Genomic DNA, 277,798 nt, shown 5'->3' with positions numbered 1-277,798 from the left:
CTTTGCTCATCATCTTTCCGTCTCACTGTCTTCATGGCCAGAGCATGAAGTCTCAAGAAGGGCTTCTAGGAAGGCGGAGTCCCCAGCGTCTCGTTAGCGTTGAAGCTGATTGCTGTTTCCTGTGACTTGTTTTCATTGATCAGCGTTTACGGACGTCCAGGGTTAGTGCAGGTGCTGAACTTAGTTATGTGTTAGGACCCAGAGGCTTGTAGACAGAGTGAGAAAGATCAGAGAACAGGGGAGGGTGTTGGGCTAAGTGCTTAAAATTTCACATCGTCCAGTGTAACTCCATTACGATGATACATTCCCACGTGTCACTGCTCGCCTCTGTGGTACAACCATTTTTTCTCAAGCCAAACAAACGCTCCAGCCAGGGAACTACCAGCACAGCGTCCCAGCTCAGAAGGTGGGATTCAGGAGTTCATAAACGCTTCTGATGATAATACAGGGCGGGGGACAAACCATGACTTAACCGTGAGAGGTTTGGGTTACCTGTGGATTTCCTCTTTCAGCCTCATTAGTACCATTTAGCGAAAGTTAACTCTCAAACACTACGGTGATGGCGGACCTGGAGCCCAGTCTCAGCTGATGCATCGCCAAGGCCAAGGTGGGCTGGCGTCAGGCTGGGGAACCAGGTGGGCTCCCCTCCGCCCTGCCGTCCGCCTGGGCCTCTGGGAGCCAGGGCGCCTCTCCTCTCCTCTCGGGCTTGCTGGGTGTGGACCTACGGGACCCTGTGGCCGCGTCTCAGACCGAGCTGAGGACCAGAATCACCTGTGGGGCCGTAAAAGTACAGGCCACAGACACACCTGCTCAGAAGGCCTGAGGTGCAAGCCTGGGAGTCTGTGTCTGTAACAGTCTTTCCTGGGAGATTCTGATCAACCCACAATCCAACCCACCAGAGCCCTAGGAAGCCTCCCAGGCAGCAATTTCGGAGCCCGAGGATGGCGAGACACCCTCTGGTCGCAAGACCCAACATCCCCTGGAGAGGAGGGAGGAAGGCCCCTCGGGGCGTGGACGGCTAACCACTCCTCCGAGCTCCCAGCCCCCTCCTCCGACACCAGGAATTTCTCATCCGCCTCACTTTTCTTCTGATTTCAAGCGTGTCCGGGGCCGTATTGTGAAGAGCACATCACTTGACCCCAGGGCCCCTGCCAGCGGCTCTCCTCCCAGTTAACCGTGCAGCTCCATCCCCTCCCACCTTGACCCTGGCCGTCTGGCTTTCATACTTATCAGTTCAGTTTGCTGGAGCTGCGTCTCCAGCCACCCCGACCTCTAACCCCGCTCCGGGTCGCTGTTTCCTGCCGTCAACACTTGACCGCCCCACTGACCCTCAAAACGAGATGGACGTGGGGTCAGAGTCTCGTCTCCCACCCACACCTCCGGCCGCTTCCCTTTCCCTTTGACCCAGTCTTGGCTTTGTGAGGTTAGCGAGGACACGGCGGCCCCAAGAGAGGAGGTGACCTGCGCGGGGTCCACCCCGTCCTGAGGGCACCGGGATCTTCAGCGGGGCACCTGACCTGGCTGTGTGCCCCTCTGCGGCCCCCAGCCCCACCGTGAGGGCAGACCTCCTGGCACGGGCCCCGTGTCCCTGTGCCCTCCTACATCCGTCCGTACAGAACACACGAAAGGACTTCAGTCAAAGCCGAGAAGGGGAAACGGGAGGGACATGGGGACACTGGCATCTCAAAAGGGATGTAGCATTTCGTGTCCGTGGCGACTCCTCCCTTTGGGCCACACTCTGGAGCAGTTTATTCCTGGGGCCCCGCCCTTGAGGGCTTCCCGTCCGCGCACGCTGGGGCCTCGGCAGGCAATGCTGACGGAGGCTAGGGTCTCCGGATTTTGCCAGTCTTTAGTGACACCTTCCGCTGCCTCATTCTACATATTTGTGAAGCAGTAATTCATTCAAGGAACAATGTAGGACCCTGTATATCTTCTCGTAGGAGAAAAATGGGGATGAAGATCCAGGAGTTCAAGGGCTGAGAGCCGCAGCAGACTGTCCAAATGGGAACGAACTCAGCCCTGTCTACTCCGGAGTAGTAATACCGTTACTAGTTTTTATGGAGTGTGTACCACATACAAGACGTGGCTCTCGGTTTCCTCATCTGCATTGCCTGACTTAGGCCTCGGGTTCCCCCAGGCAGGCTGCCGTCTTACTCCCTTGCAGATGAGGAAACCGGGGCTGAGAGACAGCAGTGGCGTCTTGCCCAAGATCACACAGGCAGTGAGTCCGGACTTCCCGGGGGGGCTGACGTGGAGCCCCCTGCTCAGCACCCTCGTTAGACGTCGCCCTGGAGGGCACTTGGCCTCTCTTTGGGGAGGATCGGTCACAGGAGGCCCCTCCACGTGCGGCGAGCAGAGCTGTCCTCATTGGATTGATCTCAAGCAAGATAAACCGTAACTCCGCACGTATCAGCGGTTGGAACTGTCAGTACTGTAGCTTCCTTCTGCCTTTATACAGGTTCCTCGGGCTGCCGGCCTCCTGGGGTGAACTTTTCCCAGGAAGTCAACTGCAGGTCGAGCTCATGACGGCAGAACTTTCTTCTCACCTGCTGCCTTCAGTGCTTAGAATCCCCCGACCCACACGTCCCAGAAGGGCTCAGCTACCGTTGAGTCCCTGGGGGAATCTATGGATGGTATCCGGACATTCGGGTCCGAATCTACCATTGTTTTCGGCCCTCGTTCTCAGAAAGGCATCCAGATAAGAGGCACAAATGAAGCCTAACGGCCCAGGCAACGCGCCCGCGAAGTAGCTGTTGGGAGGCGGTTACCGGGTTTGCCTCTCTGTCCTCTGGCTTCAAAGGCTCATCAGGCTGGCGCCCCCAAGAAATCTTCTGTGCGTCCCTGTGAAGCCTTAGAAAGGCCAGAGAAGCAGGCTGGGGCGGGGGCGGACCTTCCCACCTCAGGGCGCTTTCCTCCTGCTCCATCTGGAGCAGCCGCGCCCCCCGAAGCGCTTCCTCCCGGGGCTGGGATGGAAAGGGAACGGTCGCCCTCAGCGTGCACGGCCCAAGGGGCAGAGGCCAGCCCTAGACCTAGTACCCCGACAGGCTGGCTCCTCCTGTCTCTTTCTGATGGGGTTTCGTTTGCTGTTCTGGCTTGGACGGGGCCTCCCAGTGTGGCCGGTGGCCTGTGAGGGCATGACCAGGACGGGGGAATAGGGTCTCCAATAAAGAGCAGGAGTCTTTACTAATTTCCATATGTCCAGATACTTGCTTTCTCTTTCTTTGTTTAAACCACAAATGCCAAGTCAGGGTATGTTTTATCTGGGGGAGAAGGCAAGAGGCCCCGCCCAGCAATCACAGACAAAACATGGGCGAGATCTGCCCACAGTCCCATCGGCTCTCATCTCCGGGCTGACTCAGGCAGTGGGGCGCTCACCACTTCCCTTGGGAATCCAGCCCAGGACTCGGGGTTCCTCGTGTGAATGCTTTCCCAGCTACTCAGCCACATGCTCCTTTCCTGGGGGTGGCGGGGGCGGGGGGTAGCTGCAGCTTCCCTCGCTGGACCACAACTGTTGACTCATCTTGGACCGAGACGGAGGTGGGAGGTGCAGGACCACTCCAGGGACAGCTGGGGTTGCTGTCATCTGTCACCTGCCCTCCCCCTGGGTGGTCAGCTAGCGGGGGGGGGGGGGGGGGGGAGCAAAGTGGCTCGTTCTTGTGCTCCTTCCTTTAGACTTTAAACTTCCTGCGGCTGGGACCTGCTCTCGGCCATCTCTGTGTGTTTAGGGCTCAAGAAATGTGAGTGTGAAGCGAATCCCCAAATTCTCCCAGTCTGCATTCCGGAATGATCAGGGCCTCCTGCATGAGGTCTTCCCTTGACCTCCCGCAAAGACCCTAACCCCGGAGCCGATGCTTTCTCCTCAGGAGGAGAGGAGCTGGGCCTATTTGTAATCTGACAAGGTGGATTCAAAGCTCTCATCCTGCATGAGGCCAGCTACCCTCTGTGTCTCATCTGTCCCCAGAGATAAAGCCTTGAACTAGTTCCCCTCCGTGAAGGGGGCGGGGGGGGGGGCATGGCAATCGTAGGCCATTCATTTCAGGTTGCTGGACCCGGTCTCATAAACCCCATTCACTGTGAGATGAGAAGAGTCATCAGGCACCTCCGGCCAAGACGGCACAATTCCAAGGAAGACTTTCCCTCTAGTCTGGTATTTGCTAAAACTGCTCTTACTTTCCTTATTGTAAAACCCAGAGGACAATAGCTCCTTATTGCCAGCCCAGTACGGTGGGTTCCTGGTCCCTCGTTCCCTGACCACCGCCCGCCCCCCGCGGTCCCTTCCCCCACTGAAAGGGGAAGGTTGTCACCCTGTTCAGTTACTAATTAAAAAAGGCCAAGCCTTCGATTACTGCTATTGTTGTTTTTTCTTCTCACTGTACTGCATTCAAAGGCAATTTCTTTAGCAGAGCGACCTCCTACTCACTCAGGGAAGAGAAGGGGGGGGGGTATTCAGAACTTTGAAAAAAAAAAAAAAAGCAGTTGGAGGGCCGGCCTCAAACCATGCTGGCCCCATTTGTTGGTGCCCTGTTACTGGGGTCTGGAATCGGGTCCAGGGCTGGAGCTGGAGCTCTGCCTACTCCCTCTGGGGCAGCTCACCCAGGGTGCACTGCCCAGACCTGGGGACATCGGTCCCAGCCGAGCCTCTAGTGACTTTTCAGGCACCGGTCAGTGACTATGGACTAATTCAGGCCGGACGCTGCCCCAGAAGCGATGGGAGCGCGCGTTTCCCATGTGGAAGCACTCTTCTTGGTGTATCCGCGCCGCGCCAGCTTTCCTTGTCCCAGGGATGGCTCTGCTGGGTGCTGTCGAAAGGGGTCCAGGACCAGAGGGAATGGCTCGGGTTTGTGAGGCAGAAATAACAGATCACTCCACTCCGTGGGGAGATTCAAGGAGGATAAAGCGCGTGTGAGTGTTTGATGTGAGTAGAAAAGCTACTACGTGAGCCCCAGAGCCTCCAGCCCCGCAGTCCCTGAGTTGGACGCCCCGGGGGCTGCTGGCGCGTGAGACCCCAGGTGCTCCCGGAGGACCGGGTCGAGTTCCGGCGAAGGGGCCGGTGGGTGTGCGGAGGGTCCGGGGGGGCTCCCCACGCGCGCCCGGGGGTCGGGGCCCGCGCAGGAGCGGGCGCGCGGGGAGCTGAGGCAGGTGCGAGGCCCGGTGCCGCCCACGAGGAGCCCCGGGGGCGTGTTGGCTCGGCGCGGCGGGGCGGGGGCGGGGAGGAGGCGCGGGGCGGAGCGCGGGGCCCGGGACCCGCCGGCCGGCGCCGGCCCTGCACTCAGAGCCGCGGCCGCCACCGCCGCAGCCAACTCGGGCCCAAGTTCCCGGCCGCGGCGGAGAGGAGCGCGCAGCCGGCGGCCCGAGCCCCGCGCAGGGCCCGGCCTCCTCCGCTCGGCCGCCGCCCGCGCCCCGCCTCCGCCCATCGGCTCGGACCCGGCGCCGCGCGGAAGCCCTCGGGGCAAGGAGCGCGGGCTCCGCGGGGGCGACCGGGCGACTCCCGGGGCCGGGCGGACACTCGGCGGGACCGGAGCGCAGCGCGGAGAGTCGGCGCCCCCGGCCGCCGCGGCCCCGCGGGCGCTAGAAGGGCCGGGCCGGGCAGAGAGCGAGCCGGAGCCCGCGGGCCTGACAAGCCGCGGACGCGCAGGTAAGCCTGGCGGCGGCCGGGAAAGGAGAGCCCACGCCCCGCCGCCCAACTTCCCCGCGCCCGCGGGCCGGTCGGGGCACCCGGATCGGGAGCGGGGAGGTGCGGTCCGGGAGGGGCCTCCCCTCCACCCCCCGCGCCCGGGGGCCGCGAGCTCGGCCCGGGACGGGTCTGAGGGGCCGGGGCCCGGCGGCGCGGGGGGCGCGCAGGGGAAGGGGTCCCCGCCGCCGAACAAAGCTGGGGCCGCAGGCTCTCGCCGCGCCCGGGCCGCGCCGCCTCCAGCCGGCAGGTAGCGAGGGTCCCCGCCCTCCCGGCGGGCGGGTGTCGCCGCTTTCGGTCCCCGGGCGGCGACCGCGGAGCCGCGGGGAGCCGCCCCCGGGCGCGCAGGCTCGGCCCCGGCCCGTCCGCGCGCCGCGAGCCCCCGAGCTTCCCGCGCGCTTTTCCCGGCTCGCTCGGGCCCAGCTGGGGTCCGCGGTGGGGTCTGCGCCCCGCGCCCGCCAGACTGTGGCGAGAGCTGCATCTGGATTCTTTTAACCCCCGCGAGCAGTGCTAGTTTGGTGCCTGGATTCCTGCCTAAGCCCGAGCAGGTCTCCGGCTGGTCTTCCTAGTTTTCTGTTTTCTTTCATTGCGCCTCCGCTCGCCCTGCCTCTTCCATCCCAGCCGGGAGAGGTGCGGGGTGGCCGTTCTCCACCTCCTCGTGGAGCCGCAGGCGATATTTGGCCACGCACTCTAGTTAGAGCCCCCGTTCCTAGATGTTCTCATCCTGCAAGTCTTCGTGAGAGACCATTCCACTTGCCTGGAGCGGGACTGCTTCTGTTTTGCAGAGAGGGGAGCTGAGTGGTGACCCAGCTGTTCTGGGGAACTTGCTCTCCACTTTCCCCCGGGCCTTCTTCACTGCTTTTGCCACCTGGCTGCTTGGCAACAGCGTTCAGTTGCTACCACCCTGGGCAGAGTTTCAGCCTGGTACCTGGAGGAGAAAGGCCAGGATCGTGTTACCAGTCTAGCGGCCAAGGAAGGGCCCACTTGCCAGAGCTGTGATGCCATCAGCGTGGGTGTGGGCAGAGTCGCGCTCCTGGCCAAACACCAGCACCCAGGCAGGCACAGGGCTGGAAGCTTAGGGTGACCCCCCCCGAGGCTGGCCCTGAGGCAACACGGGGGCCAGGGCGCGGCGGGCACACTCTGGGAGAGCTGAGGACCCTTTCCTGGACCCCGGCCCTCCTGCTGCTGACTCAGATGTGCAGTTTACTTATGAAACGCAAGGCTCCGATCTCAGGCGTGGGTGAGCGAGGCCCGGCCCCGAGCTTGTGCCCACACGCCCGCCAGGAGCACACGCGCGCCCCCCGGCAGACCCGCCGACCTGTGGAACGTGGAAGGCTGAGTGGTGGTTTCCTCTGTTTCAAAATAGCATCTGTTCTCTCTTCACACAGAAGATCTGTGGTTATAAATAGCAGGAGGAAGGAGGTGCGTCTCCTGGGAAGGAAGGGCAGTGCTCAGAGCCCTCTGCACGCTCGCGGGAGGAGTGATGGGGCTGGGCTCTTTGTGGGGACGTCCAGTCCGGGGCCCGAGGCCAGAGGCAGACTGGGGCCAGGTCCCCGCCCCAAAAGGCGCAGGTGGAGCAGACGCAGGGAAGGAGGTTCGTGGAGCAAAGCACCTACCGAGGTGACATGTGGATAAGGACCTAAGGGCAGCCCCCCTTCGTTCCTCGGGCGTGGGACCTGCTGGGGTCTGCCTGCCGGGAAGCAGGAGCAGCCCTGCTCTCCCAGGCCCCGACCTCCCGTGTATTCCAGTGTGAATGTGTGACAGGCGTTTGCTCGGTGTGCCCGAAAGCAGCCCTTTTCGTGTCCTTTGGTCGTGCTCATGTCTCCAAGGGTGCCTTGTTGGCTTGAAACAACTGTTTTCTGAAAAAAAAATTTCTATGCCCGAAGCGTAAGCCAGATTGCTGGGAGCCACGTGCTGTGAAAAGAGAAAATCTGGGATTATTCTTCACCTGCGCGTTTCACGCTGGGCTTGCCCTAGCGGCAGCTGGAAGATTTTTTGTTGGCTCTCCTTCAAGAAGGACAGGAGCCCAGGCGAGGCTGTTCTAATTTTCACCCCTGGGATGGCTCTGCGGGTCCTGGACGGCCATGCCGGCATGTCTAGCAGGGGCCAAGGGCTTTACCTGAAGCGCTGGTGCTAGCCGCCTCCGGAGTAAGCGCCACTGAGCCCACGGAGCTTTCCTGTTCGCTGCTCTGGTCTGTGCTCCCGAGCTCCTTTCCAACCTGCCTGTCATTCATCCCCTCATCATCTTCCGAACAGGTCCTCAGACGCCACCTGTGCTCCATCCGCACACCTGAACATGGTCCTCAGGGTTTTCAGTGGTTGGTTGGTTGGTGCTGTTTCTGTAGCCCCTTCAAGTCTCACAATAGCAGATGGAGAAACCCCGAGTGAGGGGAGGATGTGGGGCTCCCCATCCTCACCCCAGGGGCGTCCTGGCTGGTTTCCATTAAGTGTCTTCAAACTGCCTCCAGCAGTGCAGAGAGATCCAGCAGAGGGCTTGGGAACGGATGCTGTGATGAAGGTGAAAGGCCCTATCGTTTTCCGTCTGAACCACCTTTCATGGTAAAAGTCACCTTCTCCCAGCTTAGCTGGGATGAAGTGAGAGAGTGGCGTGGACATATATACGCTACCAAATGTAACATAGATAGCTAGTGGGAAGCAGCCGCATAGCACAGGGACATCAGCTCGGTGCTTTGTGACCACCTAGCGGGGTGGGATAGGGAGGGTGGGAGGGAGACGCAAGAGGGAGGGGATATGGGGATATATGTATATGTATAGCTGATTCACTTTGTCATACAGCAGAAACCAACACACCATTGTGAAGCAATTATACTGCAATAAAGATGTTAAAAAAAAGGTCACCTTCTCCCCATCTCTGAGGGGCGACTGTCCACTCCCCCAGGCAGCGAGTTGGCAGATCTGGGAGAGCGGACCTGCAGTTTGGTCCAGTCTGGCCGGCCTTGGCAGTGATGGCCCACTCGTCGCAGCCCCCCAGTCGGCTCTGTTTACCTGGGTAAATTTAAGCCTCCACCCCTCATCCCAGTTTGACCCACTGGCTCTCAGTCTCGCCCTGTGGCCGCTGGGCAGCGTTTCCAGACTTTCTTGCCCTGTGGTTGCAGCTGGGTCTTTCCCAACCGTGCAGCCTGAGTTCTCCTCCAGACTCTCTAAAGCTGGCCTCTCTCCTCCCATCTTCTGCCCACGGGGCTTTCTTCCCAGCTCTTTTTGGAAGCTGGTTAGTACTGGGGAAGCTCTCCCTCCAAATGTCAGGCACAGAAGAGTTTCAGGGAGCTCAAGCCTGGCCACCTAGACCCTCGTGCTGACTGTAATTGTCGCCAGCCCAGCCCAGGGCCCCAGGGCCCCAGGGCCCCCTTGGGAGCAAGTGCAGACCCTAAAGACACAGGGATGTTTTCTCAGACACAGGGGTGTTTCTTTTTGCACCCCGACCCTCCAAAACCCAGGAGGACTCAGCCCGCCTGTATGTCCTGTTGTTGTGTGAGGTTTCGAGGGGAGGGGTACTGGGGGGAGGGGTGCCTTGTAGCATCTCCTCTGGGGGCTCAGTTGTCTCTCCCGTCATGTGGCGCTTGGGATTAGATTGCCCTGGAGGCCCTTCCAGTTCTAACAGGCTGTTGTTTCAAACAGCTCTAGCTGGTTCCGTTTTGGAAATCCCTCTGCTGTGGACCAGGCCCGGGGGTGGGGAGGCAGCCAGTCAAAGGCGTCTGTTCCCGATGGAGGGGCGGTGACGGAGGGGCGTCGGGGCTGCCTTCGCAGTTACTGTTTCACCCCCTGCAGGCCTGCAGGCAGGGCTTGTGGGCCAGCTGGAGGCGCAGGTTGTGCTCCTGGCTTTGGGCTCCGGCCTGGAGGAGCCCCTGTGGTTAGCCGGCCTCCCAAGAATGGCTCGAGGCCCTGTGTCCAGCTGCTGGTGACTTAGGGGCCAGGGCCTGAGTTCCTGGGGGGCACCCAGGGTCCCTGAGCCCCAGAAATGCTAACCCCTCCAGGGTCACTCCTGTCTCACTGATTGATAAAGGGTCGGGGTGGGTTTCCCGAGGTCTTGGCTTCACTGTGAGAAGTTCTTGGTTTACAGACTTTAGCCCCCGAAGGTCACATCCAAGTTATCTGGAATGTCCAGTCAGTAGATCTGCTCTGAGCCCTGCTGGGAGAGCAAAAGAAACGAGAACAAAGCTTCTCTGACACGGGCTCGGGGTGACCCTGTTCGCTGCCGGGTCTCACTCTGTCCTCCTTTCGGAGGGGACTTTGGGGGAGAAGCCTCAGAGCAGCCCTGGGCTCTGTTCCTGCTGGGCGCCCCCTTCCGCTTCCCAGCAGATACCCAGAGATGATGGCGTTCCTGTCTGAGGGCGGTTGAAGGAAGTTGATTCCCTTTGTGGAATCGTCTCTAAGGTTATATACCTCACCCATGCTCGTTGGGAAGTTTCTCCTGGGAAACTCTGAGTAATGAATTACTAGATACTTCACACAGATCTTGTCTGGCTACAAGACCTGCAATCACTGTAACTGAACCTTTAAAGAGATTTTGTATTTAAGCGTAAGGCTAGAAATGCCCTCTCCGCTGGGGAGCAGGGGCTGGCGGATGGCGCGAGGGTCCTGGGCGGCACTGTGGCTTATGCCCCGAGTCCGCAGGCTGCGGGAAGCTGAGACGCTAGAGGCTGGGCCTCAGGGTGGCACTGCGGCTGTGGCCCGGCCCTCAGAAGCCAGCCACGTAACCCGGCTTCTCTGTACCTCGGTTGCCTCACTTGTAAGTGGAAACAGTAACTGTCTGTTCCTCTCGCGTGGTTGCAGAGAGGCAGTTGGTGGTGAGGTCTGGGTGTGCAGGGCACTAGGCTGTGCAGGGCTGGGCGTCGTTGGCTGCGAGCTGTGAGGGAGGAACCTGGAACCCGCCCTGCTGTTAACAGAGCTGCCCGTGTCAAGCGTGTGCCCGCCAGTCCTGGAAGGGAATGACTCTCGTGGGTGTCAAACGCATCCCATCCGGCGTGACGTCCATGGGATGGAGGGTCTCGGTTTGTGGAGCGACCACCGACGGGAGGGGCTGGGTGTTCAGCGTTGGCTGTTGTGAAGAGAAGGAAAAGTGGACGCTGTCAGGATGCCGACGGGGCCTGTAGCCTGGGGGTCGAGCAGGGCCCCGCCGCACACGAGTCTGTCCTTTTAACTAAGCAGGTGCCGGGAGAGCCCCCGCATTTGGAAACCACTCAAGATCCTGACCTGTTGTCTTTTCTTGTTCTTAAAATGTAACCTCTGCAAAATCAAACCTGAAGTATGCTTTAAATACACAGGGGGAGATCCCCCGAGGGCATCTTCCTTTTCCCCAGGCCAGGTCCGTCCACCCTTGAGACGAGCCGCAGAGCACCTGTGAAGGGCCTCGCCCTCAGGTACGCCCAGGAGCCGGCGGGGCCGAACGGCGGGATGGAGGGGAGGGCGGTGGTAGCAGCCAGCTGTGGAGCAGGGTCCAGTGCACACTGGAGGGGCTTTTCCCACCTAGAGGCGTTCAAATCCACTGACCCCGCCCCACCAAAGGCCTCTGCTGGCTGGACGTTGTCCCAGACTTTCCTTGTGACCACGGGGGACCTCGAGCTGACAAGTGGGGACCCACTGGCTTTGCAGGCGACAGGCCCTTCTCCAAGGGGGGGTTGGGTCAAGTCCTTTAACTTGTCAAAGCCCAGAGGCTGCCGTCCCCAGCCCTGCCCCTAACCTAGTCTCCAGCTGCGCCGACAGTTCCACCTCTCAGAGTGTCAGGTTCGGGGCCATCACCCATGGGCTTCTCTGCAGATTTTGTGTATCTTTCGGGATACAGTAAGTCCCCTACATACGCACCTTCAAGTTGCAAACTGTCAAAGGTGCGGACGTGCGTTTCCATGTCCAGTCACGTAAGTCAGTGCACGTGTCTGGCGTACGTTGTCACGTGTGTGCATCCCCTACAAGTGGCTGTGCTTTTGTGTACTTTACTGTACGGTACTGTGTAGAGTACAGTAGGACAGTGTCTTTATTTCCAGCCCAGAACCCGCGCCATCAGCGTCAGGCGTGAGTGACACTGCAGCTTCCTCCGTCTCCTGTTGCTGGCGACCCTTCAGCTCTACCATCTCCCACCTCCTCTCCCTCCTCCAGGCAGTAACTCTTCCTGCCTGTTCACTCAGTGCCAGCCCCCGTGTGCCAGCTGTCGTGCTGGTGCTACTGTACTTTTCAAGGTACTGTACTGTAAGATTAAACATCTTTTCTTTATTTTCTGTTTGTTATGTATTATCTGTGTGAGAAGTATTATAAACCTATTACAGTACAGTACTATCTATAGAGCCGATTGTGTTGGGCACCTAGGCTAACTCTGTTGGACTTACGAACAAATTGGACTTATGAACGTGTTCTTGGAACGAAACTCGTTCGTATGTAGGGGACTTACTGGATTAACAGGGAGTTTGCACGCTTCCCAGAAAATACCCTCCTTAGCTCCGCTGCAGTTAAACATAACCCAGACCCCACACCGTGGTCTACCAAGCTCCCTGTGGCCGGTCCCGCCCTCCTGTCCACGTGGCACACGTAATGCTGTGGGCGGTCCTCTCTGTGCTGGATGGACCCCTACCCTCAGGCCCCAGCGGCAGAATTGCCCCCCCCCCCACTCTCTATTGCTGGCTCTTTGCTCTAGAGCACTCATCACCGTCTCAGACTCTCTTTTTTGTTAGTTCTTGTTAAACGTCTGCCACCCTGTGTCTTTCCTGTTCTCCACGCATCCTTGGGGCTGAAACAGTGTTGACGGTGCCTGAGCTTAACGGTGCTCCCAAAATAGCTGTGATTGTTGATCTTAGGGCAATGAGCTTTGTGATTGTATAGGATGTTCTTTGCTAGAAAAGGCCTATTTTGCCTAAAAAGATGCCATCCTTAATGATTTTTCTGTGGATTGAATTATTCATATAACAAATATTGGTCCAGGCAAGTCCCAGGCGCTGGGGAAATAAGATACAGTCCCTGAACCTCAGAAGCTTTTGTTCTAGGAACTCCTTCTGTGTACAAGCGGCAAGTATGCAGAATCCGAAAACCTCCTGAGTCTTTTATTCTCCCGTACCTGTGCTTAAGACCCATCTGTGACAGTGCACACACGTTGCGGGTGGTTTGGGGATGCAGCAGACAGTTGGAAACACAGAAGAACGGGAAGCCACAGGAGCAGCCCAGGCCAGAAGATCCGAGAGAGGAAGCGCTGACCTGACCTCTGCTCAGGCTGGATGGTCGGCTGCTCCCAGGCGGACCTGGAACATTCCTCCCTGTGCCGTTGCTAGCGGGACATTTTCCACCCACGTGTGACCAGACGGAGACGTGGCGAAGGACCTGGGTTAGGAGCTCCGTCAGGGCATTGCACGCACACAGCCGTCTACCTCGCTAGGCTGTCATTCCAGACGACTGGCACCGTCGAGAAGTTCCTAGCATGCATGTCTTTGGTCCCAGTGCCCAGCCAGTGTCCAGTAAGTCCCACTGAATATAATCTGAGAAGACCTGATAAGAAGGGTCTCTGTCTGCCTCGGGCGGCTGCACCATCACCCCGTCCTTGACGCTCGGTCTTGGCTTGGCCCCCAGATCCCTCACTCTCCCAGGCTCCCTCCTGCCTCACTGGCTGAGGTTCTGGGTGTTCCTCCTCTCCCCGGACCTCTTCTCTTCTCTGCACACTGCGACGGCTGTAAGTACTGTCCGCCCTCTTGCTAATCTCCCACCGTCATCTCCTGCTGGCCCCTCTCCCTTGACCTTCAGACTGGTATCTCGATTGTTCAAGCAGCACCTTCTCTAGAAGGTCTGAGGGGCGTCCCAGCCTGACCTTCTGACCTTTCCCCTTAGACCTGCTCCATCGCACCCTCCAAGTCGCTCGCGCCCTAAGCCCTGGATCCTCCTTGGTTTCTCTCCTCCTCTCACGGCCCACATCCAGTCCAGCAGTGGATCGTTTTTGTTTTTGTTTTTTTCGATACCCGGGCCTCTCACTGTTGTGGCCCCTCCCGTTGCGGAGCACAGGCTCCGGACGCGCAGGCCCAGCGGCCATGGCTCACGGGCCCAGCCGCTCCGCGGCATGTGGCTTCTTCCCGGACCGGGGCACGAACCCGTGTCCCCTGCATCGGCAGGCGGACTCTCAACCACTGCACCACCTGGGAAGCCCAGTAGCAGTGGATCTTGACATGTCTAATTTCCCAGAAGATCCCCAGACCCCCGGCCTCTCCTCACCCCCTCCACGCCCCCCTCCTGGCTCTGTCCACCACCAGCAGCCTCCCAGCTGGCCTCCCTGCTGCAGCGGCGGCCGTCCTGCTCAGACAGGTCAGGTCGTGTCACTGTATTGCTCCTAGTGCTCTGCTGGCCTCCCGGCTCGTGCAGGAAAAAGGCGTCCCTTTTCAGTCTGTACCACAGTGACGTGTGCGAGCACGTAAGCATTTTCAGACACGTGTGTGTTTCTTCTGTGCTTGTCCCCCTTCTGGAAGGTGGTTCCTTGAGGGCAAGGGCTGCCCCTGTCCTCACCCTCGGTGCCTGTCGGGCCCGGCCGTAGCACGTGCCCAGGGATGTCGAGGAAGGGCGTGGGGAGAGGTGTGTACTGGTCCTGGTGAGTAGCTGCGTCTCTGCAGAGAAGGCGCCGTGCTTCCTCTGCCTTTGGGCTCATGAGCTGCCTGGCGAGGAGCATGGGGCCGCTTTCCTCTCCTTGTGCCCCCAAACCGTGTTTCTAAACCTTGACACTGTTCATTTTGGGCCCAATGAGTCTTTGTAGCAGGGGCTGTTCTATCCATCGTGCGGTGTTTAACAGCACCCTGACCCCACCCACTAGACGCCAGTAGTACCTGCCCTCCGGTGTGATGACAACCAAAAATGTCTGCAGACGTTGCCCGTTATCCCCTGGGGGCAAAGTTGCCCCTGGTTGAGAACCGCTGCTCTAAAGGGTGTCTGTTCCTTTCCTGAGAACCTTTCCTTATTTCCGTTTCCCTTAAATCCCTTGGAATTATCCATTTTGCATCCTGTTTGGGGGCTCTTGCCTGGGCTGAGCCCTCATGTGAGGGATGTGAATTAGGGCCCCCGCTCTCCCACCAGCTGTTGGTCCCTGGTCCAGGCGCCAGGGACATCAGTCACCTGCTCCCGGACGGTCACCCTGCCGCCCTGGGTCCGTCCCCTGCTCGGCATCCTTGAGTCACTCCTTGTGACCCCACTGAACTGATAGAATATCTTGACTGTGGTGTTCAGTAGCCTTCAGTCCTCACCCTGCCAACATTCCCAGGCTTCTCTCCTCTGCTTCTCTGTGTCCCGTTCCCCGATGTCCACTTGAGCCAGGCGCCCTCCCCCGCCTTCCTGTGGGAACCTGCCTGTCCTTCAAGGTGCACCTCAGATGCCAGCCCCCTGCCCGCCTCTGTCAGAAATGCCCTCTCTGGCTGGGAGCTTGCAGGCTGCTGCAGTTCAGAGGTCATCTGTGTGGCCCTTTTCACACATTGTCTTACATCATGATCATTTGTGTTCACGTCTCATCCTCCCTACCAGGCACGTGGCTGGTTACGCTGTGTTCTCAGCAGATCTTCGGGGAGGCCCTCTGTGCAGCTGGGGCAGTGCAGGGGACCACGTCAGGGGGTGACTGGCCTTTCTGCTGACCGGCGGGTCCCCTGGGAGTGGGGCGTTCTGCAGCAGAAGGGTTGTTGTTTGCTGTGCAGTTGTTTAGACAGTGGAAGCCTTCCGGGCTCCAGGTTAGCACGGCTGTGATTTTCAGGCTTGTGAAGGCCTTTGCCCTCCCTGCTTTCTGTCCCCCGTGGAGTGGAAAGCGCGTGGCCTTTGGGGGCAAGTGGATGGACGTGGGTTTGAGTCCCCACTCAGCCATTCACACCTGATAGACCCCACCCTGGCTGCCGAGCTTTTCTGAGCTCCCTGTTCTTCATCTTTTAAACAGGGATAGTAACGGCCAACTCCTAAGGTTATTCTGAGAATCCACTCTGATGATTTGTGTGAATTAGGGCAATTCCTGCACGGAGTCAGTGTCAGCCCCCTTCTTTAACTCTCTGCTAAACAGATTGAAGGTGTCAAGGGGCCGTCACCCAGATGCTCCAGTGCCTGCTCAGGGTTTGGGCCAGAAGGGCTGAGTGTTTGTAACTTGGCTGGTTTGGACAGTGAGGAGACAAAGGGAATCTGAAAGTTCGCCTCTATGACAGCTGCTCTCACGAGGCGCTCTTGTGGGCGCACGGCTCCAGGCTCTTGGAATTTTCCTTGAAGGACCCAACCTGAGTGGGTCCCTGGAGTAGTCCCAGCAATCAGCATCGTTACCACTCAGTAGTATTGAGAAACTAATGAGCTAGTGACGCCTAAGAAGGTTATCACCCCAGGTGGAGAAAGCTGGTCATGGATTACCGTATTTCATCAATACTGACACACATTGTCAAAGTGTATTTTATTGCCGTATAGTTGATTTACAAAGTCGTGTTCATTTCTGCTGTTCAGCAGAGTGACTCAGTTATACATATGTGTATGTATATATTCTTTTCCATATTCTTTTCCATGATGGTTTATCACAGGATATTGAATATAGCTCCCTGTGCTCCACAGTAGGACCTTGTTGTTTATCCATTCTATATATAATAGTTTGCATCTGCTAATCCCAAACTCGAAACCCATCCCTTCCCCACCCCCTCCCCCTTGGCAACCACAAGTCTGTTCTCTATGCTGAGACACATTTTAACATATCTGAGATCAGGATGCATCTTAAGGGATTCATTTGAAATTTAACATAGAGCTAGCTTAATAATCTTTTAAAATCTATTTTACTGAAGTATAGTTGATTTACAATGTTGTGTTAATTACTGCTGTACAGTAAAGTGATTCAGATATATAGATAGATAGATATAAATATATATAGAGAGAGATATAGAGATATATGTGTATATATACACACACACACACACACACACACACACACACACACACACACACACATTCTTGGGACTTCCCTGGTGGCGCAGTGGTTGAGAATCCACCTGCCAATGCAGGAGAAAATGGGTTCGAGCCCTGGTCTGGGAAGATCCCACATGCCGCGGAGCAACTAAGCCCGTGCACCACAACTACTGAGCCTGCGCTCTAGAGCCCGTGAGGCACAACTACTGAGCCCACATGCCACAACTACTGAAGCCCGTGCACCTAGAGCCCGTGCTCTGCAACAAGAGAAGCCACCGCAATGAGAAGCCCACGCACCGCAACGAAGAGTAGCCCCCGCTCGCCGCAACTAGAGAAAGCCCGCGCACAGCAACGAAGACCCAACGCAGCCAAAAATAAATAAAATAAAATAATTTTTTAAAAAATATTCTTTTCCATTAGGGTTTACCCTAGTATATTGAATAGTCCTCTGCACTATCCAGTAGGACCTTGTTGTAGGATCCGTCTTAAAATCAATGTGTTTAATTGGGAGGACTTCTCTCCCTTAGCGGGATGGAGTAATGGCGCATTTTGAGACGAATGGCATCTTAGATTTGACGACATAAGTCAGTGTCGTTGGTCACTGTTTAGTAAGGTGACCTGCTGTCATTTCCTGGTGGCTGCCTTGGTGTTCCCTTGGAAATATGCTTCTCTTGTTTGCCAGATAGAGTATTCAGAGTGTCACCTCCATGCTGACCATCTATTGACTAGAGTTAGAACTGAGGTGGGAAATTTTAGGCAAAGACCGGATGTCCCACAGACCTTGGACACGGATGCTTGAGGACGGTTGGCCCCCTGTGGTCACCTGTGAATCAGAAGTCCAGGGTCACTGCCCCTGTGTTCCCAGGGACCTTGGACAAGCCTCCCTGGCCTCATTTGTAATTGTTTGTTGGGGTTCACAATGTACCCCCCCAATGCCTACCTCACCAAGTTGTAGAATTAAGTGAGACGATGTGTGTGAAAGTGGCTTATAACCCCTGTGAGGTACTGTTCATCCCTGCAGGATGTACAGAGTGGATAGGTGACCCAGAGACTCTTTAAATCCACTGACGAGACACAGCCCCTGGTGACTCAGCAGTGATTCCTACGTGGCACCTGTCCTCTCATCTCTGTATTTCTAGGAGAGAGTCTTTGAAAACTTTGTGGAAGCTTGTCTGGTGAGGCAAAATCCTATCCCGAAGGATCAAAAGGAAGTTACATCCTATAACCAGAGTGCTGGGCTTTTTGTTTTTTCCATTTTATATTTTCCTGTTTCACTGCCTTGGCATTGGAAAGTATGTCAGAAAAAATATCATCAACATGAACACAAATGTGTTTATCATGAAAGAGGAAGTCTAATCTCTATGTGCAGTGCTTAAAAAATCAACTTCTGCAGCCCAGTAGGAGCCCGGTCCCGGCCCCAAAGCTCACCAGCAGTGAGAATTCCCTGGCGGTCCAGTGGTTAGGACTCGGTGCTCTCGCTGCTGAGGGTTCGGGTTCGATTCCCTGGTCGGAAAACTAAGATCCTGCAAGCCACACAGCCAAAAAATAACAAAACCAAAAACGAAACAAAACAAGACAACAAAATCACCAGCAGTGTGACCGCACCCAGAGGTGCTCTTGAACCAGCCACCCAAACCTTCTTGCCCTGTTTCCTCATCTGTTAGAGGCCGTTGAGAGGATGAAAGGAAACACATGGGAAGCACTTAGCAGGGCCTTGCCCGTGGAAAGCCGTGCCCAGCAGGTGTGCACTCTATGCTTCTAAACAACCCCGCAAGCCACTCTTGCGCAATAGCCAGTGACTGGCTCTGCCTACATCCTCGGACGCTGGGTTATGTCTGAAGACAAGGGGTCACCTTGGTGTTATTTTCACATTTAGACGTGGCATTAATAAGCTACACAAACCTGTCAATTCCACAGTAATCTGACCCCAGCGACTTTGCATTTTCAGATACAGTTTGTTATACTGTAACTAAATCAGGAGAATCCTGGTCTCGACTTTGCCAGACAGCTTTGAACTGTTTTCTTTCAAGTGAGATTGTCGAGGTGCACTGCCACTCGTCCTTAAGGAAGAGCCTGAAGTGGCGTGTAGCTTTTATGGGTGCAGCCTGGGAGGCCTGCTTCTGAAGAAACGTCCTGAGCTTCCTTCCACACGCTGTTTGCATCTGGAGGCTGGGGGAGATCTTGGCGGCCTCAAAACTCATAAGCTTCATGCATTCTGCCCTCTGTTTCTTCACGTGCTGCCCTGTGTTGCCGCAGCTGAATGGGGGAGGGGGTGTGTGTGCAACTTTTTCTTTTCCTTTTTTCTTTTTATTTATTTATGTATTGGCCAAACCACGCAGCATGCAGGATCTCAGTCGCCCGACCAGGGATCAAACCCATGCCCTCTGCAGTGGAAGCGTGGAATCTTAACCACTGGACCACCAGCGATTTCCCTTACTTTTTCTTTTTGATCAACTTTATTGAAGTATAATTTGCATGCAATATAATTCATCCATTGTTAAGTGTACAGTTCGATAAATTTGGACAAACCCATGCAACTGCCTCCCGAATCAAGATATTTCCACTGCCCTGGAAAGTCCCCTGGTCCCCTCACAGTCTCTCCACGCCACCACCCGCTGCCACTCAGGCAACCACCGATCTGATTGATGTCATTCTAGATTAGTCTTGCCTGTTCTAGAATTGCACATAAGCAGAATTATACCAGAATTCTCAGGGGTTTTGCTTCAGCTCTTTGCTGTCCGCCTTGGTTTGCTCAGCATCGTATCTGTGAGATTTTTCCGTGTTGCTGAGATATTAGTAGTTCATTCCTTTTCATTGCTGGGTATATACCATGGAATTCACTTTGGATGGGCATTCAGGTTATTCTAGATTTTGGTTAATATGACAGTCTCTGTCTTTTAATTGTCCTGTTTAGTCTATTTACATTTAGTACCATCTTTCAACTTTTTGTTTTGAAATTATTTGAGCTTTTTTTTACAGAAATTTTGCAAAAAATAGTTTCATTTCCCCTAATGTTAACATTTTTCTATAACCATAGCACAGGAAGCAACAGGAAATTAACATTGCTACAGTATTATTAAGTACGTCACAGATCTTCTTCCAATTTCACCAGCTTTTCCCTAATGTCTTTTTCTGGCCCCCAGTCCAATACAGTCCTGAGTCTCACATTAAATTTAGTTGTCATGTTGCATCAGTCTCCTCCAGTCAGTGACACTGCCTGGTGTTTCTCTTGTCTCCCTTGACCTTGACACTTGGATGTGTGCACGTGCAGACTGTCCCTCCCTCAGTTTGGGTTGCCTGGTGTTTCCTCACGAGCAGGTCGTGGTTGTGCATTTTGGGCGGGAATACTACAGAAGGGACGCTCTGTCCCCTCAGTGCATCTTCTCTGGGGTACATGATGTCGGCATTCCTACCACTGAGGGTGTTAACTTTGGATCGTTTAATGCAATTTTTGTTATGGTTTGGTTAAAATCTGCCACGTTGATATTTGTTTTCCATTCATCCCCTCCCTGCTTTTTTTTGCAAGGGCGTGTGTGTTGCTCTAGAGCTAACTGTAGCATCCTTAAATAATCAGGTCTATTTAGAGTACCTCTTCACAGAGCATACTTTGCAGATATGATAAGCCTACAACAGCATAATTCTAGTTGCCTGCTCCTAACCCTTCGTGTATTGTCATATCTTTTACTTTTACATATGTTATAAACCCCTTCTTATAGAGTTCGAACTTTTGCTTTGCAAAGTCAGTTGTCCTTTAAGTAAATTATCTGAAGAAAGAAAAGAGTCTTTTATACTTACATGCTTATTTACCATTTCAGGTACTCTTCATTCTTCCAGGTTTCTAGCCTTATGGATATCCTTTAGCATTTCTTATACTGCAGGTCTGCTGATGATGAATTCCCTCACTTTCATTTACTTGAAAATGTCTCCACTTCATCTTTGTTTTTGAAGGACATTTTTGCTGGACATATTTTTTTCCAGCACTTTAAAGGTGCTGTTTCATGATGTTCTGTCCTCTGTAGTTTTAATGAGGAATCAGCTATCTTTTTCAAAGTCTTCGTTCCCTGTACATACTGTCCCTCTGCCACCCCGCAGTCCCCACACTTTCGATATTTTATCTTTATATTTCAGCAGTTTGACTGTGATGTGCCCAGGCATGGTTCTTTTTATGTTTATCCTTCTTGGGGTCTAGTGAGCTTCTTAGATCTATGAGTTAGTGGTTTTCATCAAATTTGGGGAATTTTTGGTCATTATTTCTTCAAATGTTGTTTCTGCCCCATTTTCATCCTCCTATCTTGGTACTTTCATTACCTGTATGTTAGGCTGATGGATATTGTCACTCAGGTTCCTGGAATTTAGTTCATTTTTCTTTAATCCTTTTTTTCTCTCTGTTCTTCAGATTAGATCATTTCTATTGCTGTGTCTTAGTGTTCACTGACTCTTTCTCCAGTTTGCTGTTAAGATTATCCAGTGAATTTTTCATTTTAGTTATTGTACTTTTCCATGCTTACATTTTCACTTGGTTCTTTATATAGTCTCCATTTCTTTCCTGAGTTTCCCTATCTGTTTCCACATTAAGATCAAGTTTTTATTAAATTCTTTGAACATTTTTTTAATGATTTACATATGATTGTAATCGCTGCCTCGAAGTCTTTGTCAACTAAGTTCAACATCTAGACGGTGTCAAATTTTATTTCTCTTAACTATTTTTTCTCACCTTTTTCCTATTTATTTATTTATGTCCAGTGATTTTTTTAATTGAATGTTGGGCATTGTGTTACTATGCTTTAAAGACTCTGGATTTTGTTGTCAGTCTCTGAAATGTGCTGTCTCTTGCTTTGGCAGACAGTTAAGTTACTGGCTGATCACTTGGTGCCAGTGGAGGTGTGGTGTGGCACCTGGTTAGTACAGATCTGTCGGCAGCACAGACTTTAACTTGGCAGGGCTCAAACCCTAACTCCGTCCTTCCTGTAGATCTTGTTAGGGCTTGGTTTGAGATTTTACTAGACTGTGTTTAGAAGAGGTCTTACTCAAGGGCAAGGTTCTTACTCCTAAGGCATATCTCAGCTGGACTCCAGGGGTGTTAACTACTGCTTACTTTTTAAAGATATATAGATATAATTCATATACCATACAATTCACTCATTTTAAGTGTATAATTCAGTGGTCTTTAGTATGTTCACCGTATTGAGCGACCATCATCACAATCAATTTTAGAACATTTTCACCCCTAGAAGAAATCCCACAGCCATTAGCAATCACTTCATTTCCCCCCAGCTCCCCCACCAGCCCTAGGCAAACAGTGGTCCACTTTCTATCACTATAGATTTGCCTGTTCTGGACTTTTCATAAAAATGGGATCGTGCAGCATGTGGTGTTTTGTACTGGCTTCTTTCACATAACATAATGTTTCCAAGGTTAGTCCATGCTGTGGTCCTTCATCTCTTTTGTGGCCTATAGACAGCCCACCTTTTATTTATCCTTTCATCCGTTGATGGATATTAAGGTTGTTTCTACTTTTTGGCTATTATGAATAACATCGCTGTCAACATTTGTGCATGAGTTTTTGTGTGGAAATATGTTTTTGTTTCTTTAGGGCAGATACCAAGGAGTGAAGTTTAGAATTTGGGTCATTTGGTAACTCTGTGTTTAACCCTTTGAGGAGGTGGCAGACTGTTTTTCAAATTGGCTGTACCATTGTAAAATGCCACCAGCAGTGTATGAGGGTTCTGATTTCTCCACATCTTGTCAATACTTGTTATTATCTGTCTTTTTATTATAGCCATCCTAATAAGTAAGGCCATGGGCTGAATTATTTCCCCCAAAATTGCCATGTTGCAGTCCTACCTCCCAGCGTGGTGATATTAGGAGGTGAGGCCTTTCAGAGTCAGCTGGGGTTAGATGAGGTCATGAGGGTGGGGCCCTCATGATGGGGATTAGTGCCCTGATAAGAGCAAGAGACACCAGAGCTTGCTCCTCCTCCCTCTGCCATGTGAGGACACAGTGGGAAGGCGGCCATCTGCAAACTAGGAAGAGAGCCTTCACCAGAACTCAGCTGTGTTTGCACGTTGATCTTGGACTTCCAGCCTCCAGAACTGTGAGAAAATATGTTTCTGTTGTTTAAGCCCCCAGTCTATGGTATTTGGTTATGACGGACTAAGACGGGTATGAAGCATTTCACTGTGGTTTTGATCTGCATTTTCCTGATGTCTAGTGATGTTGAGCATCTTTTCATGCTTATTGGCTACTTGTGTATCTTTTTTTGGAGAAATGTCTATTCAGATCCTTTGCCCATTTAAAAAATTTGATTTTTTGTCTTTTAATTATTGAGTTGCGTTATTATTATACGGTAGCTTATCAGATATATGATTTGCAAATCCTTTCTCCTCTTCTGTGGGTTCCTTACTTTTGGGTGCATTGTGTCACTGAGGAAGAAATATGTTCAGTAGTTAGTACGGGTCTCTGAGACATCCTGCATCAGTTATTGGTAGAGAAAGTAACCTGAGCATCTTTAGACGATCCAGTCCAGCCATGACAGATTGACAAAATAGAAACCTTCAAATTATTTGCAGTACTTAATGTTGTTTTCTTAGATAATAAGTAGGAAATCCTGTAATTGTCACTACCTGGTATCCTGAGGGTTGCAGGATCTCAGAAGCCTGGGGACTTTCCTTTGGGGCAGATGGCTGGTGCACCAAAGCCCCATTGACAGTTGGCTTGTGAAAGGGGAACGCTGGCCAAGTGAGACACCTGCCGTTGGAGCTCGGGGGTCTTCAGGGATGTTCAAACTCCACAGTCACCTGAGCTTCACGCCCTTTGTGTCCTGCACAATTTAAGAAGTTTAGAGGTGAATGAAAGCCCTCTGAAAATAAAAGTAGACTTTTTGGAAAGGCGACATGTATCATTATGTGTTGTGACCACTCTTCTCTCCCTTCTCCCAAAATACTACCCGGTGTATGCCTTTTAAATAAATGTGAATTGAAATTCATGGAGTTGTGTGTTCATGATGCCTCTTAAGATAATTGGAGCTGATTAGAGATAACATGAAATTCTAGTCGGATATTAAATATCCTGAGAAGTGTTTGTCATATTTCAGTGGCATGACCGTCACTGGGGGTCAGGCAGCTCTCCACGCCAGGCAGTTCTTTCCGTCCACGGGCAGCCCTGTCGTTCGTGGGAATCACTTTCCGAGAGCAGGTGGGGATAGGTTGTTGCTTCGTATTCTAGGACAGTCGATCCACTCTGCCGCATGCCCCTCTTTATGGGGGTGAGAAGGCTTTGAGGATTAGAGGCGAGGGGGACAGTCCTGACTCGGAGGCTCTGGGTCGGGGACCAGGCTGGTCCGACCTCGGGCCAGCACCTGCCTTTGTGACCGCCGTGTGCCCTGCCGCTCGCCGACGGGGTGACATGTGAGGACACTCGTGTCCACAGAGGCCCAGGTCACAGCAGGCACTGCCAGGCTGCTCTCGTTTTGCCACCTTGTTGCCCCGACCGCCCCATCGGGAGGGGCAGGGGGAGACCCAGGGCCTGGAAGAAGGGGTGCGGGGACTGCTCACTCTGGGGCTCAATGGTGGCTCCCAGATTGTTTCTGTTCAGTCCTGTTTACTGAGCTTTCTGTCCACACGTGGCTCCCAGTGGATGAGTCCTGAGGCCTCAGGAGCCCTGGGGCCCCTGCTTCTCCACGTGCTGTCATTTCAGAGCCAAAGGGGCCTGTGGGTACATCTTGTGTCACATCCGCCAATCCGCCCAGGCTTCCTCCTGGGTGCGTGCCCCGGGGACAGTTTCTGCCAGCGCCATGGTAACCATACATCCCGCGCTCGGGCTCAGGATGTGGGGCGGGCACGTGAGCAGAAGTGCCTCATGAAACGAACTCACAGACCCACGAGGGTCTGCACTCGGTAGCTCTCAGCCACCTCTGTCCGGGCTCTGCAACCAGCCTGCTTTCTTCCCTTCATTTCCTTTCTTCCCTTCATCTTTTTCTCATCATCCTCTTCAACGTGGCAAGTGCAGAGTTAGCTACTCAAAATGCCGAAGATGCTGTAACCGGAGGAGCGCTTTGGAAGAGATTATTTAATTCAAGAACTATTTATTTTATTTTGTGGCAAGATGCTGTGCTAGGTTCTGCTGAAGCAGACACAGCTAAGACAGTCCTTGCCTCAAAGGAGAAACAAAAAAACCGAAAGGCACATATTACAAGGCAGAAGCATTCATTAGCTCTGATGCCTTGGGAAAGGCATTGACCTTCTCTGACCTTCAACTTCCTCATCTCTGAAGGGGGTTGAGAGCTCACCTTGAGGGGTTATTGTGAGGTCGTTTAAGAATGAGATGAGAATAGTTTTCTCGCAAATTATGTGTTTCATCTCCTCAAATGGCTCTAAGTTGTTGGAACATAAACGCTTATCGCGTTGTCTGGACTTAACTACTCACTCAGTGGAACCATCAGCTATTTCTTGAGGCCTGGGGGCTCCGTGAAAAAATTACTGAGATGCTAAGCGTGACGTGAACCAAGGGTTCTTGGACTGCTTTGGTTTTATGCTGGGCTTCTTTGTGGCAAAGAGAGAAAAACAGTGCCAATTGCCTGTGACACAGGCCCTTTCAGAGGGTCCCGTGAAACAGTGAACTTACAACAGCCCGTCTGCTTCGCAGTGGTTGTAAGAACTTTGTGTTTCAATGCTGAGTCCTGGCGTCATCTTTCTGAAGACATTTTAAATTGCAGTTAAACTCAGTGTGTGTGGTACCAACAGTGGACATTGCTCAGCTGAAGTGACAACAGTATGAACAACTGTGACCAGTTCCTCTCATTCAGCGGCAATGACAGTTCTGTCACTGAAATGTGTTCGGCTGACAGCATTGAAATTTGCATTTGATTTCAGAGTTGTTAAACTGTGATAGAATGTTCTGGAGTGTCGACTTTGATGCCTGGTGGCTTCCTAGGACTGTGTGCTTTGTGAAGGCCCAGGCATGGCTCTCCATCTTCGGAGGGGGTGCAGGGGGAGGAGGGGTGCAGGGAGGAGGGGGTGCAGAGCAGCCTTGCTGGCTGGGAGACTGCTTGCCCATATGGCCCCCAGCTGCCGGGTGGCTCTCTGGCCGGTCCCTCACACAGATGTTCACTCAGCGCCCAGGCCAGGCTCTGGCCGGCTCTCAAACATCCGAATAATGGAAACCATCTCAGAGGAGGTTGTGTTTTCAGCCAGCAGCTCTGGCTGTGGTTGGCGGTGGCTTTAACTGTCCGCATGGTTACTGGAGCGGCAGGAGGCGTGGACGGCCAAAGGAGAATTGAATTCTGACTCTGACGCCCCTTCCTCCAGACTGTGCGATGCTGCGAAAGTTGCCCCGCCTTCCTTCTGGATCACACTTGCCATTTGTAACTGGGGCGGGTGGGAAATTCCGTACAAGGGGTTGAGCTTCAGAAAACGGGATGGAGGGCAAGCTCAGCTCAAAGTGCCGTGGCAGAGCGTTAGTTGCGGTTCCCTCTAGGGGATGGGGGTCTTTTTGTTTGTTTTAAGTGAAGTATAGTTGATTTACAAAGTTGTGTTAGTTTCTAGGTGACAGCTTTAAGTGCTGTTTCTTCCCCTTTCTTATTCTTATTTTCTAACATTTCTGGAAGCGAACACGTAATCAAGTAAAAGCCAAAAGTTACTTTTAACCATGCAAATGCTAATTAATTGTGATAAAAACTGTAAAATAGGTAGCGTGTCCTGGAATAGCAGCTTAGACCTGGCCTCTTTACTTGAGTGAGGTCAGTTACACCTTCTCTGTGTACTAAAAGGAAGCTTCGCTTGCCAGTTCTTAGACCCATGTTAATAGTTACTGTCGGTGGTGACACGCAACTTAAATGAAAGGACAGCTTCCCTGGTCGGGGTGGGAATTGGTCTCTTTCTGCACGGGCCCTGGAGCGGTTTCCCTTCCGTGGCAGCAGGGCGGAGGGAGCCTCCGTTCTCCCTGGTGGTGGAACTCTGTGTCAGCATCACCGGCTGCCTAATTGTGCAGGGTACGAACTTGTCGCTCATGACTCGCAGGCACAAAGGCCTCCATGTGGCTTTTGATCCGTGGGGCACTGCTAGCTCTCAAATTGGGCGAGAGAAAATGGAATACTTTCCTTTCAGCGTGGAATCTGGAAGCACAACAACTTAGCAGTTCACTGAGCTGAAAGGCTGTGTGTTCAGATAGCGGCTCCTGGAGAAAGAGCTTCAATTTGTTCGGTTACCTGCTAGGCTCACAAACATTATTGTGGGTTTTCTTAATTGTGGTAAAATGTACATACCGTAAAACTTACCGTCGTAGCTGTTTCTGAGTGTTCAGGTCTGTGACTTTGAGTACAGTCCCACTGCTGGGCAGCCGCCACCACCGCCCATCTCCAGAATGTTTTCATCTTCCCAAACTGAGACTCAGTCCCCGTTAGCTCAGTCCCGTCCCTTCCACCAGCCCACGCTAACCACCTTCCTACTTTCTGTCCCTCTGAATTCGCCAGTTTCAGGCACCTCACATGAGTGGATCATGGTGTCTGTCCTTCTGTGCCTGGTTTGCTTCGTTCAGCACAAGGTCCTCAAGGTTCATCCATGAGTCTGTCTATCGTTTACCTAGTCAGTCATCGATGGAACGTTCTTGTTTTAAAGGTTCTCTAGTTAAGGTCTTTAACATTTTTTAAAAACTACCTGACAGGGCTTCCCTGGTGGTGCAGTGGTTGAGAGTCCGCCTGCCGATGCAGGGGACGCGGGTTCGTGCCCCGGCCCGGGAAGATCCCACGTGCCGCGGAGCGGCTGGGCCCGTGAGCCATGGCCGCTGAGCCTGCGCGTCTGGAGCCTGTGCTCCGCAACGGGGGAGGCCGCAACGGTGAGAGGCCCGCGTACCGCAAAAAACAAACAGGCAAAAAAACTACCTGACAATGTGCCTGTGAGAAGTGCCTGGATGGTTCGATTCATCTCTGGGCCTCTGGGGCAGGTGCCAACTGATCAGTAACGGGTTGAATGAATGAATAAACCGGCTGGTGCTTTGATTTGAATGTTTCCCCGGGAGTCAGAACCCAGCTCTTCACCTGAACTTGATATTCTGGGTAAAACTGAGCTACAAATCTGTACTTCCTGAACATCCTTATCTGTGACATGAGGGAGGTAATCTTTGCAGTGGTTAAGAATCTGCCTGACAATTCAGGGGACACGGGTTCGAGCCCTGGTCCGGGAAGATCCCACATGCCACGGAGCAGCTAAGCCCGTGCACCACAACTACTGAGCCTGCGCTCTAGAGCCCGCAAGGCACAACTACTGAGCCTGTGTGCCACAACTACTGAAGCCCACACGCCTAGAGCCTGTGCTCCGCAACAAGAGAAGCCGCCGCAATGAGAAGCCCGCACACCACGACGAAGAGTAGCCCCCGCTCACCACAACTAGAGAAAAAGCCCACACACAGCAGTGAAGACCCAACACAGCCAAAAAAAAAAAAGCTGCTTCATTTAAAACCATTCAAGACTTGCCATGGATTTATGTTTAAAAAAAGGAAGGAAGGGAGGGAGGGAAGAAGGAAGGAAGAAGGGAAGGAAGGAAGGAAAGAAGGAAGGAAAACAGACCCTTAGTTTCCTGGACAGGAAATGACGCGTGTCAAACCTGTGTCCCCATCCAGGGTCCTGCCGCTGCCTCCTTCTTGAACTTGGGCCACCGGCTTGTCCATCTCGTTTCCCTCTCCACTTCCTCTGTTCTTTTCTGAGACCCTAAATTACACTCTTTTCTTCTCCTATATATCTTCCTGAGTGCATCTGGTCTATTCTCTCTAGATGGGCGATTCCTGAAACTTCATCTCTGCCCCGACTTCTCCCCCAAGTCCCCTCCTGCGTCAGCTTTTCCTGGAGAACTTTGCGCATCTGGGACTGAGTGACATTTCCTCTGTGTCCCATCACGCTCCCCGAGCACCCCTCTTTATGCCCCCTTTCCCCCGACATCTCCTTAATTATTCAGCAAATACTTATGGACGCTGGTTATACTCAGCGAGGGGTCCCAGGCACCCCTGGGTGCACAGTTAGCAGAAGGGAGCATCAGGGCTGTACTGTACAGCCTCTGACAGTTCTTTGGCCCCTGTTACCTTTGCTCTTCCATCGCGTATCACTTTCCAGGGCCTGCAGCAACAAAGCACCGACCACAAGCTGGGGGGCTTAAAATGACAGAAACCTATGGTCTCACAGTCCGGAGGCTGGAAGTCTGAGATCAAGGTGTCTGCAGGCTTGGCTCCTCCCGAGGCCGTGAGGGGGGATCTGCTCCAGCCCTCTGGCCCAGCTTCTGGTGGTTTGCAGCAACCTTTGGGGCCTTGGCTTATAGACTCACGCTCCCATCCCCCCACCTTCACCTGGCGCTCTCCCTGTATCTTCACATCGTCTTTCCCCCCAACCCCCGTGCTTGTCTGTCTGTCTCCAAATTTCCCCTTTTTATAAGGACTTCAGTCATATTGGGTTAGGGCCCACCCTAATGACCTCATTTGAACTTGATTACCTCTGTAGAGACCCTATTTCCAAGTGAGGTCACACAATGAATGAGTGAATGAATGAGTGAGTGAGTGAGTGAGTGTGTGAAGTTGGCCTCAGCCTACCTCTCCAGCCTCCGTCCGATTATTCCCATTCAAGGGCTTTGTCCTCCGGCCAGGCGTTTGTCTTCTGTTTCCCTTCTAGTCCTCAAGTTCGGGTTCCAGCCACCTCCCCAAGGCCCTGCTCAGCTCCACTTCCATGACGCTGCCACCTCGCCTTCTCCTAACCCTCATGACAGTTTCCTAGGCCTTTTCTGTGGCACCCTTAGCTTCAGCTTGCGTTACAGCAATTTATCGCAGAACCTTGCTGTTAAGAAGGGTCTTACAGATGGACCGAGACCAAGATATCTGCATTTGATTCCTTGGGACAGATCCCTGAGCCCCTCCCCTTAGGGATTCTGATCCGGCAGGTCTGGGCAGGGGCCCTGGAACCCGGAGTGTTAAAAGCTCCTCCGGGAGATTCTGACGCACAGCGAGGCTTGAGAGCCCCAAATCCTTTCCAGCCTCTTGTCCTACTCATACAGCAGCTGAGCCACAGTGACTTCCCCAAGGGCCGTGATGGGCGGCAGAGCCATCAGTGATGGGGTTCTGTTACGTTTTCAATCAGATTTCAGCAGCTGAGGAACAGAGTCTGCACCTCCCTTGTCTCCGTTACCTACTGGGTACCCCCGGCACACCTCAGTCAAGACAGTTCACAGAAAGTTCTATTTGGTGCCTAGACCAGTGGCCATCCTGAAAGCTCCAAGGCGACAGGTACCCGTCCATCTCTCCTGACTCTTCTTTCCAGTGTCCAGCACATAATGAGATGCTTAGTAGATACTGGTTGAATGGACGAAGCATCTGGTGGGTACCAGGCGCTGTGGTAGATGCTGTACGTGCATCACCTGATTTCATTTCCAACCATGACCCTATGAAGCAGATCTTAATATTCCCATTTTACAGATGAGGAAACTGAGGACCAGAAGGTAGCTCACTTGCTTAGGGTCATGTAGCGAACAGTTGATGTAACTGAGTTTTCTTTTTCTTTTTTGTTTTTCTTGGCCGTGTTGGGTCTTTATTGCTGCGCGTGGGCTTTCTCTAGTTGCAGCGAGCTGGGACTACTCTTTGCTGCGGTGTGCGGGCTTCTTCATTGACGTGGCTTCTCTTGTTGTGGAGCACGGGCTCTAGGCGCATGGGCTTCAGTAGTTGTGGCTCACGGGCTCTAGAGCACAGGCTCGGTTGTCGTGGCGTGTGGGCTTAGTTGCTCCACGGCATGTGGGATCTTCCCGGACCAGGGCTCGAACCCGTGTCCCCTGAATTGTCAGGCGGATTCTTAACCACTGCGCCACCAGGGAAGCCGCCGACGCAACTGAGTTTTCAACCCCAGTGCTCTGTCCTCTGTGCTGCAGACTTCACGTGCTCCCAGAGCTCAGCCCCTCTCAGAAAGCTGTAGGCCCCTGCATATGTGTAGTTCAGAGGTATTTAAAAGCCCCTGATGTTTAGAATCTCAGCTTGGTTCTCAGCCCTAGCTTAGCCTGGCTGCCCCGTGAGCGCAGACGTGTTATAGAACATACGGTCCGCTTACCACTTGCAGGCTTGTGCGTGCATGGCTCAATGCTAGCAAAAGCTTTTACAAGTATTTCATCCTCTCTCCCTTGTTTTTTCAGTGCTGTTAAAATTCTCCTCCCTTTGCATGGCAAGAAGTGTCAGACAGGGCAAGAGCTCAGAGAGCGTCCCGGCATGAACTGCTCTAATACCAGGTTCCAAGTACAAGCTAATGGTTGAGAAACCTGAGTAGGGGGTGCGCTGGCCCCATACACCTCACCCCCCGCCCGGATCCCCTGCGTGGCGGGTGGGATCCCTCTGCCCCCGGGGCCTCGAGTGTCCGGGACTCGGTGTCTAGAGATGACAGGGTTCTGATTCTGGCCGTCAGGAATGAGAGGCAGATCTAAGGAGCCCCATCTCAGAGTTTCAGCTTTGTCATCTGAACTGTTTCTGTTATTTTTCTTCTTTCCAATACGATGTTTGACTTGGATCTCGGCCTTGAATTTATACTCCATGTAGACAAGTTCCTCGTTCCTGCGGCCTCCCTCTCGTTGCCATTGCTTCCGTGACCAATCCTTCCTGACACTGCAGCATCACCCCACCCGATGACCCCAAGGGTACAGCGCTGAGTCCAAGGAACCCCCGCTCCCAGGCGCTTTCACAGAGTTGCCGGCCCCCCATCCCATACCCGCCTCAGCCTGCCTCTGCCCTGCCCCTAGTTTTCAGATATGCAAATACATTTCTTTCCAATTCTCACTCATCTTCCCTTCTTTTAAACTGCCTTGGACATTATTGCTTTAACAAGCCCTCCGGTCTTGTAAATAACCCAGCTTCTTACTGACGAAGCTGGGATTACAGAGCCCATCCCAGAGGGTGCGGCAGGGGCCATGGGGGACCATGGGGGGCTTGGGGAAAGCTGGTGGTGGTTCTCTCTGAGCCAGGGCAGCAAATTGCATATCATATCTGACTACCTGGGGAGCTAAGTGGAGGGGGGTAAATTCCTCAGGGGTCCTGGCCCGGGTGTCCTAGTGTCAGATTCTGTAACATACAGCCACTTTGATGGTGGAGGGCTTGGAAGCCCACTGCTGTCTGAATGATCAAATCTTCCAACACGAGGCCAACAGATATACTATAGGCAGATCTCTTTACAGTAAAATTCAAAACACTATTCAAATTCTTCTGCAGTTTAGTACTAAACTCTGGCTGATTAAATTTGACTGGAGTCTGTAGACCACGAGCTGGGTTTGAGAATTTTTTTTTTTACTGTGGTGATATGTGTTTAATGGAATCTGACCTATATTACCTCTGCCAAGAGGAATTCAAAATTACCGATTGGAGTTAATGTGGTACAAAGAACTAAAAACTTACTCTGAGGAAATGAACAGGAGGGAGTCTCTAATGAAAGCATTGAGTCAGTCATTTTTGTGGCTTAATATTGCCACATGTAATTCCGTAGGTTCAGAAGAGATTGTCAAAGACAGGGTGTTATAGTGGAAAGAGCAGAGGATTAAGCATCAGGAAATTTGGGCTGGTCCCTAGCTCTGTGACCTGGAAATTGACCTGATCTCCCTGTGTACCCATTTCCTCATCTGTAAAATGGATTGAGTGGGCTAGACAAGATGTTTTTGAGATAGTTCTTAGGGGCCAGTCTGGAGGTCCATTCCCCTCCCCAGATATCAACTACACGCATGTTTTTACCTTTTTTTTTTTTTTTTTTTTTTTTGCGGTACGCGGGCCTCTCACTCTTGTGGCCTCTCCCGTTGCGGAGCACAGGCTCCGGACGCGCAGGCTCAGCGGCCATGGCTCACGGGCCCAGCTGCTCCACGGCACGTGGGATCTTCCCGGGCCGGGGCACGAACCTGTGTCCCCTGCATCGGCAGGCGGACTCTCAACCACTGCGCCACCAGGGAAGCCCTACACGCATGTTTTTATTTCTTTTGCTTCAACATATGATATCAGTAGAAAAGCAGACTTCTACTTCTTAAAAAATAATAATAAGTTTAAAGCCACGGGACTAGATAATCACTGCCTCTAAATCTTAGTGATTCAATACGAGGTCTACCCTCAAATTGTCCACACCCCTGGATGCTACCTTCATGTTTTTAGGAAGGCTCCCTACACCCCATGTCTAAGCCTGCCAGGTTCACATGTAGGGAAGCTCATGTCCTGCGACCCTTACACCAGAGTCCAAACCAGAAGGCCCACTGGGCAGCAGGAAGGGGATTCTTAGCAGTGTACCGGATGTAGTCAGCAGTTTCTAGAACAATCAAAAGAGACAGAGTTCTCCAACCCCATGGCTGTCAGAGCTGGGCTAACAGCTGGTAGAGAGCTTTGGAAGAGAACGTTAGTGAACATTGAGCCTCTCTGGGCTTCCTCAGCTGTGTCCTGTGGAATCCGGTCCCTGTGGCTGTGAAATGTGGGCCAGGAGAATTTGATGGGTCAAATTGACCAGGTAATTTGAGAAGAGGCAGTGAGAACTGTGATGGTGGGATACAGTTTGCTAGTTATCAGTTTTCCCTCCTTTTGTCCCCAGCGATTCTCCCTGGTCCCTGCAGGAGGGGCCACCACCAGGGGGTCTGTCCACGCCGGAAGGGAGGGCAGCCTGCTTAGTTCACCTCTCCTCGCCTCTCTTCCATTGCTTACCCCAGTCCTCTTTAAATCTGTGTTCTTTCACAAAGCAGCCCCTCACTCTTGGAAGTGAGCCCCTTGGTTTATAAAGCCAGGACATTATTCCTCAGGACCAGAGAGAGAGAAAGACAAAACAAGAAGCAACAACAAACACAACAGAAGACGTAAGTGGAAGACGCATATATTCTACACCGTTTCCATTAACGGGAAAACTCTACAGGGAGAGAAATTGCACCTGTGTGAAATGTGTGGTGGATTTCTTCCACATAGGGACACTAGAAACGTTACTAATGAATGAGAATGATTTGCCAAGTGATTGAAACTGTTTCAGGGAAGGACCAGGGGAATGAAATATGGAGACATTTCTATATCCTGGAGGGAATTGCTAGGCAGGTCATCCAGGTGTGTTTTCCTTGGGGAGTTGTGAATTCCTTGCGTGTCCAACTGTCACTGTGTAAACATAGTTTGCTTTCTCAGAAACATATCATTGTTACATATATCATCATCTTATGTATAGACGTGCATATATACGTAGACACACGTATACATATATCCACACATATACATACACATCTATAATGAAAGTGTGCTTCCTTGAGGTCACTTTGGGCAACACAAAGTGTAGTCCTGAGACATTAAGAATAACCCAGAATTGGGACTTCCCTTGCAGTCCAGCGGTTAAGACTCTGCCCTTCCAGTGCAGGGGGCACGGGTTCCATCCCTGGTCGGGGAACTGAGATCCTGCAAGCCGTGTGGTGCGGCCAAAAAAAAAAAGAAGAACCCAGAATAATTATCCTTAATAATGTAATAATAATCGTCTTAAAAACATTTTCATGAGGGTGGGGTGTAAAGAATGCATTGAAATTTACAGAACTAAAAGGAAAAGATGGGTGCCTCTTCACCTCTATGCAAGTAAACATAATCAGTGTTGTGTTGATGGAGACTGTATAGAAGTCAAAGGAATGGGGTCGCCTAAGTCCATCCTGTCTCTTCGTCTTGCCTTATTTTTTTCCCTCCTTTTCTTTTTTCTTTCCTTTCTAAGGTGGGGAAAGGTGGTGGTTGTTTGGGTAGATTATTTGTGAGATCAGGGAGAGTGAGACAAGGAAGGGAAGGTGGCCGGTCACGGCAATGACTGACTGCCCTTGACAAATGCTGCACGGCATGAGGACTACTGACCATGATGGCAGACTTAACTTGTCCTTGTCTTTTAGTAGCCTCTGACCCCAGACTCAGCAGACCCGGGTAAGAGGAGCAGGGCTGCGTGTCGGCACTGGGCCACCGTTACCGGGGCCACTTGGGAGATCTCCAAGGGGGTAAAAACCAAGAGCGGCCGAGGAGAGTTAATACCATTTGGTCCCCACGCTCATATCATCAAAGGTGTATTGAGTATTCAGTGTATGCCCGGACCCAAATGGGCAAAATGGTGAAGAAACTTAGGTTCTCTTCTGCTTTGCTCACTTAGTCCACAGCTCAGCTTCACTGGCCTGCACCTGCCTCACTTTTTCACCCGTAAAACCAGACAAAATACCAGATGTAATCCTTGCCATCAGATCCTGGAGGGCTACCAAGCCAGTTCCCTGGGGCTGCCGGATGGAGGCCGCTGGGGAACTCAACCTGGGTAGGACACACGCCCCGGGGGCTGGAGTGGGGGCTTTCCCAGCGAGCACTCGTCCCCACCAGGATGGGCAAGGAGGGCCCTGCCCAGAAATGCAGGATCTGGAATTAGAAGGGGGGCTTCTGTGCCCTGAGCGCGCGGGAGAGGGCTCCCACCGCAGGCTCTGCGCCCGCAGGACGTGCTCGCAGAGCCGAGGTTATTCCACTCTTGGTGGTCGCCTGTCGTCTCTCCAGGAGATGACTTTTTCAATTAGCAAAGCTTAAGCCACAGAGCTCGTCAATGGCATAAACCGAAATCATGCTTTAAAAAGATTCTTGAAATATTCTAATCACGTATGTTGTTTCCCTGACTTTGAAATCGTTACCTTGGGACAGGAACACAGCAGTTATCAGAGTGACTATTTAAAAACCTGGGTTTTTAGTAGGTTTCTCACTAGCAAGGTTAGTGCAAGATTGTCTCTGTCCCATTTGTCTTCCTCAAGTAAGAGTCACCTGAGCCTGTGCGCAGAGTGTGTATCTCTCCTCCGCTTGTTCCCCGGGTGTCTGTTGAACACCTGCTGTATCCCGAGTGCTTTCCTGAGTGCGGCGGTTACCAAAACGAAGGCAGTTCTGAGCTTCGGTCATTCGAGACCTCGCCACCGAAGCCCAGTATATCTATAAAGTCATAAGTTCCATAACTGCAAATTCTTCCACCCAGGGGACTTCAGAGATTCATCAGCAAGGGTGGGCAGGAGTGACCAAAGCTGAGGGCACAAGAGAAGACACCCAGGCTTTTGGCCTGGGGGAGTCGGGAAAGGCAGGCAGGTCAGCAGGATAGAGCATTTTAGGGGAGAGTGTGACAATTCATGCAAAGGTTAGTGTTTTGTTTTGTTTTGTTTTGTTTGCGGTACGCGGGCCTCTCACTGTTGTGGCCTCTCCCGTTGCGGAGCACAGGCTCCGGACGCGCAGGCTCAGCGGCCATGGCTCACGGGCCCAGCCGCTCCGCGGCATGTGGGATCTTCCCGGACCGGGGCACGAGCCCGCGTCCCCTGCATCGGCAGGCGGACTCTCAACCACTGCGCCACCAGGGAAGCCCTGGTAATTACTAATTTTTTCTCCTCCCACAAAGGCTGTAAGCATTGTGGGACTGGAACCAAGCTTGGTTCATTGTTGTACCCTCAGCCCTTGGTACAGAGCCGGCACCGGTAGACACTGGATACAGACTCTCGTACTATTAGTTGAATGCCATCCAGCTGCCCATGACCGGGAGCGCCTTCCAGGGTGAGGGAGAACTGCACAGAAGACACACGATGCAGTGTCCAGTGCTGATACTGGAGCCTCAGACAACGTGGGGACACAGAAACGGGGGGCTTCACAAAGTTCACGTGAGCCCGGCCTTGGAGGGTGAGAAGCGCTCTCCAATCAGACGGAGGAGAAGAACATTCTAGGCCTGGGGCATAGCATGCACTGGAGTTCAGGAGGATGAGGGCTGGCGGGAGGTTAGCCTCGAGGTGTGACTGGGGCCCCGACGGCTTTCAGGACCTTAGTGAGGAGCTGGGACTTCATTCTTTACCGACAGGAAGCTGGTGGAGGTGTTTAAGCAGGATAGCAGTGTGACTGGTATCCCTTTTTAGAAGACATCTCTGGGGATAGAGAGGTTGTGAACCCTCCCCCCTGAAAAATGCATCGTTGGCAAGCACCCAGGTGACTCCCGTGTAAAGGTCATCCAGAGACCACACCTGGAGAAGCGGCGTGTGAACCAGAGGCGGGGTGCGTGCAGGCTGGCGGCGGAGCGGGAACAGCACACGCACCCAGGAGCTGGTGAGGGCCACGCGGCCGGCTTGGCCGGGGCGATCTCCAGACCCTTCCTCTGAGGGTTCCAAATGTGGGGCCTCGGCGGTAATAAACCCCACGAAGTTTTGCAGACCTGCCTTGTGTCTGCTTTAACGGTCGGGTGTGGGCGGCAAGCAGGAGCCTGCCTTCCCCAGGGACCTGGCTGGTCACAGCCCCAGGTGCTCCGCTGAGCACTTCCGTACAATTCAAGCATCGTCAAGGTCATCGAGAGGTTGGTAGGAGTTTGTTGGAAAAGTCAGGGGCCTTCTTTTACAAGTGGTCTTTGATGAACTCGATAGTGTATTTCAAAAGTACTTTTAGGTCAGTCATGATAGACAAATGGCTCCTGAGCTAGATGAGAAAGGTCTGAACACACCATCTAAGTACAACACTTAGTATCAAAGCATACTCTGCTTGTCTTTCATTTGCCCTTCAAAATCTATACAAACAAATGTGAACAGACTCTGGACTCTAAGAATAATATTTCCTGTGGACATAGATGGACAGATAAGCAAAACCCTGAGGGAGAAAAGAAACTTCTATGAAAATAGAAGTGAAGATCCTCCCCAGCTTCTTCCTCCTTTGCTCACTGGGTCCGTTGCTTCCACTTGAGATAGAAGTAGTTCAGTTCTCAGGAGATGCCAATTAAAAGCTGAACAAAAGGAAAGTCAGGCTAGACAGACTATCTACCTAGTAGGTACCTACCTACCTACCTACCTGTCTCTGGCCCTGAGTATTCCAGCCATGAGCACAGGTCTTTGTGCAGGACTGGGGTTAAAGGCACTTTAAATACACACTGACAGTGGCCCTGGGACCATGTCCTCCTCCTTGTTGGTCTCCCAGCTCCCGCTCGCCCCAGAAGCCCACATGTGAAGCTCACGCAGGATGCTCTGGGGTCCGGTGGACCCTCTCCACCCCCAGCACCGGGGTCCTTGCCCCCGGAGCTGCTGTTGGCTTCTGTCCAGCTGTGTCTGCATCGGAGCTGACGGTCCTGGGAGCCCACGGAGGTGCCTGGCAGCCTCCCGGGAGCCACAGTGAGCGGAGCGTGTGCTGGGTTTTCACACTCGCGGAGGGAGGGTGAGGGCAGGTGCCGCCCTGAGGGTGGCGTCTTGGGTCCTGGGGCTCACGCTGGGCTCAAGCCCCCAACCTTCTCCCTCTGTGGGATCTTGGGGCAACGGGGTCCCGGCTGCAGGGGAGCCTCCAACCCGGGGCCTGTGCCCTGGGCTCGTGTCTACCCAGAGGTGCCTGCAGAGGTGTGCCCCCCACACAGCCCAGCGGGGTTTCTGTCTACATTTCACAGGCTTCGAAGGGCAGGAGGAACCCTTAAATCACTCCTTTCCTTCTCACAAACCCTTTCTCTAATAGAACAGAGTGACCGGAGAGGATGCAGGGACAACTCAAAGCATCCTGGATGTCAGGGGCCTGGGCCGGCCTGGCCTCCCTCTAATAGAACAGAGTGACCGGAGAGGATGCAGGGACAACTCAAAGCATCCTGGACGCCAGGGGCCTGGGCCGGCCGGGCCTCCCTCTAATAGAACAGAGTGACCGGAGAGGATGCAGGGACAACTCAAAGCATCCTGGACGTCAGGGGCCTGGGCCGGCCTGGCCTCCCTTTAATAGAACAGAGTGACCGGAGAGGATGCAGGGACAACTCAAAGCATCCTGGACGCCAGGGGCCTGGGCCGGCCTGGCCTCCCTCTAATAGAACAGAGTGACCGGAGAGGATGCAGGGACAACTCAAAGCATCCTGGACGCCAGGGGCCTGGGCCGGCCGGGCCTCCCTCTAATAGAGTGACCGGAGAGGATGCAGGGACAACTCAAAGCATCCTGGACGCCAGGGGCCTGGGCCGGCCTGGCCTCCCTCTAATAGAACAGAGTGACCGGAGAGGATGCAGGGACAACTCAAAGCATCCTGGACGTCAGGGGCCTGGGCCGGCCGGGCCTCCCTCTAATAGAACAGAGTGACCGGAGAGGATGCAGGGACAACTCAAAGCATCCTGGACGCCAGGGGCCTGGGCCGGCCGGGCCTCCCTCTAATAGAACAGAGTGACCGGAGAGGATGCAGGGACATCTCAAAGCATCCTGGACGTCAGGGACCTGGGCCGGCCTGGCCTCCCTCTAATAGAACAGAGTGACCGGAGAGGATGCAGGGACAACTCAAAGCATCCTGGACGTCAGGGGCCTGGGCCGGCCGGGCCTCCCTCTAATAGAACAGAGTGACCGGAGAGGATGCAGGGACAACTCAAAGCATCCTGGGCGTCAGGGGCCTGGGCCGGCCGGGCCTCCCTCGAGGCTGTTTAGCTTGTGCGTCACTGACAAAGTCCAGGCCGACCTGGCTGACCCGAGCCAGGGGCCTGGGCTGGAGGGAACTTGGCCTTGGATGGCGTGAACCTCAGCTCCGCTTCCTGGGCCGCAGCCCGGCCTCCTGCACCGAGCACTCTGGGGAGCAGGACCCCCCACTGTGTTTCCCCCTGAAACACACAGGAGACACTCCTCTGGGCACCGAAAAGGGGGTCTGCAGGGAAGCCCGAGAAGGGCCTCTGCCACGATCACTGCCAAATAAAACATTTACCAAGCGAAAGATAGCCTTGAGCCCACACTAATTTGTATTTTTAAAACATCATTCATAGGGGCTTCCCTGGTGGCGCAGTGGTTGAGAGTCCGCCTGCCGATGCAGGGGACACGGGTTCGTGCCCCAGTCCGGGAAGATCCCACATGCCGCAGAGTGGCTGGGCCCGTGAGCCATGGCCGCTGGGCCTGCGCGTCCGGAGCCTGTGCTCCGCAACAGGAGAGGCCACAACAGTGAGACGCCTGCGTACCGCAAAAAAAAAAAACTCATTCATAAACTCGCATTTATACTATTAGTTAGGAATTAATCCAAATAAACCGGCAGGCTCTTGTGATGTGAACCCACCGTCGTATGGGTTGGTCAGAAGGAATACTTGTCTGCGTTTTTATAGGCTCTTAAAGCGGTTTTAGCTCCATAACTGATAAAGCCGGGCTCAAGCGCTATCAGCCCTGCCGCGTGACTGTCAGCACCACGTAGATAAACTCATCATCGTCCCAGGGAGGACCTGGAAGAGGTTCTGAAGCTGGTGACCCAGGGGGAAGTAGCCTCAGTTGCCCGATTACCGTGGACCCTCTGGGTCCTAACCTGTGCTGACAGATGGTTAATTTCAAGATCTTATACAGATCAAAAATAAGATCGTCAGCCCCAAATTGGGGGCATCTGTCACCTCACCAGTCTTGTCAACTCTGAAAGCTGGAGTTGGGTCCTAAAGGACACGGTCCACTGTCACGGGGCCCTTCGGGAGGGAAGCGGCGTCACGTGAGGACCGAAAGGCAGCTTTTGGCCACATCCAGATTTTTCTCTTCTGGGTGATTTTTTTAAATACAGAATTTTGGGTCTTTTTTAAAAAAATATTTATTCATTTGGCTGCACTGGGCCTTAGTTGCGGTGTGCGGGATCTTCGTTGGGGCGTGCGTGATCCAGTTCCCCGACCAGGGATCGAACCTGGGCCCCCTGCCTTGGGAGTGTGGACTCTTAACCGCCGGACCACCAGGGAAGTCCACAGAGTTTTGAAATAAAGATTTATGTATCACTTTTAAGAACAGCCTTAACTAGGCAGGCATATTGTAGTAATAATAATGTTTAAAAGCCGCGGTGTCGAGACTGCCGGTCAGCTGCAGGAATGGCAGCCGTCACTCTCTGGCCACCACAGTCTGGATGTTTCTGGGAAGCTCCGTGGCTGTCAGGAGGTGCTGGGGACAGGCTTGTAGGGCAGGGCAGGGAAGCCCAGGGCCTCAGAGTCAGGAATGCGGTGGTCCCCGCAGGGCCTGCGGATGCTGGATGGAGATCGTTAGGCATGGAGATGGTGGTTTAGAGAATCGGGTGAGTCGGAATATGAGTGCGCCCGTAACGATGGAAAATGAGTGAACAGCAGAATTTCAGAAATATGAAGCAACTGCACAGAGACAGTTGGGGCAGGAGTGAGATGTCGCCTGGTTTGTCAAGAGCAGGAGAGGAAGAGCTGAAGAAAATACTGTGGAGAAATGAGGCTCCGCTTCTCCTGTAATTCCCCACCCAGTGTGATCCGGAGAAGCAGTGTTTCCCATCTTCTTCGGGACAGAGACGGTCCACTGTCTCTCCTGTGATGCCCTTGAATGTATCACTTCACCTTTAGGAGAAGAAGTTCATCTTCTCCTAAAGCAGGATGAAGACTGTTCATTCCTGGACTGATACCCTTTCAACCTCAAGATATAATTTCCTTTTCTCTTTAGACCTTGAACAAAGCTTTCTCGTTAATTTGAAAGCCCATATTTTGTACTTCTTAATTCTAAGTATGTTCATCTTGTATTTTGAATGGAAAATTAAGAGAGCTGGTCTTAAATTGATTTTTAGAAACCTTTGTGATCTAGTGAGAGTCTGAAAGAGGTTTACATTCCAAAGTACTAAAAGTTTCATCTGCCCTGAGAAATCTGGGATGTGTTGCTGTCCGTATTTTATCAGATTATTGTTTCCAAATTGCTATTTTACTCTCCCCCAAACTGGTTTTGGTAAAAAGAGAGGCTTTGAAAACAACTGATATTCTGTTCAACAGAGTATGTTAAAAGGATGGAGAAGTATAAGAATAACGACGAATACAAAATAATGGTGGTAAGCCCAGGACAGAGGTAAGCCAGCATTCTGAGTGGTGGGTGACTCAGGAAGTATATTGGGAGAGGAGGCTTTGGGACCCCTCCCCTGTAAGGCAGGCTTATCTCACGCGTTGCCCTTATTTCAGGAGCCAGGCCCCCTCAGGCTCTACTTTGGAGATGGTCCACTGTCTCCTGCGATGCCCTTCAATGTATCACTTCTCCTTTCCAGAGAAGCTCATCTTCTACAGCAGGGTGAAGGTTACTCATTCCTGGAGAAAGCCGTCACGCTTTGAAAACCAGCAGAAGTGATTCAGCAAACGTGTTTGTCACGATTTGGGGAGAGGACCCCACAGGGTCCACCCTGACTTGCTTTCTTTAGGGGAACTATGTGGTCCCCTCCTCCTGTAACACCCACCAAAGGAACTATGAAGGCCAACATGAAATACTAGTATGCTACCTGCATCGTGTTTCGTGTAAGATATTAAACGTAAGAATTGTGTTTCTCTCCATCTACTTCTTGATCGTTTAGGGTCCTTCTGAGACAGAACTGCAAAATCAATGAGGCAAAACATGTCAGTAAGTCATAAATACTGACGAAAACAGGCCAGAGGTATTGTTTTGCCTTTGGTAGTTGCTTTTATTTTAGGGACTTTGAAGAAAGGACCTGAAAATTCTCACTCAGCCTGGTATTTATTTTGAAATATACGCTGACCTCTGACTTTCAGAGCCAAGCAGCCTAATCCTGGATCATCCCAGAATGAGTTTAGGAATTTGTGATCATGTCCTTTTTACTGGGGATCTGTACACATCACTAACCAGCTGGTTTAGAAGGATGAGCCGCATCTCTAGGCTGAAATAGAAGGATGAGAACAGAGGGCCAAGCTGAGATGTTCACCTTTTATCAGTTGATCTTTAAAGAGCGTTCTTGTACGAATGACATCAGAAAAGGTCCTTCCCAATGTATGGGGAAGACAAACTCCCTTCTGCAGTGTGCGTTTTTAAGCGATTCCAGATAGGCGGATGAAAATGGTTGGTGTCTTGTATTTTCATCCATGCTTTGCCTTAGGAGTTTCCTGGATATTTGCTCAGTGTGAGGGGAAGGGCCAATGTACATAAATAAGGAGGAGGGGATCTGGCGACATTGGGAACACGACCTCTTGCCCTCCGAAGCCTGGGAAGCCCCAGTGAATGCTCCCACTCCCAGCAGCGTATGGACCCTCCCCTCTGCATACAGAGCGGGGTCAGAGGTTAATGAATGAGGGCTCTCCCCACACACGGGGGCCCGCTCCACAGTGGTTTTATAAATAGGGGCTTAAACGGGGTCAGAATAGGGCCTGCGTGTTGCTTCCAGACTCTCTCAGTCTTCCTGAAGCGATTCAAAGATGCCACCCTTCCACGGGGCAGGGAGAGGTGAGGCCTGGTGTGCGGAGATCTGGGTGGCTTCCCCCAGCCCCAAGCATGTCGAGCAGGACCAAATGGAAAACAAAGCGGGGGAGGGCCTCGTTGCCTCTATTCTTCTCCGTAATCCCTTAAAAAATAATTGCAGACCCAACCTCTGGCCTCCAGCACATTTTCCACTTGATTAGAGGCCTTTGTGAGGTGGGAAAGGGACCCGCAGGCCCGTACATTGTGCCAGGCCTGAAATGTCCAGCTGGGATTTTTTTCCATCAAAAGAGGATTTTAGTAAAACCGTTATCAGGGGCTTAGGGGAGCGGAGCTGCTGAGCTGCGCGGCGGGCGGATTAGCCCCAGCCGGCCTGTCTGGGCTCTGGGAGGCGGGAAGGTGTCGGCGGCCCCGCGAGTTCAGGACAGGTGCAGAGGCAGGAGCGGCCGAGGGCGCGGAGACCCCCAGGCGTGGGGTGCTCGTGGGGCTTTCCCTCCGGGCATCAGGCAGAAGGCACCAGGTCAGGGGCTTGGGGCCTGCACGGAGGGGCCTGTCTGCTCCAGGTCGTGCCCATCGCGTGCCTGGCTCCCACCGCAGGCCAGCCCGCACCCCCGTCGTGGTCTCCATTGACTCAGGGACCGGGTGGCCCGGCCGGACCACTTCAGAGGGCCAGTGATGGCCACGTGGGCCCTGTATTGTGGGGAGGACGGAGCGGACAGAGGAAGGTGAGGGGTGTGTGCACGTGCGGTGCTGGCCGCCTGGCTTTGCTCACTGTGTCGGGGCCTCTGGGGCTGGGGCTGGGGACATGACCTAAAACAGAAGCTGTCTCCGTGGGGTGACTCGAGTGCTGGCCAGGACAGAGCGCAGAGGCCCGACTCCTGGGGATCGAGAGACAGAGTCCAGGCCAGGGAGCCTCACGACACAGGAGGTGTTACATGACAGCCCTGGGACGCTGTCGTTCTGGGTGATTTTCTCTGCAGGATGGGGAGAGTGGGTAGCACAGAACCTTTGTCCTGACGGTGACGGCCAGGAGGCTGGGCAGTAACAGCCACACTCTGGGAGTGGGACCCGTCACCTTACCGGGGGCCCAACACCCTACTGCCAGCTCCTCAGGCCAGCCCGGGGACCTAGTAGTCGGAATTTTTGTCTCGTGTCCGAGTCACACAACCAGAGGAAGGACTGTCTTCCTGAAAACACGAGCAGCCCAGGAACGCCGCTCCCGGAGATGTTGGCCCCAAGCACCCCTCCCAGCTCCTCCTGGGGTCCAGGCTGGGCATGCTGGCCGTTGGCCTCCCCTGCACTCACCTCACCTGGTCTCTGTTTATTGCCCTGGTCCCCTCCGTGTCTTCTTTTCTCTCCCCGGCCACCTGTTTTCTTTATCTGGGTTGTTTCCCTGAATCTGTATTCGTTCTGTGTGTCACTGACACACAGCCTGAGAGTCCACGGAGCTGCCGGGAGGTTTCCTGGTTTCCTACGACCTTCTTGGTTGCTGGCAGGAGCAGTGATCAGCTTCATGCCTGGGCCCTGAGTTCCAGAAGCTTCTCCTTTCCCTTCTCCCATTTTCTAACCAAAAATGGCCTTTGCGTCACCGTGCTGGTGGCGAGCCTCATTGGGATGGCACGGCGTGGCAGGTGCAGCCGCGGGACACGGCCACCTCCACCTTCCACACTTTGATTCCACATCTGCACCTGCCCTTCAGATCCTTGCTTTCGTGCCCCGAGGCCAGACGGTCGGGGCCAGGACGGCGGGAGACCCCAGCCTGTCCCTCGTTGTGGCGTTTTACGGAATCTGGCCAAGTTGGCTCCGAAGTTCTTTCTCCTTCATTTCTGCTTCCTGTTCCTAATGTCTGTTTTCCAGGGGAGGAATTTAGGTATGTGAGCAACCTCACTGCTGTATCAGGGCTCTTAATCATCCTCACTTTCGTGGGCTCCTTCAGAAGATCCTCATGTTGATAATAAAAACTAGAAATTGATACTCCTAACATTTTTTAATATTTATGTGTGTGTGTGTGTGTGTGTGTGAGATAAAGGCAGCACTTTTGCTCCTCCTGTTAAAATGGATGTTTCCATGTGTGAGTGTAAACTTTTCCCCAAGTTGTTCTCCCAAACTCCCCGAATATGGCAATCTAACAGGATCTGTATGAGATGGTCTTAAAGAAAAGTTAGGAGTTGATGTTTGATTCCCGCCAGCTACATCAGGGAACCGTCCCGAAGGCGCATCTGATACCTGCTTCCAAACCGAGTGCCCAGCACCGGCGTCCCTGACTCCACCAATACTTAAAAATTCCATTTCATCTTCTTGGCGACATGAGGTTGTCTCGCCAGCTCTCACTCACACCGGGAAGGTCTTTGTGGGGAGGCGACCGGGGGCACCTGCCGGAGGGCATCCGGCTCACAGGCAATGCTGCCACCTGCTGACGGGTCTCGGGGCTAGCAGGCGCCGTGGATAAAGACAGTCCGTCTTTCCACGTGGAAAACATACGTGGAGTTTTGCATGAACCGTACTTTACTTTTCTGCCCCACAGTGGATCCTAAAATCGTCTTAGTGCACTTGGGGTAAAGGAAAGCACGAGGTCAGACGCCCGCCTCTGACACTGGTGTGGCCACGACGCAGGGCTGCATCCCCGCGGGGAGGGTGAATGGGTGGGCGAAGGTGGAAGAGGGTTTGCGGGGGATGGGAAGGTCGAGGAACAACGCAGCAAGAGGCAAGATTGACTTTCCACCCCTGCCTTTCACGAGGTGCCGTGCGACCTGTCTCCTAACTTACAGAGACGCAGTTTAGCTTCCGACGCAAGCAGGGGTGAGGCTGTCACTGCGAAACCCTGTGCCCTGCTTTACTGGAGTGAATTTCCGCGGGTCCTCCTGTGATTCCGTTGAGCATTAGACCCTTGCGTGTGGGGGAAAAGATAGGCCAGCTGCCTTGCTGTGGGTCACTGTCCTGTCGCCCTTTGACTCCGAGCACAATGGCCAGGCGTCTGGACGTCAGGGAGGCTGGGAAGGCCAGTCGTCTATCCAGTCCAGGCTCAGAAAACCCGAAGAGCTTCTCTGCCTGCTATGTCAGGAAGCTGCGCTGGGAGCTCGACAACGTTCAGGCCACAGAACCTGGCCGTACCGTAGATCCCTGAAAGACACTAAAGTTTGTGCATTGGAAATGAACTAGAAGAGCTCGAAGCTGTCACTTTAATGCTGTATTTTCATATAGTTTGCTCAAGGCACACCTACTGGCCTTTCTTCTTTTTGGTAGTTCATAGCAGTGGGCTTTGAAGCTAGGAAGCTAAGGTTTAAAACACTGAGGTAAAAATGGAAGGCCCTGGTTAGTGTATCTCCCATCTAAGAAGGCTAAGAATTTGAGGGGTTTAACGGTTGCAGTTCCCCCTTATTTCACGCATCTGACCAGTTCTGGCCTCGGGGATTTTGCCGAAGATTCTAAGGAATGTGAGGACTAGTTTGGGGGGTTCCTCTCTATCTAGAGGCCACGTCTCAAAAAGCAGAATGGAAGCCGGTAGCTATTCCTACACAAACGTACACAAGCGTGTGCATAAAAATGCCAGTTTGGGGTAAACCTTTCCTAAGGAAAAACACTATTACAAACAAACATTTGTAGTAAACATTTGCATCATCTTTTTAGATGAGGAAAACAGTGCTTTCCAAACCATGTGGAGTAATTCCACACCATTTATAGGAAGTGAATCTGCACTGGGCTCTTTCCCCGCTGTATCTGTGCCGCTCCTGTCGCTCTGGCCCTGATCCAGCAGGGGGTCACTGCTGGTACCATGAGCAGGCCTGAGCCTCTGGAGGGCGGGTTACTTCCCCCGGAGAGCGGGGAACAGAAGCGGTGCTGATGTGAACACACTGGACTAGACCCTTTTACTCTTTCGGGACAGGAGGGATTTGTAGGTAAAACATCTGTAAAGTCAGGACGTTTTATCCTTGAGTGATGAGAAAACACCTCGTGCTCTCACAGCTCAGTTCTCCTTTGTGACAGGCGGCCCCGGGCGTGTGGAGCTGTGACTTCTCAGCATGGAGGCCTTTGTGTCGTCTGTTTGTCACCGTCCATGACGGAGCAGTGCTGGAGAGCTGGCCCACGTGCTTGAGGACGACAGGGGACCGACTGGACCCTCACTCGTACTCGGGCCACCCGGTACCCTAAGCCCGTTTACCAACTCCTCGCACTAGCTTTCCGGCTCCTTGAAAAAGGAGTTTGCATGAGTAACGTGCACGTCTGAGTTTGCATAAGTAATGCGTATTAAATAATAACTTTCAGCATTCGGGGCGTTTACTCCAGATGAAAATAATGTGCTCTAGCTCAGCTCTCTTCAGAAGCAGGGGGTCGGGTGTTGCTTAACAACAGCTCAGGGAAGGACCCCCCGCTCCCTCCTGCTGGGGACCAGCCTCCCCGGTGATGGGTAAAGTCTGGGGTGGTCACTGGGCACAGTCTTTCCCCCTCGTCAAGCCTCTTTCCCCGTTTATAAAATTAAATGTCCAGCATCCACCAGCTTTGGGGAAACACAAATCCGGAGACAGGGAAGCCAAACACGGTCGAGACTCCGTGCGTCCGCGGGCCGCACCCACATCCCGCCTGTGTGACCGGGATGCTGTCCACTCTCACAGATGAAAGCGAACGCACAGGACATGGGGCATTTGTCCTTTACATAAAGTGGAAGAGTGATGAGATAATAAAAAACTTAAGTCTTCTTTTAAGAAAATATGTGCACTTTCTTGGGTTAACAAACAGGAGATGGAGGAATTCCACTTGGATTGTTTTGTTTGGGGGGGATGTCAACGTACCCCGTCTCGTGCCATCACTTCTGCTCTCGTGCCGACTTCCTCTTGCCCTGAACGGGAGGAGCGGCTTTGTCCATGGTACCCAGCGCTCCAGGTGGTACCGGCAGCTCCACCAGGCCACATCAGAGCCACCCCTGCGAAAGAGGAAAAGGCTGAAACTGATCAGCTGTGGACATCTACAGGTACAGATGTCTGGAAATGCCCCTCTTCTATCCGAGACCTGAGTGTTCGCTCTTTGCCCAGCTGTGCACTCACCTTGGAGACGTTCCAAATTCTTAATAGTTGGCACGGGTCCAAATATGAGGTCTCCTCTGTCTGACAACATTCACTTTTCAAAAAACTTAACTTGCTCCGTACCATTTGAGCAAAGCACCTTGACAAGACGAGACAGGTGTGGCCTGGGCACTGGCTCGGGATCCGATGCAGCTTTGCCCAGGACCCACATGATTTCACCAAAAGCCTCGCCCCTGACTCCTCAGGGGTCACGGTGGCACACAATTTAGGTCTTGCCCTCTATTAAAGGGGCAGAATTAACTTTTAAGAGGGGGTGATGCAGAGGGGGAAGGGCAGCAGAGGGGGCAACCACGGGTTGACTCACTGGCCCCCTGGCCGCAGCAGAGCTCTGGGAGCAGAGGAACGGTTGTCAGAAGCTGCATGAGGTCTTGGTTTTGTTTTACAAATCTGATCTCTTAATAAGGGGGTCTTATCCTTTGGAAACACAGTGGTCCCTGGGGGCCACTCCCCTCTCCCCTTTGAAAACTTGAGTTCAGATTCTCTAAGTCGGAAGGGAAGGGTTTTACTTATATTGCAAGATCAGCATCTAATAACCACTGTGGGAAAGCACCTGGATTTGGGGGATAAGCCACGCTTCAATTTACGTATCGTGTGTCTCCGTTTAAGAGAAGGCTCTTACCGTTAAAGAAGCTGTCGTAAAAGGAACATTGGCTTTTTCAGATCTTTGCTGCTGATTTCAATCATGAAAGAATAATGATCGGTTTGAATTTTCTTAACTGTTTAAGGATGTACCGTAAGTTAGGCAAGCATCCTTGTCACTGCTGCCAAAGGTGGGATACATCAGGTGGGCCCTCCCCGCCTTAGGACGGAGGAGTTGGGCAGGCAGGCGTCTACGGCAGGGAGAATTATTCAGCAACACCCAGCGCTCTCAGCTAGAGGCCCGTCGCGGTCTTGAGGAGGCTGCAGACACTGTCTGAACCCCGCCGACCCCGCCCTTCACTTACACACCATCTTTTCAGCAGACGCTTCATGGCTTTTGCCCCATGAGTCTCGGACAAGTATGCGGAACCCTTTCCTGACTGCCACCAACACAGTTCCTACTGAGGTTTATTGCTTCTAGATGATAAAGTTTACACTAAGTTCCTATTTTGTTTTTTCAGTTCTGGAGTTTTGGCAAATACCTGAGCCAGGTTTTTTCTGTTACTCTAAAAATTGCCCTGAAGTCCTCTTAACCTGTGCGCCACCCACATATTACACATCCGCTCATGTGCTTAGCGCTCCTATTCTTGAAAAGCATTTCCTTCCATTCCCGTCGGTATGGTGAGGCCAAATCCACTTCTGCTCCCTTTCAGGTGGTGCCCTTGGCCCGAGCCTGTCCATCCTGGGTTCAGACAGCCACCACTCGCTTCCGGGAGGTCGCCTTCCTGGAAACCAAGGTGCGATCAGTAGCTGATCCTCCTCGTGGAGTGGAAGGGGGCTGGACTTAGTGGCTGGCTTTAGGCGAGCAGTACTTTCTGTCAAAAAAGGTTGAGGGGTAAGCAGTCACCTCTGACTGATGCAAGGAGGTTTACTCACCTTTCCCGAGACACTGAGATACGTTCTAAACTCTGCCCAGTTCAGGATGAGGACACCAGGCCCGTGATCTTAACTTCCAAACAGTAATTTACCAGCCTTGAGTCAAGCTTATATTTAAAAACCAAGACAAAGCAGAGAAACAGAAAACCTTCCAGTTATAGCTGGTAGGATTACTTTCTGTATTAAATGAAGGAGGTGAGCACAGAGCCTAAGACGTAGGAGGTGCCCAGATTCTTACTGACTGAATCTGCACAGCCACACGATCTCTTGCAAGAAGAAAAATAGGAACTCACAGCTTGTGGAAGCTTCGTGTGCTGTAGAGGCAAATGCTAAATCAGAAAGCTGACCCTGATTCAGAGTCTCTTCTTACTAGGGTTCACACTTTTTTTTTTTTTCCAGGCAGTAAGCACTGTAACCTAAGAGGGAAGAAAGAGATCCACACCTTCCCCAAAGAAAAGGAAGATGGATCTAGTGTCAGGCTCCATTAGACCCACTTGTGGTGGCTCTCCAAGAAGGAACAATGCAGCTTTTGTGACAGGCCCGTACAGCAAGCCTGGAAACTTTACAAAACAGTCCTACCCAAGAGAAACCTGGTTCTAGCTCTCTTCCTGGAAAGAGGTGTTGATCCAGGAAAGTTTTGTGCTATTCTTATCGGCTCTTCCTGGGATCAGTATAAAAAAAAAAAAAAAAAAAAAACCCTCAAAAACAAGTAAGACAGACCTCTGCGAAACAAGAATATGAAAAACCCCACTGCTGGCGCATTTATACACTTCCGTTTCCACAGCCCAACCACAGGGTGTCAGATGATTTAGTTATTGTCTACCAAAGGGAGCTCTTTGCTGGAATTGTTGGTATTCAGCCCCAATTCAGTCTAAGAACCCTCACCGGGGTTCGAGTGGCCGCCTTCTTAAAATGCAAATGTGCAAGAACTCCAGGCCGGCCTCCCCGCCCCCAGGAAAGTGTCCAACCCGGCGGCGCTGGCGGGGCTGGCGGGGAATGCTAAGGAGGGGCCCGAGCCCCCGCCCTGCCGCACTGCTCGCGCTGAGCCGCAGTCCGCATGACTGAGCGCCCTTAACTTTCCCAACAATGGCCCTGGCGCCCTCCCCGCCCCCTCGCAGCCTCCCCACACCCGCTCAGGGTCAAGAAACCCATCTTTCTTCCCACTTCCACATCTCAGGACGCATTTCTTGAACATCACCCTAGATCTCACGTCCATGTGGAGAAAAACTGGCCACCCTGGTGAAACTGTGACTCTTACAAATCTGGTTTAAGAAGAAGTTTCATTTTGTTAAGTTTCTTTAAATTTCCATGTTGTTGACAGTTCAGAACCAGAAGTTATATAAACCTCCATTCCAATCCCATTTCTAGCAACAAAACATGTAGATGTCAGTGGTGAACCTCATACAGGATAAATTTTTCACCGTGAGCTCACACCGCACAGGCTGCGCGGAACTCTGCATCTTATGCTTTTACTTCAGAGACACAAAACAGCACCTCCTACCGTGGCCTGGACCCAAACACACACCGCCTTAAAAATAATGCACAGATACAAGGCTTTTGTTTTTGGTTTTTTTTTTTTTTCAAAAACATACTTCATATTTCCTCTTTTATTATATAAATATCAGTTTAACCTTTTACTGTAAGAATATAAACGTTTTAAGAGGATCTTTGTTATTATTTATACAAATTCACAAACAGTACAATTAATTGATAAAGGTCTCTGGGTTTCTTTTACTCCATGGTCTCGCATGTTGCTGTGGAGGATTCTAAAAAACAATAAACCAAAAAAATCCAACGAAAATGTACATCCTACACAAAAGTGATTTTTTTTTTTAAAGCCCCAAGTCCCAACCCCCATCAAAATAAAGGCATCTACTCCTCCATTTAGAAACAGAATTTTTAAAAACCCACAAACTCCCGTTTTATTAACAGAACAGAGATAAGACATGAATTTCAGTCTCCTCCCCTTCACATTTCAGCCCCGGGGGCTCTGGAAGCTCCTCCGCTCCCAACAGGAACCCTCACTGTGTGACCTTTTCGTGGGGAAACTTGCAAGAGAGGGAGGGCAGGGCAGAATCTGCATATATAATCATCATTTTCAAGACACAATCTGCATCTCAAACACACACACAAAATAACAAAAAACGAAACAGTCCAACTCTCACGTCTCCCACACATTTGTGCTATAAATTAAGTCAAGATTTAGGATCACGGCTGGGCCCTCAAATCCCTATGGACAAGGAGAAAAAGGAAAGCAGAGTCGGAATGTGAAGTGGGATACACGGGGTGGATGGGGTTTGGGAAGAAGCCAAAACAAAAAAGATGTACAAACCCGATGGGCATCTGTCCAGTCCAGGCACAAAAATGTTTCAGTCTCAAAATATCTCTCTTGTAGAATTCCAGGGCTTCAGAGAAAAAAGTAAACTAAAACGAGGTAGCCAGACACACACACACACACACATATATATATATATATGTATATATATATATACACACACACATATATATATAATTTATATATATATATAATATATAGACTATACTCAGCAGAAAAAAAAAGAGACCATGATGTCAACTTTCTTCAAAAAAATAAAAAAAGACAATACAAATGAAATGAGCGTGGGTAGCAGAGTACTGTCAAAGGACTGATGACGAGAGACTGGGATTAGTTACGAAGTGGAAGAAGGGTGAAAAGGCCGTTGTAGTTGGGTTTGCTTTTATACGTTTCGAAATAAAAACCAGATCACAGTATTCAAATGAAAGCTTGCGTGAAGGCAGACATTTTCCCCAGCTCCCCAGGGCTGAAAGGACTGGCCACTCCCCACCCCCGTTTCCAAATGCGGCGCGGCGGGGGTGCGGTAGCTCAGTCCGTCCTCCAAACCCCTGCTGGGAGGAGTGGCTGGTGGGTGGCGAGTCCTTCTCCGCATCTCGGGGAAAAGGAGGGGGTGTGGGTGGCGGAGGGACCCCGGACGCAACGGGGGGGGGGAGGGGAGGACGAGACTGGGGCTCCGCGTCATCGCCCCCACCGCGTCCCCGGCAATGCTCTGGGTCTACGTGTGCGTGTTGAGTGAGCGCGGGGGCCGCGGCGGTGGCAGGAGGACGAACAGGGCGGGGCCGGGGGAGTTGGTGCTGCCGCCCTCACCTGACCTTCTCACTGTCCGTCATCTGCCAGAGGCCCAGGTTGAGTACCTTGAGGCAGGGCAGCTGCGTGATGCGCTCCAGGCCGCGCTTGGTGATGCGGGTGCAGCCGTACAGGTCGATGCCGGTGAGCTGGCTCAGGTGCTCAGCGATCAGCTCCAGGCCCTTGTCCGTGATGCGTACACACTGCCCGATGTTGAGTGTGCGCAGCCCGTGCATCTGCCGCACCATGCGGTTGATGCCATCGTCGCTTATGTGGCAGGAGCAGAGGGACAGGGACTTGAGGCCGTCCAGCCCCTGCGCTATGTAAGCCAGGCTCTGGTCCCCCACCTTGTCACAGAAGGACACATCCAGCCCCGAGAGACGCAGGCTGCCCATGGCCAGATGCATGATGCCCGTGTCACTGATGTTGTCGCAGGAGCGCAGGTTAAGGCTGCGCAGGCTGCCCATGTGCGACAGGTGCAGGAGGCCTGCGTCCGAGATGCCTCCGCAGAAGCTGAGGTTGAGGAGCCTCAGGCCCGTCAGCCCCCGGGAGATGTGCTTCAGAGACAGATCCGTGAGCTTCTGGCAGTCCTGCAGCGTGAGCTGCTCCAGGCCCAGGCAGCCCTCGGCCGCGCTGCGCGTCATGCCGGCCAGGTGCCCGATGCCCACGTCCGAGAGGTGGCGGCAGCTGCGGAGATTAAGGCTCTTGAGGCGCTGCAGGCCCCAGGCGATGAGCAGGAGGCCGGTGTTGGTGATGTTGCTGCAGCCGCCCAGCTCCAGCACCTCCAGGCCCTTGAGGTACTGGGCTATGCGGCCCAGGCTGCTGTCGGTGATCTGCTTGCACAGGCTCAGGTTGAGGGCGCGCAGTGAGCCGATCTCCTGAACGAACGCGTGGCCCAGTCCGTTGTCGGTGAGGTTGTAGCAGCCGCTGAGGTTGAGGCTCTCGATGTTGGCCATGCCCTGGATCACGTAGCTGAGGCTGCGGCGCAGGCTCAGGATCTGCACCCGGCGGATGCCCCGGGCCTGCAGGCTGGGGAACAGCGACGGGTTGGCCCGGCGCAGGTGCAGCTTGGCCTCCACCCCCCGCCACACCGACTTGTGGTAGGCGGCGTCCCGCCAGGCCGTGCACACCTGCGCCGCGCGCCCCTTGTCGCGCACGTCCAGGTAGCCGAAGATCATGGCCAGCAGCTCGGGGAACAGGCACGAGATGTGCGTCTCCATCTTCCTCCCCGCGGCGTCGGGGAGGAGGCGCGGGCCCCGCTCCCGCCCGAGCGACGAGGCGGCTGGCCGGCCGCGCCGCGGGCCCAACGGACGCGCCTCCCGCCTTCCGGCTCGGCGCCGCTCCTCCTCCCGTCCGCGCGTCCTTCCTGCCGCCCTGCCCGCCCTGCCCGCCCGGCGCGCTCGGCGCTCACATCCCGGGCGGGCGCCCCCGCAGCCCGGCCCTTGCTGGGCTCAGCTCTGCCGCGCCCGGCCCGCGCCGCCCCGCCGCCGCCGCCGCCGCGCCCCCGGCCGCATCCTCCGGCGCCGCGCGGGCCGGGCTGCGCGCTCGGGCTGGGCGCCGGGAGGCTGCGGCCGCCTTTGTCCTCGCCCGCTTTTCAAAGCTGCCAGCGGGCCGCCCGCACTCGGCCGCCCCGGCGGGGGGACTTCGGGCCGGCGCGCGCTCGGCCCCCGCGTCCGCGCGCGGGGCAGCGCCGGCCGGCACGGAGCGCGCGCGCGGAGCCGACCCGGGGCGAGCGGCGGCCGCGCCGGGGGCGTCCGGGCCGGACCCGCTGCTCTCCGCGCCTCCGCGCTCCCGCCCCCCGCGCTCCCCCGCGCGCGCGCGATGGTACGAGCCTGCGCGCCGGAACTGCCGGCGTTGTCCTGGAAACCGAGCGCCGGCCCGCCGCGGGTTAACCCTGTGCGCGCCGTCGGGGCGCCGGCCGGGCCAGCCGCCACCGCTTCCGCCGCCTCCACCGACCGCGGGGAGCTGCCGGCCACGCCCGGCCCGCGTCTAGGCTCCGCGCCGCCGGGTCCGAGGCCTCCCCGCGCGCTCCTGGCCCAGCCTCCCGCCCGCTCCGTTTATCCTCCCGCAAGACCCTCCTCCCCGGACCGCTGCTCGGTGACCGCCCCGCTCTCCTCCCCGCCTCCGTCCCCGGGGCCCCGCCGCGCGTCTGTGCTGCCACCTCCTCGGTCCACCCCAGTGGGCGGCTTCCCACGGCTCCTTTCTCTCCAGTCTTGTGCCCTGAACTGGGGAGAAACTCAGGACTACCCACGCGTCCCTTAGCCGAGCACGGCCTCCCCCCAGTGCGCACTCTGGATCTAGCCATTACCACTTCCTTCTAGCATGTTCCGGGTGTTTCCAGACACCGCCGCCAGTGCGCTCCCTCGGCTCCTTATGCATCACAACTTCCTCCGCTTCCGCACTCGGCCGGCAGCCCTGGGCTGCGCCGCGTCGCCTCCGCCTGCCTCTCGCCCGGAGGGAGCAGCTTCACCTCAACCCTATCGCCACCGCTTTCTTTCTTGTCAGCCTCTTAGACGATGAAGGGCCCAGTTGTGCCGACAATGTGTTCGTATGTGCCGATACAATTTTATCTTTTGACAAAACAGAGTGACGATTGGGCTTGGTTTAAGATGCTCCAGCAAATGTCTGTTCGTTTACAAGCTGTTCTCTGGAACCATGGAATGCTCCAGTCTAGAGCGTGGCTCCTGGGTCTTAAATGCCCACTCAGAGGATAGGGTTTCAGAAGAGATTCATTTTAATTACCTTCAAACCAAGGATTTTGGAGCCAGAAAATGACCCTCTGTGTTTTGAAGGAATTTGTGGATCCGCACAACAAGATGTAAGACAGCCTGGTTCAGCTATCAAAACGGGGGAATGGTTTCATTGATTCTTTGAGAACCTGAACGAGGTTTGACTGGGTTCCATGTTCAGTATATGAGGTTCCCTTTTGGCCACTTCTCTTTTGCCCAGGAGACCAGTAGCGGGCCAAATGCATACAGATAGGTAATAGGCGTAGTACCTCTTTAGACTGCCGCCCACCTCCCCTGTTCCTAAATCAGGAAATGCAGAAGCAAAATCCTTCAGCCACGGTGCACGTGGTGTAAGGCCCAGAGATTTCTGTAACCCTCCTGGAATCACGTAGGGTTGTGTTGGTCGTCTAGAAGATTCCAAATGTGCTGTGCAGTGAGAGTCTCAGTTCTGCGCTGCACCTGGGTTGGCACTCTTCTCCTGGGCTGCATCTAGGCGTACACTGGTCTCAGTCACTGCCGCGTAAACTTTTACCTAACGCGCTACGTGAAGTGACTTTTCCTGTTGTTCTGTGGATGTAGATGTGTTTGTGTTGATATCAAGGTCTTAATCCACAAAACCTTAATCCTCCTGGTCGCAAAACAAAGTGCTAGACCACCAATGGGGGGGCGTGGGGGGGCTGACCTGAAGAGGAGGGGCTTGGTTAGCCGTGCCCCTCCTCCAGACCCGCTGCCGCTCTCAAGTCTGAAAAAGTAGTTCAGATGTGCCCGGAAGCACTTTCTCGAGAAGTTGACCACCTGCTCCTAGCTCTCGCGAAGTTTTTTCTTGAGTTTAACTCTAGAGTGGTATTAATTCAGGGCCTTTTATGTAAGGCATTCAAATATACGACAAAGATTTTCAGCAATATGATTGTGTTCACGTTCAATAAACAGGAGAATAAACATCAAGAAGTATCTTAGAAAATGCACATTAGTGGGGAAACAGAGTGGCATCAGGTGAGCCCTCTGCTGAGTCTGGGGCATGGAGGAAGTGTTTCCCTTTTCTGCGGCTCAGTTTCCTTGTGTTTCACTAGGGCAGATTGACTGGCTAATCTCCAGGGATCTTCTCAACCGTTACCCTCTGGGAAACCATGAGCCTCTCTGAGCCCTGTCTCAGCCCGACATTTCGCATTGTTCCTAATGCAACCCCGAGAATAGGGATAGTTTCACGTGCGCTGGCTTCTTGGGGGTTTCAGTTTAGGCTGTGATTTAGGACACAAAAATAGGTGGAGGGAATTATGGGCCAGAGACTGGTGGTCTGGAGAAGATGTGTATCAACGTAGAGGGGCCCGTGGACAGCCACTTGTATTTGGAGCCCAGGTCGAGACTTTGTATACGATTCAGCAGCTTGCAACCGAGGTGAAGTTTTTTTCTGAATGAGTTCTGAACTTCTGTTTAGAGCAGAGGTGATAGCCCTGTGTACAGAGTCTCTAGAACTTTACCAAGAATTTTGAAGACACTGTTTTTTTAGATAGGGTGTGTTTTTCATCTGGGTGGGGCCTGGGAAAATTGTGAGGCCCAACCCAAAGATGAGGCTTACTTAAGGATGTATGCTTCCTGGGACTTCCCTGGTGGCGCAGTGGTTGGGACTCCACGCTCCCCATGCAGGGGGCCTGGGTTCAATCCCTGGTCAGGGAACTAGATCCCACATGCATGTCGCAACTAAGAGTTGTCATGCCACAGCTAGGGAGCCCGCATGTCTCAACGAAGGAGCCTGCGAGCCACAACTGAGACCTGACACAACCAAATAAATAAATATTAAAAAAAAAAAAAAGGATGTATGCTTCCTCACACAGAGAGGCAGGAAAGATCAGAAGAGATCCGTGGCTTTTAAACTCCTCATTCAAGAATATATGTGTCCAGGGCTTCCCTGGTGGTGCAATGGTTAAGAATCCGCCTGCCAATGCAGGGGACACGGGTTCGAGCCCTGGTCCAGGAAGATCCCACCTGCCGCAGAGCAACTAAGCCCGTGTGCCACAACTACTGAGCCTGCGCTCTAGAGCCCACGACCCACAATTACTGAAGCCCACACGCCTAGAGCCTGTGCTCCGCAACAAGAGAAGCCACCGCAATGAGAAGCCCGCGCACTGCAACAAAGAGTAGTCCCTGCTCACCGCAACTAGAGAAAGCCTGTGTGCAGCAACGAAGACCCAACTCAGCCAAAAATAGAAATAAATTAAATAAAATTTATTTTTTTTGAAAACAGAATGTAGATGTCCAGAAACAGTGACCCAGAGTCTAGCTGGTGGGCGTTGGATCAAAGGAGTTAAAACAGGTTGTGTGTGTTTTATGTTAACTCTAATGTGTCCATGGCACAGTGGATGCCTCGCAGTAGGCGCTCTGTAAACGTGGTTGAACTGAAGCGAATGAGAACGATAACAATTATATAATCTCTTTACAAAAGACTTCATACATGTCAAAACTTTTCTGGACCACCAATAACAATGGATATCTGAGGTTTATAAGATCGTGCCTTTCCAACTACTTCCCCACTTCAAGGCAACATTCTCTCTATTCCTAAGTAATTCTAAGCAGGAGAGTATCCTGGGGCACCTTTTGATTAGAGAAAAGGTAAGACATAGTGAGGACTTGATTCACTGAGTGCAAAGAGAAGATTTAACTAGAAACAACAACAGAACAACCTCACTGAATAATGCGCAAAGGACTTGAACAGACAGTTCTCTAAAGAAGACATACAGATGGTCAGCAAGCAGGTGAAAAGATGCTCAACATTAAGCATTAGGGAGATGCTCATCAAAACCACAATAAGATATGATCTCATACCCGTTAGGATGGCTACAATGAATAAAACAGAAAATAACAAGTGTTGGCGAGGAGGTAGAGCTATTGGAGCCCTGGCGTGCTGTTGGTGGGAATGTGAAATGGTACGGCTGCTGTGGGCAACAGTACGGAGGCTCCTCAGAAACTTAAAAATAGAACTACCTCATGATCCAGCAATTCCACTTCTGGGCATATACCAAAAATAAATAAAAGCGGAGTCTAGACGCACCATTTGTACACCCAAGTTCATAGCATTGTCTGCAACAGCCAAAAGGTAGGAGCAACCCAAGTGTCCCTCACAGATCACGGATAAACACAAGGCGGTCTCTCCCTATGACGGAATATTATTCAGCCTTTAAAAAGGAAGGAAGTCCCGTCACACCACAGCATGGAGGGAGCTTGAAGACGTCATGCTGAGTGAAGTAAGCCACTCACAAAGAGACAAATACTGTATTATTTCGCTTATATGAGGCATGTAGAATAGTCAGAATCACAGAAACAGAAAGTAGAAGGGTGGCTGCCAGAGGCTGAGGGAGGGGAGCTGTTTGGGGGCACAGAGTTTCAGTTCTGCAAGATGAACAAGTTCTGGAAATTTGTTGCACAATGTGGATGTACTTAACACTATTGAATTGTATACTTTAAAATGGTTAAGGTGGTAAGTTTTACGTTACATATATTTTACCACAATTAAAAATGAAAAGATTTAAACAGAACCAACACTGTGAGATGAAGATGTAAATAAATAGGAAAAATAGGTGAAAATTGTCCTCACGTCAGCAAGTTGCCGGAACACCCCAAAATATTTGTTTACTCTCTCCCAAATTATTAGTTCATTGTATCCTGTAAACAAGGGCTTTATCCACCCCAATAAAAATAAGGGCTTGAGGTCTGGGTAGCTGGAGCCCTCTCCTGAGGATGACTGTGCCCTTTCATGTACAAACTGGAAAAACTCATGCGAAAGAGATGGGGTGCTATTAATAATCGCCCCCGGATGAATGGACACCCCCTCCTTTTACACTGGAAATGCGGCTGCATTTGAAATATGTTGTTTGCAACTTTTGAGTGTTAACTGTAACATATATTTTATTTAAAAAAAATTTTATTTATTTAATTTTTTTTTTTGGCTGCGTGGGTCTTCATTGCTGCGCGCATGCTCTCTCTAGTTGCAGCGAGCAGGGGCTACTCTTCGTTGCGGTGCACGGGTTTCTCATTGCAGTGGCTTCTCTTGTTGCAGAGCACAGGTTCTAGGCGCACAGGCTTCACTAGTCGTGGCTTGCGGGCTCTAGAGCGCGGGCTCAGTAGTTGTGGTGCACGGGCTTAGTTGCTCCGCGGCATGTGGGATCTTCCCGGACCAGGGCTTGAACATGTGTCCCCTGCATTGTCAGGCAGATTCTTAACCACTGCGCCACCAGGGAAGCCTAACGTATATCTTCATATTTTCAGGTGCCCGACCAAAGGATTAGAAATACTTTGATTGAATAACCCCAAGTATCAGTTATTATTAACAAACACCTTAGGTACTTGTTACCAAGCAGGTAGCTATGACAACCCTAAAATAAAACGAGCCATATTGAAAATGTAGCCATTTCCAAGTACTGAACGCTTGGGAAGGTGGGTTTTCAATCATGTGATCGTTCAGGAAATGTTCCTACAGCTGGTGCGCACGGCTCTGTGCCCTGGAGTAGACAAAGATGCAGAGGGTATGTCTGCTTCTTAGGACTCAGGACCCAGCAACGCGCCACAAAATGGTTTCCGTATTATCAGTGGGGTAAGTGCCAATGGAGTGATGGTTATAAATAAAATGTTCTCAGTTTAGAGGACCACTACAGAGGAGCCTCGAATTTGAATAGTGTTGATGAGAGGAAAGTCATTACATAGGGTGGAAATTTATTTAGAGAACAGGCTGGCTTTACCTTACTAGTTTAGGAAAAAATAAGAATGCCATAATAGCAAACATACATTGTCATACATTGTTCTGATTCTTCAGTATTGAAGAATATTGAAAATTTCCTTTTCAGGGAATTCCCTGGCGGCCCGGTGGTTAGGACTCTGCACTCTCACTGCTGAGGGCCCGGGTTCAACCCCTGGTCGGGGAACCAAGATCCCACAAGCCGTGCGACGTGGGCCCCCAAAAAGAGTCACCTTTTCAAAGAATTCTTAGCTTTTTCTCTTTATTCTCTTTCAAGAATAAGAAACTTTATTTTAACTGTTGTCTATCTGGAACTGGAATTTGGCATCTGAAGTCAGAAATTCTTAGTTCATGGTTTGGACTTGGCTACTGTTTCTAGAACAGAGATTGCCTTGGGAAAAAATTATTTTAAATCAGCTGTCTTTCTCCTCGTTTTGCCCGACAATAGAGCTTGGTGCCTCACACCCTGGGGGCAGTGAAGAGGGGACCACTGAGACATTGACTGACCCCTGGGACGGCCCAGGTCCGAGGGGGGCTCCCCTAGGTGCCCGTGACTCGAGGCCCCTTGACACAGGGCTGTTCCCCAGGCGGTGTCCTGAGGAGTTAAGTGCCCCCCAGGCTTGCAGCCCAAGTTGTGCGGTGGAGTCCCGGCTCTTCCATTATGCCTGCGTGCCCTCTGGCAGGGTGGCTTCAGCGCTTTGAGCTACAATTTCCTCATCTATAAAGTGAAAAGTCACTCCTGGTCACGGAACTGTGGTGACAACTCATTGAGAAAAACCACGCAGGGGAAAGGGAGGGCCCTCGGGGGAACCTGGCCTTTAGGAGGGAGCTAATAAACACTGTTCTGGTTTTTTCTTTTATAAATGAACCATCAAAAAAAGCCCCACGTGGATGTGCCCCCGAATTGTACATATACATCCTTACTGAAAGTTAAGCATTTAAAAATGTCATTTCCTGTTTTTAAGAAATGTGCAGGTTAAAGGAGCGGAAACAGCACACACACAAGAGCGTGATGAGATGGTCCCTCACGTCGGGGGAGCCCCCTGTCTCTGTGCCCCTCATTCCCTCCTCCCTGAGTCGGAAAGGGTCGTGCTCCATTCAGAAAAGCGAGAGACAGTCCCAGACTCGGAGTCAGCCAGACACACATCCATCCTTTTTCCTCTGACCTAGGTTTGCATCACCAGCTCTCATGCTTTCTTGGGCTTCTCCGACTTGCATGTGTATCAGAGTAACTTCGAAGGTCTCTGAGTCAGATGTCTGGGGGGGGGGGGGGTGGTGCCGAGAATTTGCACATCCAGTGGGTTTCCCAGGTACTGCTGGAACCTCCCACCTCCTGGTTTTCCTTCTCCTGATTTAAAACTTTTGTGAAATTATACTTCTTGAAGTCTCTCCTTTTTTAGTAAAACACAAATAATATTTAAAATAATTATGTCCCCCCCACACCATCTTTTGCCTTTGAGTCTCTGGTGTGAAGTCCGAAGTTTTCCCCGTGAGGCAGTGATAGAACGTGGGTTTTTAGTCAGACAGATTTGGGGTCAAAACCTTGACTTCATCACTTATCAGCTCTGTGACTTTGGACGAGCTGTTTCATCACTTGGAGACTCGGTTTTCTTGTCTGTAAAACAGGACTAGTGATGCTCTTATCTTGGGAGCTTTGCGAGGGTTGAACGGGATAACGCACGGAACCTCCTAGTACGGCTCCTGGCCATCGGCAAAATAGCTGTTGTTTTTTTTTTTTTTCTTTTTTTGGCCGCACCACGCAGCACGCAGAATCTTAGCTCCGCAGCCAGGGATCAAACCCAGCCCCCTTGCAGTCGAAGCGGGGAGTCTTAGACACTGGACCACCAGGGAAGTCCCCAGAATACCTGCTATTTATTGCACATTTATTATGTGTTAGACATTCTTTGAAGGTCTTTACGAGTATGACTCAGCTCTTCCTCCCATAGATCCACCCATACGACTGTGAAGTAGGTTCCATTACTACCTCTGTTTCCTGGTGGGGAAACCACGGCACAGAGGTAAGTGCTCAAGACGATCCGGCCCACAGAACCGGGATTTCAACGCCATGGTCTAGACCTAGAGCCACTCTGTATATCACTGCTCCTCTGCCCTGAGGATGCATGTTAAGTTTGTCAGCGCACCTGGCTAGGGTGCAGTTGCTGTGCGACACCAAACAAGGAGTGTCTATGAAAGCAGCAGTTGCTAGTGACTGAGATGCCGACCCGCCATGAACGGTCATGGGCCATGACGAGGGGTGGCTTCCGTGTGCAACGCCTAAGGCCCTGGTTGGTAGACGGCCAAAGTGGGTCTGTGTGTGTGTGTATGAGACACAGAGACTGCGAGGGCGGAGCCTGCGGGCACCACTGTGAGTGTGCTCACTGGGGTGACGTGCTCACGCCTGGCTCCGTCTCCGGGCCTCCAGCGGGACGCCTGGCCGGCGCCGGCCTCACTCAGGCCCCAGGAAGCCGCTTGTGTGTAATTATGTCACCCTCTAGTGGTTACTTCCGTATTAGCCCTTTATCCGAGGAACAGCCCCTCCCTCTAGGTACAGGTGACCTCTGGGTGAGCAGACCCTCAGGGAACTTGGGGGGGCTGCAGGGGGGCAGTGCTGGGAAAAGAGGAGTGTGGCCAAGGGCAAGGAGAGAAGGGCAGGATCAGAAGAGGGCAAAGTGCTCTGGGAATAAGGATTAGTTTACTCCTGCAGAGAAGGCGGAGGTGGGAAAGGCAGAACATCTGGAGAGAGGAGGGGCGCCTACGCATCGGTTTTTTTAACCTTTTATTTTTAATTGAGGTGTAGTTGATTTACAGTATAGTTTCAGGCGTACAGCAGAGTGATTCAGCTATATGTACATACACACATATCTATGTATATACGTACACATGTATGTACACAGTATGTATCTATTCTTTTTCAGATTCTTTTCCATTATAGGTTATTACAAGACATTGAATATAGTTCCCTGTGCTATAGAGCAGGCCTCTGTTGTTTATCTGTTTTATACATAGTAGTGTGTATCTGTTCATCCCAAGCTCCTAATTTATCCTCCCCCCACCCCCTCTGGTAACCCTATGTTTGTTTTCTGTGTCTGTGAGTCTATTTCCACAGCAACATGGGTGGACCTAGAGGTTATCATATTAAGTGAAGTAAGTCAGAAAGACAAATATTGTATGATATCACTTATATGTGGAATCTAAAAGAGTGAAATAAATGAACTTATTTACATAAACAGAGCGCGTATCCATCTTTACCGAGCGCTGTTTCTCGTTTGTGAGCGTGGGTGCTGCACCCCGGGCTCTCTCGGGAGCTTCAGTGCAGAGGGCTGGTGGGGTTGGAGAAGAGCTATTTTTAACCAGTTTCAGTTCTCTTTTCCAAGGGAAGTAGGCACAGGCCGTGGGACTCACAAGGGCTGAGTAAATTCCAAACTCTCACCACCTGGGTGGACAGCTGGCTTGACTTCTTCTCCCCGGCCTGAGGCTATGTTCTCTCTGCCGGGAAAGGTCACTTGTGTCAGGATAGGTCTGTCATATCTTGATAAATATTTCAAAGGCAGGGAGGGGATTAAGATCCCTCCTACTCAGAACTGCTTTGTAACTCCGTATGGGGCCTGGGACTCTGCTGTCTGCAGCCTTACGGGGCCGGAGTTGGAAGGTTATTCCCTTCTGGAAGGGTGCTGGCACTGAGCCAGGCTTTGCTGGAAAAAAGCCCTATTTGGATGAACCAGAGCATTTACGTTTCTTACATCATGTCAGACCCCGAGGAGGACTAAGGGTCGGCCCTGATGCCGAGTTCACAGCCAGGTCCCCTTTTCTGTCAAGAGGATAGGGTTAAAGGTTTAAAAAAAGACAGCCAGAAACTCAAGGGGTACAAAAGCAAAATCTCACCTTGCTGGTGTTAACCCTTCACACCCCAGAGAAGATAGTTGGAGATAAAAATCGCATCTTTACATCATGGGATCCACAGCTTTCGTGATTGCCAGTCGTTCCCAAAGAGGCCACTAACTCCGAGCGTGGCTTCCCCCCTGTGTCAGGGCATGAAAACAGCACGGAAACCCTGTCCACACTGTCCCTAAAGCTGGAAAAATTTGTCTCAGCTCTGAACTCAGTGAGGTTCTTCGTTTGTTGTTTGCTGTTTATTTTTAAACAGTACTGTTTAAAGCTGAAAAGTTCAGGTAACTCTTTCAAGTTGTCCATGCCTGCTGTGGACCATCAAGAATTCCTTGACTGGGCTTCCCTGGTGGCTCAGTGGTTGGGAGTCTGCCTGTCGATGCAGGGAACACGGGTTCGTGCCCCGGTCCGGGAAGATCCCACATGCCGCGGAGCGGCTGGGCCCGTGAGCCATGGCCGCTGAGCCTGCGCATCCGGAGCCTGTGCTCCGCAACGGGAGAGGCCACAACAGTGAGAGGCCCGCGTACCGCAAAAAAAAAAAAAAAAAAAAGAATTCCTTGATTTAGTTGGTTGCGGGGACTAAGCCGTCAGCATTTGGGCAGAAGAGGGAAACCTAGAGATTGGACGATGCTTCCCTTTGAAGCCTCAAGGGCGCCGTGAGGACGTGTGAGGACAGCACCGGGTTTTACAAGTGGAGAAAACAAGGCGGCAAATGAGAAGTGACCTTCTCAAAGTCATGGGGTCTTTCCTGGGCCCGCACAGCTTCTGGGAACCCCGCACGCAGGCTTGCCTTTGTATGATGTTTCACTAAAACTCTGTGCGTCTGGAAGGATAATCAGACGTGGGCAGAAGTCCACAGACATGGGCTCACAGTGTGGCACTAAGTGACGGGGATGCTAATTGATAAAGCGCAGCAGGCGAGGAAGAGCAGCCACTCCAGACAGAGCGACGGTGGGAGCGGCTGTTAAAAGTGCTGGGTGGAGGGCGGGTAAATGAAGAAATAAGAAATAAATTGTAAAATATCTTAAAAGAAAAAGTGCTGTGGGGAAACGGGAATCCCCACCTTTGGGATCCCCTTTTTGCCTGGTTCTCCATTCTCCCAATTTTATGTATAGATGTTAAAAGTTTGACATACTTTGAAAACTCATATGTAAGCTAAGAAGCTGTCCTAGCAGGCAGAGCGGAAGTGAGTGAGCTGCGCTGTGACCGCAGCAGCGCCTGTGCGGCGCTTCACGTTAGAAACGGCCCATCTGCTTCCTTAGGCTACTACCGGCCCATCATAATGTTCCATATAAACGTAGCATTTACTGCAAACACCGCCGGAAAGCCGTGGCTACTACGTGAATTCACATGCTAATATTTTTCTGTGTTCTATAGTATAAGATAGGAAGTGCTTCAGATTTGAGCATTTGTTAATCCTGAATCACCATAAGGAATCTCATGGTTGAAGAGGGGAGGGAACAAATTAGAGGTATGGGATTAACAAACGACTATATATTGATTAGCCAAAGAATTTGTCTGGGTTTTTCTGGAACATCTTAGGGAAAAACCCGAACGAACTTTTTGGCCAAACCAACATAAACTAGAGAAGCAACAAGGATATATTGTACAGCACAGGGAATTACACCCATTATCTTGTAATAACGTATAGTATAATCTGCAAAAATACTCAGTCATTAAACTGTACACCTGAAACTGACGCAATATTGTAAATCAACTATACTTCAATTTGAAAAAAGAAAAAAACAACAAAGAATCCCATGGTTTAAATTAGATCATCTTAAATTATCCTTGGCTCTGGGAGAGAGCAGGTGGTTCTATTCTGATGCATGGATCGTGTTCCACACTGAGGGTGGGAGGTGTTTGTTTTGTTTTGCTTCCCCCCCCCCCCCCCCCCGCCACCGCCCGCCCCGGCCGCGATGTATGACTTGGTCTTGTGGGAACTTAGTTCTGCGACCAGGGATCAAACCTTGGCCCCCAGCAGTGAGAGTGCTGAGTCCTAACCACTGGACCGCCAGGGAATTCTCTGTTTTGTTTTTCCTTAAAAAAAAATTTTTTTTTATTCTGTTCATTTAAATTCTAAGACAAAGCTGGAAAAGGGAGAGTTGAAGACCTGAAAATAATATCTTCTGTCATTTGCTATTCTCCCAGGAAAAGCAATGGCTCGCAAAAAAATTAAAAAATAAAAGTTGCAGGGATTAAGTCTGCGGTGTTCTACGTGAGAAAGCACCCAGATTCCATCTGAAAGTTGAGCTGCTTCACACCCCTTTCTAAACAGGAAGGATGCAAATATATGGCAGCATTAGGTGGGAGTCTGAATGTTTTCTTAAACATTTCTTAGATGTTAGGGATCCTGAAAGCTTAAACAAGCAGAATCTTCCATCCTGGGTGAGTGCCTGTCAGGAGACTGTTTCCTAGCTCCTGCCTGAGTGGACCTACCCCACTCTCTCCCCTCCCAAAAAAAGAGTAAACTATCTCTAAACATCAAAATCAAATCAACAACAGCAATAAAACAACTTGAAAAAGGCGTATCAGAGATCCACCAGATTCTATTCTGCATTTTTCTGCAGCATATACCAGTTTGGTTCGCTTCGTGGTTAGAGCATCTGGGTCTGGGTGGTGGTTTCATGGGTGGAGGCAAATGTCAGTATTCATCAAGCTGTGTATTTAAGATTTGTGGATTTTACTCTATGTATAGTTTGTTTCAGGTTTTTTTTTTAAAGCTGTTTGTTTGTTTAAGTCAGAGGGGGCTTAACAGGTCGAGGGAGGTTTACTTCTCTGCGTACAAACGGTCACAAGTTCTGCTTATCCAACGGGCCAATCAAACAGGTAGAGATTCTGCGGCGGCTGGAATTGAAAAGGGCCGGGCGCTTTGCCTCAACCCTACCCCGCAGCCCTGCGGCCACCCTTGCCCAGTAACTGCCACACCCTCCCTGGACCTTTCTGGCCTGGCTGCACTTGCTGAGCCAGGGCAGGGAGTTTGCTTTCTGCTCAGCCACACCCCGAAGCCCCTGGTACAGTGTATGCAGTTGGCACTCGATAAATATTCTTTCAGTCTGATCACTTCTCTTTGGTTAATCTGTGTTGCGGGTGGGGAGTAGAGTGAGAGAGAGAGGGAAAGGGAAGCTATTTTTTAAAGCCTAGATCAGAGACTCTGTGTCATGGGGAGCACCCCGGGACTGGCCAGGAAGTGGGACAGAGAACGCACAGACCTTCCTAGGTCTGCCTCCTTCTTTCAGGATGTTTCCGTAATGTTGGAAAAATACAGTCATTTCATCGTTGCCGTAGCGTGCTCCACGCTGTTCCCTATGGAGCCCAGTCGGGTGACATTATACTTGGTGGTTCTGCTGTGCAGTTTTCCATTGTCATTTTGGTTGTCGATACTGGCTTTTCAGGTTGGGTGTGTGGTTTCTCTTGACACAAACACGAGTACCTTTTATCACTGAGATTTTCCTAGGGGTCCGGCCATTTTAAGCTGGAAATTGTCATCGGGATTCATGTTCACGTTCCTGTGGGTGAAAAACACAGGCCTTTCTGCGGGGCAGGGGATGCAGCCGCTCTGTGCCACAAGGAGGACAAGGGCACCACGGGAAAGCCGTGACACACGTCAGAGCGCCAGACCCAGCTGGCCTGCCAGTCCCTGACACCCCACATGGTGGCATCTGCAAGGGTGAGGCCCTTTGCAGAGGAGCAAGAAGGCTCCTGCCTATGTCCTGGACTTGAACTTGGGGGCACTGGCTACTGGGCGTGAGACCCATCTAATGAGGGTCCTCATTAGAATTTCCCTCTCTGGCAGCTTTTAAAATCTGCTTTTTTACTGAGGTATAACCGACATATAAAATAGGGACCTTGTCACAAATTTGCATCACCCTTGCTGAGGCCGTGCTAGTATCGAAGGTGCGCACAGAAGATATAGATCTTCTCTGTGTCTTTCCAATTTTAGTAGATCTGCTGCGGCGGCGGCGGTGAGCACTTCAATCCGCTTCTGTAAACGAAATTTCTAGCTGCTTTCGAAACCCACAGTCTTGTTTTATTTTGCGGGTGGAACCCAGCGGGTGATGTTGGGACAGGGCTGTGGCCACAGAGCATGGTTAGCTCGGGGAAAACAGCAGAGCCAGAAAATGCCCCCTGATTCAACACTTCCGCCCTCTGAGTGACTTCAGCCCGTATCCAGTTACAGAGTCACAGGGTTTCTTTGGCAAAAACACCTTTTGGGGCTAGAGTCCGCCAGGCAAAGCCAGTGTCACCTGGCTAGTGGAGTCTGGGGGCCTGTCTGCCTCACACACGATTAGAGGCATTGGTTGTTCAGGGCTCCTCTGTAGAATGTTTATTCATGGAGAAGGAAAAAGAAGCTCCAGCAGCCCAGCTGGCTTTCCAGATCCTGGGTGGAATTTGTAACTCTGTTTTTCTCTTTCGTCGGATGTGGCTGTCACAGAAAGAGAATAAATATGGACCCCTACTCGCCGCTGATGCTGTGCTTCCATTGCATTTAACACATAATGAAAGTCAGGTGTGTGCTCAGAGATGCAGAGCTGAACCAAGGCGAGGAGTCCTACACTTCTGTCCCCAGAGCTGGTGACAGTTCTGGGCAGGATCCTCTGGCCTCCCTCAGTTGGCCGCTGGCTGAAAGATGTGATCCTGCTGAAGTGTCCTCATCTTAAAACTAAATGACATATGAAAGAGGAAATACAAATGCCTAGGAATCATCTAAACGCGTCTGCCCTTGTGAATAATCAAAGAAATGCAGTTTAAAATGAAATAGTATTTTTTAAAATAAATAAATTTATTTATCTATTTATTTATTTATTTATTTTTGGCTGTGTTGGGTCTTTGTTGCTGCACACGGGCTTTCTCTCTAGTTGCAGCGAGCGGGGACTACTCTTCGTTGCGGTGCGCGGGCTTCTCATCGCGGTGGCTTCTCTTGTTGCAGAGCACGGGCTCTAGGCACGCGGGCTTCAGTAGTTGTGGCACGCGGGCTCAGTAGTTGTGGCTTGCGGGCTCAGTAGTTGTGGCTCACAGGCTCTAGAGTGCAGACTCAGTAGTTGTGACCCACGGGCTCTAGAGTGCAGGCTCAGTAGTTGTGACGCAGGGGCTTAGTTGCTCCACGGCATGTGGGATCTTCCCGGACCAGGGCTCGAAACTGTGTCCCCTGCATTGGCAGGCGGATTCTTAACCACTGTGCCACCAGGGAAGCCCAAAATGAGATAATATTTTTTACCTATCACAAGATGAGATTTTTTTTTAAATGACACTATCCAATCATCTTAATTAACTTTTGTTATTCAGAACTAAAAATTACTTTAGTGTTTTATTAGGCTTTACCTTCATGAAAGGTTGGAAATTTTTTAGACTATTTTGAAAGCATAATAAATTGCCTAATAGACTTAATAAACCAATTTAACTGGATTGGTGGACTGGTCAGTAGATGCCAGGGCTGTGAGGGCTGGAAAGGACTTTAGGGCTTATGTGGTTCAGCCCTTCATCATCTCCATGAGACCTCAGGGTTGTAGAGCAGGTGTGTCTGGAGTCCCAAGTATGAAGGGCTAGAACTGCGTTAGGAAAACACAACGTGCTGCTGCTTAGGTCTTGCTGTAGGTGAATAGCTTAGAATAGGATTATGCTTGCTTTGCTTTTTTAATATCTCTAGGATGTTGTGCTTTACTGTCTTTCCAGACAGACAAAATGTCATAGGCCTCAAAAAACGGGAATCCAGGCCTGTTTTCCCATCCACTCTCTGTCCTTAGACGACTGTGTGTCTGGATGCCCTTCTGTATTTTTTAAAAATTTTTGTTAGGGCTTCCCTGGTGGCGCAGTGGTTGAGAGTCCGCCTGCCGATGCAGGGGACACGGGTTCATGCCCCGGTCTGGGAGGATCCCACATGCCGCGGAGCGGCTGGGCCCGTGAGCCATGGCCGCTGAGCCTGCGCGTCCGGAGCCTGTGCTCCGCAACGGGAGAGGCCACAACAGTGAGAGGCCCGTGTACCGCAAAAAAAAAAAAAAAAAAAAAAATTTGTTAGAGTTGATTTACAATGTTACGTTAGTTTCAGGTGTACAGCAAAGTGAATCAGTTATACATATACATGTATCAACTCCTTTTTACATTCTTTTCCCACATAGGTCATTACAGTGTTGAGTAGAGTTCCCTGTGCTGGACAGTAGGTTCCCATTAGTTACCTATCTTATAGATAGCAGTGTGTGTATGTCAGTCCCAGTCTCCCACTTTATCCCTCCCCACTCTGTATTTTTAATGAGGATTGCCACCTGACCACAGTTGCCATCTCTTCGGTAGACTTACTTAGCAACCATTTGAGCAACTCCAAATACACAGAGGTCTTTACAGTCTGAAAGGGGATTTTTAGAAGTCTATACATGAGTCTAATACAAAGTAGGATAGGCTGTGAAAGTTGGTGTTAGTCAAGCTCATACTAGCTCCTGTCATGAACAAGTGTCAGCTGTAAATCGGCTCTAAAATTGTAGAAGTTCGTTTCTAGCCCCTGTGAAAACCAAAATGTATGTTCCCTACGGCCAGCAGCTCTCCAGGCAGCAACTCCAGGACCTCGGCTTCTTCTGTCTGTGACTCTGGCTTTAGTCCTCCTTGAACCCTCCGTGCTTGTCCACAGGAGGCTGGAAGAAGCAGGGAGCATGGGGTACAGCTTGTGGGGGGTTTTCATGGGCCAGACTCGGGAGTTGCCGACATCATTTCTTCTGACATTCCACGAGGAAGAGCTCTGTCCTATGACCATTTTAGGACATCTGAGCGCTGGAAAATGTGATCGAGCCGTGTGACCAGCCCGTGAGCTCTGCCACGAATAGCTGTGAGGGTCCCAAGTGGGAAGATGTCGTATGGGGTGAAGTGACATCTCAGCAAATAAATGCATAGGTACCCAGGGATGCAGAAGTTATTAATACTTATTTCTACGATTAACTATCATTTTTGTTGATTTTAATAAACGCATCGCTGCTGACTCCTCGTAGGTGTAGACACACTTCAGGCCGTTTGTGTTTTCAGTTGTGGTGCCTCTCTCGGGTCAAGGACATGTTTGCAACCTGGCCGGATCCAGTGGAGATCAAATCTTCCCCAACCACCCGATGTAGGCTTGGAGAGGAGCCTGAAAATCGTGAGCTCTCCCCAAAGCCACACACAGACACGCTCCCATCAGTATTTTGTTTAATTTTTATTTATTTATTTAGCTGCACCGGGTCTTAGCTGCAGCACACAGGATCTTTTTTTTTTTTTTTCAGTTGTGGCATGCGGGATCTAGTTCCCTGACCGGGGATCAAACCCCAGCCCCCTGCATTGGGAGCACAGAGTCTTAGCCACTGGACCGCCAGGGAAGTCCTCTCCCATCAGTATTCTTAATTTCAGTTCAGCCGTGACCGAAGGCAGGCGGTCTGAGGGCCTGTGCTGGTGGCTGGTCCCCACTCCTGCCATTTGCCGCCCTCACGGCTGTGTAACACAGACCATACGTCCTCCCGTCCTGCCCACGCGGGCTGACAAGCTTCTCCTTCTGCACTCATTGTGTTCCTGCGGGGTCGGCCCTCCCAGCTGGGCCCCAAGCTCTGGGCTGTCACTCCACAGACAGCAAACATCGCCAGCCTTCCTGAGGGCAGATCTGATGCTGCCTCTCTCCTGCTGGAGTGTCTTGGGTGCCCTGCAGATTGCAGACGGAGGCCCAGACTCCTGGAGTGGGGGGATGTCCTGGGGTCTTCAGTCAGGTGGTCCCAGGATGAGGGAGCCCGCCTTGCCAGGAATTGATGACTTTTGTTTTTCCTTGAATTTGGGTTTTCTCTCTCTCTCTTTCTCATTCTGTGTTTTCTACAGTTGAATTTTGGACATGAAATTGTTATATGATGTTCTTGTCATTCTCAAAATGCGTTACGTGTTTCTGACCTTCGTCCAGTGGGAAGGCCTCCCCCTCCCATGTCCGCCCGTGGGAATCCTGCCCGTCCTCTGAGGGACAAGTTCAAACACCACCTCCATCAGGGCTTCCCTGGTGGTGCAGTGGTTGAGAATCCGCCTGCCAACGCAGGGGACACAGGTTCGAGCCCTGGTCTGGGAAGAACCCACACGCCGAGGAGCAACTAAGCCCGTGCGCCACAACTACTGAGCCCGCGTGCCACAACTACTGAAGCCCGCACGCCTAGAGCCCGTGCTCCGCAACAAGAGAAGCCACCGCAGTGAGAAGCCCGCGCACCACAAGGAAGAGTAGCCCCCACTCACCACAACTAAAGAAAAGCCCGCGCACAGCAACGGAGACCCAACGCAGCCAAAAATTAATTAAGAATTGAAAAAAGAAAACACCACCTCCATCATGAAGCATCCCCTCCTTAGGAGTTAATCTGTCTTTCTTAAGATTAATAATTGGATACACTTACTAGGATAACAGCTGGACAGCCATTGGTACCTCCACTGTGACGTGTTACTCTGCTCAGTATTGGAATCTGGCCCGTTGCCCCGCCCCTGAAAGATAAGAACAATTTCACTCATCTGTGACCAAGACGTAGTAGATGCTCGATAAAATTTAATTGATTTGGAGTCACAGAAAGAACTTCCTTTGAATGACTCTCTGGCATTTTCGCTGGGTCTGACCTGTTTCCTATACTGAGTAGCAAATACGAAATAGCTAGTCATTTAGTTCTGATGATGGGAAATTACTCCCCATGTCATTACTGCATCTGCTTTTCCTAGTGATTAACTGTAAGGATGAGAAGTTACTGGAATAGAAAGTTTATCTCCCTGGCTGGTAGGTGGTGACCCTGGGCCGTGGGTTAGGTTGGCTGCCTTTGCTACCCATGTGCCCGTAGTATCTTGCATGTTACCTCTGTTATAGCCCTTACTGCACGAAACGTAACTAACTCACAGATTTCAGATGGCGCTTGTGGTTTTGATGATGGTGGTGATGATTTGTTTTACTTGCCTGGCTGCCACTCTAGACCAGCTTGGTCCGTAAAGTCCCTGTGATGATGGAAATGTTCTGTGACCTGAGCTGTCCCCAACAAAAGCCACAAGACCCACGGAATTCCCTGGCGGTCCAGTGGTTAGGACTGCCCGCTCCTACTTCAGGGGGCGCAGGTTCGATCCTTGCTTGGGGGACTAAGATCCCGCATGCTGTGCGATGTGGCAAAAAAAACCAAAAACAAAAAAAGCAGCCACAAGACCCACGAGGGGACTGAGCCTTTGAAATGTGGCCACTGCCACTGAAGACCGGAATGCTTAACTTCAAGTCATTTTAGCTTTTTTTTGCCGCTCCACACAGCACGTGGGGTCTTAGTTCCCCAACCGGCGATTGAACCCGGGCCCACGGCAGTGACAGCGCCGATTCCTAACCACCGGACGACCAGGGACGTCCTGAGTCATTTTAACTTTCAGTAGCCACGAGTGGCCAGTGGCTACCGTGGTGGAGGGACGGCGATGCTGCATTCCTAGGGGAGTGACGTCTTATGGGCCTGTTGTCCTCTCCTGTGTGGTGCTAGGCACTCAGTGGCCTACAGTCAGTACCCGTCGAGGGATGGACACTCGCCAGGGGCCACAGAATCCAAGGAGCCTGCCGGCGTCTGTGTGTCACCTGCATTCTCTGCAGCCCCCATGAGGCGGCCCAGGCCACACGGCCACCCGGCTCGGCCTCTGTCCTTGCAGCCTTCGCCAGGCCAGGAGGCCACCAGGGAGCAATTTAGCAGGAGGGCTGGGAGCCTGTGAAAGGGGCCTGGCAGAGCCGTAAAAGAAACAGAAGAATTTCGGTGGTGAACTGAGACCCTCGACCTGCCCAGGCTTGAATCGCGTGACCCTGCTTTTTCCAGAGCCAACCGCACAAGTCATTTAATTCCAAAAACCAGAACCTGTAAGACCCCGGGACCTGGCCTGAAGGACTCCAGTGTGACTCTGGTCTGGGGAAAGGAGATGTGGGTATTGTGCTGGCGAAGGGAGGGAAGAAGGGGGCCGCCTGGCTGTGGATGTCCTCCCCGTGAGGAAGGAAGTGAGGGCTCCTGTAGGGGTGAGCACTTTCTGCCTCTGGTCCCATTAGAAGGATGCTCGACACCTCTTCCCTCTGAGGACCTACCTCTCCCGCAGCACAGTCTAAGGGTCAGTCTGAACCGGGGGACCAGCTAGAGGCGGCAGTGGGCAGACTGCATCACCTAGAGTTGCTGGCAACCAGGGGGCCACGTCCACGTGGGCTGTCAGTCCCGGGACAGTCAGATGCCCCCTCCTCTCCTGCTCTGGGTGGGAGCCGCTCCGGCCGGTCCTTCCTCAGCCGTGTCCCTGGTACCTGGCTGGTGGAGGTGGAGGCCCAGGTGTCTGGCATCATCACTGCAGCCCTGTGGGTCCAGTCTGCTGCTCCCACTCTTCTTTTCCCTGCAGTAGGCATCTCCCGCTTGTTTATAAAAATGACTGAAATAACTATCCTGTTTTTCCAAATGGAAATTGCCCATTTGGGGAGCAGAAGGTCGGCAACTTCAGTAAGAGTTTAAGAGCACAAGAAGACTAGAGTCAGATGAGGCAATGACTTAACCGAACTCTCCGCTTCTGGGATGGAACGACGGAATTGTTTAGAAAAAAGAACCAGTGTATGTAACTGCTTCCAGAAAACCCCATATGTGCAAATCCAGATTTATAAATACTTCAGAATGCTTGTTCACATGGTAAAATGACTATTATATGTAATATATAAAAATATATAATACATATAGGAATGTTCCTTTAAATAAGAGAGTCACTTACTTAAAAGCTTTTGGGGACCCGACAAGCAAAATGAATGTGTGAAGTAGCCAGGAGAGAGGCGATAGAGAGCAGTAGGGAGTTTGGAAAATTAGCCTGTGTGTCCCCTCCCCCATCCATGAGGCATTTATATTTCAAAAATTTTTAAACTTTATGTTAGTCAAAGAGATTTGATTGGCTGACAGTTGGTGATTCCTGTTTTTTAAAATAGTAAGATTTCCCTAGGTCCTTTGTGTGTGTGTGTGTGTGTGTGTGTGTGTGTGTGTGTGTGTGGTACACGGGCCTCTCACTGTTGTGGCCTCTCCCGTTGCGGAGCACAGGCTCTGGAAGTGCAGGCCCAGCGGCCATGGCCCACGGGCCCAGCCACTCCGCGGCATGTGGGATCCTCCCGGACTGGGGCACGAACCCGCATCTCCTGCATCGGCAGGCGGACTCTCAACCACTGCGCCACCAGGGAAGCCCCTCCCCAGGTCCTTTTAAAATACGCTTTGGTTTGCAAAAACAGGAACACATTTACTTGGTAACATAAGATAAACATTTTAATTTTAGTTAGCCCATGGCTTAGAGAGAGGTCATTGGCCTGCAGGTGACGGGGATCCAGAGCTCCATTTATTGCTTTGTTCACTCTGTCCCAACCAAGGAATGTGCAGAAGTGGATGACACTTGCCCAGGTAAATGCTTTTCCCCAGACCAGCAGACCCAGTGAAAGCAGATGACGGGAGAAAGGTGGGAGCACCCAGACATCTCTCCCTTCCTTTCCCCGCTCCCCTGAAAACAAAGTCCACAAGTGTGGCTGCCACGCTTCCTGTACCACACTCACCTCTGGCCATTCTTTTCTAGAGCATCTTTTTAAATTAATTTGTCAGGATTCGTGAGGAGGAAAAATTCCTCTTTCTTATCTTGCGATGGACTTTTGCTTGGTACCCAGGGAGAAAACTCTGCTTTTCCAAGTGAGGTGAGGGGGAGTCAGCAGGGATCGGCCCCTCTGGGAACCTTGCAGGGACCAGAGTCTGGGGACTTGCACGACCTGCTCCTTGGGTTGCATTGCAGCAGATACAGAGGACACGTTTACACTTCCTGAGGCCCTGGGACCTGGGGAATCATGTTTCTCTGAAACATCAAGAATTAGTCTTTAGGGCTACCCTGGTGGTGCAGTGGTTAAGAATCCGCCTGATAATTCAGGGGACACGGGTTCGAGCCCTGGTCCAGGAAGATACCACATGCTGTGGAGCAACTAAGCCTGTGCGCCAAAACTACTGAGGCTGCGCTCTAGAGCCTCAACTACTGAGCCCACGTGCTGCAACTACTGAAGCCCGCGTGCCTAGAGCCTGTGCTCCACAACAAGAGAAGCCACCGTCACGAGAAGCCCACGCACCACAACTAAGAGTAGCCCCCGCTCGCCGCAACTAGAGAGAGCCGGCGCAGCAACGAAGACCCAATGCAGCCATAAAAAAAAAAAAAAAAAAAAAAGAATTAGTCTTTAGCGGAGTGGTCTCAGGATCCGGTTGTGTGTGCTGACACCCTGTGCCACAGTTGGGGTGGGTTTGCTCTCTCCTTCCCAAACAGTGGGAAGCTTGTCACTGTGGCAAACTTATCACTGTGAAGGACAAACTCATTTCTGGGTAAGGGCAGTTTTGCATTTCTCTGAAAGGCCACAATTAAAACCTCACCACTCCTACCCACTCTCTACCCTTCACCTCACCCCCAAGACATGATTTGTCCTGCAAGCTAGAGACGCAGGAGAAACGACACAGTGTTTGCGATATAAGGCTTCCCAAGGGGCTGCAAAGAGTAAGGTGGTGGAGCTGGGATTCCCCCTCCAAAAAAACCCCCAAACTTACTTATTTTCCTCTCCACCAACTGTTGAGAAATATCACAAAAAGGAATGCTATATGCCTTAAGGGTGAGAGGGTTCATTGGACAAAGCTTAGAAGCAAGAACTAGAGAGAGACCCAGGGACGGAGAGTGACCCGTGGGAGAACTTGCTGAGACTGCCTTAACTGAACTGAGAAGGAGAACAGTCACCAGGGGACTGTGTAGGAGGTTATGGGACTTTCTGATAAAGTCTGGGTTCATCATTGCATTAATCTCTGGTCTCTCCTTAAGAAAATATTTTAAAGAGAAAAGTGTCTGTGGAGAGAAGTGCACGCTGGAGAAACAGCTAGCTACAGGACTAAGTAGCAGTTATTGACCACCCCCCCCCAAAAAAAAAAGTAGAGACAGAGGAGATTTTGCCAGGTCCTGTTTCCTGGAGCGAGTGGTCGAGGTAGCTGCTGTTTCTTGCATGGCTGGTCCAGGCCTTGCGCTTGTGTAACCAGCCCACGTGGTTTGCATTGAACCCCCTGAGCCCCTCCCTTCCTGCCAGCTCCACCTGCCCTCCAGCCAGCTGTCTCTGTACCTAAATTTTCCAACGTTCACTGAAAGCAGAGGTTTCTTTTTAAGTGTGAGGACCCTTTTTTAAGTAAGAAAAAAAAGTTATGTGCCCCAGGAGACAAAATAGTTATATTTTCCACTGAGATAGTATATAGATTCCCTCAAATCATTAGGTATTTTCCCCATTTAAAAATATCTGTGTTGAGAGAGACAGATATTATATGACATCATTTACATGTGGAATCTAGAAAATAGTACAAATGAACTTATTTACAAAACGGAAACAGACGCACCAACTTAGAAAATAAACTTCTGGTTACCAAAGGGGAAAGGTGGTGGGGAGGGACAGACTGGGAGTATGGAATTAACAGATGTGCACCACCGTATATAAAATAGATAAACAAGGGTTTACTGTAGAGCACAGGAAGCTCTACTCAGTACCTTGTAATAAACTGTAACGGACATGCGTGTTATTTCCAGTTTGAGGCTGTTCTAGTCTTGACACATGTTCTGGTGTGCGCGTGGGCAGATTCCTCCAGGAGAGTGGAACTGCTGTGTCTTCAGGAACATGTTTTTAAAATGTCACAGCTTTATTGAGCTATAACTCACGTACCATATAATTCACCATTTAAAGTGTATAATTCAATGGCTTTAATATATTCCTTGAATTGTAATATACTGGCGTCATCAGTAGCACTTTTAAGTGGATAAGTATTTTATCCATTACAAGGGTGTACATATACGTAGACTGTCAGAGCGGAAGTACGTGGACATATTTACTCAGGTTGGAGACAGTGCTTGGTCTGCGTGTTCTGTGGTTGTGTGGTCTCCAGATATCTTTAGCCCCTAGGGGAGGAGCCACTGGTTCCAGGCATTTCATGTAGAAATTTGCCATTAAAATCCATCCATCCATCCATCCATATATATGTAATCTGAAAGACTCCATGCTTTAATTCGTTGCATATTCCTATGAACGGTTCTATGACAGTGGTTCTCACATTTTCTTGGGCATCAGAACCACCAGATGGCTTGTTGAAACGGATCGCTAGGCACCACCCTCAGAGCTTCAGATTCAGTAGGTCTAGCTGGAGCTTGAGAACCTCTGTACCTAATCGGTTTTCAGGCGTTGCTCATGCTGTTAGTTGGGGGACCATATTTCGAGAAACTGGTAGCGGCTGTTACCTTGGAAGTTGGAGGACTGCGTGCGGAAGGAATTCATTCAATCATTCAATAGATGAGATGGGGTATAAGACACAATCTTTTGGAGGGAAGAGGGCCGTTAGCAGGCGCTTGTAGTAGCTCAGAGTGTGGCAGTAGCAATGGAGAGTCAGGAATACATTTTTAAAGTATTAGGGAGCCACAGTCAAGAGGCCTTGACAATTGCTTTGACGTGGAGGGTATGGGTGAGGGAGGGGTCGTGAAGGACACCAAGATTTCTGGCCTGGATCCGGGAGGAGAATTGGAGGACAGAGAGCAGCCAGGATTGCAAGGAAGAGGTGTAGCCAATCAGTATCTTCATGTCTGTACTTCTTAGCTCTCTAAGAAGACTTACTCAACCATCATTTCATGGTCAAAAGGTGACTGACCCCCCTAAGAAACTAGAAGCGTGTGATCATGGGAGTTTCCCTGGACCACGGATGTTAGATGCTCAGTGGGGATTCAATATCAGATTTCAGAGGGACTCGTAACTTTAACAAACAAGAATTGTTCTGAGTACCTTGGAAATTATCGCACTCCTTCTTTATTGCGATATCTCTCGGACCCTTCCAAAAGCAACTTGAAGTTTTCTTTTCGACCAAAGCGCGTTGCTAGGTGCCGTCCTTGCTCTGTCCCTCTCCAGCTCTACATCCTGGCGTGGTCGTCCTTGGGCTGATCCGTCCTGCCTTTCAAGTAGGTTTGTCGTCCCTGCTGGACCACAGCGCCTTGGGGAAGCAGCTCCCTACACACTTCCAGACGCTGGATGGTGCTCGAGTCTGAGGAGAAGGTAGAGACGTGGCTGGCGTCTCTGAAATCTCCATCTGCAGCCGACGGTGGTTCCCAAACAAGAGGATAAGGAGCGAAGCAGCTTCTCGCTGGTCCGTGGGCTGCAGCGTGCGGAGGCCTTGGTGTCCCGCCTCCTGTTTCCTTGAGAGCAAACGAAGGCTTTTCTTTCCTTTCAGTGGGGTTCTGTCCTAATGACGGGGAGGAGATGGTGAACAGGATCGTTTCCAGAGCAAAGACACAAAACCACGAGTAAACAGATGAGCACGCCAGCTTCTTGTGTGTTACGTTCAGAGCTGCTGCAGACACTCACAGGAAGCTGGGGAGGAGGACGGAGGGCCCTTCTCTGGAGCGGGCGGTCAGTTGAAGATGTGACCTCAAGGACAGAGGAGCCTGCCCTGCACAGACAGAGGAGAAGCGGGTCCCGAGGTCAGCCAAGTGCAAAGGGAGAAACCGTGGGGACGGGCGGAGGCAGGCCTCAGACAGCTGGGGGTTCCTCCAGCAGAGTGGAAACCAGGAGAGGGTGGGAGGCCCGGCCCGGGGGGGGGCTCTTGAAAGGCCTCGCGTATGTGTTGAGGAGCTCCGACTTCATCCTTTAGGAGACGGGGAACCTTTCTTTAAAAAGCAGAGAAGTCTCTGGTCAATTTTGAGTTTTAAAAAGAGCTCCTTTGGGACTCCCCTGGCGGTCCAGTGGTTAAGACTCCACGCTTCCACTGCAGGGGGCACGGGTTTGATCCCTGGTCGGGGAACTGAGATCCCACATGCCGTGTGGGCCGGCCAAAAAACATTAATTAATTAAAAATAAATAAATAAAATGGAAAGAGCTCCTTGGCAGCCGTATTCGTTGGAAGGCACTGCAGTTTTCCACCATCAGTGTAGGGTCTTCTCCTCCCGAAGACACAGTCCCTTGGTCAGCATCCCTGTTGCGAGCCATCCGAAACTTCTTTCCGCTTTCTCCCCAAGTCTTGCATTTCTTCGCGTAAGCACGTTGCTCCTTGCCTCTGCGCCCCTCGCCCCTCACAGGGTCTGTCTCCGACACTCGTCTCAGCCTAGCTGGGACCGCCCATCTCAACATAAACACCAGCTCTTTAAAACCATCATTCTATTTCTTATACATCAACTATCCTTCAAATAAAAGTGAAAAAAATCCTATTATTCTACTTTAATTTCTCCAGCTTTAAACAACCTGTTCTCAATCCATGTATCGTTCTGTTTGGGGGGCAAGTCTGCTTTTTTCCCCCACAAGGCTGCGTGTGTGAGTGTGTGTGTGTGTGTGTGTTTCTACTAGTCACTTTGTAATCAGCCTGTATTTTATAAACGCTGCTTTTGGGGCTACTTCCTACAAATCAGGATGTTGCCCTCGGACAATCTTCCTCTTGGTGAGAGGGCAGTGGTGAAAAGCAGGGAGGCAGAGTAGAGAAGGCCTTTGCTCCGGAGGTGGTACGTGATGTGTTCAACCTGTGTTTGGGGAAGAGGGGAAAGGTCTCGATTCCAAGCCAGGGTCTCCCATTCAATCGCTGTAGGACCGAGTTCCTGGGCCCCTCCACGCCTTGGTTCCCTGTGGTTTCCCTGCTCAAAGTGAGGATAAAAATAGCCTGTACCATAGCATTTTAGTGACGGTTAAATGAGGAAAACGGCTGTCAAACATTTGGCTCAGTGCATGTAGAAGGTGTTTAATAAATGCTCACTAGTATTAGGTATTGTCCCTGGCCGTCCATCAGGAACTGTTTATTGACAGGTGTACGTACAGCAGGCAGGATGGGGCACCCAGGAGAAGGAGGGGGGCACGTCCTACCTTCAGCAAACGCTGGGCCTACCGGAGGAGTAGGAACACACACAGTTCCAAGGCAGCGCGTGCAGGCTTGGCGGTGCAGGCTGGACACCATCCTCCAGGGGCTGAGGAAACGCCGGGTCAGTGGAAAGAGCCTCCTGGCACTGGATTAACCAAAGGCAGCTTTACGGAGGAAGTGAACCTTGGTGGTGGACTTGAGAGTCGTTTGAGGTTTGATTGCTGGAGAGGCAGAGGATTAAGATGAGGTCTTGGGTGGGGAAGCAGGGCTTGTTCTCAGAGCAGGAGGCTGGAATAGGGACCCCGTGGCGGGAACTTCAGGCAAAGGGTTGGGGGGTAGAATGAGGCCAGGTTGGGAAGTTTCGGGGGCTCAAGGGCTGGTAACCACCGTGAATTTTCAACCAGGGAAACATTATGATGCACAGTCAGTGCTGCAGGAAAGCTGGTGTTGGAGTCCCCTGGGTTAGACAGCAGAGAGCACTTCCTGGAAAGCGGGGAAGGGGGATGACGGCACCTGCATTGCAGGAGGTGTCGTCGGGTGTCCTGCGGTCCATGAGGAGCCTTTCTCTGCAGAGGTGGAAATGGAGTGGCCAGGTTGGCCGGGGGGTAGCGGGGAGGGGAGGGAAGGCACAGGCCTGCAGCTCTGGTACCCGCCCCCCCCCCCCCCCCCCCCCCGCAGAACTCCTAGGACCAAGGGCAGCACTTGGACAGCACCAGGAGTTCACACAGGGACCGAGTTTGTCTACCTGCTGTGCCAGGACTGTTAACAAAATTGCAAATGACCTTTGAATTACAAGGCTCCTCGCTGGGTCGCGGAGTAAGAAGTAGCCAGTGGCGACCTGGAAAAGGTCCCTGCAGGTTTTTCTTTCTGGGTAGGTTTCCGGGGTGGGGTGGGGGGCCCATCTGGGGCCAGGGGGCAGGTGTGGGAGGTGACATCACTTCCTAGGGGACACCTAAGCTGCTTGAGTCCTCGGGCTCTGGGGGAGGCCAGTCCTGAGCAGGCAGGGGTGGTTTTGTGAACAGCCAGTGACCTTGGCGGGCGCTTGTCCCACGGGTGGGGTTTTCTGTGGCATCACTGCTCTTGTGTGTGGACAGCAAGGAGACGCCCCTTCAAGGGCGGAGCTGCTGCGTCGGCCCCAGCCCCCAAGCCCCTCTCTGGGTCTCCCAGCTGCTCGGGGTGGACACGGCCTCTTAGGGAAAGAAAACTTGTGGCTGGAAAAGTCCCAATTCAAATATGCACCCCTTTGGCTGTGACAGTAAAGTGGTCTCAGTAAGGACCCTGGACGTGTGCAGAGGGGCCCGAGTACAGCAGGGCTACACCCCACCTGGCCACTCAGTGGTTTGGGGGATGCTCCCCCCAAGGACCCTACGCAGGGTGAACCATCGCCCTCACTCTGGACCCTTGTCCCCCCTTGATGTTTCCTCGCGGCTCACTGGGCCTGACATATTACGTACTCATTTGTTCATGGCTGTGTCTCTAGCACATAACCAGGCCCCCAAGATGCATGTGGCGAACGACTGTTTTGAATGAATGAAATCATGCGGCAGGCGGGCAGAGTAGATGTCTGACCAGCTCGTTCTGACCCTCAGGAGGGGTCCTGACTGAGAATGTGGCATCCTCCCCTGGCCCCGAAGAGAGAGACCCTGGACCCCCTCTGCTTAATCCTGCCCTGTCCGCTCTCTCGTTCGGCCAAACCGTGGGCCTCACAGCCTCCTTCCTCCCCAGCCGGGTGGGGCAAGACGTTTCCATTCTGCCCATGCCAATGAGGCCAGTCGCTGGGGGGGTCACGTCTGTGCGTGGGAGAGAGCGGGTCCTGAGGGCTGCTGTGTGTGCGTTTTGGGGACAAGTGTTCAATTTCAGGTGCCGGACATCTGGAAAGCAGAGAAAGAAGCCACCACACGTGCTAGGGTCTTCTGTTTTCCTTTTCTAAGTTTTTAAAACATATATTTTTTAACGAGCCGAGAGTTCGCTGGAAAGCACGGGGTGGGAGGAACAGCCGCCCGAGTGATTCCCGCCTCGGGCGATGTTGACGAGGGCGGATGTGCGGCTCGGGGAAGTTTGGCCTTAGCGCCTTTGCTGGAGCTGGGCCGTCAGAGCCGCTCTGACCGACTCCTGTCCTCGGAAATGGGCCTAGCGTGGCCTCCGGTGAACCTGGGACTTGCAGGAGAGGTTTCACGGGAGCCTGATGCGAGGGTGGCACAGAAATGAGAGAGAGGGACCTGGGGATGAGAAGGGGCACCAGCTGGGAGAGAGAACTCAGCTCCCTGGTGGTGGGGATGGGCCGGCGGGAGCGGGTGTGGGGAGGGAGAGGACCAGGGGGAGCGGCCCCGGCCCTCCAGCCCCCAAGAAGGGCTGATAGTGGGGTGGAGGGTGTTTGCACAAGCAAACTCTTTGAAGCTTCTCTCCTGTCCTCCCACTCTGGCCCTGGTCCCCTCCCCTCCATAAAGCCATTAGCTTCTGGTGCCAGCCCTATCTCTGCTCCATCTCTGGGCCCTGTCGGTGCATTCACAGACCTCCTGCCCTGGGGGACGGGGAGGTTTTATGGGGGGAGGGCCTCTTCAGAGGAGGCGAGGTCTGTTAGGAAAGCAGGGTGTGGGGCGCTGCCGGCGGCCGCCAGGCCGGATCATTTCCGAGCTGGCTCTGCATGACAAAGGGGCTTTGATCTGCCCCCCACCAGCCCGACACACCTGCCCGCGGGTGCCCCCGCCCCGACGGAGACCTCCCGAAGAAAAGCCCGGAGGGGGTGGGGACAGCTATGCCCCAGCTCCCCCGGGCCCTGCTCGGCCACCTTCCTCTCCTGGTGGCCCCGGGACAGAGATATCTCCCAGGCTGATGACCCAGAGCCCCTCCCGGAGAGCCGGGGGGCCCTGTGCTGCTCGGTGAGATGGGGGTGGTCTCGGAGTGTGGGGGCGGGGGTTTCGTTGAGGTGGGGTGCCGAGGGGCCCTGGGGGTGTGGTCACGCCCTGGATGGGGGCTCAGCGAGGAGAAGAGGTGGGGTTGCGTTGCCAGAGGCTTGCTCCAGGGTCCGTCTGTCTCCAGGGGCTCTGGGAAAGCTGTTCTCCGGGAGCAGGCAGTCTGATGCGAGGGTGGCAAACCCCTCCCTCCTGGAGGGCACAGAGGAGGCATGGGCCACCGAGGGGCCACCGCTGGCGCAGCCTGGTGGCAGCTTTTACATTTCCCAGGGGAGTTGGCTGGAGAAAGTGAAAAGTCCCTCCCTTCTCCTACTGTCTGTCCCGGTGGGCTCGGGCTGGGGTTTGGAAACCGCGTTTAGCGGGAGAAGGGTGCAGACTGAGAACGAAGGCTCCTGCTTGGCTGTAGGTAACCAACTCGCCAGGTGTTTTTAGCTGCACGCAACAGAGACACCCCTGGGAGGAGCCGATGGGATGGTCCTGTCTCCTTGGACGTTCTGGAAGGAGGGCAGGCCTGCATAGTAGCAGCCGCAGCATCTCCCTAAATGCCGCCCGGAGCGGCTCTGCGCTGGAAATGCCTTGCTTTCCTCCCTTTCCTGGTCTCTCAGTCCCCTGTTTCCTTAAGCAGCAGGTCCCGAGCAGGGCTCCCCAGGCTGGAGCGACCCCCAGGGTGAGAAGGGGAGGGTGGGACGGCAGGCTGGGGAGAGATGCACCTTCCCAGGGAAGCAGGCCCTCCCGGTGCCCCTGGTCTGCATCGCACACTGACTGCTCCCTTTGGCCTTTTCTCTCCAGGGAGCCCGTCTCGGAAGCCGTCGGCCCCCGGGGTCTTCCCCGGGCCCTGCGGGGGGCGCGGGCGGACCATGCCCAGCCCGCCTGCCCTGCTCGCTGCTGCCGCTGCGCTGTTCGCCTGCTGGGCCCCGCTTCGGGCCGCGGCCAGCTCCTGGTGGTGAGTGCGGGCTGCAGCCCTCCCAGCCTGGCCCCCTGGGCCATAGAAGAGGGGCGAAGGGGCCGTTCCCTTTTCAGCAACCCCAGGAGAACGGGCACAGCTCTTTCTCTCTCGAGCCCCCAGCGTTATGTAAAGGCTCCCTGAGGAGAAAGGATTAGTTCATTTGGCTTTTTCTGTGATCCTGTCCACAGTCCCCTTTCCCTGGACCTCCTCCGTCTCCATGGGTTGTTAGAAACAGCTCTTTCGTTGCTCTCGGATCAATACGAATATTGATTTTTCTTTCCTGCTGGTGAGGGCAAGGAGAGTAGGAGTCCCAGTTTCTAAGTCTGAAGACCTGATGAGGGCTTTGCAGGAGCATGTGTGGCTTCCTTTTGTGTTGTTAAGATTACTGTCACTGCCAGGTGGACAGGGGAATGGCAGGCATGCCCCCCGTCCCCTGTTTGGCATGGTCTGTGCTCTGCTCTCATTTTTGCTCAGATGGCAAAACCACAGCCTTCCCCTCTGACTTAGCACCTTATTATATCTGCTAGATGAGCGGGAGAGCCCTACAGGGCAGGGTCAGGGGCCGTGTGGCAGAGAAGGAAGTGCAGACTTTTAGAAGATATGGCCATGTATGTAAATTGTTTCGATTTTAAAGGCCTAAGGGGAGTTCTCTTGAAAGGAATGGGCTGCTTTCCGCACACATCCTGCACTTGGGCCACAGTGGCCTGGCCGCGCCTCCTGCAGAGAAGCGGCCTCACGCACAGCACGCCCACCCGGCGGCCACTCCGGTCGTCCCCCCGAAGCCCTCTCCCAGCTCGGAGCACTCCTCCCTGTCTGGTCACTGTGGATCCAGACGCCCAAGGTGGTCTCGGGCATTCGACGTCTCACACGTCGCCTGCGTTCGTGCCTCAGTTTCCCTTTGAAGGCAGGAACTCGGTTTTGGGTGACTTTCCTTCCCAAGCCCCTGGCTCAGGGCCTCCCCTGGGAGGGGGTCAGGTGCGAGGCCTGCTGCTGCCCCGGGGCCGCGCTCACTCCCGGCCCTCTCGCTGCAGGTCTTTGGCTATGAACCCGGTGCAGAGGCCTGAGGTGTTCATCATCGGGGCGCAGCCCGTGTGCAGCCAGCTCCCCGGGCTCTCCGCCGGCCAGCGGAAGCTGTGCCAGCTGTACCAGGAGCATATGGCCTACATAGGCGAGGGGGCCAGGACGGGCATCAGGGAGTGCCAGCACCAGTTCCGGCAGCGGCGGTGGAACTGCAGCACCGTGGACGACGCCTCCGTCTTCGGGAGAGTCATGCAGATCGGTGAGCGGGGCGTGGGGCTGGAGCAGCCGTGCTTCCCGGCCTGGGAGCCAGGCGTGCTAGGGGGTGGTCTCGGGTGGCGTGCCGGCGCCCAGCCCCCGGGGTCAGCTGGCCCTCTGTTTCCCCGCCCTGCCCCGAGCAGGGAGCCTAGAGGCGCTCCCTCTGGGCAGGGGGCGGGGGTCTAAGCTGAGTTAGAGCGGATCGGGAAGCCCGCCCCCCACGACTGACCCCTGTCTCAGCTCCAGGGCCTCCTCGAGAGCTGTGGGCAGAGAGCTGAGTGTCTGGAGAGTTTTGCCTCTTCCACTTGGACTCTGAGAGAGAGAGAAACTTTGGGACAAATTGGCGATGGCTGTCATTAAGCCGACCCAGATCCAGTCCCGGCTTTTTCATTTGAAAGGGGATGTGTGTGAAAGTGAGGGCGGGGAGGGGCAGACTGAAGGAGGAGGAGGAGAGGGCCGCCCCGCCTGGATTCCCGTCCCGTCCCCTCTCCCACGCCTGGCCGAGGATTCTTCGGCTGCCCTATTGCTTAGATGGAGGTGTGATCTGGGGTCTAATTGTTTTAGGTCCTTTTGAAATGCAATCCTCCCCTCCCTGGCAAGAAATTGAGAAATCCGGCCCTATTCTACTGGTTCTTATCCCCAGGGCCATAAAAGGAAGGTGTTAGAGCACCATGTCCCGGCTCACACTCTCCCCGAACAGCTTCCCCCCCCCCAAGGCAACATTCTGCAGTTCCCTGAGGCTGCGGTTTCCAGCAGGCCGGGACCAGGGGAGTTAGGGATTCTGCGCTTTTGCGAAGGCCCCTCCCTCTCCTGACCCCCTTCCCCTCCCTCCCTGCCCCACGTTGAGAAGTGAGGTCCAGGGAGATTACACTTTGAACCTTGCTTCTCTCTTCTTCCTTCAGCATCAACTCAAGGCCCTTGAAAGGAATTCTCATGAGTTCCTGTAACAGTCCTGCTGGGCAACTTTCCCGAAACAATAGGCCTGGGGGTCAAATGGGATTCATTCATAGTTGATCAAATACGCTTAGTGCCTGTCCCTTCTTCCCGGTGAGAGTCTTGGTTAGCCACTCTCCTCCCTGCCTGCTGGGTTTCAGGTGAGGAAACTAGGATGGCCCAGGTGTAGAGAGAGGCATCCCCTCATCACTGTCAGGGAACTAATATTTCTTTGGGACCTAGTGAATGCCTGACGTTGGCCAGATCCTTTTCACGTAATTTTGTCGCGTGAAGGCCCGAAAGTGGGGCTTTGCTTTAGGGAAGGAGGCGTGTCGGGAACAGAAACTACGTGGGGTGCAGGTCTGCGTGGTGGAGTGACCAGTGAAAGCAGACGCTACCAGTCTCTGCCCTACTCTGCTACAAATGGAAGCCCTCTGTTTGCGTTATTCTCACCGTCCCCTTTTGCAGCTTCCCTGCAGGCTTCTGCTGCCTGGGAAGCTGTGCTCCCGCCTCCCGCTGGGCCCAGGCACTCTGGCGAGTCCTCTCCCTGTGTCTGGCGGGTGGCTTCTGAGACGCCTTCCTCTGAGCCACTGCAAGCGTCCACCACCAGAGGGCAGCAGAGCAGCCTGGAGGGCACCAGGCCCCTTGCCTGGAGGCCAGGGAGGCCACGGAGGCGGGAGGCTCCTGCGGGTAGCTGGGCAGCTGTGGAACAGAGGACCTGATGTTGTCCTGCTGTCTCTGTGTCCCGGGAAGATTCGCGACCTCTCAGGAGCTCCCTGGCTGCTGGTTTCTCAGCCTTTATCCTCTCTGTATTGTTTCACATATAGAGACGCCCCCGGTTCTCTGCTGCTGAGAGCAGCACGAAGTCTGTCCTTAGGCTTCCCTGAGGCCCACGTGCTGCCCCAGGAAGGCAGAGCTGCCTGCGCTCAGGGCCGAATGATGCCCCCAACCAAAGGAGACAGAGTGACCACGGGGGATCCCGAGGGGATTCACCGGGACAGACCGGGATCCAACTACATGGTGGGCTGGACCCTCAGAGCCCTGACGTCTGCAGGATTACGCTCAGCTGCAGGAACGTTATTTTAAAAGGCAATTCTGAGAGGGGTGACTCAGCTCTGCAAAGCGTGTTTGCTAAAGAACGGTGGTGGAAGGAATCAGACATATGTAGCTTGGAAAAGAGAAAACATAAAAGGCATATTCGTTGTTTTCAAATCCTGAAGGGCTGTCAAATGGAAGAGGGATTAGCTCCAGAAAAGGGAAGTTATAGGGAGGCATCTTTCAGCTTGCTCAGAGAAAGAACATTCTGGTGATTAGAGTCATTTTAAAAAGATGGAGTGGGTGGCCTTGGGAACCTAACCCGATTCTCCAAGGCGTGTTGTAAAAGCGATGCTCACAGCGGATGGAGTGTAGATCTGGGCCCGGCTTCAGACTCTCCTCCTTGTCCCTGGATGCCAGGTTGGGAGTTGAGGAACTGTTTTAGGGAGACTTCTCAGGCATGACTCCTTCAAAGAGGTGCCCAGTCCCTCCTCCCTAAGACCCCTTGGCCATCTTACCGTCCTGGGAGCTCGCATAGTCTAACTCCCTAGACCCACAGATCCTGTCTCTGGCTGTGGTTCACACTGGCTCACACATCAGTCCCGAGGGCTGAATCATGAGTGTGGCTTCCCACGTCACCTGGTTTTCCCTGGTGCTTCTCCTGACCCCTGGTTACTGGAGAAAAACTGACTTGCCCTGTCTGTTCTGGTTGCAAACTTCACTGTGTTGTGCCTAGACCATCCAGAAGTAGGGCCAGGTGCAGTGACTGCCGACTGCCTTCCTCACCACCTGCCAAGACAGGATCGTGGGACGGCTACCCCTGACCTTGGAGGCTCAGAAGAGGGGGCGCGTGGGGAGCAGAAGATCCTGCCTGGTTTAATCGCTGAGATCACGACTGAATCTCAGTTCCCTGCTAAGAATGCCTCCCCTCCCTCCATACCTGAGTCCACACGAGTATTATTTATCGTTTCTCATAACAGCTTTACTGAATGTAATTCATGTGTGGTACAATTCAGCATTTTTTTGTTTGCTGTATGCGGGCCTCTCACTGTTGTGGCCTCTCCCGTTGCGGAGCACAGGCTCCGGACGCGCAGGCTCAGCGGCCACAGCTCACGGGCCCAGACGCTCCGCGGCATGTGGGATCCTCCCGGACCGGGGCACAAACCCGTGTCCCCTGCATCGGCAGGCGGACTCCCAACCACTGCGCCACCAGGGAAGCCCTGGATTTTTTTTTTTTTTTAAAGATGTTGGGGATAGGAGTTTTTATTAATTAATTAATTTATTTTGCTGTATTGGGTCTCCGTTTCTGTGCGAGGGCTTTCTCTAGTTGCGGCAAGTGGGAGCCACTCTTCATCGCGGTGCACAGGCCTCTCACTATCGCAGCCTCTCTTGTTGCGGAGCACAGGCTCCAGACGCGCAGGCTCAGCAGTTGTGGCTCACAGGCCCAGCTGCTCTGCGGCATGTGGGATCCTCCCAGACCAGAGCTCAAACCCGTGTCCCCTGCATCGGAAGGCAGATTCTCAACCACTGCGCCACCAGGGAAGCCCGCACAGTTTGGATTTTTTACGGGAAATGATCTGGACGTTTGGAAAGACCGTGCTGAGTGACCGTGGAGGTGGTCCCCCAGTGCTGTCGGGGTGGGAGGCAGTGTGGACCTCGGGGGACAGAGGGAAACGGCTCAGAGGATTCTGGATTCTGTCATCCTAGTTCATTTCTACTCGTGGTCTCGGCTGCTGTCCAGCTAGATAATGCAGGCGTAAAAAGACAGATGTGTGACTCGTGGAGGGGGAGAAACAGACCTGTGAAGGAGAGGTGTTTGCCAGGATAGAGCTGCACTGTGGGTCCCATGATTTGTGCCCAGTCTCGTTCCGACTGTCCCACCTGGTCCACCAGTGCCTCCATGGCCCCCCTCCCGTCCACTCGGGCCGGGCTCCTAGGAAGGCACAGCCGGGGCGACCTCTCCGGAAGGGATGAGGTGCAGGCCGGGGCTGAAGGGGCTCACGGGCAGACGAGTCAACTTCGGTTCCTGGTCCAGGGCGCTTTCTAACCCCGGGGGCCTCGGCAGGGAGAGGTGCCCCCTCCCGGGGTGCGGGCTGGCGGGGCGGCAGGGGGCGGGGGCCTCACCCGTCTCCTGTCCACCCGCAGGGAGCCGGGAGACGGCCTTCACCTACGCCGTGAGCGCGGCCGGGGTGGTCAACGCCATCAGCCGTGCCTGCCGCGAGGGGGAGCTGTCCACGTGCGGCTGCAGCCGGGCCGCGCGGCCCAAGGACCTGCCCCGGGACTGGCTGTGGGGCGGCTGCGGCGACAACGTGGACTACGGCTACCGCTTCGCCAAGGAGTTCGTGGACGCCCGCGAGCGCGAGAAGAACTTCGCCAAGGGCTCGGAGGAGCAGGGCCGCGTGCTCATGAACCTGCAGAACAACGAGGCCGGCCGGAGGGTAAGCGACCCCGCCCCACGCGCACCTGGGCGGCGGGCCCCGCCCACACACACACCTGGACAGGGGGCCCCACCCACATGCACACCTGGACAGGGGGCCCTGCCACACACACACGTGGACGGAGGGCCCCAACCACACACACCTGGACAGGGGGCCCCGCCCACACACACCTGGACAGGGGGCCCCGCCCACACACACACCTGGACAGGGGGCCCCGCCCACACACACACCTGGACAGGGGGCCCTGCCATACACACACCTGGACAGGGGGCCCCGCCCACACACACACCTGGACGGAGGGCCCCCCCCACACACACCTGGACAGGGGACCCTGCCACACACACACGTGGACGGAGGGCCCCAACCACACACACCTGGACAGGGGGCCTCGCCCACACACACACCTGGACAGGGGGCCCCACCCACATGCACACCTGGACAGGGGGCCCTGCCACACACACACGTGGACGGAGGGCCCCAACCACACACACCTGGACAGGGGGCCCCGCCCACACACACCTGGACAGGGGGCCCCGCCCACACACACACCTGGACAGGGGGCCTCGCCCACACACACACCTGGACGGGGGCCCTGCCACACACACACCTGGACAGGGGGCCCCGCCCACACACACACCTGGACGGAGGGCCCCCCACACACACACCTGGACAGGGGACCCTGCCACACACACCTGGATGGAGGGCCCCAACCACACACACCTGGACAGGGGGCCCTGCCCACACACACCTGGACAGGGAGCCCCGCCCACACACACACCTGGACAGGGGGCCCTGCCATACACACACCTGGACGGGGGCCCCACCCACACACACACCTGGACGGAGGGCCCCACACACACACACCTGGACAGGGGACCCTGCCACACACACCTGGACGGAGGGCCCCGCCCCCACACACACCCAGATGAAGGACCCCACCCCCGCAGACAACTAGACCATCGGCTGTTCCTGGGCTCTGCTGTGCGACGGCAGCTGGTCCAGGAAGGGGTTGAGTCTGACCACAGAGATTCTTACGAGGCTGACCTAGATTCCCACACTGTGGAACTCATCCTTGACTTCCAAAGGCTCCATTTCCCACAAGACACACGCAGTTGCCACTCGTTTAGCCTTATCTGTTTCTCCACAGGACACCCGTGCCTGTAGGACTTAGATGCAGTCTCACCACCAGAACCCCAGACACCTCTCGTCTTGACTGACCGCCCCTCCTGTGTCGTGTGAACAGCTAGGATGATTGGAAGTTTAGGCCATCAGACCTCGTCTAGGGTTTCTGGTTTGTTAGAGGCTCAGGTAAAGCAGAGCTGACTTTTCAGGGCTGCCGTCATGCATATCCCAGTCCAAAAGCACACTTCAGTACTGATGGCAAACACACTTGGGTGCTTTAACTTAAGTGGAACTGTGGAAGGCACCCATCCTTTGAAGGCCCAGCCTCATCAATCTCATGTAAGAGGCGAGGGTCTTCTGAGCCTCCATTTCAGTGGAGACTAAAATGTAGGTTTGGGGAGAGCTGGGCTTATTGTTTGTGCAGAGCACACCTGGGCCAGGGCTCTGGGCTTCCTGCACGGGTGCTGGAGAGTTCGGGGCTCATCTGCCGGCACCTGCTCGGGAAGCCCCCGTGTCTGAGCACGTGGCCTGCTCCTGTCTCCTGAGCAGGGTCTGCCCCGACGGGGTCTGCCTCTGCTACCGACGGGAGGCCTCGCTCAGCCGGAAGCTGTCTTCCACTCTTCAGGCGTCCACCCTGGATGTGCGTCCAGATCTCCCTGGACAGAGGTCTGAGGCCCGAGTGCTGGGTGGCGGGAGGCCCTCCTGGCGAAGGGCCGGGGCCACGGACCTCTCAGGAAACCACACAGACCTCTCTCTGGGAGAGCTGTCCACACTCAGGTCTGCGTCAAGCCCGGGCTCGGGGCCCAGCAAGGTACTTAGTGAGGCCAATGAGCCAACGACAAAACAGGAACAGCAGTTTCTGGAGAAGTAAATTCAGGAATTTAATGTTGGTTCATTGGTGACTCAGTAACAGGATATGGATAGACTTCTAAAAAGTGTTAATATATTTATTTCTTAAAAAATTAACTCGTTTCATAGGAGCACATATCAAACAAAGGGGATTGGAAATGCCTTTTCTATGACTCAGCATCCTGTGGTGCTGGCAGAACATGGTACCCATGTGTAAACCTAGCACCATCACTAGCGTGACATCAGGTCAAAATTAGAATTGGTCGTTGCCCAGCATCTTCCGTGCAGAGCCCACGTCCAGAGGCTGGTTTTGTTCAGCCAGATATGGGTGTTCAGCTGGGGCGTGTCGGGAGTTCGGGCCGTCGCTCTGATCCGTGGCTATTGTGCTATAAATCCGGGCGGAGAGACCAGAACTCTTCTGCTCTGAGGGCATCTGTGGAGCTGCCTCAGTCTCCCACGACTTCCTCTCTGTTTGCCAGTCTTTGGGAGTCTAACCGTGAGAGACTGATTTAAAAAAAAAAAGGTTAGGGTCTTCACTTTATCTCCTGAATGCCCCAATTCTACCCATTTTTCGAGGTCCCAGTTCAAACACCACGTACTCCCACAATCTTTCCCATCCCCCGTGGCTGGCAGTCTCTGCGTCTGAAGCGCGGTGGAGACCTGCGGACGTGCCTGAGGTGTTAGACTTTGCTGACTCCAGCTCCTGAGGAGCGGGCTGCCCTGGGACCTCTGCACGTGACAGTGCAGGGAAAAGTCCCCGTGGCCTCCTAGCAAGAGGTCAAATTCAGGAAGGCTTTCCTGCCTCTGCTCGGAGCCGTGCCTGGGGCCCCAGGGCAGATGCGGAGGTGCCCAGCCGCTCGTCCTCATCCGGCCCCACTTCTGCTGGCTCCTCATTTCTTCACCCTTAATTGTTTGTTTGCTTTTTCCAGCCCTTATCTCGGCTGCGCCTTCCGTCGGCCTGTCCTACCCCCTCCCCGGCTTCGTCTGTCTGCCCCCTGCAGTCTCCTCACCTCTGCACAGCCCTTTATCTCTCCCCGGCGTCCATCTGCTCCAGGTGGGGAGTCTCTGTCCCTCTCTGTGTCTCATCCCCCCTCCAAGGAGCAGCCGTCGCCATCGATCGCCTCCCGCCTCCTGACACCTACACAGAACCTTCCTCAGGAAGGAAGGTGGCCGGCATGGAAAATGCCCCAGACCGGTACTTTACAACCAGATCCTCTTGAAGGGTGGGGTATCTAGGGTCTGGCGTCTTGACCACAGAGGAAATCTCGGGCATACTTTGCAAGAAGTTTCTCTTGGCCTTTGAGAGCCTCTAGGGACCCTGTTTTACAATACTGAAGCCAGGGGCGGTGGGTTGATACTGCCTCGTCACTCAAGGGCCTCTGAGCATTTTCCAGATGAAAGCTGCCTCGTCCTTGTGACGTTCCTGCCAGTGACCGAGCTCCATCACACCGTTAGATGCGGAAGAGAGGCAAGGGGCTCTGCCAGGGGGCGAGATGTCGACCTAAGAGAAAATTTTAAAACATTCTCTTGCTTTTTCAGTTCGCAGCAAGGGCCAAAATCACCAACCTCCTTCTCTTGCAAGAGGAGCATCTATATATTAGCAACAGTAAAATATTTAAAATACAAACATAACCGTCTCTACGGTGTCTTCCTTCCTAGAAGAAGGTAGAATGGACGTCTAAATAGTGAGGGTCAGTGACGCTCTCCCTTCCGGATTTGTTTTACTAAAATTCCTGTCCCTCCCAAATCTCCCCGTGGAGATGCTTATCCACCCCTCACCCCCAGTCACTCAGTGTCGGGTACACAGTTTTAGGCCCTTAATGTTTCCTCCTTCTTCTAACAGCACCAGCTGCCTGACATCCCTCTCTAAACCGAGGACCATTTCCAAGGAATGTCAGGCTCCAGCTCAGACCCGGGGGATTTGCGCCAGAGGACGATTGCGGGCCCCGTCTTTGAAGTCCCTGTCGGAATGGGGTGTCAGTTCCTTTCTGCCTTTGGCCTGGAGCTGCCAGCCAAGTGCTGGTGCCTTTAACCTTGGGGAGGGGCCTGCCTGACTTCTCCACCCTAATCCGTTTTTAAGCCCCAAGTTTGGTGAGCAGCCCTTCCTGGGTGGCCCTTGCACAGTTTATTGAGCCTCATGTAGAGCGACAGCTTCTCCACCCGAAAATAGTGGGAATAGTTCTGTACCAGAAAAAAATCAGGAAGAGTTTGGACAGGAGTGATATGAGCTGATGCAGCTGAAGCTGTCTCTTGCACCTGCAGCGGTCCCAGCCGCAGTGCTGAATAAAGACACAATCTGGGGACTCTTGAAAAGAAAGCCGAGAGAAACCCTTGACAAATGAGTCCTGCCTGCGTCGGTGACAATAGCTGTGGCAGAAGAAAATGTTGGGCAGCGGACCTGCATCTTTATCCTGCCATCTGCACTTCTGGGCCGGCTGCCAGGGCTAGTTGACACAATGCATCCGTATGCTTTCGCTGAAAGGCACTTTGTAAGCAGCTTTCTGGTCTGCTCTTGCTTTTCCATTTGGATTTGGGGTAGCCCACGTTCAGGTCCCCTCCCATTTTTGTGGTTCAGTGACTTCTGGGTGGATTTATTTTCCAAGACATCCGCCCTAAGATGGACCCACCGGTCTGCTCTCCCATCGCAGAGGGGCTGCCCCTCCCCTGCATCACAGCCACTCCCAGGGGGTGTCTTGTCACAACGTGCTGGTTTATGGTGAGGCTCCGATGACTCTGTAGAGCTAGTGACCAACTGTTAACGTAGAAAAAGGGACCGTTGAATTCTTAGGGGACTTGACAAGATTGTGGATAGCTTTCGGCGAGCCAGGGCCGTGCCAGCGGTCTCTGTTACAGGCTCCCGGTGCGGCTGATTCTTTTTTCTGGACTGGGCTCCACATCGTGTAAAAGCTAGACTCATGTTGTTGGTTTTTATTTGTTTGAGACTTTGATCAAGATAGAAATAGCCTTTTTTTTTTTTTTTTCCTGCTGGTAACGATGACACATTTCTTGTGACAATTTCAGGTGATAATAAATGGGTAACAAAAAGGGCACGTGGACCACCCTGGCAGTGGCTCAGACACGGCCGTCGCCTCCCCAGAAGTTTTCTGTGTGCTGTTGCTTTTATCCACTTTCAAAGGCGGCCCTCCGCACGCGCACCCTGCCGGCCCTCTCCTGCACTCGCCCTAGCCAGCCTCTGGGCATCTTCCATCAGGGATGTTCCTTCTCACCCCCTTCTCTCTCCTGCCCCTCTCCCCGCAGGCTGTGTATAAGACGGCAGACGTGGCCTGCAAATGCCACGGCGTCTCGGGGTCCTGCAGCCTCAAGACCTGCTGGCTGCAGCTGGCGGAGTTCCGCAAGGTGGGGGACCAGCTGAAGGAGAAGTACGATAGCGCGGCTGCCATGCGCATCACCCGCCGGGGCAAGCTGGAGCTGGTCAACAGCCGCTTCAAGCAGCCCACCCCCGAGGACCTGGTCTACGTGGACCCCAGCCCGGACTACTGCCTGCGCGACCAGAGCACGGGCTCGCTGGGCACGCAGGGCCGCCTGTGCAACAAGACGTCCGAGGGCCTGGACGGCTGCGCGCTCATGTGCTGCGGCCGCGGCTACGACCAGTTCAAGAGCGTGCAGACCGAGCGCTGCCACTGCAAGTTCCACTGGTGCTGCTTCGTCCGCTGCAAGAAGTGCACGCAGGTCGTGGACCAGTTCGTCTGCAAGTAGACAGGGCCGCTCTCCTGTGCTCCTCCGCGCTGCTGCACAGTCTATAGGATATAAATCTATATAAATCTATTTTATATTTGTATAAAGAAAAGGATGGATGGTAAATAATTGAAGGAAGAAAACGGAAGGAAAAGCCTATTTAAGAGACGCTGGAAATCTTGGAGGGTTGGATTTTGCTGGTTCTCTGATCCCAGTGGGTGGGAAAAGGGCTCTGTCCCCGCCTCTGGTGGGGGCTCTCAGGAGGTAGGGACTTGGGAATGTTCCCTGTCTACCCACCGCGGCCTTGAGGACAGAGGTGGTGCTTGGAGGGGGAACTTGGTGATGTCTGGAGTCTTTGCTGGGTGGGTGACTGCCCTGCGACCCTGGCCTCTGGGCCAGGCGGCCCCGTGGAGTGACGGGAACCCAGCCTCACGCCTGGAATCTTCTGGGTCTCGTCCAGAACACCGACTGGTTCCGTGAGAGGCCCAGTGCCTCCTTGCACTTTCGTCTGTGTGCGTACTTGCAGAATCCACAGTTACAGGAAAGAGGACAGGCCCCACGCCGTCTCTGGGGACCACAGAGGGACAGCTCCTCCCCAGATTCCGGGGCCTGCCTTTCCAGCGAGAATTACTTTTCCTCTGCGATTCACTGGCACCTGCACCAGGAGGGAGGGGTCGTTTGACCTGATGTGTCAGGAAAGACATGGACTCTGTGCCCGAGCTGCAGAAAGCCAGGTGGTGACTGGCGAGGGCGGGTGGCACCGTGCTCCCGCGCAGGGAGCGGACGCTCCGATGCTTCTGCCGGCCCTCCCCGTTGCGGGAAGCTGGGGCAGGTGCGGCCATGCTTGGCCGGCCTGTTGCGGGCTCTTCACCTGTGCCCCAGATGTAGTTTCCCTCTGACATTAAACACCCTCCACTGAAGTGTCTCTTTCCTTACTTGGACACACGGTTATGTTTCATGGGTGCTTTTATTTTCGATCTGATCCTTGGAACCCTGCTACACGGTGCACGCACGGAAGAGGGCGAGAGAATGGAGACGTTTCAGAGCCCTAGTCTGGTGTTGCAGGGACAGGGGGACATCATGAGAATTCATAAGGTGACACGTGCGTGCACGCCTTCTCCGCAAGGGCAACACAGAGTTAAATGATGGCCGTTAACATCTCTGCTCTGAACAGAATTCAGAGAGTTAGGGTTAAACCTCACATTTACCTCCTCTTCCCATCTTCCGCATTGTACCTCCCACCAGTCTTCCTGGGCTCTTGGTGACCACAGGCGTTGGGGATGCCCTCTGCTGGCTCCTCCGTGTTGCCATGTGCGGTTTTGGGGCCAGAACTTCAGTTTTGGGACAGGAGAGAATAAGGCAGAGCTCAGGCACCCTAGAAAAGGCGGGGGTTTCTGGGAGAGACACTGAGACAGGCTGTAGAGCGAGCCAGAAGCCACAAAAGACACCAGTTTTATGTAAGAAAAGTTTGTTTCCGGGGAAGTGATGGGATTACGGGATTAACTTGGTTATAATGAGCAAATGATGCTGCAGAACAGTGTAAAAGAGATTCTGCCCGAGGGTGTCCAGGGTCCCATATCCTGCTGTGTCTTTAGTACCTAAAGAAGAACCTCCTGACCCGACACCGAGGAACGTCCGACGTGGGGCTGTGTTCCCTGCAACTGTTCCTCGCGCAGTTACTCAGATTGGTCGACATTTTCAAGAGGAATGGTCCATGAGAGAAAGTGTTTAAACCACCTGGCCTACAAAAGATCAAAAGCGTGTCCTTGGCTTCAATCGCTGGCATTTAACCAAATAAACCAACGAGTCACCCAAATCAACTGTGACCGTCAGGGTTTTGAAACACTGGCTGGCTTCATTGCCCTTGCCTACATCACGGGTCCGCAGACCCCGAGAGTGACCTTGTATCAGGTGCTCAAAGTGTTTAAGAGCTGAGACCCAGTTCATCCTCAGACACTTCAGAAAGTTGGTTGGGAGTGACTTGCCCACAATCCCCAAAAGTGGCCCCATGTTCACAAAGGGAGATGGCTCACCCCTGTCACGCCGAGCTTATTCCTGCAGAGTCCTGGCCCGGGAATGGGCGAATACCCACTGTTTTCCTTCCAACTGCGGAGCAGATTGTATGTTCAAACACCCACGTGGTTGTTGCAGCCGCTGACAACCAGGTCTCGGGATTATTTAGTTTTCAAAACGGGTTGGGATGAAGTTAGACTTATTGTCACACGCTTGTGGGATCCTGGTGAATTCGCAGCTGCCTGTGGCGTGGCCAGTGAGACAGTGGGAAGTGGGTGGAGAATGTGGAGCCTGCCCTAGACGACTGAGCTTCTGGGGACCTCCCCGGCCGTCCAGTGGTTAGGACGCTGCACTTCCACTGCCAGGGGCCAGGGTTCGATCTCTGGTCGGGGAACTAAGATCCCACAAGCTTGTGCGGCAAAGCAAAAAAAAAGCAAAAAAAAAAAAAAGCTTCTGCTCAGAACCGTAGACTGTTTGAGCAGAGAGTGTGGCAGTCAGACCCCCAGCTCCTGTGTGTCCAGATGAGGACCTCCAAACCATGAGCAGGTCCTAAACCTTAGTGTGCTGTGAGAATGCGGCGTCCTAGACCTGCAATGGCAGAAATGTTTATTCACTTGATCTGGGGTGGGTGGAGCTAGGACCACTGTCCACACCCTCATCAAGGACCTGAGGGAACCTGCGCTGGTGGTGCAGAGACTCTGCTGGACCTACAGGCGTTGAGAGCTAGCCCAGGACCCACGGGGAGACAGGCAGCGGGGCCCTAATTCCCAACCTGGTGCTCTTGGCAACACCGTGCAGAATTCCCTGGCACCTGAAAGGTATTAACCTGTAGCCTAATTGAATTAATGAGATGCCTGGACCAAGCAGCCGTCCCAGGGAGCCTTTCTTTATTTCTTTTTTTTTTTTTTTTTGGCAGTGTCACAGCAGCTTGTGGGATCTTAGTTCCCTGACCAGGGGTTGAACCCGGGCCATGGCAGTGAAAGCACCAAATCCTAACCACTGGACTGCCGGGGAATTCCCCAGGGAGCCTTTTTGATGCGAGGGGAAAGAACCGATCTGCCCTGGGATCTTCCACCCGGGACTGGGGGAAGCCTACAGATCCACTATGAATATAATAAGGTGTTATTTACTTAGCTCTGTCTGCGGGCATTCACATTGTCTTCAAGATGAAATTCAGAGAAAGGCAGGCCCGACTGCCTCCACTAAAAGTAGATGGGAGGGTGGGAAGACAGCCACAGCTGGGGTCAAGAGGAGGCCAGCCCTCCACTCACAAAGGCTTTGTGACCAGAGTCTCAGGACCTGAATTCGAAGCCCTACTTTGGAGAACACATTTCGTTGTCATCCACGCTCCATCCTTCGAGCTGAGAAACAAAACTTGCTACTTGTATTAAATCCCCAAGTTGGTTATTTCCTCTGAAATTCTGCCCTGCTTCTTCCCTTAAATCATTATTACTTTAGGGACTTCCCTGGTGGTCCAGTGGTTAGGACGCTGCACTTCCACCGTAGCGGGCATGGGTTCAATCCCTGGTCGGGGAACTGGGATCTTGTATGCTGCGTGGCCAAAAAATATATATATATATATATTTATTTAAGCTTTGTTATCCTTGGAGCTCTGGGCCCATAACAAGACGTCTGTGGTTGAAATTTCTCCACGAGACAACGATCTTACAGATCCAGTGATTTATCAAGAAAGAAGCCCATTTCTTGGGAGGAGAGCCGCACTGTCCCAAGAAGGTGGGAAAAGTCCTCATTTCCATCTTAAAACAGGCTCTGATGCATTGCCAGACCCCCACTGACCCTGGTCCCATGTATTTTGGGACCTCAGTGTGTGCGTGCGCGTGCATGGGGTATGTGTGCGTGTGCGTGCGCTTGTACACGCCCATGCCCACCATGTACACAGGAATGAACGCTTTCATTAACTTTGGAGGGGAGTTAGAGAGGCACTGGAGACATGGAATATGTAAAAAAAATAAATAAAAGTAACTGTCACCACTTCTGGCTGAGACGCTGCAGAACATGGATTGTCTGTCGTTATTGGAAACCCCTGCCCTCTGGTTGGGAGGACAAGCTTCACGTCTCTGGAAGAAGCCTGGGGGGCTGAGAAGGACCCCCCCCCCCAGCCGTGGTTGCTAAGTATTATTGTGAGTCCTTTGTTATGTAAGAATCTGCACTGTAGTTATACCCAAACAATAAGGAAAGGTGCTTTAATTCCTGATTTTACATAAGAATGCCAGGTAATTTGCCCCTAAGTAAGAAGGTTTGGCCCAGGTATGAGGTCAGATGTTCGGTGCTTGGAAGAGCCTTCACACAGTGGATTTTCACGTAGATTGTCCACGCTCTGCTTCCTCCCCTGCCGCCTGCCCTTTGCTCTTCACTCTGTCCATTTGCAGCTCTGCCCGAGGCGGCAACAGAAGATAGAACCAAATCAGTTAACGGGGGCTTCCTGAGTAGTTTTCATAAATAACAGAGTGGGAGAAGAGGTGGCTGAGATTAGGTTTTTAAATGATCTGCAAATTTAACTTGTCACTTACGTGTATTTCTACTGCTCCCCAGGATAATTGGAAATAGGCTTAAAGCTTCCACGGCCAAAGCAGATAGGAAACTGCAGTACAGAGCGAGCTGGCCCGAGTGTGGGCCCCGTCAGCAAACGGGCCCGAGTGTGGGCCCCGTCAGCAAGCATCAGAAGGGGCTGCAGCAGCTGCTCCAAGATGCAAAAGAAAAGGCAACTGTAGAAAGTGGCCCTCTCTAGGGGCTTCCCTGGTGGCACAGTGGGTAAGACTCTGCTTTCCCAAGGCACAGGGCCCAGGTTCGATCCCTGGTCAGGGAACTAGATCCCACATGCCACAACTAAGAAGCCTGTGTGCTGCAACTAAAAGAAAGATCCTGTGTGCTGCAATGAAGACCTGATGCAGCCTAAATAAATAAATACTTTTTTTTTACATCTTTATTGGAGTATAATTGCTTTACAATGGTGTGTTAGTTTCTGCTTTATAACAAAGTGAATCAGCTATACATATACATATGTTCCCATATCTCCTCCCTCTTGCGTCTCCCTCGCACCCTCCCTATCCCACCCCTCTAGGTGGTCACAAAGCACCGAGCTGATCTCCCTGTGCCATGCGGCTGCTTCCCACTAGCTATCTACCTTACGTTTGGTAGTGTATATATGTCCACGCCACTCTCTCACTTTGTCACAGCTTCCCCTTCCCCCTCCCCATATCCTCAAGTCCATTCTCTAGTAGGTCTGTGGTTTTATTCCTGTCTTACCCCTAGGTTCTTCATGACTTTTTTTTTCTTAAATTCCATATATATGTGCAGCCTAAATAAATAAATACTTTTAAAAAATATATAAAAAAGAGAGCTGCATCCTTTAAACCAATTTTATTTTAAAGCCAAAAGGGATGTGACTGTTTCAAGGGGCCCGGCCCTCTAGCATGCTTTCTAGAACTGGGGGCTGTGCTCTGTCTGTTGGGTCAACCAGCCCTTTGGCTAGTCTCTGATTTGACGTTGTCATCTCCCTTAGATTTACTGGTTTTCCAGAGACCTTTTTAGTAGAAGGGAAGTTTCATAAAGGAAGGACTTTAAAAAAAATATCTTTTGTTCCCAGCTGTGTCTCCCAGAATCTCAAATAGTACCTTGCAGAGAGACGGTTCCGTACATAATTGCTGGAGGAATGATGATTCTCACTCAACAGATGAGGGAACAGTGTAGTTTGTTTTCTCAAAGTTCCAAGTGATGGGCTTCCCTGGTGGCGCAGTGGATGGGGGTCCGCCTGCCGATGCAGGGGACGCGGGTTCGTGCCCCGGTCCGGGAAGATCCCATATGCCGCGGAGCAGCTGGACCCGTGAGCCGTGGCCGCTGGGCCTGCACGTCCGGAGCCTGTGCTCCGCATCGGGAGAGGCACAACAGTGAGAGGCCCGCGTACCGCAAAAAAAAAAAAAAAAAGTTCCAAGTGACAGAAATTGATCTGAGGGCTTTCCTGGTGGCACAGCGGTTAAGAATCTGCCTGCCAATGTAGGGGACAAAGGTTCGAGCCCTGGTTGGGGATCAGATCCTGCATGCCTTGTGGCCAAACCCCCCCCCCAAACAAACCAAAAAACAATTATAAAGATACTGCCCTTTGAAAAAGAAGACAAAAAAATTTTTTAAAGAAGAAGAAATTAAACAACAAAAAATAAAGATACTTCCCTTTGACAGTAATAACTCTACAGCACCAGCTGCTTCCTTCACACTTTCCTCAGTTCTGCAAGGTCTGAGTCCTCACCAAAAGGAAATATCTGAGAGGGAGGAAGATGGCCTGATGTTTCTGTAAATCTCCCTCGGCTCCCAGGAGCAAAGGCAGCAAACACTGGAAACGTTACAAATGCCCTGCGGGCAGCCTGCTTTTGTCCCTTCCGATCTGAGAGCGTGCACTGCCCTGCCTTCTAGTCTGAGGCTGGGGACGGGAGGAGCATTGAGTAGGAAGTGGGTCCACTCGCACGTGTAAGGTGCTGTGTTCCCTCCTCTTTCTATTTTCTGACTGTCAGGGCCTCTCCTCTCCCTGAGCCAGGGCCAGGTCCCCAGCGCCCACTCTGCGCTGGGCTCGCCTTCCTCCTGGCCACACAGTGTCGCTGTTTCCCCAGCTCCAGCCCAGCGTCTGTGGCTCGCACCTTAGTTCAAAAGCTGGGCGTGGGGTCTTTGCGGGTTGATGCCAGAAACAGACTCTGGACAGCAGCTCGGCTGAGTTTTACATGTTTCGTTTGGACGAACTTGGGAAGAATTAGGTCAGTGTAATTTTACTAATTTTTTTTTTTTTGGCCACACCGCATGACCTGTGGGATCTTAGTTCCCCAACCAGGGATCGAACCCGGGCCCTCGGCAGTGAGAACTCAGAGTCCTAACCACTGGACCACCAAGGAATTCCCATATTTTACTAATTTTTTTTTGCGGTACGCGGGCCTCTCACTGCTGCGGCCTCTCCCGTTGTGGAGCACAGGCTCCGGACGCGCAGGCTCAGCGGCCACGGCTCACGGGTCCAGCCGCTCCGCAGCATGTGGGATCTTCCCGGACCGGGGCACGAACCCGCGTCCCCTGCATCGGCAGGCAGACCCCCATCCACTGCGCCACCAGGGAAGCCCACTAATTTTTTAAAGATTGAGTGTGCAAGGAAGATGAGGGGAGTGCCTAGTCTGGCTGGGATGGGCCACCGAGACGTCCGTGACAGCAGTGGAGCTCGGGCTGGGAAGTGGCATGTGTCAGCCACGGCGGATCCCCTGCCCCTAAGTAGTTTCCAGGCAGCCGAATACCCTGCTTGCTTGAAGGTCGTCATTGCAGAGGTGGGGAGTAACTATAGCTACCATTCAGAGGGCTGGCTGACTGTACCAGCTGCTCTGCATATATTATGGGTAATTCTCTCAGTACCTCTGCAGGGTCTGTGTTATTATCCACATGTTACAGATGGGAAGACTATGACTCAGAGAGGTCAAGTAACATCCTCGGACTCACACAGCTGCTACTTGATGCCGAGCAACTCCAGAGGCCCTTCTGGTTCCTCAGTGGATTTCTGGGTGATCACAGGATGTAGTCACCTGCAGTAAGAGGTGCCCGTTTCCTTCTGAGACTCAGGTGTGTACAATAATCTTCCCCATCTTGCCACCATGAATTTTTTAATATATATGCATATTTTACTTATCTATTTTTATTTTGGCCGTGCTGGGCCTTAGTTGTGGCACGAGCGCTGATAGTTTCAGCGTGTGGACACTTAGTTGCGGCATGCAGGATCTAGTTCCCCGACCAGAGATCGAACCCGGACCCCCTGCATTGGGAGCACAGAGTCTTACCCACTGGACCACCAGGGAGGTCCTACTACCAAGAATTTTGAATAAGAAGGGTGAGTAGGGAAATTTCTTCTGATAGAGGCACATGGCCGAGGGAACTTGGCCATCCTGAATCTAAGGGAAGGGAACAGGGAGTGCAGAGCTGAGGACACAGAGAATCTGCACAAAGGGAGGAGAGGGTGTTGAAAGACATGTTGAAGCAAAGACGGATGGTGGGAGCTGAGCTTGGCGCTTGCTGTGTGCCCAGGACAGCGGAACCGACTAGGTCACTTGCCTTACGTGTGAATTACAGAGCTGCCTCACGGTGGGTTCGTTTTACATAAGACAGTTGTTGTTGTTTCGTTTTTGGGTTTTTTGTTTTTGATTCTCTGAAATTTTTAATTTGTTCTGGTGATGTAACTAACACAGCAGAAGGACTTCAGCCGTCAGGCGAGGCGAGACAGCGGCCCTTGGAGGAGGCCCTGGGTAGGAGCGGTAAGATGGCCTCTTGGTGGGAGAGGCCTGAGCCGCAGGGATGATCGTGGGAAGGTTGTAGATCTGAGCGCAGACGACAAGAGTGGAATCGGCTGGAGGGGGGACGAGGTCACACATCCCCTGGGTCCTCAAGTCAAACATGGGCTTGGACTTCAGCCCCAGGGCCAGAGCGCATCTACCCAGGGAGGTGGGGACATGCGGCCCTCAGGAGGGGCCCGAGGCCCCCAGCAGAGATGGAGGACAGGCGGTCTCCACTGGGCACTTCCCTGGATTTACACAAACCCCATTGCCTTTCCCGGGGCTGATGAGTCTGAGGTTTGGAATAATGGTGCTCTTCAGAATTCAGAAGGGCCCTGAGAATGTGTGACGTCAGCAGACCAGGCCGTGAGCTGAGCTCTGGAAACCCCTCTTCTAAGCTGCTCCCCCAGGAAGGTCCCGGGTTCCACGCCAGGACCCGCCTCTCCATCACAGGTGAGTACCTTCTACCACAGAGAAGGAGACACCCTAAAATACTTCCGAATTACGTACATATTTTCAGCCCCAGGGAGCCCTCCCCCTTCTGGTCAGTCCACTCTCGGGCTCAGATGTGCTGGCGGCCGAGTAGGACCAGGACACCTTGGGAATCGCCTGCTGCGCTGGACCGAGGGGCTGCGGCATGGGGGTGGGGTGGAGGGTGTCCAAGTGCGAGCGCTTCCCGGGCTGTGTCCACCACGGGGGTAAGAGCAGGAAGGGCAGCTCCTGCTGCAGACTCAGAGCCTCGCCTGCACTTCTGGGCGCCCATCCTCTATCTGTTTGGAGAGAAGGGAGCCCAGGAGCAAGCAAGATGCTGTCCATGGATCCCAGGAGAGGAAGCTCGAACTGGACGTTGAGTGGAGCTTGGGCAATTGCAGGGCCCGAGCTTGCCCTCCATCTGGCTGTTAAAATCTGGGGAGATTTAAGAATTCATGGGACTTCCCTGGTGGTCCAGTGGCTAAGACTGCGCTCCCAATGCAGGGGGCCCAGGTTCGATCCCTGCTCAGGGAACTAGGATCCCGCATGCCACAACTAAAGAGTCCGCCTGCCGCAGCGCAACCAAATAAATAAATAAATATTAAAAAAAAAAAAAGAATTCATGGGACTTCCCTGGCGGTCCAGTGGTTAGGACTCCATGCTTCCACTGCAGGGGGGCACAGGTTCGATCCCTGCTCAGGGAACTAGGATCCTGCATGCCGGCGGTGTGGCCGAAAAAATAATAAAATAAAATAAAAAATAAGAATTCAGACTTCCAGGACCCAGACCTGGAGACGCTGATTGAGTGAATCTGAGGTCAGGTCTGGGCATCTGTGTTTTCAAAAGATGCCTTGGGCGGTTCTGCTCTGCGGCTAGTTTGACACTTGCTGACAGGTTATTAGGTCTGACCAAGCCTTGCACACAAGTGAGACGGCTGTTTGCAGAGGAGCTGGGTTTAGAGGTAGCATGCGCAGGGCATCAGGCTGCTAGAGGTCAGTGTCTACATCCTCGAGATTGACCCTGGACTAGGGGACGGTGGGCCGTCCTGAATTAGCGTCTCCCCAAAAGTCTAACATCAGTAGAGTCTGTCCCCAAACTCTCCTCCATAGTAAGATGTGTGGATGTAACTTCCTGGACGTGTTTCTAATCTCTGCTGTGGTCCATGGACCACATTGTCTGACCAGATGAGGAGAGCGTCTTTTGGAGGCAGACCTGAGCCCTGAGCTTGGCTGTGTCTTGGCCGGTCTCCTCTGGCTTTGGAGAGACGCACAGGACACAGCGTGCCCCGGAGCGGCCCTGTGCTCAGACCGTCCCAGACCACGTGGACAACAGCCCAAGAGGAGCCTTTGCTGCTGCCGCTTCCCACGCAGGTCTGCTCAGGGCAGAGCCGGCCACTGCGCACCCTCTGCCAGCCACTGTCCTGGGACCCGCCGGCAGAAGCCAACGGGGGCTTTGTGTTCTCGCTGAGGAGAGTCCCCAGGGTCACCTCTGCTCCTGCCTCCAGAGTCCTGAGTTTGGACTTGGGCACGAATTGAAAGTTCACCCAGATAAGAACTTTGTTAAGCTATCAAGTCGGGCGCCCTTGTGACGGGCACAAACACTTGCTCCTTGATCCGAGTCAGAGACCAGAATTCCGGGCTGGCTCTGCCGTCGGCTTGTGCAAGAGCCCCGGACGCAGCACCAGGCTGCCAGGCTTTAGCTGATCCAGTGCCACCTGCCCCTCAGGGGCTCGGTAAGGCTCGGCTGCAACAGAAGATGGGCAAGTGCTCTGGACCACATACCCGATCACACTCTTGCGTTAGCTGTCATTTCAGGTCTGCTGTGGATGGACCCAGTAGTCCCAGTAGGCTTGTTTTCTAAGCCCCTTACTGTATGTTCCCAACAAAGTAGAAAAAAAAACAAACAACGCGCTCTCGGCCAAACAGATTTTTTTGGTAACAAAAAGAACCAAGGTGGAAATAAAGGATATCTTTCTAATCAGAGAGAGGCTATTTGTTACCAGGACAGGTAAGCGAGCGTTATAGATTTCATTCCCTAGAGAAGTTTAAGAAAATAAGGGATATTTAGATGTTTGGGGTAATTTGGAAGAGTCTGGAGACACGGAGAAAACCAGATATTCCCTGGAGACTTGTTTCAGCTGCAGGACTGTGGGTCCTGTCTCCCTTCGGGAATTAACACCAGCAAGGGCTTGGAATTGGTGCAGAGGGCCCGGCTTCCCAGCTAAGCGATCTCGGGCAGTTTCCTTAGCAGTAAAACAGGGGTAATAATATCTTTCCCTCAAATAAGATAAAGGAGGTGAAAGCCTTTTGTAAAACGTAAAGTCTTTTTAGAGATTGAGATATTGGTACATCGAACTTGTATCAAGGCAAGAAAGATCAAAGGAAACATGATTTTTTAAAAAGCACGTGATTATGACACATAAGATCTTCAGAATCATCCCTTGATCAAAGCCAGCCACAAATGCAAGGACTCTAACCTGGATTTTTTTGGCCTTTCGTATACTTAGAAATCCACCGTTCTTCCCTGGGTCAACCTTGGTCTTTCCTGAGAAGTGACCACTGTGCTCCTCCGAAGGAAGCCATTTTTAAAGTCTGTTTCCCATCGTTTCCAGACCTTAGGGAACTTCAGAAGGACAGAGGAACCTTGACCAGAAGCAGAAGGGAAGCAGGCCCATACCCGGGCCTCCAGAAGACGTGGACCAGGACCCAGGGCTTTACTCCGCCCTCCGCAGGGTCCAGCTGTTTCTCCTCGCTGGCCTGCACCCCAGGCCATGGCAGCCACGTCGAGGGCCAAGAGCTGCGGAGGCCCCTGCCCCCAGTCACAGAGGGTACAAGTTGGAAGGCGTTTTCTGAGCAGCGCGTCTCTACTCCGGGCAGGGGTTCAGCTACCGTCGGCCCAGCCTTGACTGCAGGGAGCAAGCAGTTCTTTGGGCCTGTCCCGAATAGTGAAGCTTACGCGTGCCCTTGTTTGTCTGGGGAAATGCCTCCCAACTCTGAACAATTGACTTGCGGGCTCCCTTTCTGAGAACAATGCCCATTCATACGACGGGGACATCCTGTTCTGGTGACTCCCGGCTGGGCAGTCACAGCTCTCTCGGGAGAGGGAGGGGGGCGGGGTTCACCCCCACAAAGCCGGCTGTGTCCCAGTGTGTGCTCCGAATGTGAGCACACAGGGCCGACCTGGTCAGAACCTGCCCAGAGGAACACACCCTGTGCACGTGGCAGTGGCATGTCCTGTTCACGTACCACCTGCCCTTCTCCCTGAGCTGTAGAAGATTGGGTAACTCTGTCCTCTGCTAAGGTCACAGTCCACACCTTCAGAAATCATCCAGGTCAGAAATGTTAAGAAAAGACTTCACTCCGGACTTCCCTGGTGGCACGGTGGTTAAGAATCTGCCTGCCAATGCAGGAGACACGGGTTCGAGCCCTGGTCCGGAAAGATCCCAAATGCTGTGGAGCAACTAAGCCCGTGCGCCATAACTACTGAGCCTGAGCTCTACAGCCCGTGTGCCATAACTACTGAGCCTGCGCTCTAGAGCCAGCAAGCCACAACTACTGAGCCCGTGTGCCACAACTACTGAGGCTGTGTGCCACAACTACTGAAGCCCGTGCACCTAGAGCCTGTGCTCTGCAACAAGAGAAGCCACCGCAGTGAGGAGTAGCCCACGCTCGCTGCAACTAGAGAAAGCCGGTGCGCGGCAACGAAGACCCAACATAGCCAAAATAAATAAATAAATAAATTTATAAAAAAAACAGAAAACAGGGAGGGAAATTGTTTGGAAATCAGAACACTGAGGTTTTCATTTTGAGTTTTTTTTTTTTTTTTGCTTTGCATGTAGAGAAGTGCTTTATTTATTTTTTTCTTTCAGTTTGTTTTTTGAAATGTAATTGACACACACAACACTAAGTTTTAGGGGAACAGCATGATGACCTGACTTACACATATTGTGAGATGATGACCACGATGAGTTTAGCTAAATCCATCACCTAGGGGCTTCCCTGGCAGTACAGTGGTTAGGACTCCATGCTCTCACTGCTGAGGCCTCGGTTCAATCCCTGGTCATGGAACAAAGATCCCGCAAGCCAGAAAAAAAAATCCATCACCTCATAGAGGCTTTTTTTTTTTTTTACTAAATTTGTAAATTTACATTTTTATTTATTTTTGGCTGCGTTGGGTCTTCGTAGCTGCATGTGGGCTTTCTCTAGTTGCAGCGAGCGGGGGCTACTCTTCATTGTGGTGCACGGGCTTCTCATTGCAGTGGCTTCTCTTGTTGTGGAGCACAGGCTCTAGGCACATGGGCTTCAGTAGTTGCAGCACGTGGGCTTAGTAGTTGTAGCTCGTGGGCTCTAGAACGCAGGCTCAGTAGTTGTGGCACACAGGCTTAGTTGCTTCACAGCATGTGGGATCTTCCCAGACCAAGGCTCGAACCCGTGTCCCCTGCATTGGCAGGTGGATTCTTAACCAATGTGCCACCAGGGAAGTCCTCTGACAGTCATCTTGAAGTTGGTCATTGGTGATCTGACCAGCGTCATCTTGATTGTTTTATGTACAATTAATCTTCAGTTCCAGGGTCGGTTTGTTTCCATTTCTTTGAGGCCAGTTCTTGGAATTGTGGCAGCTTAGGTCATGGCTACAGTCTAGTCTTCATGTAGTTCACTTCTTCCACCTGGCGAGGGTATCAGTATCTACAAGACAGCTCACAGGATATGGCTCACATTATGATCTCTAGCCCTTGAGGAGGAACTAAAGGTCCTTGACTATGCTTACTGACTAAACATTTATTATTTGGTCTCCTTTGACTGTTTTCCTTTGTTTCTGCATTTTCTCACGTCTCCAGTTGAACTTATCCTTTGGCTAAAGTTTTTCCACAGACAGAAGGCAGGCTCAGGCCATGGGAGACAAGGACCACAGGGTCCTGCTCCCTTTCAATACTATGTGTTGTTCACAGACATATATATGTATGCCTGTGAAAATATACAAAATTACTGAAAGGAATAACAAATTAGTGGCAGTGCTCAGCTCTGGGGAGAGAAGGAAGGGAATAGGATTGTCTGTGAATGTCACAGAATGTTTCAACTTTATCTGTAACATTTTACTTCTTTTACGTAAGGGATAAAAAGAAACAGCAAAGATTAGTTTTTATCAGCTCTGGGTGGTGGGAACTTTTCATATTACACTCTGACTTCTCTGTATTTTTTCCAAAACCACCATACAGATCAGCGAGCACGAGATGAAATCTTTTGTGTAAAAAAGCACCCGTGTGCTTGCTCCCCGAGAACCGTCTCTGGGCAGCTGCGGAGGGGACCAGGAAGCAGGGTCAGTGTGGGACGTGAATTTTCACTGCACGTTCTTACTGTATATATATTTAACTATTTGAACATACTGATTAAAAATAATAATTATAAAGAGCAAGCAGGGCTTCCCTGGTGGTGTAGTGGTTAAGAATCCACCTGCCAATGCAGGGGACACAGGTTCGAGCCCTGGGCTGGGAAGATCCCACATGCTGCGGAGCAACTAAGCCCGTGCGCCACGACTACTGAGCATGCGCTCTAGAGCCCGCAAGCCACAACTACTGAGACCGCAAGCCACAACTACTGAACCCGCGTGCCATAACTACTGAGCCCGCGTGCCGCAACTACTGAGCTTGTGCTCTAGAGCCTGCGAGCTACGACTACTGAGCCCATGTGCCACAACTACTGAAGCCCACGCACCTAGAGCCTGTGAGCCACAACTACTGAGCCCGCGTGCCACAGCTACTGAGCCCGCGCTCCTAGAGCCCCTGCTCTGCAACAAGAGAAGCCACTGCAATGAGAAGCCTGCGCACCACAACGAAGAGTAGCCCCCGCTTGCCACAACTAGAGAAAGCCTGCGCGCAGCAATGAAGACCCAATGCAGCCAAAAATAAATAAATAAATTTATTTTAAAAATAATAATAATAAAAAAAATAAAGAACAAGCAAACAAAAAGCATGTTTTAAGAGCCTGTTTTACTTGGAGAGGAAGGTGAGCACAGGCCTGCCCTCTAGATCAAGAGGCCTCATGTTCCTGGAGAAAGAAAGGACTTCTGTGGGTTCTCGGAGACTTTGCCCAAGCAGGCAGGGGTTGCACTCCCTCCAACCTCACCCTTGCAGTGCGGACCGTACTGAGAGTGGTGAGCAGCTGGGTTTTTTGTTTTTTTTAATTAAAAAAAATTTTTTTCTTTTATATTTTGCCCGCACCGTGTGGCATGTGGGATCTTAGTTCCCTGACCAGGGATCAAACCCATGACCCCTTCAGTGGAAGCGCAGTGTCCCAACCACTGGACTGCCAGGGAATTCCCGTGAGCAGCTATTAACACGCCAGTTATGTAGTGGATGGGCAGGAAAAAACACTGAAAAATGTCCACTATGGCAAAGGTAAGTATATTTTAGGGTGGTGAAAGAGAAGCCCCTTGGCCAGGCAAACATTCAGATGGTTGTCCTGTTCTCAACATCAGAGTCCTCAGCAAGAAAACAAAACCAGAGTTCACGGGGCAGGGGGGTCGGACTGCGGATCTCTCCTTTGCGGCGGCGGCGGCCAGAGAGCGAGAGTACGAAGTGTTGCAACCCGAGTCATGGCAGGACAGGCATTTAGAAAGTTTCTTCCCCTCTTTGACCGAGTATTAGTTGAAAGAAGTGCAGCCGAAATTGTAACCAAAGGAGGCATTATGCTTCCAGAAAAATCACAAGGGAAAGTATTGCAAGCAACGGTAGTAGCTGTTGGATCCGGCTCTAAAGGAAAGGGTGGAGGGATTCAACCAGTTAGTGTGAAAGTGGGAGATAAAGCTCTTCTCCCAGAATATGAAGGCACCAAAGTAGTTCTAGACGACAAGGATGATTTCTTATCTAGAGATGGTGACATTCTTGGAAAATACGTCGACTAAAATTAGTCACTATTGAAATGGCATCACGGGAAGCTGCCACTGAAGTTCTGAAATCTTTCATCGTGTAAATAATTTCTGTGTTTCTTTTATAATAAAGTAATGATATCCAAACTAATGATATTCAGTGTCTCTGAAATTTAGTTTCTCTGTATTGATTTAAACATTCCCAAATAAAGGTATATAAATGAAAAAAAAAACAAAAATAAACCTTCCAATCGATGGAAAACAAACTGAAAATCTAACAACAAACATGGAGGAACCTTGAAGCTATTGTGCTGAGGGGGGAAGAAGTCCGTCCCAGCAGGACAGATGCTGTGGGATTCCACTTCTACAACGCCCCCAAAAGAGAGCCACAGAGACAGGAAGTAGGGTGGTGGGTGCCCGGGGCTGGGGGAGGGGGAGGGGAAGCTGGTGTTTAATGCGGACAGAGTTTCAGTTGGAGAAGATGAAAAAATTCTGGAGGCGGATGGTGGTGACGGTTGCACAACAGTGTGAATGTTCTTAATGCCACTGAGCTGTGCACTTAAAAAATGGTTAAAATGGTAAATGTTATCTTATTTGAGCACAATTTTTTAAAAAGTTGCCCATCCAGCTGATGGACTTTCAACGGTGCAGCGTGTAACCCGTCTTGTGCTGCCTCACGATCTTTAACCAAACCAGCTTATATTTTTTTCCTACAAATTTCCTGACAAGAGTGTGAAATACAACTTTGACATTTACATACAAATATATATATATATACACACACACACAAATGTATGTTACTATGACACATATGTAACCTAACATATACATGTAAAGTAAACAAAACAACAAAACCAAACTAAAAACAGCAAGCAACACTCAAGTGACAAAGGCAGCGAGTCTTCACCAGACTCCCTCCCACGGGGTGGAAACATCCCAACAGCCCACCTGTTTTCTGGGCCCAGAGAGCAGAGCTGCAGCTGAAAGCCCTTCCCCCCACGTGCGTCCCCACAAGCTGCCCTCGCTCCGGGGCAGGTGGCTGGCGTCCCACTGCTCTGTGGCCTTTCCACCAGCGCCCAGCTGGCTTTCTTTCCAAGGACGGTGTCATAGTCTGTGTGCACAAGCCTATCTGCAGCTTCGGGCTTTAGGACGAGTCCTGATCTTTGGACGTGGAGCAGAACTGGGGCAGAGGGAGTCTGGTGTCTGGAAGAGATACCGCGGTCGGTCGCCTGACGCCAGCCCTACCCTGGTTTTGTAACTTTCTGCAGCGATGGCCCAACCCTGATGGCCTCAGTGTTCATCAGAACATTTTGCTCTGTTTTCGCTTTTGAAATAACCGTCTGGGTGGGAGCCCAGGTGGCTGTGGCTTGTCACCCCACACTGCCTCCACCAATGAGAGGGCCCCTGGGGGTGCCCGCTGAGGCCTGCCCTCTGGACCCGGAGCCTCCCACTTGGGGTCAGCACGGGCCTGATGATGTGGAAACGTCACTGCCAGCAGACTCAGAGCAGGGAGAAATGGAAACACCTGATACTGCTTGGGAAACAGTTGAACTCGTTCTCATCCGGCTGACCCTCGTCCTCAGAGACCTTTTCCTTCAGTTGCAGTTTATTTGGCTACCGCATAGAAGCTGGGGAAAATAGACAATACCAACAATTTCAATCCTCAACACTTTTTTTTTTTTTTTGCGGTACGCGGGCCTCTCACTGCTGTGGCCTCTCCCGTTGCGGAGCACAGGCTCCGGACGCGCAGGCTCAGCGGCCATGGCTCATGGGCCCAGCCGCTCCGCGGCATGTGGGATCCTCCCGGACCGGGGCACGAACCCGTGTCCCCTGCATCGGCAGGCGGACTCCCAACCACTGCGCCACCAGGGAAGCCCTCGACATGTTTTTGTTTTAGTTTTTGTTTTTTGTATCAAATGATCTCCAATAATTTGTCAGAAACATCCCAAGCTTTGGTTGGGATGCTGCCCTTGCCCAGACCAAAGAACCCGTCGACACAGCTTGTTTTTTCTGTGTCAGGAAAAGCAGGGCTCATTCTACAGTCTCACATTATCTCCAAAACTCAGGCTGGAAGGGACATTTGGCCTCTTCCACATCTCCCACACTCCAATCTGACCCTCTTTCTGGAAGAACATGGACAGGCAGGTGCTAACATCACATCCCTTTCTGAGGGCGGAGAATCTGAGGGCAGAGGAGAACCAGCTCCCGGGAGCGAGAGTTAAACAAGACAGAAGGGGTGCCGGCCCCTTGACGGGACCTTGCTTGGAGGCAGAGGGGTCTTCACCTTGGAGGTGCCGTGTCATCACCTTCTCTTCACTGGCTTTCGGCTCTGAGTGTCTGCCCTCGTGTCACTGCGGGCAGCTGTCTGCTCGGCCCCTCAGGCTGGCACCCTCTCCCCCATTCACTCTCCTGTTTTCACCCTCCCTCCTCACATCAGCAGTACACGTCTTACAAAACTAGTCAATGGAGGAAATTCCCTGGCGGTCCAGTGTTCAGACTCTGTGCTTCCATTGCAGGGGGCACGGGTTCAATCCTTGGTCGGGGAACGAAGATCCTGCAAGTGTGGCCAAAACAAAACAAAACAAAACAAAAAATTAGTCAATGGAGGAAACCCCAAGGATTTATTCATTGATTCACCATATATATTCTGGGCATAAAATTTAAAAATCACTAAATTAAAATCACTAAATTTAGTAAAATTTAAAAATCACTAAATTAATGGAAGTTTGGACTTCCATTAATTGAAGAGATGACGTCATTTATTTTTTATTTGTTAAATTTAATTTTTATTTTATATTAGAGTATAGTTGATTTACAATGTTGTGTTCGTTTCAGGTGCACAGCAAAGTGATGCAGTTATACATATACACGTATCCGTTCTCTTTCAGATTCCTTTCCCGTATAGGTTATTACCGAATACTGAGGAGCGTTCCCTGTGCTATACAGTTGCTGTTTATCTACTCTATATATAGTAGTGTGTGTATGTTAATCCCAAACTCCTAATGTATCCCTCCCCTGCCCCATGTCCCTGAAGAGATGACAAAATTTACATCTCACTTGAAAAAACTACTCATCTAGTTTTCTCACTTTGACAGTGTTGTATTTTCTTCTTTCCATATGAAGCTGGCGTGTCACCTGATGTACTCCACGGGGGTAGTGTTCTGAGTCATGAGTCCATGATGGCCACTACACGTGGTGCCTGGTGAAAAGTCCACTTGGTATCTGGCTGTGCCCTCACCCACAAAGCTGCACCTCTCAAACAGAAGCCACTCCTACTATGACACTGTTAATATTGTAAATATAAAAAATGCACGCAAGAGAAACATTTCTCCTTAATTCATGACATTAGCTTTGACGTTACTTCAAACAGAATGCTCCTTTCTAACTTACCCTGAATTCCATGCTGGCGTTAAATTCATGAGGACAGAGAAGCTGAATACGTGCATCAATCTGTCAGAATCTAGAGAGGGGAGAATGCAGAGCAAACGTGGTGGGTATCCTTCCGTGGAGCTCGCGTGCAGCCCCCATAAAACCCACGTCTTAGCGGGACTGTTTACACGATACAGATGACATCAGGCCAACATTTTAGATTGCTCTGCAGACTCCATAATTCTTCTTAAAATATATAGAGGTGTAAAATCTTCAGAAATGTATGATATTTTAATAATTCAAGCACAGATAATAACATATAAAACACAAACAACATAACCACCACCGCTAGTCTCACACCCTAGGTTTATAATGGTTATGCTCTTGCTACATGCGCATCATCTGTTTTTCCTCCAAGGAAATAAAACATTGTGAAGGTCGCTCAAAATCCCTTTAACAAGGGCTCTCAGTCCTATTCTCTTTCTCTCTCCGTTCTGCAAGCTGGTACGTTTTTCTTTTTAACTCCAGTCAATGCCGTTTTACACCTCATGTTGCGTTGCAGCTCGGTGTTCGTCCCGTGTCTTTGGGATCTGTGCGCACTGTTCTGCCTGGATGCAGCTTGTCCTTACAATACGCAGTATTGCAGCGTGTGCGCACACGCATTTTAGATCCATTCCTCCACCGGTGCGTGGTTTGGTCGTTTCCAGTCCTGGGTTTTTTTTTAAGTTTTAATTGGAGTATAATTGCTTTACAATGTTGTGTTAGTTTCTGCTGTACAATGAAGTGAATCAGCTATCTGTATACATAGATCCCCTCCCTCTTGGACCTCCCTCCCTCCTCCCCCATCCCATCCACCTAGGTCACCACAGAGCACTGAGCTGAGCTCCCTGTGCGATACAGCAGGTTCCCATTAGCTATCTATTTTACACATGGTAGTGTATTTATGTCAATCCCAATCTCCCACTTCATCCCACCCTCCCCTTCCCCTGGCCCCGTGTCCACATGTCTGTCTTCTACGTCTATATCTCTATTCCTGCCCTACAAATAGGTTCATCTGTACCATTTTCTAGATTCCACATGTATGCATTAATGTACAATATTTCTTTTTCTCTTTCTGGCTAACTTCACCCTGTCCGACAGACTCTAGGTCCATCCACATCTCTACAAATGACCCAATTTTGTTCCTTTTTATGGCTGAGTAATATTCCATTGTATACATGTACCACCTCTTCTTTATCCATTGATCTATCGTTGGACATTTATGTTGTTTCTATGTCCTGGCTATTGTAAATAGTGCTGCAGTGAACATTGTAGTACACGTATCCTTTTACATTATGGTTTTCTCAGGGTATAATCCCAATAGTGGGATTGCTGGGTCATATGGTAGTTCTATTTTTAGTTTTTTAAGGAACCTCCATACTGTTCTCCATAGTGGCTGTATCAATTTACATTCCCACCAACAGTGCAGGAGGGTTCCCTTTTCTCCACACCATCTCCAGCATTTATTGTTTGTAGATTTTTTGATGATGGCCATTCTGACCGGTGTGAGGTGATACCTCACTGTAGTTTTGTTTGTTTGTTTTTTAATTTATTTTATTTTTATTTATTTTTGGCTGTGTTGGGTCTTTATTGCTGTGTGTGGGCTTTCTCTAGCTGCGGAGAGTGGGGATTACTCTTCATTGCAGTGCGTGGGCTACTCATTGCAGTGGCTTTTGCTGTGGAGCACGGGCCTTAGACAGCAGGCTCAACAGTTCTGGCGCACGGGCTTAGTTGCTCCGTGGCATGAGGGATCTTCCCAGACTAGGGCTCGAACCCGTGTGCTCTGCATTGGCAGGCAGATTCTTAACCACTGTGCCACCAGGGAAGTTCCTCATTGTAGTTTGGATTTGCATTTCTCTAATAATTAGTGATGTTGAGCATCTTTTCATGTGCCTCTTGGCCATCTGTATGTCTTCTTTGGTGAAATGTCTATTTAGGTTTTCCGTCCATTTTTTAATTGGGTTGTTTGTTTTTTTGATATTGAGCTCCATGAGCTGCTTGTATATTTTGGAGATTAATCCTTTGTCCATTGCTTCATTTGCAAATATTTTCTCCCATTGTGAAGGTTGTCTTTTCATCTTGTTTATGGTTTCCTTCGCTGTGCAAAAGCTTTTAAGTTTAATTAGGTCCCATTTGTTTATTTTTGTTTCTATTTCCATTACTCTAGGAGGTGGGTCAAAAAAGATCTTGCTGTGGTTTACGTCAAAGGGTGTTTTTCCTATGTTTTCCTCTAAGAGTTTTATAGTGTCTACATTTAGGTCTTTAATCCATTTGGAGTTTATTTTTGTGTATGGTGTTAGGTAGTGCTCTAATTTCACTCTTTTACGTGTAGCTGTCCAGTTTTCCCAGCACGACTTATTGAAGAGGCTGTCTTTTCTCCATTGTATGTTCTTGCCTCCTTTGTCATAAATTAGGTGACCATGTGCATGGGTTTATCTCTGGGCTTTCTATCCTGTTCCATTGATCTATATTTCTGTTTTTGTGCCAGTACCATATTGTCTTGATTACTGTAACTTTGTAGTATAGTTTGAAGTCGGGGAGCCTGTTTCCTCCAGCTCCGTTTTTCTTTCTCAAGATTGCTTTGGCTATCTGGTGTCTTTTGTGTTTCCATACAAATTGTAAAATTTTTTTGTTCTAATTCTGTGAAGAATGCCATTGGTAGTTTGATAGGAATTGCATTGAATCTGTAGATTGCTTTGTGTAGTATAGTCATTTTCACAGTATTGAATCTTCCAATCCAAGAACATGGTATATTTCTCCATCTGTTTATGTCATCTTTGATGCACATATCATATTTATATATCCATTCCTCTACTGATGCTTTGTTTGGTTGTTTCCAGTCCTCTTGCCAATACAAAGGCTGGTCCATGAACATTGCTGTACAAGTTTTCCAGTGCACCATGCAGTATCTTGTTACTCAGCATCCCTCCCCTCCTCCTGAAAAATACAAGCACCTTAGCATCCTTTAAGTCTATACACACCACCCTCTCTTACATGCTACTTGGTGAGGTACTTTAGTTCCACTTTTTAATATATATTCATCATCAATATAATATACAGTTATACAGTGAATGCATATTTATATTTATTTAAAGTTTTACCTATTTCTGGGAATCCCTGATGGTCCAGTGGTTAGGGCTTCACGCTCTCACTGCCAAGGGCCCGGGTTCAATCCCTGGCTGGGGAACTAAGATCCCATGAGCTGCCACATGGCCAAAAGAACAACCAACCAACCAAAAAAATCAAATAAAGTTTTACCTGTTTCTTTGGTTACGATTCCTTCTATCTTTCTATTTTTTTTGGAGGGGTCATTTATTTATTTAGTTTTGTGTGTATTCACATATATGTGTGTGAGAAATAGATCATATCGGTAAAATACATAAAAACATGCACATACTACAGTATTTATGTATGAATAATATGATGTCTGAGATACACTTCAAGATAGTCTGGGAGGGGAGGAAGTGGGTGAGGGCATAGATGAAATAAAGTTGGTTGTATACTGGTAATTATTAAAGCTGGGTCTGGATACAGGGAGCTTATACCATTTGCTCTATTTTTGTACACAATTAAAAATTTTCATGTATGTTAAAGAATTGAGAAAAAAAAGAAAAGGCACCATACTGGCAGCAGAGGTCCTTTCCCCCCTCCCCAAGCTCACCCAGCATTGATTTAGCTCTGTCACTTTTTGCAAGTCACTTCCCTCCTCTGGGCCTCAGTTTCCTTCTCTTTAAAACGATCAAGTTGGATCCTATGATATTTAAGACCCCTTCCTGCTTTGACATGGTAAGAGCTAGCACAGGGCTTCTCTGTTGTTGCTGTTTCTGCTTTTCATTGAGATATAATGTACATGCCACATAATTCACCATTTTAAGGTGCACAGTTCAGTGGTTCTCAGTCTGTTCACAAGGTTGTGCAACCATCTTCACCAGCTAATTATAGAACGTGTCCATCACCCCAAAGAGGAATCTGATACCAGCTGGCAGTCACTCTCTGTTCTCTTACCCCGCACCCTGGCATCCACTAAGCTATAATACTTTCTGTCTCTGTGGACTCACCTATCCTGGACCTTTCATATAAATGGAATTATAGCATATGCGGCCTTTTATGACCGACTTCTTTCACTTGGTGTAATGTTTTCAGGTGCACCCATGCTGTAGCATTTATTAGCACTTAATCTCTTTTTAATTCGTTTGGAAGGTAATCTGGGCAGCAGTTTATGGAATGGTTTGGATTGTGGTGAGATTGGTGGCAGGGAGACCAATTAGCAACTTATTGCAGGAGCCCAAGAAGAAGGTGCCCCTTAATAGGGGTGAGGTCTGATAAAGGCTCAGAGCTGCTGAAATGACCAAAGCCTAGTTGTAGTTATTAACCAAATTGAGGCCAAGAGAAGATGCCCATGTAGGCATAGGACAGCATTCTCTAGAGCTAAGTTGCTTCCCAATGGAGTGGCATTATGAACTCTTAGATGTGCTGTTTATGGACTGTCTGCTCGTCAGCCTGTCACTCAGGAACCCTCCCCTCCTCCTGAAAAATACAAGCACCTTAGCATCCTTTAAGTCTGTACACACCACCCTATCTTGCATGCTAGTTTGTGAGGTACTCTAGTTCCACTTTTTTGTGTATAGCCATCATCAATATAATATACAGTATACAGTGAATGTGTACCTAGATTTATGCATTCACCATATAAATATTTTTTCACTGTATAGTTTTTCATTGTATATTTCAGAGTTCTCCTGTGATTGCACCCAGGCTTGAAAAGCACGTGTCCGCATGGTTTGGAGAATGGTTTTTAAAACAGGGAAAGTAGAGTATAACAGAGAGATCCAGAGCTCTACAAAGTACAAAGAGCTGTCCTTAGCATCAGCCCAGTTCCAGGGGGATTTCCTGTTGTCTGCTTCTGTTGTCAACAAGATCTTCTAAAATCATTGCTCTGGGCTTTCCATCTCCAGATTTTCTAGAAGGCCAATTTAATCACTGGTCACTCCTGGGTCATATATCCAGTTGGCACGGTGGTAACCCAGCTGGGTTTGCACTTGCTTTCAACATTACCCTGGCATGTTCTCAGGTTATTTTCATCCATGTCCTGTGTGTGAGTTCCCCTTTCCCAAATTGTTGTGGATTGGATTATAGCTTCTTTCTTAATGGGCTAAATTTAAAGGAACACCAGCCAGTTAGAGGTGCCACATTGCTTATTTAATTGAAGAGTGAACTGAAAGACAGTAGGCTAGGAAGATAAGAAGTTTGTTGGAGGGGCTTCCCTGGTGGCGCAGTGGTTAAGAACCCGCCTGCCAATGCAGGGGACACGGGTTCTATCCCTCATCCGAGAAGATCCCACATGCTGCGAAGCAACTAAGCCCGTGTGCCACAACTACTGAGCCTGTGCTCTAGAGCCCGCGAACCACAACTACTGAGCCCACGTGCCATAACTACTGAGACTGCGCTCTAGGGCCCGCGAGCCACAACTACTGAGCCTGTGCTCTAGAGCCCTCGAGCCGCAACTACTGAAGCCCGTGCGCCTAGAGCCCGTGCTCCGCAATAAGAGAAGCCATTGCAGTGAGAAGCCTGCGCACTGCAATGAAGAGTAGCCCCCGCTTGCTGCAACTAGAGAAAGCCCGCGCAGCAACGAAGACCCAACGCAGCCAAAAAAACCCTAAATGGCAAATATTAAAAAAAAAAATTAGCCAGTTCTTGGGCTTGGTGATGTGGTGCGAGTGTAAGGCTCACAGTTTGACTCTTGCTCTGAGTCTACCCTTCACAGAGCCATTAGCTTTTAAACAATCCTTTTGTCTTTTGGTAGCGGTAACCATTTTACACTTTTAAGCAACTAGTGCCTGGAGCAGGCTTTCGTAACCTGGGATTGAGTCGTAAAGTTCAACGTGAGGTCTTGGACGAGCAGGGACAGTCATCTGGCAATTTGCAAATATGTGTGTGTGTATTTAGTTTTCTGCGGGTTATAGATTCTCAAAGGAGTCTATAACGCCAAAAATGTTAAGAGCAACTCTGTTTACCTTGCTTCATTAAGTTGTCTGCATAGTGCCCTTTGCTACATAGTCTGCTGGTTAAGTGCTTGGGTAATATAGTCATAGCCCCTGCGTCTGAATCCTGGCTCTGCTATTTAATAGCTGTGTGACCTTAAACAAGTCACCGAAACTCTCTGTGCCTCAATTTCTTCATCTGTAAAATGGAGATAGCAATAGTACTATGTCATGAGGTTGTGCTGAGGATTACATGAGCATGTACATAACTCAGAAAATGCTCAGCACATGGTAAATATTCTATATATATATTAGCTATTGTTACTATAATTATTTTATTTATTTATTTTTTTGCGGTACGTGGGCCTCTCACTGCTGTGGCCTCTCCCGTTGTGGAGCACAGGCTCCGGACGCGCAGGCTCAGCGGCCATGGCTCACGGGCCCAGGCGCTCCGCGGCATGTGGGATCTTCCCGGACCGGGGCACAAACCCGTGTCCCCTGCATCGGCAGGCAGACTCTCAACCATTGCGCCACCAGGGAAGCCATTACTATAATTATTACATAGACGTGTCACTGATGATAATGATGGTGAAAATCGCGATGACTGATACCTTCCTGGAGCCACTTGAGTTGAATGAGAAGGCACAGCCACAAGAAATGCTGAATAAACAGCTGACTCTTCCGGATGAAGCTAACACAGCTTTTCCCTTGACGGCCAGCCAGACTCTTAAGCCCGGGCAACCTGACTTGACTGTGGAGATGAGTGTGTTCAATTATAATGGCAATTAAAGTGGAAAAAGCAACTTGGTTTTTAGACTTAACTAAAATGTATACTGATTCTATTTTTCAGGCTGGGATGGAACTGACTCATGGCTACGGTTCTGGTTTCTCACCCCGTGGAATGAGCACTGTTGATGCTCCACCAGTGATAAACGACGGATGGGGAAACGTGAACTTTTGATGAGCTGTCCTAAAGCGCCTCTCTTCGGGTCCTCCCACAAAATGCTGTGACAATCTAACATTTTCGTTAAGCCCACACCACCAGCTGCTGACGTCAACTGCTAAACGGGTTCGTGGAATTAGATTAGATTAGAATTTGTTCCAAAGGTCTTTAACCTTGTCCAGCTTTCAGTGACCAAAGTTTTCTTTAGAGAGCTGAATTTCAGGGACTTCCTTGGTGGTCCAGCAGCTAAGACTCGCACTTCCACTGCAGGGGGCATGGTTCCATCCCTGGTCGGGGAGCTAAGATCTCGCATGCCGCACGGTGCGGCCAAAAAAAAAAAAAAGGAGAGTTGAATTTCAGGGTTACCTATTTACCTTTGTTGGGCCGAATTGGCCTTCCCCCAAATGCTTGAGAGCGATATTTTCCCCAGGTATTATTTTTGAGGCCTCTACTTTTTTTCTTTATCCCTTCCTTGCACGAGTAATTCCCAATCCCGGCCACAACCCCTCTAACGATGGCTGCATCTCTCCCTGAGCTCTCCCTTTGGAAACAAACACTCAGGGAAACCCTGATCCTAGAGTGTCAAGTAGAAATGGTGCAAAGTGATTTTATTTGGTTGCTGGCTGTCCATCACACCTAAAGTCCAATAGATCTACAGATAAATGCCTGGATACATTCAGGAGTGGAAGATTGAAGGCTAAGATCTAACCCCCATTGCTGTGTTTTTCAAAATGTGGTCCATGGGGACAGAAAGCACCAGCTATGTAATTTGCAAGACCCAGCCTCAAATGGAAGTCCAGGGCCTCTTGTTCAGAATTTCAGGACAGGACCAAGAGAACACTAAACCATGTGTGTGTCCTTCTGAGTACAGGGCCCTGTGCCAGTGTGCAGGAGGGACGGCCAGGAAGCCGAGCCTGCGTGGAGCCCATGGTATCAGAGTCGCTAGAATGCGACTGGTAAAAAACTGATATCTGGGACTTCCCCAGCAGTCAAGTGGTTAGGGCTCCACACTTCCACTGTAGGGGGCCCAGGTTCGACCCCTGGTTGGGGAATTAAGATCCCGCATGCCACGCAGTGAGGCCAAAAAAAAAATGCTTTTTTAAAATCTGGAACTTACTTGGTGGCACAGTGGTTGGAATCTGCCTGCCAATGCAGGGGACACGGGTTCGAGACCTGGTCCAGGAAGATCCCACATGCTGCAGAGCAACAAAGCCTGTGCCACAACTACTGAGCCTGTGCTCTAGAGCCTGTGAGCCACAACTACTGAGCCCACGAGTCACAGCTACTGAGCCCACGTGCCACAACAACTGAAACCCACATACCTAGAGCCTGTGCTCTGCAACAAGAGAAGCCACTGCAGTGAGAAGCCCACGGACCGCAACGAAGAGTAGTCCCCGCTCACCGCAACTAGAGAAAGCCCGCACGCAGCAACGAAGGCCCAATGCAGCCAAAAATAAATAAATTTAAACAAACAAAAAACAAACAAACAAAATCTGATTTCTGAGGCCTAACAGGGTTAATGAATCAGAATCTCTGGGGACAGTGTTTGGGAATTGACGTCCTTTTTTTTTTTTCCCCAGTGTTTGTAAGTAAAATTTTAGTGGAACATAATCATGCTCATTTGTTTTCATACTGTTTATGGCCACTTTTTCACTATAATAGTTAAATAGGATTGAAACTCTGTAGTCAACAAGACCTATTTATTCCTTGGCCCTTTAGAGAACGTTTGTTGACCCCTGATGTAATAAAATAAACCTATGCCCTGAAAAAAAAAAACCCAAACTTTGCTTTTTTATGTCACTTTCTATTTTCTATTTTTTTTTTTTAAGACTAGGTACATTGGGCTTCCCTGGTGGTGCAGTGGTTAAGAATCCACCTGCCAGTGCAGGGGACACGTGTTCGAGCCCTGATCCGGGAAGATCCCACATGCCGCGGAGCAGCTAGGTCCGTGAGCCATGGTCGCTGAGCCTGCGTGTCCCAGAGCCTGTGCTCCGCAACGGGAGAGGCCACAACAGTGAGAGGTCCGCGTACCGCAAAAAAAAAAAAAAAAAAAAAAAAAAAAAAAAAAAATACCTGGAGACCAATGAAAATGGAAACAAAACATACCAAAACTTATGCAATGCAGCAAAAGCAGTTCTAAGAGGGAAGTTTATAGCAGTAAACACCTACATTAAGAAAAAAGAAAGAATTCAAATGAATCACCTAACTTTACACCTAAAGGAATTAGAAAAAGAAGAACAAACTAAGCCCAAAGTTAGTTGAAGGAAGGAAATCACAAAGGTCAGAGTGAAAAATCAATGAAATAGAGATTAAAAGACAATAGAAAAGATCAAAGAAACTAAGAGCTATTTTTTGAAAAGATAAACAAAATAGACAAACTTTTAGCTAGACTTTCCAAGAGAAAAAAGAGAGTGGACTCAAATTAAATTATAAATAAAAGAGGATCATGAAACTTCTGTGAATAATTATACACCAATCTATTGGACAACCTAGAAGAAATGGATATTCTCCTAGAAACACACAATCTACCGAGAATGAATCATGAAGAAATAGAAAAATCTGAACAGATCAATTTTTAGTAAGGAGATTGAATCAGTAAATCAAAAACCTCCCAACAAACCAGATGGCTTCACTGGTTAACTCCACCAAACATTTAAAGAAGAATTAATACCAATGCTTAAACTCTTCCAAAAAATAGAAGCGGGAACACCTCCAAACTCATTTCAAGAAGCCAGCATCACCCGATACCAAATAAGACAAGGACACTCCAAGAAAAGAAAATTATAGGCCAAATCCCTAATGAACATAGCTGCAAAAAACCCTCAACAAAATACTATCAAATTCAGCTGTACATTTGAAAGGATCATGTTCCATGATCAAGTGGGATTTATTCCAAGGATGCAAGGATGGTTCAGCATTCACAAATTAACCAACGTGATAGACCACATTAACACAATAAAGGATAAAAATCATATGATCAGGGCTTCCCTGGTGGCGCAGTGGTTGAGAGCCCGCAAGCCACGACTACTGAGTCTGTGTGCCACAACTATGGAAGCCTGCGCGCCTAGAACCCGTGCTCTGCAACAAGAGAAGCCACCGCAGTGAGAAGCCCGCGCAACGCAACGAAGAGTAGCCCCCGCTCGCCGCAACTAGAGAAAGCCTGCACGCAGCAATGAAGACACAACACAGCCAAAAATAAAAATAAAATAATAAAATAAAATAAATAATAAAAAGCTTGTGTTAAAGAAAACATCCAATTAGTTGGCTGCATTTCACAGTTTGTTTTACACTGAAGGGGTACAGAACACACAACCCCAAAATACGCCACTTTGGCATACTGATTATTCTGAGCTGAGGGCACTTGGGAAATAGCAGATACAGGAAGGGTTCCCTGTCCTACCTCCCCCTTTCTACCTAAAACCAGGTCATAACATTTCCCATGAAAAAGGTAACTCCCTGTACCAGGAAGAGAGCATTCTTTATTTTTTTCTACCAGTTTTATTGAGATATAATTGACATTTAACATTGTGTAAGTTTCAGGTGTGCAACATGATGATTCTGTAGAACATTCTTAGACTGGGAGTTGACCTAAACCAAAATGGACCTGTGCTAAGAACCCTACTTAAGCAGCCTGATAGTCCATGAGTTCCCCTCTCCCCATATATTTCCTAGGCATTGTCCCCCAATTTACTGTCCCTAGTCCAGGCCACTTTGTCTTGCCACATCCCCACAATTTTTTATTCTTTATGTAAAAAGGTATGTAAGCTTTTGGCTCTAATGTTCTCCTCAGGTCTTCATTTTCCTTCTGAAGACTCCTGTGTGCATGTAAAAACATTAAATTTATAAGCTTTTCTCTTGTTAGTAATGTCTTATCTCAGTTTACTTCTTAGGCCAGCCGCAGAACCTAAGAGGGTAGAAAGAAATTTTTCCTCTCCTACAACATATGTATGAGACAAACACAAGGACTGGTTTGACATTTCTTGCTCTTTCTTCTAAGTTTCTCTTTTTTTATGGTCCATCTTTCAGTTTGTCCAGATTTTTTCCCCTCAGTTCTAATGTTTATATTTCAGCAGCTTATAGATACTGCGGGAGAAGAGAAGAGTTTAGATTGGTTTTTAGGTATTTCGTAATGATGAAGCTGTTAAGCTCCTTTTGTAATTTTTTCTGGAAAGCGGTAGACACAGTTCTTTCAAAGAAGACTGCTAATTTTGATTGTCACTAGTAGAATGATTTGTCTCTTTTTTCTCCTTAAAAATAGCAATTGTTCTGATTAGAAAAATAATATAATTTCTCTTTTATTTATTGGAGAAGAAAAACAAAACAAAACAAACCAGTTGGGACTCCAAGCTTAAATTCACAATGGGGTCTGGAGCGTTTTCTCTGTCCTTTAGCATTTGAAAGCTGCACCTTCATTTGCTGGTCGCTCTGGTTACCTCTTCAGTTCTCATTGGCTGTTGACTTGCAGATCACAACGCAGGCTGAGGCTGTCCCCAGAGCAAGTCCATCATCACCATTTCTGCAGCATATACTGTAGCACCACTGATGCCTCATTCTGGGGTGGCCGAAACCGGATTATGAATGTCACTTACCCAGTGATGCGCTTCTCTGTCAACAACATCTGATCATTATAGAGATGACCACATCAGACTAGCTGTGCCTCAGGGCACTGTTGGGTCACTGGTGACTAGTAGGGGGAGTAGGAGTGGAAGGGACTCTTTCCTGGGTGCTGCAGAAGAGGAAGTACTCCACCCTCCTGTGGAGAAGTGTGACACCTTTAGGATGGAGGGAACAGACATTCTAAAAATCCACAGCTGACACAGTTGTTTCTGAGGTGCTGGAGGATACAGAATTTTACTGAATTCCCCTTGGTTTTTGGACTGCTAGTTAGAAGACAATATATAGAGATTATGAACTGAAGCACAGTTGGGGAGAGAGACCTGAAATATCTGCTTTGGGACATTTAATGGTGACCTTTAAGTAAGAGATATGGATGAAGCCATCTGTGGATGTGGGACTCAGGGGATGGTCCTTCAGCTCAGGGATGGTGTCAGTGTCTTCACTGGCTGAGAAGGTGTGAGCATTCTGAGGGAATGGTGGGGTTTGTTTCATCACTGGGAGCATCAGGAACTGGTAGTAGTGATGTGGGACTGGGGTCAAGACGACAGAGAAAGAGAGGAAAAATCTTGGTGGGAAAATCATAAGGATCTTTCTCACATGTTTTAGCCCATGAAGGACTGTTCCAGAGGAAAGCACTTTGTTTTGTCAAAGCAAAGTCATTGAGAGAAGGATGCAGAAAAGGTTTGAGGTATTTGAACACTCTCTTAGTTAATGGTCTTTTATGTAGCTCTGTCCTCTGTAGTAGAACTCTTTTTAAGCCTGAGGCCCCTGTTCTCATCTGTGCCCTGTGTGAGTCGGTACACGGGTCAGATTCGCTCTGCAAATACACTGGTGGTGTTTCTAAGGTGCTGTCGAAGTGTAAGTTTGTCTGCTTTGATTTATCTTTCAAGCTTAACTGGGTGGACTTAGTTCTAAAATACTAGTATTAAGACCATTTTATTCATGCTCTTTCTGATTTTAGTAACTTTAATCACTTCTTAGATTTTACATTTCCAGGCTGGAGGGTCCTCTGTTTTAAACATTTTTCCTTATATTGTGTATCGGATCTTCGGTCTTTTGATAGATCTGTGACGCTTTTTCCAGCCTCCTTCGTTTTCGGTTGGTGTGGTTCCAGGGAGGGACAGGCCTGGGTCATGGATGTCCTTGAAAGCTTATGGGTTTCCTTTAATCAGTATAACAAGATTTTTGACAGTTAAGGCAATATAACCTCCTTGGAGCGTGATAAATCCCTCTTAGAACGGAATGTGAAGAAAACATTTTCTACACCGGCCAACTCCTACACTTCCTTTTCTTGTAGAGTAAGTATGTAGCGAAACCCGATCTTGGGGTCTAAGAAGTTACAGCTCAATTGAATCTCACAAGTAGAAAACGACTCGCTCTGGGTTAACAGACACGGTATTTATTGCTGAATTAGTTTCTGACCTGCTATTACGCTAAAACATTTTAAAAATCGCTCTGAATTACATATATTTTAAGAGAAGCGGGCTCACATTCGTTTTCTGGAAGTCGTGGGGCACAAACGGTAGTGTCTTCGGGAGGTGATAAAAGGCAAACGCTGTTGTTTTGGGCAAGATGTTTCGGATTTAGGTCCGAAGCCTCCACAGACTACGCCTAGCAATCCCTCAGTTTCGGTTCCGCCCAAGGCGTGTGAGCTGTATCCATAGAGACCGGGAAGCTTCCCGAGCCGGGAGGCCCCGCCTCTTCCGCTGCACACGCTCCCGCCTCCGGAGGCAGGGAAGCTAAAGGACTTCGGTGTCCCCGGGCTCTCGGCGCCGCCGGATCGTGTTGCGGACCACCCCCCGTGGCTCCCAAGCCTTTCCAGGCCGAGGAGCGGCCTGGCGGGGCGCTTCCGGCTTGGGCCAGCGCGGCTGCGCACGAGGAGCGCTCTCATTGGCCAGAGCCGCCTCTTGCGATTCGCGTCACGGCGGCGGCGGTGTGAGGACCCTCCCGGACGCTGGGTCGCGGCGGCGGCAGCGGGCGGCCCCACAGCTGGTTTGGGGTCCCGGCGGCCCCGGTTCCGAGGAACCCGAGACGCGTGGCGAGGCGTCGGCGAGCTCTGGTGAGTTTCTCGAGTGGGAGCACGGGCCAGGCCGGCGGGGCCGAGGGTTGAGGGCGGGTGTCCCGGCGGCGCGGCGGGCGGCGAGCGCGCTCCTCCATCCCCTGCTCTGTCCGCCCGACCCCCGGGCCGGCGCCCCTCGGGGCCGGGTTTCCTCTGCCCCGGGCCTCTCAGCCCCGGCTCCCTTCCTGTACTTCCAGCCCTGGGTCCCCTCAGTCCCGAGTCCCTTCAGCTCCGGGTCCCCGGCTTCCTTCCATCTCGGGTCCTCTCAGCCCCGGCTCCTTTCGGCCCCAGCTCCCTTTGGTACCGGCGCCCCCAGCCCCGGGTCCCTCGGCCCCGGCTTCCTTCGGCCCCGGGTCCGCCCTCCGCCCCGAGTCCCCCCGGCCCCAGCGCCCCTCCGCGTCTCCGCTGGCCGCACTCCTGGGTGGGCTCCGCTTGGGCCCCCGTCCGGCCCCTGCGGCGGGGAGACCCCTCACCGGTGCTTGCCCGCGCGCAGGCGGCCGGGGGGACCGCGTTCTGGGCCTGGTGTCCCGGGCGTCGGGCTGCCGTGTGTCGGTGTCGCCCCTTGAGGCTGCTGCTCACCGGCTTCGGTGGGTCTGGGCGTCTGTGCGAGAGCTCGCCTTGGGCACCGCTGGCTCTGGGTGTTGTTTACTGTCTCCTCTGGGGTTTGACAACTTGGCGAGGTCGCCCAGCAGAAAGCTTGAGCGGTCCCGCTGCGGTTGTATCGGGCACGCTGGCTGCGTTGCAGGGTGTTGGCGTCTTTTTAGCAGAGTGGTCTTTTACCGTCTTTAGGTTTAGCCTCTGGACTTCGCAGCCTTCATAGCTCTTCCCAAAACAGTCCTTCTTCCCTCCTCCAGAGAAACCATTGAAAACTCAAAGAAATCTGTCGTAATATTTCAAACCATGTTCCACGTGAAATGTTAAGAATAGTTTCCTTCAACCCAAAGCTTTATTTTTGGGGCGGAGATCAGAAACTTTGTCAGTTTTGAAGTTTGAAGTGTCCTATCAAAGGCCACTTGCATGTCTCATCTTAACCACCCTCTGACTCTAATTCCGTTAGAATTTCATAGATTTTTCATTCCTGAGTTTTTCATTTCTAACGTTTATTTCATAGAAATTTCACTTCTAATGCTGTTAGATGTCCATAGATGTTTTCATCTCCTTTCACAAATTTGTCGGTGCCGATTGTGATTATCCAAGACTAAAATCCTTTCCTCAGTAGTTGGGACTTCCACGCCTGTGGTGGCCGCTGCTTGGTGAATTATTATGAAATTTGAAGAAATTTCAAGTTGATTTAAATATGAAAGACATACTTCTTTTAGTTTCTGTTTGTGATTGCCTACCCACTAGTTTATGTTCCTATCTAGACTTTAGGCTCCTTAGCAAGTTTTCTCTTACTGGGGCACTAAGGATGAGAGGAGGATTTCCAGAGCCTAAATGAGAGAGTTTGTGTTTTTCTGTCCGTACCTTCCCATATATTAATAAATGAATAGGGTTTTTTCCCCCATCAATAATGTCAGTTTAGCTCATGCACTTTCTTTGTTGTAAATTATATTTTGTTTTCCAAAATGAAAACAATTTTGTTTCCTTCTTTATTTCAGGAGTTGGCAAACTTGACTGCTTGTGGGCAGTGTCCTGCCAGCTTCCTGTTTTTGTAAATTAAATTGTCAGTGGGACATAGCCGTATGCGTTCATTTAGGTATTGTCTGGTTGCTTTTGTGGTTCAACAGTGGAGTTGAATAGTTGGGACAGAGACCCTTATGGCCTGTAAAGGGTAAAATATTTACTATGTGGCCTTCAATAGAAAAAGTTTGCCGACTCCTACTTTATTTCATTAAAAATGATGCATATTCAATGTGGAAAATTAAAATGACTCAGTAAAGTATAAAGGAGAAAGTAAATATTATCCAGAATCACAGCACTTAGAGGGGTTTGTTTTTATGATTATCCTTATAGAATCTATTAGTGATTGTTTTCATATAAATGGACTTATATTGCTAAGTGTTTATTTGTAATCTGTTAAAAACTCAGATTATCTTTATTTGGCTGTTGAATACATTGTATTCTCTGGATTGTAGATCTCACTAGAAAGGGCTTGATGAGCCAAGTTTTCCTGATTTGTCTTACCAGTCAAGATTTAAAAAAACTGAGGTGCAGTGGATGCTTGGTGGCAGTGGAGGACACTACTTATTGAGCACTTACTATGGACTAGGTAGTTTTCCAATGCTTAACATGGAGTAAGTCACTTAATACCTGCGGCAGCTTTGTGTGGGTACAAAAACTGTTATCCCTAGTTCCAGATGAGGAGACTGAGGCACAGAGAGATTAACTACCCAAGTTTGTCAGCTAGTTAATGGTGGAGCTGGGGTTTGAATCCATGCAGTCTGGTTTCAGGACCCAGGCTCTCCATGTGCTGCAGAGCCTCTTAGAGTATTGCTCAGTGTAGAAAGTTTTTAGACAGTCCAGAAATATGTAATGTGAAAATTCTTCCTTGTGCTCTTCACTCTCTGTAGAAAACCACTGTTAATAAGTTTGATATAGAGCTTTCCCGCTCTCTTTGTCTGCATATGCAAATGTTTATTTGCAAATCTGTCTACACATGTAGGTTTTTAAAAAATTAATAGACTTTATTAGAGCAGTTTTAGATTTACATAACTTTGTGTGGATAGTAAAGAAAGTTCTCATATTATCCACCCTCCATTTTCCCTTGTTGATAACACCTTGCATTAACATGCTGTATTTGTTACAATTGATAAACCAATATTGCTACATTATTAATTAAAATCTACATATTAGGGCTCATTTTTCCTGTTGCAGAGTTTTTAAAATTGGATCAAACCAACCATTGTTCAGCAGTGTGCTTTTTTGGGTGATTTTCAAAATATAGTGCTTCTGGACTTTTGAATGCAAATAAACAGTCTTTATTCACTAACATTCAGATTAATGACACAAATTTAGCCTTTTCCTTGGAGTGGAAAACTTGCCTGGAAGTTACTTCGTTTTCTCTTTTTCAAAAGTTAATCTTGTAGCACCAGCTGCTTTTCTCTGAAGAAAAACTTATTATTATTTTTTTCTTCTGCGGTACGCGGGCCTCTCACTGTTGTGGCCTCTCCCGTTGCGAAGCACAGGCTCTGGACTCGCAGGCTCAGCGGCCATGGCTTACAGGCCCAGCCGCTCCGCGGCATGTGGGATCTTCCCGGACCGGGGCACGAACCCGCGTCCCCCGCATCGGCAGGCGGACTCTCAACCACTGCGCCACCAGGGAAGCCCAGAAAAACTTATTTTTTGATGGGACATTCTGGCTCCTCTCTGAAGCCGTTCAGCTTCTCGGAGACTTCTTGCTGTTCTTCATCGGAAGAGTGGTGCACATCAACCCACCTTAGCATCAGCTTCCTCCTCCCTGAGACTGGTGTTTCCCCACCCATCTTGATCGTTCTCAGCATTCTCTTGCTCAACTTCCAGAACTTCTGTTCCCGGAATGTAATCTTTAGCATCTAATTCTCCATGTTCTTGTACCCTTGATTTTATTGAGGCCTCTGTAGTCCTACCCTGGAATTCCTTCTGCAATATCTGAGGGTTCAGTTTTTGGAAGAACTGAATCAGAGTCCTAGGAGACATCATCACATTCTTTCTTTGTGTTTCATTATTCTGGGCAAGGTTTTGAGGAAGTTTTTTAGTCATTGAGCTGTTATCTCTTTCAGAGCTTTGTTTCCTACTGTCATGACTTCCCCAGAGTTCTTGTCATAACAGAATGGGTGGCATGGTCATGAGCAACACCGGAATGCGCTCTGCGACTGCCAGGCGCTGAGAAGTGTATACAGCAGACCGAAGGATCTCGTTACTTCTCCTTGGTGCTGCTGCAGAAACCTGTGCACAAAGAGATAGAAAAAGCGTGTGAATCCCTGCCAACCTGGAGGTAAGGCCCAGGGGCACTAACCTCACTTCACGGGTCTCCTTGAAACTCTTCAGCTGCTTTAGTGGTTTTCGTGCACATTCTTGGGGCTCATGAATCTAACAGATAGCTGAAAAGTTAGACACTTCGAACTCCTTTCTTCTTTTGTTTCTGAAGTACGTTGGTAACCTTCTTTCCTTGTGTTTAGAGCCTCTCCCCCAAGGCATGCTGCATTAGCATTCTGGGTCGTTGTCCTCTTCCTCTTGTTCATCTTGCCCTTGTTAGAATGTCAAGGCAGCGACCTTAGAGAACCACACAGTTGTGGGACTTCCCTGGCGGCCCAGTGGTTAAGGCTTCGCGGTTCCGATGCAGAGTGAGAGAGTTCGATCCCTGGTTGGGGAATAAGATCCCACGTGCTGCACGGCACAGCCAAAAGATTACAGAAAAAAGAGACAGAAGCATACGGTTGTGATAACATTGACGGTCTTGGCGTCATTTCAGATGCTTCTTCTGTAGTTTAGGGATCACTTCCAAAGGTATCTTGGGTGCAGTTGTGTTGCTGTCCCTTAACATGTGCATGTGTAATTCTGCAATACTATATTCACCTTATTCTTGTTTTTGCACTTTTATTCTCATCAGTCACAGAATGAGTGTACAGAGTCGTAGAAACTTACATGGCAGCGTCGAGGTTCAAAGAAGATCTCTGGCAACCTTGATGGATAGATGAGGTATTCAGGAAGATCAGAGTATTGCAAAATGTTATTGGAAGGCCTGCATTCAAGACAGTGTAGCTGTAGGAGGCCAGATCTTTCCGTTCTTGAGGAAAGTTATCTAGATGTTCTGGGTGGCAGAACATCTGTGCCATAAACATCACCAGCTTTGCCAGGTCTTTGCTGGGTTTATTTGGTTGCAACTTGAAAATCTCCCGCGCTGGGTTTGTAGTGAATGTTCTGCTGTGGACTCCTCAGTGTAGGCCAGAGGGGCTTCTTTATTATTCCCGTACCTGCTTGCAGGTTGCTGGGCAGCTGGACAAGCTGGCTGCAGACTGGCTCTCCTTGAGCAGTTCTCAGAAGAGCTACACCACTGACACCAGCCAACCCTTCTCAGGCTGTGGCTTGGAATCTTGCTTCCAGGTGTGACCGGAAGTAGCACTTGGGAGCTTGGCACGTGGCGCCATCTTGGCTCATAGTCGTGTGTGTTAAAAACCAACACTCATGTTGGCTTTCCAGGTCAATCCGTTTGTGTCTACTCTGTTCTTTAAATCGTTTCTTAGTATTTTGTTGAATGTGTGCACCATAATTTAGCAGTGTTCCTATTGCTGGATGTTTAGATTGTTTACATTTATTGTATATTATGCGTATGCATTGTGTGTACAATTGTTGCGTGCTGATGGCTCTTTAGAGTAGCTCTCTAAGCGTCTAGTTACTGGGTTGAAGGAAATGCATGTTTTACTTTTTGATGTGTATTGCCAGACTGCCATCCAGAAAAGTCACAGCAGTGTTAACTCTTGACCAGAAATGTGGCCGAGGTCTAGCTTCTCCATGCCATTTCCAACTTTTTTTTTCAGTCTGTATCTGATTGGCAGTTAAACATGTCTTGCAATGATGTATTCTGTCTCATTGGGAGATGTGTTTTGTTTTGATAGCATTCTTTTGAAGTTGATTTAGAATTACTTTAGGCAAAATCTACATTCTGTAGTTGTTCTTTCTAATACTTACCCCTTAGATAGAGCTGCTCACCTATTTAGATTCCCTATCTAGTCCTGGAAAGCAGCGTGATTTTGCCATCCCTGTTAAAAGAATCTGGACGACTGCCCAGTAGACTATACATTTCTTGAAGATGAGGAGCATATAACTTTATTCATAACTGTTGTAATCCTGGTGGTGAGTAAATGTTATATTCTTTTCAAAACCTAAATTGGATTGTGTTGTTTTGGGCTTACTGCTGAGTGAAGTGCTTTAACTTTGTTAAAAATAATCTTTTCAAAGTCTTTGTGAATTGTCATCTTGGTGTATATTCTCTATGTTATCTCTTTTTAAAAAAAGATTTTTTTGATGTGGACCGTTTTTAAAGTCCTTATTGAATTTGTAACAATATTGCTTCTGTTTTACGTTTTGGTTTTTTTGGCTGCGAGGCATGTGGGAATCTTAGCTCGCTGACCAGGGATCGAACCTGCATGCCCTGCATTGGGAGGCAAAATGTTAGCCACTGGACTGCCAGAGAAGTCCCCCTGTATTATCCTTTGTTTCTAAAATGAGATAAATAAGAGTGATTGACATCCTAGGCCCTGTTTGTAAGGAAATAATTAACCAAACCTATTTAATAAGAACATTTGGTATTCAGTTTTGGAAGTTAAGGAATGGATTAATTAGGGGATTTGTTTCATGTAACCCATGGTTTTGAATTTCCTGTATTGGGGTATACCATGTGTTAGAGGGGATGTGTGCTGCCTAAATGGTATGCTTGGCTTCAATAGACATTGTGAGGCTCCAGACAGAAGGAGAAGGGAAGCCAAACTCAGAAAACTGCCAGAATATCTTTAGGCATGGGCAAAATACCTGTGGGAAAGGACACTTCAAGTTTTTAAAAAGGCGACCACATGCGCGCAAAAAAACCCACAGAACTTTCTTTATATATGACTTGTAATGTTACATATTCTTATTGGACTTAGGAATTTTCCACAATGTCCATGCACCGGAAAACAAAGCATACAAAGCAAAATGGTCTTGAAGAGAAAGACATAATTAGCTTATTAAATTTTGACCAACTTCACGTTTTCTTTTGTATACATGTTTTTGTTGGTATGTTAGCTAATTATTTTTCCCTGGTAGCATATTGACTCTCATCCTGTATGTCCTGAAATTTTAGTGTCGTGAACATGTATGCATAGTTGTATTTGCTTACCCATTCCTTTGGTCCAGGAAGAAGCAGTGATGGTGAAAACTCCTTAGCGTGGTGGAACAGAAAGTTTATTTTTATTTTCTTGGAATTTATTTACATTTTATTTCACTGCAGAATTTCTGTAACTTAAAAGAGCCAGAAATATAATAATTATATATATATAAAAGAAAAATGAGGAAAAGGAGAAGGCATATATTCTTTTCCCAAGTGGCAGCATAATTCAGTGACTAAGAATAAAATTTGGATTTGAATTTTCTTGGCAGCCGAGATGAAAATGGAAATATGGTAAAATATATAGCACTGAACTGGAAGGAGGAACAAAACCAGTTTTCCAGGGATAAATCTTCGCTTGATGGATTTTAAGGAACTATTTAAATTGGGTGTTACATAAAGCTTTATTTTATTTATTTATTTATTTTTCGCTAGAGGCCCTTGTTAAAAAAAGGTGATGATGATGCGTTAACGTTTCAAGCCAATGAAAGAAATTGTCTATGGAGCAGTTGGTTTGAATTTAGGCTGCAGATGTGTGCTTTCGTTGGCTAATACATATACTATTTTTTTTCTTAACGTATTTCAAACATACGGGAGAATACAGAGACCAAGATAATTAACCTTCACACATCTACCATACAGTTATATCAGATCTCAGCGTTTTCCCACACTTACCTGTTTTTTTCTTTTTTAAAGAAAAGCCTTTCACATGCAGTTGAAGCACCTTCTTGGGTTACATTTCACTTTCTTCCCAGAAGTAATGATATCTTGAATTTGGTGTTTCTAATACCTGTTTTTATATAATTACTACATAGGAGTATATTCATAAATCAATATTATGTTTTGGGTATTTTCAAACTTTATATAAGCAATATTCTACCTACTCTGTAACTTGTTTTTCATGAAACAAGTTTTTTTAGACCCATGAAATTGCTGATATTTTTACCATTTTTGACCTACAAAAATGGTAGTTTCATGTGGTTCATCCTAGTTATAGTCATTACTTTTATCTGCTGTATAGTTGTATTATTATACAAATACAACCAGTTTAAATTTATTTTCGTGTTGATAGGTATTTAGGTTGTTTCCATTTTTCCTGTTTTAAAAACAATGCTGCATTGAACATTCCTGGTTAGAAATCCTTGTGCACGTATTTAAGATCTTTGGCAGGTTTTTCAAACTGCATGTTGGGAACCATTAATCGGTTATGAAATCACTTTAGGAATTAAAATAGTTCAGAGATATATCAGGTTGTTTTGCAGTAAGGATTAAATGTTTTGTGAAATGTGTGTGTGTGTGTGTGTGTGTGTGTGTGTGTGTGTGTGTATGTGTGTGTGTCTGTGTGTGTGTCTGTGTATGGCTACTCAGTTTGAAATGAAGTTCTCTGGTGTAAATTACCCAGAAGTGGAATTACTGGGTTTGAGATTATGGAGATTATGGGAATTTAAAGTTCTATCAGATATTGCCAAATTGCTTTTCAGAATTGAGTCACTTTGTGTTTTTTTAGCATGAGAATTTGAGAATTGCTCTATCTAAATCCTTATAGATCCATGACATTGTCAGATTTATTACATGTTTACAAATCAGATGAGTGTGAAATGATATTATCTTAAAATATTTCTTGATTAATTATGAGATTGAGCATGTTGAAATGTTGAGTGACTATTCAGATTTCTATTTCTTAGCTGTCTGTCCCTGTCTCTCCCCCCCAGTTGGGTTGTCCTTTTAAAATTGCTTTTAGGAGTTTATTGCATATCCTGGTTATGTCTGTGAAGTGAATTGTAGGTATTTTCTAGACTGTGTGGCTTATCTGTTAACTTTTTATATGGTTTGTTGAATAGAAAGGATTGTCAAATCTGTCATCATTTTTCTTATTGGTTTGTGTCCTTGGTGCCTTATTTAAGAAATCTATTCCATACTCCAAGGTCATTTAGGTCTCTGCATTTCCTTCTAAAAGTTTTAGAAATTTGGTATTTTATATTTAGCTCTTGATCTTGCCTGAAAAAAAATTTTTTTTGTATATGATGTGAGTCAGGGATCTAATTTTTTTATATGCATAGCCAGTTACCACAGCACTGTTTAACACTGTGTTTTTAAATTTGAATTGTAAATCTTTTGAGCAGTTTCTGGGTCAACACAATAACAGCCTTTTTGTCTTTCATCAGGTTGCTCAAATGTTCAAGTTTGTGACTTCTGGGCCAAAGTAATTGATTGGTGGATTACTTGATCCAGAAACAGAACCTAGAGGAGTAGATAAATACAGCACATTTTGTAGATCTCATCCAAATGTCATTTCTCTCAACCACTTTTTATTTTACTTTATTTATTTATTTTTAAAATAAATTTATTTACTTTTGGCTGCTTTGGTTCTCTGTTGCTGTGCGTGGCTTTCTCTAGTTGCGGCAAGCAGGGGCTGTTCTTCCTTGCGGGACGCGGGCTTCTCATTGCGGTGGCTTCTCTTGTGGAGCACAGGGTCTAGGTGTGTGGGCTTCAGTAGTTGTGGCGTGCAGGCTCAGTAGTTGTGACACACGGGCTTAGTTGCTCTGTGGCATGTGGGATCTTCCTGGACCAGGGCTCGAACCCGTGTCCCCTGCTTTGGCAGGGGGATTTTTTTTTTTTTTTTTTTGAAGGAGGTGGATTCTTAACCACTGTGCCACCAGGAAAGCCCTCAACCACATTTTAAGTAGAAGCTAAGTTTCAGACAGTTTGAGGGTAAACTTTTTTTAAAAATAAATTTGTTTATTTGGCTGCGTTGGGTCTTTAAAAAAAAATTTTTTTTAAAGAAGATTTTATTTATTTATTTATTTTTGGCTGCATTGGGTCTTCGTTGCTGCGCATGGGCTTCTCATTGCAGTGGCTTCTCTTGTTGCGGAGCACAGGCTCTAGGTGCATGGGCTTCAGTAGTTGTTGCGCACGGGCTTAGTTGCTCTGCGGCATGTGGGGTCTTCCCGGACCAGGGCTCGAACTCGTGTCACCTGCATTGGCAGGCAGATTCTTAACCACTGTGCCACCAGGGAAGTCCGAGACTTTCAGTTTTGATTTTAGAATTATACATATAAATTTGAATCTTTCTGAAATGTCTGATAGAAATCGCTACAAATCACTTAATTTAAGAATGAAGGGGCTTCCCTGGTGGCGCAGTGGTTGAGAGTCCGCCTGCCGATGCAGGGGACACGGGTTCGTGCCTCGGTCTGGGAGGATCCCACATGCGGCTGAGCGGCTGGGCCCGTGAGCCATGGCCGCTGAGCCTGCGCGTCTGGAGCCTGTGCTCCACAACGGGAGAGGCCACAGCAGTGAGAGGCCCGCGTACCGCAAAAAAAAAAAAAAGAATGAAAACTATTTTTGTTTCCACTTATAAAGGGTTTTTAGTCTGAGAAGAGTTGCTTTGAGGTCTGCAGATAGTTACATATTCTAGGTTTTTTTTTTTTCCCATTCCTGTTCTTTTACATGTGTAGTTGAAAGAAGACCTTGTGGGTTAGTGGAATTTAGTGATATTGGGAAAGGTTGTAGACACAAGTTTTATTTGTAGATTTCTGATTGTGATATTGAGAAAGATAACTAATCACTTCTTGGTTTCTCCATCTGCAGCATTGTAGAAATAAAAAACAAAAAAGAAACTTATGCTGTGGAGGGTGTTATGCAGGATGAGATAGGGCCCTGAATGATTGTTATTTACTTATGGAGACAGGTCTTTACCAAAGTAGGGCTTTTGATTTTGCCTGAAACATTGACTGTACAGATCATATATTTTACCTGGACAGATTTTATTTGTGAAATAGTTGGAACAAGAGTGTGGTTATATGGTATTATAGTGCAGATGATTTATGAAAGGAAGTCTTTGCATAATTTACATAGTTTGGTTTAGTGTAGATATGACAATTTATATATCATGGGCTTGTCAGGATTTCTCTGACTATAACGTTCAGGACTGTGGTTCCCATCATGCATGTTTGCATTTTTGTGTACTGTTCTTTGTTTTAGAAACTCAGGGTTACTTATAGATCTTGGGAAATGGAAACAACCATTGTAACATGGCTGTAAGAGTTGTATCAAATCCTTTTTTCTTTAATTAATTAATTTATTTTTGGCTACATTGGGTCTTTGTTGTTGCGCGTGGGCTTTCTCTGGTTGCGGCGAGCGGGAGCTACTCTTCGTTGTGGTGCCGGGCTTCTCCTTGAGGTGGCTTCTGTTGTTGTGGAGCAGGGGCTCTAGGTGCGCGGTCTTCAGTAATTGTGGTGCGAGGGCTCAGTAGTTGTGGCACATGGGCTTAGTTGCTCCATGGCATATGGGATCTTCCCGGACCAAGGCTCGAACCCGTGTCCCCTGTATTGGCAGGCGGATTCTTAACCACTGTGCCACCAGGTCCTCGAATCCTTTTTATAAAGGTGTTTTTTATCCGTGACCATGACCAGTGGCTTTAATGGACTATTTGTACCTTCAGTGAAGCCCTGTAAGATGGTAAGCTATGGTCTTTGGAGTTAGATACAGATTTGAATTCATAGTCTCCAGTTAAGTTTGTGTTATTGATGACTTATTTGATCTCCTTTAGTGTCAGTTTCTTCATCTGTAAAATGGGACCCCATATCATAAGGATTGCTGGAGGATTAAATGAGATGATGGGTGAAAGTCCAACTACTTAGCCTGGTTCAAAGTTGGCTCCGGTAAGTGTTAAGCAGCAATTCATCTCCCTTCTAAGAGATAACATCATGACCATGACCAGGAAAAATGGAACCACTTACCTTTGTGGGAGGCAGTGTTGTATAATGGAGAGGGCCTAATCTGGATAGTTCTTGCTTCTCTATTTTGTAGCTTCTATAACCTTGAATAGTCTTACCCTCAGTCCTCTCGTTTGTAAACAAAGATTATACTATCTGTAACAGGCAGGGTTTTAAAGTTAAATGAGAGTATGTATAAAAGCTCACTTTATCTGGCACTTGGTAACCTCTAAATTAGCCTCTAAACTTTTATAGTGATAGGTAGTAACACTGTGCGTCTGAAGTAGGTCTCAAGACTGAGAGAGGTAGGCCTTCACTGGCTTTGCTACTTCACGGCATAGGATTTGCCTGATTTCTTCTCAGGAAAGTTGGTCAGTGCGGTTGGGCAGTAAGTTAGAAGAGGTACCTTGTGATTGTACTTAAAAGTTGCCCTACTTCATGCTAGGAAAGAAAGTAGTGTAAATGATACAGAGTGTTGCCTGTCTTTAGAGCTTCAAAATAATCTTTAAAAAATAAGCTGCATTTGATTTGAAACGTTTCTTTGTGCTTACATCAGTTAAGATTTTATGAACATGAAAACTGGTAGTGCCTGTCTTAAAAATCTACGTGTTGCTCCTTCTCAGTTATCAACTGTATCATTTTTGGAAGAGCTGTATCAGTTAGTAACATATGTTGGGAACTTTTCCCATTTTATCAGTTATTCTTTTCCCAGTCATCAGGTTTTCTTATTGACATTTTTCTACTCAGAAATGTTCTGAGTGTTTGGGAAGAATTCCAATTTTAACCAATCATTTTATTGCTTCTGGTATGTGGCAAGGCTCCATGATCCTCCCCATTTCTTTTTTTTTTTTTTAAATAAATTTGTTTAATTAATTTATTTTTGGCTGCATTGGGTCTTCGTTGCTGCGTACGGGCTTTCTCTAGCTGCGGCGAGTGGGGGCTGCTCTTCGTTGCAGTATGCGGGCTTCTCATTGCGGTGGCTTCTCTTGTTGCAGAGTGTGGGCTCTAGGCGCGCGGGCTTCAGTAGTGGCACGCGGGCTCAGTAGTTGTGGCTCATGGGCTCTAGAGCGCAGGCTCAGTAGTTGTGGCACACAGGCTTAGTTCCTCCGCAGCATGTGGGATCTTCCCAGACCAGGGCTCGAACCCGTGTCCCCTGCATTGGCAGGCAGATTCTCAACCACTGCACCACCAGGGAAGCCCTCCTCCCCATTTCTTGATTGTTTCTTAATATTTTCAACATCGCCGTAAAGTACAGTGTACTGTCAGTGTTAACTCCTGGTTTTGTCACTTAAGTGCTATCATGCATTTATTTGAGAACAGCTTATGGTTCATGCTAACATAGAAGGTTGGGGATAAGAGCATTAAGTTGGGTGTTAGATTGATTAGATAGATTACATTGCCACTTATTACTGTAGTTATCTCAGGCATGTTATTTATAACCTCTCTGGGCGTTTTGTCATTTCCAAAATGGAGGAAATAATTGTACCTATCCTCCAGGATTGTTGCAAGGATTTAAAGAGATAATCCATGGGAAATGTTCTTTGCATGTAGTTAACGCTCACTGCATGTTAGCTGTTCCTGTCATTCCCCCTCCTCCTCATCATCATACAGCAAAGATTTTTAAGCTCCTTTGCATTCCAGACCAAGCTTGGTGTTGTGGATACAAAAATGGATTCCAAAAAAGGCTCCTTGACCTTGAGAAGTTTTGCATTGCAGGAGGGGAAGACAGGCACGTAAACAAAAAAATGCAATAAATTCTGATAAGTACTATAATAGAAACATTAGTAAATGAGAAGAATAAAGGAGTTAGTGTCAGGAGCCTGGGGACGTCAGGGAAATTAGTTTCTGCCTATGAACTTATTTTTGAAGTGTGGGTAGTAATTCCCCACTTATTCATTCAGCAGATGTTTAGTGAATACACCTACTGTGTGCCAGAAGCTATTTTAGGTACTGGGGATATAGGTGTAAAGAAGATATATTGGGTTGGCCAAAAGGTTCATTCTTTTTTTCCGTAAGGTGGCTCTAATAGCACTTAGTTGTCTTCAACTTCATTCGAAACAATTTTGTTAGATTGTATTGTGACAGCTGACATATCAGTGTGCATTTAAAAAAAGAAAAAACTCAAATTGGTGAATTTTTGTGTAGCCATTTTAATATTGAAGATGGAAGAAAAAAAGCAACATTTTTGGCGTATTATGCTTTATTATTTCAAGAAAGGTAAAAACACAACTGAAATGCAAAAAAAGATTTGTGCAGTGTATGGAGAGGGTCCTCTGACTGATTGAATGTGTCCCAAGTGGTTTGCGAAGTTTTGTGCTGGAGATTTCTCACTGGACGATGCTCCATGGTTGGGTAGACCAGTTGATCATATCGAGACATTAATTGAAAACAATCAACATTATGCCACGCGAGAGATAGCCGACATACTCAAAATATCCTCAAGCGCTGAAAATCATTTGCACCGGCTTGGTTATGTTGATCACTTTGATGTTTGGTTTCCACGTAAGTTAAGCGCAAAAAACCTTCTTGACCGTATTTCCACATGCGATTCTCTACTAAAACGTAACGAAAATGTTCTACTTTTAAAATAAATTGTGATGGGAGATGCAAAGTGGATACTGTCCAATAATGTGGAACAGAAGAGATCGTGGGGCAAGCGAAAAGAACCACCACCAACCACACCAAAGGCTGGCCTTCATCCAAAGAAGGTGATGTTTTGTACATGGTGGGATTGTAAGGTAGTCCTCTACCATGAGCTCCTTCCGGAAAACAAAACGATTAATTCCAACAAGTACTGCTCCCAGTTAGACCAACTGAAAGCAGCACTCGATGAAGAGCATCTGGAATTAGTCAACAGAATATCCATCAGGATAACGCAAGACTGTGTGTTTCTTTGATGACCAGACAAAAACTGTTAGCTTGGCTGGGAAGTTCTGATTCATCTGCCATATTCACCAGACATTGCACCTTCAGATTTCCATTTATTTCGGTCTTTACAAAATTCTCTTAATGGAAAAAAATTCAATTCCCTGGAAGACTGTAAAAGGCATCTGGACCAGTTCCTTGCTCAAAAAGATAAAAAGTTGGGCTTCCCTGGTGGTGCAGTGGTTGAGAATCTGCCTGCCAATGCAGGGGACACGAGTTCTAAGCCCTGGTCTGGGAAGATCCCACATGTCGCGGAGCAACTGGGCCCGTGAGCCACAGCTACTGAGCCTGCGCGTCTGGAACTTGTGCTCCGCAACAAGAGAGGCCGCGACAGTGAGAGGCCCGCGCACCGCGATGAAGAGTGGCCCCCGCTCGCCGCAACTAGAGAAAGCCCTCGCACAGAAATGAAGACCCAACACAGCCAATATAAATAAATAAATAAAATTTTTAAAAAAGATAAAAAGTTTTGGGAAGATGGAATCATGAAGTTGCCTGAAAAATGGCATAAGGTAGTGGAACAAAAGGGTGAATATGTTGTTCAATAAAGTTCTTGGTGAAAATGAAAAATGTGTTTTTTATTTTTACTTAAAAACCAAAGGCACTTTTTGGCCAACCCAATATAATGTCTCTTCTTTCAGGAGTTTTCAGTCTAGTGAGAAAAGACCAGTAGTAAGTAAACAAAGAAATAAAAATACCAGAGACAAGTGCTGTGGAAGAGACTAAAAGGTGATGTGATAAGGAGTGACTGAGATTATGTGGTCAGAGAAGGATTCTTTGAGTAAGTGACCCTTAAGTTGAGATCCGCATGTGAAGAAGGAGCCCAGCCATGGGAAGTTCTGGGCGATGAGCATTCCAGGCCTTGGGAACCAGGTGACATAGAGCCATTTGAGCCTTTCGGGTGTTTGGGGAGTAGATGGGAAGTCACTGTGGCTGGAATGTAGTGGGCAAGGGGGAGAGTGGTACAGAATGAGGCCAGAGTTAGGGGCTAATCATTTAAGATTTTGTAAGCCAGGGTAAGAGGTCCCTTAGGTGTAAAGGAAAGCCATTGGAGGGCTCAAAAAGTAAGGGAGTGTGTTTTGAGAAAGATCTGCTGTGACCACTGTGTGAGGACTGGATTCTGAGGATAAGGGGGGTGGGGTGGGTGGGTGGGTAACAGAAGTGGAACCCAGGAGACTTTACTGGCTGTTGTATTAGGACAGGTGAGAGATGCTGGTGACTTGAACCAGAAAGTAAGAGTGGAGGGAAACAGGTAGATTTGGACTGTGTGACCCCTCTCTCCCATCACTGTAAAGCTTTTTTTTTTTTTTTTTTTTGTGGTACGCGGGCCTCTCACTGTTGTGACCTCTCCCGTTGCGGAGCATAGGCTCCGGACGCGCAGGCTCAGCGGCCATAGCTCACGGGCCCAGCCGCTCCGCGGCATGTGGGATCCTCTCGGACTGGGGCACGAACCCGCATCGGCAGGCGGACTCTCAACCACTGCGCCACCAGGGAATCCCCACTGTAAAGCTTTTTATGTTCTTTTTTGTTTTTGGCTGTGCTGAGCGGCTCGTGGGATCTTAGTTTCCTGATCAGGGCTTGAACCTGGGCCCTGGTAGTGAAAGCACTGAGTCCTAACCACTGGACTGCCAGGGAATTCCCACAGTAAAGCTTTTTTTTTTTTTTTTTTTTAAAAGAGTTAGGTGGTAACTTTTATTCCAACCTCCCACCCAGAGCAGAAGGTAAAGCTTTTTAAAGTGTTAAGTTTAAGAGGTCCATCCCATTTCCTTGCCAGTTAATGTGATAGAAATCTGCCAACAAGGTTCTCTAAAGATTTATGAGCCAGAGTAACACATCTAGTACTTATTTTTAATAATGATTTGTAAAGAGAAAAAATGGCTAGTATTCAAAAGAAAATCTGCTGCCTTTAATATCCCTGCTGGTCCCACTGTTGAAATAAACTATTCCATCCTAAAAAAATAATCTGGTTTCATTATTAGTAGTTCAGATTTGCATCACATATTTTGTTTCACATTGAAGTCTGAAAGAAGAGGTTATGAGGGGCATAACATACTGATACTTCCACTTAGAACATTCTGTGCCACTCAGGTTTCCAATCAAGGAAGAGCATGAACTTGATACCAGAAATCTCATTAACCATGCACTAACTTCAAACGCATACTTCAGTGTGGAATGACAGACCACACTGGAATAATTTCAGTATACAACTTTCAAGTCACTTTGAAATTGGCTACTTTCAACTTGGAGGAAGCCAACAAAATCATGGGACATATTTTGCAGCCTGTCCTCTACCACTGAATAATCTAATTATAGAACTAGAAAGCGATGCCACTAGACTCAGTACTTGCTGCACCCTACTTGCTGTGTCCCAGTTAATACAAAGGGACATTATACCACTGGCCCTTAGAATTTGAAGACTTAAGGTCCATGGCAGTTGGCAAGTCTTTAGAGAACCTTGCTGGAAGATTGTATCACATTAACTGGCAAGGAAAGGGGTTGGACCTCTTAAACTTAACACCTTAAAAAGCTTTACAGTGATAGGGGAGAGAGGTCCTCTGGGTGCTAGAATGTTGTTTGTTGCTGGTTACACAGCATTTATACTTTGTCAACTTTGTGTCCTTTGTGTGCTTTTCTGAATGTATTTTTTACATGAATAAAAAGTTTACTAGACAAAGAGGCCATATAGTACTATAGTATATTTCCACCCCCCCATTAAAAAATGTGCAAAATACACATAACATAAAATTTACTGTCGTCACCATTTTTAAGTGTGTAGTCATGTTGTAGATCCATGTTGTTGCAGCCATCACCACCATTCACCTACAGAACTCTTCTTTTTCATCTTGCAAAACAGAAGCTATACCCATTAAACGGTAACTCTCCATTCCCTCTTTGCCCCAGCCCCTGGCAACCACCATCGTACTTTCTATGAATTTGACTACTTTAAATAACCTATGGTAAGTGGAATCATAACGTCCTCAGGTTCACTCAGGTTGTAGCTTGTGTCAGAATTTTCTTCTTTTTTTGAGGCTGAATATTTTCTTGTATGTATAGACCACATTTTGTTTGTTTATCCATTGATGGACACTTGGGCCGCTCCACGTTTTACTGATTGTGAATAACGCTGTTATGAACATCAGTGTATAAATGTCTCTTCAAGACCCTGCTTTCAGTTCTTGTGAGTACATACCCAGAAGTGGAATTGGCTGGGTCATATAGTAAATGTATTTTTAATTTATTTGAGGAACTGCCATACTATTTTCCACAGCTTGCCTGCTCTTTTAAAATTGGGGGCAACATAACAATTAAAATTATGAAATAGGTGAAGTAATACATTATACTATAATATAGTCTACCTTTGGCGGGAAGTCCAATATAACTGATTAAATATGACATAAATAATACTAATTCCTTTTCTTCTGTTTTTCCCCTGGAGAATAAGACATTTATTCATTCATACAAGAAACCTTTATTGAATGTCTACTGTGTATCTGTTGCAGTTTGGTTCTCAGCATTGAGCAAGCAAACTCTTGCCTCATGGAACATGCAGACAAGTACTGGATTTTAGAAAATAGCTTTCCTGGGATAGAGCTAAATTTCTAGACCAGAAGTATCAAACCATTAAGTTAGCAGTTTGTTCAGGTAGAGAAAATTGCTTTTGAGTTACCATTTAAGCAACCTTGGTGCTTTTAAGCAACATAATAATTTACCTTATGCAGTATTATTTGAAGGGGAAGTGAAGTCTAAGAAGCGTGAGTTTTAAATTTTCCATTGCTTTCCCACTGGGAAGGAAACTTGGTGTGAGTACATTTGACTGGGAGTCAACAGATGAGGGTCCAGTCCTGACTTTAACATCTAATATTTGGTATTCTCCTGGGTTTTTTTTTACTTTGATCCTTATCCCTCCTCAGTCCTTTGTATAACTTTTTTTTTCCAAAGGATTTTGTCCTGTGTTGTTAACTATTATTATGCTAATATCACTTTCCTTTTTTAAAAATAAATTTATTTATTTTGGGCTGCGTTGGGTCTTCGTTGCTGCGCGCGGGCTTTCTCTAGTTCCAGCGAGCGGGGGCTACTCTTCGTTGCGGTGCGCGGGCTTCTCACTGCGGTGGCTTCTCTTGTTGTGGAGCACAGGGTCTAGGTGTGTGGGCTTCAGCAATTGTGGCTTGCGGGCTCTAAAGTGCAGGCTCAGTAGTTGTGGCGCACGGGCTTAGTTGCTCCGCCGCATATGGGATCTTCCTGGACCAGGGCTTGAACCTGTGTCCCCTGCACTGGCAGGCGGATTCTTAACCACTGCACCACCAGGGAAGTCCTTAGTATTATCACTTTTACTCCTAGTAATCCGTAGTTCTGTTTTCAAGCTCATTCTCTCTTCTGAATTCCAGATTTATGTTTCCTGGTGCCAAGTGAACATTTCTTTCACTTCAGACACCGTTTCTGAAAACAAATTCATTCTTCTTCTGCTGTGAATTTGCTTCTCCCCTGGATCATCAGTGAATGGCATCCTCTATACGCTCAGCTGCTTGAGCAAAAAGCCTGTGTCATCTGAGTTCTTTCTTGTCCCTGTTCTCTGATTTCTGAACAGACCCTGGAGTCCTTGCCTTGCATATGCTGTTTTCTCTGTACAGAATACCTTTCCTCTACTCTGCTTGGCAAATCCCCATTGCTTTTGGGCAGAGTTAGTGACGCCTGTGTGTCTGCTCCTAGAACGTGTGAGGTCAAGTTTCCATTTTACTTCTTTTGTTTCATAGTTTCATATTTGATCATCTGTAGAACAGACTCTGTCTACCGAGAAGAAGCCTTAGCAAATTTTAAATGTTATTTATGCCAATACTTAAATTAGTTTGTGAAAACATTCTTAAAAAGTAATAGGAGGTCTTCCCTGGTGGCGCAGTGGTTGAGAGTCCGCCTGCCGATGCAGGGGACACGGGTTCGTGCCCCGGTCCGGGAAGATCCCACATGCCACGGAGCGGCTGGGCCCGTGAGCCATGGCTGCTGAGCCTGCGCGTCCGGAGCCTGTGTTCCGCAGCAGGAGAGGCCACAGCAGTGAGAGGCCCGCGTACCGCAAAAAAAAAAAAAAGTAATAGGGTGCATGTTAAGCAATTTTATACAGAAAATGAGTCTCTTTTCCAATAAACACTGCAGGTATAATAATTCATTCAATAAAAGTATATTTAATCTAGATATTGGGGGCAAGAGGCCTTGCAACCTGTAGAGGAGGTGTAGGAATTGAAAAACTCACATTAGTATTTTCTTTCTTTCCTCATCCCCACTGGCCACTCAGAGATTTTAAAAGACCTTAGATCTGCCCTACTTGCTGAAAATGCACCCGATTGGATTTGTGTTGGACTTCTATGTCTATTGATAAATTCAGAGCACCTCTCAGTTACTTGTTCCTTCCTGCCAGCTGTTTGTATTGGATTCCTTTCTTTTCTCTCTTTTTTTTTGGCGGTACGTGGGCCTCTCACTGCTGTGGCCTCTCCCGTTGCGGAGCACAGGCTCCAGACGCGCAGGGTCAGCGGCCATGGCTCACGGGCCCAGCCGCTCTGCGGCATGTGGGATCTTCCCGGACTGGGGCACGAACCCGTGTCCCCTGCATCGGCAGGCGGACTCTCAACCACTGCGCCACCAGGGAAGCCCTCTTTTCTCTCTTTTTTTTTTTTTATCTTAGTTCTGTGTAATATAGCGTAGTATTCTTAGAATCCTGACCAACGAAAAATTTCTGAGGAAGTAGAATAGAGATTAACTCTTCTGGTTAACAAATAATGGTACTCTGAAGTCTTACTTTCCATCTCCCATCTCACTTCCTTTTACTGTTAAGAAGCAGAGCAAGTTAAAGCCTAGTTCTGAATACTTTCCCTATTTTTTATTCTTCTTAGCAAGAAAATCATTTATCCAAGTACAGCAGGACAGTTCATTGTTCCAGCTACTCTTAGAGATTAATGGCCTTGGATAAGTTGCCTAATCTCTGAGCCTCAGTTTCCACATCTGTAAAATGGGGATAAGATACCTCAGAGGGCCATATGTAAGAATTATGTGAGATACCATCTGTAAATTCTCTGGTACAGAATTTAACTTTGTCAGTCCACAGTAAATGTTAGCTCCCTCTTCCCTGAAACAAAGTGAAATGGTGGGTGTGAAACAGCTTTGTAAATAAATATAAATCCCTAGCATTGTTTCCTCTGTCAGCATTGGGTATTAATAGCGTAGTTTATAATCTCATTATTAGAGTATGCTGGCTCAGGCCCTTATGTGATGGGCACAGGCCCAGATCTGGTGATCCTTAAAGACTGTGTTTGTTCTTGTTCTAAAAACTTGAGAGAACTCCTACAACAAACTCAGATGATATATGAAACTAACAGTTGGCTAATTCTTAGTCTTGTGTATCCACATGTGAACACTAAGTGCCTGTTTTACCCTCTCTTCATGCTATCCAGACCCTCCCACGTTGCCCCACTCCTCCCCTGCCGCAGTAAAAATTTTGAATCCCATGGGATTTATGAGCATAACATGTACCTTGGCTTCTTCCTGTTTTTGTCTTTCTAGTTGGATTGGCTGTGATAATCACCTTATTTGGATATGTAACTTAAATCTCTAAAATAAGCTTTTGTCCTGTAAGTTATGAGGTAGAGGGCCAAGGACTTGAAATTATTGAACTCCTAGGAAACTTATGTGATCCAGTTTAGAGAAATATTGATGATCTCTGAATGTGTTTTTACCACTTAAGAACATTTAAATATCATCTGTCATGTTCATTAAACATTTATGTGCGCAGTACTTTCTGGGAACTCAGGGATATAATAGGAGTGTGCTCTTGCCTTCCAGAGTAATCTACTTGGAGTTCAAAGCAGCTCAGAAATACTGAAATTTCAGACATTAAGCAACTTAAATGCAAAACATAACCAATAATATGTGCCATGGCAGTCAGAGACGTTGTCTTAGTTCATAAAAGTATGGTGAATTTTGGTTTCCTCACCTGTGAAGTAGAACTCAAAATACCCTGAAGGGTCATTGTGATGATTTAAGTGAGATTGGGTATGTAAAACCTAGTTGTAGTACATAAACTCCACATATATTCTTTCTACAGTTAGGTCTGTTTTTAATTGAAAAAGTATTAGATGGCATGTGGTAAAAACAATGCAGGCAGAACAAAATGAAGAGTAAGCCTTCTCACCACAGACCCTAGGTTCTTCCCTGTGTGCCTCTGGACCAAGAGCACAATTTCAAATAAATAGGTACCTGTGTACACATGTGTACGTATTCACGATTGTATACGCTTATAATGTATAAGCGGGAACATTATACATGTCGTCTTTGATATCCTGCTTTTTTCATTTAAAAGTAGATTTTGGCAGTCCTCTTTATCAACAAGTGTAGGGTTTTTTTTAATACATTATTATTTTATTCTTAATGATTGCAGAAAATTCTAGTTTTAGTGTAAAATAATACAACATATGTCTTCCCCCATCACTCATTCAAATATGTTAATCCAAAACTTTCTCTCCTTAGGGTCAACTCACTATCCTAAAAGTCCATCCTCCCAAGAAGAAGGAACAGAAAGACCTCTTTGTAAGAAAGGCGTGGGTATCCCATGAATGAGACAGCAGAAAACCGACTGGAGTACAGCAGGACTCCAGAGCCAGATATAAGGCTCAGAAAAGGGCACCGACTTGATGGTACAAGGGGAGGTGACGATGACATCCACCAAGGAGATTTGGAGCCTCTTGTAGAGGCATCTGCCCTTTCTTCCCATCATAAAAAAGTAAGTTAAAGTGGAAGGATGGTAAGTAAAACAAATGTATGGGAATGTAGCTGGAGGAAGGATATTAAAAAGAAAGAGTACGGGGACTCTGCTGGAGAGAAGATGGCGTTTTGAAAAGGAACCCTGAGCACATTTGTAAGATTTTGAAGTCTCTTATTCTTAAGGTAGCTAGGAATTAGTTATGCCCTTTCTGTTGACACGTAAAACCGTACTTAAGCTGCTCTATCTTATTTAAGAAAGGAAATGGGTTTTTGTAGTTACCATATATCCTTTATAATTCAGCCATGATTTAGTAATGACATTATCGTTTATATTTTTGGAGAAATCCTAATTGCATGCTGGAACTACTTCTCAGATAGAGTTTATCTCCAGTGCATACCTTGGGAGCCAGTAGAATTCTGGGAAAATAATCTAATCTTTCCTTTTACCTCGCAGAGAAAAGAGCAGCTTTTAAATGATTCAAGCAGCTATACCAAGAGCGCAAAGGTGTAAATATCTGTGAGCAGGTCCCAGTGTCATTGTTAATAGACATTTTGCCATGTGCTTTGGAACCTTGCAATTGTGTAGCACGTTCAGTGTTGTGTTTCTAGTACAGTGTTTCTCAGACTGTAGGTTATGCCCGTTAGTAGTTTGTGAAATTTATTTTGGTACTACAAGCAGTGTTAATTAGACCGCAAATAAAGATATTAAGGTGCATATATGTAGTAATATACCTTTAAACTATGTTATTTGATGAAATTGTTTAACTTTATTTAGATATGTATGTGTTTATAGATATGAATAATATATACATTTCTTACTGTGGGTTGTAGTTAGAAACATATTGAAAGCCTCTATTTGGAACTGCATCTTTACCATCGTAAGAGATAAGCTTATTGTGTGGGTAGTAGTGGTGCTGGTTGGAACTCGAGAGGATTGTCTTGTCTTTTCAGGTCTTTTATAAGAATTTCACCAGAGCACTGTAGAAATACAGGCTATTGTGGCAGGAAATTTAAGGTTATTTCTTCTTTTACCCTTGGTAACACTTTGTAAGCCAGCTTCATACTCTTGGCTAGTTGTGCTACATTGAAAGACTGTTTTTGTGTCCCTGTGTGTGCGTGTGCCCCCGCATATACAGGGCAGGATTAAAAACAAGATTTGCTTACTATGAGTATAGTGTAATTTGGCCTTCAAACTACCGTTACTCTTTTTTTTTTTTTTTACATTCATTTTATCTGTTTATTTTTGGCTGCATTGGGTCTTTGTTGCTGCGCGCGGGCTTTCTCTAGTTGCGGCAAGCAGGGGGCTACTCGCTGCGGTGCGCGAGCCTCTCATCGCGGTGGCCTCTCTCGTTGCAGAGCACGGGCTTCAGGTACACGGGCTTCAGTAGTTGTGGCTCGCAGGCTCTAGAGCGCAGGCTCAGCAGTTGTGGCGCATGGGTTTGGTTGCTCCGTGGCATGTGGGGTCTTCCTGGACCAGGGATCAAACCTGTGGCCCCTGCATAGGCAGGTGGACTCCCAACCACTGTGCCACCAGGGAAGCCCTACCATTACTCTTTTAAAAGAAGTTTGACAGATAGCTAGGGTAAGAACTTTCTTCCTTGCTTATGGCTTTGCTTTCTTGTTGATGTTTTACAATAACATGTACTAGCAGCTAAGACTCCCCTATTCAGGCTGAGCAACTTGACTTTCCCTCCATTGCTACTTAGGCCTAAGCAGTTATCAAAGCAGTAAGAACTGTCGCTAGGTTTGGATGAGGACTGGGTTATCTTTTCTTTTTTATTGTAGTAAACACATGACATATGTTATTGCTAACTGTATGCACTTTGTTGTGCCGCAGATCTCTAGAGCTTTTCCATCTTGCGTGAGTGAAACATCTACCCATTGAATAGCAACTCCCCATTTTCTCCACCCCACCAGCCCTCGGCAACCACCATCCTACTTTCTGCTTCTATGAGTTTGACAACTTTAGATACCTCATATAAATGGAATCATGTAGTATTTGTCCTTCTGTGACTGTCTTGTTTCACTGAGCACAGTGTCCTCAACGTCTGTTCATGTTGTAGCATAAGACAAGCCTTTTTTTTTAAGGCTGAGTAATAGTTTATTGATATGTATATATCACTCTGTCTTTATCCATTCATCTACTGATGGTTGTTTAGGTTGTTTCTACCTCTTGGCTATTGTGAATAATGCTGCAGATATCTTTTCAAGGTACTGTTTTTAGTTCTTTTGGATTAATATCCAGCAGTGGGATTACTGGGTCATATGGTAGTTCTGTTTTTAATTTTTTAGAAACTTCCATACTGCTTTCCATAGTAGCTGAACCATTTTACATTCCCATCAGCAGTGTACAGGGGTTCTAATTTCTCCATATCCTCATCAACACTTTATTTTCTTTTTTGATAATGTCTGTCCTAACAGATGTGACTGTGGTATCTCATTGTAGTTTTGATTTGTGTTTCCCTGATGATTAGTGATGTTGAGCATCCTTTTTTTTTCATATACCTGTTGGCCATTTATATGTCTTTTAGAGAAATGTCTGTTCAAGTCCTTTGCACATTTTTAAGTTGGGTTTGTTTTTGTTTGTTTGGTTTTTGCTATTCAGTTATAGGAGTTCCTTATATATCTTGGATATTAACCCCTTATCAGATCCATGGTTTGCAGATGTTTTCTCCTGTCCTTAGGTTACCTTTTCACTCTCAATTGTCTTCTTTGCCATGCAGGAGGTTTGTGGTATGACATAGTCCTATTTTTCTTATTTTGCTTTTTTTGTGATATCGGTGTCATATTTCTTCATGCCCAGCGTCACGAAGCTTTTTTTTTTTAGGAAATGCTCAACATCTTTAATCATTAAGGAAACTCAAGTCAAAACCTCAATGTGATACCACTTTATATGCACAAGAATGGTTAAAATTTTTTTGCAAGGGGGACAGTTAACAAGCATTCATGAAGATGCGAACCCTCATATATGCTGAGGGTAATATAAATGGTATAGCTGCTCTAGAAAAACTGTCATCAGTTCTTCAAAAAGTTAAACAGAGTTATCATATAACCCAGCAATACCACTTTTAGGTTTATACCCGAGAAATAAAAATATACATCAAAACAAAACTTTATATGTATGTTCCTAGCAGCACTATTTATGAGTCAAAAAGTACAAACAACTCAAATGTCCATCACTTACTTGATGAATAGATATATTAAATGAGGTATGTCCATAAAATGGAATATTTTTGGCAAAAAAAAAAAAAAAAAAAGAAATACTGTTACATACTACCACACAGATAAACCTTGAAAACATTCTGCTAAATGAAGGAAGCCAGTCACAAAGATGACATATTTAATTATTCTGTTTATTTGAAATGTCTAGAATAGGCAAATCTATGGAGACAGAAGGTAGATTTGTGGTTGTCAAGTGCTGGGGGGATGGGGAAATGGAGAGTCACTGCTAATGGGTATGGGGTTTCTTTTGGGGTGATGAAAATGTTTTAAAATTGACTATGTCATGAAGCTTTTCCTCTACATTTTCTTCTAGTATATTTATAGTTTCAGGTCTCACATTTAACTTTTTTTTTTTGGCTGTGCTGCATGGCTTTTGGGATCTTAGGTCCCTGACCAGATCAAACCATGGCCCTTGGCAGTGAAAGCATGGAGTCCTAACCACTGGACTGCCAGGGAATTCCCACATTTAACTTATTTTTAGTTAAGTCATTTTGAATTCGTTTTTGTGTATGGTGTAAGCTAAGGGTCCAGTTTCATTCTTTTGCATGTGGATATCCAGTTTTTCCAACACCATTTGTTGAAGAGACTATCATTTCCCCATTGTGTAGTCTTGCCACTCTTGCCGAAGATCTGTATATGTGTGAGTTTATTTCTGTGCCCTCTCTTCTGTTGCATTGGTCTATGTGGCTGTCTTTATGCCAGTACCATACTGCTTTGATTACTGTAGCTTTGTAATATGTCTCTAAGTCAGGAAGTGTGATGCCTCCAGCTTTGCTGTTCTTTCTCAGGACTATTTTGACTATTCAGAGTCCTTTGTCATTCCATATGAATTTTAGGATTGTTTTTTCTATGACTGGGGTTATCTAAAAGGAAGTGGAAATGTAATAAGCAGAACTGGATAAGGCTTGACTCGGTTATTGAAGGACTAAAAGGTATTCCAGGCCAAGGGAATAGCAGATGTGAAGACTCAGAATAAGAAATAGCATGATGCTTTTAGGGAATAGTAATAATGATAATAGCTAACGTGTTTTGAGTATACATTGGTGTATATTGATGTGTGAACCTGCAAAACATCTGGTATAGCTAGAGTGAAAGGTACAAGGGTTTCAGTTTGTTAGCAAGTGAGCCTAAAATCCAGATCTTTAGCCTCCCAGTCCAGTGTTCTTCCACCCCCCAAAGTTCTTTCTGAAATGTGTGGTGTTGTGTACTGGTTGAAGTGGATAGACCGTTACTTCTAGGCCTCTGGCTCTAAAGCATCAGCTCTTTTAACTGTATTTGCTGAACTTTATAGTTTGTGTTTTGTAACCATCTATAGATAAAAACACAAAAGAGGCATTTCAAACCAGGTTACCCTTGATCTTTAGTTTTATGACTTTATTTCGTATCTCTGAGTTTTTAAGGTATTAAGTTGAATAAAGAGAGCAGCCTTTATGGTTGTCCTACTTTTTCTCTGCTCCAAATTCTTCTTCATAAACGGGGACTGGAGCCAACTCTTCATTCATTCAACCTAGGAATTATTTTCTTGAACTGATTTGCTTTAACCAAACTCATAAGAATGCCACTGTTTATTAGTTTATCATAAGAAATCTAACTTGTAATTAGACTCCCGTCTGCCAGTCACTTCATTTTCTTTTCTTGAGGAGGTCTACTTAGGAAATTCAGTTAAGATTAGAGACAGCTGCTTTGTGAGAATTTAAAAAAAAAACTTGGATGATTTTAAAGGTCTTTCCCATCAATCTTTGATAGCGATAGCTAGTCTTTACAGGCTGAGTCTGTATGTTGCTAGGCTGGCCAAAGTGAGTGTTCAGATAGACTGGCTGTTGTACCTCTGTTGGACGACAGCAGAGATGCAGTCATCGGTGCTTACTCTTTCAGCTATCATTTTTTGAAGACCCCTTAATTTCTACTAACCCCTGTGTTTGTGTGTTAGCTACATCAGCTTGCTAATGCCCTTACTACACATGCAGACTTCTAAATTTAAGGCTGGATTCAACCTGTCAACTTTCCAAAAAGACCATCAAAATAACCTGTTGATGTTATAACTGAATCACTTTGCTGTACACCTGAAACTGACACAACGTTGTAAATTAACTGTACTTCAGTTTAAAAAATGGTTAATAAAAAAAGCAAACAAACAAAAATAACCTGTTGATCAGACTAAGCGAAGTTTCTTATTTACTGCAGTGAGAGTGAGCATCACTCTGAAGGGTCTTGCTTTAGAAGGAGAGGCCATGGCTGGCTGTGGGTAGGGTTTGCGGTCTGACTTCTCGTGGTTTAAAGCAGGTCTTTCAATACAAAGATCGTATTAACATTGCGCAGAGCTTGTGATAGATTAGGACAGTTGGAGCAAGTCTGGTGAGCAAGTTCTTACTTGATAAGTGAGTAGGTGTGCCCAGTTCAGTAATTTATTATACTAAGGAGCTGGTTGAGCAGTCTAATGTTAAGTGAATTTCTGAGAAGCTCCTAAAGCTAACAGCAAAGCTACCTACTGGTTTGTACCCTTAATCTTCCTGGGCAAGGGTTTCCTGAACAAATGAGGTCATGTTGTGTAGGGGCCTTAGATCTTAGTCCTCACAGTTATGTGAATGCAGAAGCCTCAGTTCTCACTGACCTCTGTAGGGCATATACATTTTAATCAAACTTTGCCGTCCTGGCCCCTGGGTATCTTACCATTTCCTTGACCTTTATCTTCTAATTGTGGATAGTGTTATGACCGTAGATCTCTGTGGCACTTTGTCTACTGACTTCAGCTAGTATTTAAATATATAATTTATGTCTTGCTACTCCGCTAAATGCACCCTAAGTTTCAGCGGAACTGAACTAGTCTCTTTTCTTCAAAATGGTACTTTTGCTTTTCCCTCTTGACAGTTCTTTTATTTCGTCTTTCCAAAATTCTATTCCTCATGCAGCCTTTCCCGAGCTCCACACTCCCTGTCTTTAAACTGGCTGTACCTTATTTCTTAGTCATTTATGTAGCTAATTCAGCCCCTTATTAGATTGTATGCCCGTGGAAGACAGAGACTATATTTTACTCTTATTTTTTTTTTTGCGGTTCGCGGGCCTCTCACTGCCGTGGCCTCTCCCGTTGCGGAGCACAGGCTCCGGACGAGCAGGCTCAGCGGCCGTGGCTCACGGGCCCAGCCGCTCTGTGGCATGTGGGATCCTTCCGGACCGGGGCACGAACCCGTGTGCCCTGCATCGGCAGGCGGACTCTCAACCACTGCGCCACCAGGGAAGCCCTACTCATCTTTTTAAAATGCCTCTTAATATTTATTAAACTGAATTACTCTGTTGAACTGAGTTGGGCTAAAGCAGATAAACGCGCAATAGACTGATGAATTATTTTCATATAGGACTTTCATCTTTATCACTCTGGTTCTCTCTTTCCAAAGGTAAAATACACTCCAGAGAATTAACATTTTAGGTTGCAGTTTGTACGGATCATCAGAGTTGGATATTGTTGTGTTTTGAGATATAACCCACTTTAACTCTTCTCACAGATGGACTTCACTGAAGATAGTAGGAGGAAAAGATTTGAAAGTGTTTTTGTACTCACTTCAGAGCATTGACCTCTCTTTAAGTTTAAATATAGTGATTTATTCATAGAAAGCCTTAGAGAATTAAGGTTTATGCCTTTATTTTAGGCAGCTTTGGTTTTAATTATCATTTACAATGTCCTGTTTCTCTTCAAAACTTGTTTTGATAACAGTTAGAGATATGACAACAGGAGCAGAACAGAGCAAATGTTTAACCCTTGTATGTGATCATCTTAGTATAGATGCAGTTTAGTATTGAAACAGATGTTTGGGTGCTGTGGTTTAGTGGCTACTAGAAGGGAAATTAAAAATAATTTCCACTCATGACAAGGTAGTTCTTTAGAGTTAATATTGGAAGACAGATATTTTTATATATATATAGTGCTCAGCACAGACTTTCCAAACCGTCCTTATTGGCAGAGCTATAAACTTGCCCGTGTGCCCTGGAGAAAACACTTTTGTCTTGTGTTCTAGCCACTGCTTGACTCTACCACTTAATTCCTACATGTTAACCTCTGTTTCACCAGGGGAACTATTTACCACCACCCACTCTGTGTAGATCCCTAATTAGCAACAAATAACTTGCTAACAAATGGTTGAACACAACAAATAACTATTTATGGTCGTGTTTTAGACATTTGTTTTTTGAAGACATGTTGGTGAGTATTCTGTTATATTAGGGTGAGAAGTGGGGATAATGTTTGGTAGATCAGCAGACTTATTAATACTTTGCTCTTCTGAAGGAAATGTTCTTTTATAAAAATTCAGAAATCTTGCTGACATGTTGGGATGGGTGGAAGTATTTATCTTTACTGGGGTGTGTATTTGACCACTGACCACATTCTGCTTCATAACACATACACTGGACCATGGGAGGTGGAAGTATTACCGTTGGTGGTATTTATTAATAAAAAACTGATCCCCACCCCCCCCCCAAAAAAAACCTGGATGAAGCTACATATCTTAGTAATGTAATGTACAGTGAAATTCTTGCCTTACATATAGGATCGCGTTCTTTGAATTGAGGTTAGCTCTTTAGAAGCACCATTTTGGATAGAAGGGCAGTTGTAAAAGATGAGAAGAGAAATGCATACAGGCAGCCCTGATGCTCTGCGAGTTTCCAGCATGCATGAGTTTCAGCTACCATGCGTTCGTTAAATAATATCAGTCCCTCCACAGTATGGTTCAGATTTTAGTTACTGTGGTTTATTTACTGTCAGTAATTCTTAAAGTACCAACTCTCTGCTGTCTCTCCAGTCCACAGATGATGGTGCAAATAGTAGATGTTCATTGTATTGATGACTTCTTTGAAAGTCTGTCAGTGACTGGTCAGTGTACATCTGTTACTCACTTAATCCATGAGACAGCAAAGTGTGTTGCTTCCCAGTGATAAACCCATGCGACCCTTTATAAAAATGGATAATCAAAAGAGGGAAGAGGCTGACAAAGATAAGAGTGAAGCAAAGAAATGAACGTGATAACGGCGAACGTGAAAATCAAGTCAAACATAAATAGGAGTTAGAGAAGCAATAGCTGACTGTGGGAATGTTGGCACTGCCTGCCGCCACTTAAAGAGATTCTAGATCTGCAGCCAGAGGATCTTAGCGAGGGCAGGCTTGTCGCCATAAAGGAGTATCGTGTGACAGAGGATGTGGATGGCCAGTGGCAGGCAGAAAGGTCAGATGAAAGGAGTGCCTAAGGATGGTTCATGACTTTGAAAGTGCAAAGAATAAAACGTTGAAACCCTGATCCAAACGTAGAAAGTACGACAGTTTGCCAAGGCATAGAGAATATGCTCACTGTGTGTTATAAGTTAAACAAGAAGGCACACACTGCTCACATCACTCTTGGTAACTTTTTTTAACAAATAAACAGTTAATTCTCAGTGTTTCTGTTCTAAAATATAGCATGCTAAATAAATACTGGTTTTCACTAGTCTATTTCTTTGTACATGTAAAACTGACAGAGATTTTAATGTTTTGACAGCATTTTGTTCAGGTCATGCAGTAGTCCCCACTGGTCATTAAGATTGCCAAACGTGATTTTGGCTTGCACAGTTTGTACATCCTGAGCTACCATGTGGAACGAGGGCTGTCTGTATGTGTCGTGGCCTTTTGGCCCAATGTCTGTTACCCACAGAAACAGGCCGTTTCATAACTAGAAAACTGTGTGAGGGGAATGAATAGAGCAGGAACTCTGTGGACCTGAGTTGCATTTCTGACTCTAGGTGTGTTACCTTGAACACATCATTTAACCTCAGGTTTCTCATCTCTAAAGTGGTAGCCGCTCAGTGAATACTTCTTGAGTTTTTTGAATGAATGCTTACCATTTAGCCCCGGCACTAGTAACCACTTATTAGTAAGTAGCTCACTTATTAGCATCTTTCACAGAGAAGAATCTGATACGTTTTTTTTTTTTTCTGATGTGAACACAGTATTGAACTGTGACATACATCATTTGAGGTGTATAGACCCTCTCATTATTTCTTTAGATCAGAGTTTCTCACTCCCTGGTGACATTTTGCCATTGTAGGATGTTTAACAGTATCCTGGCCCCTACCTACTGGATGCCAGTAGCATTCCCACCACTTGTGACACGTAAAAGTGAATCCAGTTATTGCCAGATGTCCCCTGGGAGGAGGGGGGGGTAAAATTCCCCCTAGCTGAGATCAACCTGCTTTAGACTTTTAAAGTATTTTCTTAATTTATTTCTCTCCTTTCCTGTTTCCCTTCTTCAACCAGACCTTCTCTCTGTTGCCAAAGTGATAGTTTCCAAACGCAAGTCTAGTGCTCAGCTTGCCCTGCTCTCATATCCATTAAATGCTCAGCCCTGCCTGCAGGGCAAAGCCTGAAGCCCAGGAGCGTCAGCAGCTTTTAAGGAGCTGGTTCCTACCGAACTCCACCTCCATTCCTCTCCCTCCGTTTTTTTCTTTTTTTTTATTTTTAAGCATTTTATTGAGGTATGATTTACACAAACATTGTATTATGGGGTAATTTAAACACATTAAAATGTGTTTAAAATGCCCAAATCTTAGATATATAGCACAGTGACACTACATATGTGTGACGACCACGCAGATCAAGATTCAGATTATTTCCGTCATTCAGAAACTTCCCTTTATGCCCTTCCAGTCAGTAACCCCTCCCTCACCCCCATTCCCAGTGGTTGCCATTATTGTGACTCCTACCACAGTAGATTTGTTTTGCTTGTTGCTGACGTTGATACAAATGGAATCATGTGATACACACTGTCTTAATAATGGCTTCTTTCACTTGGCATGTTTCTGCTACTCACCCATATTGTTTTGTGTCAGTTCTTTATTACGGAAGAGTATTCTGTTATATAAATCTATCACACCTGTTTATCCAGTTTCTTATTGTTAGACAATTGGGTTATTTCTGGTTTTTCACTATTATTAATAAAGCTACATTGTATGTCTTTACCTTCTTTAAAAATTTTTTATTATGGCAAAATTTATAATGTAAAATTTGCCATTCTGACCCCTTTAAAGTATATAGTTCAGTGACACTAATCGTATTCACAATGTTGTGCAACCATTACTGTTACTTCCAAAGTTTTTCATCACCCCAGAAAGACTTAAGGAGTAACTCTTCATTCCTTCCTCCCCCCAGCCCAGTGTTTGGGAACCTCTAGTTTACTTTCTGTCTCTGTGAATTCGGTTATTCTAGGTATTTCATGTAAGTGGAATTGTTGTGTGGGGTGCATTTCACTGAGCGTGGTGTTCTCAAAGTTTATCCCTATGGTGGCCTGCGCCAGAACTTCATTCCTTTTTTTTTTTGGTTAACTTTTTATTTTATGTTGGAGTATCGTTGATTAACAATGTGTTAGTTTCAGGTGTACAAGGAAGTGATTCAATTATACATATACATGTATCTATTCTTTTTCAAACTCTTTTCCCAGTTAGGTTGTTACAGAATATTGAGTAGAGTTCCCTGTGCTGTACAGTAGGTCCCTGTTGGTTATCCATTTTAAATATAGCCGTGTGTATATGTCAATCCCAAACTCCCTAACTATCACCCCACACTGTAACCATAAGTTTGTTCTCTAAGTCTGTGAGTCTGTTTCTGTTTTGTAAATAAGTTCATTTGTATCATTTTTTTTTTTTAGATTCTGCATGTGAGCATACAATATTTCTCTTTGTCTGACTTATTTCACTCAGTATGACAATCTCAAGGTCCGTCCATGTTGCTGCAGATGGCATTATTTCATTCTTTTTAATGGCTGAGTAATATTCTATTGTATATATGCACCACATCTTCTGTATCCACTCTTCATTCCTTTTTATGACTGACTAGTATTCTGTTGTTAGCTAGGCTGGGTCTCTTCCCTCATCCACAGGCATTTGGATTGTTTCCTTACTCACCTCCTTTGGCCTCACATCACATTTGCTTTGTTGCCACAGCTGTGCTAAACTCTGTGCTCTTTCTATGGAGCTTTTTCTTCCCTCTGTGTTTTTGGATTCGGGCTGTTACCTTTCCCTGTCATGTCTGACTGGTGAACTCTTAATGCATTTTCCAGGGCTTGCCTCAGATGTTACCTTTCTGGAAAACTTTCTAGCAGTGCCAGAGTTAACTTCTCTCTTTTCTGTTTGCATCAGACCTTGTCCATGCTATAGACTAGCTCATTGCTATGGTTTTTTTGTTGTTTGTTTGTTTTACTTACAGGGGTGCCTTCCCCACTAGGCTGTGGCACCTACTTCAGTGTGCTCAGTACGTAGCCCATCATCATGAGAAAGACCATCACTTATTTATTGCCGGAGTCCTAGGCCCTGGGATAGTTTCTTTTATTTATTATCTTTGTTCCTTAAACAGATGTGCAGTGTAGTACAGTGTTGTTAAAATCATTTTGCAGATGAGGAAACTGATGCTTATTGAGATTGTATATAATTTTGTCAAAGATCACACAATTTATCATTAGTCAAGGTTTATCTGGCTTCAGAGTCACTTTTATCCATTGGCAAGCCAACTTTTCCTAAAAACTGTTTAAGTGAATAAACAGTTTTTTCCTCTGTTCGGTGTTCAACTGAGACCATACATCTTGCATTCTCAATGTTTTCTGTTTTCTTGTAATAAACATGTGTTAAGCACTGCTGAGAATCAAAGCTGTCCTCCCCCATAGCAGTGCCATTGTTCTCCTCCTCCCTGCTATGGGAAGTTGATGAGTTCATCTCTCTTTCCTGTAGACGTGGACAGTGGTGGGTGCCCACCCAGAGAGGTGCCCTCTCCTCATTTTCCTTTCCTCAGTCTGTAGTAAAGGTCACCTATGTGAAGTGCCTTCGCTTCTGCCAGTGAGGCTGCCTTGCCTTTCCCTGTCAGTGGTCCTCCGTGGATCCAAGTGCACTTGACCCCGTTGGTATCGCAGACTGCCTGCAACTTAGTCAGGTTTTACTTTTGATAGTACAGGAAACATTTAACTGTGTTCTGCGTGCTTATTTGTAGTTTTATTGGAAACTGCTGGCATGATTTATTTGTCTGAGAATCAAGATTGAATCCATGTTTCTGTTTCTCTTTGTGAAGAATGAACTACATGTTAAACATGCATAAATATTGGACCTATTTTATGTTTTATATAAATTTACATTTTATACTTAAAAAAATCAGTCCGCTAATCATTTCAAGCTGTTGTCTATTTTCAGTTTTCATATAATTGATGATTTAATGGAATTTTATCACTTTTATTTTGTTTAATAAGGCACAATCCTTAAATCTTTTAAAGCATTAATTAATCTAGCAACTTTGTAAGTATATAAAATATTGGCACAGCTGTTCTGGGAGCAATGGAAGAAGACAAACATACACTTAAAATCTAGTTTAGGAAGCGTTACTGTGAAAAAGCAACATTCTGTCAAATATGAACTAAAACAGTGTAAGGCAGTGAACAGGAGCTGTACATCAGTTGTCAAGTGAGCAGTCTGGACCTGAAGTGCTGAAGAAATTCAGAAGAGGAGGCGTGTGATGGGTTAGGTGGCGCCTACATTTTCTGGTGAAAATGGCTTCTTGTTTGCAGGGAGTGAAACACATTGAAATGTTACAATGGTTTGTAGCCCTCCAGACGGCTGTGTTAATATCTGTGTTATTGAAATTTCACAGGATTGGGGGAAGCAATCTAAAAAATGTTCCTAGAAAGGTAGAGGGGCTGTGGAGGGGTGTGGGAGGGAAACATGGAACCTTCTTGAAGGAAAGGTAGAGAAACACTATGCGAGAGTAGTTAAGAGGTTTAAACAGGAACATGATGGTGATGGGCTGGCATGGAGGGGCAGGAAGGTAAGTTTTAGGTAAGTAGAGAAGGGGAGGGTGTTTTCTTGGTGAGAATACTAGAGAAGCAGATTCAAGATGGTTTTCTTGGAGAACATAATTTAAAAAAAATTGAGATTGGGTGCATAGCATGTCTCACATGCTGCCTAATAGCCTCTAGTTATCTTGAAAAGTGAAGAAAGTAAAATCTTAGGATTTCTTTAGAAACACGTTCAAATTCACGTTTTGTGGTAGATGAGCTCCGTGTGCTCAGCGTCCCCGGTTAGTTTTCTGATTGCAGTTCACCCCCTCATGCAGTTATGGGGGCAGTGCTGTTCACCTGGCAGACACTTAGCTTAGGAAGTACTTTCCTGTGGTGTCATTATTCACTGAGTGACAGAACCACCAAATTTTAGAGAATGGAGAAGACTGGAGAGATTTAAACTTCTCCTTTTAGATGGAAATGAGAAAAATTGAGGCTCAGAAAGGTTGAGAGACCTGTCTAGAAAACCATCGACGTTAGCGGTTAAACCAGGCTTACTCCTGGCATCTCCTGAGTTCTAGTCCGTTGCCCTTCTTACAACTTCCTTTTGTCTAAACCAGCAGGCACCTTGACCTGGAGACTGCAGGCTGTCACGTCTTCCTGCATTTCCCCAGACACAGTGATCATTTCCTCACCTGTGTGGAAAGACGATGGGTTTCGTCTTTTTTACTTTTCCACTTTGTTAGTTTTAACCTTGGGCCACTTACTTAACCTCTTTGCCTAATGTTCTTTATATGTTTTGATAAGAATACTATTCTAGTAAGGTGGTTGTCAGGATTAAGTTAGATGGCCTTTTCTTTGTGCTCAGTGTATTTTAAGAATTTGGTAAATGTAGTTTTTTTCCTCCTTTCTTTCTTTTCCCCTAGAGCACTTACCACATTGTATTTATTTTACACGTGCCAGGTGGGATTCTTGGAGATTTCCCCTCAATAATCTCTCAACTTTATATGTGTAATAGTATTATGTGGTCTATGGGTATAATTCTTAAAATAAAAAAGCATTCAAGGCTACTCCTTGAATAGGAATGCTGCTGCCATAGTTCAGTTGTCTGTCAGAGAAGAATCAGGCACCTCTTGTTCATTTTCAGTACTCATAACCATTCTATAATAAACAGACCTTGCTTCCTATATTGTTACTTGTCTGAGCCTTGTTTTGACCTTGAGAGAATTTCATTGTAATTCTTCAAGGAAAAGGTATTGTTTGGTTCCTTTGGCTCCTGGTCTCTGTCCCTGACTGTTTCTGTGATTGCCTTGCAGAGCTTGGAGGAACGTCGGTGCGATGATGGAGCGTCTCAGGAGGACGAGGGGTTTATGGGCATGTCCCCCCTCTTACAAGCCCACCACGCCATGGAGAGAATGGAAGAGTTTGTGTGCAAGGTAAGGTGGCCCTTTCTTGTTGTTTCCGTGCTGTATGTTTAGTCCTTCCCAAACAGGAAACTTTAAGGAGAGAGGCGTGTGGTGGTGTGGGGGGCAGAAGCAGTGTCAAGACTTTAACCCTGTTCAAGGCACAGGTTCTGTTTGCCTGCACAGCCGTGATAAAGGTTTGATAGCACTACATTATCCAGCTGGGAAGCAAGGCTTTCCTGAACATAGGTTCACAGAGTAGATGTCTTGTTGACCATTTAGACAAGACAGAATGAAAAAGTTGGGGGGGTTCGATGCCTGGAGATGCTGGAGTGCCATCTCCAAGTGCCTTGAATCTGTTCCGCTGTGATAGCGAGTGTGCTGCTCTTCTTAGGGACCGTGTGGCTAATCAGACTCCTCTTCACATAGGAATTGCCCAGTTTTCACACACGTCTAGTATCTTCAGTGTAGCTGGTATGTTTTCTGATTCATTAGGATCCATGTGGGGATTTTTTCCCCCCTAAAATGGTAACTGGAATTGGGGTTGCTTGTTTAGAGAAAATGGTCAGGGACCCTGGTACGGGTATAGCCGCTCGGTCCATTCCGTAGGAGCCCTGGCAGGTATGACCTCAGGTTAACACAATTCAGTGTGTGTGTGTGTGTGTGTAAATTCATTTATTAAACATTTTTGAAGGACTCTTGATCATTTAGAGAAAAATTTTTCTGACACTTAGCTTTTTCATGAGTTTTATGAAACCAAGACTTTTTATGCGTGTAGTCGTAGATCCTGAAAACTAAATTTAGGTTTTCCTACATTCATAATGATTCTAGAAATAATTGGGGCCAGTTGACTTAGAGTCCTATACTGTGGACCAGAGCTGAGAAGAGAATGTTATAATCTGGATATAGACATCTCTTCCAAGACAGAGGATTGGGGGGTGGGGGGAGGGGGGGAGGGGGAGGAGTGTCTAAACATTTACGGATCTACTTTCAGAGCCTCGGAAATTTGCATCATTGTTTGAAAACTGGTGAAGAAAAAGCCAAGCAAAACAATAGACCCATTCTAGTAATCCGTGTCTCTGGAGAATCGGCACAAAAGGATACAAAAGATATATTTTGTTTTTCAAAAAGCAAGTTTGGTGTTAAATCTCAAAGTTCAATATTCAGTGTCCGGCCATGAGGGACTTTTATATTAATGGATCCGTGGGGTCCTGTAGCTAACTTGACTGTCTTTTTGTTCTCCCTTCTGAACCAAGAGTAGAGAATAAAGCAGATAAAACTTTCCAGTTTAAAAGCTAATGGGTGAATAAATGGGCACTTTTTTGCTACAGACTATAATTTACTGAAGGAAAAGTAGTGATTATTACCAGCCCCTTATCATCCGCTAGCAGTGTGTCTGTGATCAGAGGGAGAGGCTTCCTGGGTCGCCCCACACACTGTGGCCCAGCACCAGACCGTCCTTGATAAACCTAATGACACAGGGTTCTTTCTTGGATTGGAAGCAAGTAGACAGTTTAGAATGAAGTGTCCTGTCACCTTGCTGGTCCAGGTACTTTCCCTTTGGGGAAAGCTTTTCTTGTAGGGATAGGGAGCAAGACCATTTAGGCTTACGGAGCATCCAAGCTTGATCTTGGTGTCTCTTTCCCAGCCTTCAGTAGATGCTGTTTACGAGCATCGTCATGTGGGATCGGAGGTGTTCTGTGGGTCACTTTTGTAAATTAAGTTTTGTGCATTATATGGTCTAACACAAACCTAGTGGACCACTGCTGAGATGTTTGATTTAGGCATTGTCCTTGCCAAGCTTATAAATAGATGTGTCTTTGACTAAGCTGTGACCTTACTCTTCCCCAGGAGGGGAAAGAGAATACCTGTTTGGGCTGGTGTTTGGCTACACTGCAAGTTGAGCCACGCGGGTGCAGTGTCTGAAAATGACACTAATACAGTATAATTATGAAAGCACAGCTCCTTGGCCCAGTCTTTAGACACCAGAATGTTTGTTTAGAAACAATGGGGAAGGTCGCTCTGACAGTGTAAGCATGTAAGAAACTCGGCATTCTTTTGGACTATTTTGGCTGTGCGGTGGATGACACAGTAGCACTTTTCATATGATCACAGCAGAGCTGTTTCCATGTTGTGAACTGCCTTGAGGGAGGTGAGGATTGATTTCTATCTTAGAAAATAAAATTCTCCCAAAATAAAACAGAGTAGCAGCATCTTGTAACAAATTATTTTATTTTGTTGTATGTTAGGAGCAAGCAGGGAATGGCCAGATTAGCCCAGGCCTCAGGTTTTGAGTTGGAAGGTGAAAGGGCCAGCGGGGAGGGTAGGGAGAGAAGGGAGAGTAAGTTTGAGTGTGAAGAGTGTCACTGCTATTCTTCAGTTGTTTGTGCCCACTCCCTTTGGAGTTCCACAGAGGATCAGTTCTCTGAAAACACCCCTAAGGAAGGATTAGGGGGAGCAGAGGACAGCAGACTCTTGTGGAGGGAAAGGGTGAGCATGGTGGCTGGCAGGTGTGGGGTTCAGCCGTGCTGCTGGCCACAGGGGTGTCGATGTCAGAGTGGAAGCCACAGGTAGACATGCTACTGCATCCTTCCTTGCATCTTTTTGGCTCAGCAGAAGCAGGTTAGATTTTAGGCTTAAGCGATTTTGTGGTGTGAGCTCGCTGGGCTGAGAGACATGATTAGGAGCAGAGTGAAGACACACACTTTTTCGGAGGGGCTTCCACACTCCTGATCCCTTTCCTTTAGAGTCTGATGGGGGCCTGACGGCGAGGAAAGGGGGACCTGGAGGGCAGGAGGGCTGAGCCCCTTTGCCGGCTCCGCAGCGTTGGTCATCAGCTCTCAGGTGGCAGCCTGCGGGGACAGGCAGGACTGCACATCACCTTTGGCGGGGATGCTGGGGTTTGCCGCCTCATTTATGAAGTGCTTTGGGTCATTTCCTGTGATCCTCACAGCTTCCTCACCAAGTGATCGAAGCACTCGTGTCCTTGTTTTATAAATGCAGACACTGAGGCTTGAGGATTTTGTCATTAATTAAAGCTCATTCAACTGGTTAATGGCAGAGATCCAAGGTTTTCTGACACCTGTGCTCTTCTCCACTTGCCGTATTTGCTGTGATGGGAAGAGAAAGAGTAAGCGAGAGGGAGAGACTTTAGCAGAAGGTACATAAGTGTGATTCTAGGTTCTTCTTTCACCAACAGGGATATTAAGTATAAAAATGGTCTTATTTAACACGACAGGGATTTTTCAGAGGTAAAGTCTGTGGTGGAGGATGAAGGAGGGATGGGGCGTCTGTATGGGTGGGACTTCAGCCCCCTCACTCTACCTTTAGCCAGATTGAAACAGAGCTTGAAAGCACTCTTTTTGGGTATTTTCTATAACTTCATTTCACTTGCTCTTCCCTTTTCCTAAGAAAAGTCCTGTCCCCGCCCCCCCATCCCCTGCCTTTAAAAAATGTTTTTCCTCAGTCAAGTTTTTAAAACCTCAGAATATAGGACATTATACCTTTGAATGTTATTTGTCTTTCTAAAGATAAGGTATTTTTTCTCATTATCAGCCAGTGTGGTAAGAGATAGCTGTCAGTATTGCTCAGTAGACATTAAACTCCGACGTATTTGCTAATGTTCTTCCAGGTCTGGGAAGGTCGGTGGCGAGTGATCCCTCATGATGTGCTACCCGACTGGCTCAAGGATAACGACTTCCTCTTGCATGGACACCGGCCCCCAATGCCTTCTTTCCGGGCCTGTTTTAAGAGCATTTTCAGAATACACACTGAGACAGGCAACATCTGGACTCATCTCTTAGGTATGTAACAGCAGTGATACAATGTGATCATTCTGTTTCTCCCTCCACCAGTGTAATTGAGGGTAAGGACGGAACTTAAAAAATGTATTTTGGATTTGCCGTTTTTGTTTTCTGGATTTCTAATGATGAAGTTTCTCAGTGGTTGTCTCTGTGGTAGTCCTCGATGACACGATGGTTTTATTATAGCTAGGTTGTATTTCTCTCTACTAGATTTTCAGACATGTCCTTAAACCAGGCAAAGGAAAAGGCACTGTACAGAATGGGTTATAACGTTTTAATGAGCGTGGAGAGGAAGGTAATATTTAATAGAAGTAAGCTGACTTTTGGAAGTCATTACTTAGAATATTCACAGTTCAGTTTCAGTTTGTCTTGAAGCAGAATGTGATCTGTGATATTTCTTTCCATCATGATTGCACATTAAAGAAAGAATGCAGTGGAGGAGAGAACAGTCTTTTCAACAGATGATGTTGGGGAAAACTGAGTAACTATTATGCAAAAGAATGAAGTTGGACTTCTTATTCACACCATATAGAAAAATTAAGATGGATCAAAGACCTAAACATAAGAGCTAAAACTATGAACCCATTAGGAGAGATCATAGATGTAAATCTTTGTGACCTTGGATTAAGTGACAGTTTCTTAGAATTGACACCTAAAGCATAAGCAACCAAAGAAAAAATAAATTGGACTTGATCGAAATTAAAAACTTGGGACTTTGCTCGTGGTCCAGTGGTTAAGAATCCGCCTTCCAACGCAGGGGACACAGGTTCAATCCCTGGTCGGGGAACTAAAATCCCACATGCTGTGGGGCAACTAAGCCCGCATGCTGCAACTACTGAGCCCACACGCCACAACTAGAGGGAAGCCCGCATGCTGTAACTAAGACCTGACGCAGCCAAATAAATAAAATACTAAAAAAAATTTTAAACTTCTGGGACTTCCCTGGCGGTACAGTGGTTAAGACTCCACAGTTCCAATGCAGGGGCCATGGGTTCGATCCCTGGTCAGGGAACTAAGATCCCACATGCTGTGCAGCGTGACCAAAAAATTAAAAAAATAAAAACTTCTGTATGTCAAAGGACATTATCAAGAAAGTAAAAAGGTAACCCACAGAATGGGGGAGAATATTTGCAAATCACATATCTGGTAAGGGTCTAGTGAAGAATTCTTACAAATAAACAATAAAAAGACAACTCAGCTTTTAAAATGGGGAAGGCATCGGAATAGACGTACAAGTGGCCAGTGAACACACGAAAGGTGCTCAGCATCCTGGGTCGTTTGAGGGAGGCGCAGTGAGCTGCTGCCTCACAGTCACTAGAATGGCTGCTCTCACGAACATGGAAAATAACGAGTCCTTGCCAGGATGTGGAAAGGCTAGAACTCACGTGCATTGCTGGTGGAAGGTAAAATGGGGCAGCCCACAGAAAATACTTCGGCAGTTCCTCAGAAAGTTAAACAGAGTTACTGGCAATTTTAATTCTAGGTATATATCCAAGAGAATTGAAAACATGTTCACACAAAAATGTGTACATGAATGTTCTTAGCAGCATTCGTAATAATGCTGAAAGTGGAAACAGCCCATGTATCAGCTGACGGGTGAATAAAATGCGGTATAATCCACATAATGGCCATAGAAGGGGTGGACTGCTGATAATGTGCTACAGCACGGGTGGGCCTTGAAAACATGCGAAGTGGAAGGAGCTGGGCACAAAGGCCAAGTATGGTGTGATCCATGTACATGAAATACCCAGGATGGGGAAATCCATAGAGACAGAAAGTAAGTTAGTGGTCGCCTAGGGTTGTCTAGTGGGGAATGGGAGATGGCTGAACAGGTATAGGACTTCTTTTTGGGGTAATGAAAACGTTCTAGAATTAAATGGTGGTGATGATCACACAACCTTGTGAATATACTGAATAGTCTGGCCTGACCCGATTTGATGTGCATTTCTTACCCCGCATTTGATTTCCGCTGTGACTGCAAGTTCCAGACTGCTAGTGCAGTGAGAGCAGAATAGACAGTCAGGTTTGTTGCTGACTTCTGCTCGAGGGTGAATGCTTTATTAAATGGATCGAGCAGAAGCACTTAGTCAATGTTTAACTTCTTAATTTCTGTGCCAGTCTTGTGTTAAGTGGCCTTTCCCTAGGCAATAAGAACATGGTATCTCACTGTGAAGAACAGTTTAAAAACTGGTTATGAAATGGCCCAAATGGGCATTTCACTGTCCTTAACTCCCCAATCTGTTGGGCCAACGGGTGAGGACCAGAGAAGCATGAGGTTCCTAGACAGCTATTGGTGGAGAAAAGCTGTATTTCCTAGCAGAGTTTGGAGGTATCAGCATTCACTGCAAAGGAAAATGCAGAACGGGCCTTCGAAGCCTGGGCTACAGCATAAATGCCAAAAACTTTATAAATGAAATTTCACATGGGATCTAGAGGTAGAAGTGGGTTTTTCTACTTTTTTAGTTTAATCTTTTTTTTTTTAAAACATCTTTATTGGTGTATAATTGCTTTACAATGGTGTGTTAGTTTCCGCTTTATAACACAGTGAATCAGCTATACGTATACATATATCCCCATATCTCTTCCCTCTTGCATCTGCGTCCCACCCTCCCTATCCCACCCCTGTAGGTGGTCACAAAGCACCGAGCTGATCTCCCTGTGCTATGCGGCTGCTTCCCACTAGCTAGCTGTTTTACATTTGGTAGTATAAGTCCCTGCCACTCTCTTCTAGTTTTTTGAGAAGTAGCAGGCAATGTCTATTTTCTTTTTTGGATTAGTAGTAAGTTATTCTGTATACTGAGTTTGTGAAACTGAGGAGCATATGATACCAACAGTATTTGGAGTAGACCAACATTTTGGATGAGGTTCAGTTATTTGGAAAAATTAGGAAAGTTCTCATGGAACTTTCGATTTGGATGTCAGGATTGAAAACATAATCAGTATATAACACTTCAGTGTATCTTCAAAAGGATAATCCTTTCTCTCTTCCCGTACTCTTTCCTAGGTTGCGTATTCTTCCTGTGCCTGGGGATCTTTTATATGTTTCGTCCAAACATCTCCTTTGTGGCCCCCGTGCAAGAGAAGGTGGTCTTTGGATTATTCTTCTTGGGGGCCATTCTCTGCCTTTCTTTTTCGTGGCTCTTCCACACAGTCTACTGCCACTCAGAAGGGGTCTCCCGTGTCTTCTCTAAGTAAGTATCTGCAAAGTCCATATTTGATCAGTGATGTAGAGTCCATGGGCTAGGGGAGAACTTCCAGCAGAGGTGGCAGAACCCTTGATACCACCCGCTGGGAACTTTGATCGGAACCTGTAGCAGGCAGTACTTTTTGACATTAAATGGATTTTCTTTTTTCTGTCCTAGGCTGGATTACTCTGGCATTGCTCTTCTGATTATGGGAAGCTTCGTCCCTTGGCTTTATTACTCTTTCTACTGTAACCCACAGCCGTGCTTCATCTACTTGATTGTCATCTGTGTGCTGGGCATCGCAGCCATCATCGTCTCCCAGTGGGACATGTTCGCTACCCCGCAGTACCGGGGGGTGAGAGCAGGTAAGAGCTCGCCGAGGGCCCACGCTGGACCCGCGTCTATTTGCCGGGCTTCGTTAAAGGGTCACCGTTGCCCAAGCATTACGTGAGGTACTTGTGGTGCAAAGATGGAGAAATCACAGTTCCTGTTCTCGAGGGCCTCGTAATGTAGTAGGGGTGTCAGAGTGGAGGGGTGCTGAGCTATTGCAGTTGACGTATTTGGGGCAATACCGTGTACATGAGTTTAGGCCCATACACTGTCCTTATGGCTGTGGCTCCGTAACCTTTGTAAAATAGTGATTCCTCTTTCTCAGCTCAAGGTGTACTTTTTATAGTGATTAGTTCTTTTTTTTGTTGTCATTTTTGTTTTGTTATGTATTTTCATTTTAATTAAAAAAATTTTTTTTTCCTATGTATTTTCATTTTAAAATGTGTAAAAAAAAAGTCTTCACTCCCAACTGATTGTGTTCTAAACCACATATCTTTTCTGATGTAGAGATAAAGAGGCTTTTTGTATTTAGGATAATGCCTGTTTAGTTGGAGATCAGTGGAAAGCCAAAAGCCCCTTCCTGTGTGAGTACTTCCTGTGTGAGGGCCTAGACTGGTGACTGACCCCTCGGAGCCAGGGCTGTGTCTTCAATTTTCTGCCCACCCAGTGTCAAACCCAGTACCTCCTGAGAATGAACAGGAAGTATTAGAAGGAATACTTTTCCTTTCAACCTTTTTGTTTTAAACCATTTTGTATCAAAGTCTAAGCCACAGTTTATCTGCAGTTACCTAGAAGGTTAGAAGTTAGAATTAACTTCGTGTTAATGAGCACTGTTGTAACTCTGTCCTCTTCCCTTTTGAGGATTTCTTTGAGCACGTGAGCAGTGGTCAGGGTTGGCTGCAAGTGTTGCTGAACCAGACCTGGGTCTGCTTGCCGTGCCAGTCTGCTGACACCGGCTTGTGGTGGAGGACAGTGCAGCATTTATATTGTAAGGCGCCAGACGAGGAGTCTGGGGGCAGCTAGTGCTCAGAAAACTTGAACTCCCTGATGGTTTGGGGGGAACAGTTTTTATAGGCAAAATTTGGGGGAGGTCTGCATGGTGTGTGACCTCCCTCTGGTTGATTGATGGGGGGGTAACCGGGTGGTGTTCCAGAAACCTCAGTCGTTGGCCTTCTGGTTGCAGCCAGTCTGGGGTCCCCGCGCTTGTGCTCAGCCTGAAGTCACCATCCTCCACCAGGTGGGCCCCAGTTCCTATAGAAGAGCTCTGAGACATGCATCAGATTGGGTCCCTTGAGGAGGAACCGGACCGTGTGCCCCTTGCCTGCACTGTTGTTCTTGACTGTTCCGCCTTTGCTTCTGCATTCCCTCACTCCTCTAATTAGTAACTGTTGGAATCTGCCCTTGGAACTCAGGAAAGGTCTAGGAGGCTGAAACCTTTTTCCTGCAAATAAGAAATGGGGGACACGGAAGGGCTTTTGTGCCTGGGAGGGCCCCACCAGGTCCTGCTGGGTTTCAGTCCCCCCCTTTCCTGTGATATGCCTCTATCTTGGGGGGAACAGGTATTGGACAAGAAGACAACGTTTTGAATAGAGAGGCTGATCGTGAACTCACAGAGAACTTGATTTCCCCAGCGGTGCTCAGCTGTGGTGTTCAGCCTGGAGCACGAGAGATGGGAATGCTCCGGCTGAGTGGAGCTGCGTGGCCTGCGGTCTGTGCACATCAGAGGGACCACGTTCCTGAGCCTTTGGCTTTGGGAATGATGGGCACGACCACGAGCAGCCTCCGCTTAGCACGTGGAGGAGAAGCGCAGTGAAGAGATAGGAGCACGATGCTTTCGGGGGGGTGGGGTAGGAAATAGTGAGTCAGCACTGCCCTTGCTCTGCCCTCGGGGATGCCCGTGTCATCTACGAGTGTGCACTCGGCATTGGCGCACAGGTATTGGTGCACATCAGTGGGCGCTTGCTTGTAACATCCAAAGCAAGTAATAGGCACCTTGTTGTTGAGAAAGCTTATTACCAGATGGTGGTTTGTTTGGCAAAGGTCGTTCTTACCTGTGTGTCAGAACGTGGGAGCAGCTCCTGGCTGCTGAGGGACGTCCCTGTGGTGCTTTGTTGACCCACACCCTTCACAGTGGTTTTAGATCCGCGTTACCTTTAACCTTTTTTGGACCGTGACATTTTCTGTTACAACCCTAAACATGTCTTATTTTATATATATACATATATATATAATAATAAAACTTGCACAAAATGGCACTTAACCCTCCACTTGACACAGTCTGATTTTTTTTTACATTTTTATTTTAGTCTAGTTCATTAAAAAAAAAAAGGCTCATCCAGACTCAGTTTGTCTCATAACCCAGGTCATATCCAGAAGTTTGAAAAGCACTGCTGTAGAGGGTTTTGAGGGCAGTCGGCCGTGGTGGAGCCTTGCTGACACACTATCTGACCGGTGCTCTGGGGCCCTCTCCCTTCCTCATCCCCACCTCCGTCCTTTCCACCCTACTCTCCCAGGAATGTCTGGTGCCTCAAAGGGAAGATGAAGTGTGTAAAACTGCTCTGTACTGTGTCTTTAAAGTATCTGTGTATCTGTGTCTTTAAAGAAGCAGCCTTTGGGGGTGCTTTGAGCAAACCCCTAGAGCTGTCTGTTTCTAAAACACTCAGCAGCCTAATTCCAGACCCCTTGAATACTGCTGACTTGTTAAGCTAAGCCTTTCTCAGCAGGAGGCTCTTTGCATTTGTAAATAGATCTCCTTTTTAGAACTTAGATGTGCTGTCTTGCGTGTCAGAATCACAGAGTTTGAAGAACCTTCATTTTCCTTTTGACCAAAAAGCTGATGTTGTTGCATCCTGCTGTGAAGTATTCAGTTTACAGAATCACTGGTACCGTGCCAAAGTTCTCCTTCCTCGTTTTCACTGTGTTCTTACGATTCCCAGGAGTGTTCTTGGGCCTTGGCCTGAGTGGCGTCATTCCCACCTTGCATTATGTCATCTCGGAGGGCTTCCTGAAGGCCGCCACCATAGGGCAGATCGGCTGGTTGATGCTGATGGCCAGCCTGTATATCACGGGAGCAGCCCTGTACGCTGCCCGCATCCCCGAGCGCTTCTTTCCCGGCAAGTGTGACATCTGGGTGAGTATGGTCAGGGGTGGTCAGTGTCTATCCGTCCATCTGCTAGTGGGTTATTGGCAGACGGGGAAGTGGAATAATTGAGGAAGGTTCAGACTCAGAATCCAGATATGTGTATCCTAGCCCTCAGTCTCCCTCATGATTTGTCTCTCTCTGGACAGTAAGTACAGTACTGACTAGTGTTTATTGGTAACTGACATGCGGTGGTGCCTGGCACAGAGCTGAGGGAGCACTTTACAGGGACGGCCTCGTCAGATACACTGGCCCCGTAAAGTGTAACAGCTGCTATCAGTGCCTTCACTCGACAGCTTGGGAAATGAGGGTTCGGGAGATTAGGTAACTCCTTATCCAGCACCTCTGCCTATTAGATGGCAGGAGTGGAATTTCAGTCTGTGCTCCTGTGCCCTATACTGTGTGGCATGGCAGGTCTTCTAGTCCCTCTTCGTCTGGTTTCCTCGTGTATGAGATGAGGGTGACAGACCAGGTTTTTACCAAGGTCCTTTTTGATACCAAAATTCAGTGATTTGTAATGAGGGACTGATACACGTGTTTGGCTGGAAGAGGAGGTAGGATAACTAGATGTGGTTAATGGTAAGAAAGGAGGAGAGAAGGGGCAGAAAATACAAGGGGCCAATAGACAGACACTCTTGTAGCTGAAGGTGGCCTGAGGCATGTCAACAGTGCGGTGCTGCCTGAGGTGGGATCTGACCTTCCGGGATTCTGCTCCTCAGGCAGCTACTGATGATCACAAACTGAGCTGGTCCTCTGTCTCTTCAAAGCTTACTATTCATATGAAAGAAGATGCTAACTTAGGTCATCTTTGGAACTTCAGATGATCAAATTTATCTTTCTGAGATTGCCTCATCATGGTTTTGACACTGATATGGAGAAATTTTCACACCCCTCCCCGCCTTTTTGGAAAATGCATCCCCTTTGGTTTCCTGGGAAGTATTTCTTCGGAAGTGGCTTGTGGATCCGTCTAGTTGACACTTCTGAAATCAATGTCTTTCCCTTGATAATTAGTTTTGCCATTTTTCATGTTGAGACTATAATGAGAGAATAGTGTAAGTTTTGAAGTGATACTTGGTACGCTGAGCAGTAACCCCCTTTGATATGAACTAGCATTCAACAGAACGAGTTAAATCAGAACCATCACATGCTTGTAGACCAGCCTCTGACTTGAGAAGGAAGTAGAAGGCCCTGCTTTCCTAGTCCTTTTAAAATAATAATAATAATAATAATAAATAAATACATTTATTTATTTATTTTTGGCTGCGTTGGGTCTTCGTTGCTGCACGCGGGCTTTCTCTAGTTGCGGCGAGCGGGGGCTACTCTTCATTGCAGTGCACGGGCTTCTCATTACAGTGGCTTCTCTTGTTGCAGAGCACGGGCTCTAGGTGCGTGGGCTCAGTAGTTGTGGCGCATGGGCTTAGTTCCTCCGCGGCATGTGGGATCTTCCCGGACCAGGGCTCAAACCCGTGTCCCCTGCATTGGCAGGTAGATTCTTAACCACTGCGCCACCAGTGAAGTTCCTTTCCTAGTCTTTTTTAAAAAATAAATTTATTTATTTTATTTATTTTTGGCTGTGTTGGGTCTTCGTTGCCGTGCGCAGGCTTTGTCTAGTTGCAGCGAGCGGGGAGGCTGCTCTGCGTTGCGGTGCGTGGGCTTCTCATTGCGGTGGCTTCCCTTGTTGTGGAGCACAGGCTCTAGGCGTGCGGGCTTTAGTAGTTGCGGCACACGGGCTTCAGTAGTTGTGGCGCACGGGCTTCAGTAGTTGTGGCGCGTGGGCTTCAGTAGTTGTGGCGTGTGGGCTTAGTTGCTCCGCGGCATGTGGGATCTTCCCGGACCAGGACTCAAACCCGTGTCCCCTGCATTGGCAGGTGGATTCTTAACCACTGCGCCAGCAGGGAAGTCCCCCTCTACTAGTCTTTTGATGTCGTATCTTCATGTAATTCTGGCGTCTTAGAGCTGAAGGAAACTCTAGCCAGCAGGTATTTTGACCCTCTACCCCATCCTGGAAGTCCCTTTGTTTCCTAGGAGAGCAGCATATAAATGATGTCCTAGTCCATGACAGCAGTGAGGGAAACACCCCTGTGTCTGACCATCGCCCGCTGCTCGGCATCATGGGGTCCTCAGGGCTTTGTGGCCTGTTGGCAGCACCTGCCCCGAGTCCGCCAAGTCCCCAGTGTCAGGCACGCATGTGTTCATGTCTCGAGCTTAGGGCTGCAGCTTGATTTCTGTGGGGACAGCTGGCCTTCAACTCAGCAGAATGTGATATGCCTGCTGCATGCTCCGAGGTCTGTGGATGCCTGGAATCTGAGCTGTGGCATCCACTCCCGCCCCCTGCTCAGCGTAAATGATCTTCAGGACCTTCTGCCAACGTTTAACAATGTGTCTCTCTCCCCCCACACCCCGCCCTGCTCCAGTTCCACTCCCATCAGCTCTTCCACATCTTCGTGGTGGCCGGCGCTTTCGTTCACTTCCACGGTGTCTCGAACCTCCAGGAGTTCCGCTTCATGATCGGCGGAGGCTGCAGTGAAGAAGATGCACTGTGATACCTGCCGGTGCCCGGGGACTGTGACCCTTAACCAGGGCCTGCGGTGCCTGCAGGCCCCCTCACTGGCCGGTGACGCCAGTACCGGAGGAGCCCCAAACCCTGGCAGCCTCGTGGGCTTTGTGATGCCCCAGGGCTCCAGGTGGTCTGCGACTGGGAAGAGAAAACAAAAATAAATCCCACCTCAGAGGTGGAGAAGAGGAGAGACGACCCAAACCCTGCCTTGTTCTTGGGTCTGCTGAGCGAGGGCACTGTGAGACCCGGGCAAGCTGGCTTCTGATCCGTGTCCTGCTTCTTCGTAGATGTTGGGACAGTTTAGCTGGAGGCTCATTCTTCTCCCTCCTCTCTCCTGAAAACAGTAACGCAAACCAGTTTCGGTGAACATTTATATCCTATAAGGGGGGGGGGGTGTGCTTTTGGGAGAACAAAGAAATTAATGTAAATAAGATTTCTAACTTACTGTTTAAATAAAAATTTATATAAATGTTTAAAACACAGGGGTAGGGGAGGGAGGGACGATTTTTGTATAGAATGAAACATGCAAGTACCACACACTGTTTCAATTTTGCACAAGCGACGGCAGGATGATCAGGTGACAGCCCCAGAATGTATAATGCCTTGTGCACCAGGGTGCCTTCTGAAGGCTGGCATACCTTGGGCCCTGGTGGGGCAGAGCCTACGGCCCAGCCCGGCAGTCGCATGGCCGCTCTCGCTCCTGAGAGCCCTCGGGAGCCCCGAGGTGGACGGGAGCAGCGTGCGTTTTCTCAGTGGAAACAGCGCGTGAAAGGCTAACGGGATGTGTTAGATCAAGGCTCTAGTGACTGTGTCATTAGAGAGAGCCACCTACTTGGGAAGGTCACTTAGGCTGGCAGAGGGGCGGTGGGGGGGGCACTGTTGGCACAGGGGCCCATCGCAGCCCTTCCTGGCGTCCTCTTCAACTTGGTGGCGACTCGGCTGGCTGCCAGGGGTGGGGCAGGGGTGAGAGTGTTCCGTGTCCTTGCTGTGGAGCTCTGGACCACCCTGTACGTTTTCCTCCATGAAACTACCCTTCCTCCCCCCGGGAATAAAAATCGACCTTTCCTGGCATCATAGTTCCTGGCATGGAGCCAGCCACAGAGGGATTCCAGGTGCCCCTGACACATTTACGTGGGTGAGAGAGCGTTTGCCTGTGGTGCTGTCCTGGTGACCCTGGGTGGCAGGTGCATCACCTCTCCACAAACAGGAAAGCCAGCGGCATGCCCCTAAAGCAGAGCCCACTGCCCCGCCAGTGCCTGAGTGGCCAGCACCCCAGGACCCCACTTTTCAGGGCTAGTGTGGTGGCAAGTCTTACAAGGAAATGCTATGTTACTGCCATGGGGTCTGGCCAGATCCTGGAAGCTGTTAAGTCTTTGAAGAGCTGCTCGAAGTGAAAAAGGCTGCTCATGTCCCAGAGGTGCCCTGTTAGGGTGTCAAAAGGCGGTAGGGGAGGGTCTGGCTCACGGAATCCTGACCTGGGCTCATGGGAGGGCCATCAGAATAACCCTTGAGTCCAGTTTCTTACTCTCAGCCAGGATTTCAGGCGGTTAAACTACATCCTCGGGGTGGCGGGGACTAGCAGTGAACGTCGAGTCCCCGAGCGTGGGGGTCGGCAGCCTCCAGGGGGTGTTTGGGGGAATGGGAAGGGTCTCCTATTTATTCAGTATGGGGTTTTTCCTTGGTTATACTTTCTCGCCCCTTCCAATCTCCAGCAAAAGCTGGGAGCCAGGAAGAAAGAATCCATTGAAGAACTTGCGAAGAACTTACGAGAGTTTTGATTCTGAGTGAGGTCACTGCCCTGGGTGCCGGGTGGGCTCAGCGAAAGACTCAGTGGGTGAGCTGGTGCCGTGCCGGCAGAAGGATGAGCGGTGTCACTCCCATGGGGAAGCCAAGCCCAGCCCAGCAGGACGGGCCCACCTGGGAGGAAGCACACTTCGCTTCATGAAGCAGCAGCACATATCAGAAGCCACACTTGCTCTTCGGTCACGCACCTCGGGGGACAGGGCGTGTGTCTGCACAGCCCTGTGACGCCACCAACAGAAGCGGCAGTCCAGGGCCCGGTCGCCCCACACTGCAAAGGAGGAGCGGAATCTGGCTCAACATAGCACAAACCCTTAGGAAAATGAAGCTAACACCACTCAAGACGTCCTCCAGTAGCAGCCGCTGCTCGCTCTGGGGAGCGTGGCGGCGTGTACGCCCATCCACGGGTGTGTCTGCAGCTCCTACCCCGCCGTTCACGCACGTCTCAGCTCGCTGAGAACTCTCACAGGTTGGTGCCTGGATGCCTTACTCTCAGCAGGCAGAGGCTTGCTTGCTCTGTGCAGATTTTAATTTTCTTTTTGGGTCCTAGGCTGGTTAGGACCGCTAACAGCTTCATCCTTTCACCATTAAATAGTGGCCTTTTCGGTATTTTCCCCCTTACCGTTTATAAGTTGCTGAAGCCACAAAGCACAATTTTGGGGATCGTAGAGGGTTGGGATTCCAGAAAGGCATTTATGTGATGGTTCCATTCACCATGGGATTTCCCTACTTGCTGTATTGCTCACCTTCTAATAAAAAGAACCAAATGGAATATGAACTTTGTTGTTGTTGTTTTTACTGCCTCAACTTTCCTTTCCGTAGCTTTTGGTACTTCTTACTTGAAGCCTGAACTTAGTCACTGAAGCTTAAATTTTTGGAAATGTCCCAGTCTGAGTGCTGAAGACCATTCTGAAAAAGCTCTCCGTGGACTAAGTTTTCAACAAGTTAAGATCTTGTGGAATTATTAATAGAATTCTTTGGCCACTAGGGTAGTTTCTATACTGAATAGAGTATCTGAGGACATTTAGGGGGTGTGTGTACTCAGTTGGGCTACCAGTTGTTTGAAAGTTACATTGTATACTGTCACTTCCACATATAACGTTGAGGGTTTGCGCGAGTTGAAAATTCTCGCAATTTTAGATAGCCTTGTAATTTGTGTATTTTGCGTTTCCATTGAATTTTCTTAATGTGTTATAAGGCTGGCAGGATAGTAATGAGTTAATAAAGATGGTGCAGTTTAAAAAACAAAGTGCTTACGCCCAACTCAGATTTTCCCAGCCTTCATGCTTTCATCATAACTGGGGGTACCAGGTGTAGAATGGAGGGGAGAGCTAGCTCTAAGGGGCAGTTCTTAATTTATTGTTAAAGTTACAAAAGTACTCCCTAAGGAGTGCCTCATGCAGAGGGATCTGTTAAAGGCCTCAATGCCTCATGCCACTGAATGCAGCACCCACCGAACACGTCTGTGGTGTTTCACTCTTGTTCTATAGGTGAGGAGGCTACAAGGGGCAGGTCTGACGCCCATGCCAGCCTTCTTTACACGAAGAAGAACACTGGATTAAAGGGTCTCGTGTATATTGACCCGAAGGTTGGGCGTTTGTTAGCCCTTCCATGTAATTTGAGAAAAGAGAGGAGATCCCAACCCTTTTGCCTTAGGTAAATTTAGTATTTTCAGGGGGATTTCCAGTATTTGGATGAATTCTCACTTTAAGTGTAGAAATAACTTGAGGGTTTTTGCGTAGGTCACCCGGGAATGGGAACTGGTGGCGTCCTGTTCTTGGTGACAGTCCTCGAGGCCTACAGACACCCCCTGGTTTTCCCTAGTCCTTTGCTGAGCTGGAAGGCTTTCTCAGCCATGTCCGTGGCCTTGGAAAGGAAGTGGATAGGGATGTGTTTGAATCTGGGCCGACGGTTGCTAGGGCTCTGCGGCCTGGAGACGGCTCCAGGTGCCGTTGCTTCCGAATCACCCCAGGAATAATCCCTGGTCTCCAGAGGGGTCTGCTCAGCACGGAGCACTGACCCCAGTCCCTGTGTCCCGCTGGAGGGATTTTCCCACCTTCAGCTGCCTGCCTTGGGGCAAACAAGTCCAGTCCAGCTCTACCTTCCGCAGTGATGGCAGATGTCCAGCCACGCGGGAGGAAAGGCCTCTCACTGCTGCCCTGGCCTGGGGACAGTGCCCGGGCCTGCTGGGACCCGGACCTGCTTTCTCACCTGTGAGCCCAGCTCCCCGAGGTCAGTATCCCTCAGATGAGCCGCAGGGATTGGCTAGCGTCTTTGCCAACGTCTTGCTCTCATTCCTCCTCCGTGTTTGCTTCCTTGACTTCGAGAGGTGTCTGCTCCCTTGCCCTCCCAAACCGAAACTCCACGTGGCATTGTGAAGCGGTGGTTGGAGCCTTTTACCTGACAGCAGCACTTCCACTAAAATACACACATTACTAGGCAGGCTTAGGAGTTAGTATATCCCTGCCCTGAGGAAGGCACTGGCGGTACCTTGTGCTCTCGGTCTCCCACGAGGTGACGGTGTTTATAGGAATAGGGATTTCAGGCCTCTGTGCCCAGAATCTTGCCATCGACTAAATGGCTTTGGTTTTAACTTTGTTCCTCAGAAATCAAGGTGATGGCTCTTTAGCTTGAGCCAGGCTGCCCCCTGCTGTCCTTTGGGGGTGGTTAGAACCACGGTGTATCAAACGGTTTTTGCTTCCGTTGGTTCTGAAAGGGAGTTCAGGCCTTACAGTCCACTCCTGGCCATGCGGAGACGGGGCTGAAGCAGATGAGGCCAGGAGTTACCCCAGCACTTCCTAAGTTTGGTTTTCATTTATTTAATTTTTACATTAAATTATTTATTTTTTTAAGTTTATTTATTTTTGGCTGCATTGGGTCTTCACTGCTGCACACGGGCTTTCTTTAATTGTGGTGAGCGGGGGCTACTCTTCTCTGCCATGTGCAGGCTTCTCATTGCAGTGGCTTCTCGTTTCAGAGCACAGGCTCTAGGCGCGTGGGCTTTGGTAGTTGTGGCTCACGGGCTCTAGAGCTCAGGCTCAGTAGTTGTGGCGCACGGGCTTATTTGCTCCGCGGCATGTGGGATCTTCTCAGACCAGGGCTTGAACCGATGTCCTGTGCATTGGCAGGCGGATGCTTAACCACTGTGCCACCAGGGAAGTCCCTCATTTTTGGCTGCATTGGGTCTTCGTTGCGGCGCGCAGGCTTTCTCTAGTTGTGGCGAGCCGGGGCTACTCTTCGTTGCGGTGCGTGGGCTTCTCATTGTGGCGTCTTCTTTTGTTGTGGAGCACGGGCTGTAGCTGCGCAGGCTTCAGTAGTTGTGGCACACGGGTTCAGTAATTGCAGCGTGAGGGCTCTAGGGCATGCCTAAGCTTGGTTTTTAAATTATGTGGCCGGGACTTCCCTGGTGGTTCAATGGATAAGACTCTGTGTTCCCAATGCAGGGGGCCTTGGTTCGATCCCTGGTCGGGGAACTAGATCCTGCATGCATGCTGCAACTAAGAGTTCGCATGCCACAGCTAAGAAGTCTGCATGCCACCACTAAAGATCCCGTGTGCTGCCACTAAGACCTGGCGCAGCCTAAATAAATATTAAAAATTTACCTGGCCAAGATAGTTGATAAATTTGCCTGAAAAGGCTCTCCCTGGTTGGGTGGGGAATGGGACGCTGTCCTGGAGAGAGGCTGGCGGTCAGGGTCTGGGCTTGTACTGTTGCTGCAGAAGGGTGCAGGGTAGCCAGGGGCCCCAGCAGGGAGGGGCTGTTGCCACGAGGTCTCTGTGACACCAAGTGGGGAGCTGGGCTGCAGCAGCCGAGGGGGCGGGAGACGGGCCCGCCGCTGCCTCCTCGCCCACCTGCGCCAGGTGGGCACCTGTGACCTCGCCCGTTGTTCTTGACCTCCAAATGGTCATTTCTCCAGGCTCTCCGCCACGAAACAGGATGCTCTGATAGATGAGAGTAGGTGACATGTAACTAGTGCTGACTGCAGGCCACACAGTTTCAGGCTCAGTGTATGAGCCTCACGTTCACGCCTCACAATACTCTTCCCATAACTTGGAGCCAGGTTTCAACTCCGAGCCTGGGTTTCCTGTTCTAGGAGCGAATAGGACCCACGGCAGCGGGTGGTTGTACGGGTTGGATGAGTTGGTGCCTGTTCCTTCCACGGTGCGTTCAGCTCTCCAAGCACTGTTCTGCCTCGCAAACTGGCTGCTGAGCGAGCCGGCCTTGGCCCTCACCTTCTCTGAGGCTCCAGTTCAGCTGTCACTGGGCCACTGGTGCCCACCTCACAGGTAGATACGGGGAACGTGACAGTAGTGAGAGTAACGTGTCCTCACGTGGAAGGCGCTTCACGAACGTCATCGTGTGTTTGAAGGAGTTGGCGAGGCTGTTTGCTGGTGGGAAGCTTGCACGTGCGAGTGTGGGGGGCTGGGAGGGGGTCCCCAGAGGCCCAGCGCACATGGTCCTTGCTCGTCATGGGGCTGGGCTGGACCTCCTCCTGGGAGGCCGGTTAAACTCAGAGATCGGAGGCCACCCCAGAGTTTCTGCACTGTTCCGCCTTTAGTGTTGCTCCCACAGTGGGGACTGTGGTCCCTGGGGAGCCGGCTTTACGGGGGAGGAAGCCCCGGCGCCGAGACCCTGAGGGAGGGGTACCCAGATGTGTCTCCCTTCCCACTGGAGTCCGCTTTGCAAATTGCAGTGTTCCCCAAAGTTCCAACCCCAGGGACAGATTCAGGTAGTCTCTCTTGTAGATCAGTGGCCAGAAAAAGACCAGCCTGGGACCTGGACCTCCTGGGGGCCTGGAGCTCTCAGGAGCCCCCTGACCATGCCACCGTGAAGACCCCTCTTTTTCCTGGGACCCCTCTGCTTGGCTGCAGCCGTCCCTGCCACCTCCCCTGACTTCGCACCCTCTTCCGAGGCAGCAGCTGTATAGCTTATCCTACTGGCTTTTTCTTAGAAGGATGTAAACACTAGGGCTTTGGAAAGATGTTTTTAATAGCAACAGTTTGTGGACATCATGCGTGGCCATGTTCATGTAAAGGACCCTGCCTTTTCTCTGTCTCTCTCTGTCTCCTGTCTCTCTGTCTCTCATGCACACGCACACACACACGCGCGCGCACACGCGCACACACACACACACACACACACACCTTTTGAGCTGCAGCTGGGAGGCTGAGCTGATCCCCCATCAGGCATCTCACCCTAGGGCAGATGTGTTTCCCGTGGGGCCCGTTCCTGCCCTCCTCCCCTTTCTGCTGTTGGCCTCATTCCTCTCCTCTTTCTCAGTACATTTAAGTCCTTGGATTCTACTGAAGACCAACCAGATTCATTAGGAAGAGCTGCCCCTTTCTTTGGCTGGGTCTGGACTTCTGGGGAATAGACGGAACAAAACTCTTTTGTCTTGGTCCAAATTGAGTTCACGCTGGACTCCAAAGAGAAGGTAGGAGGGCAGGGAGGCTGCCCATTGAGACGCGGGGTGGACGGTACCAGGCACCCGGAAGGTCTCTGGGAGTGATTTCTGGTTCCGTCCAGCAATCTTGGGGGCAGGGGACCATCAGCCCAAGACTGGATGAGCATGGACCTGGGTGAGAACCTAAGTGTAGAGCGCTGGACCCCACTTCAGCTGCTGACTCTTTACAATGTCTCTGGAAGGGTCACCTTGTCAAAACCGGCTGGCCGGAGCAGGTGTCACCGCAGCAGCTGGGGCAGCAGTACCCAGGCACCCAGAGGCAGCAGGAACAGGGGGAGTGAGGCTGAGGTGTCCGAGGTGCCGCCACAGTCCTGGGCATTCTCCTGTGAACCCAGAGCATTCACGATGGGGTGACCGCCCCAGGCAGAGGTGGCCGGGGGTCTGGAGAGGGATCGCTGGGGCCAACTAATAGGGGCCAAGGGGCTGGGGAGAGAGGGAAGTTCCAGCAGGCGGAGGGAATACTGCCCCCTTTCTTAGACCCCTGCCTTCTAGGGGAGGGCAGAGGCTGCTCACTCAGCCCCAGAGCTGGACTCGAGCCTTCTCGCTGGCCCCAGCCTTGGAGGGGCTGTGGGCTCATCCTCTTAGAAGGGCTTCAGAGAAGCCCTGGACTCTGGGAGCACCTTGGGTGTGGAGGCAGCCATGTCCAGCAGGGACGGCCCCATGTACAAGGAGCCCAGCTACGTGGTGGGTGCACAGGGCCCGTCACCAGCGGTATTACGTGCCTAACGGTTTCCTCCTACTTGCTTGGACCACGTGGAGCTGAGTGCAGTGAGGGCCGTACGGAGAGGCTGTGTCATGACGCACTGAGGGCCCCGACCCTGGGAGGTGCGGCTCTCCTTGTAAAACACCCTGGGTCCCTCCCGCTGACTTAGTATCAGAATGACACGGGGCCCAGCGTGAATGCACACGTGTGGGTGCCCTCACAGCTGCATCCACGTGTCCAGACGCGCTCACATCTGAAGGGCACAAGCTCAGGGCTGAGGGTTTGGGGGTGGAGCCCCCCCCCCCCCCGCCCCTACCTCTGGATGGAAGGCGTGGCAGGCATCCGGTCGCCGGCGGAGCTTCCGGGAGCGCATCTTGTCACACTTGACCGTGGCGTTATGTGCAGAACTCCCTGTTAAGGTGAACACACCTGCCGACGGAGCTGGTACTGGAGACCCTGGGGGCCGAGCTCTGGAAGAACTGACCTCTGGTGGGACCAGCTGCCTTGGAAGTGGCTTCCGGGGTCAGAAGCAGCACCGGGGCCCCGGGGAGGGGGGAGGACAGGTAGCGATGCTCTTGGGGGAGGGGTGGTGTTGGTGGCAAAAGGGAGGCTGGCCTCTGCCTCTCAAAATCTGAGCCCCTCAGTGTCATGTCCTACCCGCCACCCCTCCCTCGCCCGTACATGCTGGAGGGTCGGGAGGATATATTTGACCTCCGTAGGCTCCTGCAGGACTGGCGGGAAGACGCTGCAGTCACAGGCGGGGTCCGTCACCAGGAGGAGAAGGTTGCTGGAGGGAATCTGTTGCATCACGAACGTCCTGCGGCAGAGAGGTGGCTTGTGGAGGTTCCTGCGGCAGCTGGGCCCTGGGCTTGTAGGGGAGGCTCTTTTGGAGTCAGGTGTGAGGAGGGGCCGGGTCAGCCCGGGGGGGCGGGGGGCAGCCCGGGAACCGTCCCAGCAACCGATGGGCTGCATGGCTTATTTTCCCCACGAGCCTTTGCAGCTGCTCTGCTCCTTTCCTAGCAGATTGGAAGTGAGGAAGCCCAAACATCTGCGGGGGAGGGGACAGGAGCTGCTGTTGACGCACATGGGGACAGCAAGTCAGGACTGTCCCAAGCAAACAGGGCTGCGCGGCCGCCCCTGCTCCGGGCGGGGATGCAGTGCTCGCGCCGGGCCGTGAGGTGGTCCCACAGTCCCACACGCCACCTGGAGGGCAGGGAGCGCAGGTGCAAGCCAGTCGTGATCCCTCGCTCGGCCAGTGCGTTGGCGACAGCCACCGCTCGGCCTCTGCTATGGGGTGGAGGACTTCCTACATGCACGTGCACACACTCACACGTGGACACGCACATGCATACATACACATGTGCACACAGGCACACGTATATATTTAACCTTCACCGCGCCGTATGAGGTTGGTATTATCCGTGTTTTGCAGGTGGGAAAACTGAAGCCGGAAGCGGGTTAAGTAACGCGCCCGAGGCCACACAGCCCCTCTCAAATCAAGGTCGTCTGCTCTGAGGACTTGGCTTTACCCTGCTCGTGTGTCCGCACTGCCAGCCTCTGAGGTAAGTGTACAAATAACAATATTCCCGAGAAACTGGCTGCGGTGATGGTAGAATCCCCCTCCAGCACAGCCCAGGGGAGACCATAGCCTCGGGGTCAGGACAGGACCTCCTGGGGGTGGGCCGGCCCGGGGTCCAGGTGAGAGTCAGCGGGCCAGCACTTTCAGCCAGGCCTCCCTTCCTCCCTGGGTCAGGGCCTGGCGGAGCTCGGGGACCAGCGGCCTCCCCTCGGGAGTGGGACCCAGGGGTGGAAGTGCCAGGTGCCCCAGCCACTCCCAGGAGCATCCCGGGGCCTCTCAGTCCTCTGTGTGGACGGACGTCTAAGGGAGAGCTGGCGCCCCTTCCTCGAGCCTGCCCTGGCCTCGGGCCGCCTCTCCGTCCCAGGCCAGCCCCGCACTTGGTGCCCTGGGCGCGCAGCCTGTGGTCTCTGCTCTGAGCCTCGCCCGCGGGTATCCCTCCCCCGTCCCGCTCAGCCCCTCTCACTTCTGGCAGCCCCCGCACTCCACGATGCCGTTGGCCCCCCGGATGGCCGTCTCGTGCACGAACGCGGGGTAGGTGGTGTCGCAGGGCTGCAGCACGTCCTGCTTCTTGTGCTTGTGGGCTGCGGGGACACGGAGAGGGCGTGGATTCAGGGGCGCCTCGGCCACAGCTGCAGGGATGGGCTTTGACGCCCCGGGCAGTGCGGTCACCGCGCCAGGAGTGAGACACCTGTCCACTGGCAGGTGGCTCCCGGCCAGGACTTGGGGCCGGGGGAGGGGAGTGGCTGCGTGTGGGTGACGCGCTTGGGGACCCTTGGGGATACTTGTCTCTCTCCTCACCATCAGCAGTGACGTCCAGGGGCTGAGAGGAGGGCAGGGGCTGGGGGGGGCCCTGGGAGACGGCAGCCCTTCGTCCTCTCCCCCCTCCCTCCGTGCAGGGGGGAAGCTCCTGGACAAGCCCTGGGTCTGCCCCCGCCCCCTGCCCCCGTGGCTACTTGGAGAGCCAGGCGGGGGCCCCGCGCCCAGCTTCCTGGGCTCCTCAGTGGGGCCTGTGTGGTCCCTCGAGTCGGCCCAGAAAGGACTCAGCTAACCCAGGGCGAAGGCCTGGCAGCCGCCCCGGAGGGCCCACGCCCACCCCTGGGGGAGCCCACGTCCACCCCTGGGGGAGCCCACGTCCACCCCTGGGGGAGCAGACCCCGCTCGCCCGCGAGGGGCCACGGCCTCGGGACCACGCAGATTTCCTCCTGGCGCTGTAAGCGCTCTCAGACCAGGAGAGGGCTGGGGTGCTGCATTTCCCTGGGGCAGGGCTGCGCTTGCGTGGGATGAGCTCTGGGCTACACCCACACCCCGAAGGAGCAGGGCTGTAAGTTGGGAGGGGCCTTTGGAGTCAGGGGGTCCAGATGGAGGGAGCTTCCCGGGACAGCGCCCAGCCCAGCACCCAGCTCCTTGGCCGCCCTACTTACAGTGATGGAAGACGGCCTTGGCTGCCCAGGACCCGTGCACGGCATGGGGTGGTGATGATATCAAACAGGTGGTGATGTCACATGTGGGCATGATGTCACACGGGATGAATGACATCACATGGGATGGATGATGTCACACGAGGTGGATGATGTTACACGGGGTGAATGACGTCACGTGGGATGGATGATGTCACATGGATTGGTGGTACCCGGGATGGTGTGACGTCACACAGGGGTGAGGGAAGGTGATGAGAGAAGCCGACAGGACAGATGTGAGCGGTGGACTCCGGAGCCCCCGCCCCTCCCCCTGAGGTGACGGTTTCCAGGTGGAGGCTGGAACAACACTCACCCTCGGCCCCGCTGTCCCCACGCCAGGAGCCCCAGGCGCTCCACTCCAGCAGGAGCCTGTCAGGCACAAGTGAATCTTGGAGACCTGCTTGCCCTCTCCAGTGGGGCCCCAAGCTGTCTGCCTCTCGCCCCCAGGACACCCTTGTCCCTGCTGAGGGCTCCTGGTGGCAGCGGCATGTAGGAGGGGCGTCCCATACAGGCCTGGCCGGTTCCACCTGGGGACCTCACCCTCCTCCTTTGGGGTCGTGGGGACCTCGGCAGCTCCCCTCAAAGGACTCCCTCATAAACCACCCCTGCACAAAGCCCCCCCGCCCCTCACTCACAGCAAGAGCTCGTTCACCAGCCACCTGGTAGCAGTCAGGAGGGCAGCGATGGGCTGGGAGGAGAGGGAACACACCGTGAGCCCCAGGGCCCCCTCGCTCTGCACCATCAGAGACCACACCCCGGGGTCTCCCCCGCCCCTTCCTGGCAGCGGGAGCAGCGGGAAGCTGCGGTTTCTGGGGAATTCCTACTGTAGGGCGGACGATGCCTGTCATCACACTGGGTGGCATCTCTGGGGTCCCTGATGATGTGTGGACGGCACTGGGGGTGAAGGTGGGGAACCAGTCAAGAAAGGGGCTGCAGCCTGTTCCTCTGCCAGAGCAATTGCCCTGAGGCCGCCCAGATAAGACCCTGGTGCGGGGGAGCGGGCTGCATGCGGGGAGCGCTGGGAGAGGACTGAGTGGCCCTGGGGCCCTGGAGAGAAAGGGACAGGCTGGCGTCCGGCGGGGGCGGGGTCTGGGGTGGCACTCACGCTGACCAGGGGCTGGGAGGCGCTGTGGTGGTGGGTCTGAGGTTTGCACATGGCCTGGTAGTCGTACATGGTCACTCTGAAACCAGAAGCAGGGCACGGCAGTCCGGACCCCACCCCCCGCCCCGCCCCCGCCCCGGGGGAGTTTGCAGCCAGGTTTTTGGACACCTGGATCCAGGAGGGTGCGTGAGCAGCAGGTCAGAAAGCGACATTTCTGTTCTTGTCTTTGTGCTTCAAAGACAACGAACGGCAAATCTGGTTTTCCTGCTAAGGGTCACATGACCTCAGCCCCTCTCCCCCCTCCCCGTCCTCCCCCCTCCCCCGCCCCCATCAAGTTCCAGGCTTCAGAAAGGCTGCTTCTGGAGCCCTGTGGGGCTCACTGTGGGTTCTGAGGTCGGGCTCTGAAGTCTGTCTGGTCCATTTAGCATCCGACCCCCCCTCCTCAGTGTGTATTCCGGGGGGGTGTGTGACGCCTGCCCTACTTACCGGCTGAACACCCCCATGCTGAGCAGCTGGGTCATGAGGGCGCCGTCCACCTCCCCCAGGAATCGTCCCACCTGTGAGGGCGAGGAGGGGGGAAAGCAGGATGAGGACGTTGCTCTGAGTGCCAGACTTTACCTGTGTTTGGGTTTCCTCTCCAGACGCCCTTGAATCGTGGCCCATCTGACTCCACTCCACCGGCCCTCTCCTGGGACAGCTCCAGCCACGCCTCTCAGTGCTTTTAATTCTAAGTTGGTGTGAAATCAATCTAGGCGTTGCAATCAGATTTGTTTTTAAAAGGTGCAGAATTCTTTGAACACTTCTGGGTGAATCGCGTGCAGGAAGGTGAAACTTGATTTGTCGTGTGTGTTTTATGCATGTGCATGTGTGTGTGTCTGTGCTACCAGACAGCGAGATCCTGGCGGGCGGGTCCCCAGAGGCCATGGTGATTGTTTGCGCATTTGCTGAAGGGCAGAGTGAGGGAAGCGACCAGGGCGAGGCTGAGTGATCTGAGCCTCCTGATCGGGGTGGAACCGAGGCTCCTGGGGAGGCTGGCTCCCTCCCCACGAGCCTGTCCCCCGAGTCTGTCCTGACTCCAGGCTTATTCACCGATATCCCCGCTGTCCAGACCCCTGATTCTGGAAGGGGAGTTTCCTGAGAGTAAGACAAGCTCCTGGACACTGGAGAAAGGTGCCCCCTGTTCAACGTGACCTCCAGGACAGGCTGCCCTGGCAGAGAGCACCCGCCTCTTCTCCGGGAGGGCAGCCCCCACTGGCACCATGGAAGCAACAGGCCTCCCTCCCTGGGCCCCGGGACGGACCTGGCAGAACAGGGAGTGTCACCTGGGCCTTCCGGCACGTGAGCCCAGGTGGCAAGGTGCGTCCAGACCACTGGCAGAGGCCCGGGCAGTGGTCCTTGGACCTCATTACATTCGGGGGGGTGGGGGGAGCTTGCAGTGCAGGTGGTCGCCCACTCCCAGTTTCTGGTTCACTCGGTCTGGGGCAGGGCCTGAGAACTTGCATTTCTATCAATTCTCCAGAGGCTACTGGTCCCCCTACCGCACTCTGAGGCCCAGGGAGGAAAGGGGGAGGGGCAAACGAAGGGGGAGGGGCCAGGTCACGGGCCCTTGAGGCTCTTGGGTGTGTCTGGGGAGGGGGTAGGGGTCTGTGGTGGGAGAGCCTGGACGGGTCACAGTCGCCCAGCCTCCTGGGCCTCAGGGCTCTGTACCCTTCCCCTGCGTGTAGGCTGGACCCAGCGACCTGCTTCTAGTGAACAGAACACGGTCCAAGTGGCGCTATCCCTTCTGAGAGCCGGTCCCAGGGCACCGCGGCCTCATGCCGCTGACATTCACTGGCTCTCCGCAGCCCAGGAGGCCCCCGGGGCAGCGGGATCTGGCCCTTCGCAGGTCAGGCCCCGCTGATGCCTCATGGAGACCCCGAGCCTGGCCCGCCCGCCGAGCACACCGGCTCCTCACCACAGAGGCTGGGAGATCGTGGGTCTTGGGGTGTAAGCCCTCCAGCTGGGGGTGACTTGTTACAGAGCAACAGGTAAGTGCGGCAGGGCTGTGGAGTGAAGGAGTGTAAAAAAAGCAGAAATGGCTGGATGGCTGGACAGTCAGCGCCCGGCTTCCAGCTCCGTGCTCCGCGGACCTTCAGGCCAGGCCTCGCTCTAGTCTCCAGTGTCCACCGAGCACAGGCGTCGTGACTCCTGACACAGGGCTGCCCGCACACGCCGTTACCCCCTCCAGCCGTCTCAGAGCCTCACAGCCCAGTCTGGGGTCAGAGCCGTCCAGGGGGAGGAGACCGCCACCCGCAGAGCCCCCAGAGCCCCGGCACCAGCCCCGGAGACTGACGCAGGCCAGGCCTTCTGGGTCCTAATGACCTGGGGCAGGGGCTCGGCGGGAGGATGACCCCTGGCAGACCGGATGCCACACCCGCCAGCCCAGCGAGGACGCCAGCCCCGCCCTACAAATTCTCGGTCCCATCAAAGCCACTGCTCCCGCAGCCTGCTCCCCCTCCCGGGAGGGCTCTTCTAGAACCTCCCCCCCGTTGCGGCTCTACGTGTATCTCTAGGTTCAAAGTTTGCCTCTTCTGCAGCCCTGAGCTTTTGGGTTAATAACCTAAACTGGCAGAGCCTCAGTTTGTCCCTCGGGTATAAAATGAGCCTAATAATGTCACCAGAGATGATGGAGGGACGTCCCACCCCTGATGGGGCCTGGTTGGGGGGGAGGGGGCTGTGTGGAAGCCCCTGGAAGGTCCCAACCCTGTGACGAAAATTAGATTTCACTTACGTCCTCTGTTTTACAAAGGATGTGAGGTGCCTTTTAAAACTACACACGGGGTGATAAGATAATGTAATGGCTGAGAACATAAGGGTAAATACGCTGAGTAGACACGTACTTAGAGAAATATAAGTCTGAGTAACTTTGCTGTCATAGATCGGCTCGCTCCCCACGGCTCTGCGGCACCTGGGCACCCAGACCTGAGAAATCACGCAGCCCAGGCCCTTATTCCAAGAGGGGGAGATGGGCCCAGGCCACCCAACCACACGTCTGATTAGTGGCAAAGCTCCCGCTGGACCACACCCCGTGTCCCTTAGGCTGGAGGCCCCTTGATGCTCCTGGCTCATTTCAAGGCATCGCTTTAGGTGAATGTGTTCAGCATTGGTTCAGGTGTAATTTCTGGCTAAATAAATAACTTGGGGCTCAGCAAATACAAGGTTGTGGCTGTACCTTCTCCTCGGCCGGTCTGGGCACGTGGGGTTCCTGGGTGCGCAGCCGTGCCGTGTGATGGGGAGTGCCACCGTTCACTCCCTTCGCAGCAAAGCCAGGTTGGAGGGTTAGGACAGAATTTCCCACAAGGGAGGTCCAGACGGGAAGCGGGAAGGCCTGGACCCAGCCCCAAGGAGATAGAAGGGTGGGCGCTGTGGCCTGTGTGTCCCCCAGATTCACATGCTGAAACGCCCCCCAGGGCAGAGCCCTCACAGTGGGGTTGGTGCCCTTAGAAAAGAGACCCCAGAGGCCTCCCTGTCCCTCGCGCCAGGAGGGGGCACAGTGAGAGCCCTGCAACCTGGACGGGGCCTACCCCGGCCCCTGGCACCCTGGTCTCGCATCTCTCGCCCCCAGAACTGTGGTTTGTAAGCTGCCCAGTCTGTGGGTTTTGTTACAGCCGCCTGAACGGACTGATGGGAGAGGGGAGAGGCGGAGGGGGTAGAGGGTGGGCAGTAGGAGCGGGTGTAGGACTCTGGGGGAGGCCCCCAGGGCAAGGCTGCAGACAGAAAAGCTGGGGCCTCATCATGTGGACAGCTCCCTGCCAGCAATCGTGGGAGAAGACCCGAGACGTAAGGTTTCCTCTGGGCGTGTGAGTTGAGAAGTCTGGATCTGGGGGTCTTGCGGTGCTGGCTGTGGTTCTAGGAAGAGACTACGTTTTCATCAGACCTTTCCCTCTAGTTGGCCCTGGGCTTTCTCTGACCATCGAGGCCGCTGGGCCTCCCGAGTGCCTTACCTCCTGGGGCCTCTCCGAGATCAGGATGAATCCGTTGTTGTCTATGACGAAGCAGTCCAGGCCCTGGGAAGAGACCCAGAAGGAGGTCAAGGCCAGGCCCTGCCGCTGAGCCCCGGCCCCTGCCTGCCCGACCGTGTAGGGAGGCCCTCTGTGTGGAGCCCGGGCTGCAGGGAAGGAGGGGCTGGCCCATCGGGAGGACGCGGGCTGGGGGCTGCTTCCCTCTCCCACCGTATTCCCCCCGTGGGGAGCTCACACTGTCCTGGCAGCTCTCCGGGCATGGACCCTCCGCAGCGCCGCACTGGAGGGAAGAGGGGAACCATGAGCTGTGCACCTGTGTGTGTGGTGTGTGCGTGTGTGTGATGCATCTGTGTGGGGATGGAGTCCACGGCACACCTGTGATGTGTGTGCAGGGGTGTGCCCCATACCCGTTTGGTGAATGCGGTGTGTACTCAAGGGGTATGTGCACGGTGTGACGTGTGTGTGTGCTTGTGCGGTGCGCCCGTGGCGCGTGCCTTGCGTGTACGCGCGGGGAGTGTGTGCAGGGGGTCCGGGCGCTGAGATGCAGGCAGGGCCTTGCTCGTGGCAGCAGCCAGGTGCACAGGTCGGGGGTCCTCACCCTGAGCGTCCAGCCCCCCCCCCCGACCCCTGGCACCCACCTGCCGGGTGGCCGCCCAGAACGTACGCCGCAGGAACTCCATCCTCATCTGCACGCCCACGGCTGCCAGGAGCGGGCCAGGCCAGGCCATGGGGGTGTTTGGGGACGGGGTGGGGGGGTGGAGAGAGAAGACGTCAGATCTGAGTCAGAGGGAGAAGGCCCATGAGCGGGGGAGGGGGGCCACTAGCAGCCTGCAGACTAGCTTCCTGGTGGGGGCAGCGGCGGCTCCGGACCTGCATCCCTGGAGCTCGAGGCAGGCGCCCTGGGAAGGCTGCTCTCCCCTTTCCCACAGAGAGCGAGGCTGGATTTCAGGGCCTCCGTGGGTAGTTACAGCCCCTCCCCCCCGCTCCGCTCCGGCCCCCCAGCCCGATCTGTAAGAGGGTTCCTTCCTCGCAAGTTGGGCCCGTGTCGCCCAGGCCTGCAGGAGGCTCCCAGCCCCAGAAAACCAGGCTTTGATGCCGCCGCTCACAAGGGCCGCCACGCCGCTCTGGTCCCCAAACGCTTGGAGAACGCAAGCCAGTGCCCAGATGCCAAGAGGAATCTGGGGCCAGAGAATAGAAAGAAAGGCGGGTTATAGTGAAAGGAAAAGAATAAAGAAATGAGGCCGGCCTCCTACCGTCAGAGACAAGAATATAGAAAGTGTGCTGAGTGCCAGGCCCGCTGTGTCCTGAGGTCGTGTCCACACAGCAGGCCGGCTCTGCTATCGCTGGGGCTTCACGGCCGGGGAAGCCTCGCCCAAGCCGCCTGCCCTGAACACAGGAGCAGGACCCACGCACCGCTGTCTGTAAGGCACCTCGCCTCTCTCCTCTGGCCTGGCTTGAGCCCCCATTGGGGGGGGCGGGCTGACAGGCCTGGGCAAGCTCCCCGCTCAGGGCCCGTGATGTGGGGATGGGTCGGGGTTCCAGCCACGAGGCCGCGTTCCCGAGACGTTCTGCAGTCACCCCAGTGACGGCTCATTGGCGAGACTTTGCATCGTATTCGGGGGCTTCTTTGTTGCTGCAAGGTCCGGGGGGCCGGAAGGGGACTGGTAGGCCCACATCTCGGTTCACGACAAAGAGGACAGACCCAGGTGCAGCACCTGAGCGGCAGGTGAGGCGTGCTCCCCTCCCCCCATTTCTCTCTAAGGCTTGGGGAGGCCCCTCGGCCCCTCCCCTGATTCTTCCTGTTAGGACCACCCTTGATGTTCACTTTAGACAGATTTCTCTCACCTGTGGAAAAAGGCTGCATGGAAGAGAGGAACCTCCTAACAGTTGTCAGAGGGGAGTCACACGGAAGCTTAGGATGTTCCAACCTTTGGGATTTAGGGACGCTTATTTACCGTGACCTTGGCCTCTGGGTCAAAGCTCTCAGACTCTCTCGAGCGAGACTCGGCCTCTCGATGTCTCGCCGCCAAGTCTCCCGGAGTCCCGGCATCTCTGAGCTGGGAGAAATTCTGTGATTCCTCCACAGGGAGTCTTGAGAGAGCGGGGTCGGTGCCCGTCTAATGAAGCAGTATTTTGAGGCTTGTGGGTAGAGATGGGAGGAGTGAGACCTCAAGCCTGTTCTCCGGAGCCAGGCTCCGTCTCAGTGGAACCACGGGCTCCTCCAAGGCAAGCCGCGCTCCTAGGATTTAGGACTTGCAACTGCCTGCTGCCGGCCCCCTTGGGTCACCAGTAGGCACCTCAAACTTCACAACTTCAAAACCTAACTGGCTTTTCCTCCCCAAACCTCCCCACGTGGGGACACACCTTCTACCGAATTGTTACCATTTTCCCGTGTCCCACCCAAGTGCTGCCGCCCTTGTCCAGAACCTCAAGCATCTGCCCACTCTCTCCACCCCTACTGCTTCCCCCAGAGCCACTTGGATTAACGCCACAGAGCCCTGAGCGGGTCGCTCCCCACAGAACCGCGAGAGGGACCTTCCTGAAGATCAAATCACGTCTCTCTCTTGCTAAAAACCTTCCAAGGCCTTCCCGCTGCCCTTAGAACAAAGGTGAAATTCCTTTGTAATTTGGTGTCCAAGGCCCCACCGCCGACCTCTGACTTCAGCCCAAATCCTTCTCCCTCAAACAGGCCAAGCCTCTTCCCACCCCGGGGCATTTGCACCAGCTGCTTTCTCCCTCTGGGAATGCTCTTCCCTAGAACTTCAGGACGAGGCTCCTTCTCACGGTCGGATCTCAGCCCAAACAGCGTCTCCTGGGGCGGCGTCCTGACTTCCCAGATACCGCAGTCCTCCCTGCCGCCGGTGCTCACCCTCTGTCTCATCACTCTTTTTGTTTTCTAAGATGCATGACTTATTTATTCTCATTTATAGTCTGTCTTGCCCCGTTAGCATGGGGGCTAACAGCAGGCGGGAGGGTGGGGGGTTGAGTTCCGATACCTGCACCTAGGAGAGCACCTAGGAGAGCACCTAGGAGAGCACCTAGCACTCATCGGGGCTCAATAAATATTTTTCGAGCTAAATAAGTAAGTGCTTGTGAATTCCACTGAGTCAGCCACTTGGCTGGGAAGCCAGTTCTGCAAGCCTTCCCCTTACCTCCGGTGTGGGCACCTTGCTGAACTCCTTCATCCACGTGGAGCCCCGCCCTTCTGTAGATGCGGGACGGAATGCTAGCGATCTAGCCGGGCTCTGGTGCCCTCGAGGACCCAGGAGGGAACCCGCAAAGAGACGGGGAATTCAGGCAAGACACAAGAACCTCCTCCAGGGAGAACTGTTAGCCGCGCTCTGCCACGCCTGACGGCTTTACCTCGGGACTCGAATTGTTTCACATCCTTCTGTTCGACGCCTGCCTCACAACCCAAACTGTGCTTTTCCACCCCAGACACCACGAGAGCCCAGCCTTCTCCTGAGAGACTCCAGGGCGGCCCTCGGCCCCCGTTCCCTCGCTCCAGTGGACCCCAGGCTGGCCACCCTGCCCCCAGCACCTCCTGGAAGCCTGCTGTGTGCAGCAGAGAATAGCCCTTGGTGCTGGACTTTGCAGGCAGGGCAGAGCGCATGGTGAAGAGAGAGCCAGGCCCGGCCGAGGGCAGGCAAGGCCTCCATCCTTCCAGGCTGCTTCCCCCTCGGGGCCTGTGCTTGGCGGGTCCTTGTGTTAGAGCCCGACCTCGGTCCCCAGGGGGACCTACCACAGTCGGATGGAGGAGGAGCGATGGGACCCCCTTCCTCCTGCCCCAGCCCGGCCTGTCCCCCTTCGGGGCCGGGTCCCGCCTTCCCTCTGCCTGCCTTCCTGCAAAGCAGCTTTTCTGTAGGACCCGCGCTCAGCTGGCAGACAAAGAGCCTCAGTGAGGCCACAGGCGGCAGGCGGCGTATGGAGATGCACCTCTTTGCTCTGCGTCCTGGCTGTCACCTGCGTGCCGCTTTGTCATCACAGACGGCGAAACAAAACAGCTGTGCTGCACACACAGAAACCCTCCCTGGGGGGGAGCATGCCCCGGGGGGGCAGAAACTCCATCGTGCCCCGCACCCTCCCATCCACTTTGTCCTCGAAACCCAGCTGCAGACTGTGCTGACCTGTACGAGGGCTGCGGGGTCAGCGGGGGCCCATCTTTTAGGTACCAGCTGGGGAGCTGATGCCCAGGGACCCCAGAGACCTGGTCATCCCTCCTGGTCACTGCAGGGCAGCCCCGGGCTGTGGAGCTAACAGGCAGCTGATGGCGGGTCAGCGTGCAACACAGTCTAGCCTCTGGGCCCCTGCCACCCGGCTGGGCTCTTCCTTCCGGCTCATTCCTCACCAGCCTGGCGAGGTGGACCCCTCTTCCGGGACAGCCCCCGGTGTAGGAAAGGGGGTGAACCACCCATAGAAAGCTGCCACGCGTCCTCTGTGATATGGGTCAGAGAAGAAGGTCCCGTGGGCACTAGCCTGGGACGGTGCACCAGGACATGAGCTCTGGTTGAGTTTTCAAGGAGCGGGATGTACCCCGTGGGTGAGGAGAGGGTCCCAGACTCCAGGAAGGACACACACTCTGCTGCAGCTGGGGGACAGGAAGCGTGTTTGGGGGCAGGTGAGGTGCATGTGACATGGGCGTGGGGTGGGAGACGGGATCCCTGCTGTGTCGGACGGCGGAGCAGACAGAAGAGGGTGTGGGAGCATCCTGAGTCGGGGGGGTCTCTCAACCTGCACCCAGGGCTGACAGTGGATCCCCCAGAAAGCAGGCGAAATGGAAGAGGGATGCCAGAAACATGCCACGTGTCCGGCTGTCAGGCAGGTTTCAAGAGATGCCAGGAAGGTCACCTCGGGTCCAGCTCTGGCCGCCACTCCTCCCCTGACTCGGTGCCTGGCTTTCTTTCCTTTGGATCAACGCTTGCCTTCCCTTGGAATATCAGTTTCTCCCACTCCTTTGTCCTGATTGGCTGGTAAAGACGTCTCTGAGTTCTTGATACCAGTCTCTTCCCATCCAGCCCAGAGCCAGGAGCAGAAGCCCAGGCCGGGGAGGCGGGGCTGGGTTTGGCCCCTCCTCAGGGCTCACCCCAGGGTGCCCCAGGCAACCTGACCCCAGGCCCCCGGCCCAGCCTGCCTGCATTTCCCTCCCCAGATAGCCCCGGTCAGGGGTCACGAGGCTCAGTGACCTCTGCGTGACCGTGTGCCCCCGGCTGTGTGGCCTGGGGCCCCTTTCCGAAGGACCACCAGGCAGATGGGCCCCCGTGCACCCCTCCAGGTACCCCCTCTGGAATAAGCCACCCCTTGACAGAGACCCAGATCAGCTTTCCCTTCCTACAGGCAGGGTGGGAGATACTGCCCCCACCTCCGAACAGGATGCAGACCCAGCTTCCCGGAGCCTTTGTCCCCTGGGTCCTGCCCCTGTGTCCCCAAAGGCAAGGGAAGAGGGGATAAAGCCAGAGGGGGCGGCAGCCAGGGCAGGGAGAGCCTGCGGGGGTGGGGAGAGAAGATAGAGGACCTGGTAAACAGTCCTCCTCCCGCTGGAGTTCATGGCAGCGTCTCCCCCTGAAAAGGGAGCGTTTCAAGGGTGAGCGCCTCCGGTGTGTGTGTGCCCGTGTGCCCGCCTTCCGTGCGCCCGCCTTCCCGTGTGCGCGCCTGTCGCTGTCATCACGGACATTCCCCCGCTGTCACTCCGCTGCTCTCTGCTCCGCACGCACGCTCCCCTCCCCGCCTGCCCCTCTCCGCGGCTCCCGAGACCCGGCTGCCCGCCCGCCGTGGGAGACGGCCTCAGGCGTTCCTTCCTCCCGCCGGGGCTCTGCGTGCCAGGTCCTGCTGGGGGATCAGGCTGGTGCCGCTGCGCTTGCTGTCTCCTTTCTCCAGGAACCCCAGGAGGGGCTCACTGGACGGCTCAGACCACTTGATTCAGGGCGCTCGCTGGGGTGCGGAAGGTGAGTGCCGAGCGCTGGGCAGGGGCGCGGGGGGCGGGTGCAGGGGCCAGGCTTGGGGCCGAGCCCATCTCTGCTGGGTTCCTTGCCTGCATGGACAGCTGCTTTGCCTCCTGCCTGGGGGCAGTGGCTGGGGCTGGGGCGGTGCTCAGGACCGGACCCCTGGGCAGCCAAAGGACACAGGGAACTCTGACCTCCCAGCTTTGGGGACAGGAGCTGGGATTCTGCTGGGGAAGGAGGGGAGGAGGCATTGCCAGTGCCGGATGACAGGCCCGGTGGCATAGAAACCGGTCCCTGCAGCATGGGGGGCGCCAGCCAGGAGCCCTGTGCCGCCTGCATGCCCGGCTCGGCAGGCAGCCCCAGGGACTTGGGTGCCAGGGGAAAGGGGGTGCTGGTGACAGGGCCGGCACACAGGACGTCTGTGGGGTGGCAGGCTGGAGGGCTGGCGCCGAGGCGTGGGCAGGGACCAGGGGTGCTGACCGGCCTCTACAGGACGCCCTCAGCGAGGCGCGCTGGCCTCTAGCAGGCTGTCCTTGGACAGGGGTGCAGAGGGTGCCCCCAGCTGGACCTGAGTCCCCGGCTCGTATGGGGGGCGTGGCCGGGAGTGGATGCGGGAGAGGAGCCTCGGAGCCCTTCCTCCGGCCCTTCCTCGAGGCTCCAGCTCTGCTCCCAGCCCACCTGGGCCCTGTTGGGGCTGGGGTCCCCCAGCTGCACACCCTCTCTACCTACGAAAGAGCTCAGGAAGCCTTGGGGGGCGGGGTGGACTCAGCTTAGGGGTGGCTGTTATACGGCCGGGGCAGGACGGAGGCCGTCTGACCGGGAGTCCCAACCTCCCCGCTCACTCTCAGGGCCCTTTATCCTCTCCCTGAGCTGCTGTCTGCCTGTCTGGGGTGGCTGGTGGGGACACTGGCACCTGGCTCTCGGGCCTGGCTCAGACCGACACCCAGCAGCTTAGCTAACTACAGGGCCGGGGGGCGGGCTGAGCGTGTGGAGATGGGCCGGGGAGCGCAGCTGGGACGGGACCCGCGGCCGTGTCCCCCTCCACACCGGCACAGGCTCCATCCAGCTTTGCCAGGAGAGGGAGACCAGGGAAGCCGGCTGGGGGTGCCAGGAGGAGGACGGGGGTGGGGGGAGCTTCTTCAGCAACCGATCTGCTTCCTTTGGGGTTTGGCTGGAAGCTGCGCCTGGGACAAGCAAACCCTGCTCCCATTTTCAGCCCCCAACGCTGAGGGGCACGGGGAGGGGGGTGTTTTAGGGCTGGGGTGCCTGGGGAGGCCTCCCCCCTCCTCCTACACAGATCAGGCCTCTCCACCCTGCCTGCCCGGGTCCAACCCCTCGCCCCCGAGCCAGGCCCGCGGGCCCAAGAGCAGCTTCTGCGAGGGGTGATGGGGGTTTTTCTCCGCTTTCCAGAGGGTCTGGTTGGGAGTGGGAATGTCTGACAAGGAAGGATGACAAGGAAACGAGGCTGCAGGAAGGCGGGCATGAGAACGGGGCACGCGTTTAAAAATGCACCAGGGGGTTTGTCTGTTCCAAGTACAAATTTAGAGATTTAAAAAAACCAGCTTCCGCGCTGCCTGGGCCGCGTGTGTTACGGGGATGCCAGGCAGGGAAGAGGTGGGAAGGGCCTGGAAGGCCAGACCGGCGGCTGCAGGTGGAGCGCGCGGCCTGGACGGCACCCCCGGGGCTCAGCGCGGGCGCCCGCTGTCCCCCTGTCCGGGTGCCCCTCAGCCCGGCCGGGCGGGTGGGAAGGGGCTGCCCTTGAAGCCCCAGGCATGGCCTCCGTCCCGGCCCTGCCGCTCGGTAGCCCGTGACCTTCACCTGTCTGCACAATGGAGGGGCGCAGAGGCCTTGTCCCGGGTTGGGGAACCTTGATCAAAGGGAGATCCCTGGGGAGGGGGTACACGGCAGGCCAGCAAGACGTCCCAGGGGGCAGGAGCCCCAGGTCAAGGCACAGTGGGCGCTGATGGCTGTGCGGCTTGGACACTGACTTGGGGGGATGGACGTGACCACGCAGCACCAGAGGAAGGGTGCGGACGCCAGGCCTGGGTGGGTTTGCTGGAGGTTTCCGGCTGGAGACTGAGCCAACCCTGGCCGGAGGAGGAATGGGGGGCAGAAGCACAGAGGGGTCAGGGCGCCCACCCTAACCTGGGCGTCGGCGGGGGTGGGAGCGAGGCAGGCTGCTCCTCCCGTGGGGAAGGGAAGCCGTCCCCGCCCCCGCACCCCCAGTCTCGGGGGGCTGCCACACCCCACGTGACTCCGCAGGAGCCCGTGGGCCCTTCTGCCCTGCTGCCACCCCCGCGGGGCTCCCAGCCCACCTCCTCACCTCAGCCCGCCACCCCCTCCCCAGCAAGACCCCTGCCTCCCTCTCCCCACTGCATCTGTGATGCCCCTGGGAGGAAGGCTGGCGGGGAGGGGGCGACCCGGCTTGATGAGGGTACCCGCGTCGGGCGTAGAGAGGCAGCGGAAGGACGAGGAGAGGCCGGTCGGCGTGAAGCGCTGCACAAACGCGAGGGTGCAGCCCTCCCCCTGCTCCAGGAGCCTCCACGCGCAGGCGGGTCAGCAGAGCCACCTCCAGGCTCCTGAGGCCGCTGGTCGGTAGCTCTGTCGCCAGGCCACCTGGGCCCTGGCTGCACCCTCCCACTGCCTGCCCTTAGGCAAGTTACTACCTGTCCCCAGCCTCCAGTGTCCCCATCCGCAAAATGGTGTCAGCAGTGCTGCTAACCCCAGACAGTTGTTGCGGGGACTGGGAACCATACACAGGTGTTTCCCCGCGGGCATGCTTTCTCCCCATGCGGAGCCCTCCTGCAGAGCTGTTACCGCCAGCATCCCCCATCGCTGCCGCCCCCGGCTGCCCCGGCCCCGGCCATCCCCTGCCGCGGCCTCCCGGGAGGTGCTGGGGTCTGCGCTGCCGGGAGAGAAGTGACCTGGCCCAGGGCTTCTCGAACGTGACCAGGTACGTGAATGGCCTGAGGTCTTGTTAAGAGGCAGATCCCGGCCCCATTGGCCTGGGCTGGGTCTGGGAAGCTCCTGGCGAGGCTGCTGCTGCTGGCCCGTGGACCACGCTGGAGTAGCAGAGGGCTGGGGCCCAGAGCCCGTGTTCCTATCCTGGGCGGGGGGGTCGCTCGGCCTGCAGCTCCTCAGCCCCATCCTCTATCCTGATTCTCTCAGCAGAGCCCAGCGAAGGAGGCTGGGGACCCCGCTGGGTCCACCCTCCTCTCTGTGTCCCTGTCCCTGGGACTGGGACAGAAATGCCCACAGGCTGTGGGGCTTGGAGCCCCGACACTGCCACCTCACTCGTTTCCGTTGCCCGTTCCCCCACCTGGGTGGGGACTTCCCTCCCAGACGGCGTGAATTTATTCCGCAGTGGCCACACCTGCCTGAGCCGCTGTGCTCCTGGCATCCTAATGTAGGTCACCCCTTTCCTAACGAGGTAGAGGGTTCTGGGGGCCGGAAGGGGTCGTGGGTTGGAGGTGGGCTGGAGGGCAGGGTGATGGACCCCACAGCGCCTGAGGGGTGCTTCTGTGGTCCCCAGGGAGCGCAGGCTACAGTCCCATGGACCTGTGGGGCCTTGTTCCCGTCACGTTTCTCCAGAGATCCCAGGGCGTGGGTCTGAGTGTGGAAAGGGTCCTGGGTTGGGGGCGGCCCTCGGGGGGCTTCTCTAGGCCCTGCTTCCGGGCTGGAGGTCCCCCCGTGCATCTGTCTGCCGGGGGCATGCGGGAACTGCGGGAGTGATAGCATCTGAGGATGCTGGAGGGCTGCCAGCGCGCGCGTGAGTGCACCCGCGTGCGTGTGTGTGGCTGCACGCTCTCTGGGGGGGTGGTCTGCATCACACGCTGTGTTGGGAGCCTGTGTGTGCACCCCGCTCAGCGCACACACGTGTCTCCCCCCAGGGGCCACTGCTGGGGGACAGTCCCCAGGGAGCGGGCCTGTGTCCCTGACCGGCCGCGTGACCAGGCACGCTGGTCTCCACCTCTGAGCCTGGCTGGCTGCTGACCCCCCTGACACCGTGTGGGCGCTGTGAGCTGCCGACCTGCGGGTCCTCGCTGGCGAGAGGAGTGTGGGACTATTCCAGGGGTCGGGGCCGAGGCTCACGGAGAGGGTGGACGGCGTCCTCAGTGATGGAGGCCTGGGAGGCTGTGTGCGAGCGCAGCCCACGGTGACCGCCATGTGACGGCTGCTGGCCTGGCACGGGCCCAGGCACAGAGACAGACACCCAGGTGTGAGACTGGGGGACCAAGAAAGAGAGGTCCCGCAGACGCGCTGGAAGCCGCCGCCCCTCCCCGCGGACACAGGGCACTGACGTCTCCCTACGTCTACCTGGGGCTCAGGTCCAAGCTTGGAGTCCCCTAGACTGCCTTGCAAGATGATGTATCCTGAATTCAGCAAATGCTAGCTCTCCTCCCCCGACCAGATTGACCCCCACGGAGGGCAGTGTGTTCTGGTCATCACCCTGAGAGATAAGGAAACCGAGGCCCAGAGGGTTTCCGTGATCTGTTTAAGTTACACAGCGAGGGAGCAGCCGGCAGGGATTCGAACCCAGAGCCCTCCCTGACCCGGGAGTCTGAGCCAGGAGCCCCGGGGACCTGGCCCTGGGAGGGTAGCTGGAAAGGACCCCTCAGCTGCTCTGGGCATCTGCTCTGCCCCCAGCCCAGGGCCCCAGATCCATCCTATAGGCATGTGGGTCTGCACCCCTCGCCCCACATCTGCCCAGTGCGACTCGCTCTGCAGCCTCTGCGAACCCCCTGGTGGGGGGTGAAGCCCAGGTGACAGACAGGCCCCCCGAGCGGTCCCCCTCCCTGGCGGGCCCCATCCTGAGCGGGTGCCCTTGCCAGGGCCCAGCTGCGGGCCCCCGGGGCTGTGGCGCTCGTGGGCTCATGGGGCCAGGAGGCTGCTTGGCAGCGGTAAGCGGGGAGGAGACGGAAGAGGCCCCCAGTGCCTGAGGGAGACCCTGCTTAGATGCTGAGGTTCCAGCGGCTGCCCCCACCCCTCAGCTCCGCTCTGCTCTGCCATTAGCCCCTCGGGCTCCCAGAATTAAGGCGGCTGTGGGAGGGGAGCGGGAGGCTGCAGCCTGGGGCCCCCGGGTCCAGCGTGGCCACCGAGCAGGGGAGGCTGCTGGCCCGTCTCTGTCCGTTCGCCACCTCGCGCTGGGCTGGCGGCAGGGGGCCCGCAGTCCCCTTTCCCGCCCCTGTGACGGGCCCCTGGCCACGCCTGGAAGGGAGTGGGAGCAGGGCAGGTCACCTGGGAAGGGGGAGGCCCCCTCGCCCCTCGGGAAGAGGAGCCGCTCTCTGCGCTGCAGCCTCGCCCTCTCCCTGCCCCTGTGCCCCGACGGCAGCGGCTGCAGCACGAGCCCCTGCGCTGATGAGGTTTATCCCAGACCTGCCGGCGGCAGAAGACAGAGCACGGCCGCTCACCCCCCGGGAGACCGCGGAGGGCAAGCAGGGGGCTTCCCCGTGGCACGAGCCGGGCCTGGGCCTCACCCGCGAGCCAACGGCCGCCCCTACGCGGGGCCTGGTCTCGGCCTCCTCGGGGGCCATGGTAAGAGCACAGTGGGGCTGGGGGGCCAGCTGGCTCTCGATGATTTCCGCGCCTGGGACGTGGGGGAAGCCCAGAGGCCGAGGAGGCCACGTGGCTCCGAACACGTTTACGAGATCATCCAGGGAGACAAGAAGAGGCGGGGAGAGGCTGGGCGGGAGGTGAGGGATGCAGGGCGGGTGGACGGCTCCTGCATCGCCCAGCACTGGCCTCAGCACTGTCTCCAGCCCCAGGGCTCCTGGGATGCCCGCCTGCCCCTCCACGCGCCCCCTGCTGTCGACGGAGGCAGAGGCTCCTGGCTTCTCAGCCCCCTTGCTCCTCTTTCTCCCACCCCCCTACCCCGCCCAGGGAATCAGAGCCAAGAACACAGGAGGGGAGCGTAAAGAGACACCGGGCCCCCTCCATAACCCGGGGCTGCACCGGCCTGACACCCGCTTCCGCTCAGCTCTCTCTCCCTCTCTCTCAGGACTGACCGAGCGGACAAGCGGCTTCTCTCTCCCTCGAGGTGCCGGGCCTGACAGCCGTGCAGCCACCATGCTGGCCCCGGGCAGCGGCCCCGAGCTGAGCACCTGGTTTGCCCCGCTGTGGAGGCAGATCTCTTGTGAGTGGAGGCGGGGGTCGGCTTAGCGGGGATGCAGGGATGCTCTTCCCAGGTGTCCATGGCCTGGGTCTGGGAAGAAGGGCCCAGTCCCCGCAGCCCTGCCCACGGTGCCGGGGGAAGAGCTGCTTCTGAGCTCTGTGGCGGGCGGGTCGGGGGCAGGGGCTCCACAGGCAGCTCTGTCCCCCCAGGTGGGTCTGCTTCCACCCCCAGGGGCCCCAGCAAGTCCTGCTGCCCTAATGGCAAACCGCCCTCTCCTTGCTCGGCCATCAGCTGGGTGGGCCTGGAGGCCTCCCTTAGGGCTCAGCCCCCGTAGCTCCGAGACGGGGGGAACCAGGGGGCTCTGGGGACGTGACACTGGAAGGGGCCTTGGGGAGCGGGTCCAGCCCCTCCTTCTGCATATGGGGAGACAGAGGCCGCCCACTCCCCACAAGGGAAGCTTGTGAGCTGTCGGGTGAAGGAAGCCCTGGGAATTCTCTTCACGAGGTGAAGGGTCAAGGCTACAGGGTAAGAGGTAAGAATGGTCTCGAGGGACGTCCCTGACTCCTGCCCTCGCACGGTCAGCCCTGTGATGCTGCCGCCCCAAGACACAAGCGGCCTCAATTACTCACCCCGCAGAGCAGCTGACCCCGAGGGACCCAGCTCCCCTCTCAGCCTCCTTTGGAATCACTCAACACCTCGCGACACAGGGCTCTGTTTTCTTTGGGGGGGGGGGGCAGTGACCTGTAGTTATGTCGGTCCTTTTGAGAGGGAGGCTGGATGGGTTGAGTGTTTTTCTGGGGAAAGTGAGGTCTGAGGAATTCAGTTGACTTCCACAAGGCACGGCGGGGGTAGTCTGACAGGCTGACCTGGCCACAGACAGCTCAGACAGCGAGAGGGTCAGCGGCCCTCAGGTGACCTCAGGTGGCCGGAAGGGCTTCCAGTTGGCGTCCATGGCCGTGCCTGTGCTCATTTCCTGCCGAGAACAAAGACGCTCGGGTGTCAGCCTGGCAGGTGCCTCTCAGGAGTCACCGATCCTCCAGGAAAGGGGGGTGCGGTCCCACCCTGTTCCTTCAGGGTCTGCCCTTTGGGACACCAGACAGCAGACCGCTACTAGACACAGACTCAGGACCGTCCCCTCCAGACCCCTGGTCAGAGCAGCTCTGCCCCTCCAGCTGGAGCCGAGCGGCCAGCACTCCTCGGCTGGGGCCTTTCCTCCCTGCCCGGTGGGATCCTCCCCTTCCACAGGGACACCCTGGGGGACAGTCGGGGGCTTTGCAGTCACTCTTAGAAGGGTGGGCCACGGAACGAGCTGCCCTGCGGGACTGTTCTCTGAGCACCCGTCCCCCTGCAGCCCTGCCACAGGGGCCCTGGGCAAAGCATGGGACCGTGAAAGGAATTCTGTCAACAGATCTGTCCTGCGGAAATTGGGGACAGGGGCCCAGGCTAAGGGCAAGCTGGCTGTAAAGTGAGAACAGATGTGGGACTTGCCCCGGGCCCACAACTTTGGGGGCTCGCACCCCAGCATCCTCCACGTGGACGTGGAACTCAGCATCTCACCCTGCCGTTTCCACAGTGGTCTCTGGGGTGGGGCCCGGGCGGGCCCGGGCTCCCTCGTCACCCTGAGTCGCTGGCCCACCTTGGATGTGGGACTCATGCAGACCGGGGAAGTGGTGGCAGGGGTCGGTGTGCCCCTTCGTGTGTGCAGCGCGGCCCCTCCCATGCACGGCCATCAGCCCCGTGCAGCTCCAGGTGGTGGTTGTGGGGGGGTGCGGTGCAGAGGGGAAGGAAGCAGAGCCACTTTCTCTGGACAGAATCCTTCCATGGCAGCGGCCCTGGGAGAGGAACATGGGGCGGCCCCTCTGACACCCTCACATCCTCTGTCGCATCAGCGTCTGTGGTGTCGGGGCCGTGTGGGGACCCTGGCTGCCCGGTGGTGTCCGTCCACATGGACGTGCTGCGGGGGGTTAGTTGTGTTTCTACGTGGTCAGGAAGCGCTACGGCACCGCGCGTGGTTGGGCCAAAGGGGATCGGCGCGAGGCCGCGTGATGGGAGGCGGATGGGAGGGGAAGGCAGTGGGAGTGGCGACCCGCAGTCCTGCCATGCCCCGTCTGTCCCGCAGGGCTCACCTGTTGGATCGCCCTGTGCACGGCGGAGGCTGCCCCCGCCTGCCCCCTGCCCTGCACGTGCGACGGCCACGGCCTGCAGGTGGACTGCAGCGGCCGGGGCCTCGCCGCGCTGCCCGCGGACCTGCCGGCCGCCACCCGCAGCCTGCTGCTCCTGAACAACAGGCTGAGCTCCCTGCCCGCCGGGGCCTTCGCCGGCCTGTCGGGCCTGCAGCGGCTGGACCTCTCCAACAACTTCCTGGACGGGCTGCCGCGCGCCGCCTTCGGGGGGCTGGCCAACCTGACGGAGCTGCAGCTGCGCAACAACAGCCTCCGTGCCCTGGACCCCGAGCTGCTGCGGCCCCTGGCGCGCCTGCGCCACCTCGACCTGTCCCTCAACGGCCTGGCCCGGCTCCCACCCGGCCTCTTTGACGGGCTCCCCGCCCTGCGCTCCCTGTTCCTGCGCGCCAACCGCCTGCAGAGCCTGGACCGGCGGACCTTCGAGCCCCTGGCCAGCCTGCAGCTGCTGCAGGTGGGGGACAACCCCTGGGAGTGCGACTGCCACCTGCGGGACTTCAAGCACTGGCTAGAGTGGTTCTCCTACCGAGGTGAGCACGGGTCAGGTCGGGGAGGAGTGGGCCCGGCCTGGCCACCGGCGGGCACAGGGGCTCCGCGGCCCCCTTCTTCCCATCCCCTCCGCTCCCAGCCGCCTTGCTCTGCCCTGTCTCCTCAGGCTGACTCTCTGTAACTGGCTCTCACTTCTGTAGGTTTCAGGATGGACTTAAACACACAGTATCATTGTCCTCTGCCTCTAGGCTTCCCTGGCCCGGGAGGAGGAGGGATAAAACCACCCTCGCGGGCTTCCCTGGTGGCGCAGTGGTTGAGAGTCCGCCTGCCGATGCAGGGGACGCGGGTTCGTGCCCCGGTCCGGGAAGATCCCACATGCTGCGGAGTGGCTGGGCCCGTGAGCCATGGCCGCTGAGCCTGCGCGTCCGGAGCCTGTGCTCCGCAACGCGAGAGGCCACAACAGCGGGAGGCCCGCGTACGGCAAAAATAACCAAAACAAAACACCCTCGCTCCTCTGAATAATGCAGCCATCTCTTAAGTACCCACAGTGCCAGGAGGGTGGAATCGAGTTCAAATCCACAAATGCAGTCACATTTTCTTTCTGACGATGATCTCAACTCCTTCTCCCTAGAAGTTCTGTTATCAAAGCTTTTACTAAGAAGCCAAATGCTCCCCCTTTCGGTGACCCGGGAAAGTTCTAGAATGACCTTCGGAATGATTAAATGAAATGGACAAGGGCAGAGAAGTAAGCCTGCTGGCTAAAAGCGCCAGGTCCGGTTTTGCCTCGTGGCTCTGCCATGTACTAGCTGTGTGTGATCTCGGGAGAGCTCACTGACCTCTCTGTGGCTGCACCCTCGTCTGTGAAATGGGGCCAATCTCAGAGAATCTATCTCAGAGAATCACTGTGTGGAGTAGGTAGGTAATTCATGGAAAGCGTCTGGAAAAGGACCCAGCATAAAGTGAGTCCGCAATAAAACTTACTCATTTATATGTCCACTGGCTGGCGGAAGTCATAATATTAACCGGGCTTAATTAGACACAGTTTGGTGTCCAGCAGGAAGTAGGGCTCCATGAATCTGCTGAACGAGTGAATCGATATGAAGCGAACGCTAATGCTTTCGTCAAAGTCTTACTCCCTTTGTTTCACAGTGTTTCCACAATTTAATTATTTGCATGATATTCTCACGTGTTAGTTAATTAAAAACATTTTACAAACGATAAAGTACCATAAAATGTTAGTCCCTGTGATAATTTCTCCCGTTTTTGTGAGAGGAGAAATAGTAACACTTGCATGGTTTCCAGTTTCCAAATATCCTACCATGTACGTGACCCACTTGAACCCTAACTGAGCTGCAGCTGAGACGGCCATTCTTATTGACAGCCTGGAAAATCGAGACTCCTCAGCAATTCGATACGTAAAGTGACTTGCAGATGCCCTGGCCGGGAGGGAGTCAGCCTCAGGTTTTGGGAGCAGGGAGGTAGGGCGGCTGCGTCTCCACGCCCAGCCCCCGCCCGTGCAAAGGCCCTGGACACAGTTCACGGGATGTAAGCCTTGGACAGGGGTCTGGAGAGCCAGACCGATGTGTGATCTGCAGGGGACGTCCTTGCCCCTCCAGTCATCGGTCACCGGGAGCTGAAGGGCGTGGAGGGGGAACGTACACTTTAGGAACTTTTCACTAGTAGAGTTATCTTCCGCCATGCGCTCCTCCAAAACAACGCAGACCAAACCAGAACAAAAACCTGGGCCCTTTTCCTCAGCCCCCGGCGAGGACTGATGTCTATTGTGTGAGGAGACCGCGGCGGTGGGGCTGCAGGAGCCCAGGAGCTTCCCTGGGGGCCGCGCCTGCGTCTAGATCTCGGGCTGCCCGAAGAGGCCAAAAGGGGGCCGTCTGGGCAGCTCCTCTTCCTCTCGCCCCACCTGTGCGCTGCACCCTCCCCGCCCAGGCCGCGGGCTGAGCCTGCGCTGCCCGCACGCCCTCCTCTGCCCTCCTCTGCCCTCGGGGGTCCTCAGGGTGTCCTCCCAAGATGCCACTGCGCTCACGGGTGCTGTGGCCGGGCTGCTGAGGGGGCCACCACTGCTCTCAAGGAGGAAACTGCTGTCCCTGGGCCCCCCTCTCCCTCTTCCAAGGAGGAGTCTTAGGAACCACGGTCCCGCCCGCGTGGAGGAGCAGGGCCGAGGCTCTGACCTCTGTCCTTTGTGTGGGCAGGAGGGGCGCGGGGGGAGCAGTTGCTGGGGAGAGCAGAGCCGGGGGTCACGGACGGCGGTCAGTGGAGAGGTCAGTTAGGACAGGCACGGGCTGCCGCCTGGCAGGGCTCCTGGCCCCCCTTTCCTGAGCACCCGGGGGCCAGCTTGACTCTGGGGGCAGGAGAGGTGGGAATGTTTGTTTCTCTATCAGATGGGAGCAGGGACACCGTCCGTCTTCTGAGGCTTCTGCGCGGGTTAAACGCCGTGACACGTGTACCCGCCTCCCCGTCACTGGGCGCCGTACGCCAGTCCCCCTAACCTCTCCCCTTCGCTCCAGGATTGACAGTGCTGCGGATGGAAACTAGGCCTCCCGGGCCTCTGTGTGGGGACCTGGGGCTGGGGGAGGGAGTGCCGGCCTCAGCCCCCCTTTTCTCTCTCCTGATGCAGGGGGGCGCCTGGATCAGCTGGCCTGCACCCTGCCCAAGGAGCTGAGGGGGAAGGACATGCGCGTGGTCCCCATGGAGATGTTCAACTACTGCTCCCAGCTGGAGGACCAGAGCAGCTCAGCCGGGCTGGAGGTCCCCGGGCCACCCTGCACCAAGGCCAGCCCGGAGCCTCCCAAGCCCAAGCCGGGCCCCGAGCCCGAGCCCGAGCCCAGCACCGCCTGCCCCCAGAAGCAGAGGCCCCGGCCCGTGAGCGTGCGGCGGGCCGTCGGCACCGTGATCATCGCGGGGGTGCTGTGCGGTGTGGTCTGCATCATGATGGTGGTGGCCGCTGCCTACGGCTGCATCTACGCCTCCCTCATGGCCAAGTACCACCGGGAGCTCAGGAAGCGCCAGCCGCTGATGGGCGACGCGGAGGGCGAGCACGAGGACCGGAAGCAGGTCTCCTCTGTGGCCTGAGAGCCCAGGGCGGGGCCGGGGGGCACGCCAGCCCCCCCCGCCCCCTTCCCACCTTCCCCCCAGCCCCTGATGGGCGATGCGGAGGGCGGGCACGAGGACCGGAAGCAGGTCTCCTCCGTGGCCTGAGAGCCCAGGGCGGGGCCGGGGGGCACGCCAGCCCCCCTCCCGCCCCCTTCCCACCTTCCCCCCAGCCCGCCAGCAAACGGGCCCGTGTCTCCACGGACACCGGAGCGTCCGGAAGGTATCAGTACACTGACGCTCCCCTCTGGACCACAAACGCTCTGGCCCACGGGCAGAAAAGATGTGTGTGTGCGAGCAAAGACTCCTGGACCCAGCGCCCCCGTACCGCTGCGGCTCCCGGTACAGTCACAGCCGGTGACACCCCCCTCCTCTGGCTCAACCCACCTTATCTGCGTCTGGGGGTGCGGGGCCGGTTTCTGCGACTCTCTTCTAAGCCAGGAAGATGTTGGGCCCAGCTTCCGATGGCTGGTACCACTGTGCATTCAGCCCAGCCCAGCCATCTGGACCAGCACTTGGCAACCCAGCACCACGCCCTCTCCAAAGCCATCTGTCCCTGCACCACCAACCACCCGGCTCCGGGTCACTAATCGTTCCCGCTCGAGCTCGGCATCACACACACAGTCACTTAGGGACAGAGGTCGTGGGACCTCGGGGAGCGGAGCCAGGCGTCCCCCGTGGTCTCAGCCCTCGGGCCACACAACCTGCTGCTTGCTTATGCAACCTCCTGCAGCGGATGGGGAGAAACCCAAGCCCACGGCACGAGGATTCCTTCCAGATCCTCTCAAGAGGCCAAGGTGGTGCTGCCGGATGAGACTGCCCGTCACCATGGTAACCCACTCACACCTCTCCTGCTGGGATTTCCAGGGACGCCTGCCCAGAGGCCTGGAAGATGCAGCGTGTGTGGATGGTGGCCTCCCGAGAGCCCGGCCACGCACCACCGGACTCATCCTCCGCGCTGCCCAAGTACGTCCCCGCCAGGCCCCGTGGGGACGCGCACCGCTCCCACTCCCACAGCCTGCGGCCCGAGAACCGTTGCTCTGCACCTCCCACTGCCATGCCCCACCCTCAGCATCTCTGGGCCCGTGACCCCAGGGCGGGGACTGGCTCATCCTCTGTGACCCTCCTGCCAGCATATACCAAACAGACCCCGGGAGCAGCGAAAGGACGCCCCCGTCCTGCTCAGAGGTCTCAGTAATGGGGTCCTTTTCCCAGTGTTCTGTCAGCTCAGTCTGACTTCCCAGAGTCCTCGTGGCACCTGGACTGGGGCCCAAACCAGAGCAAGGGCCCAGGGGCCCATCTGCTCGTTACCTGTAACCCGCCCCCCCAAAGGGACAGAGGCTGAGGGTGGGCGTGGGAGGGGGCAGTGCAGGGTGGGGTTCACCGGTCCCCTTTCCGAGGTCTGCCCTCCTGGGGAGTGCGATCCCGGCGAGTCCTGGGCCTCGCTCTGCAGGACATCAGCCTCCCCGCCGCTTACGGAGGGTCAGGTGGCAGGAGGCCGGTTTCTGGCTCTGCGACGGCTGCGAGTCTAGGGAGTGGCCCGGGGGAGGCCGTCAGAACATGGTTCTGAGGCAGGACAGGGGTAGAGGGGGCCGGGTGCAGGCTGCCCACCGGGCTGGCCTGCAGTCTTCCTTCTTCTGGTGCCGGCTGACACCAGACCTGGGGATTTTCTAAAGGGAGTCAGGGAAGGCTGGACGTTGTCAGTGGTGGTGTCTTTAGCCTAAGACAGAGATTTTTAAAGGCAAAATTATATTTCTGGTTTGTTGTTTCAGATGACAAATAAAGCCTGTATTTTCCTATCTACTTCCTGGTTTCCTTGGGCGGGAGGGGACGCAGGAGCCAGCAGCCGGGATGGCGGCCCCTGCCCGCTGACCTCCCCAGATGGGCGCACGGAGTGTCCCCAGGCCCCTAAGGAGGACGGCAGCTCCCGCCCGAGGCCTGGCCTTGGGGCGCCCCTGGGAGGGCAGCGGGGGAGCGCGGAGCCCCGGGCCTGCTCCCAGCCCCGCTGCGAGCGAGGCTGCCCTGCGGTCAAGGGCAGACGGCCACGGGGTAGGAGGCGCGCCTTGGCCCTGGGGACCCTCCTGCTGCCTGCCGGGAGGGGCGGCTCCCCGAGAGCAGTTTAGGGGACTAGGTTTCACCAGCCTTGGAGGGGTGTCGCTGGGTTTGCAGGACGAGCCCCGTTTAATATCCTGTGCTTTTGAGGCTGACGTACAGACGACCCCTCCTCAGGGCTCAGCAGATGCAGGATCAGAACTCGGGACCGGAGGGCGGGGGCGGGGCCGGAGGGCTGGGGCGGGGCCGGAGGGCTGGGGCGGGGCCGGGGGGGGGTAGTGAGCGACGGCAAGGCCTCCGGCTGTCTGCCCACCTGCGGCCCGCGTGGCCCACCTCGCCTGACTGGCCGGGCCTGGGCTACACGCGTCACAGTCTTCAGACCAAGACGGGATTCTCTTCTAGCCAGGAGCCCTCCCTTCGGTGACACCCCAGCGAGCCAGGAGCCAACCCCCGGGAGAAGGGAACCAGCAGGTCCCTGTTCCAGGAGTTCGGCTGGACTCCTTCCTGGGTGGGGGTAAGTGGGGAGATGTGCCCTCCTGTGGCCCTGACCGGTACAGCAGAGCTGGGAGAGCAGGCCCCATGGGGGCAGGGGACCGCCTGCACAGCCTGCACAGGTGTGGGTAACGCGCAGACGCACTGTTCTGAGAGCGCCCCGCCGTCTGAAGGCTGGGCCGTGCGCACGCAGGCGGAACTCCAAGGAGAGGAGCCATCAGGCAGCTCCAGACAGCAGGCCCTCCGCACAAAGGCTGCTGGGCTGGGGAAGCACACTTGCAGGTTACGGTACCACCATGACACTCGGCAGTATTTCCCAAGTGGGGCCTGGAGGGCACAGAGACTTGAAAGTGGATCCTGATCAGAACAGTAGATTCCTAGAAATTTTGCATGAACCTTAGTCTAACCTTGCTTAGACTAAGGTTAAGCGACGCCTCCTCATTCACCTGCCTGGCCCTTGGCTGTCCCCCAGCTGCCCTTCCTCCTTCTCCCCAGCCCAGGGCACAAACATCGAACGTGCAGCCTGTGCGTCACAGAACACGCGAGGAAAGGAACTGCCGGCACCGCACACACAGGCTAGCTGGTCCGGGTCAGGGAGGCTGAGCCACAGGCTAGGAAGAGGAAATTACAAAAGGAGGCTGAAAAGAATAATTGAAGCATAAAGGTCTCCAGTGCCTCCTCCCTGTCCTATCACATCCGTGCCCCCCGAGCTGCAGAGCGATCGTCTGCAGTGAGTTAAACCAGAAGCACCCGGACACGGTTTCCATGGCAACCCCTCCTGGCTCTAATGCAGCGCCGAGTTAAAAATGATGTCAAGTAATTGGAGAGTGCAGGGGAGCAGCCAGCAGGCTGACCCCGCGTGCCTTCTGCTTGCTGGGCTTTCGGGTGTGCGGGAGCTGAGAAGCCCACGTCATGGACGGAGCAGGGGCTACGGGACAGTCTTTAGGGTCTGGGATTAGCAGGCCAGGCGAAGGACAGAAAGGCGGCTGGGAAGGCGCGGGTCCCTCCAAAGTGCCCGGCGGCGCAGCCTCAGGACCCCTGTGACACACGTGTTTCCAAATGAGGCTCTGAGTGACCAGAACAAGCCCTTCCCTCCCTCCCTCCTCATCGCAGCGTGGACGGCCGTGCCCTTGCTGGGGCGGGCGGACGAAGGGGCAGCCTGCCTGCTGGGCCGCTCCTCCCTGCCCTTTGCCCTGCACTCAGCCTGGGGGAGAAGACACGAGGGGCCTGCTCGCCTGCCCCTGGCAGCTGTGGGGTCCCCCACAATGCAGGCGCCCGACCCCAGTGCCCAGGACGGCTGAGAGCTGTGAGGACCTCACAGCTTCTCAGAACACGGTGGGGTCTGAGACACGGAGACCGAGGGCAGGATCCTCAGGGCTCTCAGACGAGTGGGCAGGGGTGCCTAGGCCCTTCTTAGGCCCCAAAAAGCTGCAAAGCCGGGGCAGCTCGTGAGGCTGCCCGGGTACTCTCATGGCTTCTGTGGCCAATTGCAACAAAGGGTCATGATCCTGGGCCTTCAAGAGAGGCAGTCTGAGCTTAAATTCTAGTCATTGACTATTAGCTGTGGGACTTCGGGCAAATAACATGTCTGGGCCTCAGTTTCCTCATCTGTAAAATGGAGCCAAACCAGGTCACCGCCCCCCCCGGGCTGGATGAGAACATGCACGGGAGCACAGGACTCACGTACGGGCTCGGACTTTAGGGTCTGAGTCCCAAGCCCACTCCTCCCCTGAGTGGGCAGTGGAGGCGGAAGCGACACAAAGAGGGTGGGAAGGAGGTCTGGGCAGGCTCTGTCCTGTGTGACCTTGAGCAGATCTCTCAACCTGTCTGGGCTTCAGTTTACTGCATGAATTCTGTTAGATCTAAGGCCTCACAGCTGTATAAACAAAATGGCTCAGGAAGACTCCACCTCCCCTCAGCCCCACATTTCATCTGGGAAAACACAGACCGTGGCCTCGCGAACCACGCGCGGGGCCGCCTCCGTCACTGGGCCTCGTTCTCGACTCGGACTCACAACTGCCCGGCCTCAAAGCCCAGGGGCAGCTCCTACCTGCAGCGATGGCTGTCCTGTTGTCCATGGTCACGGCTACAGCTGTGCTCACGGTCACCACCATCGGCTTGTCTGTATTTTCTGGGGGGAAAATTGTCCAGTCACTTTCTCTGCACCTGAGGAGGAGCCGGGGTGGCGGCGCGGGCTGGAAAGCCCAGTAAACAGCAGGCTAGGACGTTCCCTGAGCGAGCGAGGGGCTGCCAGGGAGGCTGCCTGCTACCACCACCTCGGGTCTTTGCGGAGCGCCTCGTACTTGCCTCCTATGTGCCGGGTGCCGCCCACCTCTCCATGCAGCTCCGAAGCTGCCAGGTCAGTGTGTGGCCCCTGCCCGCCTGGACAGCGCCGCACTGTCAGGTCCCTGACGCTGCAGGTCTGCTCTGTCTCAGGGCCGCAAAGCTGTCTGCATGCAGCTGCCCCACTGGAGCTCGGGGACCCCGCGGGGACCCACCCAGGAGACTCGCGTGGCATCGAGGGGCCCTTGCGAGCAGGGCACGGGCTGCGCTCCCGGACGCAGTGCTGGCTGACCCTGCGCTGTCCTTCATCAGTTACATGAGTCAAGGTGACAACGACAGCCCCTTCGGGAAGCCAGACGCCAGGGCTGCGATGGGCACAGAGGCTGGCTGGCATCTGACACGTGCGAGGTGCCCCGTGAATCCTGGTGGCCTGCGTGCCACTGCCCGGAGGGTCGCTGCACGTCCGGGACACAGCCAGGCTCCGGGACCTCTCAGGAGAGCCAGGCCTCCAGGCGCAGAATTCAGGTGGCAGCCTCAGCTCTGCACCAGCACAGAGCTTTCCGGCTCTGAGAGGCGCGGACGAGTACGTGCCCGCGGCTTTTGGGCTCTACAGCCCTGGGAAAGGCACTCTTGCCTACGGATCAAGTGTGTCACTAAAAACCCCGAGAAAGGGGCACAGTTCTGCCACGTGCTCGCTTGTTAGAATGTCTTTACATCAAACGTTGCTTGAAACCAACAGGTCGTGAGACTCTTGACAGTGTCAGTCGTAGCGAAACTTAAATCCACCACTGGTTTCTCGTATCTGCCCTCTTGTCAGGATTACCCATCCCACCTCGCCGGAACCAAGTATCTCACAGAAATCAGAAATTACTCTGATTCTAGGAACTGACACGATGTAAGGTCGTCCTTGGCTCTAGGAATTGGCCATGACAAGGACACAAGAGACCAGAACAGCCGCAGAAGCTGGCTTCCCCGCCTTGCTTCTAGAAATGTCTGGACGATCCTGATGGGGTGACCCCCGCACCGTTCCCGGCCGCAAGCTGCTTTCGGGACAGACCCGTTGTGTGTGCTCCACGGGCTCGGAGGAAACACCCAGGCGAAGGTGTGGGGCGCTAATGACGCGGTCTCTGGGGATAGCAGGGATCTCAGGGCCTGGGTCACCAGGCACCGGGTGAGTGAGCCAGCTACCAGGTGGTAGGGGGGCAGGCCCAGGCCTGGCCCAGGAAGCAGGGCTGTGGGTGGGGGCACCAGGCCTGAGCTGCTGGGGCTGCGCTGGGACTCTGCTCTGTGCTGGCAGGTTTCTCAGCGCCGACTGCAAAAGGCAGCTCCGTGTGGGCAGAGCTCGCCCACCGGGCCCAGGCGGAGGGCTGCAGTCAGCCTGGGTGGGCGGGGCCCTCCCCTCACCCTGCAGCCGCCCCTCCACCTCCTCAGGGGTACCCCCCATTAAAATTGTCGGTTTCTCCCTTTGGGGGAGGATGGGAGCGTGCAGGGCCCCTTGCCCGGTGGTCCCCAGCCGGCCCTCGTCATCTCGCTCTCTGTTCCCGCCCACCACCCTCCTGCCCCTGTGCCAGAGAGCTCCCCGGCAGCCAGCTCATCCTGGTGACACTGGCAGGAGGGAGCCCGTCACCGTGGGGGCGGGCAGGGCCTCACCCCAGACCCCCCGGGACCCCGTGGGGCCCTCCTGTTCCGGGGGGCGCCGAAAGGGGGAGCTGCCTCTGTGGCTGTGGTGCCAGTGCGGGAAGGGGCCCCTCCGCGGGTGTGCCCTGGAGTCCCAGCGCCTTACACACAGTGAAGTGCGGAGAGACCCCCGGTGTGCCCCCCGCTGTGTGGTCCGGGCGAGTCAGGCGCCCTCTGAACCTCAGACTCTCCTTGTGTAAGAAGAGGGCGTGCACACCGCATGAGCGGGGCGGGGAAAAGCGTTCTGTAAAGCACGTCAGTGACACGCCGGGCGGAGGATGCCGAGGAAGGGCATCTAGAGGGCAGGTGCTGCCTGCAGCCGCGGGCGGGGCCCCGGGGCCTGGGCCTCCCCAGCCGGCAGCTCAGCTCGGGGAGGTTCCCGTCGGGCGGCGTGAGGGTGGTTTTGGTGGCGGCGGTGGCAGGAGGCTATTGGCGGGCGGGCGGGCGGCCTGGAGGGAGGACAAGGCTTCATCCCAAGTCGGCTCCCGGCCGCCCTCTTCCTCACGTCTCCACTCCTCAGCCCCAACCTCGGCTCGCTCAGCCAGGACGCCGAGGATAGTTGCGGGCCCCCTCACCCCACGGCGCTGAGGCCAGGACCCCCAGACGTGACCCGTGGACCCTCTCTGGGCCGTGGTCACTTCAAGTGCGGATTGAGAGGGTGAGGCTTTGCAGCCCCAGGGTCCTTTCTGTCCTAAACACTGTGCGGCTTTCTGGGCGCTCTGTTAAAGCCACTTACCGTTTCCCGTTCGGGTTATTTCCCAGAGTGGGGGCCGGGCTGGGAGCTGGGGGCTCCAGCTCTGAGCCCCCCTGGCCCTTGGACTGGCAGGCCTGTGCTGGCTGGGTGCCTGAGGCCCAATCCGCCATCATCTCTCGCCCTGCAGCCCCCAGAGGCCTGGCGGCCGGGAGGCGCCCCGTTATTACCAGGAGCTGCCGGGGAGCAGGCCGGGGCTCAGCCGCCCCCCTGGGATATAGTCTGTTCCAGGCAGTACAGCGGCCCCCCACGGAATAAAGTCTGCTCCTTTCACGCTTTGAGCAGCTCTCAGAAACACTCAGATGTCTGGAGATACACGACTCCCCAGAGACCCATTGTCCCCACGTCCTCCTATGCGGAATCTGGGCTAGAATCCAGCTCCTCCTGACTTTCGGGTCAAACCCCTTTCCTCTGTTACAGTTGAACTTGTGAACCGCGTCGTTGATTGCCGGCCAGGGAATGAAACGATCCACCCAGGGTGCAGGTGGAGGCCAGCGGGGTGAGGGGACGCCGAGGTCTGGACGTTCGGTCCTGTATCTCGTGGCGGTCTCCCACCCCAAGCGCGGTGGGAGGAGGGATGCCCTGGGCCCCGCCCTGGAGCTTGGGGTGTAGATTACCTGGTCCCTCTGCCGAGTAGAGGTTGAAGACCATGCTGCCCGGAGGCTGCTCGGCGGCCTGGCGGTACCACAGAGGGAAGTGGTCCAGGGTGAAGATGCTGGCCTCGTCCGCCGGCGTCAGGAACCTCCTGCAGCGAGAAGGGCCTGTCACCTCCCCCGGACCCGGGAGCACGGTCTTCCCCATCTCCTCGCTCCTACGAGGTCATCGTGGCTGGGCCAGGGGGGCGACTCCCCTCTGACTTGGTGGGGTTGCAGAAGGAAAGATTAGCCCCTGAATGGGTGTTGCCCCGGAGGATGCTCCCCAGTCATTCTTGCCTTTTCCGGAATCAAATGCTGGTGCAGCTGAGGGCACATCGTAGGAAGGGTGGAGGGCCTGTGTGCTGAGAGAGCCTTTCCACCTCTCTGTGCACTCCTTGCCTGCAGGGTTCATTTATTTGGGGTACAGCCTAATTCCTCTTTGTCAAGCTGATTAGCATGTCTGCAGGAGGGAACTGTATAGTCATAGAGGGTCATAAATTCCCCCCAAATGGTTACTGCAACAGCTCCTGCCGCAGGCAGTGGAGTCTCCTTTTGGGGGGCAGCTCAGTCTCCTTTTGGGGGGCAGCTCTACCTTGCTAATTACGGTTTTGCACTGCTGGGCTCAGCCCGCTGACAGAAGGGGGTGTTGGCCCAGGGCAGACTGGGAGGGAAGCAGGGAGAATCTGGTAGGGATTAAAAGAGTGACTGTGTAACCTGCAGGTGGATAACTGAGGTTTGATTCTGGGCATGCTTGGCTCGGGGCTCTCAGAAGCCCACCTGCCTGGCTGCACCGTCCTGGGCTGCACTGACGCCAGGGGCCAGGCAAGGGGAGCCCCCTGGAGGTGTGCAGTGCACGCGCGGCCGTTCGTGGGGCTGGTTCGTGACTCAGGAGGGTCTGTCTGTACCGACTTCCCTCCTCCGTTCTTGGAAGCCTTTTGGAGAGGGTGCAGGGGTGTCCGAGACCCTCCCCTCACACTGCCCGGTGTGGTCCCCGGTCCAACCGGGGCCACAGGAAGATGTGGACGTGCGTTTTTTCTACTGGGGGAGGAAGTTTAAGGGGATGAGGGTGGTGAGCTTGGGGAGGAAAGTTCCCAGGTGGCTCGAGGCCTTCGGGCGAGTCTGCAGTTCTCCCACTGGATCTGGTCCACCTGGATCACCTGTTGTGTCTCTAACCGGCGGAGGAAGGGCTGGCCAGGCAGGATGCTTCCTGGGTTTCCACCTCTCAGGGAGGGAGTGGGGAGGGGGAGGGCCACCTAATGCCTCTTCCTAGAAGCGTCTGCTTCCTGGAAATGGCGGGTCAGTCTTGGAGTCCGTGAGGAAGACCCCCCGATGGCGTCCTCCTGGGGCCATGGGTGGGCGGGAGGCAAGGACACTGGGGTCAGGTCTGCGCAGGAGACCTCTTGGCTGTCCCCCCAAGGTGGCCGCCGGCCCCCCACCTTGAGTCTCGTGGTCTGCAGAGTGGCAGGTGGCTTCGCTCCCCTAACCACAGCATGCTCCCCCGGGCACCCCCTTTGCTGCAGTGCCGGGTGGGACGCCCTGGTGGGCGGGTCCCGGGTGGCTTTGCTGGGGGCGGGGCTTCTCAGCCTCAGCACCGCCGACGTTTTGGGCCCGGGAAACGGCTGGGGGCCGTCCAGTGCGCTGCGGGCCGTGCAGCGGCGTCCCTGGCCTCTACCCACTGGACGCCAGTAGCAACCCCCTGCCCTCCCCCAGCTGTGACGTCCAGAACTGTCTCCAGGGTAGGGGGCAGAATCAGCCCCATCTGAGAATTTCGGGCTTGGGGGAGGGGAAAGTTGTCGACAAAGGACGGGCACGGCCGGAAGATTCAGCCCATTGCTCAGAGATCTGTCCCGGCGGGAAGACCGCATCTGGTTCCCCTCTTGGGAGTGAATGGGGATGAGCCCAGGATGGGACCAAGCCTGGCTGGAAGGGGTGCTTCTCCGGCTGTCCCAGTCTGTAAACCCGAACCCTTCCTCCCCCCGTACTCTTGGAGTCCGGCACAGGTCTGCCCACAAACCACAGGGGCACCCCAGGGACCCCGCTCCCTGGCCTCCGGCAGGACTCACTTGTCAGAGACCTTTTCGGAGCCCACGAACAGGCTGCTTCTGAGGAGGCCGGCCCGGGTGCCCAGGAAGGCCATGTCCACCACATGCTCGGACTCACTGCGGGCAGACAGAGCAGAAGTCATCACCATGTGCCCGGGGAGGAGGGATGGGCGTACTGGGAGGACCTGCAGGCCTCTCCCGGTGCCGGGCCTTCTGACTGGGGTGGGTGGGGGCAGGTGGGTCAGTCTCTCGAGGGGATGCTGCTGGCCGTCTGCTGTGAGCATCCCTGGGCTGCACCTGCCCTCATTCGTGGGTCCCCTGGGCCTCTGCCCCTCTGCGTGCATGCAGCTTTGCGGGAAGTTAGCTCTGGAAGACGGAAGGAACCCAGGAAGAGAGATTTTGTCCCGGGACCTAAGGAAAGTAACTCCTTGTGACCAGCACACACTTAGTACCCCACCATGTGAAGCCCTTTGCAAACGTTTGCCTTATTCCTGAGATGGGGAAGGAGAAGACTGTCCACATCCACAAAGAGGAGTCTGGGCAGAGCTCACGCCTTTGCCAACAAGACTTGGGAGAGCCCGCAGGCTGGAGGGCGCTGTTCCTTCTCTCACGGTCCCGGAGCGGCCCTGTGGGGACAATGCCCCACCTGGGAGAGTCACCTTTTTTGAAATGTCAACCTTACTGACGTGTAACGGACATAAAACTGTAAGATAGTTGAAGCGTACATTATGGTGATTTGATATAGGTACACATTGTGAGAGGATTCCCTCCATCGTGGGTGCGTGTGTGTGCGCACGGCGCGTGCATGTGAACATTTAAGTTCTACTCCCTTAGCTAATCTCAGTTACACAATCCAGTGTTCCAACTAGAATCACCAGCCTCAGGCCTTATTCATTTTACAGCTGGAAGGCCGTGCCCTTCACCAGCCTCTCCCCATGCACGTATCCCACCGCCAGCCCCCGGCAACCGTTTTTCTACTCCATGTTTCTATGATTACACTTTTTTTTTAGATCTCACATATAAGTGATACAGTGCAGTATTCATCGTTTTCTGTCTGACTTATTTCACTTAACATAATGCCCTCTAGGTTCATCCATGTTGTTGCCAATGGCAGGAATTTCCTCTTTTTAAAGGCTGAGTAATATTCCATTGAATATACACACCACACCTTCTTTATCCATTCATCCATCAGTGGACACTTGGGTTGTTTCTGTGTCTTGGCTACTGTGAATAAGGCTGCAGTGAACAGGAGGGTGCAGATACCTCTTCAATAGTCTGCTTTTGTTTTCTTTGGATAAACACCCAGAAGTGGGATTGCTGGGTCCTGTGATAGTTCTATTTTTAATTTCTTGAGGAACCTCCATACTGTTTTCCATAGTGTCAAAATCAGTTTACATTCCCACCAACAGTGCACAAGTGTTCCCCTTTCTCCACATCCTTGCCAACACTTGTCATTGCTTGTCTTTTTGATAATAGTCATTCCAACAGGTATAAGGTGACATCTCACTGTTTTTTGTTTTTTTTTTAATTTATTTTTGGCTGTGTTGGGTCTTCGTTGCTGTGCACGGGGTTTCTCTAGTTGTGGCGAACAGGGGCTGCTCTTTGTTGCAGTGCACGGGCTACTCTTCGTTGCAGTGCACGGGCTTCTCTTGCTGCGGAGCACGGGCTCTAGGCGCGCGGGCTTCAGTAGTTGTGGCTTGCGGGCTCTAGAGCGCAGGCTCAGTAGTTGTGGTGCACAGGCTTAGCTGCTCAGCGGCATGTGGAATCTTCCCAGACCAGGGCTCAAACATGTGTCCCCTGCATTGGCAGGCGGATTCTTAACCACTGTGCCATCAGGGAAGCCCCCTCGGTTTCTTCTTTATTCTATTTATACTTGACTAAAGAAAAACTTCTCCTCAACATCTGTTTATCCTGAGGCATAATTTGTAAGAAGAGGCAGGATAAAGAATCGTGTCTCTGTTTCTTCACCAGTTGGTACAAGTATGAATAGGTTTCCTAACATCTTCCAAAGGTGACCAAGAAGGTTTTTCCTTCAGTATTACTCTGAGCGCAGGATTTTAGCATGTTTACTGTGCTCTTACCTACTGCTGTTGTTACGGTGATGCTGGTCTGACTGCCTCTCGTCTGGCCGGCGAGAGCCCCTTCAGTGCGGCTCTGACGTCCTGTTGGCAAAACCTCCTTCGTCTTTGATGACTTGCCCCTGGGATGACAAGGTGCCCCCAGCTCATTCTGTCCACCCCTGGCCCCTGACCTGGAATCAGACACTTCTCCAGGGATCACTGACTCATTTTAGTGAGAACATCTTAAAGTAGATATTGGAAGTCCACAAGCTGGGTCTGGGGTGCTCACTGAGGTTGGTCCTTTCAGTGGACGAGGATCCCCTCTTTGTTTCCTTCAGGGAAAATACATGAGTTCATCGATATTTCCAACTTGTATTTAGGGTCCCATCTAAACTTCTCTGATTTAAAAAATTTGCACCTCTTTTCTCGTTTGTTGAAAATCTTGTTCCTAATGACATTAACAATACTATGTGCTCTGTCTATCCATGTAGTTTGAGAAGAACAGTTTTTAAGATTTTGTTTAGTGTTTACAGTTCTGTTTCCAAGTCCCTTGAGAGAAGCCCCCGACGTGTGGTCCTCGCACGAGCCTGCTACACAGCCAGGTTCACTTGTTTCATTTGCTTTCAGATTTTTAGAGCTTATTTCTTAAAAGTTAATTTTGTTTTATAATGATATAAACATTTACATGGTTCCAAAGTCAAACGCAAAATAAGGCATATTCAGAAGTCTGTTTCTGTCTCCATCCCTCTGTTCCTTCACTCTTCCTACAAGTAACCCTTTTTGTTTACTAGTTTATTTTTCCATTAAAATATGTAGATATATATGCACATACATATATATGTTTATAGACGTGTAAGTAACAATGAAGATATATTTGCATTTTCTCTTTTAGATAAACAGCAGGGTATTATTATACACAATGTTCTCCATTGCTGAGACCTTCCGTGGCAATATACATAGTTCTCAGTTTTCAAGGCTACATAGTATTCCATTAGGTGGAGCCACCAGGGTTTATTTAACTAGGCTCCTACTAATGGACATTTAGGTTATTTCCAATCTTTTGCTGTTACGAACAGCGCACGTGTATGTCTTTGGGATGCATTCCCAGGAGCAGGATCGTTGGCCAGAGTGTACATGCATATGTCACTTTGGTAGATACTGTCAGATTCCCCTCCACAGGCTTTGAAACATTTTGCATTCCCACCAACAGCGCACAAGAATGTCTGATTCCCCACAGTCTCGTGACAATGCCCGTCAGCAAACGTAAATGGTTGTCAGTCTAAATGACAAGTACAACCTCAGTCCACCTTCCACTTGCAAAATCCTTTTATTATGAGCTGGATTGAGCACTGTTTCATACAACTGAGGACGAGCTGCACGAAGTCTCTGAACCGCCTCTTGGTCGTTTTCCCCGTAAGTCGTTGGTCGTTCACTTCTCTATTGTTGAAGTTCTCTACCACACATATGTAATATAGGGACAGTCACTCTTTCTTTGTTTTTTTAAGTTGCCAACATTTTTGCAGTGTGTCATTTCTCTTTTCACCTTGCTCATGGTTTTTTTTTTTTTTTTTTTTTGCCAAATAAACATTTTATGTTCTTAAATTTATCAGCCATTCCCTTATGGCTTCTGAATTCTGAGCCATTGCTGGGAAAGCTTTCCCCACTCCTCGATTGTACAGCAACAGGCGCATGGTTTATTCTAGCGCTTATATGGTTTCATTTTCTACATTTAAATCTCTGCGTCATTTGGACTTTATCCAGGTCTACGGTGTGAGGAAAGAATACAGCGTTATTGCTCTGCAGATGGCCCTCAAACCGGTTAGTATTACACAGTCCATCTTTCCCTCCCTGGTCTGACACGAGGCCCTTGTCATACACTAAATTTCCACGTGCATTTAGATGAATTTGTGGATTTTCTTTTCCATTCCCTTGGTCTGCCTGTCTGTTCCTGTGTCAAAACCACACTTTATAAGTTGCAGAGGTTCTGTAGCGTTTTACTGTTTTGTGGGACCAGCCTTCCTTCGTTGCCTTTCTTTTTCAGCGTTTTCCTGGCAATTCTTGCCTGTTCTTCCGAATGAACTTCATTCTGCCTGTGTTTTCTTCTAGCAGTTTTATGATTTCAGGTCTTACACTGAAGTCTTTAATCCATTTAGGCTGATTTTTCTGTATGGTGAGAGACAGTGGTCTAGTTTCTTTCCTTTCTTTTTTTTTTTTTTTGCATATGGCTGTCCAGTTTTCCTGACACCATTTGTTAGAGAGACTGTCCTTTCTCCAGTGTACATTCCTGGCTCCTTTGTCAAACAGTACTTGTCCGCATACGTGTGGGTTTATTTCTCCGCTCTCAGTTCTGTTCCATTGATCTATGTCTCTGTTTTTCTGCCAGTACCATGCTGTTTTGATGACCCCAGGTCATCTCTCCTGAGCCATTCTTTCCCTGGTCAAGAATATGTGTTCCTCAATGTTTCCCAACATTAAAAAATCAGCTAATTTCTGAACTTGGAAAGATAAAGATTGTGTCTTCTCTCCAAACCTGGTGAGCCAGCCCCCACTAGAAGGCAGGGCAGCACAGGGGCCAAGAGTCCGGGCCCTGGAAACAGGCTGCCTGGTTCTGACTCCAGCGCGGCCACTTCTGAGGCAGGTGACCTTGGGCAAATTACTTACCTCCTTCTGCCTTGGCTTCCTCATCTGTAAAGTGGGGATAATGGTAGGACCTATACGGTAGGGTCCTCGTGAGGATCAAAAGGCTTAATGTACACTAAGCACTTGGAACAGTGCCTGGCCCTCTGTATTCTTCATTCTTCAGTTTTATTTAATTTTGAATAGATAATACAGTCACATGGCTCAAATTGGTATCAAAAAGTTATATATTGGGCTTCCCTGGTGGCGCAGTGGTTGAGAGTCCGCCTGCCGATGCGGGGGATGCGGGTTCGTGCCCCGGTCCGGGAAGATCCCACGTGCCGCGGAGCGGCTGGGCCCGTGAGTCATGGCCGCTGAGCCTGCGCGTCTGGAGCCTGTGCTCCGCAACGGGAGAGGCCACAGCAGTGAGAGGCCAAGTTATATAGTGAAAAGTGTCCCTCCATCCCTGTTTCAGTTACCCATTCTTCTGACCAGAAGCAACCAGTGAGAACTGTTTCCTATATAGCCTTCCATAGATATTTTATACATACACACCCCCTATATTATGTTTTTCCCCCTTTGATAGAAATGGTAGCGTACCACCAGGCACTGTTCTGCATCTTGCTTTTTAAACAGGTGTTTGTTCCTATAAGATTCTGTCGGTGTTTTCATGAGGACAGCACTAGGAGAGGTCTGACGTCGTCCTGATGTCGAAGTTGACTCTTACTGTTCAGGAACAGGTGTGGCCCCTGCATCCTTTGCCTCATTAGTACCTTACACCCTCCTGGCACTCACATGCACACACACGCTCACACACTCACGTCCATTCATCTCTTCTTTCTACCTTCCTGCTAAACACCAGAGCCCCAGGTGACGAAGAGCAGAGGGGGAGAGGAAACCCACGGGGCTTGGACTCACCTTCCCTGCTGGAAACGAGGCCCCCGTCGGCTTGAACCGCTCTCTCCGGGCCCTTCGGCTAATGGGCTCTCACAGCCGGAGCCAGCCCCAAGGGAGGGGTTCTGGGAACTGGGCCTGGGGCGTGGGCTGGGTGTTCCCTGGGAGGGGAGGGGGCAGCAGCAGGGGCCTCGAGGAAGCTTTGTCAAGTCCCTGCTGTCCCGGGGCTGTCCCTCCCACACCTTCCCACCCTCCTCTCAGGACAAAGGACACAGCAGGAGGCCCTGCCTCAGCTCAGGGGCCCCAGGGGCGGGACCCTCAGCCCCACGGACGTACTCGGAGGTGTTGAGGGACAGTGCCGTCCAGTGCGCCTCCATGGGGGCCGTCACCACCGCGTCAAACAGCAGCTCCTGCAATAGTTCCTCGTCGCCTGGGGCAAAATACGGAGACCACCCTCTTACTCCCCCGTGGTCAGGAGCTCAGCTCAGCCCCACCCAGGGGCCCTGAACTTCAGGCGCGAGACGTGCTTCGAGCTGGAGGAGGGCAGCTCAGGGGGCCAGGAGGCCGCGTCCTCAGCCTCCACCGTGTGGGCAGAACCAAGGGGCTGCCAGGCCTTCCCAGCTCTTGGGCTCCATGCAATCAGGAGGCCCACCCGCCGGCCGCCCTCCCCTCCCCTCCCTCTCGCCACTGGGCTCCGTGGTGCCCACGCCTCCCCGAGCGCCTAAACCTGCCCCGGGGCCTGTGCACACGTGGTCCAGATGCTCCCGCCCCCTGCTTGCGAGGACGGCCCTTTCTTCCCCCTCCGCCCCTCTAACACGATTCTTACGTTCACTGTGGTGAAATCCACCCGGCACACACCCGCCCGACAGCGTGCGGTCTGGGCATTTACACCTGCTCGGAGACGGGCGGCCCTCACCTCCACAGCACAGCGTTCCCCCGACCCCCCAAGAGATCCACTCGGTGGCTCCTTTCTGTCCTCAGCTGCAGTGACGCCTCCTGACGAGGGGCCCCCCGGCCACGGTTAGAGCAGCCCCCTCTCCCCCAGGGCACCTGCTCACGGCTTTACACCCCCTGCCGCTTCCCGGTTACCTGTCTCCTCCCCTAGAGCACAGGCCCCGTGAGCACAAGGGCCTGGCCTCTGGGTCACAGGCAGCTTCACTGCCCCTCTGCCCCCCAGGCCCGGCGCAGACGTGTGGGTGGAATGAATGAATGAATGAGGCCTTGTCAGGCGGACACGGGAAGCGGGGTCTTCTCCCCAGCGGGAGGCTGATGGGAGAGGATGACCCGTGCCTCCTTCCAAAGAGGAAGAAAAGGGACCATGCGGAGGGTGGCCCTGTGACTCCCCAGCTGCGTTAGTGCAGGGACGTGGGGTCACCTGGGAACCCGGCTTAGGAAACACTCAACAGACACGGCGTCCAGGAGGCGAGGACTTGAGGGGGCAGACATCAGCTACTGGCTGGGGGTGGGGACGGACCTGATGGGCAGGCCAGCATCCTTCACTGTGGGAGCCTTAACAGTGCCTGGGCGACAGACGCTTAAAGAGACCCCGCTCCCTGCCGTGGGGACACACCTGTGCCCCTGCAGGTCCCAGAGCTCTCAGTCACCGGCGTGGCCCCAGTGAGGCTGGCTCTGTCCTCTCCTTTGGGGACTCCCTGTTCTCCCTAAGCCATCGTGAGGTCTGCAGATGGGGCCCCTCTTCCCAGCCCAGTGTCCCCACGGAGTCCTGAGCTTCGGGGCCGGAGAGTCACTCACACTCCAGGGCTGGGTCCCGCCCGGTCAGGAAGCGGACCACGGCCTCCAGCTGGCTGAGCCTGCGGTGCTCGGGGTCGATGTCCGTGACGCAGTAGATCCTGGAACCCACGGAGCCCGTTACCCAGAGCCCACACCCTGCCCTGTTCCCCCTGCCCCGAGCCCCCGTCCTCACCAGTCGCTGGCCAGGCTCAGGTCCGGGTGAAGCAGGTCGTGCAGGCCTGAAAGCAAAGTCCACGCTCACCCACTGCCCAGAGTTTGTGTACCGAGTGCTCTAGAAACAGCATCGGGGAAGGGCTGGGCCGTGTCCTGCCTCGTTCCCGGGCAGAGCGGAATCTCAGCCCACAGGACGGCTGGGCCAGCACAGGTCCCGCCGTTGTCACTGTCACGTTGCTTCTGAAACGCTTTCCTTCCCACTGCCTCCTGGACCTGCCCGATGGGATCGCCCTCAAGGAGACATCGGCTTCCCTGGCTTCACTGTACCGAACCGAGCCGCGGGGCCCTGCATGTCTGTGGCGGCGTGCTCAGCACGTGTTTGTTGACCGACTGAATGGACGAATGCCCTCCTGTGCACCCACTGGTACTCAATTAAGATCTGTTAATTGAAGGAAAGGATGATGGCATGCCAAGGGCCTCTGTGGAGTCACTGAACATGGTGCTGGACAAACACACACAGGCGGACAGCTCAGGGGCGACGGCCTTCCCCACCGGAAGCCCATGGATGCCTGGTGGGTCTCACCACAGCGAGGGTAAGGGATGTACCCTCTGTCCTGCAGTGGTGACATCTGGGCACGTCTGGGAAGAGGAAGAGGAAGGAAGAAGGAGGCCCAGGGAGTTTGGTTTCTGGGGGGACAGTGGGAGACAGGGAAGGTCAGTGTCCTGGCGTCATGGACACGAGCCGTGACAGGAGCCTGGGGGAGGCTCCTCCTGGGACAGCTCCCGGCAAAGTGACCGCAGATGCGTCTGGGTGGGCTGGGGTCAGAGGGTGGGGCAGCACAGCCCAGGGCAGACCCTGAAGCTTCGGGCGAGGAGAGATGAAAAGGGGCCACAGGTCATGGAAGGCCTTTAGCAGCGGCACTGTCCAGTTTGGATTTATAGAAAACCCTCTGGAGAAGGTCAGAGAAAGGAAGACCTGCGGGTGCGGTTTCCAGGAGAGAGTGGGAGTGAGCAGGATGGAGGGGAAAGACGGGGGGATGAGATGATCCAAGGGTCGGAAATGGAAGAACAGACAGAACGTGAGGTTCAAGGGCTGTGGCCGCGTCGTCCGAGGACCTCCTGACATGTCCCAGGGCCCGCGTGGGTTTTGTTCTCCCAGGGCGCCCAGGCAGCTGCAAGTCCAGGGCGGGTGGGGGTGGAGGGTCTCTCTCCCGTCCTCCTGCAACACGCCTCCCCCCATCCCCCTGCAACACGCCTCCCCCCATCCCCATTCACATCCCACAGGCTCCTGTAATGGGTGGAATTATGTCCCCCAAAGATGTGTGAAGTGTCAACCCCAGTCTCTGTGAACGTGACCTTATCCGGAAATAGGATCGTGGCAGATGTAACCAAGTTAAGATGAGGTCGCTGGGCTTCCCTGGTGGCGCAGTGGTTGAGAGTCCGCCTGCCGATGCAGGGGACACGGGTTCCTGCCCCGGTCCGGGAAGATCCCACATGCTGTGGAGCGGCTGGGCCCGTGAGCCATAGCCGCTGAGCCTGCGCGTCCGGAGCCTGTGCTCCGCAACGGGAGAGGCCACAACAGTGAGAGGCCCGCGTACCGCAAAAAAAAAAAAAAAAAAAAAAGATGAGGTCGCTGATAAGAAGGGAAAATTGAGACTCACGAGGGGAGAAGCTGTGTGATGACCAAGGCAGAGTCGGGAGAGTGGCAGCCACAAGCCCAGGGCCAGTGGGAGCCGGGAGGGGCAGGAGGGACACTGCCCTGGAGGCGCTGGGTGGAGCGGGGCTCCCAGAACAGAGAAGCTGGCCAGTTTTGGGGGCAGCCCCAGCAAACGGCTACGGATCCGCCCACTCGCCCTCCCAGGCCTCTTCTTTCCCTCTGAGTGGTCTGACAGGTAAACCCCGCCCTGTCCAGCAAGGCCGCCCAGAGTCTGACCACCTGTCTGGCAGGTCTTAGACTCCGCGGGTTGTGGCGACTGTCCAGCAGACCCTGTGGGCCCTGGAACCGGGGATGCCAGGCCCCTCTAGCCACGTAGCCCTGCCCGCAGAGCCCCTGCCTGGATGGCCCTGCCCCGTGTTCCCGGAGAAGCCAGTTTTCCTCCGAACTGTCCGCCAGTCCTGGGCGCCGGCCAACCCACCTTCTTCCACAGACGTGTTCCCCAGGAGGACGTATTCGCCGTGGCCGCGGGAGAGCACCACTCCCAAACTGTTGGCAGAGTGAAGGACGCCGGCTCACCACCAGCTGGTGCCCACGGCCCAGCCCAGCCTCGTCCTCTGAGCCTCCGAGCCTCCCACACCCACGACAGGGCGCACAGCCAGCCCCCGCCCGCCCTGGCCCTCGGCGTCCCCTCCAAAACACAGGCAGCACTTCTGTTTTGTCATCAGCCTTTTTCCTGGGAAGGACGCTGGACACGACAGGACAAAGGCCCCCTCCACTCTCATTTTGTCAGATTCACCCTGGACCTGTCGGGGCCCCCAGGGACGGGGAGGGGTCTCTGTGTCCCACGCGTCCCGCAGTCGGGAGGCCCCTCCTGCCTGGAGAATCCCACCATGCCTTCGTCAGGAAAAGCATCGTTTCTGAACCTTGGCTGGATACCTGAACCACTTGGGTCGGGGGGTTTTACAGGGTACGAGCGCCCGGGCCCACCCCAGGAATGCCAAGTAAGGTAAGAAGGAGGACCTGGACGCTGGCGATGTTACAAGGACCCACAGGTGCTCCAGGAGCAGTCAGGGCTGGGAACCACCCTTCACTGAGAAATGGGTAATTCAGAGAGAAGCCCCATTTGTTCCCTAAACTGTATGATACTAGAGTGAATATTTATGTGGTGGGAGGGAACCTGAGAGCTCTTCAAATCCCATTTTTCATCTTACAATTGCTTATGATTGCGTTGCTTAAAATCTCTAGGTCGATCATGTCATTTAATCCACCCAGTTCCGCCCAAAGGCAGCTGTAATTACCCCTACTTTACAGAGGTGGAACCTAAAGCACAGAGGCTGAGAAACTTGACTAAGGTCACAGCCTGTGCGTGGTGGCTCCAGGCCCTGCGCACCGGGCTGCACTGCGCACCGGGCTGCCCTGCATACCGGGCTGCCCTGCGCACCGGGCTGCACTGCACACCGGGCTGCCCTGCGCACCGGGCTGCCCTGCACACCGGGCTGCACTGCACACCGGGCTGCCCTGCGCACCGTGCTGCCCTGCGCACCGGGCTGCCCTGCGCACCGGGCTGCACTGCACACCGGGCTGCACTGCACACCGGGCTGCCCTGCACACCGGGCTGCCCTGCACACCGGGCTGCCCTGCGCACCGGGCTGCCCTGCACACCGGGCTGCACTGCACACCGGGCTGCCCTGCGCACCGTGCTGCCCTGCGCACCGGGCTGCCCTGCGCACCGGGCTGCACTGCGCACCGGGCTGCACTGCGCACCGGGCTGCCCTGCGCACCGGGCTGCACTGCGCACCGGGCTGCACTGCGCACCGGGCTGTACTGGCACAGCAGGTGCAGACCTCAGAATGCAGACCTGAGTCTTCTTCTGTTACCACAAAATTGCCAACTACCTAGAAGTAAATCCACCTCCAGACCTGAAAGTCCCACCTGAGCTGTCGGCTTTCATGTTGCACCCATCCCTCCCCTGCAGACAAGACCCGGCCCCTCACCTGAAAGGCGTGTCACTGATGTCCGTGAAGAAGTAGTCGTTGGTCAGGAAAAGAACTCGCTTCTGAAAGAGGCACCAGGAAAGGTGCTTGCTGGGGAGGGAGCGCCAACCGTCCCTCCCCTCCCTCCCCTCCCGCCTCCCTTTCCTCCCCTCCCTCCCTCCCATCCCCCTCCCTCCCCCACCCCCATCCCCCTCCCTCCCCCACCCCCTCCCTCCCTCCCATCTCCCTCCTTCCCTCCCTCCCACCCCTCCCTCCCTCCCATGCCCCTCCTTCCTGACCACCCCCTCCCTCCCCCACCCCCTCCCTCCCTCCCTCCCACCCCTCCCACCCCCTCCCTCCCTCCCATCTCCCTCCTTCCCTCCCTCCCACCCCTCCCTCCCTCCCATGCCCCTCCTTCCTGACCACCCCTCCCTCCCCCACCCCTCCCTCCCTCCCATCTCCCTCCTTCCCTCCCTCCCACCCCTCCCTCCCCCACCCCTCCCCCCTCCCTCCCACCCCCTCCCTCCCTCCCATGCCCCTCCTTCCTGACCACCCCTCCCTCCCTCCCACCCCCTCCCTCCCTTCCCACCTGACACCTGGTGCTCCTCCACTATTTCTTACATCCCCCCAACCCCACCCCCTCACATCTCCTCTCAGTGACGCCACAGGCAGATCCCTTCCCACCAGCACGCTGCAGCCCCTGGGGGATGCCTGAATGCAGGGCCACGGTCCAGACCTGCGTTGTCCCATATGGGGCCACAAGCCACCACATGTGCGACTCAGGAATAGAAGTTTCAAATTTTAGTAAATGTCAGTTAACTAGAGAGCCTGGGTGGCTGGTGGTCCCTGCGCTGGGCAGCGACTGTGGTTCAGGTGGGACCAGAGAAGGCTGCCAGCTGAGCTCACACCTGTACGAGCCACCTGCACGCCCCGCCCACAGCCCCCCCCCCCCCCCCCCCGGGCTCCGGAGCCCAGAGCCCTCAGGCCACGGCGCCCTTGACAGCGGCTCTTTCCTTTCAAAGCTGCCACTTTTAGGTTTAGTTGAATTTGCACAAGTCAGGGCATGGGGAGGGGGCACAGTGGCTAAGGACGGGCAAGGGCATCAGACAGACCTGGTCTAAGCCTAGCCGGCCACTCACAGGCTGTGTGCGCTTGGGTAAGTGACTTCACCCGGGCATCGCAGTTCTTGCTCGTAAGTCAGGGGTAACGAGAGCATCCCCTGCATAGGCCACTGGGCGGTGGTGAGGATGCTTTTAGCGGGCCAGTACGGGAAGAGCAGTGTTCACTCCGGGCTCCGAAGCCCTGCGGGCTGTGCCGTCCACAGACACAGCGGATGCTTCTGGGAAAGCTACACACTGTGCTGGGCTCAGGAGCTGTTCTTATTTCCTTCACCTCTTTCTGGCTTTTTTACTTCCATGTTGGAAACTGGAGTAAGATGTTGCAGGGGACGTGGCGGGAGAAGGTGGCAAAAAAGTTTTACTTCTATAGGAAACCAGCTGTGGACCAAACCCACAGTGGAATTGAATTGCTGGGTCATATGGTGAATCACGTTTGCCTTTAGAAAACACTGCCAATGTCCCAGTTATTTTATTGTACTTTGACTAGCAATGCATGAGTTCCGGTTTCTGCACATCTTTGCCAGCCTTTGGTGTTCCCAGTCTTTTGCATTTCAGCCATGATAGAGCGTATGAAAGTGGTTTTAATCTGCGCCTTCCTGACGGCTGAAGTTGCTGGGCATCTTTCTGTGAGCTTGTGGGTCGCGTCTGTTTCTTCATTCGCGAAGTGTCTGCTCAAGTATTTTGCCCACTTTTGTTGGGCTGTTCGTCTTTTTGTTAATGATTTGGAGAAGTTCTTTATCGTCTGGACACAGTCTGTGCCTTGCTTTTTCATTTTCTTAATTGTGCCTTTCGATGAAGTTCAATTTATCAAGTGTTATTTAATGTTTAGTGCTTTTGGTGTTCTGTCTAAGAAATCTTTGCAAAACCTCAGGTGGTGAAGACTTTCAGTTACATTTTCTTGTAGGAGGCTTACCGTTTTAGGGTTTACATTGAGAGCTACGGTACATCTCAAATATTTTTGCGTACAGTGTGAGTGTGTCTCAACGTCTATTTTTTTCATACATTTATTCAGTTGTTCCAGCACCATTTGTTGAAAAGATTTTCCTTTCTCCATTGATTTGTCAAAGTGTCTTTACTGAAAATCTACTGATGACACGTGAGTTTATTTCTGGAGTTTCTGTTCCATTCCATCAATCCATTTGTCTATTTGTATGTCAATACCATTCTGCTTGGTTACTGTAGCTTTGCAGTAAATTTTGAAATCAGGTAGAGTGTGAATCGTCCAAATTTGTTCTTTTTTTCAACAGTTCTGACCATTTTAGGTCCTTTGCATATTCATATAAATCTTAGAATCACCGTCTTCTATGTCTAGAAGAAGTCTGTTCAACTTTTTATTGGGATTGTGTTGGATCTATAGATCAATTTGGGCAGAATGGACATCTTAGAAGTATTGATCTTACAACCCATACACATGGTTATATCTTTCTATTTATTTTTTTCTTTGACATGTTTTCTGCAGTGTTATGTCATTTTCAATGTAGAGGTTGTATATGTCTTTGTTAAATTGATTCCTAAGTATTTTATATTGTTTGATGCTATTGAAGTTGGAACTTAAAAATAATTTCATTTCCCAAATGTTTGCTCCTATATATAAAAATACAATTGATTTTTATAATATTGACCTTGTATTCTGTGAACTTGCTCAATTACCTGTTAGTTCCAGCAGCTGTTTTGCAGATTCTCGGGATTTTCTATGTAAACAATCATCTTACTGTGAACAAAGAGAGTTTTACTTCTTCCTTTCTGATTTTTGTGCCTTTTATTTTGTTTCTTTGCCTTATTGCAAAGATAGGTCCTGGAAGGTCCAGAGCAGTGTTAACAGAAGTGGTGAAACCAGATACCCTTACCTTGTTCACAACCTTAGGGAGAAAGTGCTCAATCTTTCATCATTAAAAGTGAGCTTTTTCACAGATGCCTTTTATCAGATGGAGGAAGTTTCCTTCTGTTCCCAGTTAAATTTTGTCAGATGCTCTTTCAGTATCAGTTGGGATGACCACGTGGTGTTTTCCTTTAATCTGTTCATGTAAGGGGATAACTCCACTGTGTGTGGCAGTTGCCATGTATCCTACAAGTTGCAAACCTTACAATACAATGTCAACATTTTTGCTTTAAATAGTCAGTTGTCTTTCTGAGGAGTTAAAAAATGAATGAAGTTTTAACTTCGCCCACGTATTTACCATTTCCAACGCTGTTCATTTCCTTGTGTTGATCTGAGTTTCCATCTGTGTCATTTTTCTTCTGCCTGAAGAATTCCTCAAGCATTTTTCCAAGTGATGAACTCTGATCTCTTTTATCTGAATCTGTCTTTACTTCACCTCTTTTTGGAAGGATATTTCCTCTATATGCGGAACTTTGGGTTGACAGTTTTTTCTTTTGGTTTTTAACAACATTACGTTATTGTTTTTGATGAGAAGTCAGCCATCATTCTTACTATTGTTTTCCCCTATTACTGTTTTCCTCTAGCTTTTAAATAAGATTTTCCCAGGAATTCCCTGGTGGCACAGTGGTTAGGAATCCGCCTGTCAGTGCAAGGGACACGGGTTCGAGCCCTGGCCCGGGAAGATCCCACATGCCACGGAACAACTAAGCCCGTGTGCCACAAGTACTGAGCCTGGGCTCTAGAGCCCGCGTGTCACAACTACTGAAGCCCGCGCACCTAGAGCCCATGCTCCGTAACGAGAGAGGCCACCACAGTGAGAAGCCCTTGCACTGCAACGAAGAGCAGCTCCCACTCACCGCAACTAGAGAAAAGCTCGCGCGCAGCAATGAAGACAAAACGTAGCCAAAAATAAATAAATAAGTAAATAAATTTACTTTTTAAAAAAGATTTTCCCTTCTCTTTGATTCACAGCAGGCAGACTATGGTGTGTTTAGGTGTGGATTTTTTTTTTTTAATTCTGCTTGGTTTTGCTGAGAATCTTGCATCTATTGGTTGATGTTTTTCACTAAACTCAGGACATTTGGGGCATTAGTTTTTCAAATACTTTTTTCTGTTCCGTCCCTTCTCCTTCCTTCTGGGACTCTAAGGACATACGTTAGACCACTTGATATTAACCCACAGGTAACTGAAGAATAATTTCTTAAAACACTTTTCTTTCTGTTCCTTACATTGGATAGTTTCTATTTGTCTTCACAGTCACTGTCCTTTCCCCTCCCATCTGCTGTTAATTCCATCCTGTAGGAATTTCCTTTCAGGTGTTGCACTCTTCAGTTTTAGAATTTCCACTTGGTTCTTGTGCTGGTCTTACACTGTGTCAAGTCAGCTAAGCTGGAATTACATTTTTTTCAGACTCACTTCCCTGTATGGTTCCAAATTAGGGTTGGCCAGATGAGGAGTCTGCGTGAGATTTGTACGGGAGAGCAAAGCCGCGGCCGTGTTACACACTGGAGTGGGTACAGCACATGGGGCCCTGCGGCAGCTCACTCTGCTCTGCTGGCTTCCCTTCTTGGGACGGGCAGCTGCCACTGGACCTCCTCCTTCAGTCTCTCTGAGATCTGAGCCAGTGAGCGTGCAGGCCCAGGTGAAGGGCATGAGCTCCTTCTGCAGGTCCCACATCCTTGTGGCTGGAGATAGTGGGAGACGGATGCTGGTTTTAGTTTGTCCTCATGGGTTCCTATTCTTCCTCATGGGTTCCAGTTTGTTCTTGCTTTCTCCCACATCTCATCCAGTTTTCCTTCCCAATCGCTGGCCCTGCCAACCTACGATGACTTCAAGCTCATGACTAGAGGCAGAGACACCTGCCTTCTGTAGACATTTTTACCAGCTCCCACCATTTCATTAGGTCTACCCCCTACAATAAAACGCTATATTCATATCATTTGTAGTGGTCCTGCTTCTCTGATTAAATCCTAAACATTTCTCTGCTGAGATTCTCCATCTGTTCACTCATGACGACCATCTTATCCTTTAATTCCTTGTGCCTATTTATCATATCTGCTTGAAAGTCCTTCTTCTAATTTCAGTAGCTGGGTCCTCTATGGATCACAAATAAGACTGCTTTATTAAGAAGGGAAACGTCATCTTGTTTCTTCATGTGTCTGCTGGCTATTGTGGAGAATAGGTTGTAGATACTCTGTCTTCCTCCAGGGAGTGTTGATTTCTACTTTACTCAGCAGAGAAATGGCTGGCTGACCACCTTGAGCTTCAGAGACTTGGATTACATTTTCCCTAGGGTGGGTCTGCTTCAACTTTGTCTTTAGGTCTAGGGTGAATCCCTTGGTCTTGGGACATAGTCTTTGCTCCCAAGGTGTAGTTCTTCTGTGCTTTCAAAGAAAATTCTGAGGTATTTACTGAGCCTCCTCACCCTGGTGTGACTCCAAATTTTCCCCACGACCACAGGAAGCAGTGAAGTCCCTGCTCTGACTTCCAGCTCTCAAGCTGTTGCCTGGAGTCCCCCTGGAGATGCGTAGCTTCAAGGTCAGTCAGGAATTAGAGAGGAACTTGCATACATATGTTAGGGCCAGCCCACCTGTGACTCCCTCATTTCTGGGGTATCTCCCCTCATTTTATGACACTCTGGGAGCCCAAAGTCTGTTCTCTGACACTTCAAGATGATAACAACAGATCTCTGCTTGACTTCTAGTCGTTCCATTCCAGATGGACTGGGGTGAGCCCTTTGGGGAAAGAGCCATATAAGCGTACACCTCACTCCGTGCACTTCTCTCGATTCAAGGGTTGAAGCCTCTTTAGCTCGTGGGCTCCTCACAAGTTGGAGACCCTAGATATTGGGCCAGACTGTGTTTCTCACATTTTTGGAATTAGTTGCACACGCTTAACAGCATGGATTCCTAGCCGAATCCTTCCGAGGGGCCCGCACTCTGCAGCCTGCCGTGGCTCCCAGGCTCCGCAGCACGGAGGCTTGTCTGCTTCTCTCATTTACATTCCTGAACTCGGCTGATCTGGTCCCGCAGGCTTTTGAGTCTGTGGGCCCTGCTCTCATCATGCTGGGCTGCTGCCACTGTCCTCAGTAGCACTACCATAGTTGCCTGTCTGGAGTTTAGGGGAGATGGAGAAAGGTCTGAATTAATCCCTGGGAAATAAGGACGCATGCAAAATTCCCTGGAGAAAATGACCAAGCAGGTTATGGCCTGCCAGGAGAATGGCTTGAATGATATCGGATATTCCCACAATGCTTTAAGAAAGCCTCCCTGGGCCTAGACCTGAAGGGTGTTTCTGCTGAGGACCCCGTAAGGTAGACGTAGGCTGAGCTGAGGGAGGGGCACCATCACCACAGCAGTGAGAGGCTGGATTCCACCATGGTGTCCTTCGTACCAGCAAAGTGTCCCGTCTACACGGGCAGGCACAGGAGCTTCCGGGCATGAGAGTAAAGAGAGGAACGATTGATTAAAGAGGGCTGAGTCATGGTGTAATGGGTGGAGGGAGAGGAGAAGACAGTGAATTTAAAGAAGGGACAGAAAGGCATCTCTAAAGAGACCCGGGAAATCTTTCGTTCTGGAGAGTGAGTGGAGAAATCAGGGCCTGTCCCACGGGAAGGCCTTGCACCGCCGCGGTCGGGAGCGTGTGGTCAGAATCAGACCCAAGCACACAGGCCTGGAGACTGATCGTCTACCTCGGGGTCCCCAACCCCTGCGCCGCGGGCCAGTAGCGGCCCACGGCCTGTTAGGAGCCGGGCCGCACAGCAGGAGGTGGGTGGCAGGCGGGCGGGTGAGCAGAGCTTCGTCCGCAGTACCGCTCGCGTTACCGCCTGAACCATCCTCCTCCCGCCCCAATCCGGGGAAAAACTGTCTTCCACGAAACCGGTCCCTGGTGTAAAAAAGGCTGGGGGCCGCTGGTCTACGTCGCCCCGGGCAAGTTTTTGCTTTCTGAATTTCCGCATCGGTAAAATGGGGATAGGACAGGACATACATCACAGGGTTGTGGGAAGTGAGTGAGGGCTTATGGAGTGTAGTCCAGCTTCTCATAAATGTGAGCTGGCATCATCATCATGATTCGTTGCAGTGGAGGTAAGGCGAGAACTCGATGTGCTGGGAAATGTCCACCCCGGTCGTGACCACGGTCAGCATCACCCTATTTCTTCATGTCAGAGCACCGCATGCCCGGAAGCCTTTGTCAAACTGCAAATTTTACCTGGACGGTTTATTAACAGCAGTGAACACGTTCTGAAGGGCTGGACAGCGGTTTCAGGAGACGTCCAGACTGCCTGGATCTGGTTAGGACCATCCCTCGGTCGCTTTGAGAAGCGTGAAGGCCACATGAGGACGTGGCACTGGGAGCCCTTCCTGAGCTGGTCTGAGTTAGACCTCACCCTGTGCGTGGAACTCACGTTGTAGCCTGGAAGCAGGTCCCACCTGATGTGCTCGGGCAGTGCCGGGTGGCTGCGCGCTCCCTGGTGCCCAGGAGCAGGGGTCCGGTTGGGATAAGGGTGGAGGCGCGTGGAAGAAACCTCTGCCTTTTTGGATCAAGAGAAGGACCTGCTGGGCCTGGTGGGACATCAGGGATGCTGCCCAGCCTGCCTGAGGGGGGCCCCTCTCAGCCCGGAGCTTATAAACAACAGGCAGATCCCACAGAAATGAGACGTGTCCCAGTGAAAACCAGCGCACGCATCTAAAAGGAATGCAGAGTTGCTTTCCTTCCCAGCGCTTTCCTGTTAGGCTTCCACGGGGGTCCGTGTTTGTGGAAGAACTTGGATCTAATAGTTGCCGACCCATGCCCGCGTTCTCTCCGCAGAGGCCGATGGGCAGCAGAGGGGATGCGGGGGTGGCCGTGAGGGAGGAGGTGACATTTGCAAATATGTCAAGGGACAAAGCCCCGCCAGTGCAAACGCAGGGGGACCTTCTCAACGAGAAGATGAAGCGGTCTTCTGTAAGCGACGCGCGGGTCTGTGGTGACAGGAATGGCACGGCTGCGGGGACCTGGCCTGATTATCTGTGGTTGCCATGGGTGGAAATTGCTCTACGGAGTAGCAATTATTTTCAACCTCTTCCCATATAACATGTTTTACAAGAGCTGCTAACGATTGGCAAAATTAACTGTCACTTTCCCCCTTTCCACCATAAACAACAAAAGGGCCACATGGCAGGCAGCAGGAAGACTTGGAAGGGCTGGGCTGGCCACGGCCTCGCTCTGCGGCCCCGAGAACCAGGCCCTGGAGAGCGGTAGCTCCCCGGCCGGTGCTCCATGGGGCCGATGCCCGCTGGGCTGGGCCCCCCACTAGGGCCCTCCAGGCTCCAGCAAGCTCTCAAGGTTTTAGCTCGAACTCAGCCAGGTCCTTTGTCACCACCACCAACCCCAGTTAACCATGACACCGCTTCCTGGGAGCAGACCCCAGTCTTTCCCTCGACCGCCTTACCCCTCTGTCCAGCGGAACCTTCACGTCCATGGAGAGAGACCCTGTCTCCCTGTTGATCATGGCTGTTCTCAGCTTCAGGGGGAAAGATAATAGAATTAGTAATAGAACAGATAATAGAACTCGGCTCACACAGGACCATGAAGCAATGAACACTGCCTTGGAGGTGACCCCTGGGGACACGCTGCGTTTTCCCCCTTCTCCTGCAAGCAGGCTACAGGTGGCAATGTAGACCGGCTGCCAGGTTCCCTTGAGCTGGGATTCTGGAGTTCACTCAGAGGATGCTCCCAGTGGGCTGATGGGCGAGGGAACAAGGTGGCCGAGCCCTGAGATGCAAGTTTTCCAACACCCAGGCCAGCCTAAAACGCCCTCACACCCAGACTCTGTGGCTCACAGACGTGTGCTCCTTCAGCCCCAGAGGAAGAGACTGTTCTCTCTGTGGAGGGTGGGAGGGCTGCCCGTTAGAGGCACTGCTTCTGCTTTGGGCCAAGGCAGGGGGCTGAGCTCAGCGCCTGTGGCCCCGGGACCCGCTGTCCAGCCAACCGACCCCCTCCCGGCTGCCCACTCACGGTTCCGGCCCGGTCCTCCCACTCCACTTCCGAGAGGTCCACGCTGTTGTAGTTGGGCTTGGGCTTCAGTTTCTTCCCCTCTCTGTACTGAGTGCGCCAGTCGGGGGAGAGACGGGAGGTTAACACAAGCCCCGGCCCTTCCAGAAAGCCTGTCTGGCACAGTCACAACCCAGAGAAGCTCAGCGATTCCTCGTGGTCGTGCGGGCCACGTTCCCCCCAAGGCAGAGCGGCCCTGGCCAACCTTTGAGTCAGATGGTCTCCCGGCCTCGGGGAGAGTATCTCACACACCAAGGAGCTCCCATCGCGAGTACGCTTGTCCTAGGTTTGGACTCGCGTTGTTAGAAACCTCTTCCTCATGCAGAGCTGAAACCTGCCTCCCTGTGACTTTACCCACGGGTCCTAGGCCTCTCCCCGGAGCTACACAGAGAGAGAGCTTCCACCCGACCCCCCTGAGGGTTTTCGGGGATGCTCGTCACTGCTAAGACGTCCCCTCCCCGAGCTAAACATTCCCAGTTCGCAGATGCCTCAGCTCCCTCTGATTCTCTTCTGCTTTGTCAATGTCACTCTCGAAGCAGAGTGCCTGGGACAGTCGCTATTTCAGGTGGAGTCTGACCAGTGTGGGGTGGGGTGTGACCCGTGCAGACCAAAACATCGTACGGCTCTGACCGCTGCCTCTGATTCTGCTAATCCAGGACAGCTACCTCGCCCGACAGGTCAAACCGAGTTTTCAGCCCATTAGATTCCCTTGACCTTCCTTGTGATGCACTGTTAAGTCACAGCTTTACCATCTTCTGCTTGGGCATCGAGTATGCTGCACGACTTTCCATGCATTCCTAATATATTTCATCTCCTTAGTTCCAGCCCATCATTTTAGAAGAATACTTTCTGAATACTAATTTTCTCCCTTCATGTATTAGCCATACCTTCCATATCCCATGGCATCTCCTTCTGTGTTTTCATCTTGTTGATAGGATTTTTTGTGTGCAGTTTATTGATTGATTGATTTAAAAATTTTTGGCTGCATTGGGTCTTTGTTGCTGCGCACAGGCTTTCTCTAGTTGCGGCCAGCGCGGGCTACTCTTCATTGTGGTGTGTGGGCTTCTCACTGCGGTGGCTTCTCTTGTTGTGGAGCATGGGCTCTAGGCGCGCAGGCTTCAGTAGCTGTGGCTTGCGGGCTCTAGAGCACAGGCTCAGTGGTTGTGGCGCACAGGCTTAGTTGCTCTGTGGCATGTGGGATCTTCCCAGGCTGGGGATCGAACCCGTGTCCCCTGCATTGGCAGGCGATTCTTAACTGCTGCGCCACCAGGGAAGTCTTTGTTGATAGAATTTTTGAGCGAGCAGAGCCAAGGACAGACAGATTCCGCAAAGCCCGATAAAGCCCTCCATCCAGCGTGACAGGACCATTCATCAACATTCTTTGAGTGTTATTATCATTTTCTGGCCCTGACTTCTCTCTCTCTGACACCAAGAGAGATATCGTCAAGTCATCTGCTGTTAGGTCTGTAGCATTCCCCAGGTTTAATTTGGTGATAGATCAAAAAAGTAAAGAGGAGGGGCTTCCCTGGTGGCGCAGTGGTTGGGAGTCCGCCTGCCGATGCAGGGGACACGGGTTCGAGCCCCGGTCCGGGAAGATCCCATATGCCGCGGAGCGGCTGGGCCCGTGAGCCATGGCTGCTGGGCCTGCGCGTCTGGAGCCTGTGCTCTGCAGCCGGAGAGGCCACAGCGGTGAGAGGCCCGTGTACCGCAAAAAAAAAAAAAAAAAAGGAAAGAGGATAGTTTATCATCAGGGTCATTAGGAATTAAGCAGAGGTCTCTATTTAGCAGGACGAGGCCCCCCACAGATGCTTGAATGGCTGACGTCCCCCATCACTGTGTATCTTGCTTCAGCAAGTTTCCTCTTTTCTCAAGAAAGTGTCTCCAGTTTCTTGCCTGTGCTCGAACGATGTTCCCATTCTTGGCCTGTTGAAAGTCTATTCTCATGACAAGCAGCCCTGCCCTGCGCTCCTGTTCAGGGCGGTGCTCTTGAGTAAGGAGTGACCCTCCCGGCTCATCGCCACCTCCTAGTTCCTGAGGATACCTGAAAGGCCGTCCCGGGCTCCTCAGGAAACCGTAATTCCGCTTCCGTTACTCCTAGTTTGGGCACTGACGTGGAGACATTTCAGGCCCCTCCTTTATTACTAGGCATGTCCTCTATGACTTTTCTTTTTTAAACTCAGCTATTCTTCTCCTCGACGCCTGTCATGAAGGGATCGCTCTCTCCACGGGAGTCTCACTGTGCTGGCTTTGCTGTATGGGATAATGTTCTGCGTGGTACAGCTCTCTCATCGTTTCATTTGTGTAAGTCTGTTTCCTTAACTGGACCATAAATGTCTGTTGACAGCGTCTCGGAGTGTGATTGGGTCAGGCGTGCGACGGGCCCCCAGTACGCATGGGTTGCTTGAGACCTTATGTTCATCCACACTACATAGATGTGAAGACAGGTTTGGGACTGGGGCCCCTTAATCTAAAGGGCCAACATTTTTGTTCTTCCCCAATGAGGCATCTTCTTGGCCCTGGGGCTGCCCCCCACAGGACCCGCTGGTAGAGGTCAGTGTTCTTGATCTCTCTCAACTCTGAACCCCTAGCGTTTCCTTAAATAGCTCAATCAGTGCCTTTGGTCACTCAGCGTCTGTCTGACCTGAACGGACAGCAGTGTGGCCTAGGCTGGTCTCTCCGTGGCACCTGGGCAGGAGAGAGCTCGGAAAGGCGCCCGCGGTGCTGCTGTCCTCAGTGCCAACCTTGACTCCAGAGGAGACTGGTGGAGGGGAAGGGTCGCGATGCCGCTGGGACCCCAACTCCCCTCCCCGCTTCCCAACAACCACACTGGGAGGTGTGGCCACTACTGCCACGGATGGAGGTCTCGGGGAGCCCCCCGGCCGGGGAGGCAGCACCTTAGATAAAAGGCTGCTGCTTTCTCTCCTGGCCTCGGCTGCTCATCTGAACGCAGGTGAAAACGCCATGGGCTCCCGCCTTGGGATGGAGGGAGCTGGAAGGGGGCAGGAGCCCTGGGGACACATCCTCAGGGCAGCCTCAGCTCTGCTCCCCAGCTCGTGGGGGACGCCTCCTGCCGTTTGTAGTGTTAACTTGGCACTTACGCCCTTGGGGTGGCCCCTGGCGATCTGGGGACACACGGTCAGACTCCAAGACAGAGCGTGGGGTGACTGACGGGGTGACAACGGGGAAGGGGACGGGTCCTCCAGGGACACTGCACACTCATGACAGGCTCCCTGCAGACTGGCTGCTGCCAGTTCGTGCATTTCTGCCTTGTCTCTCCTGCTAGATCATAAGCAATTTGAAAACAGGGACCATGACTTGATTTTTTCTTGTAGTCCATCGGGTTCTTAAATGGAGCTGAAGGCGTGTTTTAACCGTCTGTATGAACTACCCCCACATCCCGCACAGTTAAGACCCCCGAGGCAAATAGGATCGGTACCTACCAGGGGTCGAAGGTCAGGATGTGAGAGGATGTAGCCATTGTTAGTGCTCAAAAAGGCATAGCCGTGCACCCCGAGCTAGGAAGACAGGGATGGAGGGGGTCAGGGGGTATCTGTGCAGGAGGACTGGGGCCGGGCAGGGGGCGGGGCCACGGGCGGGAAGACCACCTCTCACAGCCCCGTTTTGGCGACAGTATGAACAAGCTGGGCAGCTTCCAGCCGCTCACTCTGAATTCTGCTCCAGCTGCTCCAGTCGGCAGTGACCATAACAACGAACGTCACCACCTGCCTCCTTCCACCACTGCTCTGGGGCTTTGATTACACAGCCTCGCTCCTCCCCAGATGGGGCTGCGTGGTGGGCAGGCGGACCAGGACGGCACAGACGTGCCGAAGGCCACACAGAGCACGTCGCGGCTGCCGTGACCAAGCGTCCCAGGGGCCCAAGTTTTGGTTCCCCTGCTCTGTGCCCAAACGTCTCTAAGGGCGGGATGTCCGGAGGTGGGATGTGGGGGGCAGGATGGGGGGATGTCTGGGGGTGGGGTGTCCGGGGAGGGGGAATAGGGCGTCGGGGGTGTGACATTGGGGTGGGGCTGAGGGGCGGCCGCAGGCCCCGTCCCAGCTGTGAGCTTGGCTGCACTGCCTGCAGGGAGCCTCCAGAGCCTGGTGGGGTGGCTCCTGGGAGGCCCGTGACCCTACCTGGGGGCCTGACCGGGCTCACCTTGTACTGGGGCGCCAGCTTCATCAGCTCTCTCAGGGCCACGTCAGAGCCCACCACACCCAGGAGGATGCCGTGGGATCGCTGGAAGGAAATGCCAGCTTCAGGGGGGACCAGGCTTCCCATGCACGAGGCCAAACTGAACCCACGGCCTTTCCAGAGCCCGGAAGAGGAAGCCACTTGGACCTAAGGTGGTCTTTGCTCTGCAGTTAGATTTTAGGCAGAGCTCCCTGGAATAAAAATCTAGAACCTACTAGAAGAGGCCCCAGGAGTAATCTCAGCCGCTGGGAAGATTAATGTCCAGTATTAACATTTAAGTTTAATATTTAAATGAACTACAAAGTTGAATGAAATATGAGCTTTCACAGGAGAGGCTGAAGTACTGGGATCCCAGGGCCCCTCATCTAGGGGCCCTGAAACGCCCAGGGCCCGTGAGGGAATACTCCCTGGCCAGGTAGAGGACGGACGGCTCCCACACTCCCCACCAGAGCCTTTACGAACAAGCCAGGGCCTGCCCACACTAGCAGGTTCCGTGTGCTTTTGCCGGAAGCCTGGCAGGTGACCCTTCTGGCCCTGATCCCCAAGCCAGGGTCCCAAGTCCAGAGCAGCGGGTCAGCGCCAGGCTGGATGAACAGAATCACGGGGCGGCTTCGGGAAGTGTGGCCCCTGCCCCATCCCCTCCCGACCCAGAGATTCTGACATGGCTACTTGGGCACAGGGCCTGGAACCTGACCTTAAACCCTCCCAAGGCGGCTCTGAGGCCACGTCAAGAGCCACAGGTCTAACGACGCCAGGCAGCGGCTGGAGCTCTAAGCTGGGCAGCCACTCGTGAGCAGACACTTACCGTCTCGTTCTTCTTGCTGAAGACAGGCATGGCCACGGTGGTCAGCAGCGCCATGCTCTGCGCCTGCGGGTAGAGAGCTGTCAGGGGGACGAGCGAAGGGCAGTGTCCACAGACTGGGGACCCAAGCCGCCACTTCAACCACAACTCATGGGCACCTTCCAACGGGAGGAAGAAATCCCCAAGGAGGCTTCCCTTCTCTGCATGAAGACAGCTGGGGGAAAGGCTGGACGGGGAAGGCCGGACAGGGGAGCGGGCTGACGTCACTTAGCGAATGAAGCCCTAAGCCGGAGGGGGCCTCAGAGCCCCGAGTATGCGGCCCAGCCCCTGAGCACACCCAGGCTCACCCAGGCCTCTGGTCTCGGCCATGCCAAGGATGAGGGTGCACCCGTGGGACCAGCCCATCTGTGCATGAGCCCAGAAACAGAGGCTCAGACAGCAAGAGGACAGGCCGAGGAGTCAACAGGGGACAGGTTCTGGTCACTGAGATGCCAGATTAAGTGTCAGGTAAGAGTCCCTGGACATTTCTCTTAAAGGTGGGGTGTGCACCCCTCCCTTCCTCCACCTGAAGCCTAGAATTCGTCCGCAGTCGTCCTGACCCCACTAGCCACCTGGACTATGTGGATCCCAGGGATGGCAGGGGGCAGGGGGCAGCGGGAAGGGGCCAGGGGGCTCGTCATCCACTTTTTACGTGTCCCCTTTTACGTGAGGGGGACACACACTTCTCTCCTATCGAAGCCACTATTTCCAGATGTCTCTTAATCCCAGCCTGCTATGACGCTGCTGGAGCAGGTATCTGCGTCTGTGTTGGGTTTGAGGCGTGTCAGGAAGGTCCCTTCCCTGACATCTCATCTGACTGTCTACCTTCCGTGTCTGGTCCTGCATGGGGGAGAACTAAAGGAGGTCTTGCTGGAAACTTGGGCCCTGAGGGAGGCCGCTGGTTAAGCCGTAGTGTCCTGAATCACTGGTTGGCCCCCTTTCTTCCCAGAGCAGGTGAGGATTATGGGAAAAGGGAGGGATGAGTCTGCAGCAGACGGCTCTGTCCACGGGGGTGCGGCCCTGGGGGGGTGGTCTGCTCCCGGGGCTCCCGGGCCAAGGTGTCGCTCCCCCAGTGTCTCTCCAGGACGTGCTCTGCCCACCCCACTCCCAACCCAGGAGTCACCTCTCACTCGCTGGGGGCCCCACCTTGCTGTCCATGTAGGCTTCCGTCCAGGTGATGTCATGGTCGTGGTTGATGACCATGGGCCGGCTGAGCACATGCAGGTATTCCATCACGTTCTCCTGGGCATCTGCCAGAGTGGAGATCTGCGTGTAGTAGCCTGTGGAGGGGAGGGGCGGATGGCTGTGGATGCAGGGCCTGCGCACCCCCAGCCGCGACGGCTCTTGGCTGGGCCCCTGGCTGGGAGCTGCCCTGGGCCGCTAGGTACCATTTTCCCCAAGGCTGTCCTCTCCCGGGGCAACTGGAGGCCAGTGGTGCTGCGGGGGCACGAAGGCCTGGCCCTGGCTGGACTTGGCAGAACCTTGAGGGTCCCCCTGCCCGAGAAGCAGGGCCTCAACTCAGGGCGCGAGGCCACCCCTCACTCCCTGCAGGGCTGTCCTCAGCGGTGCCTGCAGGCAGCTCTGTCCCGGGTCTGTTTTCTGAGAGCCCCACCTCCTCCTTTCCCTGACTGCTGTCGTCCCTCAGTTACTGGGAGGGGGCCGCAGCTGAGGCGGTATTTAAAAGAGCAAATGCCAGGCTTCCCTGGTGGCACAGTGGTTGAGAGTCCGCCTGCCGATGCAGGGGACGCGGGTTCGTGCCCCGGTCCGGGAAGGTCCCACATGCCGCGGAGCAGCTGGGCCCGTGGGCCATGGCCGCTGAGCCTGTGCGTCCGGAGCCTGTGCTCCGCAATGGGAGAGGCCACAGTGGTGAGAGGCCCGCGTACCGCAAAAAAAAAAAAAAAAAAAAAGAGCAAATGCTTTACAAGGCTGTGACGATTTATCACGTGACCGCTCGTCACCTCCCACAGAACACTGTCGCCAGCTCTGGGGAATGGGACAGCTTTCATTCCCAGGGTGCCTCTTGTCTGGGACCCTTTGACCATGCCCTTCCCTCGGCCCAGAACATCCTTCCCCGCTCTCTGCATCTGACTCACTCCTACCACTTCCTTCTGTCTCACCTTAGAACCCTGTCCTTCAGGAGGCCCGCCTGGACCCCCCAAACGCGGAGGGCTCGCCCCTCGCCCAGAACCCTGGGCAGCCTGTGCCCCGCTGCCCCTCAGCGCGATGCAGAGGTCCCGTCCCGGATGCTCATGTGTGCGCCTCCCCGACTGGACCGGGCCTTCCTGACCACGTCGACCCACTAGGGCCGGGAGAGTCAGCCACCCACAGCAGGTTCTCGGATGTCCTGCTGGGATCGAGGAACCCGAGTCGGCACCTCGAGGCCCGGGTCTTGGGTTCTGGCCAGAGACAGATGAGGGCTGCCACACACAAAACCTTAATCTAAAGAAAATGACGGTCTCTGCCTTTTGTCTGGAGCAGAAACAGAGCACACGGGCTTCATCTGCAGCAGCAGGAACGGAGGCTGGACATCAGAGACGACTGACATTGAAAGGTCGGGCCCATGTCTACATGGTTTTCCGTGTGGCAGTCTGGATAAGGCTTATTTGAAGAGACAGCAGAACGGGAGTCACCACCTCCAGGCGTGCTGCGGGAGGTGTCACGGGGGTGAGAGCCCCGCAGGGAGCGATCGACATGGGTCTTGCTTTGTCTCAGCAGGAGGGGGGCGGATGCTGTCACCTTTGCTCTGGGTCCCTTTGTGGGAGGCCCAGCTGAGCACCTGCGGGGTCCGGGGATGCCCTCCCACCTGCGCTCAGGTGAGGCCGCCGGACGCCCTGCCTCACGTGGCGTCACCCACCTTTGTTATTGCACGCGATCCACTTCAAGCGGTCAGCAAAACTTACTTCCTTCCCGATCAGGTAAGTGAAGAGCCGGACCTGGTGGACGAGACACGGCGGACTCAGCAGAGTCCCGGCTGCGAGAGGCCTGACCGTGTCTGTGTCTGAATCTGGGACCGGGTCTCTGGATTCCGCACTTTCACCCCTTTGCATCAGGAAGGGCCCGGGGCCCAGGCTCGCCGGGATGCCCGCCCGGCGTGAAGGCTTGCCCGGCGGGGCTCACAGCCAGCAGTCTTCTGTCTCTACCGTGCCCTCGCTCGGGGCCTGGGGCTCACGGGGTGGGGCGTGTGGACACGGCAGAAGGAGGCGCTCCCCCGGCCCCCGGCCACCCGCCCAGGGAGGAACCTTGCGGTGCGGCCAGTTGTATTTCTCCAGCACTGTCCTGTGGTCCTCCACGGCCCCATCGGTGATCAGCATGATGGCCTGGTTGCACAGGCTTCCTTGCCCGGCCTCTTGGAACTGCGTGGAGGACGTGGCCATGACTCCCCATCTCCCCTCACCACCCCAGCGCCCCTGCTCCGCCAGCTGCCGTACCTGCTGCAGGATCTGGAAGGCCTCACTGAGGGCTTGGCCCACGACCCCCACACCTTTGACCATCAGCTTGTCCACCAGCTGTTTGAAGTGCTGTCCCGGGGAAGAGGATGGGGGAGGGTCAGCCGGTCAGTGGACCAGGGAACCTTCCCCTTTGGTCGTACTTTCAGAGGCTGCGCAGAGCTATTCACCCAGAAGAACAAGATTGCAGGACCCACCCCCTACTTTCATGGCTGGACCCCTGCAGCAGATGTCTCTCAGATGCCCCCAGGGTAAGCCGAGAGGGTGTGAGTGGCCGGGTGCAGGGCCACCCTCACCCCTGGATGGAGATGCTGGACCAGCACAGGTACACTCACCTCTCTGTTGTCCCGATCCGCCTGGACCAGGATCCCTTTAAAACAAGGCTCGATGTAGTGGATGTAGTCGTTGTACTGCAGAGGGCAGAACACACAAGATCAGTTGGGAAAGTCAGGGCCCAGTGACGGAGCTCGCAACTCATGGCGGGCCAGGGGTGGGGTCACCCGGGCCCCTGTGTAATATGACCTTGGGGGACCCCAGGTTTTGGGCAATTTTCTCTGAGTAGAGGGGAGGGAACAGTAGGGCCTTAACTCTAAACGTTCTCCCTCAAATCCTGGCCCTTGGCATCTTCCCAGGAGGCCAGCTGGGTGCCGTCCATCCCTGGGGCTCACGGAGACCAGGAGTTACCTAACTCTCCTCTCCCATTTCCTTCTGTTTGTCCCTCCACTTCATCACCTTTTGGGGGCAGGTGGAGCGACCCTCAGGAGAGTCGCTGTGAAAGCAGGACCAGGGGCTGCTGGCCCCTCCTCCCGACCTGCCTGGATTTGGGGAGGATGGAAGTAGGGCCCTGGGGTCACCCATCCTGCAGATGCAGGAGGCTTCTCCCCAGTGGCGCCAGGCAAGGGCACATGGGCGGGGCTGAGTTAGGGATCTACTCGGATACCCCTTCATCTGGACTGGACCCCAGCCTCGTCTGAGAACCTGAGTAAATCTACCAACTCCGAGAAATGGACATATGCGTTTCCCACGTAATTTCAGAAACTGTGGACGCCTGGAAGCCTGTCTTGGGTGGGGAGTCCCAGCTTCAGGGGATAGGGTCCTTCACAGCACGAAGCATCGGGTGGCCGTAAGTACAGGTCATTCCGGTGCAGGCAGAGGACGGGTTTTCTGGAACGGGAAGGCGAGTTTACCGAGATGATGTTCACGAAGTCGTTTTCCCCCAGCGTGTCCAGGATGGTGGAGACCGTGTGCTTGGCGATGGCCATCCGCAGCCCCTTCATGCTGCCGCTCGTGTCCATCACGATCACGATGTCCTTCGGGGACGTGGCAGCTTGTATGTACCTTTAGCAGAAAGGAAGGGACAGGCCGACGGTGGGAGAGCTGAGCCAGAACCGCCGCCGACCAGGTCCCCCTGGTTTCCATTCAGACTCTGGCTCAAAGTTCAGGTCAACGCCCGGGGTTTCTCAGGTCCGGAACCACTCAGTTCTGGAGCCATTTCGGGTGCCGTGGCTGGGACTGTGCCCATCGAATGGTCAAGTGCTCATAGTGACCCTTGTCCTCTTTGTTTCGGGCCAGCCCTGGTCCCGGGGTGCTGGCAGTGGGAAGGCAGGGAGCTGGATGCCCCCTCAGACTGGGTTACAGATCTGCCAGAGGAGGGGTAAGGACGGAGGGGAGAGCCTGGTGCGAAGACAGCTCAGAGCCCTGGGAGGAGGTTTGGGGCAGGGGAGACACATGCGGTCAGGGCTGGAGCAGAGCAGCTGTAGGGGGACGGGGGGTACGGGGTCGGGGGAGAGGGATGCAGAAGGACACTCTTCTTCTCCTGTGTTGGATTAGTTCTACCTGCGGCCCTGGGGGTGGGGGTGGGCTCAGGGCAGGAGAACGAGGCAACATCCGAGGCTACAGAAAGATGCTGGCCCCTGAGGCCTCGCCCCGGGGACGCTTACCAGCCGCGGTTCCGGCAGTCGAAGGTGATGACCCCGTTCTCATCAGGCGTCCATTTGATGCCTGGGGAAGGAAAGTCTGGTTTCTTCGCTGGCTCGAGAGGCTGCTCCAGAGCTTCCGCCTGGGTGCTGACACCCGGCACGGCCAGGACCCCCAGGGCAGTAGGTCAGCCCCTGTGAACTGAGGGAGGCCGGCTCTTGGAGGGACACTCACCTCCCAGCGGCCCCGATCCAGAGTTGGGTTAATTTCATAGGTAGGACCCCGCCCCCCCACCCAGCCATGTGGTTCCTGGGACTCATCGGTGGGGCTAAACTTCCCATCAAACTAGACGGGGAGGCCCAGGGGTGTGACTTTTATTTAGCGTCATTGCCATCCAGCAGAGCGTGCACAGAGCAGGCGAGAGCCGGGGCTCTGAGCTGCAGCCCACCTGCCCCCAGGCAGACCAGCTGCTGGCGTTCGCGCCCTCCCTGTTAGCTGCGGGGGGGGATGATTTGCCTACAAGACTAAGCTCCCCAAGGCCAGGCCTTCCCAGGGCCTGGCAGGTCTGACACGGGTTCCCGGCACAGCAACGGAGAGGGGCAGCTGAGACGGAAGTTCTTGGCTCTGAACCCAAACCTTAGAAGAGGGCTTTGGTGGTCCCGGGCGGGGTGCCCTCAACCCCGAGCAGAAACAGAGGTCAACCCTCTCGAGGGAAGCTTTCCCAAGTCGGGCCCCACAAGCCAAGGTCACCACGTGCGTCAGAAACAGGCCCCTGTGGGTGAGAGGCAGCGAGGCAAGAACCATGAGACGTGTCCTCCCGGGATGACGGGCGCTGCTGAGACAGGGAGGCGAGAGCGTGGCCGTTGTGGAAAAGGACCGAGGGGTGGCCTCTAGCAAGAGGGCTCCACAGGCCCCGTGAAGCAAAGCGCTCGGTGAACGGAGACCCACAGGAGTGAGAGATGAGCTCTGTCTCTGCTCCACTGATGTAAGTACGTGGTTTCCAAAGGACAACGCGGGCGATCACCCCCCACCTAGCAGAGTCACCGAACTCCCAGTTCCCTGAGAGACACAGAGAAAGGTCTGCACATGTTCCTAAGCTGTTTCTGCAGGAAGCAGACACCACCGATGAGAACTGCTGACCGCGGGCACGTGGGCCCCAGACTGGCTGAAACCAGGTGGACGAGGCTCGAAACCTCACCGGACGCCAACCAACCCGAGAATCGAGCACGAGCTGATCAGGCTTCTGCACCCTCCCCGGCGCGGCCTTTAACCCCCCTCCCTAGACGTCCCCAGGGAGCTGGCGCCCTTTCCCTCCTTCTGCTGCACCAGCTCTCCTTTCGATGAAAAAGCTTTGCTCACCTAGGAGTCTTGTGGGAGTGATGTTCATTGCTGTGGCCTTGCTTTCCCAGAACCTAGAGAGAGCGCCCGGGAACTCACACAAGGGGTATTTGTATCAAATATCAACAGTGAGAGTATCCAATTTGCAGGGAAACATTAGATGAAAATAAGTCAGGGTGGGGAGGTGGAGGTGCAAGTGGGAGAGTTCTAAAGCCCTTTTTTGACTGCGAGGAGGGTGGAAATAGTATTTTAATTGTTATATCGCATGTTAAAAATGCTTGAGGGCTTCCCTGGTGGCGCAGTGGTTGAGGGACTCCGCCTGCCAATGCAGGGGACGCGGGTTCGTGCCCCGGTCCGGGAAGATCCCACATGCCACGGAGCGGCTGGGCCCGTGAGCCATGGCCGCTGAGCCTGCGCGTCCGGAGCCTGTGCCCCGCAACGGGAGAGGCCACGGCAGTGAGAGGCCCGCGTACCGCAAAAAAAAAAAAAAAAAAAAAAAGCTTGATAAAACAGCAGGGCTAATTACTAAAAGAATGGGAACAGAGGAATAAGCTCCAAACTGACAGAAAAAAGAGAAGGAAGGGGTAGGGGAGATTTATCAAAAAACATAAATCATTAAAAAAGACGAAGAAAGGAAACATAGAACTAGAGGGATGAGTAGAAATTTAAAAAATAAGATAATAGCATGTCCAAATATATCAACATAATACATGGAAATGTGCTTAACTTGCGAAATGGTAAAAGAGGTTGTCAGTTTGCATAAAAATTAAAAAGCTATAAGCTATTTTCAAGAGATATGGCTAAAACAAAATGACATAGAAGATTGGAAGTAAAAGGATGGAAAAAATATATATATGTCTGGCAAATACCAACTGAGAACATACTGGTATCACGCTATGAATACCGACAAAACAGACTTAAAAGGTGTCATAAGGGCTAACAAGAGTCAAGCAGACACAACACCAGCAAAGACACAGAAAATCTAAACAATACGGTTGACAAGCCTGATCTAATGACGTAGCAGAAGTTTTCATCCAGCGATTAAAGCACACATGGAATATTTACACAACGTGATGACATACTAGGCTATTAACTAAATCCCAGCTAACTTCATATATTCAGTACCACATACACTGTGTCCTCTGACTGCAAAGCAACTGAACTAGGAATTTATACTAAAAAGATAAATATCAAATCCCTATGTATTTGGAAATTTAAAAAGCACACAGTTAAATAACTGAGAGATCAAAGAAGAAATCACAGGGGAATACAAAAATATTGAGAAGCAGACAATACAATAACTAAAACACTACGCTGACACCAGAAAGCACAGGCAACAACTTCCATGTATCAGAGGACACAGTCGACGGAGTGCAAAGGCCGCCCATAGAATGGGAGGAAATATCCGGAATGTATAGAGAACTCCTGCAACTCAGCAGCAACAGCGACAACCTGGTTTACAAATGGGCAAGTTTTGTGCTTGCACACAAGTTGACGGCTCTGGAAGCCCCGATGTGGCGGGATTTCCACCCTGGGGAAGGCTTGAGGGACATGGGAGTTGTCTTCAAGCATCTGAAGGGCTGTTCCATGGAAGAGGGATGAACTTGTTCATCAAGACTCCAGAGAACAGGAAAAGAACCAAATGGCTTGTTGTGGATTTGGGCAGAGACAAGAGGTACCACTGAGGGAGACCGGTGAGCCCTGAGGTCACTTTGTGCTCCTCCTAAGAGAGGCCCAGGGGACACACATGGCTGTCCTCAGGACCCTTTGAGACAGGCTGGGACCTGGCACCTGGGACCCTCTGCTGCAGTGCTTGCACCTGGAGAGACGTCTCCTCCAGCAACAAAGAAACTATGAGGGACTAAAAATACCTGCGTGCCTGCAGAGCTGGGGCAAATTATGGACAACACGATACAAAAAGACCAAAAAAACCCAACTGCCACTTCTGAAGGGCCGGGAGCAAAAGCAGGGTACTGGGCATGCCCCCTGCTCTCAACACCAGAAAGGGGTGGGCAAAACACCTAAGCCGCCCGTCCAGCCCGATCCCTGGACACACCCCTACCTTCACCCCATATAAGGAACCAGCTCGCCTCGCCCCTACACCCCACAGGGGGTGAGCAAGGGAACCTGTTGTTCTCACTCTCTCTGCCGCAGCAGGGGCCCCAGTAAAGCCTTGCCTGAGTTTCTTGTCTGGCCTCTTGTCAATTTCTATTGATTGAGGAGGTCCAGAACCCTGGCCAGCCACACCTTCCGGTTCCTATCTCAGAAAACAGGGCAATATTAAGGCTTTCTGGACAGGGGGCTAAAATAAGACGAGTGGGCATGAGCTGTGGTGGTGAATTGTTTTAAATGAGAAATAAAAGAAGGCAGCGCTCTTGGAGGCCCCGTGGAAGGGGCTTCCGTTTTCTGTTCGTTGGTAGACAAGGGGGCTTCCCCGCTGCCTGCTGGGTTGGCCGCTAGCCTGTGACGCTTCCTTCCCCGCTGCTGAATGAGTGACTCTGCCCCACTTCTCCAGTGAAGATGGGAATTGCTTTGCCCTCCTTTCCGCCTCCCATGTGCTTCTCACAGGACAAGCGTCCAGGTGGGCGCTTACTGGCTGCTTACCGAGGCGTCATTTGTTCATTCCTTCATCAGCTTGAAAGTGTGCTTATCAGGTTGTGAAGGGGACGGAGGGGGGTTGGAGGCGCTTTTGGACCAGGGTCCATCTCCAGTGCCTCCGTCGCCTTGTTCCCAGAGACGGAGCCCCGAGGACCGTGGAGATGCCTCCCAGCGGCCTCACCTGGGTAGATGCGGAAGAACCCTGTCGAGCTGCCAAAGTACTGCCAGGTCAGCGTCGGGTCTCTCTGGAAGTTCTCCACAAAGACAGGGTTCAAGGCTTCGGACATGTAGATTCCATTCAAAATATCCGGGTCTGAAGGGTACGATTATAGGAGGAAGTGCAGGGGAAACGAGATCAGTCTTCCCCCGCGGAACACGCGTGCACACACACACACACACACCCCCGTGTGCCCACAGCCTGCAGCGACGCCGCCCACGACTGCTGTCCACACCCGCACTCCTCTTCCCCCTCCCCAGGGACCTCCGTTTGCTCCGGGCGGGGCTGCGGGCTGGGGTCCTGGCGGTCACCTTTGTTGTAGACATTGGTGGGCAGCTGCACGCTGCTCAGAGACGTGTTCACCAGCAGGTTGCTGAAGTGCGCGTTGGCCTCCAGGACGAACTCGGCCCCCAGCTCCACGTAGGCTCCGCCTGCGTCCTTCTCATTGATGAGGACAGAGTTGTAATAGTTAAACTAGGGCGACACCGAGAAGACGGGAGGGCAGGGGGCCCAGGGAGGGGAAGGGGAGAGAGAGAGAGAGAGAGAGCGTCACACGTGATGGATATCGGACAGACTGACCTCCACGTCCACACTGGCGGAGGATTCCGGCCACGATCACTGATTCGGGGCAAATACCCATCCAGACATTGGATCGGATGGTTGGTTCTTCTGGGTTTTGGTGTAAACTCTCTAGATTATGGCTTCAGTCCCCACTTTGGCGTATGTGGACGCAGCCAGCGCTGGAGACTGACAGGCGGACACAGATTCAGGGAGAGGTGGACAGATGGAGGCAGCCTGGCCAGCACCCCGAGATCTTGCAGGGGGGGAGGGTTCCTGGGGGACAAAATGGGGGTCCCTGCAGGGGGCTTCCCTCTGAAGAGAAGGCCTGCAGCCTGGCCTCTGGCCAGCCATAAATGTCTCCTCAGATACAGTGGTTCAGAATGAAACCTCTACAGCGTCATACAAACCGGTGCACATTGAAAGATGGAGCCGGGCCTATGCAATTCCCACCCCATGTCCCACCCTCAGGCGGCCCCAGCCCCTGGGGCGCTGGGACATTAGGCACCGTACCTCCCAGGGCTGTGGGAGGGGACGACTCACCACCAGGGACTCGTTGAATTCGTGGTTCAGGTCGGCCTCCTCGGCAGCCTCGACCAGATTCTGCGGGCGGGGATGGGAAGGGGAGAGTCAGTGCGGGAAGGAGGCCAGAGGCCCCGTAAGGTCCACTGCCAGGGCCCACCCGCGAGAACTGGGGACAGACTCTCGGACCAGCACCTGCGCACGAATGCTCACAGCGTCACGAGTCACAGTAGCCCGAAGGCAGGTGCATGTCACAGGGACAGGAAACCAGTCTGAAAGGTGACACACTGAGTCCTTCCAGCTACATGACATTGTGGGGAAGGTGAGGCTAGGGACACAGCACAAAGGTCAGTGGTCGCCAGGGGTTTGTGGGGAGGGATGGATGAGTAGCCGGCAAGCAGGATTTCTTAGCGCAGGGAAACTACTCTGTGTGATCTCTGGTGATGGAGACACGTCGTCATACGTTTGTCCAAACGCCCGGAACGTACACCGCCGAGAGCGAACCGTCATGCAGACTGCGGACTTTGGGTGACAATGACGTGTCAGCGTAGGTTCGTTAATTGTACAAACACACCGTCTGGTGGGCGTGTGGATAGTTTTGGGGGGGCTGTGTGTGGAGGGGGGTAAATGGAAACTGTACTTTCTTCACAATTTTGCTGTCAACCTGAAACTGCTTTAGGAAATAGAGTCTATTAAAATGTGTGTCTGTGTGTCTCTCTCCCTCTGTATTCAGTCTGTACACAGTCAGCAGCCAAAGGTGGAGTCAGCCAGTGTTTGACCTTCTGTGTCTGGAGTCTCTCACTTAGCACAATGTTTCCAAGGTTCATCCATATTTTAACATGTATCAGACATGTTTAACATGTATTCATTTCTTTTTTTTTCTTAGTAATTTATTTATTATTTTTGGCTGCGTCGGGTCTTCGTTGCTGCGTGCGGGCTTTCTCCAGTTGCGGCGAGTGGCGCTCCTCTTGTTTCGGAGCACGGGCTCTAGGAGCACGGGCTTCAGTAGTTGTGACCCACGGGCTCAGTAGCTGTGGTGCACGGGCTTACTTGCTCTGAGGCACGTGGGATCATTTCTTTTTATTTCTGAATCATATTCCATTTTATGGATAGCCCACTTTTTGTTTATCTGCTCAACAGCTGGTGGACATTTGGGCTCTTTCCAAATGGAAATTGGTCCATCTGTGACAACCTGGGTGCACCTGGAAGACGTCAGGCCAAGTGAAATCAGCTGGATGCAGGAAGGCGCATACTGCATGGAGTCACTTACTGGGGATCTAAACTAGTCAAACTCCTAGAAACAGAGGGTAGAATGGCGGTTGCCAGGGTCTGCGGGAGGGTGAAATGGGCGCTGGTCGAGGGGTACAGAGTCTCGGCTGTGCAAGATGAGTGAATTGTGGAGAGCTGATGCACAGCAAGGTGGCTTAGGTGACGATATTGTAGGGCTTGACCTTTGCTAAGAGGGTTGTTCTTGGGCGTTCTCACCTCTCATACAAAAAGAAAGAAAGGGGTGGGGAGGGAGGGAAGAAGGAAGGGAGGGAGGAAAATACCATTTATCCTTAATGCATTGTATCCTTAATACAATTACCATTTGTGAGTGATGGATAAGGTGGCTGGCTTGGTTGGGGTGACTGTTTCACAATGGATGTGTATATCGGGCCATCAGGTTGTACATCTTAGTATACACAACTTTTGATTGTCAATTATACCTCAGTAAACCCGGGGGTGGGGGAAAGGAGACCAGAGCTCCTAAGCTGGCTTTGCCAGGGGGAGCCGCTGCCCTCCGGGTCTCTATTTACACTCGTGTACACTGGGCAGAACCAGCGTTATCCCCAACAAGGAGGGAGGGCCCTCCTTGCTTCCCTACTCCCGACCCCCAATGCCGAGATGTGATGAAGAAATTCCATGGGGCAAAGATTATTTGAGTGCCGCTCTCCAGGCAATTTCCCCACGGGCACCCTCATAGAAGGGTCCGTGGCTGTGGCCCTGGGGGCACCCCCAGCAGGGAGCAGGGCCTCAAGCTTGGAGAAGGTCCACAGAGCAAGTGCCCCCCGGGTTGGTTTTCCGTGTTGAGGCCGTGGAAAGGATGCGGTGCCCCTGGAGCCCCCGGAGCCCAGCGCCCCGGGCTCTGGAGGTGTCTCAGGACCTCTTGTGCTCTGGCGCCAGGAGGGCTGGCACCTAAAGAGAGGCATCCCTGTGCCCCGGTGTCTGCACTCTGCCCAGGCCAGCTGACTGAAGGAGGCGGGTGTTACTACTGTGTTGGCTTCTCTGGGGGTCAGCCTCCCCTGCTGTGGGTGGTCCCCAGGTATCCCTCATTGCTTCCTGACGCTAAGAGCCCCTGCCCTAACTAAGCCTGCAGAGAAGAGGCTGCAAATCGTCACAGGTGGGAGAGGGGGCCCCGGCAACCTGCAGGGAGGCGGGGAAATGGGCGGACACCGGTGGGGCTGCAGCCTGTCCCCCCACCACGGCCACCCTCGCCCATCGTCTGCACAGCCTCGGCCTCCCCGGCGGGTCCACAGCCCAGACCCCTCTCCTCCCTCCTTGTTCTCCTGGACCCCCCAAAGGAGGGAATAACGCTGGTCTGGGGTGGCCAATTCCTGGCACACAGCACCTGCTGGTTTACACCAGCCAGGTCCCCACAGGGGTCAGGGAAGCACTTCATGCCAGGGAAGTGACACGTCCCGTTTCTACCAGGCCAAGCCAGGTGGCTGTGCAGTGACAAAACACCTGGGCCCTGGGCCCCCATCAGGGCAGCACTTGGGTGCCATGAAGGGCGGGTCTGTGTGGCAGGAGGGGAGAGGCTGGGGGAGGAGAGAGGGAGTTCACGCCACCCGCTCTCACCCCCCTACGCTCCCACCCTCCAGCCCCCGCCATTCACTCAGCCCGTGACTCCTACGCCCTCACTCTGCCCTGCTCTGTCCCATCACTGAACCGGAGGTCCTGACGCAGGTCCTTCTCAGCACCGTGGTTGACCCTCCAACCCTGGAGGCTGTTCCCTAAGGCAGGGTGCCCGCCCGGCCCTCCCCACTCTCCGCTTGCCCCCCACCCCGTCCTTTACAAGGGTCTTGTGACTCATGGGCTACAAGGCAGGAGAAGGTGGTGTAGAGGGGCTCAGGGAGGGGGTTCCGTGTCCCATCAGCCCGCAGGCCTGAGCACCTGGACGGCCGCCACTTTCCTGCGGAGCATGGTCTCCATGTCCTCTGAGAACTTCCTCACCAGCTCCAAGCCATCCACCTCCTTGATCTTCAGACTGGGCTCCACGTCCTTGTATTTCTGTTCAGGGGACGTGAAGAGACACACACCTGTCGTCTTGTACCTGGACGTCCATCCCCGGCTGCCGGCGGCCTCCATCCTCCCACTGGTGCATTCACACTGGGGCCAGCATGGCCCTCCGTCCTCGTAAAACCTCCCCCAACAATCGACGAGAGACACCTCTTATCAGATGTCCTCCGATTCACACCCTTCAGAGGGAGGCTGAGGCCCAGAGAGGTCGTGAGCTTGACCGAGGTCACACAGCCAGCGCAGGGGCTGCTCTCAGGGGCTGTGAGGCTCGTGGTGTCTGTGCCCCCCATGCGCTGCAGGGGTGGGTGCTGCCTGACTCTCGGCCAGTGGGCCTGGGGGCATTAAGAGGGCCACTGAGTCGCCATCTGGGCCCCCGGGAGGTACTCCCTCACCGTGTGTCCTGGGTGCCACCTGGGCACGAGTTACTCAGTTCCCCAAACTGTAAGATGCGTCACGTGCAAGGCTTTTACCCAGAACGGCCACAGCGTGGGGGGAGCCTGTGTGCGGTGGCGAGGGGAGCCGGCATTGCTGCTGCGGCCCTGCGGTCAGGACAGCAGGCCCCCAGCCTGGGGGAGGGGACAAGCACGGCCATAAAAGCCAGAGGCTCCCCTTTCCGCAGCACTTAGAGAAAGGTGCTGAAGCTGCAGTGAGGCTTAGATGGTGACTATTGATCTCAGCGACTCGCAGCAGGACGGCAGCGCCATCCTCAGCACTGGCCTGGGAGTCGGGATACCAGCGGGATGGGAGCTTGTGGGGGCTGAGCGAGAAGCCGGCTGTCAGCCTGTGCACAGGCAGCTCAGCTCCTGCCCAGGGGCCAGGCGGGGCCGGACTGGACTCACTGGGCCCCGGTGGCTCTCTAGTGCTTGGAGACGTGGCGGCAGGTCGAGCACTGGGTGGGCGGCTCTCTGTCCGAGGGTCTTCCCACCGACCTCTCTCTGCCCCGAGGCAGCAGGCCTGTGTCCGGTCCACCAGCTCCTGCTTCTTCTCCCCTTTGTTCCTCACCCCACCATCTCTTTCCCCCATCCCATCTAGGCGTGGGTTTCCCAGGCCCCTGAGCTGACACTACACTCTTGGCCACCCGACCGTACTGTGCACCCCACCCCCCGACTTGCTCTGTGTCTTGGGCAAATCATTCCCTTCTCTGGGCCTCAGTTTCCCTATCTGAAATGGGGGTTGGGTTAGATGACCCCCAAGAGCCCTCACACCCAGACATCCTGCTTCTCCACCAGGACGGCTTAACGCCAGCTGCCCCGGGAGCCCCAGGGTGAGGGGGGGTGGTCACTGACCTTCTGCAGCAGGAGGGAGCCCGAGTACTTGGTGACAGTGTCATACAGGTCCCTGCCGAAGGTATCTGCCCACAGCTTCACTCTGCAGGACGGTGGGAGTACGTGTGTGTGCACTCACGCGTGAGCACACACAAGGAGACACACGCAGAGATGCGCACACACAGGAGGCAAGTGTCTACATGCAGAGACACCCACCGGTGCACATACACAAACCCGCACAAACATGCAGGGACACACATAACACACACACGTATACACAGATGCACACACGCAATCACACACCCTGACGTACACCCAGGAAAACACACCGGCAGCTGTGGTCCCTCCCAGCCAGGGCAGGGGCCCAGAGGACCCAGCAGGCTTGGCAGCCACACTGTGATCCCAACACCCTTGCTGGGGGGCAGGGGCTGACCACCCGGAGCCAAGCCTAGCCCCCGCCCCCTGAGGGCTGGAGAAGAAGGGACGAGGTCGGGGTTGACCAGGCAGGGTGGGGGACCCCGAGGACTCACACAGCTGCAGCTCCTCGGCCAGTCGTCCCCCAGCTGCCCTGCGCAGGGCGCGTGAGGCAGGGAGGCCGAGGCTCTGAGCCGAGTCTGAGAGGCCGGGGCCGGCGGGCAGGAGGGTGAGGCAGCCTCACGGAGAGACCCGCCCTCACAAGTGCCCCGAGATCCCGCCCTTGGTTGGGGGTGAGGCCACACGGGGCTGTGCCTGAGCCTCTCCAGGTGGAGCAAAAGGAGTTCCCCCACGTGATCATGCCAAGGTCAGCATTCGTTCGGTCACTCAACCGACAATGATCGAGGCCCTACTATGTGCTGGGCATCGTGCACAGGCAGGAGCGGTGCCCAGTCTTTGCCTTTGTGGAACAGTTAGAGCGACACCCCTCCACGTACAGAGGGCGCCATGCATGTTTGAAGGGGCACCATCGAAGCTGGGGGAGGGGTGGTGGTGGTGAGGGAAGGCTTCCTGGCAGAGGTGGGCTCTGACTCAGTGTTGAAGTCTGGGAGAGTCTCCCCCATCAAAGAGACTTGGCCGAGAACTCTAGGTAGAGAGGACAGAGGAGCTTGGAGGGGTCAAAAACTGGAACAGGGATGAACAAACCTGACTCCACGGTGGATCTGTTTCTTTTATTTTAACCTTTGTATTCTATTGCTTTTGCTACAAGTTAAGGTTGCCTATAGCCTGAAATATACAGGACAGCCCATTCTCAAGGCTCTGACCTTTAAGGGTGTAACACTTTTCATGCATATAGAGATAAAAAGTTGCAGAAGAGAGAGTAACATTTGCCTTGTTGGAGGTTTTTCTTTTTTTCTTTCTTTGTCTGAGAGGCGCGGCTTGGGGGATCGTAGTTCTCCCACCAGGGTTTAAACCCAGGCCACAGCAGTGAGAGCACCAAGTCCTAACCACTGGCCCACCAGGGAATTTCCTTGTTTGAGGTTTATAGAAACATCATGACCTGCCCTATGTGGACAGCTGTAAGAACAAAGGACTCCTGGCACCAAGAAGTTGGCAACAACCGAACACACCGCCTCCCCTTTAGTATAACAGCAGCCTGAATTCCAACCCGGGTGAGACGGGTCTTTGGGACACCGGTGCACTGCCCTCTCGGTCTGCTGGCTTTCCGAATAGAGTCGCCATTTCTTTGCCCCAACGCCTTGTCTCTCGATTGGCCTGTTGTGTGGCGAGAGCAGTAGGAGCTTGGGCTCGGTAACAAAATGGCTTCCAGGTCTCCAGCTTGGGTGGTTGCGCCGATGGTGGTATTATTGAATAAAATTAAGACTATCAGGACGATCGGGGAACAAGCTGCGGAGGGCAGACGGTGACGCGTGCAGCTTGGGAGAGGCAGGAGGGGAGGTCCCTGCAGCGAGGCTACTGGGTGCCGTTGGGCAGCTGTGAGCTGCCCGGCTCCAGAAAGCACCCAATACATTGCATCTTTTTTTGGGGGGTGGGGGATGTGGACCATTTTTAAAGTCTTTATTGAACTTGTTACAATATTGCTTCTGTTTTATGTTTCAGTGTTTTGGCTGCGAGGCCGGTGGGAGCTTAGCTCCCTCCACCCGGGATCGAACCTGCATCTGACTCCCCTCCCCCAGCCCGGGCACTGGAAGGTCTTAACCACTGGACTGCCGGGTAAGTCCCTCGTATTGTATCTGGAAAGACACAAACTTGAATTTCAAAGCTCCGGTGATGTTCAGGAAGAGCAGCCCGTGGCAGCGGAATGTGGGTCTAGCAGGGGGAGTCAGGGCTGGGGGTCACTGGTTGGTGGGTGGGAGCCGGGATTCTGAGGCGGACGGGCTCGCAAGGAGGGGGTGCTGGCTGAGAAGGTCTGTGAGTGAAGGGCAAACCCTGGGGAGCAGCGGCGCTCCCGGGGCCGACGGCGGGAAAGGGGCGTTAGAGGAAGACAAAGGTTAACGTGGGCGCGCGGGCAGACCCGGGAGAGCGCTGAGACTCAAGAAGGGAGAGCCGAGTGTCGGGAGCAGGCCAGGAGGTGAAGCCAGGAGTGTGTACTGGGTTGGGCGGGGAGACCTTTGGGAGTCCTGGTGGGAACAGATCTGGGAGGTGGGAGAAGCCGGGCAGGCAGGAGAAGCCGAGCCCTGAGTGGGAGGGGAAGGCGTGGGGGAGGCGCCGGTCTCTGGGGGGAAAGACTGGGAAGGCTTCACTGGGGGGCAGGGATCCGGAGCCCGGGGGAGGTCTGGCTGCAGGGTGGTGGGCGCGTGCAGACACGGGCGTGGCTGTGGGCCCTCCCCTCGGCGGACGCTCGGGCGCCCCGTGTGGCCGGTCCCCTCTACGCAGGCCTGGGCTCCAGCCTTCGCTAGCCGGCGCTCAGCCTGTCCCTGGAGCTTGCCTGTACTGTTAGCTGGGGTGTGCTCCGGGATGAAGGTTACTCTCAACACCTCCCCCCACCATGAAGGGTTCAGGCTGGCAGGGGGTGTGGAGGTGAGGTCCCAGCCAGGCCGACTCGAGTTCAAGTGTGGCACTGCCATTTGCAGGCTGCGCGAGTGTGGGGTGGCCGTCTGACCTCTCTGAGCTCGTTTCCTCTACTGTAGAGTCAGGAGACCGTTCCCCACCTCACTGTGTGGACTGGAGGGTCATCTGCGGAGCACCTGGCAGCACCAGGCCTGTAACAGCTAGAGGTGGGACCCCTCGACGGGGACAGAGCTGCTCAAAGCCCGCACTTAGCTCAGCTCCACACAAACCCCAGATGTTCGTGGGGCTGCAGGACCCCCTCTGTCAGACACGAGGCTGGCAATAGCCTGACTGTCCTCGTGGGCTCAGGTGTGATGAGCAGGTAGCCCCTTCAGTCCTGAATGTTCTGCTCCCACACGGATCAGAACTGGCCTTAACGGAACCGCCAGAACTAAGGACTAAAGGCCAGACACCCCCAGAGAGTCGCACATTAAGTTAGATTATACCAAAGTGTGAATGACCGATAGCTTCCCTGCAGCTGGTCTTAGTGACAGGATGTAGGACTGGGGACTGGAGGGAGGCAGGCAGGTGTAGAAAGGGAATGGAGACACCCCCCGGCCCCCACCGTGCACATCCACCTGGCTCCTGGCTGCAGAGCTATTGGTCGGTTTAGGACCGCTTCACCCTCTCAGAATGTTTCCTAACGAATCCTTGTGGAGCTGAGATGGTCACGTCCAGCAACTCAGCTCCTACTAGAGCTGCCTCAGTGTGCGATCGCCCTGGAAGGAGCCTCGCCCTCAGGGTCTGGGGACACTGCCTGCCATCCCAGGAGGAGTGTGGGCCCCTGTGCTCAGTTCTCCTAGGACTGTCAGGTGTCTGGGCAGGGGGTGAAGGTAGGGCCCCATATGGCAGAGATTTGGGGAAGAGAAGAGGCCGGTGAAGAAAAGGTCTTCACAGCAAGACAGGGGGAGCAGGCAGCCGAGCCCTGGAGAGCCTGGGGGCTGGGGGAGGCCGAGGATTGAGGTTGGCTGGGGAGGGGAGGGAGGGAGGGGTTTATGGGTGGGGGGGCTCTTGAGGCTTACGTTTCCAGAGGAATCCTGGCCTGCCCCCGCGTGGGGGACAGGGACGTGCTGCACAGCAGGCACAGGGTGACCACCGTCTTCTGCAGGGAGGCCCAGGCCTCTGGCCACCGGTGGGAGGGCATCTTGCCGTGGGTGGAGCTGGGAGCTGGGTGGACCCTGGGGGGTCCCGGCAAGGTGCCCCTGCTGGGGTCGGGCCAGGGAGAGGAGAGAGCAGCCTCAGACCCCGAGCTCTGTCTGCCCAGATCCCTGGCACGGCCCCGAGCCTTCTGCCTTCCGGGTCGGGGAAAGCCTGGGGTTCCCCAGCCTCCAGTCGGGTCCTGGCTGCAATGCCCAGTGTGGGTGGGGGTCCCTTCTCTGCCCTGCAGCCGCAGGCTTCCAGGAGAGCGGCTGGTGGGAGAAGGTGTGACGAAATGAACTGGTTAATCCACGGGCCTCCTCTCTAATCCCCGCCTGACAGCAAGAGGGCGGTGGGGGTGACTTCGGCGGGATTACCCTGGTTTCAGAAGGCAGGGCTGGCTCACCCCCACCCCACGAGGGTCAGAGCACAGCCTCCTGTGTTAAAGAGGCAGACCCGTCCCTGGAGAGCACCTTCTGCAGTGACACTGGCCCTGGATGCGTGTCCAGCGCTCTGACTTACCAGGAGCTGTGGCAGACCTTCTCCTTAAACCTCCGAACGGTCCTGGGGGTAGCGTCAGCATCCCTGTTGGCTCGGGGAGGCTAGGGGACAGAGGGGGCCCTGTGCTGGCTCCTGTGTCCAGGCCGCTGACTTGGGCCAGGTCAGAGGTAACGTCCACAGCCTGGGCCTCACCTCCCCCACATCTCACCTGCCCCGGTTCTAGGCTGGGGACCCATTTTTCTGGGAAGCTCCAGGCCCCTGCCCTGCCCCCAACCCTTGTATGGAATGAGCACCTAATGCATGTGAAAGGAAGACAGTGCAAGCCCCGCTGGTCAAGGCCTCCGTCCGTCTGCATTTCAGCTTCTCCGACCGATGTCCCCTCTGCCGGGTGGTGCCGGGGGGGGCCCTGGGCCTTGGGGTCCAGCTAAGAGGAAGCCAGTGGGGAAACAGTTCGGCTTGTGTAGCCACCTGGACAGCTGTGTGCAGCCATCCAGGGCAGAGCGGCTCCAGGGACACTCACCGCCTGCCTGCGGGGCTGCTGGCCTCGTGACAGGACACCCAGCTGCCGCGTGAGCGCCCCGCAGTGCCCCACTGGCAGCGCACGGGAGTGGACGGAGAAAAGCCCACGAGCCGGTCCACGGAAGATTCTTCCAAGGCCGGAAGCTGCCAGCAGGGGACCTGGTTCTCATCGGGGCCTGGCTCTCCTGCTAGGAAGCGGTTGATGTTGACTGTCCGTAACTATAAACATGCCATACGCTGTCGCCTCTTCCGACGGGAATTACACACGACAGAATCTGATCAAAATTCTTATGTCTGCGGGTCCAAACTGGTGCTAGCACCACGTGAGGCCACAGCGCACGCCTTCCACAGGTCAGAGGGCTTCTTGGTGTATCTTGTCCTGACAAACCTGCTGGTTCCAGCAAATCGGCCCGCAGGGCTGCCACCGACAGAGGAATGCCAGGAGAAGCAAGTGTCCCCATGACAAACGCCTGTGTGTCCCCGGCGGGGAGTCCGCGCTGTGGGCGGGGCTCCGTTCAGGCTCAGCCTGGCAGGACAGCGATTTCTACAGGCACGTGAGTTGTTCGTGAGTTTCAGATGGATTCTGCGTACCTTTCATTACGAATCGTACCAAGATTAGAAAAATTACCATAGAGGCGTGTTGGTCAATTAATAAATAAAAAGAATGTGTAATTTTTCTAGGTTTTGTGATTTTTGTGGTATTCATCAACTTCTTAAAATTTGTGATTTGGAGTGACTCTTTCCTTTTCTTTTTTTAATTTAAAACACAGGGAGATCAGCTCGGTGCTTTGTGACCGCCTAGAGGGGTGGGATAGGGAGGGTGGGAGGGAGGGAGACGCAAGAGGGAAGAGATATGGGAACATATGTATATGTATAACTGATTCATTTTGTTGTAAAGCAGAAACTAACACACCACTGTAAAGCAATTATACTCCAATAAAGATGTTAAAATTTTTTTTAATTTTTTAAATTAAAAAAATGAAGTATAGTTGATTTACAATGTTTCTGGTGTACAGCAAGGTGATTCAGTTATAGATATACATGTATATTTTTTCAGGTTCTTTTCCATGATAGGTTATTACAAGATATTGAATACAGTTCCCTGTGCTATACAGTAGGTCCTTGTTGTTTATCTATTTTATATCTAGTGGTAGGTATCTGTTCATCTCAAATTCCTAATTTATCCCTCCTCCGGACTCTTCCATTTTAAATAAATGCTCACTTTCCTCTCCACTTGTGTATCTGTGTTCTGTCTCTACTGTGGGTGACCATCCCCACATGACGGGAGCTGTGACCCCCGGAACGGCCCCTGCCTGTTCTAGCGCCTGCTGACCGCGGCCATGACCAACTCTAACAGTCTAAGCCTGGGACCTGCTAGAAATCTCTGTCAATGTCACATGGCTCATTTTACAGGCATGGTGGTGGCCTGGGTCTACCCAGCCTGCTGGGAAGCCCTCAGAGTTCCTGCAAAGAAGCTAGGGTGGTGGGTAGAGCGCGAGGTGTTGCCCCTACCAGCTGTGCAGAGAAAGATGCCTTTCTAATAGCTCTAATATATATCTTGCTGGGTATGCGTTGCCGACTGTGGCCCACTCTAGCTACTGGGCCCCTCTTGCTGCAGCATCTTGTGAAACCCCAGGAGCTGTGTGGTGCAGTGGGGAGGGCAGAGGACTTCAGAGCTGAATCCTTCAGAGGAGGGATTTCTTAGCAGGAATAAAATGAAGGGTGGGACCAGAGCAAGAGCTAAGGGCATTACCAAGCTCAGAGAGCCCTCTGGCCCTCAGACCTCAGGGCTCACCCTTCACCTGTCGTCCAGGAAGGCATATCACTTATGCCAGGGAGGAGGGAACTTACATGCGGCTTCATTCTTAAGGGCTATGAGGGGAAGAGTATCCCAGCTTTTCCTTGGTCAGTCTTTCATCTCAACCCCCATAAATTTAACCCACTTTCCTAGGGCATCTTCCTGGTGTCAGCCCCTCACCGGGCACTGGAGATGAGAGACACAGTGTTGGAAGGAAGACTGGACATGATGCTTGCTATGCATACTTAGAGTCTATCCATGGAGGCTGGTCTCAAACCCACCACTCAGCTAAATCAGGCTGAGTGCTGTGAGGCATAAGTGATGCATTTGTCATCATAGTGGAAGGGACAATCATTTTCTCCTTATGGTGGGAAAAAGAGGGAGAGAAATTTTAGGGAAAGCTTCATAGTGAAAGGGACATTTGAATTGGGCTTTAAAGGATGAATAGGAGTTCACCAATAGGAGCCCCTTGAAGGGGTCATTATAAGGAACAGATAGGATATAAGAAACTGAAGGAACAAAAGTAGGAAACCACGGGCATACTACGTTGTGTATACTTTTTAGGAAATAGTGAGATATCAGTTGTTTATTACTGCATACTAAGTTATACTTAGTGGCTTAAAAATAAAAGCAATTATCTATTTAGCTCCCAAATGGGTATTTTGGGCAAGGCTCAGCAGGAAAGTCTCATCTCTGTCCCATGCAGTGTCAGCTGGGGCAGCTTAACGGGCGCTGGAGGATCCACCTACAGGGTGGTTTGCTCACACGACTGGCAGCTTGGTGCTGTCTGTTGGCTGGGACCTCAGCAGGGGCCAAGGGTTGGGAGACTGACTTTCCCTCTTCAGGGGCTGCTTGGGTTTCCTCACAGCACGGTGGCTGGACTCTGAGAGTTAGATCCCAAGAGAACGCAGTGGAACCCTTTGCCTTGTGGTCTGCCTTGGAAGTCACGGAGCCTCGCCTCGTGTATTCCACGGGCTACCAGTTGGTAGCCAGGTTGGGCTGGGCTCCGAGGGAGCAGATGCGGGCCCCAACTCTCAATGGGAAGAACAGCAAACATTTGCACACCTGTCTTAAAACCGCCACCTCGAGGGTAGTGGGGTGGGAGTGGGGGAGGGTGTGAGGGATCAGGGGTGCAGAGACAGGAACAAGGGAGAGGACGCTGGGGGAAGTCAGGCTGTTCCTAGACTGGGCAGCGGTTATACTAGCTCTCTCCAAAATCAAACTTAAACCTCACCCGCTGCGACCCCACATCCATGGGACAATAGTGATTTACAAGTTTGGCAGAACAGGGAGGTGGGGGGACAGGAAGGAAGAAGAACAGGGTCAGAAAAGATGTAAAAGAGTCTGTAACCCAAGCTAAGCTCCTGTGCACACAGGCCACACGTTTCCACCTTTGCCCGGAGAGCACTGGCTAGTGAGCTGTTCCCGGGCCTGCGCTGTGGGAGAGCAGTGTGTGCCCCCAGCCCTGCCCACCCTGTGCACACCCTCCCCCTGCAACCCCCCCTGCACACACCCCCTGCACACACACGCCCCTGCACACACCCCTCCTGCACACACTCCCCTGCATACCCTCTGCACACACCCTTTGCACACACACCCCTGCACACACACACACCCTGCACACACCCTTGCACCGCCATGCTTGGTGAGCACCCACATGTCCTCTGAGCAGTGGAAGGACAGACAGATGGAAGGAATAAGGGCTCCAGGCTTAGCCCCACAGCAGAGGAGGAAAGGTCAGTAGTTCCCATCATTCCACAGCAATTTTCCTTCCTTCATCCAGCAACTGTGAACACACGCAGCTGTACTGGAGGCCCTGTGCCCAGGCTCAGTCTCCCCGATCGCTGAACCCCTCCCCTCCGTGCTCCAGGGGACAGCGAGGAGGACAGGTGGCGATACAGGGATGTGTGTCGACAAAACGTCAACTATCACAGCAGGGATCTCGTAACAGTTTCTTTAGCAATTGAGTCCTTTCTTCCAAAGCAATCTTTGCAGGAGGCAAAGAAGGCTATTTCGGTCGCTGGCAACCCCATCCTCTGGCTGCCCCGCACCCACCTTGGGGCCAGCCGTGACCCCTCTTTCTCGTGCCGGCTCTGCCCTGTGACTACATCCGGAGCCCGCCCACTGCTGCCCAGCCCAGGCCTCCGGGGCCCCGGCCAGCCCGGCTCCTTCCCTGGCTCACAGCAGCGTCCTGCCCTCTGCGCACGTTCGCGCCTTCTGTTTGGTGTCCAGGCTCCTGCCCCGCCCACGGGGGTCGCCTGTACGGACCACGCAGCCGAGTCCAGCGGGGAGCCAGCAGGAGCCTGGAGAGAGCAGGCCCACCCCAGGCCGGCCCAGCACTACCCCTCCTCTTCGCGGGCCGCCCCCGCATGGCTTCCTCCCTGCACGAGTCAGGACTTTACAGAGAGCCAGAACCGGTTGGGTGTGTGCAGCAAGGGAAACAGATTCATTACAGGGAAGGCGCTCTCACGATTGTGGGGCGACCAAGCCTCGGGCTGTGAACCCGGGGACGTGGAGAGTGGTGGTGTCACTGGGGCCCAAAGACCTGACAGCTGGAGACCTCCGAGAGCCTCCATGTTTCAATTCAAGTCCAAAGGAAGGAGAAAGCGATGTCCCAGCTGAAAGGCTGTCAGGCAGCAGTCTGTCTTACTTGCAGGAGGGGGCACCCTTTGTTCCACTGAGACCCTCAGCTGACTGGACGTGGCCCACTCACACCAGGGAGGGCAAAGTCTATAGATTATTTATTTATTTATTTATTTTTCTTCTGCTTCTTTGTTTTTTTTGCCACACTGCACAGCATGTTCCCTGACTAGGGATTGAACCTGTGCCCCCTGCAGTGGGAAAGCAGAGTTTTAACTACTGGGCTAACAGGGACGTCCCAAGTCTATAGCTTGATAGACTCTAGACTCTTCATCTCATCCAGAGCGCACCTCATGGTCACAACCAGCATGATGTTGGACCAAACATTTGGTGCCTGTGGCCCAGTCAAGTTGACACGTGGAATTGACCATCACACCCCCTTAGACTCCAGGAGTAACTGCTTCCTCCCCATGACGTGGAAGGAAGTTACAGCTCAGCTGCTCCTAAGCCCTGGGTTACTCTGTGTGCCGTCTCCATTCGTACGTTTGAAAAGAAACTTTTCCCCAATGATCCCATTATGAGTGTCCCGCCTGTTTCTTGCAGGGCCTCTGACAGCTGGCCTCCTGACTCTGCCCTTACCCCTCTTCCGTCCATTCTAAACCCAGCCGCTGAGAGTCCTTTATTTATTTATTTATTTATTTTTGCTGTGTTGGGTCTTCGTTTCTGTGCGAGGGCTTTCTCCAGTTGCGGCAAGTGGGGGCCACTCTTCACGGTGCGCGGGCCTCTCACTGTCGTGGCCTCTCTTGTTGCGGAGCACAGGCTCCAGATGCACAGGCTCAGTAGTTGTGGCTCACGGGCCCAGTTGCTCCGCGGCATGTGGGATCTTCCCAGACCAGGGCTCGAACCCGCGTCCCCTGCATCGGCAGGCAGACTCTCAACCACTGCGCCGCCAGGGAAGCCCCCGAGAGTCCTTTTAAAGTCAGCCCACGTCACTCGCTCAGAAGCCCCAGAGGCTGCCCACCTCACTGAGAGTAAAAGCCAAAGCTTTTACTTTGGGAGGAGGTGAGGGTGAGGGCTCTTCCTCCCCTCCCTTCCAGGGCCTCCGAGGAGCCCCCTAGGGCTCTTGCCCGGCCTGGAAACCACCGGGCAGCCACGCAGGGGCCTCCGTCTCCCCATCATCTTCCGATGAGCCAGAGGATGTCACGGATACCTGCACCCACTCAGAGCAGCGTGACCCGCAGTTACCACGAGCTGGAAGGGGCTGAGTGCCCGTCGACAGATGATGGAGAAACACAGTGTGGTCTGTGCACGCAGGGGAATGTGACTCAGCCTTAAAAAGGAAGGAGATTCCGACACCTGCTACGCCATGGATGGACCTGAGGACACTGTGCTCGATGAAATAAGCCCATCACAGAGGACAGGTGCTGCGTGATTCCACTTATATGAGGTCCCTGGAGGAGGTAAAAAATCATAGAGAATCAGGAGGGTGAGGCCAGGGGCTGGGGGAGGGGACGGGGAGTTCATGGTTAATGGGGACAGAGCTTCAGTTTTATAAGATGTAGGGTTCTGGAGACGGTCGCACAATGACGTGAATGTACTTAACTGTATTGAACTGTGCACTTAGAAATGATTAAGGTGGTAAATTTTATGTTATGTGGGTTTTTTTTTTAAAATCACAATTTTTTAAAAAGTAGGGGGAAAGGGAGAGGGATCTGCAGCTGCCCTGGGCAGAGCCAGAGTCTGGACGCCCTGCTCGGTCCCCCAGAGACTGCGGCTCACTTTAAAACACCCAATGCTGCAAAGTGCTAGTCTGGCTTCTAGAGACTGAGGGGAGAGTGAGTGCTCAGATTCCCAATGCATTCAATCACACGCAGCCAGTCCTCTCTCAACCTGGGAGGAGGGGCGGAGAGGCAAGGCCGGGATGCTGTGTGTCTAACACACAGCGCCTCCTCTAGTCCCACAGGCATCCTCCCTACCGGTCACCGGAAACGCGGCTGGGATACAGGCGACAGCGTCAGCCTAGATTTGCTGGTGCCTTCGCCGCAGGACACCAGCTCCCCGACTTCTGCCTGCAGAGTCTCAGGCCCCTGGAAGCCCGGGGCAGGGGGCGTGGGCTCATTACAGGCTGGCCAGGCCCCTTGGGGACCTGCGGGGTCTATCAGTACCTGGAAGAGGACAGTTGGAGGAAATGAGTGTGCTTGGGAGGGGTGGGGGAGGAGGCCCGAGGGGCCTGGGGAGCTGGGGGACTTGTGGTAAAGCACTTGGTGAATTTCCACGCTCTCTCAGCCCCAGGAACAGCGCGCAAGGGAAAGTTCAAGCTACCAGCCAGCGAGTCCCTGCCCTGACCCACAAGTGAGGGCTTGCTCTGAGCCAGGCCACGTGCCCCATCTGACAGGCTGTGGGTGGGACGTGGGGCACTGGCAACGTGACATGGTCCAGGCCAGAGGCCAAGCAGCACCCGCGGGGACAGGACAGGACAGCAGCTTCACTGTGGGGACACAGAGGGAACCCAAAGGCTCTGCCCTCCAGGCTAAGGTCAAGTGTTGACCAAGGGGGCTTGGAGTGGCAGCTCGGGGAGGGGCTCCGAAGGTGCCTGTGACTGGAGGCGGGGCTCAGGGCAGAGGCTCCCTTGCAGGCTCAGGCTGGGCTGGGGTGTGGCGTCCTTGCAGGCTGCCTAAGGCCCCATCCCACGGCAGATGGCCTGGATCAGAACAGGGTTTGCATTTGCTCAGCCTGGTGAGTCCCAGATCTGCCCGTGAGGGGCCATCCAAGTGACCATGGCCAGGGAAGGACACAGTGGCCCTGAGAGCTGGGGCCACTGCACTGGATTTAATAGGAAGGCAGGACTCATTTGTAATTAGCCTGTAATTACCCTTTTAAATAAGATAAATGTTTTCCTTGCAATCTTATTTATATGAGTCGTTTGTTTAGCAAACTTTATAGGCAATAAGAGCTCAGGCTCTGGTGTCCAGGCTCTGGGTCTGAACTCTAGCTCTATTTCTTCCTCATTCTGTTGTCCAGGGCACCCCGTTTTTATTGTCTGTGGAACAGATATGACATTTCCTGTCTGTGTCCGGCAGGGGTGTATTCAGTGCAAGTAACAGGAAGCCCACCTAACAAATGAGGACTTGTCAGCAGAGAGCCAAGGTCTGGGTGTTCCCTCTCTCCACCTTTCCCTCATTTGCACGCTGCGTTCATCCTCATGCCTGTCACCTCATTGCCACAAGATGACTGCTGCCCTTCCAGACATCATGCCTGAGTTCAAGGCAGGGGAAAGAAGAAGGGCCTTGCCAGATGCTGCTGTTCTTTTTTTTTTTTTAAGCAGGAAGGCAAACAGTCTCCCAGGAATCTCACTGGCCCCCTCTGCTGGCAGATTAAGCTCTGACCCACTGGCCAGAAGTGAGATGCACAGTTACCAGGAGCTGCAAGGTAGGCTGGAGAGATGGGAGGGGATGGCCCCACCCCCTCTAACACGTCCTGGTGTCTCGCCGGGGCTGGGCATTGTTATCAAGGAAGAGCAGGGGCTGGGTGTCGCGGGCAGCACGCCTACCTTGTGCCCTGAGTATGGATGAGATCCTGCCTAAGTTCTCAGCTCACAACTTGGCACTCAGAAACGTTCCCTATTATTAGTCACAAGTAAGTGCTCTTCCTGTGCAAGGATTGATGGGCAAATCTCTACTCCCAGGACACCTTCAGGGGAGTTGGTGTGCCCCTCTTCTTCAGAGGAGGAAACGCAGGTACGCCAGGAAGGGCAGGGAGGATGCTCATTCGCTGGCCGGCGTCCTCCAGTGGGATGTCCCGGGTCTTGCCTCGGGGCGGGGTGGGCTGGAGTTCCAGTCCACGATGCCCTTGAGCGCCTCAGAGGACTGGGGAAGGGGCCCCTAGCTCTGCCTTGGGAACAGAGTCACAGAAGTTCAAGTGGGAAACGAGAGTCGAGCCCCTCGGTTTTTTTCACTCTCAGTTCCCAGACAGCACGAGGCAGTGGTGGCTGCCCTGCGGGGCTGGGAGCCTGGGACGGTGTGCGGTGCGTCCCCACTCACTGACCGCGCTGGGCAGCGCCCACTCACCACTCGGCCCTGTGGCCCCCCGGCCCTCCCCGTCCTGTCACTGTCCTCCCCCCAGTCGCCCACGAAGGAGGGGCAGGCCACTGAGAAGCACGTGTGGCAGCAGCATCCCCGGGGGACGTCTGTGCACTCCTCCGCCCGCATCAGCAGCTGTGCCGAGCTGCGGCGTGAGTGGTGGAGGTGAGCGAACACAGGCAGCTCCTGGCACTGGGGGAGCCTCGTGGCAGTTCAGGGAGGCACAGCTGGAGGCTCATCTGCCTAAGCTTAAGCCCTGCCCTCATTTCCCGGCAGCGGAGGGGAGAGCACGGGGGCAGGAGGCAGAGGGCGCCGGGGCCTCTGGCACCAGGTGCTGGCAGGCTCACTTGGCCATGACCGCTAGCCTCTGGGTCCCTCGGTCTCTGTCCTTCTGGCTCACAGCCTTGACCTCTCCCCTCGTGGGGCCTCTGCCGGTGCCCCGGGGAAGCCACATTCCGTGTAGCTTTGCCTGCGAGCCGTCCCCGGGCCCCTCCTCACTTTCCCCCCCTGCTCCCCCCTCCCCATTTCTCTGCTCATTTTCTCTTCCTGTTCTACCGTTTCTCGAGCCCCTGCCATGCACCGGCTCTGAGCGGGCTGGGGCTCAGGGCCACCAGGATGACGGTGGTTTCTACCCCTGGGGAAGCCCACGGGCTGCGGAGGAGGCAGACACAAGAGAACCTTCCGACCTGAGGGGAGTGTGGGTCCCCAGGGCTGCAGCAGGTGCCCCGGCCTTTGCCCCGGCTCTGGGCCCCGTGAAGGAGGACGAGTCTGACAGCAGCCTGAGAGTCCCCAACACTGTGGGCCCCAGGTCCTAGAAGTAGACAGTAGACTCTTCCTGGCCTGCATCGTCAGGGAGCTGTCAGAGGAGCATCCTAAGTATGCCAAGGGTGTGGGAAAGGAGTGGGTCACAGTTAGCGCTTTGGGCTGAAAGTAACAGGAAAACCTCTACGCAGCTGACTTAGATAATGACAATTCAGTATCTCACATAGGAAGTCTAGGTGGTTCCAGGGTTGATTAACACAGCAGCTGAAGGGTGTCACCAAAGATCCCATTTCCTCCATTTTTTTCCCTGGAATCCTCAGTATTTGGGGCTGTCCTCAAGCTAGCTCCCCTCATGGTCACAGGATGGCTGCCACTGTTCCAGGCATTGCACTCAGATCTTTGAGGAGAAGGGGGACTGATTTTACCTGTGCTTCTCTCATCCATGAGGACCCTCACTGTTGACATCACCTAGCAGACTCCTTCATTCTGCAGTGGCCGGACTGCACTCTATGCCCACGCCTGAAGGACTTGCAGCCATGACCAGCTTGAACCAATCACAACTCCCCTCCTGGCTGTGGCCGGGCCCACCTCCCCCAAGAAAGTGGTGGCAGAAAGTGTCCCCCAAACCTGAGGCCTGCTGGAACCGGGGGTGGGGGGATGGCAGTTGTGTGATCAACCAGCACGGTGTGCAGCGGGCTGTCTCTGGCCAGTGAATGTCCCCTTCAGGGTTTCAGGACGGTCTGGGCACAGCCAGTCCGCAAGGAAGCTGCAGAGCATCAGCAGGTGGGGAGCGGCGTGGCCTCCGCCCGCCTGTGCTTCCCTGGCGCCCACGTGGCTTGTCCCCCGAGGCCCGTCGGCAGTTTGCTCCGTCGTTTCCCTCCCAGTGAGGCCCTCCTGTGACCCCGGCCCAGGGCAGCCCTCACAGCACCTGCTGGAGGCATCCTCCTCAGCGTCTCTGCTGGACGTATGTTGTTCACTTGTCTCTCTTGCTAATTATCCATCTTCTCGCGGGAGGAATACTGTTCGCTTTTCTCGCTATTCCCAGAGCCTAGATCAGTACCGGCATACAGTAAGTGCTCAATCAATCCTCCTCCCTGGTGGCAGATCAGAATCCCCCGGGGAGCCTGCAGGAAAAGCAGGTCCCTAGGCCGCCTCCCAGCCTGCGGATCCAGGTCTCACGTTGCGGGCCCAGCGCCTGGAGCCCCTCCTCGGCTGTCCTGCACAGACGTGGGAAAGTCACTCAGGAGAGGGAA

General features: G+C 52.5%; 5 protein-coding genes and 4 pseudogenes across 8 annotated transcripts; 4 read left to right on the top strand and 5 right to left on the bottom strand.

The window, feature by feature from the left end:
- The first annotated feature begins 5,262 nt into the window (after window positions 1-5,262).
- Window positions 5,263-99,776, top strand: WNT5B (Wnt family member 5B). Its single transcript, XM_067756008.1, has 5 exons — window positions 5,263-5,635; window positions 84,270-84,423; window positions 85,458-85,705; window positions 89,815-90,107; window positions 95,337-99,776. Exons 2-5 carry the CDS (start codon window positions 84,338-84,340, stop codon window positions 95,793-95,795), a joined length of 1,086 nt encoding a protein of 361 aa, XP_067612109.1. The 5' UTR covers window positions 5,263-5,635; window positions 84,270-84,337; the 3' UTR covers window positions 95,796-99,776.
- On the bottom strand, window positions 50,807-53,964 carry FBXL14 (F-box and leucine rich repeat protein 14). The gene has a single exon (XM_067756007.1). The coding sequence runs from the start codon at window positions 53,590-53,592 to the stop codon at window positions 52,390-52,392; it is 1,203 nt and encodes a 400-aa protein (XP_067612108.1). The 5' UTR covers window positions 53,593-53,964; the 3' UTR covers window positions 50,807-52,389.
- Window positions 67,549-67,675, bottom strand: LOC137203036 (U6 spliceosomal RNA; annotated as a pseudogene).
- An 11,128-nt stretch (window positions 99,777-110,904) lies between the features above and the next one.
- On the top strand, window positions 110,905-111,581 carry LOC137233438 (10 kDa heat shock protein, mitochondrial pseudogene; annotated as a pseudogene).
- Window positions 111,582-128,299: 16,718 nt separating this feature from the next.
- ADIPOR2 (adiponectin receptor 2) lies at window positions 128,300-180,589 on the top strand. Of its 4 annotated transcripts, none has more exons than XM_067756078.1 (9): window positions 128,304-128,438; window positions 132,186-132,351; window positions 150,366-150,618; window positions 164,911-165,030; window positions 168,629-168,800; window positions 171,805-171,991; window positions 172,163-172,350; window positions 175,252-175,445; window positions 177,869-180,589. In XM_067756078.1, the coding sequence occupies exons 3-9, from the start codon at window positions 150,448-150,450 to the stop codon at window positions 177,995-177,997; spliced, it is 1,161 nt and encodes a 386-aa protein (XP_067612179.1). In that variant the 5' UTR covers window positions 128,304-128,438; window positions 132,186-132,351; window positions 150,366-150,447; the 3' UTR covers window positions 177,998-180,589. The 4 variants fall into 4 exon arrangements, with proteins under 4 accessions (XP_067612178.1, XP_067612179.1, XP_067612180.1 ...); XM_067756079.1 differs by having other exon boundaries at window positions 132,137-132,351; XM_067756077.1 differs by lacking the exon at window positions 132,186-132,351 and having other exon boundaries at window positions 128,300-128,438.
- LOC137202704 (protein SDA1 homolog) lies at window positions 131,529-132,554 on the bottom strand (annotated as a pseudogene).
- Window positions 132,765-133,504, bottom strand: LOC137202703 (protein SDA1 homolog; annotated as a pseudogene).
- A 4,193-nt stretch (window positions 180,590-184,782) lies between the features above and the next one.
- On the bottom strand, window positions 184,783-276,138 carry CACNA2D4 (calcium voltage-gated channel auxiliary subunit alpha2delta 4). Its single transcript, XM_067698599.1, has 44 exons — window positions 276,131-276,138; window positions 275,772-275,928; window positions 273,708-273,869; window positions 267,411-267,545; window positions 267,178-267,231; window positions 266,829-266,908; window positions 266,192-266,371; window positions 262,206-262,287; window positions 260,794-260,910; window positions 257,659-257,718; window positions 256,869-257,031; window positions 256,522-256,653; window positions 252,428-252,488; window positions 251,675-251,825; window positions 250,823-250,897; window positions 250,470-250,559; window positions 250,281-250,394; window positions 249,896-249,974; window positions 248,172-248,321; window positions 247,006-247,082; window positions 246,165-246,245; window positions 245,450-245,524; window positions 241,974-242,060; window positions 241,408-241,479; window positions 233,001-233,062; window positions 231,485-231,552; window positions 229,369-229,414; window positions 229,197-229,294; window positions 227,781-227,874; window positions 221,896-221,991; window positions 219,815-219,942; window positions 216,537-216,617; window positions 194,756-194,817; window positions 194,353-194,397; window positions 194,100-194,162; window positions 190,603-190,673; window positions 190,120-190,195; window positions 189,650-189,702; window positions 189,328-189,383; window positions 188,979-188,999; window positions 188,021-188,138; window positions 186,683-186,795; window positions 186,295-186,377; window positions 184,783-185,598 (listed from the first exon to the last, which is right to left on the bottom strand). Exons 1-44 carry the CDS (start codon window positions 276,136-276,138, stop codon window positions 185,494-185,496), a joined length of 3,981 nt encoding a protein of 1,326 aa, XP_067554700.1. The 3' UTR covers window positions 184,783-185,493.
- On the top strand, window positions 198,776-212,044 carry LRTM2 (leucine rich repeats and transmembrane domains 2). The gene is made up of 5 exons (XM_067756005.1): window positions 198,776-199,698; window positions 199,992-200,059; window positions 206,055-206,189; window positions 208,288-208,878; window positions 211,470-212,044. The coding sequence occupies exons 1-5, from the start codon at window positions 199,661-199,663 to the stop codon at window positions 211,922-211,924; spliced, it is 1,287 nt and encodes a 428-aa protein (XP_067612106.1). The 5' UTR covers window positions 198,776-199,660; the 3' UTR covers window positions 211,925-212,044.
- Window positions 276,139-277,798: the final 1,660 nt, after the last annotated feature.

Source organism: Pseudorca crassidens, chromosome 11, assembly GCF_039906515.1.
Source record: "Pseudorca crassidens isolate mPseCra1 chromosome 11, mPseCra1.hap1, whole genome shotgun sequence".
In the NCBI taxonomy this organism is placed as follows: domain Eukaryota; kingdom Metazoa; phylum Chordata; class Mammalia; order Artiodactyla; family Delphinidae; genus Pseudorca; species Pseudorca crassidens.
Note: the sequence above shows the minus strand (reverse complement) of the source record. Positions and strands in the feature narration are given on the sequence as shown.

Coding starts and splice junctions, on each gene's coding strand:
- FBXL14 (XM_067756007.1), bottom strand. CDS start 53,592: ATGGAGACGCACATCTCGTGCCTGTTCCCCGAGCTGCTGGCCATGATC.
- WNT5B (XM_067756008.1), top strand. CDS start 84,338: ATGCCCAGCCCGCCTGCCCTGCTCGCTGCTGCCGCTGCGCTGTTCGCC. Junction 84,424..85,457: donor GCCGCGGCCAGCTCCTGGTG/GTGAGTGCGGGC, acceptor CTCTCGCTGCAG/GTCTTTGGCTATGAACCCGG. Junction 90,108..95,336: donor ACAACGAGGCCGGCCGGAGG/GTAAGCGACCCC, acceptor CTCTCCCCGCAG/GCTGTGTATAAGACGGCAGA.
- ADIPOR2 (XM_067756077.1), top strand. CDS start 150,448: ATGAATGAGACAGCAGAAAACCGACTGGAGTACAGCAGGACTCCAGAG. Junction 165,031..168,628: donor TGGAAGAGTTTGTGTGCAAG/GTAAGGTGGCCC, acceptor ATGTTCTTCCAG/GTCTGGGAAGGTCGGTGGCG. Junction 171,992..172,162: donor GTCTCCCGTGTCTTCTCTAA/GTAAGTATCTGC, acceptor TTTCTGTCCTAG/GCTGGATTACTCTGGCATTG.
- LRTM2 (XM_067756005.1), top strand. CDS start 199,661: ATGGCAGCGTCTCCCCCTGAAAAGGGAGCGTTTCAAGG. Junction 200,060..206,054: donor CGCTCGCTGGGGTGCGGAAG/GTGAGTGCCGAG, acceptor CCTCTCTCTCAG/GACTGACCGAGCGGACAAGC. Junction 208,879..211,469: donor AGAGTGGTTCTCCTACCGAG/GTGAGCACGGGT, acceptor CTCCTGATGCAG/GGGGGCGCCTGGATCAGCTG.
- CACNA2D4 (XM_067698599.1), bottom strand. Junction 250,560..250,822: donor CGGATCGGGACAACAGAGAG/GTGAGTGTACCT, acceptor TCCCCGGGACAG/CACTTCAAACAGCTGGTGGA. Junction 185,599..186,294: donor GCCACGCCTTCCATCCAGAG/GTAGGGGCGGGG, acceptor CTGGGTTCACAG/GAGAATGCCCAGGACTGTGG.